Source organism: Pithys albifrons, chromosome 1 (assembly GCF_047495875.1).
Source record: "Pithys albifrons albifrons isolate INPA30051 chromosome 1, PitAlb_v1, whole genome shotgun sequence".
NCBI lineage: Eukaryota > Metazoa > Chordata > Aves > Passeriformes > Thamnophilidae > Pithys > Pithys albifrons.
The window spans coordinates 76623624-76895076 of NC_092458.1; the positions used below are offsets into that span (position 1 = coordinate 76623624).

The 271453-nt window shown below is 42.1% G+C and overlaps 9 protein-coding genes, 1 long non-coding RNA gene and 9 other non-coding genes across 30 annotated transcripts; 12 read left to right on the top strand and 7 right to left on the bottom strand.

The window, feature by feature from the left end:
• Window positions 1-7450: 7450 nt before the first annotated feature.
• PANX1 (pannexin 1) lies at window positions 7451-44784 on the bottom strand. 2 transcript variants are annotated; one of them, XR_011697863.1, is made up of 6 exons: window positions 44504-44784; window positions 23082-23221; window positions 13559-13782; window positions 11427-12094; window positions 9226-9753; window positions 7451-8860 (listed from the first exon to the last, which is right to left on the bottom strand). XR_011697863.1 is itself a non-coding variant. In XM_071555650.1 (5 exons), exons 1-5 carry the CDS (start codon window positions 44682-44684, stop codon window positions 9668-9670), a joined length of 1299 nt encoding a protein of 432 aa, XP_071411751.1. In that variant the 5' UTR covers window positions 44685-44784; the 3' UTR covers window positions 7451-9667. The 2 variants fall into 2 exon arrangements, 1 of the variants encoding a protein (XP_071411751.1); XM_071555650.1 differs by having other exon boundaries at window positions 7451-9753.
• A 2092-nt stretch (window positions 44785-46876) lies between these two features.
• On the bottom strand, window positions 46877-82056 carry HEPHL1 (hephaestin like 1). 3 transcript variants are annotated; one of them, XM_071555621.1, is made up of 20 exons: window positions 81848-82056; window positions 72832-73076; window positions 71947-72159; window positions 69985-70164; window positions 68756-69010; window positions 67648-67816; window positions 66828-66964; window positions 66540-66671; window positions 63724-63935; window positions 63158-63308; window positions 61742-61954; window positions 58909-59122; window positions 57156-57295; window positions 55937-56077; window positions 53244-53350; window positions 52536-52758; window positions 51693-51832; window positions 50924-51083; window positions 49577-49654; window positions 46877-49497 (listed from the first exon to the last, which is right to left on the bottom strand). In XM_071555621.1, the coding sequence occupies exons 1-20, from the start codon at window positions 82015-82017 to the stop codon at window positions 49295-49297; spliced, it is 3483 nt and encodes a 1160-aa protein (XP_071411722.1). In that variant the 5' UTR covers window positions 82018-82056; the 3' UTR covers window positions 46877-49294. The 3 variants fall into 3 exon arrangements, with proteins under 3 accessions (XP_071411722.1, XP_071411731.1, XP_071411739.1); XM_071555630.1 differs by lacking the exons at window positions 72832-73076; window positions 81848-82056 and having other exon boundaries at window positions 72074-72158; XM_071555638.1 differs by lacking the exons at window positions 71947-72159; window positions 72832-73076; window positions 81848-82056 and adding an exon at window positions 71786-71865.
• Window positions 82057-87670: 5614 nt separating this feature from the next.
• Window positions 87671-89643, bottom strand: LOC139679627 (uncharacterized). The gene is made up of 3 exons (XR_011699215.1): window positions 89598-89643; window positions 88099-88136; window positions 87671-87745 (listed from the first exon to the last, which is right to left on the bottom strand). It is a non-coding gene; the product is annotated as an uncharacterized lncRNA (long non-coding RNA).
• Window positions 89644-99970: 10327 nt separating this feature from the next.
• Window positions 99971-116377, top strand: LOC139672113 (transmembrane 4 L6 family member 1-like). The gene is made up of 6 exons (XM_071555666.1): window positions 99971-100083; window positions 103035-103214; window positions 106516-106581; window positions 112772-112917; window positions 113704-113890; window positions 114387-116377. Exons 2-6 carry the CDS (start codon window positions 103044-103046, stop codon window positions 114405-114407), a joined length of 591 nt encoding a protein of 196 aa, XP_071411767.1. The 5' UTR covers window positions 99971-100083; window positions 103035-103043; the 3' UTR covers window positions 114408-116377.
• Window positions 116378-120411: 4034 nt separating this feature from the next.
• On the top strand, window positions 120412-127835 carry LOC139677969 (high affinity choline transporter 1-like). Its single transcript, XM_071568474.1, has 8 exons — window positions 120412-120589; window positions 121616-121729; window positions 123265-123420; window positions 123871-124019; window positions 124523-124666; window positions 125639-125792; window positions 126659-126876; window positions 127314-127835. The coding sequence occupies exons 1-8, from the start codon at window positions 120412-120414 to the stop codon at window positions 127833-127835; spliced, it is 1635 nt and encodes a 544-aa protein (XP_071424575.1).
• Window positions 127836-143170: 15335 nt separating this feature from the next.
• VSTM5 (V-set and transmembrane domain containing 5) lies at window positions 143171-149655 on the top strand. Its single transcript, XM_071555678.1, has 5 exons — window positions 143171-143418; window positions 146434-146763; window positions 146861-147001; window positions 148545-148745; window positions 149446-149655. Exons 1-4 carry the CDS (start codon window positions 143334-143336, stop codon window positions 148586-148588), a joined length of 600 nt encoding a protein of 199 aa, XP_071411779.1. The 5' UTR covers window positions 143171-143333; the 3' UTR covers window positions 148589-148745; window positions 149446-149655.
• A 2340-nt stretch (window positions 149656-151995) lies between these two features.
• Window positions 151996-164951, bottom strand: MED17 (mediator complex subunit 17). The gene is made up of 12 exons (XM_071555689.1): window positions 164680-164951; window positions 164215-164381; window positions 163624-163843; window positions 162197-162333; window positions 162013-162097; window positions 160938-161090; window positions 159611-159741; window positions 158409-158593; window positions 157755-157892; window positions 156688-156805; window positions 155299-155458; window positions 151996-153478 (listed from the first exon to the last, which is right to left on the bottom strand). Exons 1-12 carry the CDS (start codon window positions 164909-164911, stop codon window positions 153273-153275), a joined length of 1932 nt encoding a protein of 643 aa, XP_071411790.1. The 5' UTR covers window positions 164912-164951; the 3' UTR covers window positions 151996-153272.
• A 1402-nt stretch (window positions 164952-166353) lies between these two features.
• C1H11orf54 (chromosome 1 C11orf54 homolog) lies at window positions 166354-179148 on the bottom strand. Of its 2 annotated transcripts, XM_071555720.1 has the most exons (10): window positions 178467-179148; window positions 177601-177685; window positions 175847-175970; window positions 173828-173926; window positions 172803-172876; window positions 171765-171866; window positions 170644-170820; window positions 169758-169907; window positions 169048-169164; window positions 166354-166672 (listed from the first exon to the last, which is right to left on the bottom strand). In XM_071555720.1, exons 3-10 carry the CDS (start codon window positions 175902-175904, stop codon window positions 166499-166501), a joined length of 951 nt encoding a protein of 316 aa, XP_071411821.1. In that variant the 5' UTR covers window positions 175905-175970; window positions 177601-177685; window positions 178467-179148; the 3' UTR covers window positions 166354-166498. The 2 variants fall into 2 exon arrangements, with proteins under 2 accessions (XP_071411821.1, XP_071411830.1); XM_071555729.1 differs by lacking the exons at window positions 177601-177685; window positions 178467-179148 and adding an exon at window positions 177122-177253.
• TAF1D (TATA-box binding protein associated factor, RNA polymerase I subunit D) lies at window positions 178647-193891 on the top strand. 2 transcript variants are annotated; one of them, XM_071555700.1, is made up of 15 exons: window positions 178647-179321; window positions 179775-179844; window positions 182110-182355; window positions 182449-182917; window positions 183185-183360; window positions 184718-184775; window positions 185062-185326; window positions 186788-186837; window positions 188097-188224; window positions 188921-188971; window positions 189651-189817; window positions 190345-190416; window positions 192074-192140; window positions 192900-192960; window positions 193619-193891. In XM_071555700.1, the coding sequence occupies exons 3-7, from the start codon at window positions 182123-182125 to the stop codon at window positions 185206-185208; spliced, it is 1083 nt and encodes a 360-aa protein (XP_071411801.1). In that variant the 5' UTR covers window positions 178647-179321; window positions 179775-179844; window positions 182110-182122; the 3' UTR covers window positions 185209-185326; window positions 186788-186837; window positions 188097-188224; window positions 188921-188971; window positions 189651-189817; window positions 190345-190416; window positions 192074-192140; window positions 192900-192960; window positions 193619-193891. The 2 variants fall into 2 exon arrangements, with proteins under 2 accessions (XP_071411801.1, XP_071411808.1); XM_071555707.1 differs by lacking the exons at window positions 192900-192960; window positions 193619-193891 and adding an exon at window positions 192801-192882.
• LOC139681154 (small nucleolar RNA SNORD5) lies at window positions 186582-186653 on the top strand. Its single transcript, XR_011699482.1, has one exon. It is a non-coding gene; the product is annotated as a small nucleolar RNA SNORD5 (small nucleolar RNA).
• Window positions 187861-187986, top strand: LOC139681136 (small nucleolar RNA SNORA40). The gene has a single exon (XR_011699478.1). It is a non-coding gene; the product is annotated as a small nucleolar RNA SNORA40 (small nucleolar RNA).
• LOC139681099 (small nucleolar RNA SNORA8) lies at window positions 188309-188447 on the top strand. Its single transcript, XR_011699469.1, has one exon. It is a non-coding gene; the product is annotated as a small nucleolar RNA SNORA8 (small nucleolar RNA).
• On the top strand, window positions 189185-189316 carry LOC139681111 (small nucleolar RNA SNORA1). The gene has a single exon (XR_011699472.1). It is a non-coding gene; the product is annotated as a small nucleolar RNA SNORA1 (small nucleolar RNA).
• Window positions 189986-190058, top strand: LOC139681095 (small nucleolar RNA Z40). Its single transcript, XR_011699468.1, has one exon. It is a non-coding gene; the product is annotated as a small nucleolar RNA Z40 (small nucleolar RNA).
• Window positions 190954-191085, top strand: LOC139681122 (small nucleolar RNA SNORA18). Its single transcript, XR_011699474.1, has one exon. It is a non-coding gene; the product is annotated as a small nucleolar RNA SNORA18 (small nucleolar RNA).
• On the top strand, window positions 191823-191958 carry LOC139681103 (small nucleolar RNA SNORA8). Its single transcript, XR_011699470.1, has one exon. It is a non-coding gene; the product is annotated as a small nucleolar RNA SNORA8 (small nucleolar RNA).
• On the top strand, window positions 193013-193142 carry LOC139681106 (small nucleolar RNA SNORA25). The gene has a single exon (XR_011699471.1). It is a non-coding gene; the product is annotated as a small nucleolar RNA SNORA25 (small nucleolar RNA).
• Window positions 193892-194940: 1049 nt separating the features above from the next.
• On the bottom strand, window positions 194941-241245 carry CEP295 (centrosomal protein 295). 7 transcript variants are annotated; one of them, XM_071555750.1, is made up of 28 exons: window positions 241169-241245; window positions 239085-239215; window positions 237236-237436; window positions 235313-235437; window positions 233602-233695; window positions 229383-229505; window positions 227874-228014; window positions 226594-226777; window positions 224626-224817; window positions 223311-223529; window positions 222007-222137; window positions 220355-220564; window positions 219261-219358; window positions 218067-219144; window positions 216958-217129; window positions 216678-216830; window positions 207885-207985; window positions 206846-206960; window positions 205201-205434; window positions 203550-203704; window positions 203143-203302; window positions 200214-200845; window positions 199406-199576; window positions 198225-198342; window positions 197244-197444; window positions 196602-196710; window positions 195996-196095; window positions 194941-195124 (listed from the first exon to the last, which is right to left on the bottom strand). In XM_071555750.1, exons 2-28 carry the CDS (start codon window positions 239190-239192, stop codon window positions 195077-195079), a joined length of 5373 nt encoding a protein of 1790 aa, XP_071411851.1. In that variant the 5' UTR covers window positions 239193-239215; window positions 241169-241245; the 3' UTR covers window positions 194941-195076. The 7 variants fall into 7 exon arrangements, with proteins under 7 accessions (XP_071411851.1, XP_071411841.1, XP_071411861.1 ...); XM_071555740.1 differs by having other exon boundaries at window positions 241165-241235; XM_071555760.1 differs by having other exon boundaries at window positions 239085-239194; window positions 241165-241226.
• On the bottom strand, window positions 207238-207321 carry LOC139681131 (small nucleolar RNA U2-19). The gene has a single exon (XR_011699476.1). It is a non-coding gene; the product is annotated as a small nucleolar RNA U2-19 (small nucleolar RNA).
• Window positions 241246-271453: the final 30208 nt, after the last annotated feature.

Here is a 271453-nt window from a genome sequence, read left to right on the forward strand (position 1 = left end):
GGCCAGCAGCACATCCATTTTGGGGCCACCTGGCATTGGCTCTGCCAGACAGAAGGCAGCCCTTTAGCCGTCCTGCTACCAAAACCTGGCCATGCAATCCCAATACACATATGAATAAAGGAATTCAACTAGAGTCACACAGGTAAAGTAAATACTGCCATCTCCCAGATCTAGAGTGGTTGACTCTGCAAATTCCATGATTTAGAGAGTGTTGTATTTTTTTCTGCTCAAAAGTGAAATGATTTGTATGGCCTGTGAAAATTAACTTGCAAGTTCCAGGAATTATGAATGCTAATTTTAAGTTTCTAACAATATTTCTAGTGTTTTATTCATTTTCTCTGTGTAGAATTATGCAGAGACCTTGAAAGGGAACAAAGATAATGCCAGCTCATGCTATTCTGAATAGCACTCATGGGAAAACAAATCTTTGAAACCTTTCTTGCACTTCTTGATGTCAGATCAGGTTTTCAGCTTCCAGCTTTCATTTACTCCCTCTTTTGCAGAGTGATGGAATGGTTTGGGCTTAATCCAATCTGACCTTTAACAATTTCAGGGATGGGGCATCCACAGCTTCTCTGGGCAACTTGTACCTGTGCCTCAACACCCTCACAGTCAAGAATTTCTTCCTAATATCTAACCTAAACTTGCCCTCTTTCAGTTTAAAGACATTCCCCCTTGTCCTGTCACTACATGCCCTTGTCAAAAGTGTTTCTGACAAGCCCCCTCTTAATACTATAGCCTGGAGCCTTCTCTTCTCTGGGTTGAACAACCCCAACTCTTTCAGACTGTCTTCACAGCAGAGGTGTTCCAGCCCTCTGATCATCTTCATGAGCTCCTCTGGACTTGCTCCAACATGTCCATGTCCTTCTCATGTTGGGGATCTCAGAGCTGGATGCACCACTCAGTGGGTGGGGGGAGGGTGTCTCATGAAAGTGAACTAGAGGGGCAGAATTACCCTCAGTATCAGTCTCACTATCTACCCTTCAGTATCAATGTGAAAGTCTAGCAGCCATGAGACATTGTGGTGCTGAGAAGGAAAAGTCTACTACTTTATTCTGCTACATGGGAGTTTTGTGTGAAAGAAAAGTTTCTGTTGTAGCCAAAAAAACAGCAAGGACTTACCCTGAGCTGAGATAAATGGAGGGTGTTTACTTCACACATGCTTTGCTTTCCCTCCCACAATTAGCTTGGCTCTCTCATTCAAAGGAAAGCAACAAATAGCTCAAGCATTGTACCTACACTCATCAGAGGAAATTTCATAAAGTACAGGCAAAACTAACAGCACATAGCAGAGTCCAAGCCTCTTGCTCTTATACATAAAATGAAGACATGACTCCTGGAAGATGCTGAAATCACCAAAGGAAAAGATGACAAATTTCTTCTGCACAGAAGAAAGGAGCTTCGGCTTTGGTTGGTATCGTTTCTGATTGCATGGTAGCCCACTTCTTTTCCTGTCACCTCTTCTCCTCTAAGCTGACAGATTCAGAAATGAGAAGGCAGCTGCTAAAAATACAACCATGTCCTTTAACTTCAGGAACACTAATGCCTTTTTCCAGCATTTTCAAAGAGTATCAGGCACCATCTCCAAGCTATCTTTGTTTACTTCCATCCCTCTTATAGGAAAAATGCCAGGAGGCTCCAAAGATTTCAAAATCACACTTTTCTGATAAGCATAAACCTCTTTGTAATTTCCTTAATGAATGTATTAACTAGCTAATACTAGCTGATACAAACGCAATTTTTATCTCTGGAGAGGAAAGCCCTTAAAAAACGTTGATCTCATTGTCTACATTTTGGTACCACAAAGAAACAGTAGTTACTCATCCCCATTATTCTGAGGCCCCTTGGTTTCTTCAGTCTAGAGGAAAAGAGACCTCATTGCACCCTACAGCATCCTCATGAGGAGAAGTGGAGGCGGCAGGCACCAATCTGTTCTCTCAGGTCTCACAGGTGACCAGTGACAGAATCTGAGGGAAAGGCATCAAGCTGTGTCAGGGGAGGTTTAGGCTGGATATTAGGAAAAGGTTTTTCACCCAGAAGGTGGTTGGACACTAGAACAGGTTCTCCAGAGAAGTAGTCATAGCACCAAGCCTGACAGAGTTCAGGTGTTTGGACAACAGTCTCAGGCACATGATGTGACTCTTGGGGTTGTCCTGTGCAGGGCCAGACAAGGGATCCTTCTGGGTCCATTCCAATACAGGATATTCTATGACTATTCTATTACTGAGAGTATTAAATATTTGCATATTGAATATGAAACTTCAAGATGTTTTTTGATGCATTTTGGGTAGACCATGATTAAAACAGTCTGACTATGAACTGCACAGAAATCATTAATGGATCGCAGTGTGAGCCCCTGACATCACTGTCAGCTACAGACTTTGCTAATTCCAAGTTGTAGGCTACATTTGTGCAGTGAAGCTACTGAGCAGAGAGCCTATGCAGGGCTCAGGAACAGCTGGATGAAGCTGTACAGCTCTTGGATGTGAATAAATAAATCTGCACAGCACTGAGCCATGACCCACGTGTGGACATAGTTATTTCAAGACCTTCAGGGATGTCCTAGTCCTCTAAACAGACTGACCTAAAAACTGCATGTGGACACACAGAGCAAGCTTTAAAATAGCAGTTTCCCAGGAGAATAAGACTACCTATTATTCAAATCTGCCTTATTCATAAATCTCTTGAGTGCTGGTGAGAGCATAGCCAGCTCTGCTGCTGACGCAGTCTGCCAGCCTTACGTCAAAGCTGTGAACAGTCTGCACCTGTGAAGGTACCTACATGATCTAACAGATCTCAGAGGCTTGGCTGAGAGAGGTCATACCTTCTCACAGACCCTGTGTCCAGTACATCACATCTGGTAGCTTGCTTTCTTATCTTCTGATCTTCCTTGTGCCACCAAAGGCGGATGAGGATGAGATCTTATCCTGCTCTCTCCATCCTGCACGGCCCAGTAGAAGGGCAGCACCTGCTCCTTCCTGGGGATGACACAGTGGGCTGGGGAGCAGGTTTGGAGTGGCATAAGAGACACAGAAACAGGGAAATTCTTTGGCTCATCCTTTCTTATTCAGGGAACTATGTCCCCCCTCTCCCACCCTCTTCATTGCTTTGCAGGCTTGAAGGGACTTCTGTGAGTCATGGTGGGGTGAACCCTTCCACTCTTTGCCTTAGACTCAAAGCCTTTTAATGGTACTTGGAAAGGCAGAGGTCAATTCAGTCATCATTACATCTCTGACCAGGAGAAAAATCGCCTTTATCTATAAATTAATCAGTTCCTCCTGGCCAACTGCCCACACTTCATAAACTGAGCATGGCATTCTATTGTATTAAATATCCCTTTGACTAGTTTGGGTCAGCAGTCTGAGGGATGCTTCCTTCCAGCTTCTTGTGCACCTGCTCACTGGCAGAGAATGTGAAACTGTGAAGCCCTTGGCTTAGGGTAAGCATTGCTCAGCAACAACCAAAACATCAGTATGTTATCAACATTATTCTCATACTGAGTCCAGAACACAGCACTGTGCCAGCTGCTAAGAAAAAAGTAACTGTATCCCAGACAAAACCAGGACACCAATTAAATAACTAAAGGTCTACAAATGATTTCTTGCTCTAAGGTGTCAGCTCATTTATTTCAACAATGTGCAGGGCTAGCTCCATCTAAATCAGACCAGATATATGGTGGTCCACAGTCCTTGACTCTGAGCCCTTAAGGTCACTGGGACATGTGGATTTTAAGACATTATTATTACACTTTTGGTATGCTTTTTCAGTTAAAACCACCATAATATGGCAGGTTTGTCAGAGGTCACCAGTTTTTAATAATATGAAGCTAAGGACATGTATCAGATGCCATAAAAGCATGTCATCAGACTCTCTGAAGGTACAAAACTTAGTAGGTTATTGTCCTAGTTCAGCTGGAGGGACCAGCTAACCCTGTGTGGTGGTGATCAAACCTGTGTATTCCACCCCCTCTATTCATTCCCCAAGGACAATGGGCCATTAGCAGCAGCTGCCCAGGGAGCCATTATCTCCTTCACACCCAGCCTGAGGGGGCGGAGCTGCTAATGGGCCATCAACAGCTCAACACCCCCTGGCTCCCAGAGTTAATCACCCATTGTGTGAGTCCCCGCCCATGGGGAGGGACTGAGTGCTCCCTGAGGGTACATAAGTGGTGGGTAAGAAGACCTCGGGAACCTTCTCATCGGATCCAGAGCAGCAGCAGGACCTCGACAGGAGGAGATCACCGCTCTCGCCCAGACCACAGCCCTCGCTTGCACCAACAGGTTTTTCTTTTCCTTTTGCTCTGGACTTGGGGGAACCACAGGGGTCTCAGCACAAGGGCAAACAAACCCCCTTGGGTTTGTGCCCCAGGACACTGGGTTATATTGCTGGGGTATTGTGAGTTGAAAGCAATTTCCCTTGTGTGTCAGTGTTGTTATTGTAATATTATTATTAAATTTTAGCTCTGACTTATAATCTCTCTCGTGGTGAGTTCATTTCCCCTGCTGGTTCACCTTCAAACCAGCACAGTTATGTTGGAGGGACATGTAGGGTGGTGGGAACCAGATTGTTACAGTCACATTCCCACTGCTTCTTGGGAGCTGCTCTAGAAGTGAACTGTTCCCAGGGGCTTGCCCAGAATTTGTCTTGCAAGTCTGAGACAGAGCTCAGGAATGATCTGACACTTGAACAGTGATGGCAGCAGGGACCAAATGCTTCAGCTGAGTCCTGGTATTCCTGTTTGGCACCGCAAACACATTTCAAGACATCAAACAGACAAGCAGCCTGAGGCTGTTTCTCATCCTGCAGCTCAGACTCCCAACACAGAGGTGTTGTTCTGAACTGTGCAGCAGCACATATTCCTCTCACCCCATTTTAGCACAAGTTAAGAAGGAAAAAGCAAACAAAACCCCAATTCTTTTGTTGCTGGTTGAGACACTTAATTTCTGTTGGTTTAGAGAGATGAAGTTTATAAGTGTGCAAGAACTGAAGCAATTAATGTAGTACAGAGTTAGCTCAGGCCATTTTCATCCTTGGACTGATTACCCATTCAAATGCCTTCAAAGGCACCTACTTACCACTTTCCCTGGACTTTGTGGGGAAGTGAGAATCTGACTTTAGACAACTAATTAGCAGGCCCCTGAGTTGGATGGGAGTTCCTTCATAGGCAAGGAATTTCCTTTGCATGAAGGTGTTTGATTAATCTCAATGGTTAGAGAAAGTCTGAGGTCACTCACATAAAAAAAATCTGAAGAAATAAAAAAGAGGATGTAAATTTTATTACCTAAAAAAATTAAATACTGTTATAGTGGGAGTTTTGTGTCACAGTCCTTCAGGGAAGACTTGGTAACATGAAAATGTTTTAAAGCAAATAAATGTTTGAATATTTAATGATATAAAGCCATAATAATTTATTGTTTTCATTATTGTCACTTCAGAAATATATTTAATAAGAGTAATTACTTTTTATCATTATATTAGTAATTTGGTTGTCAAATATTCCATTATGAGGAAAATACTCTTGCAGAGCTTCCAGCCATGCAGTCTGCAGGACAGAAATCCACAAACTGTCCCTAACATACAGCTAAATTTTGATTTGTGCCATGTGGTGTGTGCAAAGTGGAGCTCAAAGAAAAGATTTCTGAAAAAGGTTACTCTGATCAGACATCTCTGATTCTTCCTCCCTTCTGTTGACATTCATCTCTGTTTACTGAACCAGCCCACTGACTTGGCCACTGGGACACTAACTGTTACTTGTCTTTCAGCAGGATTTTATTCATCTAGTAGCTCTACTTTTTCCTGTGAATTAGGAGTTATTTTGCAAACTTAGGAGTGCAGGAAGCCAGCATGCCAGGCTGTGTGCAGTGCTGCTCCATGAGCTGTTGGATGCAATAGGGATTTGTTGCAAAAGGGTGATGAAGGACAGGGCAGTCAGAGACTGGTGATCCAGCTCAGAATCCCTCTATGTTCACAGGACACAGCATTCCTGTATTTTCACAGACACCTCCATGTTCCTGCAGGAGCTCCCAACTCATGGGCAAGGTAGTGGGGCTGAGCTGCCCCATTCCTGGCTTGACAGATGTCCCTTCTAGTGCAGGTGGCTGTGCATGGCTTCAGTGACATTTTCCCTTCAGGCAATCTAAAAATCCAACCAACATCCAGCATCTTAAAACCAGCTTACATTTCAGTGAATAAGAATGATGAATGACAAGCTTCCTGTGGGCTGGGCACATCATGGAGGAAGTCCAGCTAATTAGTCCATTAGTCCAGTCTACAGTTTCATTTTGGTTTTTCATATCAGCAACATGACAATCATTATTGAAAAATAAAGATTTACACAAGTATCTTCCTCCTTCCAAAGCTTTAACTCAGACAGAAGCCACCACAGACAGCAGACAGTAGTAGTGCTGGAGGTGGCAGCTAAATCCCTCTTATGTCCATCTTCAGAAAACCACTCATTACCTGATTTCTGTCTTCCTGTTCACAAAGAGCAGCCAGGGCATCCTTTGTTTGTAGGCTCATTTAATGAGGCTCTAGGCTTGGGCACTAAACTAGTCATCAAAGCTCCTACTAAAACACCCACTGCTCCTCATAAGGCAAAAAAGGCCCATGGACCTAAAATATACTCTTTATTCTAAAAGTGACTGACAACATCCACAGGAGGAAAAACAGCAGAGGACAGCTGCTTTTAGAGGCACACCATCTACTACTGGAATAAACATTTTTACTGTCTCTCTGCAGTTTAAATCACAAGTTTTAAATCTCGCGTTGTAGCTAAGAGCCATTATAAGGCAAACAGTGTGCAGAGGAGGTAGCTGGAACTTTCGTGCATTTGGGGGGCTATTAATATCCAAGTGATTGAGAAGGGTCAAGAAAGAATGGCATCGACCAAACCTGAATCTTAACATTGCATTTTTACTTTCTGTGGTATTTAAAAAAAGGGCAGAGGGATGTAGCTGTTTCTCGAAAGTGCAGTGATGAATAGGCTGAAGATGGACTCTGTTCCTTAAGATCTAAATTGGAATTAAGCCCAGTTTTCAAAATGGCAAAATACGGCAGGAGCAGTGCCACTAATATATAAGTAGAACTGAGCTGGGCAGTTCAGAAACACATCTTAAAAAAGGAAGATACAGTTGAAAAACTCAAACATGCTGAGACTGTAGCCAATTTCCAGATAGTAACTCACACAATGGATAGGCTACTTATCATGTGCTGACATTTTCTGAACAGGTTTTAAAGGTTAAATAGATTTTGAACCCATTCACATTTGTCTGACAATTTTATGAGAACAAAAATGAAAAGAACAGAATTTTAACTACGGTCCAACATGTTTGTTTAGGGTTTAGCATCAGACCACAAGTTTTGCACTACAGGTTTTCAGATGGTGAAATGTGACTGTTCTTGGAACCCTCAGTCACTTATGCTGTTGATTGATTTTATTTAAATAGCCAAAAAGAATTGACACGTATTTTATTGAGCACTTTAAAAGACAACAAGAGATTCACTGCAGCAAGTCATACTTTTAAATACAAAGGGGAATTAGTAAAAATTTAGGTACATATGCAACATGAAACATGAATATGTGGCTTTCAGGAGCTTTGAATTTTAAACACTGAGAACTCTACTTACATCAAACAGTTCAAACACATACACATCACAAAATCTTATTATTGCACTACAGCTCCTTGTCGGTAACACATAATGCACAATGTGCACTTGCATTGCCCACATAAAAACCATCAGCAACACATCAGCACGGCCACACAGAATCTAGAAAAGGTCAGAGGGGTTATAGGTTTGCTGGCAGAAGTATGGCAGTAAAATTCAGCAATTTGGACCACCACTATCCAACACAAGCCCTGTTTCTTGCTGGTAGTGCAACAGATATTAGGACTGCAGCTGTGCTGCTGTCCTGTGTAGAGGTAGCTTCATACTATAGCTTTAAAGACTTGTTTTAAAATAAGGCTTGTCTTGGCAGAAAGCCATACAATAACTAAAGAGCGGTAGAAATACTAGCCCAAAGTATAGTATGGCAGTACTTTTGGATCCACTTGCTCAGTAACAGCTGCTAAATTCAAGTAGGTGCACTCCTTGAAATCTGATGCAGCACACAGAGAGTTCTGTGCAAAAATGGTAACACTTCTGTTTCCCCCTCATCCACAGCCATATGGAGAATGCTAGCAGACAAGATCACAACAGTGGGTGACACAGAGGAACTGGAAAAGGGAAGTCTTACCTAGCTATAAAAGAAGTTCTGCTTTGTTTAAAAAGAGAGCTTGGAAGAGGTGAGAGGCAAATCATTTCAGTTACACAAACAAATCAGCGTATAACATTTGTGAAACATACACACTGCTACTGTGGTGCTTCACCCATCTCTCACCTTAACTCGTATCTAAAATTTCAAGACAGTGGTCATTTTAATACTCATTGAAGACTCAGGTCCTGGGCTAGGGGGACAACATTAAAGCTCTCTCTAAAGACTCCAATGACAAAGCAGGAGAGTTTTCCAATTCAACAACACTCCTCCTTGTCTGTTCCAATCCACTTCAGTATCTTATCTTTAATCAAAATAGTCACAGGGTGTGTAGGGAGAACAACCTTTCATCATATTTCCATCTACCTCACCTTGGCTATTGGGTGCTTGGCTGAGCTGAGGCATCCAGGTGCTACTGTAACACAAGTAAGACAGTATTTTCAAGTGTGGTTTGGAAAACAGCACAACTAATATTGTGTTTGATACTACAAACATATTGAAAAAACCTCCACATAAAAATATTACGAAACAACTTCAACGAGGCATTGCAAAAATGGAATAAACTTCACTGATCTTCAGTCCAAAACTCCAAGGCAGATTTATTAGACACTAAGACCAAAATAATGGAGAGAAATGAAAATAACGTTTAGCTTATATATTATTTGTTTAAAAAAGTGTTAAGACATTATTAACTTATTAATACATAGAAAATTCAAAATTCCTAATATTTACAGTACCCCCTTATACTAAGCCTGTTTGTAGTTTCATTTCCACCAGTGCCAAATACTTAATGCCCAGACATGAATGTTGGTATGACTAACCAAGATATCTCAGGCTGAACAGAGCAACCTCTATTTTTCCCATGAAGACACAACCAATACCAGTGGCCAGTCACCACCTGGTACAGATTAACCAGACTCATTAAAAAACTGCATCTTCAACCCCCTTTTCCAGGGCAGAGAGCCCAGAGTTACCTTAAACTCCAGAACTGAGATGGCCCCTCCCAGCAGAGCAACACTTCAGGATGCAATGTGGCCATCTCTTTTTGTTACCTGCAGGGTTATGTTTCCCATCCCTGTACAGTATGGCATGAGCTCTTTCCAGCTGCCAGCTTCAACTGCATTCAATGCATGTCACTTGTAAACTCATGACGGAAATTTTTTGTTCTTGTTGTTCCTTGTGTGTGATTTGTTTGGGAGGTTTTTTAATAAATAATGAAAGTCTACAACATGCTATTTCAGGCATATGACTCCTGATTATTATTTATCAAATAGTCTGTAAACCAGTTTGGCCTCTGGGGAACTGTCAGACGATGAAGACTGTTGCTTTCAAAGAGCAGAACCTTGCGCTGAGCGCAGTGAAGGCAGAGGAGCCTTCCCGCAGAATGGAGCTCCTGCCTCCTGCAGCAGGGCAGCATCAGCAGGAAGAATCTATCAGTCTTTGGCGGAGTCTTTTGCCTTCTCTTGGATTCACGTTGCCACTTGCATCACGGTCTGTCAAAACTAAAAAGAAAGTAAATCTTTAGCAGTGAATGAGCCATAAAACCACTCAACATCCTCTAGTGTACAAAGGAACTGCCACCAGGCTCGTGCTGCACTGCTGTCCAGCGCTGCCTCCAGCTGCTGCTGGCTGTCCGGATGTAGTACCCAGTCACAGGATGCTCTGTGCACCTCCTGCCCAGAGACAGCATCTACCCTGGTTTGTTAACACGGTTACTAATTAAAATGTGCTGATGCCACTAGGGACAGAAGAAAAGATGGTGGGCCATGGGTGAAGCCTTGCTGATGGGTGGTGAAGCCTTCAGCTGCCCCCAGGCAAGAGAGGGCTACACCACACAGCTGATCACGAAACAGCAGCTTTATTCTGCAAAGCATTTTAACAGAGCTTCAACCATGAATTTGTTCTGTTCTGAACAAAAGTAAATCTTTTAAGTGTTTTCGTGAGATAAAACAGTATCAAAAGTTCTGCTTTCAGAAAAAAATGAGTCAGATTTTCTATTAACTTTCTCAGCCACTTGAGCAGAGACCTCCACCTTAGGCTTTTATATTCTATCAAAATGCACCCACCTGTTATTTCATAAGGGAACACATTTACAAGGAAAACTATTCTGTCAGAATTACTCCCAACTGCTGTACTAGAGCTGGCTGCCAGAAATGCTTCTTCTGGTTCGAAAATAATTCTCCTTATATAAATTGACTTCTCCTCCAAATGTCAAGCCACCAGAACTGCTTGACCTAAGTACAAAGGAACAGCTAGCCCTGGATACTGCTGCTTCTTTTTTATTAAGTGTAGGGCACAGCTTTCTCAAGAGAAAATAGATTTTTTACTGCCTTTGAAACAGGTCTTTAACATGCCCCAAGCATTGTGCTCACCTACTCAGGTCAGCTGCTAAATGTTTTAAAGCATCATCACTTTGATGAGTGAAGGACTTTTTAAAACCTTTTGTTTTATGCCTCTCCCTGGATATTTGGCTTCTCTAATTCTGCACTTGAGGATGGAACTGAAAGCACAATTAAGATATCCCACAGTTTTTAGGACAGGATCCTAGACTATATCTTATCCAGGAGGGATTGCTCAGAGCCTATCATGTCTGTGAACTGATGGAATATCCAGAGAACCTTAGCACCAATCCAGATTGACTCAGACCATTTTCGCAAAAATCACTTTACATGCAATATTCCCTGCTCTCTGTGTAAGACCAAACAGGAGTGTGTTCACTGGCCCCATTCTCACTTCCCTTCTTCTGTCCTCTTCTCTTCCTCTGCAGCAGCATTTCTGACCATGACTTATTTTTATATTCAACTAAGACTTCTGCCAAAGCCTGAATGAGAAGCAGAAGCAGCAGTTACTACACTTTGGGGGTAATTTCTGAAAAAATGTCCTGAAACCACCAGCTTTCTCACTGGAGCCTCTTCAAGTACAACCTACTGTAGACCAATCTAGTGCTCTTCTACTGTTTTGGTGCTAGAGCAGAGATGTCAGCAAGGACCCACAACTTAACAGACACTTCAGGGTGTAGCCTGTGTCATTGACTTGCAAGACCACAATCTTCTGGCACAGATGTGAGGTTATAGCAGTTACAGTGCAGACAACGTAGCACAGACTAAGTAGGTCCATTGTCTTACAGAATAGATTAAAATGGTTTTGGTAGGAATACATTTCTAGATCAGCTTACCTTGTAGCTCTGTTGCATCTTTTTCCAGCTCTCCTGTAGTTTCTTCAGCCTTCTCCAACTCAGCTGTCCCTGGCTTCCCATCTATTGTATCAGTCTTAATAGTACCAAGGTTTACCAAAAGCTGCATGACATCAAACTTCTCAGAAACTGCAATGTTCTCTAGCACTTTGAGGCATTTAAATGATTTAAGTTCACTCACATTTTCCTCAAGAAAGAGGAGGTAAAGGCTTAAGTCATCAAAACACTTTGACTTCAGCTTCAGAACATCAAAAGTTGGCAGGATTTCATACACTTTGAGGATACCTGAGTTCCATCTCCATGGAACAAACATTGCATACACTACCAGTGGCATCACTAGCAGATAGACTATCAGGTTAATATAACTGAGTACCTTGAAGACACCAACAGCAATAAGCTTGCACTGAACCACTTCTGGAACAGTTGTGTCATTCTTTAAGATTCCAGTTTTGATAGTGCAGAGAAACTCATCACTCAAAGAGGAGAGACTAATGTAGTAGCCCAGGTAGAGGCACGCAATGAAAATAATTACTAGTGTGAGTAAACGGCAGGTAATGTATTTAATTATTAAACATTTGGAATTCTTCTTAGTCTTCAGGTACTGCTCCACAATTGGGTATTTAAAGTAGCTTTCTGATATTTCCCACAAACTGGAAAAGAGACAAAAAAGACCAAATCATACAGAGCAGATGCTGCAGCATTCATGTACCTCAAAATGAATGAAATCTACTTTTCTAAAATAGACACAAGATTGGAATCCCTCTTAAAATCACAGAATTACAGAATGGCTTGGGGTTGCAAGAGTTCTTTAAAGACCATACACTTCCAACCAAGTCCCTCCCCTCTGCTGTGGGCAGGGACACCTTCCATTGGACCAGTTGCTCAAAGCCCCATCTAGGCTGGCCTTGAACACTTCCAGAGATGAGGCATCCACAACTTGTCTGGACAACATGTACCAGATTCACCACACTCACAGAGAAGAATTTTTCCCCAATATCTAATCTGAACCTGCTTTCTTTCAGTTTAAAGCCATTCCATCTTCTCCTGTCACTGCATGCCTCTCTAAAAACTCCTCCAGCTTTTCTGTAGATCCCCTCTAGGTACTGAAAGGCTGCAATGTGGTCTCTCCAGTCCCTTCTCTTCTCCAAGCAGAACAACCCCAGCTTTCTCAGCTTGTCTTCGGAGAAGTGTTCCAGCCCTCTAATCATCTTGGTGGCCATCTCTGGCCCCGTTCCAACAGGTTCACATCTTCTTTTGGGGTAAATCAAGGGTAGTTTTACTGGAGTCATTAAGACCAACAGAATAACACATAAATGAAGACTACTGACACTCTAATACAGAAAAGTCACTTAAGAGTCAAAAGAGCTCAAACATTGGAAAACTGAAAAATAGTACAGCCCTCATGGCAAAAAAAAATATTTTTGTTCTTTTCCAATAGAAAACAGGTCTAGTAAGCAAACACATGAGGAAAAGCAGACTCCCCAAACACTTGTTTAATAGTAGAACACTGGAAAGCTTTTTACTTGCCAAGACCTAACTCCACATTTTAAACAACATACCTAAGTCCCCATTGTACCTCCACAGGCAGAGAGAAACAAGTACCCTGACACAGAAGGAAACAGAAACTGGATCTAATCAGAATAGAGCACCAATTTGATCAGAGAGGGAGGGGTTGCTTTTGGTGTTTGTTTTTCTGTGTTTTTTTTTCTTTAACCAGAAACTTTGCAGATGTAGATGTCAAAGGACAGGAGATGACAAGTAACTGTCTCACAGTGTGCAAGAATACTGAGAACTGAGGACTGCAGCATCTCTCTTTTCTTATGCTGCAGTGGGTAAAACTACTTAACGCCTACTACAGCTAATGAAATTAGAATGTCTCAGATAGTTAGCAATCTGAAGAGCTCATGAAATGTTTTCTTTGAAAAAAGAAAGATGTAAGTTCCAGGTCCAAGTGCCCACAGTAATAATTTCAGGTATCTTCTTTTTTTTAACCAAATTTGAGTGTGTCAGGTCACCATTTAAATCTTTGCAATAAATTTCTAAGACAGTACAGATGTCACATCTGTTAAGAACTTGAGAAAAAGAGCAAAGAAAGCCAAGCCCCAGCATCTTACCTCTGTGTCAAGTTCTCACTAACAGCTGGAACCAAGTCAGTTGGGTCCCTGGGGTCTCCGCTGCGAATGCTATTAGCAGCTTTGATTGCCCTGTTATAGGCTTTGTCAAGTTCTTCCATAATAAATTTCAGGTCTGAGGAAAGGTGAGGTGCTGCGGTGAAGCGCCAGAACAGACATGGTAGATACAGCAGGATAGCAACGAGCAGAAGGATGTACGGGAAGAACTGAAAGCAGAAAAAAAGTCCTCATTAACCTTAATCTGTGTATAAAATAAGTCAGCCAATCATTCCAGGTAAGTATTAGGTTCCCTATACGCCTATTAAATTCCCTAACATTTTATTTAAATGCTTTTAGTAAAACCCATTTTTATGTTTTTTGGGATATGCAGGGAAGGAAAATCTCTTTCCAGACAGCTCCAGTAACCTTACCATTGCTTAGACGTTGTTCCCACAAAAAACAGACAAAAAAACCAGCAAGAAACAAACAAAAGCAGAATACAGTTACTATGATCTTGACAACATTTACATTGCACATTCAGAACTGCACTGCACAAGCTGACACTGAGAAAGCATCAACCTGGGCAACAACAAATAAAAAAGCAAAGCAGCTATCAGAGAGACTGACTGGAAGAATAGGACAGTGTCACACTCCCTTCCAGATGGGTCATTACTGTTCATAGCAATGAGAATGCTCCGAACAGCAGCAAAATCTCTCCTGCTTTCATAAGCTGTCAGGAGGTTAATGGATAGATCCGTTATCGCTCTGCATCTGCCTGCAAACACATGTCTCTTCAGAGTGCCTGACATACAGTAACTTAAAGGATGCAAGTTTGGTTGTCATATTTCAGAGTATTTATTTTCAGGTAACTCCTAAATGGAAACCAATACACAGCACTAGAATGGTCTGGTGTTTATGCAGCACTGAGAAGTCAGCCTTTACACAGTCTCTATTGCTTATGAAAAGGGCTGGAGCAGGTATAAAATAAAACAGTTTGAAGTCTTTCCATCTTCCTTCTTACCCATAAGCAAGCAGGATTTTTTCATGAGATTTTACCTGTAATTCCTTACAGATGCTGGGAAGATGGTATTTTCCATCTCCTGTGACATTATATTCAAGGTGTACAATCATATATGACATTACCCTTACAGAGATACAATGTAAGATCTGGTCAGACAAGAAAAGAGTTAATGAAATGTACTGCCAATTCAGCCAAACTCTAATTCATTACATTTAACTTTTGATAGCAAGCACACAACTCAAATCTAGCATCAGTTCCTAAGGAATTTTAAATTAGTCGTGATGACCAAGTATGAAACAGATGTAAGGTATCTTAAGTGTTACAGCCATGTGCACATGCCCACTCACTGAAGAAGCCAGTGGAGAATTTTAGAGGAAACTTGGACTGAAGTCATTAAAAAGTGCAAGTGGAAAAGCACCACTTACATTTGTAGGTATTTAACAAGATAAGAATCTGGACCTAATATTACTGTGTTAACTTGTGTTTGCATTAATCAAGAGAGATTAAAGTTTTGAATGCACAAAATATGTAATTTTATGTTACTGAACATTTTATTCAGGAAAGTTACTTCTAATATCATCTGCCATTAAAGCAAAATCCTCTGTTATTACTGATAGTAGGAATGCACGTGATGTATTCCATCATAAAAACTGATGCCCTTTAGCCACAGCAAGCCCATGAAAACTGTCTAGAGCTCTGCCTTATCACCCCTCTACCCTCTTTGAACACAGCAGATAACCTCAGGTCATCTTCTTTTTTCCAGATGGTCTTTCCAATTGAGATATGAAGCTCTGGGCATGTCCAACATGTTTTTGTAAACATCTCATCAACTCAAGCCCAACAGTACAAGAATCTGCTCTCTGTATTTATGTCTGCGGACAATGCCACCAGGTCACACAGGTCTGAGTCTTGGATGCCTTTGCCTACCCAAAGTTTTATGGTTTCATGTCCAGGCTCTGTCAGTTCTCTGAATTCTGTATTATTTAGAAATTGCTGCAAAGCCTGTTTGACTTCACCCACTTCTGTGTCATACTTCTGAGCTTTCTTCCACTGGTTCCAGGTGGGGGAAGAAACAACAAAGAAATACCCGATTTAGTAAAGAGAAACCTTACATTGGTTTATACCACCTGGATTTACTACTCACTCATTCAAAAGTTCACAGGCATCAGGAGATTTATGAATTCCCTTTCTGATCCTCCAAATGCCATCAACAGTATCCCATTAATCCTTGAGATTTCTTTACCACAAAGCCTAACAACAAATATGGCGAGAGGCAAGATAGTGGACACACTGAAGTCACAGCCCCAAACCTCAGCTGAACCTCATAGTCTCCTTCTCTTCCTTTATACCTTGAAAGACTGTGAGTACATTCTGCCCTTGTGTAGCAAATTGGCATCAAACCTCTTTTGCTGCCTCCAGAACTCCCATCTGCCCTGCCTCATTAGGCTGTTGCCTGAAGAAAACCAGCCTCTGCCAACTCTTGCATCTCCTCCTTTCCCCAGCTCTTTCACTACTGCCTCTTCACCTGGAAGCATCACACTGCTGGGGCAAAGGCCCACTTGCCATGCGTTTGCTGAGCTTCCCCTTGCCAGGCTCTCATCGCTCCCAAAGCTGTAGCTTATGGCAGCCTGAGAAAACACTATGCAGCTCTTTTCTGAATGGTCTCAAAACCAGAGCAGCAGCGAGACCATTAGTCCAGCTCCTTTTGTTTGGAAACAAAAGCCTGTATTTGTCAGCCCTTCCACAGCACTTGATGCAGGACTATATCCTTGTTGGATTCTGTCTTTTCTGAAAATGAAAGATACACTTGTTCTATTTGCTAACAGTAGGCTTGGATAACTATCAAATTGTTTTGAATCATTAAAATTTAAGGCCTTGAACCGAAAGGCAGAAGTGAAAATGCAAAGTGGCACTAGAAAACAGACTGTTTCTGAGAAACAGACTTGGATTATCTGGCTGATCTCACAACATTTTACAGTCACACATAATGACTTTCCATTTTAAGATGAGGGCTCCATGGTACTCATGCATAGATGACCATGTGCCATCCACTTTTTTTTCGTGGTTTATGGTTTTATGATTTGCTTCCAAGGCACCAAATACACAAGGAGGAAATGCTACTTCAGTCTTGGTTAGTTTGCAGGATTAAAGTTAAATGGGAAGTGTCACTGATCTCAAGTACTGCACAGTTGAAGATAAGCCAGAGAAAATACTGGCCTAGAAGTAAAACTCAGGTTTTTATTTGCTGTGTAGTTATCGAGTTCCTTTTCAACACCAAGTTCACAATTTTGGATGTAAGATAGTGTGTGACTGCAAAACTGAAGAAAGGTCCTCTGAAAGCAGATTACAATAGATACATAAAAATAGATAAAACATCCTATGGCTCGAAATGCTCCTTTCTGAACTTCATTAGTGAAAGTGCATTGAGGGCTACAGCACCTCTTCAACCTGGACACTCAGTCTTCACTGCTCCCCAGCTGCAAAGAGAAAAGGACAGGCAAAAGCTCATCGAGTTTGAGACTCAAAAACAGAGTAGCAGAGCTTCAACTCGGCTAATTTGAGATTCTGGAAGGTACTAGCACAGATACTGTGTGATTAATATTCAGTATGAGACAGACAAAACGAGAAGTGCATGCACAAGGAACTCAAACGGCAGTTATCTGTTTGTTTTCTGTAAGTATTGCTGAGTTCCTGAAAGCTAAAGACAAACGAAGCAGGTTCTCCTGCCTTGCTTGCCCCTTAGTCTGACAGCACACTGGGTGGGCCTGCAGGCTCCCATGGAAGTAGAGCACTAGGAAGCCAAGAGTTCACTGCCCCTTGTTCTGTACTGTAGCAGTTCATTTCACTTGACAAGCTCTGTGTACATTTCAGGCCGTTTAAGTAGATTTGTTTGTAATCAGCTTACTTTTCAGCTAGAAAGTGTGCACAGGTATAGAAGTGTTCCAATAATCCATTTGCATAAGCACATTAGATGCTGGAATCACAAACCTGTCTTTTAAAGATGCATTAGCACCACACTCTCCTGAAGGTGAAAGATAAAATCAGGCTAAGACAAAATACTCTGCCAAGTAACATCGCCAGTTTCAACTGCGCTAAAATGCAGTAAATACCCAGCAAATAAGTTAAAAGGGCATTTACAAAACTTCTTTATAACCTCAAGTAAGCTTTTGGATGATAAAAGAAATATAGATGGTGTTGGTGGAGTGACACAAAAGGCATTTTCAAGGACCAAGTCCACAGAAAGCTTGACAAGGTCTGGATAAAGATGGTTGGCAGAAGGTGGAAACCACTTCAATGGCATTTAGAAAACTACAGTTTTCTAGTTTTACTGCAACTTCAGCCCTTATTTCCTCTAGGCAAACACTATACAAGTGACTGCAAGCATTCTGACTTCTACACACCTGACCATGGTCAAAGAGTAACTTTAAGTACAATAGCACAATGCTGTAAGCTGCACAGAACTGGATAACAGCTTTGAGAAAATTAATTAGCAGACAGGATTCAATAAAGTAGGAACCACTGAAGTCTCTTAATTTACTTGACATTAAAACATATGAACATGGTGAAGTGTCTGCCTCTTCAGTTCCAAATTTCTATTTGATACTGGGAAGAGCTTAAGCAAAGGCACTAATTCTCAAACAGGTTAATGACATGTTTCCAGAAGTTAAGGTGTCATCTGGATTCGATCCTAATTCTGTTGGTGACAATGGGAGATGTCTCATTGGTGTTCAGCAGAAACAGCTATAAAAAACTCATCATTCTGATTGAACTGATTCCAACTGAATCTCAAACCACACCATATCCCACCTGTTACATACTTTCTGTTTTGATATAGCTTAAAAACAGATTTCTCCAGTTTCAATTAGCTGAAGCCATACTTACCAATGGGAGGCTGTGATGGTTCCAACCAGCTTATTCTGGACTTTGGGGGACAGATGGCAACTTGGTTGTCAAAGGCTGGCTGGAATGGTGGCCCAGACCTCTTGCTGGTATACAAATACAACTATAAGTCAATCATTGTACTCTACACACAGTGGGCAGCCCAGGGCCTGTTGAGGTTTCCTGCATGGCAGCTGCATGCCAGGTTCTTCCTTTGAGAGGTTACTGCTCAAGGTTCAGAGATTCCTTGCCGTAACACATAGTCAGAAAGTGATTAATAGCAATGCTAAACCTTGAAATTTTAGCTAAGTGATATAAAGGATTGACTGTGTACACATAACCCTATAAACATACACTGTTGTCCAAGCCTGGGACTAAATCTGAATCTAGTCACTAAGTCTGAACTCCCCTCTGAGAAGGAGTTAAGGGGGGGGGGTGTCTTTCTGGACCTCGTGACTCAACAGAAATGTCTCCCTAACAGTTCTATCTGATTCTCTCCTCCATGCACTAAATAAGTTCATCTTCCCACTGAATCTTGTTAAACCACTGTCCCATTTACCATTGAACTATGTTAACTCACTCTTTTATATCAACAGATGGTTGCTTCTCTCTTAAAAGTGAAGTGCATGACTCCATCTGCAACAGACTGAAGTAGCTCTAACACTGCACTCTCTAAGAATTGTTTATAAATGCATCTGCATTCAGGTGTTCTTGCTCTGACAGCCTTTAATCCCTCTGGGTAGGGCTTACAGGTGAAACATGAGGAGTTCTCAGTCAACTAAGAAGTTTTACAAATACTGAGTAACTAGAACCAGATAACAATCATGATTATAACTACACCATCAATATAACTAGTAAGGGGGTTTTTGGTGTATTCACAGATAAGTAATTCAAAGAACAACTCACAGGTCCATAGCAAACCTTCCTTCTGTTACAAAAACTGAGGGGTTTTGACAACTGAAGTTTCATTTCATGCATACAAAGACTGCAGAGTCACTCTATGCATGCAATGCTTTCACCAGGTCCCATAGAACTTGCCCTGCCCTTTGACAGAGATCTGAGCCAGATGACTGACCTCTCTTGGTTGTGCCACATTTCAGGGCTGTAAAGAGGTCATTGTTCAATGCTCAACTACTCCTCAGCTTACTTGGTTGCTGCCATGTCTGGTGGCTTTCAAGCGCCAGTAAGATGATGCTCAGTGTTCTCCTGCACGAGTTTTTATAAACTTCTCTGGGCACTATGAACTAAAAAGGCTTCACAGTGAAGTCTCCTCCTCCACCAGACTGCAAGGACTGCCCACACACAGTGGCCAAAAGCTTATCTCTGTTCCAGTTAAGGATCAAGAAATGTTTTAGCAAAATAAGTCGCCAGGTGGAGCACTATTTTTTTAGAGACAATAAGCAAACTATTTGCATGAAGAGTAAATGTGTAACTTCTCCATCCCCCATCACCACTGTCCGTCTCTATTTACCATTCATCTTTAGAAATAATAACTCTGTTCCAACAGTTCAGATAGACACCACAAACCTCTTAAGGGAATTAAACCTGAATGGAAAACCCCAGAAGAAAACAGAGACAACAGAAGAGTGAAGCCCAACCACAGTAAGTTTCATCAATGACAACCTTGAAGAGGAGTCTTTTCACAGGACTCAAGCATATAATCATTTTGACAGCTCTTTCACTGACAAAGAGGAAGAAATCTTAGCATTAAACTAAGAATACAAGCAGGACCTACCACAGTCTCTTCTTTACATTTATCTGTCTGCAGGTATTTTGTTTATTGAATCGTGCATTTAAGTACAAAATTCATTTTGCTTTCTGCTAAGGGTTATCCAGTGTGAAGAGTTATTCCAGGATCACCGGAAACTTCAGAACTTCTGTTCTCCACAAAGAGAGGTCCTGGGCACCCTCTAGGAGCACACAGACCACTAGAGAGTCAAGGAACCCAGAAAGTTGCAGAGCACTCTTCCTCTCTGTTTCAAAACAAGTTTCCAAACTGATAAATTCAACCATTGGGAGAGATCTCCCAGAGCAGAAAGGACAACCAGTAAAGGTGCCAAGCTTTGGGGATTGCCCAGAACTGAAACAGACATTTTACTGTTCAAAAAACCAAAAAATCTCAGCACAAACTTGTACTCTGAAATAGGAGGAAAATGGGAAGTTTTCAGCTTTTCTGTAATGCAACTGCATTTGATAATCCTTCAGGGGAATGAGATGCTTAGAACAAAATCAGGGCAGGTTGCTACAATTTGTCTTCTTCACTAAAGAACTACCTGATCCTACTTCCTCTCTATACCAGACTGAGCACTGCTCCAGGAGGCAAACCTTTGACAGCACTTCTGAGAGAGCACGGAGATCACGCCATAAGGAAATCCATCCATTTTAATCAGAAATTGGGGCCTACAACCTCATTCTCTCAAAACTGCAATGTAATGCCTCCTTAAACATTTTTTATGGAGGCTTTCCAGCATGCCAATACAGTGAGATACTGAGTCAGAGTATTGCAAAGATGCTGAGATGCTCTGCAAATTCAAGTTCTGCTGTTCAGAAATCAGAAGAGTTTTAAGTGTTTTCTTAAGAAGAACTGGGCCTAACAATCCCTGCTGTGCCTCTGTGTGCATCCTTGCCCTTGCACTGCAGAGTCAGGTCTCCACTGAACACAGGAAGGCTCCCCTTTCTCATTAGCATCGCTGTGCTCCCAAAAGGCTCTGCTCTGCCCATTTTTAAAATGATTATATAGCCAAAATCTGCAGAGCATGGAGCTTGTATGGACCTTAAAGAGACAACAGGAGCAATGCCAGTCTTCATGCAGAACTGATCCCAAGCCATGGAGTAGTGGTAGGCCCGGGATTCAAAGAATAATCACATACCTTTAGATACCACACTGGAAAGCAAAGTTCACTGTTAACAGCTGTAATCACTCCTTCCCTGTAAACTTGCAAAGCACGGAAGCTGATGAACAACTACTAGAAGGGTACTAATTAATACTACCTTCCAAACTGCATCTGCAGCTCCCAATGCCTGGACCAGAAGAGTGGGTGGCTAATCCTGGATCTAGGAGGTTAAGACAGGTATGCAGCCTCTGCTACAGCCTCTGACTCAGCTGTTCAGACGTACTTCCTGCAGGCAGTCTACAGGGTATCTACAAGGAAACGTCACATACCATTAAGCTGTCATGGAGGAACTGCAGGAATTATTGAGAGGGCACTAGTCAGCAAATTAACATGGGTTACGTCATAAAAGTATGACTGATGAAGCTATTTGTCATGGTTGACAAACTAGCAGACTTAGAGCTGTCAGTAGGTGACTGTCACATAAAATACAACATAAAGAATTTGGGTAACAAGAACTCATTCCCTCAAGAGAAAGTGGCAGCAAATGTCCAGGTCTGCAGGTGGAGTTTCCAACCACACAAGCTACCTGCATTGCAAAATGCCCCAGCAGCTTCAACTGGCCTCTGTGGAAGGTCTGGCTGAAGTGAAGTGGAACCCTAACCGAGCAAGGAAGAGTTCAGGTTAGAAACCAAGTCTGGTTTTAATATTCATGAAACATGCAGCTGTTGGGTTGAGGTTTTCAATGGAGACAACTGGGGAAGGCAGTAGTAAATCTTCTGTAAGCGATTTGAGTCAGCAAACAAATCAGAGACAGTCTTAAATAGTCTCTTAGAGAGGATACCACCAGATGATTGAATAATAAAACTCGAGGTTCAGGATATAGCAGCAATACAGGTGCTGCAGGTCCCATACTTGAGCTCCCTTTAATACCAGGTTGTCCTCAGCTCCCAGATGCCCGGGGTTTATTTGCTGGGGCAAGTAATAGAGGAGTGGAGGAAGGCAGCATACAAATTTGCAGAGCCCCAATAGCATTTTATACTTTGGCATCAGCACTGCCTGAGCATGCCGACGCTGCTCTCAAGCTGAGTCAGGTCCAGGCATTGGTATGACATTGACTCAGTTTGTAACTCCTGCCAAAGCTCAGCTAACTGCTTTGAGCCAGTTCAAGTATCTTAGTACTTACTGCACTTTTCACCCATAAAAGAAGACTCTTTCTGTGCATTCACTATGATACTGTTTTCCCTGAAGCAGTGAAATCCAGGTCACAGTTTGCATGGGAACAGCCTGCAGACATGCAGAAGAGCACTCTGAAGACAGGGGTTAAACCTCTTGGTACCAGTGATTAACTTCATCTCTCCCAAAATGCCTACCTGCTGTAAGTCTCTCTCCATACACAACTGTCCAAGTGCAATACACTAAAAATATAAAATGTTCTTATTACCCTGTTGTCCTAAAATAAGCTTCTGATACAAACATTAAGGCAGTTGTTTTGTCCCATATTTCAGTTTTAAAACAGTTCCTGGCTAAAGTCAGGTAAAACGTTCAGCTCCAGGGCAACACAAGCAACATTAACATTACCCTTGCGTCAGTTAACTGGTGACCCTTTATTTAAAAGCAGAAAATATCTTCTCTAGTACTACCGTCTTTGGAAGTATTTGGGAAAAAGAGTTCTAAAAATAGAGAGCCAAGTGAGAGTCAAGGACTACAGCAGAGCAGAGAAGCAAGAAAAATGAGGCAAAGGTAGATTTCTGTGTGAGAATAACTTTTCTAGGAGATGGAGATCTGTACATACTTTATGCAGCCACAGAGGTATGTTTTCCAAGTTGTTCTGGGATGGTTGCTTTTGCTGCACAGCTGCCCAGCAGTAGGAATCCACGTAAGCAGCTTGTCTCCAGGAGAAGGAACTGGGTGCAAAACAGCTTATCTGAGCACCTGGAAAAACAAAGCAAAGGTTATCACATCCTCAAATGATTAAAAAAAAAGGAAGAAAACAAGTTTAGGAAGAAAAGTGTACACTTAAGATTTTATGGCATCCAAAGGTAAAGCAATTGGACAAAACACAGCAGCTCTGCAGGGAAGAGGGTCACTGAGTTCCCACTGCATCCAAAGGGTGTAACTCCCAGAGGGACTCTGCTGTCTCCTAACAGTTGAGAGAGCATATTAGAAGCACCTATCTTTTAGGCCTATTTCCATAAGTTTTGTGAGGAATGTGGCCTCAAAGACCTGTCTCACTTGCACTGTAACTCAGGTTGGCCAAAGAGGAACAAACAGATACACAGTGTGACCAGAGGAGGCTGGTGACCTGAGGCAACAGCTGCCAGCACATACCATGATGCCCAAAAGCACAACCTACAGCTCACACATCTATTGAAATAAGACCTCAAACACCATTCTTGCAACCCGGCAGTGCTTGCAATGATGGAAGGACAAGTTTGGCCCATGGTGCTGCCATTTCTTCTGTACCCCTGCAAATTATTTTGAGGGTTTCAAGTTTTATCTGTGAAAACAAGCACTTCCTCCTGTAACTTCTGGCAGAGAAATTCCAGCACCAGACACCTCCAAAGGATACCAGACACCACCTCATCAATGCAGTGACATGCTGTGCCCAAGATCACGCAATACTGTCAGCCCCACTTACTTCCAGGACCTCTCCAGCTGCCCCATAAGCATCAGCTTAAGATCAGGGGATTGACAGCAAGAGGACCTATTTAGCCAGCCTCAGGCTTAGGGTCATATTCTGCTCTGACCAGCTACAGGCACCAGGTGACTCTTTCCACAGTGTATCTCTAGCAAGGAAGAGTGGTTACTGGACATGGAGTATCAGTGACTCCTCAGATAAAGCCAGTAAAACAGGATGAGGGGGTTCAAGAAAAGCAATTCCCCACATACATACATTTCCTGCAGATTTTCGTAAATATTGAAACAGAACAACCGTTTCATCAAATGATTACACAATGTGGAGATGGCTCTTTCATGAACAACCCTTCCAAGAGCAACTTTCCACACTTTTGTCACTATCCAAAGACCAACAGGGGGAAAATATTGCTACCTGGGTTTCCTCTTGTGCTGGTTTGAAGGTGAACCAGCAAGGGAGAATGAACTCACCACGAGAGAGATTATAAGTCAGAGCTAAAATTTAATAATAATATTATTATAGCAACACTGACACACAAGGGAAATTGCTTTCAACTCACAATACCCCAGCAGTACAACCCAGTGTCCTGGGGCACAAACCCAAGGGGGTTTGTTTGCCCTTGTGCTGAGACCCCTGTGGCTCCCCCAAGTCCAGAGCAAAAGGAAAAGAAAGACCTGTTGGTGCAGGCGAGGGCTGTGGTCTGGGCGAGAGCGGTGATCTCCTGCTGTCGAGGTCCTGCTGCTGCTCTGGATCCGACGAGAAGTCCCTGAGGTCTTCTTACCCATCCCTTATGTACCCTCAGGGAGCACTCAGTCCCTCCCCCTGGGCGGGGACTCACACAATGGGTGATTGACTCTGGGAGCCAGGGGGTGTTGAGCTGTTGATGGCCCATTAGCAGCTCCGCCCCCCTCAGGCTGGGTGTGAAGGTGATAATGGCTCCCTGGGCAGCTGCTGCTAATGGCCCATTGTCCTTGGGGAATGATTAGTGGGGGTAGAATACACAGCTTTGATCACCCCCACACAGGGTTAGCTGGTCCCTCCTGCTGAACTAGGACATTATCCACCCCTTATTCTACTCCATCTAGTCATTCCCAAATTAATCCCCTTTTTACCTATACATATATATATATACATAAATGCAATGAAACATTACAAACTCTTCTCGCTCAAAATTAGGTCCCCTTGTGGTACGCAACGTGTTTCTCCATCTTTTTGCATTACCCACCAAGTGCAACCAGGTCCTTGAGCAAAGACAATCCCTCGGATGGGTTTGCCTTTGTTTGAGGTGGGACTCACCCAAACAGTCTTTCCTAACATACCTCTCATATGGACCACAGGGACTTTATCTCCATCTACAGTATTCAAGAGTTCTGATTGGGCAGGGCCAGCTCGATTGATGGAGCCCCGAGTGTTGACCAACCAGGTGGCCTTTGCCAAATGCAGCTCCCAGTGTTTGAAAGTTCCCCCACCCAACGCCTTCAAGGTTGTTTTCAGCAGTCCATTACATCGCTCAACTTTCCCGGCAGCTGGAGCATGGTAGGGGATATGATACACCCACTCAATGCCGTGCTCTCTGGCCCAGGTGTCTATGAGGCTGTTCTTGAAGTGGGTGCCGTTGTCAGACTCTATTCTCTCTGGGGTGCCGTGTCTCCACAGGACTTGTTTCTCAAGGCCCAGGATGGTATTCCGGGCAGTGGCGTGAGATACGGGGTATGTCTCCAGCCATCCAGTGGTTGCCTCTACCATGGTCAGCACATAGCGCTTGCCTTGGCGTGTTTGGGGAAGTGTGATGTAATCAACTTGCCAGGCTTCCCCATACCTGTATTTCGACCACCGTCCACCATACCATAGAGGCTTCACCCGCTTGGCCTGCTTGATGGCAGCACATGTGTCACAGTCATGGATAACCTGTGAGACACTGTCCATGGTTAGATCCACCCCTCGGTCACGAGCCCATCTGTATGTCGCATCTCTGCCTTGATGACCAGAGGCATCATGGGCCCATCGGGCTAGAAACAATTCACCTTTATGCTGCCAATCCAGATCTACCTGAGAGACTTCAATCTTGGCAGCTCGATCCACCTGTTCGTTGTTACGATGCTCCTCATTAGCCCGGCTCTTGGGTACATGAGCATCTACGTGACGGACCTTCACACTCAGCTTCTCTACCCGGGCAGCGATGTCCTGCCACATCTCAGCCGCCCAGATGGGTTTCCCTTTGCGCTGCCAGCCGGCCTTTCTCCAGCGCTCCAGCCATCCCCACAGAGCATTGGCCACCATCCACGAGTCAGTGTAAAGGTAGAGTCTTGGCCACTTCTCTCGTTCAGCGATATCCAAAGCCAGCTGAACAGCTTTCAGCTCTGCAACCTGACTTGATCCACCCTGTCCTTCAGTCGCTTCTGCAACTCGACGTGTAGGACTCCATACAGCTGCTTTCCATTTCCGGCTTGTCCCTACAATGCGGCAAGAGCCATCTGTGAAGAGAGCATATCGCTTCTCCTCTTCTGGTAGCTGGTTATATGGTGGGGCCTCCTCAGCTCGTGTCACCTGCTCCTCTTCTTCTTCAGAGGACAATCCGAAACTCTCACCTTCTGGCCAGTTGGTGATGATTTCCAAAATCCCAGGGCGATTAGGATTCCCTATCCGGGTTCGCTGCGTGATCAGAGCGATCCACTTACTCCATGTGGCATCAGTGGCGTGATGGGTAGAAGGAGCTTTTCCTTTGAACATCCAGCCCAACACTGGTAGTCGGGGTGCCAGGATGAGCTGTGCCTCAGTGCCAATCACTTCTGAGGCAGCTCGAACTCCTTCATAAGCTGCCAGGATCTCTTTCTCAGTTGGGGTGTAGATGGCCTCAGATCCTTTGTATCCCCGGCTCCAGAATCCCAGCGGTCGTCCTCGAGTCTCCCCAGGTACTTTCTGCCAGAGGCTCCAGGATGGGCCATTCTCCCCGGCTGCAGTGTAGAGCACATTCTTCACATCCTGTCCTGTCCTGACTGGCCCAAGGGCTACTGCATGGGTAATCTCCTGTTTAATCTGCTCAAAGGCTTGTTGTTGTTCAGGGCCCCACTGGAAATCATTTTTCTTCCGTGTCACAAGGTAGAGAGGGCTTACAATCTGACTGTACTCAGGGATATGCATCCTCCAAAAGCCCACGGCGCCTAGGAAAGCCTGAGTTTCCTTCTTGCTGGTCGGTGGGGACATAGCTGCTATTTTGTTGATCACCTCTGTTGGAATCTGACGACGCCCGTCTTGCCACTTCACTCCTAGGAACTGAATTTCCTGAGCAGGTCCCTTGACCTTACTTCGTTTAATGGCAAAACCAGCTCTTAGGAGAATCTGGATTATCTTCTTTCCTTTCTCAAAAACCTCCCCTGCTGTGTTCCCCCATACAATGATGTCATCGATGTACTGTAGATGTTCTGGAGCCTCACCCTTTTCCAATGCAGTCTGGATCAGTCCATGGCAAATGGTGGGACTGTGTTTCCACCCCTGGGGCAGTCGATTCCAGGTGTACTGCACCCCCTTCCAGGTGAAAGCGAACTGCGGCCTGCACTCTGCTGCCAACGGAATGGAGAAAAAGGCATTGGCAATGTCGATGGTGGCATACCACTTGGCTGCCTTGGACTCCAGCTCATACTGAAGCTCCAGCATGTCCGGCACAGCGGCACTCAGGGGGGGTGTGACCTCATTGAGACCACGGTAATCCACCGTCAGCCTCCACTCTCCACTGGACTTTCGTACTGGCCATATGGGGCTATTAAAGGGTGAGTGAGTCTTGCTGACCACCCCTTGGCTCTCCAGCTCATGAATCATCTTGTGTATGGGGGTCACAGAGTCTCGGTCAGTGCGGTATTGCCGACGGTGCACTGTGGCTGTGGCCAGCGGTACCAATTGTTCTTCAACTTTCAGCAGTCCTATAGCAGAAGGGTCCTCTGAGAGGCCAGGCAAGGTGCTCAGCTGTCTGATTTCCTCTGTCTCCACAGCAGCTATGCCAAAGGCCCAACGCAGTCCCTTTGGGTCTTTGAAATATCCATTCCTCAGGTAGTCTATGCCAAGGATACACGGGGCTTCTGGACCAGTCACAATGGGGTGTCTATGCCATTCCTTCCCAGTCAAGCTGACTTCAGCTTCCAGTACAGTCAGCTGTTGGGATCCCCCTGTCACCCCAGAAATAGAGATGGATTCTGCCCCGACGTATCCTGATGGCATCAACGTGCATTGTGCGCCAGTGTCCACTAAAGCTTTGTATTTCTGTGGGTCTGATGAGCCAGGCCACCGAATCCACACAGTCCAATAAACCCGATTGTCCCTCTCCTCTACCTGGCTAGAGGCAGGGCCCCCCTAGTTCTGGTCATGGTATTCACTGCGCTCTCCCTGTGAATATGACCGGGAGGTTCCTTCAAGAGGATCGGGCATAACATCATCATTCCTATACTGTCTGGAGCCTTGCCCACGAGAGACCGGAGCAGCCTTCAACCTTGAAGAATTCCCTGTGTTAGCTGTGCCTCTTTGCAATTCACGTACCCGAGCTGCTAAGGAAGAGGTGGGTTTCCCATCCCACTTCCTCATATCTTCTCCATGCTCATGGAGGTAAAACCACAGATTGCCGCGTGGAGTGTACCCTTTCTCCTTAGCTGGAAGACGCCTGCTTCTGATGGCGGAGACTCTTGTTTGTTCTGGAGAGATATGGAAGAGTCCTTCCTTAATCTTCTCTTCCAGTTCAGCCAGTTTTGTTTCCACAGCTGAGACATGGGCTCGTAATGGAGCAGTGACAGTGTCTTCATAAATCCTGAGTTTGCTGACCAGTGCACCCACCTTGTCTTCTCCCTCTCTCCACTGCAATGTTGCAAGGTAGCGAGAATACATTTCTGGCCCAAGTCGTGCAAATTTTAACCACATCTGGGATGTGCACTGGACACCATCTGGACTTTTAGGGAATCTCTCATCCTCTGAAAAGATTATCTCCAGTACGGCTAATTCCCTTAAGCACCGGATACCTTGTTCCATCGTGTTCCACTGTCCTTGCTGTACGTGGAGGTCCTCCTTACAAAGATATCTCTCCCTCACGCTTGACAACAGTCGCCGCCAGAGGCTGAGAGTTTCCTGTCTCTTTCCAATGCCCTGATCAATGACAACATCTCGAGACAGGGATCCCAGCTGCCTTGCCTCACTCCCATCTAGAATGGTATCATTGGCTGCAGCATCCCAGATTCGAAGTAGCCAGGTCAAGATGGACTCATTTGCCTGTCGTGTGAACTCTCTCCGGAGCTCACGCAGCTCTCCCAGGGATAGGGACCGGGTGATTATTTCTGGCTCCATTTCTTCTGCTTGAGATGAAGGTCCTGACTCTTCCTCGTCATGCACTATACGAACTGATTTGGTCTTTGATTTTCTTTTCTGGACAGGGGCAACTGCTATCGGTTTCTGTTGTCCTTCTGGCTCCTCCATGGTCTGGGTGGACATGGCGCTGGTTGATGTATCTCTCTTCCTCTCTGGCTCAGTCATTCCCTGGCAGGCTTTGTTTGCTGCTCCTTCAGCTATCAGCAGGTGACTCAGAGGGGAGTTGGAGGCGGGGCTTGCTCGTTAGCAGGAGAGTGAGAAGGCTTTAAAGGGAGGGAAGGGAGCTGCTTGGCTCATTCCCTGGCAGGCTTTGTTTGCTGCTCCTTCAGCTATCAGCAGGTGACTCAGAGGGGAGTTGGAGGCGGTGCTTGCTCGTTAGCAGGAGAGTGAGAAGGCTTTAAAGGGAGGGAAGGGAGCTGCTTGGCTCATTCCCTGGCAGGCTTTGTTTGCTGCTCCTTCAGCTATCAGCAGGTGACTCAGAGGGGAGTTGGAGGCGGTGCTTGCTCGTTAGCAGGAGAGTGAGAAGGCTTTAAAGGGAGGGAAGGGAGCTGCTTGGCTCATTCCCTGGCAGGCTTTGTTTGCTGCTCCTTCAGCTATCAGCAGGTGACTCAGAGGGGAGTTGGAGGCGGGGCTTGCTCGTTAGCAGGAGAGTGAGAAGGCTTTAAGAACATCTCTAGGGAGCGCAAGCGACCCGGAGCGCGGCGAACAGGAGCGGGCAAACAGGGGCGTGGCACGTCTGTGAGGGCGTGGCACGGCAGTTTGCACGGCAGTTCGCACAGGCAGGGCAAACAGGCAGGGCAGAAGCCTAGGTATTTCTGCAGCTTTTTTTTTTTTTTTTTTTTTTTTTTTTTTTTTCTCTCCTCTGTTCATTTGTTTCTTTGTCTCTTTCTACCTTTCCCCCCAGCTTAAGGCAGTCATGCCTCCCAGAAAAATGAAAGCTGTTGCTCCTGTCACCAGTAGAGGGGTGTCAATACAGACAGAACCCTCTAAAAAGGATGCAGCCACTCAGGCCTCCGGCTGCATAGACTGTCTGAGCCTGGACCTACTACCAGAGGACAGTATGAGAAGTGCCTGCATACGATGTGAGCAGGTGAACGATTTGCTGGGTCTGGTGGCAGAGCTAAAGGAAGAGGTTGATAGGCTCAGAAACATAAGGGAGAGTGAAAGGGAAATTGACTGGTGGAGTCACACCCTTTCCACCCCTAAGGAAGCCCAGCAGGAGGTGGTGAAGCCCAGCCCCTCCTGCCATCAGGCAGACGGAACAAACCATAGGGTTGGGGATGAATGGAAACAGGTGCCTGGTCAGAGAGGCAAAAACACCCCCTCTCGACCCCTTTCACCTGCCAGGGTGCCCTTAAAAAACAGGTATATGGCCCTGGACTCGGGCAGTCTGTTGGAGGACAGTCAGGAGGAGGATCTATCTACAAGATCTTCTGGTTACCCCCAGCCTACCGGACGGGTTACGACTACAGGTAAGAGAAAAAAGAGAAGGGTTGTTGTAATAGGTGACTCCCTTCTGAGAGGAACTGAGGGCCCTATATGTCGGCCAGACCCGTCCCACAGGGAAGTTTGCTGCCTTCCTGGGGCCAGGGTGAGGGATGTTACCAAAAAACTTCCTAAACTTATCCAACCCTCAGACTATTACCCACTGTTGGTTGTCCAGGTTGGAAGTGATGACATTAATAAAAGGAGTACCAGAGTAATTAAAAAAGATTTCAAGGCACTGACCCGATCTCTTCAGGGGACAGGAGCACAGGTAGTAATTGCCTCAGTTCCTGTGCTAGCTGGGATGAATGAGGAGAGGTTTAGGAAAGCCCAGCTTACCAACAGGTGGCTTAGGGGATGGTGCTATCGTCAAAATTTTGGGTTTTTTGATCATGGCGCGAACTCCGTGTTGCCCAGTCTCATCAAAGCAGATGGGCTTCATTTATCTAGGGAGGGCAAAAGAACTGTAGCCCATAAGTTGGCAGGGTTAGTTAGGAGGGCTTTAAACTAGGTTTGAAGGGGGAAGGGACGGCAACTGGGCTCTCCAGAGACAGGCCTAAGAGCATAGAGCCTGAGTTGGGAATGAAATCAATGGCCCAGCTGAAGTGCATGTACACCAATGCACGCAGTATGGGAAACAAACAAGAGGAGCTGGAAGCCATAGTGCAGCAGGAAAACTATGACATAGTTGCTGTCACAGAAACGTGGTGGGATGAATCACATGACTGGAGTGCTGCTATGGGGGGCTACAAGCTCTTCAGAAAAGACAGGCAGGGAAGGAGAGGTGGAGGGGTGGCTTTATATGTTAGAGAGTCTCTTGACTCTGTTGAAGTTGAGGTCAGCAGTGACAAGGTTGAGTGCCTGTGGGCCAGAATCAGGGGCAAGGCCAACAAGGCTGACACCCTTGTGGGTGTCTGTTACAGACCACCCAACCAGGATGATGAAGGGGATGAATTATTCTACAAGCAGCTGGCAGATGTCTCAAAGTCTCCAGCCCTTGTTCTTGTGGGTGACTTTAACCTGCCAGATATCTGCTGGGAGCTTCATACTGCAGAGAAGAGGCAGTCAAGGAGGTTCCTGGAGTGTATAGAGGACAATTTCCTTCATCAACTGGTAAATGAGCCTACCAGGGGGAAGGCCCTGCTAGACCTACTATTTACAAACAGAGAGGGGCTGGTAGATGATGTAGTGGTTGGAGGCCGCCTGGGGCATAGTGACCATGAAATAATAGAATTTTCAGTCCTCAGGGATGTAAGGAGAGTCACCATTAAAACCTCTGCCTTGGACTTTCGGAGAGCAGATTTTGGCCTATTCAAAGAACTGATTCAGACCATACCCTGGGAAACAACCCTTAAAGGTAAGGGGGTCCAGGAGGGATGGACATGTTTTAAGAGGGAGATTTTGAATGCACAGCAACAGGCTGTCCCAGTGTGCCGAAAGGCCAGCCGGAGGGGAAGACAGCCAGCTTGGTTAAATAGGGAGATTCTGCAAGAAATCAGGGATAAAAAGAAAGTTTACAGACTATGGAAAAAAGGGCTGGCTACTTATGAAGAATTTACAGATAGAGCTAGGTCATGCAGGAAAAAAATTAGGGAAAGAAAAGTGGAATTTGAAGTAAATTTGGCTATTTCAGTTAGGGATAACAAAAAGTCCTTTTATAAATACATTAATAACAAAAAGAGGGGCAAGGAAAACCTCCATTCTCTGTTGGACTTGGAGGGAAATATAGTTAAGGAAGATGAGGAGAAGGCTGAGGTACTTAACACCTACTTTGCCTCAGTTTTCACCAGTAAGACAGGTGGCCCTCAAGACAACTGGCCTCTGGAGCTGGTAGACAGGGAGAGGGAGCTGAATACCCCTCCTGTATTCCAGGAGGAAATAGTTACTGACTTACTGAGCCAGCTGGATCCTAACAAGTCTATGGGACCAGATGGGATCCATCCCAGGGTGATGAAGGAGCTGGCAGAAGAGCTTGCCAAACCGCTCTCCATGATCTTCCAACAGTCCTGGCTCTCTGGGGAGGTCCCAGATGATTGGAGGTTGGCCAATGTCACCCCAATCCACAAAAAGGGCTGCAAGCAGGACCCTGGCAACTACAGGCCTGTCAGCCTGACCTCTGTGCCTGGCAGGGTTATGGAGCAGTTCATCCTGAGTGCAATCACACAGCACCTTCAGGGTGGACAAGGGATTAGACCCAGCCAGCATGGGTTTAGGAGGGGCAGGTCCTGTCTGACCAACCTGATCTCTTTCTACGATCAGGTGACCCACCTGGTGGATGAGGGGAAGGCTGTGGATGTGGTCTATCTGGACTTCAGCAAGGCCTTTGATACTGTCTCCCATAATATACTCCTGAAAAAGCTGGTAGCCCATGGCCTGGACAAGTGTACCCTCTCCTGGATTAAGAGCTGGCTGGAGGGTCGGGCCCAGAGAGTGCTGGTGAACGGAGCTGCATCCAGCTGGCGGCCAGTCACCAGTGGTGTTCCCCAGGGGTCTGTGTTGGGTCCAGTCCTGTTTAACATCTTTATTGATGATTTAGATGAGGGGATTGAGTCCATCATCAGCAAATTTGCTGATGACACCAAGTTGGGAGGGAGTGTCGACCTGCTGGAAGGCAGGAGGGCTCTGCAGAGGGATCTGGATAGACTTGAGAGATGGGCTGATTCCAATGGGATGAAGTTCAACAAGGCCAAGTGCCGGGTCCTGCACTTTGGCCACAACAACCCCCTGCAGCGCTACAGGCTGGGCACAGAGTGGCTGGAGAGCAGCCAGGCAGAAAAGGACCTTGGAGTACTAATTGACAGGAAGCTCAACATGAGTCAACAGTGTGCCCAGGTGGCCAAGAAGGCCAATGGGATCCTGTCCTGTATCAAAAATAGCGTGGCCAGCAGGACCAGGGAAGTGATCCTTCCCCTGTACTCTGCATTGGTGAGGCCACACCTTGAGTACTGTGTTCAGTTCTGGGCCCCTCAGTTCAGAAAGGATATTGAGATGCTGGAGCGGGTCCAGAGAAGAGCAACAAGGCTGGTGAAGGGACTGGAGCACAAGTCCTATGGGGAGAGGCTGAGGGAGCTGGGGTTGTTTAGCCTGGAGAAGAGGAGGCTCAGAGGTGACCTCATCACTGTCTATAACTACCTGAAGGGAAGTTATAGCCAGGTGGGGGCTGGTCTCTTCTCCCAGGCACTCAGCAATAGAACAAGGGGGCATGGGCTTAAGCTCTGCCAGGGGAAATTTAAGTTGGATATCAGAAAAAAATTTTTTACAGAGAGAGTAATCAGGCATTGGAATGGGCTGCCCGGAGAGGTGGTGGATTCACCATCCCTAGAGATCTTTAAATGCAGATTGGACGTGGCGCTGGGTGCCATGATCTAGTAAATGAGCTAGAGTTGGACCAAGGGTTGGACTCGATGATCTTGGAGGTCTTTTCCAACCCAATCGATTCTATGATTCTATGATTCTATGGTCTGGGTGGACATGGCGCTAGTTGATGTATCTCTCTTCCTCTCTGGCTCAGTCATGGTCTGGGTGGACATGGCGCTAGTTGATGTATCTCTCTTCCTCTCTGGCTCAGTCATGGTCTGGCTGGACATGGTGCTGATTGATGTATCTCTCTTCCTCACTGGCTCAGACGTGGTTTGGGTGGACATGGTGCCTGTGGATTTGCTCCTTTTCTCCTCCTCCTGATGATGCTGTACCACACCAAGCAGTGTGCGGTAGGCAGTGGCCAGGGCCCAGCAGGTTGCTGTGAGCTGCACATCTCTGGGACTACCAGAGCATCTTCCTTTCACATAGCTTAGCATTTTGGCAGGGTCCTGCAGTTGTTCCGGGGTGAATTTCCAGATCATTTGAGGAGAGAAGGTCTCCAAATACTGGCCCATATCTTCCCACTTCCCGTGCCACTCAACATCATCCGCTCCCAGGGCAGGCCTCCAGCAAGTCTCCTTAGAGAGCCCAGTTCTGACCCTAAACATGGTGTATACAGTACAGAGGAGACAAAGCAACACTAACAGCAAGATTATGCTGTCCCTAACATCAAAAGGAAGCTCAATATTTTCAATGATTGTTGTAGCAGAGGTGAAAAGGTGGAAGTAACCATCTCCGCCTGTTTTCCCCACAGTCTGGGTGCTATTTTTAATGAGACCCCAGAGGTAACAACCCAAACCAGGACAGGCAGACCAGACTGAATATACATTCACAATGAAATTCATTGCTTCTGATGTTATGACAACATAAACATAGTATATTAATAAAGCAATTTTGATCCTTCTCCCTGGTATTAAAGAGAGCATCAAAACAGGCACATGGTTCCCCATGTGTCGAAATATGAACAGGCCCAGATACACCATCCACATGAATGCATCAAGCAACATGGTAGTCAGGGAGTTTCTGTACCCAAATACACAAAATGAAATTGTAGTTCTGACTTCTCTCTCGTGCCCCACGTTGGGCGCCAAAAGTTGTGCTGGTTTGAAGGTGAACCAGCAAGGGAGAATGAACTCACCACGAGAGAGATTATAAGTCAGAGCTAAAATTTAATAATAATATTATTATAGCAACACTGACACACAAGGGAAATTGCTTTCAACTCACAATACCCCAGCAGTACAACCCAGTGTCCTGGGGCACAAACCCAAGGGGGTTTGTTTGCCCTTGTGCTGAGACCCCTGTGGCTCCCCCAAGTCCAGAGCAAAAGGAAAAGAAAGACCTGTTGGTGCAGGCGAGGGCTGTGGTCTGGGCGAGAGCGGTGATCTCCTGCTGTCGAGGTCCTGCTGCTGCTCTGGATCCGACGAGAAGTCCCTGAGGTCTTCTTACCCATCCCTTATGTACCCTCAGGGAGCACTCAGTCCCTCCCCCTGGGCGGGGACTCACACAATGGGTGATTGACTCTGGGAGCCAGGGGGTGTTGAGCTGTTGATGGCCCATTAGCAGCTCCGCCCCCCTCAGGCTGGGTGTGAAGGTGATAATGGCTCCCTGGGCAGCTGCTGCTAATGGCCCATTGTCCTTGGGGAATGATTAGAGGGGGTAGAATACACAGCTTTGATCACCCCCACACAGGGTTAGCTGGTCCCTCCTGCTGAACTAGGACACCTCTTAATACATTCATCAAAGTTAGTGCTAATGGCATTGCTCTCTGTGCTTTATGGGATAGGTATTTAATATGATTGCATCATTTGTTATGTCTTTTTGCTTGTTTAGCTTTCAGAGAATAAGAACGTCTTTTGGAGAAGGAACCAACAGCACTCGCCTAGTAACTTGTACAGCCTCTTTACAATGTAGCATAGTCAAAGAGCTTTATGAATAAAAGCCTTCCCATATGAGACACTATTATAATTCTTTCTAAGGCTGTAGTATCATAAGGACATGGTTTGATCATCATGGTCTGCCCTGACACAAGCCTCCCTTATGGAAAACAAGCTACTGTTTATGATAGCAGAGCCCATGTGATTTAGCAAAGTTGGCACCAGACAAACACTTGCTCCCTCACAAAGCTTTGGGAGTTTCTGCTTTCCAGCAGATTTCTATTATCTGTGGAAGCTCAAGAAATAATATACTGCAGATTAGAAAAAAAATAAAAAAGAAAATACATTCAAAGAAAAAAAAAGAAAAAGGCAGTTTGAGTGTCTGCTCTCCACTGGATAGGGACCATTTATGCCCTGCTCTCATCACTTAACCAACCTCCAGCTGCTGGCTATGCCCAGGGCAAAGCAGCAAACAAGCGACCCTTTCAAAGGGAGCGCAGTGGTGTTACTTTGTCTTATTCATGTTTGTGTATCCACAAGAAGAAACACATTCCATGTGTTCATTCTCATTAATGGGTGGGACCACTGAAAGTGATGGAGTGTTTAAAAGGCAGGAGTGAGGAAAATGGCAAACAGCTCCCTTCTTCAAAATCAGTGATCAAAAAGGCAGCCAGCTTCCTTCTCCAAAATGTCACATGCACAGCTTCATACCAGGACAGCTACAGTGAGGCCAGTGCTGCAGCAGAGCAGTGAACATCACTCTTCTAATCTCTGGTGTTTCAGCATGGAGGCTGGAAACCTTTGGAAACTTGACTTGGAAGGCAAGCAGATAGAGCTCAACACCAAGCAGAAAAGCTGGGGACACTCCAGCTGTACTGTTTTGTAAAGACTAGTGCAGTCTTGTTTGTAAACACTTGTTAATGTAAGTTACAACTTTGGAGTAACAGTGGTAATGTTAAGACTTTAAAACAGAGAACACGTTTTTGTACATAATCTACACAGAAACAGATAATTAAAGGTCTCTGAAAACAGTCACAATTTTCCATATTTTTTCTTCCTTCTGCTCTCCAAAGGAATAATAGCAATAGATCTATACAGATACTTTACTTTATGTTGGACGATTCTGGAGGAAGTGAAAAATAAAATCTGTAGTTTCTATTAGAGGAGAGGGTAGGCAAAGGGCCAAATGCCTTCCACAGACATACTGCCCACAGCCATGCACAGGACTAGTTTATGAAAGGCTATTAGTCCTCTGCTATCAAAGGAACAACCTTCTAGTTTGGCGACATGAAGCCATTACCCATCCTTTGCTCCTACAAGTAAGAGACAGGGAAAGAGAAAAGCAGCAGCCAAGTCCATAATAACAACATGGAGATAAAATATACAGCAAGAAGGATGAGGAATAACAATGACTGCATTCATTAAGCAGTTGTCACAACAGTCTTTGGCCAACTTCTCATTATGCTTGGCAATCCACCTCTTTTTAATCATTCTCTGGTACTAAATCAGCTTTGGAGAGAGAGCAACTGGGATTTGACTTACACTTGTGCAAATAAATAAGGATTAAAAAAATGCCACTTATGGTAGTTATCCTAAAGAGAGACCACCCAAAAGAGCTACAGAAACCTAAGGCAGTAATAGGTGTGCAGCCACATATGATAAAGTGTCACTTCTGTAAGTGTGATAAGATTACCAGATGGAGCTGGTCACTGGCAACAGGAATTACTTGCAGGCATGCAACCAAGTGCAGAGTACAAGCCTGAGTCACTGCAGCCAGAGTACAGCAAGGACGAGCTGTCACCCCACCCAGCTGTGGCACGTCTTCATGGGTACTCTGCCAACAACCCTCCAGCTCCTTCCTTCATGTCTGTACCAGGACAATCCTTTTCTTCTGCAACTGGCTCCTCTGCAGCTCCTTCACAGCACTGTATAAGTCCTACAGTTGGATGTCCTCCATCCTGGGATACCACCTTTGCATTTGCTTTACCTAACTCTAGCAAGTTCATTTGGGAAGAATCCACCATCAGGTGACAAGAAGAAAATGTCTCAACCCCAGCTAGGACTTCTCCGAACTGAGTTGCAAGCAGTGGACCTACTCTGGCTCCTTTTGCCCGGTGGAGGTGGAAATTTTGCTATCAATGCTAAATGAGCAGGATGTGAGTGACTTCTGTCATTCCCACCCTACTGCCCCCATAGATGTTTTCAAAAAAAAAAAAGGAAAACTACCTACAAAAATAAATTCTTGGAATCCCAAGGAAAATCTCAAATCTGAAGGACAGTCCCTGTTCAGTATCTGACTGCTTTGCTGTGGTGCAAAGCAGGATGAGCCAAGGGCTGAACATCCTCTGGCTGCATCCTTTACCAAAGAGAATGCAAAATCAGCAAGCCAAACTGGTTTCTTCTCCAGTGTCTCATCACTCCTCTGCTGAATTACATATCCAATTAACAGAGTTAACTCTCTGCAATATAGTACTTCCAAGAATCCATGTTAAACATATGCTGAACTGTTTTTCCTGAACCAGGTTGTAGTTGACAGGACTAAACCTTCAGTAAATAATTATTTTTTTCCTAATACACTGTAATCACTGCAAAAAAGATTTACATATGCTTGGAGGACAACCTAGCCATTAATTATTGCTGTAATTTTCCACAAGACAAAATGAACTAGCCGTGATACCCAAACACCTGATTTTATCTAGCAAGAATTAAGCACTTTAGTAGCCACTAAAGAAAATCCCGAACAAGAAAATCAAGGCACACATATACAATGTACAGACTGTCAGGCACCATCCAAGGCACATTCTCCACTCCAACATTAAAAAATACTTTAAAATATGAAAAAGATATCTCAGTGCATGCCAAAGAAGAATCAAATTTACATGTGTATGTACACACATGCATTAAGAGCGAACCAGAAGGAATGATTTTATTAGGTTTATAGATGCTTCTCACAGACCAAAGTGGCAGGTTGAGTGAAACAGAATAGACACCATGTTAAAGTAGGAAGCATGGAGAGACACAAATGGGTGCACCGAAGAAAAGAACCTGTTCCCTAAGGTTTACTTTGGCAATGAAGTAGTAGCAAAATGTAAAGCTCATGTGATGCAATGTGTAAGGGGAGTGGGCCAGAAGAGCCAGCAAGTATCTTTCCCTCCCCATGGGGCTGCCAGTTATCTCTCAGAGAAGTCTCAGAATCATGCAGGGGTGAAAGAGTTTGGTGTTTATCAAACATCACCTTCAGAGCAATAGGTTTTCTGGTTCATGGGGAAAAAAAATTGTGAATTAAATTCACACCAGTGAGACTTAAGGAAAAAAATTTCCCTTCATCTGAAGGAGAAACATCTCAAGATGGTGATGACGACCATCTAGCTTCACTTCAACATTGGTAGTAACCCAAATCTCAGGCAACACCAGAGGCCCATGGAGCTTTTTAAACTTACTCTGGCTCCAAAACCAGCTTACCATCATTCCCACAGGAAACTTAAAGCTGGATCTGTTCGAATTAAACAGAAAAAAAATCTTACCAACAGTTGAAGATGTTCACACAATGACAGTTTAGACTTGACGTTAAAGTAAATGTTTTTATGAGTTTCTCCTGGCTCCCCAGGCAGGCCTGTGCCTGATGCTGGAACTTCGGCTCTTTCCTGAGCACTCCTTACAATGCCAAAGAGCAGCACAGCATCCACTTCTGGGACCTGCGCAACAGAAGTTCACAGCCTGTCTGGCTGCTCCAGACTGAGACTACTAACACACTTGTTGCCTCAGTTCTGTCATTAATGCCCTGGGTTTCAGAGTATCCTGCTAAACTAAATGCAACGTGTGCAAACATCATGGATGGAGCATGGATGGAGCCTGGTTCAGCAGCACTGGGAGCTCCACCAGGAGCTGCCATAGTAATAGTCTTTGGCCTAAAAAAACCCAACCTTAACCCTCAGTTCTTACAGAAGCCACAAGACAGGATTATTTCCCAAAAAAACTCCTCAGCAACCTGTGAACATGAGGGAAATGGACAACAGCAGGAAGAAACAGTAAGGGGGTAGCAGGAGAGGAAAGAAGCCTAATTCAAGAGTTAAGACTGGGGGTTTTTCTGTGTATTTGTTGTGATTTAGTCTCACACTTAATTTTTTTCCCCCCTTTTTATAAATTTTATTCTTATGACTATTTGAGAAACATGATTAACCTGTGTAGAGAGATACAGACCGGACATGCAATAAGAAATACTGCAGATGGTGACTGCAGCCATTGTGGCACCCACAGAAGCTGTTGGGATGTAGAACCAAGAGTTCCCTATTGACAGCCTTCACCCTGTATTTTCTGCCTGCCAAAGCACCTCAAATCCCACAGGCAGCCAACTGCAGGGATGGGAACTAAAAAAAATAAACTGGGGAGAAAAACTGCCTGGGAACTAGGTGGAAATTAAGCAGAGAAAGCCCAAAGTGGCCAATGGGGACACTAACCTTGGTGGCGTGTAGAGCTTAGGGCAAGGCACTGCCTTCCCACCTTTGAGCATACTCCAACATGGTAAGGTGCACCAGAGAGCATCTGTGGGAAATAAGATGCTTTAAATACAGCAGATGCTGTGGGTTGGTCCGTGGCCAAGCACTTCCTAACCCAGAATTCTGCTACAACTGATAAGCCAGTAGCACTACCTGAGCTTTTATGATGATTATAACTGAGTTTCTTAGTTGTCTTTACTCAACACATGATGGTTTCTGTGTCCTGGAAATGGTTTCTAAGGTGTTTTCTTATACAATAAAACAAATAGAAACGCTAAAACATGAAGATTACTTCATCCCAGCTACATGTGAGCCATGCACAACCAACACCCAAACCAAACATGTAGTAAGGGCTGCTGGTGGGCACCACAAAATTGCCTTTCTCTCCCCTTTCCAGTTCTCTCTCTCCCTCCTGGTATCCCTTCCCAGCCATCCCCTCCCATGCAAAGCTGCAGTGAAGGCAGCCAGCACACACTGCCCACTGCACAGCAGTGCCCAAAAGCTGTTGTATACAAAAGGTCCAACAACATTGTTTGGTGACAAGCACAGATGAGCAATTCACAACTGCCTTCCTGTGGGAAAAGGTGCAAATATTTATGTCAGTGGACAGCTCTCACATCTGCTTTTCTTTCAGCTTCAATCCAAGCCAGCCACTGATACTTTTCCCAGAACTAAGCTAGAAACGTCTGCCAAAATTGAGCAGCTTGTTTCAATTTCTTCTCTGCTCATCTGACTGTACCTGCTTAGGGCTGCAGTATCCTGCTCTAAACATTGCCTTGGGAATAAATATGTCTTCAGACAAGTTGTTTACAGTAAGAAAGCACATCTCTCAGTACACACACATAGAATTCAAAAAGTGGAATCTCAATCCCTACTCAGAGCTATTCTTATTAAAAATATGGTCATGGAACGGATGATTTAGTTATATTTATATGGTTTCTGTCACCATAATACCTGATCATCTGTAGTATATTTACCCAACAGCTGCCAAATAATATAAGGAAATAATACCAAGCCATAAAATAAGGAATATAAGCATCCTCACAATCCTATCATTATTTCCATTTTCATGCTCCCAGTATATAAAAAATTATATAAAATTATATAAAATGGTATAAAACAAGGTCTAGATGCAAAGAGGTAACAGGTGCAAGATTTCAAGCAGCTAAGACTCCCATGCGTAGAACAGAACAGCTCAGTCACAGCTAAACACTACCAGAACCAGCTTAAAATCACAAACCTGCAGTTGACCATGGGTTTCTAAAACTTAGCCAAAACTAAACTCAGGTTCATTGTCTTCCTGCCCTGAAGGGTGCCGAAGTGGGATGTGGGCACTAACCCCAGGAGTTTCTGCAGTGCTTGCTGGCTCTGCACAGCAGCTGGGTTTTACATGCCTCTGGCAGAGAAATCCTCTGTAATTCAGCTGGAATCTCATTTATTTCCTGGAACTTTTATCAAAACTAAAAGCTACTTGATGGGTTCAGAAAACCTTTGTAAACACTTTAATTGCTTCTCACAATTAAGAGCAACTGCGTGTGGGAGGAAAATTGTAGGTATCTGATACCACACTGCAGTGGAATAGGAAAGCAGAGAGAGAAGAGAACGTGACAGGATGAGGTGCCCAGAGAATCTGAGGTGGGAAGAATACAATTATCCCAACAGAAATAGGAGCTGAGCATTCATTTTTGGAAAGGGTGTTCAGTTTTTGCAGCCAAAGGCAGGTATTTGCACCAAACACTCACATCCACCTCTGAGTTGCTCTCTTTCAGACCTAAAAACGGACCCTGACATTTTCTCTCAGTTTAGCACTCCTGAGTTTTTCAAAGCAGGATGACATCAGGAAGTGTTTGAAAGCAATTCTTGCTCTCTATTTAAACACCAGAACCTACAGAACTGGCTATATCCAGCCCCCAAGACTCTCTGTGTTCTACCAAAAGCCTTAATGGAAGCAGCTTTGGGATGTCCTATAAGTAGCCAACCTGCTAAGTTTCAAGGAAGTGTGAGGAGTGTGTGGGAAATAGGTGACAGCCGGAATAGCAGCATGGCTGATACACTATCACTTTCTATATGGAAACCACGTGGTGCAGTTTCACCACTCCGGGGCCCTGACGTGTTTTTCATACTCATTTTCCTATTTATTTTTCAACTAAAAGAGCTCAGTTTTTAACCTCATGTCTTCTAACAGGTTCTCAGGATTATAAGCAAAATAAAGCTTATAATCAAAATTGCAAGCAAGATGCAGCACACATTTTAGTTCCTGCTTTATGAATCTACTGCAGTCACAGATTCAATTTGAAATAGTTTAATATTGAAATAACTGAAAGATGAGAACTTATCTCATCTAAAAGAAAGACACATTTTACCAAACTCAACTGTGTGTTCAAGCTTTATGTAAGGAAGGAAAATGGAAGAAATAAAAGAAACCTTGATAAACAGGCACTGTTTCAAACTGGATCCAGCACTTTTAGAGCAGAAGCAAAAAGAAGGATTAAGGGGCTCATATATAAGCTAGTATATGGAAATGCAAACCCTCTTTTTCATTGCTTTATGAGGAAGAAATATGCATGGATCAGTAGCAGATCTAAAATTAAAATCAGCAGATTAGAGTACAGAATACGGCTGTATACATCCAGTTTCTGAACGACCAGAACTGCCAGAGGGTCCAAATCTGGTCTTAGTATTCCCAACCTAGTTGTCCTTCACTCCCCTGCACAGTCATCATAGGCCACAGTGCTCTGGGTCAAACCCCCATCTACTGCACAGGTGTGTAGCTAGATGTAAATAGAGCAGTCTGGGGCATCTTCTCTCTTAAGTAGTGTGGTATCTGATTAATGCTATTCATCATGGCTTTGCACAGATTCACAGTCCTACTAGGGCTTCCACTCTCCTGACATTTACTTGACGCAGTCCTACAGATAATGTAGATCAGGTATACAACACTGAATGCCAATATACAGGTACATGCAGCAAATCAAACTATTTCTGAAAGGGAAAAAGTACTGCTATTCACCCCTCTCTCAAAATGGACAGTACTGCTTATTCACCTTTAAAATCTTCATTCATATAGTGCTATTTAAATGCAGAGCATTTCGTATAGAATCATAGAAAGGCTTGGGTTGGAAGGGACTTTAAAGATCATCTAGTTCCACTTTCCACACCAAGGGCTGCTGCATAAGCACTTCTGTCACTTGGGGCTGGGATGAAAAAAAAAGATAGCAAAATAATTAGGAATCTTGGCCCTTCTCTTGTACAGCATAGCTTCATTTATCTAGTCACACCAGAAGCTGAACTGGAACAGTTGCAGAAGCGCAGCGGAGCGGGGGAAAGCTTTGGAGAGCTCTCCCACAGCCCGTCCTGCGGGTGACCAGCCCCACGGTACCGCTGAGCAAGCGCAGGGGTCTGACAGCCCTTCTCCGTGGCACCTGTCCCTGACAGCTGCCGAACCACACCGAGATCGGACTGCAAAACCCGCCGAGCGCCGGGAACGCCAGCAGACGGGCAGCTCCCGGGACACATCCCGGCTGGCCGCTCCCGCTCCAGGCGCTCAGAAACAAAGAGCAGCGCGGCCCCACCGCTCCCCATCTCTCCCATGGGAGAAGATGCGGCGGCTGGGCTGACAGGGCTCTCGCCCGGGAGGTGCTGGAGCCAGGGAATGCCCCAGGGAGGAGGAGGGCACGGGGAGGCACGGGGAGGCACGGGGAGGCACGGGGAGGCACGGGGAGGCACGGGGAGGCACGGGGAGGCACGGGGAGGGCTGGGCGGGAAGCCCAGCACACCTGGATGAGCCGCACGGAGGCACCGCCTGCTGCCAGGGATGCTCCCCGGGAAGGCTGTTTTCCGGGAGGGCGGCTCTCCGCGCGGCCCAGAGGCGCCCGATCCCGTGCCCCGGGCCGGGAATGCCCCGGGCGGGAATGCCCCTGGAGCGCTGTCCTCCCGCCCCGAGCCCGCTCCGCTCCGCCGCGCCCGCCCCGCCGAGCCCTTTGTCCGCCGCGGGCCGGGACGGCGCTGCCGGGGTTACCGATGGAGACCTCCTGAGCGAAGGCAAGGGAGATGAGGAGCAGCGGCAGCCCCACGGCGATGCAGGTGACGATCTTGTCCAGCGCCAGCTCCAGCCGCAGCCCTTTGTAGCGCGTCTCCGGCGGCTCCTTCAGCAGGAAGTCGGAGAAGACGTACTCGGTGGCGATGTGTGCGATGGCCATGGCGGGCACGGCGCGGCCGGGCTCGGCTCCGCTCGGCTCGACTCGGCACAGCACAGCCCGGCCCGGCCCGGCACGCCGCGGCTGGACTGGGCTGGGCTGGGCTGGGATCGCTCGGCTCCGCCCGGCACGGCATAGCTCGGTCCCGCCCCCGCAGGGCGGTACCGCCCGGCCGTGGCGGGGAGGGAGCGGCGTGCCCGGGCGGATAGGCATCCCTGCATGGCGGGAGGTGCAGGCGTTCAGCCTACTGGGGAGCTGGGCTGTGCCGGGCGCCCAGGGGTGGCCCCGGAGTCACAGAGTAGCAGAATATTTGGGGTTGGAAGGGGCCTTAAAGACCATCTAGTTCCAACCCCCTGCTGTGGGCAAGGACACCTCCCTCTAGGCCAGGTTGTTCAGAGGTCTCTCCAGCCTGGCCTTGAACATTTCCAGGAATGGGGCATCCACAGCTTCTCTGGGCGACCTGTGCCAGTGCCTCACCACCCTCACAGCAAAGAATTTTTTTCCTAATAGATAATCTAAACCTGCCCTTTTTCACTTTAAAGCCATTACCCCCTTGTCCTATCACTGGATATCCTTGTAAAATCGCTTTCCCTCTTTGTTTATAAGCCACATTGAGGTACTAGGTGGCCATAGTGAGGTCCCCAGAGCCTTCTCTTCTCTGGGCTGAACAATTCCAACTCTCAGTCTGTCTTCTAGAAGAGGTGCTCCAGCCCTTGCTCAGATCATCTTTGTGGCCTCGTCTGGATGTGCTCTAATGTGTCTATGTCCTTCTTATTTTGGGGACCCCAGAGCTGGATGCAGCACTCTAGGTGGGGTCTCATGAGAGCAGAGTAGAGAGGTTGTGTCACCTGTCTTGCCCTGCTGGCCACTCTGCTTCTGATGCTGCTCAGAATGCACTTGACTTTCCTGGGCTGCAAGTACACACTGTGGGGTCAAGCCCAGCTTTTCATGCATGACAACCTCCAGTGAGAGGACTCAGTGAGGGCTGCTCTCAATGAGGTCTCCTCCCAGTCTGTACTCATGTCTGTGACTGTGTCGAATCAGGTGCAGTATTTGAATGGAGACTTCTTGTGTCACAGTTTGTGCCCAATGGCTCAGGTGGTCTCACAAGGCACTGTCAAGAAGAACCCAGCTCCCATGCTAGGAGCTTGCTATGCTCCTATCGACCGTTGCACATGCTGTGAAGATCCACTGAGCCACTTGCTCCAGGCTGATGAGCCCCAGCTGTCTCAGAACACACCTCCCCATCCCAGTCTGACAGAAACTCCAAGCTCCTAACCTACCACCATGTGCTGTGTTTTTTTCCCCACCCCAACTGCTTTATCACCACTTCTCAAGTCACTTTTTGAGGGAGTCGGTGAGGTGCCTTCACCTTTATTAACCCTTAATTAATTTCCCCCTTTATTTTTCCTATAGGTTTCAGGACCTCTGTAAACTTGGAGTATCTTCTGTCCTCTCAGCCCAGGAGTCACAGAGGTGGCTGTCTGCCCCATGCAGAGCTACCTCCAGTGCTGTGCTTTCATGCAATGCTTCCCCAGCTCATTGCTGCTGCCAAAAAGGACAAACTGTTCCCTTCTCCACTCAACTCTCCCTTTATAAAATTGCTATCCTATCTGCTTTCAATTTTCCTTTCTATTTTTTCCAAGTCATAATCCAAGGAAATCATTCCTCATATGGAAACTGTTCTACAACACTGATTCCCTTTCTTACTCTTTCTCTGCTGGTCTTGTGCTGCTGTGTCCTCTGCTGGATGGGGCCAAGGGATTTGACTCATGCTGCATTCAGAATGCAGATACCTCAGACATTTATATAATGGTACTATGTAGTTTTCTGGTCTGCTCTGTTCTTAATTCTTGATTCCTGGTGTTGAATTGCCCTTCAGTCCACTGGACTGAAGCACTGGAAGTAATGTTGCCATTAAACTATTACAAATAAGATCCCATTTCTGATGCGCTTAGACAGTGTGATGCACATAAGGCTAGGATTGCTTTTCTCCACAAGTACTACTCTAAATGTGTCAGTACTAGATTTTGTCCTTTTTTTACTCATTTTTTCATGCTAGATATACTTAAGACTGTCCCCCAAGTTTGCCACTCTTTTTCACAATAAAAACAGAAAATAGTGAAGAGCAAGGGTCCTTGTAGCACTCCATGAGTGACTTTCAACATGAAATCTGACCACTTTGCACTGTTCTTTAACCAGTTAATTAACCTCCATGTACTCTTCATCTCATCCCATATTGATTTCATTTCCTTAGGAAACTGTAAATGAAGACCTTCTCAAACATCTTATGGAAATGTAAGCAGGTTATATTCATCCAAGTTTCCTATCTATGCACTGAGTCCTTCAAAAACTTTCCCAAGGCATGATTTTCTTTGAAAAAAAAAAAAAGTTTAAATTCTTCCATGTGCTGTTTTGTTCCTTTGTCCACTTTTCTGGGTTTTTTTTGGTTAGTGGTTTTTGTTTTGGGGTGTGGTGTTTTTTTCTTTGTTTGTTTCTGAGAATGTTTCTGCCAGTTCACACTGAGTGGCTGTCAGAGCTGCCTATTCCTCTGGGAAGTTTTTGAAGGTTGATATTGCATTTTTCACCTTCCAAGATTTCAGTTGTAGGACAGTTCCCAACTGCTACCCCAGTTCATAATCCAGATTTTTCATACTTGAGGGCCTGCAGCAATCTATGGAGAATGTGCCTGCTCTGATGACTTGATCTTTTGTTCATTTTGTCCCTTAACTCTGTTTTCTGCTGGTGCTTCAGACCAACAGAGATGCTGTCCTTCAACACAGGTGTCAGGGCACAGCTGGCACAGGGCTACCTGCACCAGGCAGGCAATGGTAAACTCAGTGCTTTACACTTTCATTGATGCTTCATGATCTCTGTGCCAGGCTGTGTCACCTGGTCCAGCAGCGGTGACATCCTGGGGCCCTTTGGAAGCTTCATTCTGGTTTCACAGCCACCATCCAGCTGAGAACTGTGCCAGGAGGTTCATACAAATAACTGGATTTTTTATTATCGTTGTAATTACTTTTGGTGCCTAGTTTCTTCAGTAATAAGATATTTATGACTCTGTTTCTAAAACATCAGGCACATTAGCTACCCTAGAAGGGAAGTACCAAATAATTTCCTTTCTTAACAGCACATGTTTAAGTGAAAGGCTTTAATTTTGTATGTAAACAGAGAGCAAATGTTCTGCACAGACAGTCAGTCTTTTTGCACAGAACTGGAGACCCAATTTTACTTCTTACAAAACAGGAAGATGAAAGGGTTTAGAGCATCTCTTTTTGCCAGCTCAATTGAAAGATTTTGAGAAGGAGTTTGTGTTTGTTGCTATGATATAAATTTTACTTTGGCTCAGTCCTGCAGTTCTACCTCACATCTGTGCTCTTAAATGAGTGAGGAAAACAAAGAATTAAGACATAACTTAGAAACATCCAAGAAACTTCAACATGTTGGTTGACTGGACATCAGTGCAGGACACTGCATTACTCTACAGTAAGAGAGAAGTGCAGTTAAGTCTCCTACATTTGACATACTTCAAAATACATAAGTGAAAATAATAAAATAATAAAATTTTAAAAATATCCCAGCAACCCGAATTTACATTCAAAAAAATTTTGGATAAACAGGTTCATGAAGGTGTTTGTTCTGGAGTTCCTCTGCAAGACCTATAGCTGACATGAGCAGGCAAGAATGAGCATTATCTAACTAAAAATGAGCTATAAACATTCAAGTATCACTAAATATGGCCTGATTCTGCCTGTCTTCCTTGCAGAGCACCAAGAACAGCCTCCTGATTGCTTCTTTACACGTAGGGAGCGGGGTGCTGCTTACTGCAAAGAAGAGGTACAGAATCAGGACCAAAACAAGCAGCAATTACAAAGTCAACTAACTTTCTTGGAAGTTGCTCGGGACTAGATTTTCGAAGAGATTAATAAAAGCTGTTAGTTAGAAACTAACAGCAGGGGCACTGCTGAACCCATCAGGTGCTAAAATATATTTGTACATCCCTAAATGCCTTAAAAAATCTCATTTTAAAAAAATTTCCTCACTTAACAGGGGGAAAAAAGAAGGAAGAATTGCCTAAATGTTGGTGAATTCATTGAGCCAGACTTTGGGAAACTGCAGGGACTTTAATATTAACTCCTGCTCCTTCAGAAGCAAACAACTTAAAACAGTCCCTGGTGGTGTTTTTTCCTAGCGTGAACCCCGTGTTTCTGCACAGAGCACATGGATGCCATGCCACTTGCTCCTTAGTCCTGTGGAAATCCTGTAGCCGATGTGGATGCCAAGAGGTGTGCTGCTCTGCTCAGCTGCCAGGCTGGATCTCAAGCAAAGCTCAGATGAACTCCAGAGGAGCGGAAATGGTGGTGAAATGGGTGGTATGTGGCTCTCAGGGCCGAGCCCTACAGCTCATGTTCACTCTTGTGAGCGCTGGCTGAGGGGGTAGGACTATCAGCAAATGCCTTGCTCCAGTTTCATAAGCAACAGGTCACCTGGCAGTATTAGGTTAATGGTTGGACTCAATGATCTTAGAAGTATTTTCCAACCCTAATGATTTTATAATTCTATGTTGTGAAATCCAGTGCAGCCCTGTGAATGATATTAAAAGCGGGGATTTACAAGGAATCTGCCAGAAGTGCACTTTTGTCATGCAGAGCCATGTAATGGATCCTGTTTCCTTGGTGGGTGATGAGGCAGAAGAAGATTAACGCTGTTGACAGCAGGACAAGTCCAATGGAAAAAATTGCTCCAAGTATCAGGCTGGTTTCTCCAGGACTCAAAGTTTTGCCAAAATAATTGTCCCCTTTGCTGTCATAATCTGATAAAAGAGAAAGTGATAAGGAGAAATCCATGCATGAATCTGAAGAGTTTTATATGATGTTTAAAATAATCCTTACCCTCTGCAATAGTTCTATTTGTTGCAGTTGTATTGAATGTTCTAGTTGTGAGTCCTCCTTCTGAAGGAGCTTCCCACTCTGTGCAGAAAGCAAAAAAGCATAGTTAAGTTGAAAGCCTTAATAAATAATCTTTTCTCTTTTGAAAAAAGTAGTGCTGATTTTATTTCATTATTTCTACCTTGTTGATCTGAATAGAAATCATGATTAGATCAGCACAACTGTTGCTCTGAGCAGCTCCATGGGCAACATCCACCTTCTCTGTAGGCATGTCACTTTGTTATTTACTGTAGTGATAGGACAAGGTCTAACTGTTTTAAACTGAAAGAGGGTACATCTAGATTTGACATGAGAAATAATTTTTTTATGATGAGGTGATGAGGGTGGTGAGGTTACAGATTGCCCAGAGAAGTTGTGGATGCCCCATCCCTGGCAGTGTTCAAGGCCTGGTGAAAGGTCTTCCTGCCTATGGCAGAGGCATTTGAACTAGGTGATCTTTAAGGCCCTTTCCAACTCAAACAATTCCATGATTCAGTTCTGTATTTGCTCATTCTTTTGACATTTCACAGCCCATGGAATACGTGTTGTAAAATAAATTCATTTTGTTCACAGAAGGAGAATTTTGGCTGCATTTGGCCATAACAGTTTTAATCCTGTTGCTACATGGTTACAGATGTGAGATGTGCCTGCTGGTGCTGTTGCAAGCCCTGCAGAGGAGTGTGGACAGCACAGTGGGAACCCAGGCAGGACATGCCGGATCCAGATGTTTAGTGAAGTTATATGATGTAGAGAGGCTCACAAAGTACCTTTGGCTTCACTCTCATGTGGTGAAAGGGACCAGCACCACTCAAAAGGTTTGCCAACTTTTCCCTTAGTCAAGGGATCATGTTTCTTCAGCAAGATGAACAATCAATTTCTGGATATCTTTTACCTCATCTGGTCTCTGCCTCTGCAGGGAGGAGCTCAAACAGCTCTGCGAGTCAGCCATGGTCGCAGGGAGGAACCAGCATCACACCACACTCTGTGGCAAAATGGCTGAAACTCAGCTTTGCAGATGTTTTCTGCAGCACCTGCAGATGACTAATGGTTCATAGATTGCCACTGTCTCAGAAGGGGACTTGACAACTGTTTTTAAGGTGAGAGTGCAGCAAAGATTCTTGTCTTTGCCACGTTATGGGGATGTTTGTCCTGTCCCTAGACGGTGCTGACTGGCCATGGCAGTAATGTACAGGTGCTTCCCACCAGTGCAGGGTGCAGTGGTGACGTTATCTCTCTGCTTTTCCTCCCTGCCTTCCATCCAATTGTTCTGCAATACCATCTCTGAGTCCCAGGATGTTTCTGATACTGCACCTGATTTGTTGATGGTGTAGGTTGTCTCCATGCCAGCATGGATGTGATCGGCTACATGGCAGTGCAGAAGCCACGTTCCAGGGTTTTCTGCTACCAGTTCAACTGTCTGGAAAGTCCCAGGAAAAAGGTCATATACATCTCCTCTGTGGTCCTTATCTGTCTGTGGCAAGACAAAACCAGAGAGTTGTCTCAAATACCCCATAGGCACTGAAATATTCCAGTTAAACTTCCAACTCCTCAAGACAGATCAAATGGGTTTGGTACAGTTCTAGTGAGCCTCATCCGGGGAAACTGCAGTCTTTGGATAACTCTCATTTAATCCATTAAGTAACAACAGGAGAATCCTCCTGATGAATACAACTACTGGATGACCACAAGAGTTTCTTTGAAAGACAAATTTTTTAGGTACTTTTGCTGTGACAAAGTGTCACAGTATAAAAGCACACTCTAAGCAGGCATAACTCTCTCTAATTTCATCCCCATATTTTCCCTTATAACCATGGGTAAACATGTATTTTAACCCACCTAAACAATGTCCTCTAACAGTGGCCTGTATTCATTTTCATAAAAGGCTCAGAGTTACAGAAGCTTTACAAGGATCTGATTCATTTTCTATTTCCTTCACATGCAAAACTCCCACCAACCTTAGCGTCAGCCCAGAGCTCTGTGCCCAAGCTACAAAACCAGGCTGGAACTTGTATTGTTTTGTTTTGTTTTCAGAATTTTCCCATCATACTATAAAGATTTTGCTTTGATTTATTTTACCAACCTTGAAGATGAAGGTCTGTGCATGGAAATGAACTGTATGAATATCCACTTCGTTGCCCATTCCTATCAAATACCAGTTTGTCCTATCACCTTCATTCATTGTTAGACCCAAGAGACTGTTATAAATCTTCCCATTGATTGCTGGAAGAATGACAAAATAGGGATGATTAATAACTGGCTGTGGTATGGGTCATGATAACGTCCACTACAGACTTTTGGGGAAGAAGGGATTCCAAGGCAGAGAAGGGACAGACACGTGTGATCAGGGCAAGGCCTCTCCATAGTGACCCACTGCCATTACAGAGAGACAGTCATGCTTTTGCTTCAGTTTCCAAATCATGTAAGTATACATTAGCAAACATTTTTCTGTATTGAAAGGCATCAAAATGTTTTTTTACTGATTGAGATTGAACTCCTGGACAAACAGGATTTATGCTGAGAAGCTACATGGAAAAAGAGGGAGTAGAATTGTTGCCCAAAACAAGACCAGGGCTGTTCATGTCCCCATCTAGCCTGTTCTGCCTGATTCCTAGGCTGGTTGCTACTGCAGCCACAGTTCCAAAATATCATCCTTATGCTCCTACAGAACAAGCCTGCAAGGAATAAGGCTCCCAATTTGCAAGAGAAGTCTGGCATGCCAGCCTCTTCCCAAGTGTATAGGACTAAACTATCTTGTTAGAAAAATATCTTGTTTGGGCCTCATGAAGTCTTTTTGTTTCCAGCATTAAAGTTTATGAAGTTGTCAGGTGGTTAGGTAAGTGCGAGCTAAGTCTAAAGCTTTCCTAAAAGGGCTGTGAAAAATAAACCTTTGTCTTCTTGGGTGCAGCCACCGAGTCCTACATACCGTGCTTGCTGTTGCCTTCTACAAAGTTCTCAGTAGAATTAAAATCATCAGGATTCTTATGAAGATATGTTTCAATATTTTCTTTCAAATACCAGGATTCATTTTCATCAAACACCATAAACAGAAGAGTAAATTCACGATCAATGTCTTTCCTTAGACCTCTTTCATCTAGAGTTCCTTTTCTGCAAACTACAAGAGGCCCAATCAGACCGCTGTGTGTGTCCTGAAATAAAATAAATATATGGATTACAGATTCTCAGTTCATCTAGTTATGAAATAGACAGATGTTAATTAAAAATTAAATTCCTTTTTAAAAAAGGAAAAAAAATCAGTACTCTGATTAAAATTTCTTTCTCTCTATGTCTCTGTGTTAGTTTACCAAAGCAATGCCCTCCAGTGGTCCCTTCCAACCTTACCCAATCTGTGATTCTGTGACCTTGTGTAATGTTTTGCCTTTTCCCAGAATCCCTTCAACTATTTTTTAAGGAGGAAATCACATTACCGTGGTGTATCCCTTGGGATTTCTGTAGATTAAATTACCCAGGCATGTGCAACTGTTATCAAAGACAAAATGTCTCGCTCTGTAAACGGTTCTTCCAGCCTGTGGTCCTCTCCCAGATGAGAGGCAGAATCCTTTCAGAAACATTATGCAAGTCAGGATGCTTCAGCCAAAGCAATGTAAGCTTTAATGGCCCTTTTTTTGGTTACCTTTACAAAATTTGCTGTTGAATAATAAACCCAAGTGATACAGTTTGGATCTGTTTTGCCAGGACCGGATCGTTCTGGGACATTCCACCTGTAGGTATTTATTTCTCCTGAAACAGATAGAACAATTTTACCACGAGCAGCTGGGTAGTAGAGACTTTGAATAGTATGTAACTCAGATCTGTTATCCTCCTCATTAAAAAATTATCTGCATCAAAGCTAGCTGTGGAAGCATGCAGCAATGTGAGAAGAATATGATTCTGCTTTCCTGGAGGTCAGTGAGATTCCAGTGGTGTAAATGAAGGCATATTGCCCTGGAAAAGTTCTGCAAACAATACTGACAACAGTGGCATCTTACAGAGGGACGCTTACAGACAGGACTCCTCATCCTTCTCTTTGGCAAAACTTGTGGCAGTTCAGTGATCTTGCCTACTGACGTTGGGAGCCAAGCTCCAGAAAATGTTTCTTTGACTTTTTCAATTGAAAAGGCCCAAAAGGCGTGTCCCTTGCCGCTGGGATTCTGCAGAGGGTGCTTCAGCAGTGTGTCAGCTGGGAGTGCCAAGGAGTGTTGAGTATGTACCAACCTGCCAACTGGGAGCAGCAGGGGGCTCCTTTCCTTTTCCAGATAAGCCCCTGATCCTCAGCAATTACCGGAACCTCTGTCCCTTCCCCAAAGTCATCACCTCTGCCACATCCTCCCAGAAATTCCCTGACCTCTGATTTAAAAAAAAAAAAAAAAAAAAGGTGTCTCTGAACTGTCATACTATCTGAGGTGGGTCTTGTGTAAGTATTGCAAAATCATTTAATCTTACAGGACAAGCACTTTCTGTTCATTACAGCGTGGGTTAACACACCTCAGCAGAGATCAGAAAGGCTTTCAAGACTCAGCACGACACTAAAAGGACAGAGTATGTCATCTACTTGTATCTAACCTACATGTGATGCCTTTTTTTAGAGGGTATGATGTGAGAAGGGAGGCAGGTCATGGTCTCCCACCACTTCACTCTTTTTACTCCCCACTTCAGGATGTTTGAAGACTGTAGATGGAAAAAATTTCCATTCTGCTTAAAACTCGAGACATTTCACAAGGCATTGAAGACCCATCTTTGAAGCAAAAATAAAGTGTAATCCTTGAAAGGACTGATAAACCTGAGGAAGATGGATGTTTTCTCCCTTTTTGCTGGTGAGTAAATGGCGAAATGGCCAGGGAGAGGACAATGCTGTGGTAGCTGAGAGCTGTTTTGGCTTAGGCTCCTATGAATCTGCTCTCTGCATCTATTTACCATGCCCACCCTCCCAGTCTGTTTGAGAGCTGGAAGTGCTCTCAACAGCACAATTTATCACTATATAAATCTGTCTGATGACTGAATTAGGAGAATTATAGGGCATCTGGCAAGCTTGGGGTGAACAGTCCAGTCTAGCCTAGGAAGAGAAACAGCAACGATTTCTAGATGATGGTGATGGGGGCTGAAGTGCCCGGGAATTATTCTTGTTTTGAGGGATTTGTTTTCTGTGCTGTTTCTTCCAAAATCCTGACGAAGAGCCTGTCCTTAGATCTTGCTGAAGAATCCTTTTGGCTTACTCTCATAGGCTCCTTCCCTCATCTAACTCATCCCAAGCCTGCTCCCATGTGGACACAGGAGACATGACAATAGTGTTCCCAGTGTTACGCCTCAACTGTCAGCACCAACATCATAGAGCAAACAACATAAAAAAGGAATCATATAAACCAAATGTATTTTTTTCTCCCTAGGTATTAACCAATACCCAGCAACACAGATGTTGGCTTATATTTGGCCATTAGTTTCTGTGTGGTTGTACTGTGATTGTACTGTACTGACACCTGCTTAGAGGAAAGAAATTTCAGCTTGCAAAGAAGTTTATTACATCAGAATTTCTTTTCATTCAGTTTCACACTGAAGCTCACAAATACTGTAAAAAAAATTGCATGGGAGTTGGAAAGCAAAGGTAGGTACATTTTTGATTGACTATAGAACTTTGGTTTGAGTTTAATTTCCTACTAGAATGTAAAACCCAACAAAAAAGTTGAAGTTCAAAAAGTTCAGTGGGAATTTTTCTATATAAAAAATTTCAGTGTTGTGAGAACTATTTTTCACTATTTTCCTCTCTAGCAACTGAAGCATATTTGGTACACTTTTTCAATAATTTTTAATTCATATGACAGCTGCTTTTATTAATAAAATACTATTCATATTTTGTATTTTATGCATCAGCTCTGAATGCAGATACCAATTCTCTGTAGCTTAATAGAGAAGCAGAGTAAATATTGCCATCTGCAACTCTACCACTGAGTTTGAAATGTTTTAACACATTTTTAGAGTGTCGGTCTGGAGCCAAACACAGCACTGTCTTATACTTCTCTTGCCTTGATTATGGTCCTGCTTCTGCTTTTTTTTGGATGTTGTCCAGGGATAGTACACTCCTGTTTCTATCCCTGATAGGAACGGAGGTTCAGTCTCTGCCCAAACATGCTCACTTGATCAAGAACTTACATGTATAACAACTCAGAATAATAGCTGAGGAAGCACTGAGTGTGTTATTCCTGGGTCAACATATAGGTATGTGCAAGCTTGAAAAAGGATTATCATTCATGTGTTAAAATGCTTTATATACAGCCTTTGTAGTTCAAAGAGGGGAAATTAAAAAAAACAAACCAAAAACAAAAGGTACCTTACCAGGGAGGGTAATTGGTGTCTCCGGCTGTTCTTCACAACCCACTTCTTCTATACCATGTGCACTTATTGAGTAAGGCCTGCTGGCTTTGTTCTTAAATACGATCAGTACAGACTCACCAACCTCAGCATGGAGTAAGGGCCCTGAATTCAAGAAGGAGATGCTGGTGATTGATGCTGCTTTTCTGATTTCAATAAACTTTCTATAGGTTGGACTAGGAGTGAAGCCAAGGTCTTTCTGAAAAACCTTGGACTTTTCTATTTATTCATCAAAGCCATCAGAATTGGTTTGTTATTTCAGCTGATGGAAAGTTCCATATATACAAATAATCTCTTTTTAATTTGATCAGTGAAGAGTGTTGTTCACTCTTGAGCAGTTTTTTCAACAGCTTGTTTTTAAGGAAAATCTTTGTGGGTGGTTTTTTATTTTATTTTTTTTAATTTTATTTCTTAAGCTGGTAACTGCCTTTTTTTAAACTATGTGTTTTATTTTTGTACTGCAAAAATAAAAAAAACGGAAACATCAAATATGTTCCCAGAGAGTGTTGTCCCCAGGGAATGGCATGAAGCTGTGTCAGGGGAGATTTAGGTTCGATATTAGGAAAAGGTTCTTCACCTAGAGGGTGATTGGACACTGGAACAGGGTCCCCAGGGAAGCGGTCACAGCACCAGGCCTAACAAGAAAGTTGTTTGGACAATGCTCACAGGCACATGGTGTGATTCTTGGGGCTGACCTGTGCCAGAACCAGAACCTGGACTTCAGTGATCTTCTGACTCAGGATATTCTATGATTCTGTGACTGCTTTATGACCAGTTGTTGCCCACTTCTCTCCCCATAAAAAACACAGCTGATGGTTATTTTATGACATGTAATATTATGTCTTGCCCAGTTGCAGACACAAATCCAGCCCCTTTATGTTGTCTTAATCTGCCTACAAGAGTCTATGTTGCAAGCTCTAAAGCTAAGGTGAATCCTGGAACTGCCATTTTATCATCCTACCTGTTAGTACTCCTTAGGAAATTCTTTATTTATGTTCAAGAATGAATTGCTTCATTTGAAAAGCATTTTTACACTCAGCAATTATATAAACTGTTTGTAAAATCACTGATAACCTGGAATAGGCATCAGTGTTCCTTGTTTTCCATCTTAATAAAGCTGGAAAAGCTCTAAGAAATCCTCTCACTGACCAGGCGTGGTCTGTGAGACATGAGAGTTACTTGCCCAGAATTTCCAAGTGTTCCTCCTCTTCTGTCCTCACTTTGCGATGTGTGAAGTTGCCATTTGTATACTCCCTGTAAACCACCTTCTTGTATTTTGAACCAATCAGATCTTCTGCTTGGCTCAGAAAAACATGCCCATAGCTGCAAAATAAAAAGGCAATAAAAGCACTAAACCTCACATATCTAAAAGCTAGTATCTATTGTGTTATTCACAATTGATAAGAACATACAGCTTGATCCAACACAATGATTGATGTGAAGCCCTTGAGTGCTGCAAGACATTTTAAATATCGAATAATAAGAGTGATAATCCTCACTAGATGTACATCCTCTTCAAACTGGTAAAGCTGCGGATAAGTTGCACTCACCACAAACTTTCCTGAGTTCCTTCACCAGAGCTACCAGAGCAGAGGCAAAGTTCAGGATAGGAGTGGGTTCAACCACTCTCTCTAGCGGCTCTCCAATGAAAGATACTGCCTGTCCCTGAAAACCTGAATCCTCTTATCACAAAGGCTGCTTTCACTACCTTGTCAGCCACAGGAAAATGATAATCAAAGCTCGACCTTCAAAAGCAAATGCCATCATCTGAGATAAGAGGGAGCTGCTTTACTATGCCCTCTTGCTGCTGTGTACTGTGCAGGGCTGGCTGCTTTCTCAGCATGACTGTAAAGTCACAACTGTATTTTCCCTTCTGCACCTGGAAGAGGATGCTTTTTATGTGCCCTCCAGGTTTACTTGGTCACCCACATTTTATTGCTGCTTCCATGGGATCCAAGAGGGCTGACTCGCCAGCAGAGGACACTCGCCATCCACTGTGTGGCAGAGCATTCACCCTCTTCTGAGGGTAGCTCTGTCTCCTCACAGCTCATCTTCAAGGTGCCCCTGGCAGGGGAGTTGCAGAGTTGGCTCACAATGTACTAAATAAAAGCAAAAAAATGCCCCAGGGATACTGCCTACTGTAGTAATGGACTGTATTTGCAACAGTAGTCTTTCACAGTACTGGTGTTAATATTTTCTTTAAACTCACTTTATCACCTGTGACTCTGTGTATATTTTTTACAGACTTTTCTTTCTCTTTATGGGGATCAGTTTCACAGATGCTTTTTTAAAGCTTATTTTTGAAATATGTTCCTTGTTCCTTTTCACTTTCACTAAAGTGTCCTCAGGGAACAATCTATGCAATATGATCTGAAATATGAAGTTTCTGCACACGTTTTTGATTTCTTAGCAAAGTGCAGTATAGATAGGATTCACTTGCAGGATTCACTATATTCTGACCTTTTCAGGGGAGACAGGTGGTACCACACTGCAGAGAAGCAGGCTCAGCACCTCCCTCATGCATCTGCACTGCCTACAGGGACTCATGTCTGGGACCAGTAGCTGCGTTTCTCCTATACGAAAACCCGAGCACTGGAATGGGGAGGCTGAGAAGAGTGAGGGAGAGGAGAGTGTTGGGGAGCACCACTGTAAGGTTGAGCCAGGGCTGAAACACACACAATGGATTTAGGGACTTGGAAGCCTTTTTGAGTTCAACAGTATTACTAGACACACTGAGATGAAAACATTTGAAAGTGGTGTCTATGAACTAGTCTAGTCTGAGATGAAGTGACTTTATAAATGTGTTTTCTCTTATTTTGTACAGCAAAGAGTTCCTCCTAAAAAGTACAAGGCTGGCTTCATAAAATGATGCTTCAAAATTTCCCCTTCACTCTGAGTGTGTCTCATGCCTACAAGTGTTTTTTTGCTTTGTGTACCTTTCCTCATAGCTGCTGATGTTGTAGATTTTCGGTGCCGAGCTCTTATTTGAGGCATAGTCCCACTCAACTTCCTCGGCAGCAATGTAGTAGAGCCTCATGGCTCCGTACTGCTGCTGGGCTTGGGTGGCATTGCGGCAGCTGCTGACCTCGTACAAATGTTTCATCCCACCCACAAAGTGATCAAAAGTCCTGCAAACCACTTTGAATGTGCCTGGAAAGAAATGAACAGGAGATTTAAGCAGTTAAAAAAAATTAAAAGCAGCTTGGCAAATTAAGCCCTGTGAACATCTTTATCTGTCCTCAGACAAAATCTGTGATACTGTATAGAAAATCAAACAAAGGGATGTTTATGTAGAATCACAGAATGTTTTATGTTGGAAAAGATCTCCAAGATCATCAGCCAACCATTAAGCCAGCTCTACTAAGTCCACCACTCTATCATGTTCCTAAGCACCACATCTACAGTCCCTTAAGTACCTCCAGAGATGGTAACTCCACCACCTGCCTGGGCAACGAGTTTCAGTGTTTCAGTGTTTCAGTGTTCCACAGTGCTTGACAACCCCTTCTGTGAAGAAAGTTTTCCTAATATCTAATGTAAACCTTCCCTGACAATACTTGAGGCTGTTTCCTCTTGTGGTATTCCTTGTTCCTTGGGAGAAAAGACCAACTCCCACTTGGCTTCCATCTTCCTCAGGTAGTTGTAGAGACCGAGAAGATCCCCCTGAACCTGCTTTTCTGCAGATTAAACACCCCCAGCTCCCTCAGCCACTCCTTGTCAGACTTGTGCTCCAGACCCTTCCCCAGCTCCACTGCCCTTCTCTGGACAAGGTCCAGCATATCAGTGTCTTTCTTAGAGTGAGAGGCCCAAAACTGAACACAGGTTTGAAGTTGTGCCTCACTAGGGCCGAGTACAGAGGGACAATCACTGCCCTGGTCCTGCGGCCACACTATTGCTGATACAAGTCAGGATGCCACTGGCCTTCTTGGCCACCTGGGCACACTGCTGGCTCATGTTCAGCCACTGTCCATCAACACCCCTGGTTCCTTTTCTGCCAAGAAATTTTCCAGGCATTCTTCCCCCAGCCTGTGGCCCTGTGACCCAGAGGCAGGACCTGACAGGACCTGGTCTTGTTTTGCTCCATACAAACCACTAGCCTGCTCCATCTTTGCTCAAAAGACACCATAAATTACTCCTAAAAATTTGAGTTTGATTAGCTTGGCCAAGGAAACTCTGAAAAGCAATTGGTTAGATGTCTGGCAGCAGGAACAAGATTGCCAGTGAGCCTTCAACAATGCTGCCCATGCTGCAGACATACCCCCAAGGAACACAAGACGACGTGGGAGGAAGCATTAATTGCACTACTCAGTAAAGGCATGGAGAGACATGGGTATTTCAGAGATGCTGTGTCCTCATCCTTGAGCACAGAGCTACTGTACCAGCCTTTGGTGCAAGAAACTCCCCACTCAGACCCTGCAGTTGTTCTGTGTAATCAGGCTAATGGAGGTCTCTTTGCAGTACAGATACAGCCCCACTGTACAAGAATGCCTGCTTATAACCATTTCTTGATATGCCCCTTTATGGTGTTAAAACAATTAACTTAAACTGCAGCTTTCTGACCCTTCATATTCCCTTCACAGAAGGCCAAGCCACCATGGGCTTTTTTTTTTTTAAGTTCTGATGGTCAAAGACTGTAGTGATAGTGGGAGCATCTTTTGGCATGTCCATGGGCAGATTTTAATATTTATCCTCTCTTTCTCTCCTTCCCACTTACTCAAGCAGAATCTGACCACTATGTTATCCTACACAACTCCACCTGCTAGCACTCTGTGAAGGAGGAAAGCATTTTCACAGCTGGTCTGCATGTGAGTCAATGATGGAACCAAAATTAGAAGCATAGCTCTGTTCTGACTGGGTCTCAGTCCATTCCTTGTGCTGCTTGGGCAAAAATGATGTAAAAGGTAAAATAACATGCAGTTAACAAAAATTCACATACATTGGTGATTGTAAAGATCTGATAATTCATTCAGTTTCCCTTATTGCCAGTAGAAGGTTAGCTGGAAAAAATTAATAATCTCATAGATTAGTTGTTTTGTGTGAATTCTGCAGTTTCATGACAGATTATGGAAGTGTTTGGGATATGCATATGAAAAGTACCTTTTGTCTCATTTTGACACTTGCACCAGAGGTCTAACCTGGCATATATGCAACACCAACATACATTTCTCTCAGGTGCCCTGGCCAAGGATGGCCCTTGGCATAGTCTTGCACAACTCTGATGACTCTGTTTATTTGAATGGAGTTGCACCAATGTAAAGCAAAGTAACGTTTCAGTCTTTGTTATGAAACTTATTTGCTAAGTCTCCCACAAACAATTCACCCCCTCTTAGTTTGAAGTATGAATCACTGGATTACTCATGCAAATTAAAAGTATGTTTAATGTGTATGCTTCTGAAGAAACTCCTTAAGACTGACTAATATTGATAAGCTACTGTTGAAGTCCTAAAATACATGAAACAATGCTGACTATCCACATAGCAGTGAGTTTGGTCTTCTAAAAATGCCTGTTTTGAGAGCATCCTCTTAGCTATCTCTCTGCCTGCTGCTCTGCCTGTCCCAAAGTCATTAAAACCTCCACTCTTTGGTGCACATCCATATTTGATTTATAGCACCTTCCCAGAAAAATAACCAACCCTGAATTCTCAGCTACACCAGGTCCCTGCAGGCTCCATGCTTTCAGGCTCCTTGTGCAGAGCAGAGCATCTTGCTGACTGTTATTCTGACTGAGTGGTCTCTAAGTCCCACACCACCAATATCAGTTCATGAACATACCCACACGGTCTGGCTGCATCAGTGCTGTCCCCGACAAATGAGGAAACAAGGCCAGCCCGTCCCTTGTTGTCCCTCTCAGGTCAATGGTGTTTCCTTGAAATTGAACCCCATGCATGTCGTAGTGACTGCCCAGCCCAATGAGGTGCCAGGAGACCTTGTCATTCTTGCACATGGTCAGGCCTGGCAGATTACCATACAAGTAGCCATTGACAGCTGGAGGAGAAGGAAAGATCCTGGTTAGCAGCAGATCCACAGAAACGTATCACAAAGCCTCCTGTCACCTTCCCGGCAAGGGACTCGTGAATCAGCAAGTCACATCATTAATTAAAGGAGCATTTTGTGAAGAAAAGGTAACATTGGAGGACACCAAAGCTATATCTAAGTGCCATTCCTATAAACTCTGAACTTCTACCTTTTTGCTTTTAGCCTGTAAAATCTCATAAAGCCTTTTGCAGTAATGCAGCACTCCTCTTCTGTGCTTTTCAATGTACCTCCCAGACAGCACTTAAGTGTATAAATTAGGTACCTCCTTTCAGCCTGGAGAATGTATAACAAGGTCATTAAGGCTATGGAGAGAGTCACAAAGAGTCTTTGTTATGAATTCTGTTCTGATGGAGGCTTTTTATGTGATTTCAACCTTTGACTTCCAGTTTTACTTCTTAAATATATCTGTTTCCTTTAGAAGGGTGTTATGTGGCTAATCCCACTAACCCTCAAATGTTCTCTGTAATCAGTGTGTGAAGGATGCAATAAAGGAACAAAACTTTAGTATGAGATCCATCTCCTAACAGAAGAATAAAATAGATGGGTCCAGAAAGCCCTAGGGTTCTCTGACAATAGTCTCAGTTCTCTTCAGAAAACTAAACCAAAGACAGGTTATGCAATTTGCTCAAGTCTGTCATGTCAGGGTTACCTTGGAGGAGATCTGTGCTGAAGTAAATACTTATCTCCAGAAGTGATATTTTAAAATATTTTTAGCTACTCTCCTAGTCTTTGCCTCTCCGCTCCAAGAGGTGGTCACTGCCCAAGTGGGAGATGGCAGAGCAGAGCAGGTGGACCTTTATTGTCTGAGTCAGTGCCAAGACCAGCAGCAAAATTTAATAGTGCAAATTGGCTTCTTCTGCAGTTGATGCCTGTCTCTGGTATTATGTCTTTCTATAGACTCAAGTATTGTACCTAAAAGCTGCTCTCTATTCCTTTTCTCCAGGTATAGTTGGTAGGTGGATGCATTCATTGCTATTACTGCTGGGGTTTCAACATGTGCTCCAGGGGCATCAGGAGCTGGCTGTAAGTTGACTGACACCTTTCCGCCTCACTCTCCAGTGCACTGCAGTCAACTATGAATGATGATAAAACCTGTGAACGCATCTTAATATGACTGAAAGGTATCATTCACAGATACTAGGTATTTCATACCGTGCATTTTGTTGGACTCCTTGAAATCAGGATCATTTTCATCTACTTTTGAAGGGTCTCCAGTAAATGCTTCAATATTCTTGTTCAAATACCAGCTGTCATTCTCATCAAAGATTGAAAAGAGGAGGTAAAATTCTCTATCTATTCCTTTCTGTAGCCAAGAAAGAAGCCAAGACATTAAAAAAGTCTGTTCAATAAGAATGAATACTTTTCTTTTAACAAAGCTTTCTTTCCCCAAAAATCTGAAGCTGCCTTCTTACTAAATCTGTGTAGAGACAGGGATTGACTCTCTTCCTTCATCCAAAAGGATAAATAGATTGTCAATTACTGGGGATGAAAAAAGGCATTCATTGCACGAAAAAGATAGAAAAACTAGAGACGACTCAGGATATGATGGAATGATAGTTTCACCTTCTTAACATTCCCCTTAGGTCAACTTTTACCTTGAGGACTGACCTTTGCTTCATCTCTGCAAACCAAACTGGGAACTGGGCAAATTGCCCATATGGAAACCCACCGGTGCACCCCCCTGCTGTCAGGGACAAGCAGATGTTCATGTTTGGCACCTGTGTCCTGTCGTGATTCAGTGTGTTCTTCCGACAGACCAGCAAAGGCCCCACGAGACCAGAGTTGGTGTCCTTGACAGCATCAGTGGCTGAGTAGTACAGATAGGTCAGGCATGGGGGGTCACTCTCTGCTGGACCTCCATTTTCAGGGACCCTCCACTTGTATGTGAAGGTTTCACCTGGCTTAACATGGGCTCCTGGCTTCAGATAGCCTGCAGAGAGAAAATTGAGGTGCACCAAGATTACAGGAAGGTTTTGGCTTCCTGACTACAGTCAGACAGAGCTGCTGATTTCTGTGGAGAAGCTCGCCCTTTCAACCACTGCTCCAGCACCATCCTATTGTCTGGGCAGTTATGCCATGGGGACATCTCACCCGAGCCCTGTGCCATGGGGACAACCAAGCCCATGCCATGCAGAACAAGTTTAGCTGCTTCACCCAGACACCTTCTGACACTGCCTTGGATTATCTGAATTCAGTCAGACAAGACATGCAGACCTCATTCAGGTGCTTAAATGGCTTCCTCTAATATTTGCAGCTTACCTGCCCTATCATGAGATTTATCTGTGGCACAAATTCAGACTCTGGCTTTTCATTAAGCATCAGCAAAGCAATTACATTACTGAGTGGAGCGGTAGCTGTCGCTCTTTAGCAATTCTAAACAAATCAGTTCCTGGTAATTGTTTCTTTTTGATTTTGAAACAATGCACAGGAGCCTTTGTCAGCATCTCCAAGGAGCGGCAGATATTACTTTTTTTGGAGGCTACTTTTAAAGGATTTGGGCCATTGTCTGGTGCCATGCAGAGGCTGGATGTAGCATCCCTCGTGTAATTTACTCACTGTAAAAGAGTGTTTACATTCACTGAGAGAATTTAAAAAAAGGACTTGAAAGTCAGAGAAAGGGGTCAGCCCCACACCCTTTGCAGAAAAAAAGTGCTAAGTAACCTTTCTGGTCTTTGCTATGAGGAAGATCAAATCAGAGATTTGGGTTAATGCTTAAGCAACCATTGTCTGGATTTTCTAAGTAGAGTCAGATGAGTCAGGCAGGAGCAGACTGCACTCATCTAATACCCTCTCTAATACTGCAAGAGAATCCTCTTAAAAAATTAAACACAAGTGAAAATAGCAGTATATGTTTGAAGACATACTATTTGCTGCAAATTGCAATACAGAGTACTGCTTAAACAGTATCTTATACTACTGGACTCATTCTACAACTGTGTGTAATAAGGAAAACATTGATTTGGAGTCAAAACCCCTCTGAGACTGGACATGTGTCTAATGGAACATGGAAAGGTATTTCCTGAAACCACAATTGAAAAAAACATGTCTCCAAATATCTGTAGATGTCTGCAGTATGTTTATGTACAGCATTTTCACATGAATAAGTTGCACTCAAACAACACACAGCCTTTGAAAAACCATTTACCTTCAGTGTAAACCTACAGCCCCTGTGGGACTTCTACATGTACATGTACATGTATTGGAAATCAAAGACACAAGGGTTAAAAGGAGATAAAAACGGACAGAAAGATTATTGATGCAATGCTGAAGGGCACTGTTACCAGCAAGCATTAAATGAAAGCACAACAGGACTGCAAGCAAAGGGAAGCTGCACTTCCACTGGGGGACTGCCTTAGACAAGCGTGGCATTGGGATCTCTGTAGATAACTTCAAGGCTGAGTTCAAGCCAGTTGTTTTTTCATGATTTGCCTGCTGGTAAAGTTGTTGAGTTGCAAGGTCAGCAACTAGAGAAACAATTTAATAAAGCCTTTTGCATTGATTTTAATTGTATGATGAGTTTTACATGTTGACCTAGTTCTCTTAGCACAGTTTTCAAAGGAGAGATTATGTCCCATGAGTTTCTTTTTGATGTATTGTAGTGGAAAGAAAGCAATTTATACAATAAGAAAACTACCCCTCTTCAGTGCTGCAAATGCAGCAAAAACTTTTTCAGAGACCACAGCTTTATCTCTATGCTATGGATGGGATTCAGCTCACCTTAACTGAGCCGCCTCAGACTTAGTCCCAAATACAAACTCTAAACTTCTGTAGTTGATGGAGACAGAATCACATCTCCAGAGTGAACTACTGTCTTCTAAAACAAGTGTTCACAGTAAATTCACCCTCTGAAGAATTTGTTTCTTGTCACTGACTGTAAAAAGTGCCTATCAATTAAACATTACATTAAACATTTAATAGTTAAACTTAGGGGTTAAAGACTCTGTCCTTACACAAAAATGAGAAGAAGGCTTTTGCAAAAGCTTCATTTCAGTGTTTATGTATTAATGAGAATTAATAAGGATTATCACTGCTTCACATTCCAGGGCAATCAGATAGAAATTGCCTTTGACACTGGCTATCCTGACAGTAAAGCAAGGGCAATGCCTGTGCTGGATTAGAGAACTGAAAGTGAAGCAGCCCAGATCACATGGATAGCTGTATCTAGGGACTCAGCAGGGCTGTCATGCCAGATCCTAAGATTCATAATGTCCAGAGAATGTCCACAGGAGATCGACAGATTGCAATGGAACAGTATTAGATTAGAACTAGTATGAATTGGATTGTGCTTGTAAATTTTTATTCAACATGGACCTCAGCTAGTTTTAGACATCTTGTCTGGAACACATTCAAGGGGAAGAACACATTCACAGACTACAGAGTCTCAGGGATTGTGACATGTATGGTAGACACAAATTAGTGAAGTCATCCTTCTGTGCCTTAGCAACCACAAAAAGGGCAAACCTGCAGAGCAGCAGCAGATTTTTAGACTCAGGTATTCTGGATGAGACGATACAGTAGCACAGTCAAAACTTACCATCTAAGTAGGGAGCACCTTCCGACAGCTTGCTGAAGCTTACGCCATGGGCCATAATGCTGTAGCTTCTTCTGGCTTTGTTGGCAAAAGTAACTAGCACCGTGTCTCCCACTTCAGCTTTTATGACAGGGCCTTAAAAAAGAGTGAGGGAAGCTGTTAGAAGAACTCCTCTCTAACATATTTCCACCAAAACAAGAGGGGACTGCATGCACCAAATTCCCCTCTGGGTCCAAGTGATTCTGCATTCAAATCTGATGTAATGACAAGAGGGGAAATTATTCACTGTACCAAGTATTCCTAGGTGCTTCATGTCCTTTGACCAAGTCTTCTTACTGAATGTTGCGTCAGTGTATTCCACATAGCGAACTTTCCAGTACTGCCCTCCTATTCTGTCAGTCCCTTGTGTGAAATATGTTGCAGATTCACTGTGGAATTAGCAAATTGGACTAGTTAAATAATTGGAGGTTCAGGTGGAACCCTTCATTTCAGATAAAGTTATTACTCCAGACACAGGAGACACGACCCCCCAAGTTACTAGTTTGCATACACTTTTCTAGCAGACTAAGAGAGAAATTACTGGTTTGAATTAGTTAACAAATGAGCATTCACTGTGCATTGGACTTTTATGTTTAACCCCAGTTTACTTAGGGAGACATCTGTATCAAAATACCTTAGGGCAAGAACTGTGCACAATGTGTCTCTAACCCTTTTTAGCTTTTCTGGGAGATATTGCAATGTAGTTTGTCTTCATCAGTAATAACAACAAGGAAAATTCTACCATTATGGCACCTCTGAAATGCAGTTATTATAAGTGTGAAACCTGCCGGAGGAGTCTTGGCAAAGGGTTATTAACTCTGTTGAACTTGATGTGCCTCACTGGGGCTCACTTTCTGCATGGACAATAAAGCAAGATAAGCGCTTTCAGAAGGCAACTCCAAGCATCACAGTTAAGAATCTGACTTTCTGACAAGGCCATGTAAATCCATTCTTCCCTGCCCCTTTCAATTAAAATTAATAACAGTGCAGGATCTAGCCCTAGTGAATCACTGGGGAAGTCTCACACAGACTGCTGAAATAAAAGCACACAGGAGAGGATGGGGAATCTCACCTGCCAGTGGCATTCAAACCCTGCCCAGTGAATTTATCATAACCATCAGGTCCATAATTCCAGAGCACTTCTTCAGCAGCAATATAGTATCTTCTCATGTGACTGATTGGTGAAGGGTGAGACAGGTTTTTTTGACAGATCTGAACATCATATAGTGCCTCCATGCCACCTGGGAGGAGAAAGAGTCTGGAGATAGTCCTATACCAGCTGCAGAGACAGCAGTCTCATGAATACAAAAGCACATTCAAAACTCTTTGGAAGCTATGTGGGTTGGAAATAATTACTACAGTAAATTTCTGGTTTAAAAGACTTTGCCTACAGTGGGTCAGATGTCAGCATCCTTCTTTTGCAAGGTGGAGATTTATGCCATGACTGAAATCCACTGACATCAATGACACTCTTTTGGCTTATTTACTCAATTTCTTAGTTTGTTTAAGGATGGTAGAATGATTTTGGGCATCAGAGTGCCTCCAGAAGTCTGCAAAATAGCATCATCTCCCCTTGGATTTCATTGAAATAGAGACTGCTTATTTGCACTAAAGGGATTTGTTGTTTGCCAGAATCAAGTCTGTTTTGCCTGATGCAAATCCCACTGAAATCAACATACAAGCTCTCAGAAGTAAAAAATTCTCCCAAGTCATCTCTACTGTGATAATTATACATTGCCCACTGCTATGAGACCTAGTTTATATGTGCTTTTGTGGTCTCGCACCACACAAATATCACAACGTCACCATCAAATTCCTTCAACTGGCATAATTTTTTTATGTGTAAGTACTTATCTACAACAAAAAGTGGTGATGAAGACTCCTCTTGTTGCTCATAAAAATCTCCAGTTTACATAGAAAGCAGGGCTGGGTCTAGCAAGCCTTCCTCGTATGGGTTACACAGCCAACTCATTCATACTAGCTAAATATTTGACCCAACATGTATGACAAGACTAAACTCATATTCATGATGTTTATTTGATGAATTAGTTCAAAAGTGTTTCAAAGTCACAAAAAAGTGTCAAATCCTGTTTTCCATGGAAACATCTCTCAGTTTTCTTTTCCAAACATAACAGAGGCTGGAACTTCTGAAAGGATGAGGGACAAGTATAGCTGCATACCTCGTAAGTGCTCATTGACCTGACACGTTATCAGCCACCTCCCAGGGCTCCCAGGAGTCATCTCCGCTGTGATGAATGTTGCTGGGAACAGACCGATGACATCTGCTCTCTGGTCTCTGCTAGTGAACGTGTGGCCGTAGAAATAAGCAGCATGAATATCTATCTCGCTTCCCATGCCAAACAAGTGCCAGGACATCGAAGTGTCAGCACACATCTCCAAGCCGGGGAGATTGCCATAAATATAACCATTAATAGCTAAAAACAAAAGTATGAGACTTTATGAGATGTGAAAGAAAAGTGCCAAGTGCCTTTGATCCCATTTTTAAGGGTGATCTTTTCCTAGCCCAGGAAAGAAACTGCCTGAATATCCACACTGAATAAGGTCTTTACAGGTTCCTTCATGAAGAGTAAGAGTTCGAACACAGAGCTTACAGCTCTGGATGACCAAATGCCTCAAATTCTCTGTCTGAGTCTGTGAAAAACTTCCTGGGCAAAGGCTAAGTCATCACCAAAAAGGTCTGATAATGAAGTTAACTTGTTCTGCAGCTATTTAGCATGGCTGAAATCTATTTGCTTTTATTCTGAGTCATAAATATACAATTATATGCCATGCTTAAGCAATTCAGATTTGAAAATTATGATATCAGTCCAATCACTCTAGTCAGCTCTCTCTTCCTCAACTTCCATGTCTGAAAATATATCAGGGTGCTAGAAGGGTGAGACTCATATTTTTCAAAATGTTTTACCTCCTGGGCTTCCTGGAACAAAAAAAATACATAGAAATATCTGGAATTAACTTCTTACACAAAATATGCAAATGTCACAATGTACTATTGCCCAGTGGATCTCTGAAGGGCAGGATTGGTTGTACCAGCCAGTCCACCATCTGCAAGCCCTTCGAGAACCTTTTCAATACACATATGTCTAAGTGTTCTGCAACTTTCTTTTCTCTTCTCACAGCTGTACAAACAAATGGTTTAAATCTCTTGCCTAAAATAAAATGCTAAACAAATGGCAGAGCTGGGCACGAAAGCCAAATCTCCTTTCTGCAAGACACTGTGTCATGCTTTATTTAGGGAGAGGTTTTTATCTACACAATACTTAAACATTCTGACTCATCGCTTGCTGACACATATAAAGGAGAGACATTACAGGGGACAGAAAGTCCTATTGAAGTGAAAAGAGCCTGGTCACTACTGTAGGTGACCATTTGCTTGAGTCCTTCTCACCATGCATTCGGTTGCTGGTCTGGAAACCTTCATCCTCTTTATCAACAGTGTCTGGTTCTAAGCAGAAGGTGTTTATATTCTCATCGAGGTACCAGCTGAAATTTTCATCTACAATGCTAAACATCAGGGCAAAAGCATTAGCAGCACCAGTCCCTTCTATTGTGGTCTCATCTGCAGTTCCTAAATTGCAAACGAAAAGGAAAGTGATAAAAAAAGCCTTGGAGAGGATTGAATTTAAAAGTGATGATTTCCTTGGAGCACTCAAGGAAATACAGTGCTCTGTCTATGATCTACAGAGCAGGATGAATCTCACCTAATTTTGTTCTTCTAAGACATCTTGACCTCCCTCCAACAGACTTTGAACAGATGAGTGCCTCCAGAAGGCAGTTTATCTTGTCTAAGTCAAGATGGTATTTCTGTATCACTTTGATTTGGCGTAAGCACAAGTACCTGCCAGAATCTGTTGTCCTATTTTCCCGCTCTTTGGCCCACTGCACAAAACTCTGCCCTTTAGTCAGTGATTGTTAGTATCTGTGTGCCTGTACAGTAAGCCAGGTTGTGGGCCTGATCTAGACAGAAACCTGTGACTTTTTTTGACCAGGAATTAAGGAGTAGTGAGTTTCTGCAACAATTTCTGTAGCCTTGCAACAACTGCTGAACCCCACCCCCAAAACAGCCATCTAAATGTGGCTCACTCTCCATGGACAAACAAGGAATCCTCAACAGTTATCTAGGAATAGATACTTCAACTTTAAAAGGCTGAAGGCAGGATGACCAGAATCTATTCCAGCTAAATTCAGTATCATTATCCAAGTGATCATTTGGGGAACAACCTGAGACTATAGGAGTGGCAATACCAAGGAGTCTATTATTATCATCCATTGGCAGGTGTAGACTTCACGTAATCATTGTCTGTCTCTGAACCCATGAAAACCTTTCCTTCCCCTGCCTTCTATGGCAGAGAGCTCAGAGCCTTGCTGTCTGTCTTGTGTCCATCACCGCTGTATGGAAAACTAAAGCAGTGGCATTATGTAGATATCTACCTTGATGAATTCAAGACCAAACATGCATTTAACCCTGGCCTTTCAGGATAGGATTTTTTGAACATGCTGTCTCCTGGCTTCATGTATTTTTGTGTAGCTATCAGCTCAATTTCACATATTCAGGCAGTTCTGAAGATTTCAAAGCCTCTTCAAGAGAATATAAGCCTGAGACATTTTAATTGTGTGAATTAAGCTGGAGACCAGGCCTGTCCTTTCCACTTTGAAGTATTTCTCTTCTTCATATGTAAAACCTGCTTCACTTAGATGTTCTATATATAAAATGAAGGCTGATTTGGTGCTATGGGAGCTGCTGAAAAGAGGTGGGAGAGTTACACATGCTCAGGGGCAGAGGTGGCAATGGCTCAAAGAGGGGTGGTACGTGATGGCTCCAGCACAACATTAGCAGGCTATAACATACACTGAACAGGCTGTTCAGTGCACATCTCCATATGGTTGTGATGTACAACTTGTGAGCAAAAACAAATACATGATCTGTATGGGGAAATAATGACAAGCACTGGGCTTCCCAGTATGTAAACACCATTGCCAAAGTTGCTTGCCCAGCCCTAATTTCATTTCCTGACTAATAAGTCCTTTGTTCTTCCTGAAATGACCCCAATTTGGGAACATTTATATTTGGTCTCAGCCACAACAGGATGGTCACAGAGCATGCTGCAGCCCCTCCACCAGCTGAGGCAAATCTCTCGTGAAGCCCAAGGGGAGGAGGAATGGGGTTGTCCCAGAGCTACAATACCTACCCTGGGATGCTGCTGGAATGACCCATCTATTCCTTGCCCCTTTTTATGGGCTATGTAGGGATAGATTCTAGACCATCATGTTTATACCTGTAAGCAAAAATGACTGTTAAGATGCCAAGCTTGGCAGAGGGGCTTGCTCTATCAGTGTTTTAGCTTAGTACCTTTTTTACACACCAGCAGAGGCCCAATTAAACCAGATGCAATATCTCTTGGTGTGTCAATGTGAGAATGGTAAATCCAAGTCAAGCAGTTTGAGTCTGCCAAAGTTGGGGAATAATCTTTCCTTACTGGCCATGTGTATGTGTAATTTCCACCGGGAACAACAAAGTCGTCCTCTTTGCTTTTACCGCCGGTTCCATCAGGGTAAAGTGCTCCTAATACATAAAAAGGAAAAAGGAAGCTTTTAGCCCCCCTTAACTGGCAACCTCATCACAAAAATTTTGAGTTAAAATCCATTTTTTTATCACTAGAGAAATCTTTAAGAATGCATTAACAGGCTCTATTTTTTAACTTGTTCCTTTATTTTCATCAGTCATCTACACATTTTGTCAGCTAACATTATGTTTCTTCTCACAGAAAACTGATGAGGGAACTGAATGTAGGCAAATCCACACAATTCTCTAACAGAAGTACACATGCATAGGCCTGGGATTCTGAAAACTACATTATGCTTGTTATAGCCCTAAAGAGAGGAAAACCATTCAATTGCAAGAGCTCCATCCATTCAAATAGACTAGAGGTAGAAGGAAGGAGAGAAGATGTTTTGGTCACTTATAATTAAGAAAAATAATTCAGGAACAAAGACCCATCTAACCTGTTTCAGTACTGCATTTATCCCAGATGTTGAATGTTTGTGGCAAAGAGTTTTAAGAGATGAGGTTGCTCCTGGTTTTAGTCATCTGCTGCAATTACTAATGAGTTTATGAGAGGGTGATCTGAAGTACTCTGATGTCAATGTCCATAACAATAAATACTTAGACACACTTTTATCCATGATATTAGTTACTTCAGGGGAAAAAGAGAGGAAAAGACAAACCAGTTTTTACCTTCAGAGTCCTTGTCATAGAAGACCCCATGTGGATGAACAGAGTATGGGCGGGAAGCGAAGTTTTTCAGATGGATGATAAAGACATCCTCTTCTTCTGCCTTCAGGACTGGCCCAAGAAAACCCAGCCATATTGGTTTGGGGATCTCCTGGGAGTAAGTGCCATCTGTGAATTGCCTAAAAATAGCCTTTTTGTACACACGTCCTATTCGGTTGGCTCCTCTTGTCGCATACACACTTGCAAACCTAGTGTTGGGAAGGGAAAATTATTTACAGACATTAAACCTCCCTTAGGAATTGATCAGATAACTGGTGTTTGCAGTAAAGATAAATAGTTCCCTGGCACAGATCACACAGCTGGTGGACTTAAAGCTAAGAAGTGAATCTGGACAGGACTAGCATGGTCCAAGCCCTTTTCCATACAGTAACAACCATCTACTTGAAGGTTTGGTCTTTTGCACAGTTGCTACAAGCCTTCATTGAGGACCAGCCACTGCGGCCCTTCTGCAGTTTTAGCAGTCTCTCCCTCTTTGAAGGTTTGAAACCTCATCTCTAAAAGTATGACTATTGAGGAGGTAAAGAAAACCAAATTAAGTTTTTTTCAAAAGCCAGCAAGAGTGATTCTAATCAACTAGTTTGACTCCTTGGAAGAGTAACATTAAATGTGCTTTGCATGAAATACATAATTTCTACATTCCACAGTCTATGTTTATAGCAACTTCAAGTGATGGAGAACCCACCATATGGTCAGTGGTTAAAATATTATAGCTTTTAAATACCTGCTCCCTTTGAAGCCTGAATTGCATTTGCAGTCTAATATCATCCAGCTCCACACTCCAACCACTGGTTCCCATCAAGCCCTGTCTCAGATCAAAGTAGCCACATGCCATCAAGAACTTCTTTTCTATGCAGACACTTGCATAAGTTTTAATTAATTGACTAAATTGCCTCCTACCCTTCTTCTGGACAGACCAAGTACACTGACATTCTTGACACCACAAATCTTTCCCAAAGCTCTTTTTTGAAAGCCAGTATTTCTCTATCTCTTTTGAAGTCTGAACACAAGAACTCACACAATAGGCATGTAATATTCCAGCTAGGACCAGAGGTGCTCCCAGTCAATATTTCTTACACAACTGGGAAATAGTTTTTCCCTTTTAATTATAACCTCATACTGGCAACCCATGTTTGTCTCAACTGTGACAATATAAAATGCATTTTTTGCTTCTCTCCAGGTTACAGCTGATAAGTATGATACATGTTCTTAGTCCCTGATTATTCCACACAATGAGGCAGAAGTGAAACGCTTTGCTACACAACCAGATGTGGATTGTATGAACGATTTCACCATAGTTGACTGATCCATGAACTTTCTCATACCCTGAAGATTCTTTGAACTTTCATGCTTCCTAACAAACTCAAAAAAAAATCTGAATTAATTTTTCTTGAAGTATTACTGGCAAAAATACAGCAATATCATATTCATTGTGAGGTTTTGTGACTGATCAGTTCAGCTGCTTAACCAGTTCTGTTTAGATGCTTTTGCGAAGTGCCAGCAACCTAAGTGGTGGATGTTGCATGAGTTGAAAGGTATAATTTTGTTGAAGTTCTTCACCATAAGATACACTACTCCTGCTACCCAAATCATTCTAAGATGCTATGATTTCTAGGACACCATAAGTTACAATATCCCCGATGTGGTCATTACACCTCCATAGTCACTGTCTAAAACAGATCCCTGAAGTGATCCAGAAATAAAAGCCTCCAAAAAGAATACTTTTTCATTTGAAAAATGTGCTTTATAACAAGCCACAAGTTTTGGCACAAATGAAAACATTGCCAATGCTACTGCTGTGGTAGATACAGCTGGCAGGGATGGAGGGGAAGGGACAGAAACTCCTCAGTCTGCTTCTTCACAGAAGAATGTATGTCAGATAAATACACCCCAAAAGCATGGTTAAGGAATGAGTAGCCAAGAAATCTGGATTTTCAGTGAACTAGCAGGTCTGTGGTAACTGTCTGTGTGCGTAGCAAGACCTGACAAGTCACACCACTTTCACCAAGGAGAAGATACCTTCCACAGCCTGGGGAGAAGAGCTGCTACAAGAACCTTTACCACAGAGTGGTAGGTGGTGTCCATAGGAGTTCAGTGTAAATGCACTTGCTTCCTTACCTCATGGCAATGTATTGATGCGGCTATGCCCTAATTGAAGTTATGAATTATTTTTTAAAATGATTTATAAGAAATTTTCTTCAGAAAAATATCAAATATATTTTTTTCAAAGGTCCCTATTTTCAGGGGGTGTTTTTCATCAGATTTTTTTATTCAATTTCATCAGCCACCAAATGTTTTAAATGAGGCACAATACTTTCCCCATGGCAACAGTGTCTTTATGACCTTGGCTTTCTGGCCAGAACCCTTTGTTCACTCTCCTATAACACACCTGGGATACAGTATGTCTCCTGAAGATGGAGAACTTTACCCCAGAAAAACATGCTTCTTAATCAGGCTTTGTTCAATGCTTAGCATGAACCTAGCTCCTTTAAAAGCATAGATCAGGGCTCCCAACATCCAGTTAATTATTGAATCTCAAGAAATCACCCTGTGAAAACCCTCTAGGCTTAGGCACTGAAGACTTTCTCAGCGCCTGAAGCCATGTTGTAATATCTGGACCTGCGCTTGTCTCCTACTTAAAGTCATCTAGGAGTCAGGAAAAGAAGTCTTTCCAGTGGCAGCTTTCTGAAAGGAGGCCTCTTCAAATGATCCCTTGTTCAGAGCTGCAGAGGCCACTGTCAGTGCAATGGATATCAGCTGCAGCAGTCACAGCATAGGTGGTACTCTGTATATACAGACATGTTTTCAGCACATCTTTTTGGTTGCCCTCACAACGTGAGAACAGAGCACAGTGGTTGTTGTGAGTCCCACTCTAGGTGCCCAGGCTACCCCATTTCATCTAGGAGAATTTTGGGTGCTCACTTCAGCCTTGCAAGTGGTTGGTAGCTCTGTGCTTCTTTACTGGTGTTGCTGTGCTGCACATTACAGTGCTCAAAGTCCTACACAGAATCACAGAATATACTGAGTTGGAAGGGACCCGCAAGGATCTTCAGAATAGCCACACTGGAGCTAATGCCAAAATGCTTCTTATCTGTCTTTCCTTTCTTGTCACAAGAAGACAAACCTTCTCCCTGCCTCTTCATACTCCCCTACTTGCTTCAAACTTCATCCTTCTGGTGGCTTTCTGGTATCACTGCCTGAACCTCTTCCATCTTTCTGCAAATGTAAGAACTGGTCCTCTAAATTTTAACTCTCCCTCCAACTCAGTTGTCAGCCTGCACTTCATGTGCATAAAGTCATGATGTTCAGCCAGCCCAACTTCCAACAGGAAAGGGGAATACTCCATCCTCTGGGGCTGTACCCATAGGTTTCCTAAATTCCCCCTTCATCTCCTCCAGTCAGGGCAGTCTTGAGGTTACATACAGAGATAAGAAAGCTTGCAAATTAGGGCACAAAAAGTATTGTTTGGACTAAGAAAGCCATGCAATCTTGCCTTTATTTATGTGCCTGATTTCTTTTTGCTGCTTGGCCACTCTCAACATTTCCTAAGATCCAACAAATGTTGGCAATGCAAATTAATAGAGCAGGCAGTTATTAATGGGGAAATAATTCTAATTCCCTAAAATAAGTGTTGATGTAATTACAGACATCCACCTCCCTGCAATGATGAGCAGTACAACTCTTCCAAATAAGGCAAAGAGTAAAACAAGTGTCATGTAGATTCTACTTCAAATCAAGACTAGAAACGCAGATACTCTGCTGGTTTCCAGGCAGGACCATGATTTAGGATAGGATCATGAGTGAAGTGTAATTTCTACACCTATTTCTTCTATCACACAGAAGTGTTTTGCTGTAATTTTTACCATGTCTATGTTACCTTTGAAGTTAAGACTACAACCTAACAGAGGTTATGTTTTCCAAGAGGTGCTTACATGAGTACTGTGTCACAGTGTACATGGCCAAGCAAACAGCTCTCCAGTAGCCTGGAGACAGACCCTTGCTGATACTATTTCAAAGCTCCCCTGAGTTTGTTTGCTGATGTAGTCACCACTGAGTGTCAAGAAATCCACATTCAGAATAATACCAGAGATGGAGTCCCAAATTTTCTCCTGTGGTTACATTTCCAATAGCTGCTGTACACTCCTGAGTGCAACAGTGGGCAAATGAAAATTTTCTTTTATTGTTATTGTTCTGCTAAAGTCCCCTAGATTTTGCACAGGCAAACATATAAACAAGCATTTTTATGGGTTTGTTCCCTAAAATCTGTTGGTGCTGAAATCTTCCTTACTCTCTACCCTCTTCATATACTCTATGGCTGAGTTATAAGGGTTGGTTTTTTTACCTCAGTTCCAGATATTTTCTGTGGCTGAAGTAAGCTGGGAGAGTGCCCATGGCTGCAGACTGCCCCAATCATTTTAACCCCTGGGTCATATAACCTGTTTAGGGTAACCCTCTGCCAAACCACGACTCCCATGCTAAAGCCAATGCAATGTCTGTGCTTGAGGAATGGTCAATGGAGGGGAATCAGTGGTACCAACTCACCTTTGTAGGTGGTGCCCTGACCACAAAGCACCAAAAAAACCAAAGTAGGTTGTGTGTTCTCAAAAGAGAGAGACATGAAATCCTCAAAGAATGCTTTAGGCTTTTTGTGACCCACACAAGCCATGGAAAAGGTCAAGCAAATTCATAAAATCTTAGATAAAGCCCTGAGGTGTCACTGATGTGATATGAAGGCTTCCCTCCTACAATAAACTTGTGCCTTCCCTGGAGTCAATAACAAAACCCTTCTCAGGCTTCATAAGAGCCAGGATTTCACCTCGAATACCCTTTTGATGTTGACCCTTCCCACAATGATCATCTCTGCTGATGCAATTGGGTTATTTGGCTGCATGATGACTCAGCCATTAGTTTAGCATCTGTGACGACGATTTCACCGTCATTTGTCTGGGTGGCATCTCCTCATAGGCAAATTGCACAAGCCATCTTGATGCTGTGGTAAAAACCCCATGTTTTAGTGCTGGTGAGTGCAAGACTTTGCTCAGATAAATGTAGAATCGGCAGCCTAAAGAAAAGGAATGAGTTGTTACATCAGGCAAACCTTGTTAAGTTTTACCACCAGCAGAGCAAGATTTAAGTGTCCATAATATAAACTAGTATCAAATTAATTTAAAGGGATTAACAACTGAACTTTAATCCTGAGGGCTGAGCTACAGTAGGGAGAGAATGAGTGATGCATGTCAAGCCACAACACCTAGGTGTCTTTTCCTCTAGGAAGGCCATTTCCCATATGACCCTTAAAGGCAACAGGCAACATACAAGCTCATCTTCCCACTGTAACAATACCCATGCCCTAACTCACAAAATCTGCTGCACATCCAGCAGCACTGACAGCACCTTGCACCCTGTGTGTCCAGTCCAGCATGGTTTAATAATGCAACTCTTTGACCACTTATATCAGGTGGGAAGGGATGCTGAACACCTTCTCAGCTCACCTATGCCCGGTGTCCATAATTTGGATCTGCCATTTGCAAAGGCTTGTGTGCTTCAGAAAACGTTAACTTTAATAGGGACAACAGGGAATGAAAATCTTCCATTTCATTCATAACCCTGCAAATTATGAGAATCAGTAGAACAGTTTGAGGCCTCAATTAGACAAGACAAAGGGAAGATATGAACAACCTCATTACTCTCTTTACATAAAAAGTACTGATGCACAACAAGATAGTTGTTCTGTGCAAGTGGCAGGCTGGCCCTTGAGCACTACAGCAAGAGAAGGCATAATAAAAATTATCATCCTAGCTGTGCAGTTACGCTAACACAGGGCTACATTTGGGCTAATCAGCTCTGAGGAGAGGCAGCCTTTTCTGCTCACACCCAGGGAGGTTCTGATGCAGCACTAGGATTGCTGGCTCTGGATGCAGCTCACTCAGCACCAGCACAGCAGGAACTGAGCAGCACAGCCATGGCTGGTGCCAGAATCAGCTCACCTGATTTCCACCCCCATGTCACAGCTACTGAAATCTCCTTTATCCCCTATTTCTAAAACCTCAAGACTAAGGAAGGTATTCTTGACTTTGGCATAGCAACAATGAAAATCACCTCTTAAGTGTCACTATCTGGTCCAGGTAACGTAACACTTTCCACTGCAGACTTGTTAATTCAGGATTTTCATTATATAGTGAAGCATAAGTGGCTTTGATTATATCTCTGTGGGCTACCTGGAATCAAAGGGAGCATTCCTTTTAAAGATAATCAGTGTGTCTGCAACCTCTTTATCTTCACTTCCCTCACAATAAAACTGGGACCATGCCACATCAGATGGGTGCTATGAGGATGCATCACAAGATGAGAAGTGCTAAGCTCAGCGAGCACAAGTGTTGCTGCTTGCAGAACACAGCTGGCTCAAAATGCATTCCTGTCACTACTCAGGAACTGGTCTTTAAACTTTGCTTATGGAGCTCTATTTTTTATAATATCCATAGGAAGGTATTGTATGTATATGTATGTATGTATGGCCAAACTTCGCTAACGAAGATTTTGGGAAGGGCTGTCCCCACGTGGGTGTGCCCTTCCAGCCTGCGCAGTGGATTTTAGGTGAGGCTCAGCGTGCACAGAACTGGCCCCACCGTTTAAGTCCTGAGGTTCATCTGCCACGGCCGAGCGAGCTTGGACAGTGACAGGGAAGTCCTCAGAACTAGAACCTACAGCACCCGGCATTTCCCAGGAGGTCTCCCATCCAAGTACTAATCCGGGGCTGACCCTGCTTAGCTTCCGAGATCTGACAGGATCGGATGTCAGGGAGGCATTTAACTGCCCTAGGAAGGTATTAATTAGCTGAAAAGTAGCCATAAATACACTGCTTTAAATTTACATTAGAGGTTATCCTAAAGAACTGAATAGTAAAAATAGTTATCACTGGTTCACTGTTTAACCCACATGCTTATGCAGGCACACTATCATTCCAGAGTATAGCATTTTATTCTGGCTCAGCTCAATACAATTTGAAAATGGAGTAGAATAGTAACAAGAGTCACTTAATTATTCTGCATATAGGGAGTTCATGAGAAAGAGCTCCTCAGCTTTGGATGTATAGTCTGCATTAAAGTCCTCTGTGGATAAATCCTTCAGAATTAGCATTCTGTTAGTATTACATTACAGTGATGACTGAAGACACAAACTATCTTCCCATTTTGTAAAAGGCATCACGTTTATGTCACAGACTTAAAAGTAATTGTGTCACTTGATGTTCAGGGAATACAAAGTGCAGACAACCTCAAAAGTACGTTTTACAAACCAGGTTCCAGTTTCTCTATGGTATTGGAGTGGATTTACAAGAAGCTGTTCTTCAGTTACAGCAGAACTCTTTTATAGTGAGAGGTCTTCTAGTTTAGTGAATGGAGAAAGTTACCCTTTGCCATAAAGAGTAGAAAAGTGAGAAATTCAAGTATTTAACACAAATGAGAAACAATCTTGCCAGAAAAGCTTGTTTTCATGGTCTGGGAACAAACTACTATCCTGAATTCTACCTATAAATGTTAACACCTATTGACTTGGATGCTAGCTGGGACCTCTATTTGTTAAAAGTATAAGCATAAATTTGTGCCGATAAACTCTTTATTGCCTCCTGCTTGTAGCAAAATAATCTTCTTTAAGAAATGCAGCCAAGAAGATTTCCAAAATTACTGGCCACTAGAGAAAAATCCAGCATTTTTGGGGATTTCCTGAAAAGTCAGAAAGGACATTTCCATTTCTAACTCTTGGGATGCAGCATCCAGCTCCCTGTGTGCCTCCAGATTTCATATGGCCACCAGGACCTTCTCACTCACTCACAGCTCCCACCCCAATCCCAATCCTAGACTCAGAGGAAGGACCCCCAAATTATCTTTAGCTTGTCAAAGATATGAATGAAATATTAAAAATATTCCAACAGATGTTTGAAGCCTATGGTCTGAGAGGTAATGGTTTTAAACTAAAAGTCAATTTAGATTAAGTATAAGGAAATAGTTTTTCACAATGAGGTTGTAAAACACTGGCACATGCTGCCCAGAGAGATGGTGGATGCCCCACCCATGCAAATATCTAAGGTCAGGTTGGGGGTGGCTCAGATCAACCTAATCTAGTTGAAGATGTCCCTGATCATGGCAGGGGACACAAAGTAAAAATGACCTTTATAGGACCCTTCCACTACAAGTTATTATTTAGAGAGGCACCAAGGATCAGTGCCAACTCCATCCAATGTTCAGGCCATCTCTTCCATTGTGGGAGGAACACACAGCCAACCCCAGCAGTGCAGACATGAGAACAGACATGTGTTTTCCACCTGCCAAGGCACAAATCATTGTAGTGTTTACCTACGTGCTCCATTCTCAGCGCAGGTGATCACCAGGAATTCTATCTATTCACTGTTGTATATCTAAGTGTTCATCAAAGAGATTTCCCAAATCAAGGTCCCCACAACTGTACACTTTCCAGGCATATAGAGACTTGTATCTCGTTCATAGGCACTATACACATCTGAATTTCACAATTTCACATCAAGTTCTTAAAACCTTTTGCCAATTAAACAAATTTCTCTGTCTTATTGCAAAATGCTGTGCTTGATCATAGCAAAGTTGTGGCTTGTTTTTGGATACCAAGTCCCAGAAATATCTATATCTTCATTAAACACTCTCAGGGGATTTTGAGCCCACTACCTGATGCTTTCTTCCCAAATAACAGTTCTTTAACATCCCTTTCAAATACACACTAACTACCACCTTGATCAATCAACCATGATGGAAGAGAAGTCAGTCAAAGTCTACTCTTGCCTTGAAGCTGAAAACCCACCTATGACAACAATCATCAGAATAAAACCAAGAAAAAGGCCATATTAAGATATTTGCAGCAATATTAACCACGTTAACCAATTTTGTTTGGAGCTGTTGATACATCTTCAGCTTATCAAAGCCCATTAGTCACTTACTTATCCTCTAAGAGGCTTTGTCCAGTGATCAGATTTTTCCCAGATGGTGCATAGTCCCAGTTCTCTTCCACAATCCCAAGGTAGTATGTTCTGGTCTCTGCTTCCACCACTGCAAACAGCCAGAGGAACCCCAGGGCACAGAGGCAGCCACTACACAGCACAGGAGGCATTTGTGGTGGTGACTGTGAGGCTGGCAGCAGGCAGGCAGTGGCAGGATGCACCACAGGGAGCTTACCCCTCCCTCCCTCCCTCCCAGCTCTCAACTAGTTATAAATAAGGAAGGGACAGAGCAAAGCTCCTCCTTTTCAGCAGGTTAGGACTGGGATAGGCAGAGAGTTCAGCTATGCAGAGCAGGGCTAGGGAGGAGGTTGCTGTCATGGCAGGACCTTTGCCAATGCTTTTGTGAGTGCATAAATTGCTCACTTACCTGTCCGGGCTAGAGCCAGTTGGTGGTTTTTAGAAGTTTGGATGCTTTTTTCTCCTCTTTTTGCCAGGCTAGGTGATATGGCATATTGAGGCAGAGGAGGGATTGGTGGTTTTGATATCCCTGAAAAAATCCTTTTTAAAAAATTGTTATTTTAACTTTTTTGTTATGACTGAGATTTCTAAAGCTACCATCTTGATGCCATTATTGTTTAGAGTTTTTTCAATGACATAACACTAAGTTATAATTCAGCATTATCAGAGAAAGCAAAAGAATTAGCCAGTACCTCTCCAATTTCTAGGATTCTCTGATCCATTTTTTAAGATTGCAAGTGATCTGAATATATTCAGTTTTAGAGTTCCCCATACGAGGTCCCTTTTTACAAACATTCCTGGAAATTAGAACTCTTATAAAGTATTTTCATTTAGATACCTAAGAATTGAGGCACACAAAGATCACCCCTTATTAACCTTGGTAATTAACATGCACACGTAGCTATCTAGAAAATCAGTCCCTCCCTTTATAGTTTAATTTCCTCTAAGAGTATATCTGTGTTACTGTCTTGGCAAAGCCCAGTGTTAGCCTATACTTGATAAGATAGAATATTCTAAACCACTTAGGGAACATCTACAAAAATATCACCTAGGTGGCATGACATTTTGCAAAATCATACTACTCTCTTCCTAATTTTTAACTGACTAAAGGCAGGAAAACCTTGCAGTTCTGGAATACAGTTCTCAAGACTCATTGCAAGTTTTGACAATTGTGAAACTCTTCTTTCAGCTCCAGAACTATCTGACCTCTTTCTGTTAAAGGTAATGGTTACTCATGGCTAGGGGTTCAAGAGACTTCACAAATGGATTTTGTAGTCACAAAATGCTGTCAGCCAAGACATAGCTCAGTGATGTGAATAAGGTTCATGTGGCACTTGTGTGAGGTTCGCCCTCTGGCATGTGACAGCAATGGCTACATGTGCAGTCAGCTGTGCTGAACACCTCTCTCCATCACTGGTGTGCAAGTGTCTCTGAACTCACACAGAGGATAACTCAAAAAAACAAGTGAAGTTCACAGCATCCCAGTCTGGACCATGGTAGGTCTCATCTGCACTAAGAGACAAGACGCACAGACACATGGAGTATTTTGCTAAATAAGCTTTTGGTGCTTTTAGGCTATGCTTTGCATCTCTTTAGCTATGAGGACTGAAAGCCCAGTATATGTAGGTAAGGATACAGTCAGACAATTGGAAATGGTCAGTTTGACATAGATGTAAAACAGGAGTCCCTCAGGTGTAAGCTTCTCTCTGATACATACTGGTGTTCATTTTCTCATGTTGTAGGTACAGAAAAATGAAAGGTGAGCAATTCAGATCTTATATGGACTCTGTGAGAACTGAAGTAGTTACCAGCTAAGAATAAACAAGGCCACAGCTGCTGCTGAGTGGTAGGGAGGAAATCACTCCCCAGAAGTTTCTCATGAGAACTCTCCAAGTTTCCCACTAGACTCCAGAGGTGTACCTGAAAACAGGATGAGTTCACCAAAACCCTGGACTTGTGAGATATGGATTATAACCAATTAGGATTTGTAGTCTGATGGTGTGAGATTCAATTTAGCCAATAAAACGTAGCCTTAACCCTATATAAACTGTGTGCAGTGTGTAATAAATGGATTCCCACTCTAAACCATAAGGCTCGGCATGTGAAGTCCGTTTCCTCTGCATTTAAATATTGTTTACTTTATCATGTCAGTTAATTGATGAACAATGAGAAGGAGGAAAGGTGATAGGACAAACAGAATTCCTGATCCTCAGCACACACAGTTTTCCTGATAACCTTGGAGACCTTGCTCATGTCTTCGCTCTTCTGCAAACCACACACTGCCCAGCTTCTTGGCTTCTCATGCCAGCCTATATCCTCTCTTCCAAAACACTGATACTTAAAAGTAATCTTCCATCTCAAATGATAACAACTAAAAGTACTGTGATTCTAAAAGGCATAATTAGACAGCAAAAGAAAAGACAATGACTGCAGGACAGGCAGAACTTTGCCAGCTGGTGGCATAGCCATCAAACGTCCCACCAGGATTGGACACACAGTTCAGCTGGTGGGCTAAGAAACTGTGAAAAATCAAGGTGATGCTTTGCACAGGGCCTGGGATCCTCCTGCAGAGAATACTTCCACTGCCAGAGTAGGTGTCCTGAGCCCAGGGAAGCTACAAACTTCATCTCCTGTCACTCAAGCACCTGAGTTTACAGAGCTCAGCACAGGGTGCCAGTGTTATGCAAGTACTCATTGTCATAAACTAGTAAGCGTTTTGCATTTGAATGGGAATTATGTTTATTTATAGGGTAAAGTGCACTTTGACCCATATTGTGTGGAGTTCAGTTGCTTAAATCAGCCATTTGCATAGCATTAGATTTATTTACAGGGTAGGTACAAGGCCAGTTTCATCTAGTTTTGCTATCACTTCCCATCTCTTTACTTTTATGCAACTAAAGAATTCTGTAATATGTTTAAGTAAATCTCTGTATATGTGGACTCATACAACTCAAGAGGATCAAGCTATAGGTGAATAGGAAAGGGGAGTGTCCAATTCTGAGCTGGAACTTGACTGCACTATAGTAATTTAAATAATAATAGTGCTATGTCCTAGTTTTTCTACTGTTTCTCATGCACCCAGGATTGGGTCCTGGTAGCTTTCTTCTTAGAATAACCATTTAAAATTCAAATATGAAGTTAATTTATTTGTCTATTACTGTAAGATTTATTTATGTAACTGAAGCAATGTGTGGGCATTACCACCCTATATCAGTAATGTGTTGTAAGTCTGGTAAACGCCTTAGCTTGGCTTTGGCACTTACTAGGTCTGGCAACTTGCTTACCCTTTGCATCCACACATTAACACTTAATTACCTTGTCACATCATTAAACTCAGGCACATTTACATTCTGGAGAGGTGCTGTGGGCGTGACTCAGAAAAAGATGAAAGAACAGCTGTTTTGCCCTTGCATCAGAAAAATTTCTGGGAAGCTCCCCTCCAGCAATGAGGTAATGGGATTAAGTTTGTCACTTAGTTCAGAATCCTTTCAGCAAAGGGCTTGGGTACTGGTTCATCTGAGACTTTCTGTCCCTCTGAAGGCTAAAATTAGAGCATGGCTGGATTTCAAATTTTGTAATGAGAAGCAATGTTCATAGGTCTGAAGGGTGAACATCTTGAGTACCATTTTGTGAATGAGCCCTCAAATCAAACATCGCCAATAGAGCTTTCTTTTAAGTACATTAGGAACGATTGCAATAATTAGCCCAAGTTAGTACACTTAAGCCCAGACTTGTGCCAACTAATGCTAGTGATTTAACTACAATACTTAAGTTAACCTTGTGATTGCTGTATGATCAATAAAGAGAGATGCTGGATGTGCTGGTCTTTATCAGTTCCTTGAAATTAGGCAGCTCACAAACAAGCATTTTATTATTCATCCTGCCTACTCCTGAAGTCCAGCTTGTGTTCTCCATTGGGAAGAGAATGAGTTGATGTTCATGCATACTGTTTACTCTGTTCCCTCTCCTTCTTCTTGATAGCAGTAGAATTCCCAGTCACAGGTACCCCTTCCCAGTCCCTCTGCTGTGTTGATTTATGTCTCCATTGCAATTCAGGTTGGGGAATTTTTCTGTTTCTAGGTAAGATTACCCCAAACTGGTATTGTGACCCTGGAGCTGTGCCTGTAATGACCATCCCAAGGTGACAAAGAGTGCCTGTGGTACATCTGGGAACTGAGCTATACCCTCCTAAGTTTCATAGCACTCTTTTAACTAAGACATCATCAGTTTTCCCATGCTCTCCAGTCACAAACACATATTAAATACAAAAGTCGATAGTACATTGCTGAAAACCAATTTCTCTTGCACTTTTTTAATAATTTTCTGAGTTGCAGCAGCAATGAGCAGAATGTAAACCTCATGGTTTCTTGGGTAGTCACACAATGTGTATCTGAGTTACTTAAATCTTTTGAGTTCACACTGGTAGGTTGGAAATCTCAAAAACCACCTGCCCTCCAAGACATCCATGGCTTCTATTTGCAATTGTGGATGGGAATTTGGTGAGAAAGGCTTCCTTGGCACATACACCACTTCCTGGGACCACTCCAAGTCTGAGCACTGAAACTGTTGGAGAGACAAAAGTGTTGCTGGAACTCCAAGAACAGCAAGGATCTGCCATCAGTGAGGATATTAGAAGGGCAGCTGTAACACATATTACATGTGACACAGTCAACCTGACTCACATCTCCCTAGAAGTCTTTGTGACAGGACAGAGACAGAACTCATCCCTCCAAATTCCCATGTCAGAGCCCACATGGCTCCATGGCACTGCCTCCCAGCCATTTGGGCTCAGTCCATGTACCCAGATCAGGGTCACAGTTGGACATTTACCACAACGGTTGTCTGGAGATCATTGGGGCAGAATAATTTTCCCTGTACATCTCTATGTAGATGGTCTCCTTGCAGAATGCCTACTTTGGTACATTACCAGTTGTGGACAAATCTTGAGTCAAGGTGTGAAATGGAGAATAGGGCTTCTGTTATATCAGAAGCAGCACACAGGTTCTTCCTTTTCCATTAAGGTTTTGAACCAAACCAAATATCTCCCACAATGACAACAAAGGACAGTATCATAGCTGAATTTAGACTTCTGAGAAACCAATTATACATCAGGGAAAAAACCAAATATATTTAAATTTGAGAAATGTAAAGGAATGCAATGAGAAGGAAGGCATTGACCTGCCTACTGAAAGAAGCCGCAAGTCTGAAGAGATTACAATAAATTGCCAAATGGCTGGACAAGTGAAATGTGCTCATCCTCAAAAGCCATTTAAAACAAAGCTAAAAAAAAAGGACGTTTTGATCCTAATTAAGAGAAGCTTCTTGCATGTGGTAACTCCTGTAATATCTGCACTGTTAAAACAAGGCTAATACCTCAACAGAACTTCAAGGTACATTATTTATGGGTTTCTATAGTGCTGCCCATTGTTGCACTGAACAAACATGAAAGAGCTTAATGTTACGTCAGCACTGTGGGACAGAGCGTGTTTATTAACCCTATTACACAAATGAGGGAAGACAAAGGGCAGGTAATGTCCAGACACTCAGGCAGCAAGGCAGCCTGGTCTCTTGACTTCCTTCCAGAGCTGGGAGCAAGGCAATATCCCCCCTACCCCACAACCTTTCCCATGAGCACAAGGGTGGTGAAGACCAGGGGCTCATTGGACTTCCACTGTTTGTGGAAGTGATGCTGTGACCAGCTGCTTGGTGAAACCCTTTCACACCCACCTTTGCTGCCTGCCAGGAGGAAAGCCAGTGCCAAGGTCCACCTGGGCTCTCCCTCAAGTAGCTCCACTGCCTGCCCAGCTTCCTTCAGATGCTTCATGGGCATCATGGGATCCTCTTCCATCACGTCTTGAAGCACTGACCTACTTACTTACCCTAGAGGAAACACAGCCTTTTGTTTTCCACCTATGAGATCATTGCCTCATTTTCTCTATGGGTAAATAGGGGAGTTGTGGTAATAAACCCCAGCACTGGAAACCTAACCAGGGCTATTTAAAGCAGGTAGCAGAAAAGAAGGCATCAAGCATTGCGAGCAGAAAAGAAAGAATTGATGTGATTGCATGTGTACAAGTGGCCTCCTAACTGTTGCAAACTCAACTCTGCCAGGCAAGACACCCCCAGGAGTGCTATTATCCTGCATACTCCCAACAGGCTTGTGAAACTTTGCTTGGGGTCTGTTGATTAAATGGGAGGGTGTTATGTGTGGTGAAGGAGCTAACAGGAGTTACCTTTTTTCCAGACAACTTCTTCTGCCCAGCTTTTCTGCCTGAAAAGGAGAAAATGCGGAAAATGTCACAACCTTGTGGAAACCTGGATGATTGGCCCTAGTGAAATTATGTGATTTATGGGATATTCTGCCAACAATTTCAGCGTCTTTCATCTGTGTCTACAAAGCTTTGCAATAAGGAGCAGCCCTACCACTCTTCAGTGACTCGGGTACTTCGTATTTGAAGAAGCCTATGTTACAGCTAGAGAGCCATTCCTGGAATGGAATCTTTCAGATCTGATATTAAAAAGGAAAATAATTTCTGAAGCATTATAAATTTCATAGTCTATGGAAAAAACCCTCTCTTTTCCATCAGTTGAGTTATCACTTTGAAGAGTGGTCTTTCAAAATGTCATTTACCTTTGTTTTATAATTCCGTGTGAGTATCAAATCTTATATAGTTGCTACTGACAATTTCTTCTCCTCTCTGCCCAGCTCATGCCTAGTCTTTCCTTTCACCTGCTGAATACAGTCCTGGGAGCTGCAGAACACCCTTGGTTTAGTAGAGACATGAAGGAGACAAAATAACTGTGGTTTAAAACTCCAGAGTTAGGTCAGGACTCTCAGCATCTGTCTTTGCTAGTAAGGGCTTGTGAACACCATGGCAAGGATGTAGCCTGGTGAGCCCACACCACATATACAAGACTGATCAAATTTGCCGGCTCAAATTTGCAGATTCCTCTCCAAAAGGATTATGAAGTGAAAGGTGCTGTGATGCAAATACAGCTGCAACGTTCCTGGGTCCAAGCTGAAGTGTTTCTGTGCTGGAGTCTGCTTACATTTCTGAAGTTAGGACTAACCCAGACAGCGTCACACTGGCTTTGCCAACATGGTGTCAACAGAACTTCCTCCTTTTCCAGGCCAGGTTAGTAGCTCAAATGGGAAACTTCAGTAACAATGGTGCCTGAAATGCTTCCTCCATCTTTTACAGGGCTTAGGGCAGATCACAGTCTGTATGTTTTAGAAATAGAAAGTGAACACCAAACCGCATATTTGGGCACCTCAGAAAACAGCATGAGCCTTGTTAGTGCCGAGCAAGCTTCCCCAATGAAGGAAACATGGTTTCAGCTGACTAACTGTAAGCCCTCAGTTAGCCTCAGCTTCTCCTCCTGTGTGCTCATCCACAAAGTGGGGATGATTATATCTGACTCCCTCTCCAGGTATTTGGAAGCTAATTTAGTTAATGCTTGTCAAGCACTTTCAGGTCTTCAGATGAAAGGACCCGCAGATAGGCAAAGCATTGCTATTACTATTAATTATTTCTATTGTGCAAGGAGAACATGAAAGCAGCAAGAGTGATGATTACTCGCTTCCTTTACAAGTGTCAAGACACAGTGCAAATACACAGACAGGGATCCTCCCTGCCCTGCAGTGCTCCTAATCTTACCAGCCAGATCAACCCAACACAGAGAGGGAAAAGGAGCACAAACCCAGAAAAAGGCAGTGCATGTGGTAACTTACCGCACATGGGCTGGTTTTTGCAACAGCTGCTTTTTAAAAGTGTCCTGTTAGCCAAAAAAAGCACAATATCACTGTTCTGAGGTATTTAAAAATCCCAAGTCAGGCTCTCAAAAGAGGAGAAGTTTTGTACAAAAGCTAGTAAATGCTAATTCTTCTTACTTGTCCTCTGATTTTTGGGCAAATCAAGTTTGGAAGTCTTTCTCAGTAGCCACAAGTATTGAAAATATTCCACTCATTAAAAAAGTCAAAATTCTCCAAAACCAATACAAAGTATTTGGGCATGTAAGACAAATTCCTGGTAGTAACAGGTTGCTGTCATCAGCTGCTCAGCAAGGAGATGAGCATGAGATTGGTGGCAGCCCACTCCTCTTCCCTCCCAGGCACCCAGTGAGTCTCTCACAATTAGTTTTCCAAGGTTTCCAAGGTGCCAGAGGCTGAGTGCACACCACAGAGGAGTCTACACGCAGTGATGAGATGCTCCACTGTAATTTGTTCCTTCACCTAATGCCTGACTAGAGAGACAGCCAGACAGAGATGTGAAAAAAAAAAACAGGTGGATCCCAGCCAGATGCCAAAAACTCTCACATGTTGCTGGGAAAGAGCTGGTGCTGGCTCAGCTAAGGGAGTAGAAAGCATGACCAAGGCCAGTAGTGTGGTAGGACTGGGATGCTCTGGGGGTAGATGTGCCAATCTGAGCCATCCTCCCTTTCCTATAGAGTGTGAAGGGTGGCAGAGGTAGATCCTTGATCAGGGAGTACCAGGCTTGCCCAGCAGTCAGGCATCTGTATCCCTCACCTCCTTCAGGGTCCGTTTCAGCCCACCAGTGTAAAGAGGGGGAACTGCAATTCCCGAGTGAATCTGACTGCTATTTGAATCCAAATGATTTTCTTGTTAGCTTTCTACTAACTAAAAGCACTCAGTTCATTTAAAAATAGCTAGTGAGCATGCTTGGGAAAATATTAGCTGTATTTTTTTGTGAACTATTCCTGGGATGAGGTTGCCTGATGGAAACTACCACTAGACATGTGCTGTAATTAAACTATTGTACTGCTCCTAAGAGAATCCCAGCCTCTGTCAGAAAGCAATTCTTTCAAGGAAGAGGCAGCAGTGTTTCTGGAAGGTCATAGGGAAGTGCATCCTTATTGCATTAAGCATCTCAAGGATATTAAAAATAGGTTTAAAATGCTGAACTTTGTGTCCTCCATGCATTGCTTCTGCTTTCCAGGGCTGCATTGCCTCGTTGAGCTCTCACCAAGCTCCCTCTAATGGCCACAGACATTGTGGGTCATTGTCTCTCTGTGCTACCGCGAGGGCAAGACACAGGCACGAATCCCCAGCGTTGCACAGGGTGAGATGTGCCTAATGAGAACGCCCTCCAGGTTTTTCTTTTAATAGTATATGTGGGTTCATCTCTCACCTAACCCTTTTACGATCTTGTCTCCACCCAGTATCTTCCCTCTAAACACTTCCCCAGGTTCTTACCTTTCTCCCCAGCCACTGGAGGTGTTCCATCATTGCAGAGTTAATGCACGCCCTGCCCTTAGCTCAGTTCAGGCCCACACCTAATATAAAGAATAGATTACACCACCAAGAAATGACAAGAGCATACACTGGACAGTTTGTTCACCTTTTTAAGTCTAGCTTTTTGATGTCTTCCTCACACTGGCTCAAGCAGTGCCATCTGAAGCCAGATGTCCAGGCCCATGCCCAGATAGTTTTTGAATACTTCCAAGGATGGAGATGATTTAACTCAAGAATGGACACAGATAGTTCACTCCTTTTCAGAAAGGACCTTTAATTAGGTCTTCCTAATTTTGGACACAAACAAAAATGCCTGCAGTCCCCCTTCTTCAACATACCCTCACCCTCCAAAAATTGCATTCAATCTGTCTTCTAGTGGTCATAGAAGCAGGTAAGAATAAATAATTTGAAGATGGAGACCACTTCATTTCTGAGAAAAAAATCTGTGATGTGATTGTCTGTGCAAGCAGAGAATTTTTTTTCAGAAACCCATGCAGTGCTAAGGAATTCCCAAAGGCACTTCCCACTTTGGGAAATAGTGACTTAATTGCCTCAGACCCTTCTGCTACATATATGGAGATTTAAAATACTCTCCAGTCCCACAGTGGGCCCAAAGTAACAACTTTGGGGTCAGCAAGGGAATGCATTGTCTTTTCTTTGACCAACCAGCACCAGCTGGAAAAAAACTCAGACAAACCTCAGGATCTGAAGGCCATCTGTATATCCTAAAGTTTATCCATTTTTTCCACATATATCTGTTTCTCTGGTACAAGTAATAAGTACTTTTACTAGCAAGCACTAATTCTGGCTACAAACCTGGCCTCACGTGCATGTTCAAAACATCAGAGCTACGCACACAGAGCTAGTATTGATTTCTCTTTTTTTTTCCTTCTGGCACAAAACCAGATGGAGATCGTGAACGAGAGGACAGTCCCCCTTGCAATAACAAAACACCTAATGATCATTTCTGACCTCCTGGCTGTTTCCCTCTCTTTTATTCTAGTGGGAGTCTCTGCTTCAGTGCCTTGGCCTTGCACAGAAATTTTTAATCTCTTTCAAGTTACCTGGACAAGCTACAAATCTCAGTCTGATGAAAACCTCCCACTATGGACTACAAAACCCTTCCCTCCTGACAGCATCAAGTAGCTCTAAAAGATCCAATGAGTATTTTTTTACAAACCCCATGTTCTTCAGTATATTCCCAGTATCACTCTTCACTACTGAAGGCTTCCTGAGAGACCCAGAGCAGCTCAGGGCGAGAGAAAGGTAAGAGGAGCACCAGAAGCAGTAACATTTCTCCCATTTGCTCAGGTAAAAGGACATTTTCCAGTGGGTACTGCTTTTAGCTCTTAATTCACTGCACTCTGAGCACACACTTGGACAAACACCAGTGTCTAAACACAGGAATGAGAAATGCCTTTCAGCCAAAATGAGAAAGAAGTGTTGCATGAAACTGGCAAAACGAACCTCTAATTATTTTAATATTGGATGGTGACAGCATTATTCTGTGTTGGTAGCACAAACAACCCTTGGCCAGAGGTCACGGTTCATTGCTGTTTTAAAAAACATTGGGGTTGGCACAGTGCTGTCCCTGGACAAAGCACTCAGGTAATTAAATGAAATGAGCATTGCGATAAATCAGGTGAACATACATACACACAAGCAAGCAATGGGTAATACTGTGCTGGAGGGTCAGAGCTCACTGGATGTTGTTTCAGGACCATTCCCCCTCACTGCAGAAGGTGCAGAGAGCTGTCTGTGTAACCTTAGGGTGCCCTGGGCTCACAGAGTCACTGGTAACCACGGGGTTTGTTCCCAAAGAGCTATCTCTTGACAGTGACTGTAGTGTCCCCAGGGGCAATGATGTGTGTGCTACCAATGAAGGTGGGAACCTGTGCTTAGCAGGACGTCATCTAGGGGGCAGAGAGAGTGACCTAAGCATGTAAGAATGGCAGTTATGCATAACAGGAGAGGGAAGGAAGGAAGGAAGGAAGGAAGGAAGGAAGGAAGGAAGGAAGGAAGGAAGGAAGGAAGGAAGGAAGGAAGGAAGGAAGGAAGGAAGGAAGGAAGGAAGGAAGGAAGGAAGGAAGGAAGGAAGGAAGGAAGGAAGGAAGGAAGGAAGGAAGGAAGGAAGGAAGGAAGGAAGGAAGGAAGGAAGGAAGGAAGGAAGGAAGGAAGGAAGGAAGGAAGGAAGGAAGGAAGGAAGGAGGGAAGGAAGGAAGGAGGGAAGGAAGGAAGGAAGGAAGGAAGGAAGGAAGGAAGGAAGGAAGGAAGGAAGGAAGGAAGGAAGGAAGGAAGGAAGGAAGGAAGGAAGGAAGGAAGGAAGGAAGGAAGGAAGGAAGGAAGGAAGGAAGGAAGGAAGGAAGGAAGGAAGGAAGGAAGGAAGGAAGGAAGGAAGGAAGGAAGGAAGGAAGGAAGGAAGGAAGGAAGGAAGGAAGGAAGGAAGGAAGGAAGGAAGGAAGGAAGGAAGGAAGGAAGGAAGGAAGGAAGGAAGGAAGGAAGGAAGGAAGGAAGGAAGGAAGGAAGGAAGGAAGGAAGGAAGGAAGGAAGGAAGGAAGGAAGGAAGGAAGGAAGGAAGGAAGGAAGGAAGGAAAAAAAAGAGAAGGAAAGGTCCATCCATGTGACATTTAAGCTCTCATTGCTGTGAAGTGCATGTTCAGCCTCTGCTGTGTGTTAGGAACACCAGCGTGATGGTACCATGCAGTGAATGTACTCATAGAATCATAGAATAGAATCATAGAATCAATTGGGTTGGAAACGACCTCCAAGATCATCAAGTCCAACCCTTGGTCCAACTCTAGTCCATTTAATAGATCATGGCACTCAGCGCCAAGTCCAATCCGTGTTTAAAAATCTCTAGGGATGGTGAATCCACCACCTCTCTGGGCAGGCCATTCCAATGCCTGATTACTCTCTCTAGAAAGAATTTTTTTCTGATATCCAACTTAAATTTCCCCTGGCAGAGCTTAAGCCCGTGCCCCCTTGTCCTATTGCTGAGTGCCTGGGAGAAGAGACCAGCCCCCACCTGGCCAGAACTTCCCTTCAGGTAGTTCTAGACAGTGATGAGGTCACCTCTGAGCCTCCTCTTCTCCAGGCTAAACAACCCCAGCTCTCTCAGCCTCTCCCCATAGAGCTTGTGCTCCAGTCCCTTCACCAGCCTTGTTGCTCTTCTCTGGACTCGCTCCAGCCCCTCAATATCCTTTCTGAACTGAGGGGCCCAGAACTGAACACAGTACTCAAGGTGTGGCCTCACCAACGCAGAGTACAGGGGAAGGATCACTTCCCTGGTCCTGCTGGCTACGCTATTTTTGATACAGGACAGGATCCCAGTGGCCTTCTTGGCCACCTGGGCACACTGTTGGCTCATGTCGAGCTTCCTGTCAATTAGTACCCCAAGGTCCCTTTCTGCCTGGCTGCTCTCCAGACACTCTGTGCCCAGCCTGTAGTGCTGCAGGGGGTTGTTGTGGCCAAAGTGCAGGACCCGGCACTTGGCCTTATTGAACTTCATCCCATTGGAATCAGCCCATCTCTCAAGTCTATCCAGATCCCTCTGCAGAGCCCTCCTGCCTTCCAGCAGGTCGACACTCCCTCCCAGCTTGGTGTCATCAGCAAATTTGCTGATGATGGACTCAATCCCCTCATCTAAATCATCAATAAAGATGTTAAACAGGACTGGACCCAATACAGACCCCTGGGGAACACCACTGGTGACCGGCCACCAGCTGGATTCAGCTCCATTCACCAGCACTCTCTGGGCCCAACCCTCCAGCCAGCTCTTAATCCAGGAGAGGGTACACTTGTCCAGGCCATGGGCTACCAGCTTTTCCAGGAGTATATTATGGGAGACAGTGTCAAAGGCCTTGCTGAAGTCCAGATAGACCACATCCACAGCCTTCCCCTCATCCACCAGGTGGGTCACCTGATCTTAAAAAGAGATCAGGTTGGTCAGACAGGACCTGCCCCTCCTAAACCCATGCTGGCTGGGTCTAATCCCTTGTCCATCCTGAAGGTGCTGTGTGATTGCACTCAGGATGAACTGCTCCATAACCCTGCCAGGCATGGAGGTCAGGCTGACAGGCCTGTAGTTGCCAGGGTCCTGCTTGCAGCCCTTTTTGTGGATTAGGGTGACATTCGCCAACCTCCAATCATCTGGGACCTCCCCAGAGAGCCAGGACTGTTGGAAGATGATGGAGAGCGGTTTGGCAAGCTCTTCTGCCAGCTCCCTCATCACCCTGAGATGGATTCCGTCTGGTCCCATAGACTTGTTAGGATCCAGCTGGCTCAGTAAGTCAGTAACTATTTCCTCCTGGAATACAGGAGGGGTATTCAGCTCCCTCTCCATGTCTACCAGTTCCAGAGGCCAGTTGTCTTGAGGGCCACCTGTCTTACTGGTGAAAACTGAGGCAAAGTAGGTGTTAAGTACCTCAGCCTTCTCCTCATCTTCCTTAACTATATTTCCCTCCAAGTCCAACAGAGAATGGAGGTTTTCCTTGCCCCTCCTTTTGTTATTAATGTATTTATAAAAGGACTTTTTGTTATCCCTAACTGAAATAGCCAAATTTACTTCAAATTCCACTTTTCTTTCCCTAATTTTTTTCCTGCATGACCTAGCTCTATCTGTAAATTCTTCATAAGTAGCCAGCCCTTTTTTCCATAGTCTGTAAACTTTCTTTTTATCCCTGATTTCTTGCAGAATCTCCCTATTTAACCAAGCTGGCCGTCTTCCCCTCCAGCTGGCCTTTCGGCACACTGGGACAGCCTGTTGCTGTGCACTCAAAATTTCCTTCTTAAAACATGTCCATCCCTCCTGGACCCCCTTACCTTTAAGGGTTGTTTCCCAGGGTATGCTCTGAATCAGTTTTTTGAATAGGCCAAAATCTGCTCTCCGGAAGTCCAAAGTAGAGGTTTTAATGGTGGCTCTCCTTACATCCCTGAGGACTGAAAATTCTATTATTTCATGGTCACTATGCCCCAGGCGGCCTCCAACCACTACATCATCTACCAGCCCCTCTCTGTTTGTAAACAGTAGGTCTAGCAGGGCCTTACCCCTGGTAGGCTCATTTACCAGTTGATGAAGGAAATTGTCCTCTATACACTCCAGGAACCTCCTTGACTGCCTCTTCTCTGCAGTATGAAGCTCCCAGTAGATATCTGGCAGGTTAAAGTCACCCACAAGAACAAGGGCTGGAGATTTTGAGACATCTGCCAGCTGCTTGTAGAACAATTCATCTCCTTCATCATCCTGGTTGGGCGGTCTGTAACAGACTCCCAAAGACTGAGGAGAGAGTATTTTGAACTTTGTCTGGAATACCTTCCATTCCACCTCTTCAGACTCATATATATTCTTAATGGAAGCACTATAACTTGCACTACTCAATTATTAAATGTTATTTTTTTCTGGCTCTGTCTGATCTCATTCAAGTCATGAGCCTTTTTGCATTGAGCTGCTCCTCAGCTTCCTCGGTGCTCTTGCCATGCAATCAGCTCTTTGTTGCCTGGGTCATGTGGGTCTGGAATACTACAGATGAAAGAAAACCTGAACAACACTGGTAGTGCCTTTTCCATCTTGCTGTTTCTACCTTAGCAGAGCATCTGCATGCTCCTGGATACAGATAGACATGTCAACCTGAGTACCTGCAGCAAGAACAGAGGGGGCAGCTGGGGGTCTGGGTCAGGTGACCTACAGTGTCCAAACTCATGAACCTTCTGAGAGCCAGCTTATCTCAGAAAAAGGTTTGTAAGAGCAGTTTTTTTCCTGATTCTTCCTCAGGAAAATCAACTTCCCTTTCCCTCAGTTGAAGGGAACATGAACAGCAGCAAGAGATAATTTGTGTCACAGTGTCAAAGTGTAATAAACTAAACTGAGTGGAGTGTCACTGTGTACTTGGAAAAAAACTTTGATTTCAGAGGAGCCATGTAAGATTTGTATGAGAATAGATGTGAGCAGAGCTGCCTGGCTCCTTTCTCCACAGTGTATCAACAGCAGCAAGGGCATTTTTATCTTAGTGCGCAGCAGCTGCACTCCAAATGGGGCAGATCTATTAATAGAGTAAGTGGGCAGTCAGATATGCCCTTCAAAAACCTACACAGGGCTATAATTCTTCAGTTTCTAGCTCTGACATTGTACCACCCAGGGAAATTGTGAGGCTGGAATGGTTTTCACTGCTAGCACAATGAACAGGATTTTTCGCATATTTACAGCTCCTCTCTCAGTACCCATGCTACTACATGTAATTGGAAAATTAATAAAGAGTTTGTGGCTAAAAGGGTAGAAATAAAAGGAGGACCAGAGCTGCTGTACAGTAAGTCAATATAATCAGAAGGCATTGATCAGTGGAACACAAAATGTTTTCATTGCCTTAGAAGTCAATATTGCACAGGGAAAAATAGATGTACACAATCGTATACACTCAGCTTAGCCACTGAAGACTTCACAGACAAAGTTCAGTGTTTCTAAGTGTTTTAGAACTTGCTTTCATTCATTTCTTTTGGGTGAGTGTATCGCTTCAGAAAGGTAGGAGTCAGGCAGTCTGGTGTTAATACAGATTTTTATTATGTTCTCCTTTTTGGTATTCCTTCTGTCCTTCACAATGAGCAGTATTTAGTTCAGATCTTGTCATAGACTGAATACAGATACTACTCAATAATGAGAAAATCTAAATATATTCTTGAAGCAGTAAGAGAATTGTGTTTAATATATCTTATTAGTATTTCATATTTTCTGGTAATGGCTAGAAGCATTAGCCTTTGGTTAAGCCCCTGAGTGTAAAATGTTAAACAAACATAGATGAAAGCACTAGACGTACTGAAAACCATTTAAAATCTATGTCATAGATAGACAGGCTTTGGAAAGTGCAGAGAAGAACATTAAAAGGTAAATAAAAATGTGTAGTGCTGGGGACACAGTATAGGTGAGAAATTGAAGAGGTGCACATGACCCTGCAGGGCTATGAATCAGGCCAAACCACAATCAAAATCAAGGATGCTGAGGCCAACTGAGGGTGTTAGGTATATGAAGATGGGACAGGTGCTGCCTCAGAGATACTGTAGAGAAAGACTATAAAAACTCCAAGCAACCAGGACAGGACATTTAGGGTGAGGATTCATCTTAAGCATCATTATGAAACTACCTTATTTGCTTCTTTACTCTCTACATAAACTGGCAGATCCCTCCAGATGCTTCAGCTGTCAGTGCAAACTGCTGATGGTCTTCAAGTTGTTCTAAATTTAATTCTTTAAATGTCATTAGACCTTGTGCTTTTGTCTTATCTGAAGATTGTCTGAGACTTACTTTGTTCCTTTACCTTAGGGTCAAAATACTGCCACAAAACCATGGTGTAAGGCTGTTGCTGCTGTTGTCAGTTGAAGTTTGGGGTACTGGATTCAGTGAGTTTGGTCAGTTTTTCCTTTCTGTTGCCATCTGAATTGTGATGAAGATTCTTTGCTGAGTTTATTCTGAGATCAATAAAGTTTTTCACTCGCTGTGAGTCAGCAGTGAAGACAATCTTATTTTACATTGGTTTATATTATTATTGATTTTAAATATGTAATCTGGGTACTGAAGTCCCAGTGCTTTTACTGTCACCCTGCCATGCTGGTAGTCCTCATGGATGCAATTTGTCTGACCACACATTCTGACAAGCAGTGAGATTCTTTTATCATTAATGATTTACTGCAATCCTACAGTAACTCCTAAAATAGATCTGGTAATTCTTTTCCTTGGAATTATCTGTTTCTCTCACTAGGAATATATGCAGCCTAGGGTGACATCTATCTCATGGACACCCAAACTTACATGAGATGACTTCCACCCTACAACTATCTTTCATAGTGAGTTTAGAGAATGAATGTGAGAGATGACAGGGTAGAGAGTTGAATATTTTCATCTTTGTTTTCATTCATATGTCCCTTTCATTAATGTTTTTGTGATCAAGCCATCCTTCCATCTGAATGTTGAGGACAAAGCAACAGCAAGTGCCTGTCAGAGAGGGGATGTTTTCAGTGGAAGAGAGGGATCTGAGCATATTCCCATCATGAATGGGCCAAATTTGACCTACCAAGTAACATATATGTTTATATGTTTTAGTGTTTGGATCTATTTTAGTGGTTATTATTATCACATTCTCTACAAAAGAAACAATTTTTTTCCTCATTATGTGTCTTCTCCCAGTTTAATGTTTCTTAATACTCTTCATTATGTTTTACATTTCTTGGCCCAACCCTAGTGTCTCTTTTATCTTTTTTCCTCTATCAAAGCAAAATTTGGTTTCTCTTCCATATTTCCACTCTCTCCTCCTTGGAACAGGGTGCTTTTTTGTTTACTTGGTTTACCTTCCTTGGTCACATTTCTCCCTTCTCTCCAGCCATTCTGTCCTTCCTATTTTTATCTCTTGACTTACTGTGAATTTCCTTCCCTTCCTTTCCCATCCCCACTCTCCTCATCTAGCTCTCCCAGCAGCACCTTTTGGAGCACAGGCGGTGCTGAATTACAACAGCCACAACCTGTTGTGCAGAAGACAATCACACACCAATGGCCAGACTTTGCTGTGCCACTACCTTGTGCTTCAATCACATTTTCTGCCACACACCCATTGTTTCTCTGCCATCTCCTGCCTATCCTCTTGTGCAAAACTGCACATGGTGAAATGGTTGCAGCTGTAAAAAGGTCTCCACTGCTCCAATCTGCGTGTCCTGGGGGCTGAGTCATTGACCACTGGAACACTGCCTTAAAATAATCAATAACCCTGAGTGACATGCCAGCCTCACGCTGGCCAACCAGGGATAACTTGGGGTATTTCCTCATTCTCCAAAGAGAAACAACTATTTGTTTAATAGAGGCCGTCACCCAAAAAACATTGCTGAGCCTCCCTTAGACTGCCACGCTCCAGGAGAGAGGAGCAGGAAAGCCTGAAGACGTCTGTGGGGAACTCTGGAGCCTGGAGGCTATCTTAGCCCTGTCTAGAAGGTAAGCAAAAGTATTTACACACTTTCCTTAGCATTAGAAAGCAAAACTTTCTGAAACCGTCGTTAAAAATTAGAAGCTTGCTCTTAGCTGCCTTGCTTGACAAAGCTGTAGAATATGCTTTTGTTTGGTGAAAGAGTAAAGCATTTTGAGTGCTTCTGGCAATGTAGAGTGTTTTCCTAAGCTGCAATAACACAGTCAGATTCTCTGATGTACACAGGTAGCAGAGCAGCATTGATTTTGGTGGTAGAGGCTCTTGCTAGATCTGGTCATGGGTTTTTAGGTATGTTCTCCCTGCAGTTTGAAGTAGCATTGAGATAGGTCAGAGAGAATGCCCTGTTCTTCCAGCCAAAGCAATGTCACGTTGCTTTGCACTGAATGAGAATCAGGCCCTCCAAAAATGTACAAAAGGTGCAGAAGAGGATTTATAACTCAACTACAAGACTTAGTTTTTGCAGAAGGAGGCCAAGCTGTGCCTGTGCTTGGTTCCTTCTCTCTGGGGTGGGGAAGTAGTTGAGGCTCAGCAAACACATGGAAAAGTTAAAGCTGGAATGAGATACGTCAGTGTAAAAAGTAACCTACACATTGGTTATTTTGAAAGATGGGTGAAATATCCAATATTCTTTTCATTTCCCTTCACTCCCTCTCCACTTCGTCTTTCACTTGCACATTGTTGGTCTGTTTAGATTTTTCTCTCTTTGATATGGCACTTTTTCAAAAGGCTTGCAAAATGCCTTACCGAATTTTGAGCACTATATAAACAATAGGTAATGACCATAAACAAAGAAGTATCTCTGTTAAAAATCTTCCCATCTGGAATAGTTTCATTCCAGTTAACTTGTTTTAAAGCTGGATTAAAAAGCAAAACATGATTGCAAAGTGCTCAGAAGACAAAGTGCATAAACACAGTGTTCTTCTTGAACTCATAGCAGCAGAGAATGACGCAAATTTTTTATTATAGAAATGCAGACTCAGAAGAAGTCTCTGGCAATCACCGCTACCTCACAGCAATATATGGCACCCTGTAAAGTCTTTCTGTTTTCACTCTCAATTACTGAGGTCTGAGGACATGCCTTACCTTCCCTCTTTGCTGTCTTCATTCTGTCAGGAAAGCTTGTTTTCGCCTGTGTCTGGCTTTCTCAAATGTCTTCTTATTATCTTTTACCTGGCCTTCTTTTTTGCTTGGAAACCCAGCCTTGACTGATTTCTCTCTAATTTCCTAGCCTGCTTAATACCTTCTCAACATGAACCTTTGTCATAAAACTTTCAGGATTGGCCAACATATATGACCAAATTGAGGGACATTTCACTGTTTGTTGCCTTGGTTATTATAAGAGCTATTTGCACTTAGCAAGCATAGACATCTGCACATGCTTGGCTATGGGTGTGTGTACTGAAATGGAGTGTGACCAGATCCTTTTCCTTCTCTTGCGTTTGGTAACTTGCTCATAGGAGAGCAAAGCCCTCTTTGTCTTAAACTGTCAGTTCTCTCTGAGGACAGAAACCCACAAATTGACATTTTGTATTTTCATGATATTTTATGTCTTTATGCATTTGAAAGCCATGAGCTGGAGTAAAGCTATGATAAAATATCATGAAGAAGCTGTGGGAAGTTTGTGCCATAAAGCTAATGGTCATGTGAAAGTTCAGTAATCTTTCCCTCAGTGGTCTGAAATTTCCAAGCTGACTTGGAGGAATATCTGTAGATCCACTTTGATAATGACCAGTCTTTGGCTGTAGATCACAGCTTGGGTGCAGTATGAGCTGAGATTGTAGACTTTGTTGAAGAGGGATCTAATAGCATCCTGCAACAAACTTGGGAGTGACAGAGGTAGTGGAGTCGTGCGAGAGGATTTAATGAGGAGTAACAGCCCTGTTTACAGCTTGGGAGATTCAGGTTGGACAGGAGAAAAGACTTTTTCACTAGGAGGTTGGGTCAGCCCTGCAACAGGTCACCCAAAGAGAGGTGGTGGCTCTATCTTTGGGGGTTTTCAAAGCTCAGCTACACGAAGCCATGGCTGACACAGTGACCTAGTGCTCGTGGTAGCCCTACTTTCAGCAGGAAGTTGGACTGGGAACCTACAGAGATCCCTTTCAATCAGTGCTTCATTTGTGTTGATTATTTGATTTTAAAAGAAGAACCTGAATGCTGTGAAATGCTAAGCTGCTGTTTTATATGTTATGGCAGATCTCTGAAAATGAGGTGGGATTGCTTTATGATCCATCCTTAACAAACAGCCACAGGATTAGACAGGTTTTTAGTTTTTCAAGTATTTTAGTGTGGGTGCCAAACAAGCCCATAAGCCACAGTCTTAGCTACACTTATCTGCAGAATAAGCATGTCACAGAAAACAGTAATGAACATTTCTCCAAACTTCTAACAGTGTATTTTTGACTAAAATAGAGGAAATGCAGCTCACAGTGAGTTTTCCCTCTTTGCCACAGAGCCAAGGGAGGGTTGAACATTTCTATGACGTTCTTGGAAGACATTTTCTGCTCTTCTAGACCTTCAGTGCAAGAGATTTCAAATCAGCTTCCCAAGACAGTGGTTGCAGACACCACTATGCATTCGCCTCCCCTTCCACTCAAGGCCTTAGCCCCACCAAGAAGACTGCCAGCCAGGGTGTCTTTTTCTGTGGGCATGGTTTTGTTAGTTATGTTCCCAGTGGGACAGACAATTGTCCAGTAACAATGAAAATGAAACTCTCTGTTATTTCATACCAACACAGGTTTAGTCCTAGAATTTTAAATAAAACCAATCAAACATTCCAGTTTTGAATAATTCAATTTTAAATAAAGTCTCTGGAGAGAACAGGGTCTGTAGAACAGGATTATCAGTGTAAGTTTTACCTAGAATGTTTCCTTCTTCAAAAACGATTCTTTCATTAAAGAAGAAATCTGCTGACATCCCTGCACTGAAGTAACTCAAACCTCTCTCTGTCTTTCCTGAGCAGAGAGCTGCCATGTGCACAGGGAAGTGTTCGAAGTGCATTGGGATCACCCTGTTCCCACTGGCAGTATGTGCCATAGTCTCCAACATTCTCCTGTACTTCCCCAATGGACAAGTTCTGCAGCTCAGCGAGATAACCGATCTGGTCTGGTATTTCCATGGTATTCTGGGAGCTGGGATACTGGTAAGAGAGGTGTCTCTTATGTTTCTTATGGGTTTTGTTCTGTTTTCTTTTAAATTCAGGGCCAAGAAAACCTCCATTAACAAAAAAAAGTCATAGAAATGTGTTTTGCATGAACATGTGAAGAGCTTGACTGGGAAGTTGAGTACATAACTGAGAAAATGCATTTAGAGGGAAAAAATGCCTAATTAAGGTATTCCTGAAATAGATAACAGGACTTCAAGACAGAAGGAACTACAAGGACTGACTGCTCAATGTGGAGGAGGGTTACGTGGATGTTAATTCCCCATGAGTCAAAGCAAAGCTGAGGTCCTAAGCTCAGCTGCAGGTCACTATTGTCTGCAGCCCCTCATTACTCTAACTGATTTTATGCACACATAATTCACAAAAACATTAAGGGCAAAACTGAAACATGTTTCAGTAGGTGTTAGTTCAAAACCTAGCCAACAATCCACAAATGTGGAGCTGTAAATGGTTTAAACCAGGAATGGTTCATATTCTCACACTCCCACCTACATCCATTTGTGTTTGATCTGGTTGGAATGTGCCTTCTATAACTATTTCTCCATTCCATATCTCAGGAAAGATCATTTTTATATAAATATCCATGGCTGCTGGAAGGGAACATGTTGGAGAATACTTATCTTTCTAGTTCATCAGAAAACCTGCTTCCCTTGTGCTCCTTCAATTATCTACCTAAATGCAGGTAAAAAGCTGAGCAAGTAACATGCATATGACCAGTACTGGCTGCTATAAAGCCTAGGCAGATGGTAAACTGGCTCAGAGATACCTGTATGCCAAAAAACCGTGAATGTTCAAGAATAATTCACTTAGAAAAAAAGCAAATCTCATTCACAGTCATGTTGTAATGCAGCTGCAGCTTAAGTCTATGGAAAACCTGTAGTGAATGTGGTTCAGACTCATATATCCCAAAGTAGAAACATGGTATAAGGTCATTCAAGAAACTGTTCTCCACCAGCAGCTTACCTGCATCTTCTTACAGCTACTGCTTGGGCCTGTTACTCATACTGAGCTTGAACGTAAGCATGAGTCTGTAACAGGAGGAAGTGGACATGAGAGACCTGGGGAAAATTCGTATCACTGCAAGCCCAGGAGTCATTGGCACTCAATGAAAGGAAAGGCAGATGTTACACTGGCTCATTGAAAACGAGGCCTCTTTTAAGGCTTCCACACAGAGTTGCCTGTGGCCAGCATCACATACATCAAAAATGAGAACAGCAAGTGAGAGGAGAGGAAAAATTTGCATTGACCTTCGAAACACACCATTAGGAATAATTATTGACCCGCATGCAATGCTGTTGAGTGTATAGGTGTTCCAGAAAACAGCATGAGAAATGCCCACGGGTGAAGAGAAGGGGAAAGAAAACATTATCATCAGCTCTGTTTTCCAGGTGCTGAAAGCATGGAGAAATGAGGATTGGCCTCTGGGCCTCCTAATGAGTTAAGCAAGGGGAATAATGTTCCATAATTGGAGTCTGGTCCATATCTTGGCTCTACAGTGAGGAAAAACGAGGCTGCAATACCCCATGCACTTGGCTTCCTCCCATAGGAAACTCAGGAAAGTCATGGCAGCAGGTTGCCTCCTCTTGGAGAATCTCCCTGCAATCAGGACACAGCCTCCATAGCCAGGACTGTGGGGGAAACTTCAGAACAGGCTAGCCTAGCTCTGTGAGCCAGAAAACCTGCCTCCACCCGGCAACTTCATCTGTAGACTAATACCTAGATAATCAGCACACTCTTCGGCTGAGCAGCCAGCTCCACCCTTTACTCCTCCTCTGCTGATTCTCTAATGGAAGTTATATGACGTGAAAACTCTGTTTCCTTATTTCAACTGTTTAATGTGTAAAGAGAGGCTCTATGTGTCATTGTAATGTCTTTCCTCCTGGAAAGCCTATGTGCAACACTGGGAAATGCCTGACCAAGCCATGGCTCATGCACAGCTCTTGTTTTACTGACAACAGCCAAATCTAGCAAATTCTCATTCCCATGTCAAAAGGCCAGTGTTTATAATCAGGCACTGCAAAAAAAGAAAGCTGCCAAGCAAACCCTTCATCCTGAGCCAGGCTAATAGATGACACAAAGGTGTTTGCAGCTTAGATGTGAAACCTCAAAAGAAAAAAAGAGCCCTGGAGGAAAGGGAGTGTTGGTTTGATGGGCAGAGGTATTAACTCTTCTGAGTGCCAGACAGTAGCATGCTGGGGCTGAGGCTGCCTTGGGGACCACTTGTGATCATTTAAGAGCTGACTTCTTTCCAGGAACAGGAACACCTTTTTAATCTCAATGCTCTGCTTCTTCAGGCTTCCAGCTGTGGTCCAGCCACCACTGCAAGTGCTGTAGGTTACCTCTGGGGTGTGCATAAAAGGCAACAGAGAATAAATCCTTTGAAAAATACTTAGGGGCCTGCAAATCTGAGCAGGTTTCACAACACTGTCCTACGCACTCTAACAGAGATAGTCACAATACACACATAAATTCCCTGGGCTTCATGCATCACAGACGTTCCACTCTTCCTGCCCTACATGAAAAAGTATCTCTCCAACATCTAGTCAGGCTGTTTTTACAGTTTTTACCTTTTTTGTTTGTTTGTTTGTTTGTGGTTCTCCTTCATTCATTAACTTTATGGGGACCATTTCCTACTTTCTCAAATACTTTCTTGTGCTGCTCTTTGACATACCTTAACTAGCACTGGTAGGCAGAGACAAGGCAGTAGGAGTACACTGGTTGCACAGCTAGAACCACAAGAGCTTTCTTGCCCTATAGCTACCAAAGTAAAATCAACTTTTCCTATCTCCAGAGTGGCTCTGTAAGGTGGCATTACATCCTGAGACAGAGATGGTTACTGACTTCATTGTATCGGTCCAACTCCATCTGACCATTACCATGGAGAAAGCTGATGTGAACTGAAAGTTCTGTGTTGAGTGAAGTCCATTAAGGTTTAAACTGACATAAATCTTAGTCCAGTTACGCATATTTTCTGGTCAGAAATTCCATTTTCTCAAAATTGACACTTTTTTTTTTTTACAAAAAAAACCCCAGCAGTGCCTTGATGAAAAGAAAGAGTATAGCTTCAGCAACCTGAATTAATGTGCCAACAACTTGCCAGAAGCTCTGGCTGTAATCCCACACTTATTTCTGAGTAACTCTAACATTTAAGCAGGTATAACTCACAGAGAAGAGACAGAGGTGGTTTGCATTTGAGGAACATGATGCCCCAGCTCTTACAATTTAAAAACCATCCCAGCAGAAGTGCTACACACCAACTCCATTTGTGCTTTTCTCACAGGTTATTTTGCCAGCATTCATGATGCTGGGAGCAGGAGGAGCAGGATGTTGCGCTAACAGATGTGGGGTAAGTGGATATTTATGTATTGAAATGGCACTACAGAGTTTGCATGTTAGCTCCTAAATGGCTGCTCATCAGGTGGAAATGTGCAGTGACAAACCATCACACCACCATCAAGAGCCATGTCAGGGAAATGCAGAAGAGGAGCTTGATCTACAGCCCTTGGGCTGGGGCTGAGGGCTCAGTTAGCCAACAAGAATGTTATGATATTGCAGCTGCTGATATGAAGGACATTAGGCAGGGCCAATGCTGGAGCATTTAGGCACAATGTTTAGGGTAGAGGGGTACTATATCACATAAAGTCACATGTGGCTCCAGCTTCCCCTGCTCATGGCAATCCCAAAGACTGAGACAGCTGCCTGTTCCTTCTGCTTCCACCAGGTCTTGTTTCTTCCATACCCTTCCATGGCAATTTGCTTTTCCTTAAGTTCCTGCTTTCATCTGCAGGGGTAGATATGTCACCTATTTACAGGTCTGTGCTGAATGCCTGAGCTGCTGCATCTGGCACTAAGGAGCCAGCACTGCCTCCTGCAGCTTTGACCAGTAGTGTGCATTTGCCAAATGTTATACACAGGAAACCTGCAAATGCAATTTAAGCTCTGTCATCTAAAGAAAGGTCAGTGTGACTTTTTTCCTTGACAATTAAGAATATTATAAAGCAACATGTTATACAGGCATCTCCATTAATCCTCAAGACCTGGGCACAGACTTCTGTTGGCTATCTATTGGCAAGAATAAACTGACTTAGAATTGGTTTTAGTCTGCATCCTTCCTAGAAGCAGCCTCAAATGAGAGATTCCATGCAATAATGCATGTATCTTCTGTACTCTTCAATGAATATTTAGTTTGATCCATGAGAAGACCTTTACCTCTTCAAGATGCTTTACTTAAGCTAATTCATTTCTCATAATATTAAAATAGCATTCTTCACTGGGATGTAAGCAGGTGTATCCCAAGGGACTTGCCATTACATTGATTTTACCAAATGTCACAAGCACAGACAGGATACTAATGATGTCCAAGCAGGCCAGTTGCAGAGCTAGGATGTGAGCCTGAGCACCCTGAACCCAACAACTGAGCCAGCTGCTTCTCATGATTTTGAGTGATGTAGAAAGCAATGGTGCAAAACAGCCATACTGTGGTAGTTCTCCCACTCTGCTGAATGTAGTGAGTCACTAGGGGAAATCCAGCTGAACTGGGCTGAGTTCATATGTCTCAGGTGTCCCTTCTCCACCCTTCATCCCAGCACTAAATACTACAGAGCAAAGAGTCAAACTTCCCCAAACTGGCTGGGTTCACTCCCCAGTTCAACAATAAAAGGTGGCAGCACAGTGTCATCCAGCAGCCCACATCCATAGATCCCCCACAATCCTCCATTCCCCTCTACCACCCCTTCACAGTCAGCCATTCCAAGCAGCAATACATGAATGCCAGATATAGTCTGCACCTTCCCTGATTGGCTACCTATAAGCTGCCTCTCCTCTTCTTGGTTTGCTCTTATGGAGGAATACAATGGATGTTGAGAAAGTAGTTTGATTATGCACAATGATTATTTCATAGAATTGGGAGACTCACTGAATAATAAGGTTGGAAAAGATTTCCAAGGTCATTCAATCCAACCTTCAAATGAATACCATCATACCCACTGTAACACAAAGTGGTAAATATTTATAAAAAGACAACTAGCTGCTGGCCAGGTGATGAAGCTACCCAAACCAAACTAGGAAATAGGCTTGGTGAGGACAGTATATCAAGTAAAATGCTATTTTCCAGGACTGTGGTAATCACATATCTCTGTAAAGGGGACAATTTGAAGGTCCATACCCTATGTTTTAAACAGAATGTGGGTCAAAGGAAAGATGAGATGGGGACATAAGCAAAAAGTGAGTGGCTATGAATGGTACTAAAAACAACAGTTTCCCCAACACAGCTCCTGGAAAAGAATGATTTCCAAGCCTGCAAAAAGAGGTGAGTATTGCAGGGAGATCTGAAGGCCAATGATGTGCTTCTTCAAGAGAAGGAGCCTCAGGAAAAATTTGCTTTGGGCATAGTGGGAGAAAATGTAGAGACATCCATAGCAGAGTTACTTATCCTGAACCTATGGGCTGTATATCCAAGGCAGGGGATGGTGTGAAGGTCTGGAGAGCAGAGAAGCCCTGGGATTGATTCAAACATGCATAATGGCAGCAACTTCCCACAGTGTCAGAACTCCTTGTGAGGTAGGTCTGGGTGGACCTGATAAGGGGTCCCCAGGTCTTGTCCACCAGTTTCCACCTACTGGCAGGGAAGTAGTCCTTACTGGAGCTACTCAGGAACCTCTGTAATCCAAAGGCTAGATTGGGCACCCTTCTGCTTTGGAGATCTCAGGTATAAAATGACAGTCTGCACTGAATACTCAATATTGCTTTTCAAAGGAAAAAAAAAAGTTAAAGCACTATTACTGATCAGAGTTATTATTCTATCAGAACATAACATTTTTCCTCAGGGAAGGCACTCCATCCTATTGTAATACTCCAGTATTTCTCCGTAAGCCTTCCTTTAGAGTTACCAGTAGAACAAAAGCAGCCATTTCCAGAAAAAGAAACCTAGATAAGCAAAGATAACTGGATAACCAGACAGAATAATAATTGCAGGAAAAAAAAAAAGAAAAAAACCAACAAACCCCAAACAACAACAACAAAAACAAACAAACAAAACAAAACAAGTAAGAAATAAATGTGCATGAAGCAAGAACCAGGGCAATTAAGAGCAGCTCAAGCTGGGACAGGAGGAACTTGGTAACTTCACCAAAGCAGCTGATGCAAATTCTCAGAGAATGAATGCTAAAATCTTCATCAGCTTACCAGGGACAATCCAATTGTGTGAAGAATAAAGCAGGAGGAACATTAAAAAAAAATAAGCAAAATGAACAGCAAAAGCTTTGCAAGAGATAGAGAATAGGCCAACACCATGAAAAACTAATTAAATAGTTTCAACAAACTTCAGCATCCCAGCTTGCATCTTGTCTTGGAGCCAAGGAAACAAACAAGGAAATAAAAATGTCAATGTAAAGTACAACTAGGGAAAATGCTGAAAGTTTGAGATGATGAAATAGTTAATAAAATTCACAGATTTCCCCAGATTATGAGGCAAGCCTCCAGAAAAGTATTCAGAACAACAGATATAATAGGGAAATGCCACTGCATGTCTAGAAATGCCGAGGAGAGTCAATCTAACAGCTGCAGCAACTTCAGACTCTCCTTTCAGTGACAAGTAAAGACTTTGTCTCCATGATCTGGTACACAGTAAGGGAAATAGTTGGGATGAGGCCAGTCATATCTCAACAGATTTCAGATGAGAAAATCATGTGAAAGAGAACAGTCATCAAAGATAGCACTGACGAGTACTACTAGTACTAACTACTATTGTAAAACACAGCATAGGAAAAGACCATTTGACATTTTCTGTAGTAATTATGTTTGGGATGCCCCATACTGCTATATTGTGCTAAAAAAATTTGTTAGCATTATTAAGTTTCTTCAACCAGAAAGCACAGTTGAAGGAAATGAGAAAACAAGTAGAGAGAAGTGATTCAACATAGGTAGGAGTTTCAAACAGAGTATCAGTCACTCACCTTCACCACAAGGCATGGTTGGTGATCTTATTATGAGAGGCAGTGCATCAGCTACAATCCAGACACTCCTTTGGTCTGGGACAATACACTACCTACATTTTGCTGACAATGAAGCTGTGCTAAATGCCAACTCAGCCAACATGCAGATAAAGACAAAAAAATCATACCCAGCTGTTGTAAAAAAAAAAGGCATTAATCAGTTATGATGAAATAAATCCCATGAGAAATCCCAGCAGCTTCTAATTCAAGGGTTGCTTTAGAGGCATGACACACAAAATGAGTCAATTCATACACCAGCATCATGCAAGGTTCTACCAAAAGCAGTAGTGTCATCAGCTGCCAAGTTGGAAACTGCATTCACCAGCATATTTAGACACTGAATAGTTTCTTCAAGACTATGTCACAAATCTCCACCATGGATGGTACTTTCATTTGACTCTGTAATGCAGAGGTCTGTAGAGCAACTGGTCTTAGGAGATGGTTTCTACATGTCTTGTGGACTGTTATGTTACCCTGGTATTTACTGGCAACAGGGAAATGAGACCTGAGGTATTTTTGGCTTTAAACCCAAGTCATGGATGAAAGTATTTCCTATGTGCTTCCTCAGCCATGTCTCTGCCCTGACTCCAAGACATGCCTGCTGCCTTGTCCATACTTCAGGTCTTCTCCTGGCTCTACTAGTTTGCTCCAGAGCTTTTCCTCCTTCTTGGCAGTGTTGTGAACAACCACAAGCACTGGATCTCAGCTAGACTAACTGGAAACCTGTCCCAGATACAACACCAGTAGCATCCTCCTGGTATTCTTGTTTCTTTATACAAGCAGCAACCAGATACGTGCCATGCATTAACAGAAAATTGCCCCCAGATGGAGTAAAGGTAAGGATTCTGTGGGAGTGGCTGATGTAAAACATACAGGTGCATTACATACAATTCAGTCACCACTGGTTCCTTGCCACACACAGCACAATTAGTTTACTTAACACAAACAGTGGTAAGCACGTGTCATAGTGCTGCAAAATGAAGGAAAGCAGCAACAAAAACGGCTTTTTTACATTCCGTCAATTAGCAAAACAAAAGCATCTTCTGTTACTTTCATACCTGGTTTGGTCGATGCTTGCTAGTTTCTGTTGGTGCAAGGACCAAGAGAGGTGAAGACTTGGAAATGCCGAGGCACATGATACAGAAAACATAAAGTCAGGACTGACTTCTTATTGGCTTTTGAAAAAAGACTCATCAGAATTTTCATAATTGATAGTTCGAGTATAAAGCTCTGAATAAGTAAAGCTCTGGACTTGCCCACTTTAAAAAGTAACACAAGTAAAACCTGAAGTCCTTTAACATCTGGGATAGCTGTAACAGTCAGAAAAAGTCAGCTGTTTTTTATTCCCACAAATTTAATAGTAATAGTAGAAGTGGTAGTAGTAGTAGTTTCAACAAATAGTAAGAAACAAATAGAGACTTTTTTCCAATTCAGTGTAAGCTCTCTATCACTTGAAAAGGGGGGATTTACTCAACCCTTAGTATGGCAACATTTTCTCAGCCCTTAGTGATTTCTTTGTCTGGCAGTGCCCTGGGGAAGCTGAAACCCTTATACCTGACTGGTCTGTCAGTGTTCCATAAGTGGATCTTTCACTGAACAAATTCACTGAATCAGAGGGTAATTCAACTGCCCTTTTCAGGGTGGCTAAGCCAATGGTGGGGAGACCTCTTGGTGGGTCTTCCCAATGTGTTATCCACTGCCAGAAACTGCTCACAGCTGTAAAGGGTTCACTCAAACAGTTTACAGAGTAATACTCTTTATTAATACAAATTGTGACAGGTCCATAAGGTTCAAGGGTTGCTGGTGACAGCATCAAAAATGTGTTTAAAGCAATATACTGTACTATCAAGCAAGCTCTAATCCTAATAGCAATATTACTGTAAAACAGGCTCTAATCCTAATAGCAATTTTTAACATGCATCAAGTATGATTCTTACCCAGCAGGCATACCTATGGGGGGGGGGGGGGAAGACAGGGTCAGCCCATCAACTGATTCTAGCAGTTTTGGTGGAGTCTTCCTTATTTTTCCCCCATTCTCAACTTACTTTTATATTATTTCTTTATATTTAGATGGTGTTTGAGTCACTTTAGTCATAAATACTTTTATATCTTATTGGTGTAAAATTCTCTCACTTCACATGCCTAATGGAGGTGGTCACATCTTGGCATCCAAGGAGAGGGATTTCCACATAGTTTTTGGCTCAGCAGCAGAACACCATCTATCTCTCCTGGTTGAGAGTGCTATATGGTCTTATGAACTACAAAGTACCACCATGTTCCCCTCCCTGCAGGGATTTCTACAGAGGGAGACCATAGTGACTCCACTCTGCTCCACACTCCGTTCCATCCCCCATGGCAGGCACTTACTGTCGTATGGGGAGTCTTTGTGGAGCATATCAACTGCATTCCATACAGGGAGTAGCAGCTGCATTTTAACCTGTAATTCTCAGCCTGCTCTAAGTTTTTAACCCAAGCCATCTTCCCACACTCTCCATGCTACTCAAACCCCTGTGCATACAATGTTGAAGGTCTTTTCCCTTTCAGATGCTGCTGTCAGTGATCCTGGCTGTGCTGGGATTCGCAGGAGGAGCATATTGTGTGATCATCTCCTCACTGGGGCTGATTGGGGGCCCTCTGTGTGACACAGGTGATGGAGAATACATCTACCCTTTCAGGAATGACACTCTGGAGTGAGTATGGCTTACAGGCTCCTCCAACTTTGCTTCCCCTGACCCCTTCCCCATCCTTTTATTGCTAACTTGGATTTTTCCAAAATGAACTGATGGTGCACCTTGTGTACACCTCAACTCATATTTCCCTGAAGAGCATGTTCCAGCTGGTCATCTCTTTGACCAAGGAATCATCCTTGGGTAAACTGCCTGAGTTTCTTCTGTTGTGCTTGTCACAGGCCCCTTGTGCAATTTGAACCATGCTTTCAAAATGCTGGTGAGCTGTGACTCCCACCAGAGTCAAAAGGAAATGTTTGATTACTTTGCCACATTAATCTGTTAAACCATCAAGAACTGAGCCTGCTCTACTTACCTCTGAAAAGCAAAGAAATAACCTTCTCTGAATCTTTAAAGTTAACCTTGGCAGTCATGCTCTTCAAGCCAGAGCTAGAGATAGTAAAAGGACTGGGCAGGAATGGAGGATATGAAGACATCTTAAAACCATTACAGTACCTTTCTCTTTAATTATTAACACAAAATGACTAGTTGATAATTACCACAATTTTGCCACAAAACAAAGAGGAGATTCTTGTGCATGCAAGAAAGTACAGATGTGGCTCTCTTCCCTGGATATCAATTGCATCTCCACAAAGGGAATTCTGAAAAGAATCACTAGCTTTTACCAATTAGTAGAATTTGAAACTCACTTTGTGCAATCAAGTTCAAAAATGGTAATGCCAGAAAACACAGAAAGTGTGTGAAGTTTTTATTTTCTAATACCTCACCAATGGTTTTTCTCTAACACAGAGACAATTACTTGTTCAACCAGACAACATGGAGTATTTGCAAAGAACCTGAAAACATCATCCTTTGGAATATTGTCCTTTTCTCTATTCTACTGGCCATCGGTGTGATTGAAGCTATTCTTTGTTTTATTCAAGTCATCAATGGACTTACTGGCTTCATATGTGGCACATGTATGAGGAGAAGAAAGGTTGGTATGCAGTAAAAGATATGAGTGATTTACATTCTTAATAGTTTTGTTTTTCAGGCTGTGTAATAGTACATGAGCTGAGAGATATACACAGCCCCTGAACAAGCTCCTCCAGGGGGCTTAAGCAGTACAGATTTTATTTGTACACATGCTTTCTCCATCACACTGTAGTCAGATATCTGGTTCTCAGATATTTCTAAACAGAGTGGTATGACGTAGTGACATACTCACTTACACGGTTGTGTTCCTATTCAAGAAGAATTTTGATAAAGTGCAATGACCATCCCTGTAAGTGAGAGACAAAAAGCAGAGACGTTTTAAATTGGTCAACAGCAGTAAAATTGTTATTTTACAAAATGGAAGAAAACCTCTTTCAAGTTTCATTTATCACTACTGGTTCCTTTACATTGTTTATTTTCATTGTACAAGATACTTGCAGTAAGCCTGATATCCCCCTGGAACATTAATTAATCATCTTTCATTCATTGCCTTTCAGACAAATATTTCTGGAATGTGAATGACCTTCAAGGAATGCCAGGACAAGCCCAAGCTGCCGATTAACATACAATAATGATAGTGCACTGTACTGTATTTCTGGGAGGACAACAAAGAAAACCCAAAATGTTCAGGAGTTTCATGGGGCAAAATGAATTTTTTATAAAAGAAGTTAGGGTGGAAAAGGGCTAGGTCATTTTGATCTGAGATTCCACATTTTCACCTCTGTAAATATTCCTGCTAAACCTCAGGGACTGGCAAAAACATCCATCTCTCTGGTCCTGACTACTGCACTTGCATATAAAGCACAGCAGCCCTCAGATAAAAGATCATCACTTGCCCTCTCATGTATGTGAGAAATTGAACTGGTTTTAATGTGTAAATTTGTCAACTGCATGAAGCAGGTGCTCTCTGGCTGATGTAAATAACCTCCTGTCTTCCCCAAATCCCGCTCTGAGCTCACCTGTCTGTTCCTATTAACTTGTTATCTGGGCACTCACACATTCGAACTAGGATGAGCAGGGACTATACCAAGCACTGTTTGAGACACTGCAGAGGCAGATGAAGAAAACAGTTTTCAGCCACCCTCGAGCCAAATCTGCTTGTGCTATTTGGTAGCTTGCTGTCAGTTTGACAAAGTCCAGTGCACTTCCAAATCAGTTCTCCAGGAGCATCTGAGAGTTGTGGAAGCCTTTGAGGTGCATTTGGCTCAATACAAATGGTAGAATTTGGAAAAAGAGTTCAGAAACATCTGGTTTAACAAAAGGGTGGAGAACCTCTCAACCAATTTTGCCCTCATGAGACTATGTAGGAATTTCATTAACTTCCACAAAGATCTGTAGGGCTGTTCTAGAACAGATCACATGGCCAAAGCAATGAAGTAGCCAAAGATAACCAAAGATAAAGGTAGTAATTATGTGCAGTTCCATAATAAACAAACGATGAAACTGAAGGCAACAAATTGTATCAGTTTTAATGTTATAGCAACAGTAATCCCAACCAGGAACTGCGTAATTCCCCATAATCCAAAGTCAACCCCTTGATCTTGAGCTAAAATCCATGACTGGGAAATTTTAGAAAATCTGTCATTTCTTTGACATCCTCAAAGGTTAATTCTTGGGCATGGACTGCGTTCCCTCAGTCAGCCCGTAAAATAATTTTTACCCATGCTGAATATATGTATGGAGCTATGAAATCCTGAATGTATTTAAAGTATTTGGAGCCTATTTTTCAAAGAGAGACATTTGTATTTTCTCAGCCATAGTTGTTTATATTTCTGAGTTGTAGCATGGGAGCAAGCTATTTGATCACAGTGATTGCAGACACTGTTTGTGCTGTCTTCTAATGTAGCACACAAAATGCTTTATATAAATGTTTCTTTATACAAAATAGGGAAGAAAATGCCAGTTGCCTGAATGAGAAGTATATGTGCTGTTTTACCCCTAGAAGCAGCAAATCTGACCCATAAAATTTAAAAGCACCTTCTGTAAATAAAAGCTTGAGAGGTGTCGAAGTTTGCAATCATCTGTAGGTGCATCCAAGTCTGCTACGTGGCTTAAAAAGCTTGTGTTCATTGTCAGTAGTGAAGCCTGGACAGTGCTACTACATAAAAGAGACATCAAACCAGGAAAAGAGTCAAAGAGACAGCTAGAAGTATTCACATGTAGTCAGGTGGAGGGAGACTCCTTCTCCAGCTGAGGGGCTCTATGAAGTTGTCCCTGCCCTCACCTCTTTAGCATTGACTCCCTTACTATTACCTCTCTGATAAAGCCAATTTGGGCTGTGCCAGCACCAGGAGAGGGAAAGATACCCATTGGCACACCTCCAGCACAGAAAAGTAAGAGCACTGTACTGCTGCCATCTGCCTGTTCCAAACTGTCTTGCCCTGGGGATGTTTAGTGTCATGTCTGTGTGCTCCTGGATACACCCTCTGTCCTGCCAACTGTGTGATCACTGGCCTCACTGATATGTGTAAATATTAAATATTGTTCTTCTGAAGTTATTTTCTGGCTTGGTTTGTGTGACCTAAAGGTCTTGTGACTTCAAAGTACCTCCAGTAGGAGAGGAAATGGAGTAACACAAAAAGCAGAGTTAAATTGTCTAACTGGAACGATCGAGAAGTCTTTTCTAGAGTAGTCATCAAGATACGTAGTCCATGGAGACGGGAAACCTTCCCCCAGCCCGTTCTGAAAGAGATGCCTAAGGCAGCTGAGAGGCATCATCTCTCTGAGCAAGGTTCGGTTGTCCACCATGCACAGGAGCTTCTGCTGCCATTTGAAGTCCAGCCAAGCATCCTGCTCAACCTCCAGATGTCACTCCAGGTGGCAAGGGTCTCTCACATGTCCTCTATCACACCTGAGAGCCACACACAGATGTCTAGAGACCAAAGTATCTCAGATCACACAAAGGTGAGGGTAACCAAAGCAAACACCTGTCTCTGTGCTAAAAATTCATTTAAGCAAGATACCTAAGGGAGTTAAAATTAGATAAAATAATTTCAGCTCATGGTTTTTTTTGGATTTCCCAAATCACATTTTATGTGAGTCAAAGCCTGACCTCTCAAAAGTGTCATCAGAGCCTTCTCCAGGAGTTGCCCAGCACATTGCAACAGGGGCAGTTCCTCAGGCTGATCATTGCAGGGAGATCTGCAAACCCAAGCTCTTCTGGTGGGCAAAGCTTCAAAAGAAAATATCTACATAATACTAAATATAATAACAACTTTAATTTGAACAGAGCATTGGCTTGACTAAAGATAAGATATCGTGCTTCAGAATTGGGATTGCTATCGATTTTAAGTTGTTGAGGGTTTTTTTCCCAAAATGGAAAGATTTATTTCAGAAAAATCTCCTAACAAAAGGAAAGAGGAATTCTGTCCCTGAAATGTTTTATGTATCATACAGATGAAGAATTCAGTAAAAATAAGGAACTCATAATATTCTTCTATACCTCTTTTTATTAATCTTCTTCCTCTCTATCTATCTATTAATCTGTCTTCTCTGTATCTATGACCCTTAAATAATTAATGGTCAAAAACTTACAGAGGCATAATGGAAAAAATGTTTAACTTTGATATTTGTTTTTCACTGTGGAGTCTCACTACACAGGCTCTTACAGAAGGACTAAAAATATGTTATTTTCTCATCAAATTATCCCTCTGTCTTCTACATTTGAAACTCAAGCAGATCAGCCACTTGCGAATCAGTGTTGATTGGAAAAGCATTCCTAGGACTGACATGGGATTGGAATAAAACTTTAGACCAAGGACATCATCTGAAAATCTCAACACCCTCACAGTAAAGAATTTCTTCATAATGTCTAATCTAAGCCCACCTTCTTTCAGTTGAAAGCCCTTATCCCTTGTCCTATCATTACAGGCCCTTGTAAAAAGACCCCCCTCAGCTTTCTTGCAGACCCTTCAGGTACTGGAAGGAACTTGGATCCCCCAATTAAGTGCTCAGAACCATTGGAGATACACCAGAATATCCTGCTGTTCCAGAAGGGCATGTGTCTCCTACAGGGACTGTCCAGCATCAGTTGGCCCATGTGGACATCTCAGAGGATATAGAGCATCTTCAGTGATACCAGCCATCTCTATGTGAGCATCCAAATCAAGCTCTGAATCATCTAATGCATACAGTTGACACCACTCTTACAAGCAGCCCTGAGTTCAGCAGTCTGAGACCTGCCCTCACCCTGTCCTGCCTCATGAGACCTTAAACAGGTCAGTAAATAACCTCCTAAAATTTCCTATTTCTCCCAGTGGGTCACTCAGGGAGCTTGAAGGGAGCAGCACAGCAGCTGGCACCCAAGGCTGCAGACTGCCACCACGAGCAGTTAGGTGAAACCCACCTCAAAAATCTCTTCATTGATGAGATTCCTTCTTTTTTTCTCATTAAAATAGATGTATTATCTGAGAGTCATTTAGTGACAAAAGAATACAACAGATTCAGCAAGGAACTGGTCTTCTTGGTATAAGCTTGTACTTTTACAATCCTTTCATGCACTATATACCATCAAAACCACTTCAGATTCAGATAAACTACCTTACACATTCTTTTTCTCTAAGTCTTCTTAATCCCATCATGTAATGCTTTCAGTTATGCTTTGTCCTACATCTGCCCTTCACCCCTCTGGGCCTTTAAACTAAGTTTTCTTAGAGAATGTTATGCCTATCGCTTCACCTCTGCCTGACTCCCCAAGAGATGAAAAAGTGCAGAGTCAGTCCAGACATTCTCTGCAGATGTCAAAGAACAAATTCAAATCTTGCTTTGGACATGTTGAATTTAGTTGACCCCACATGAAGGGTGCAATGTCAGGCATGTCCTCCCAGGAGTGTCTGACTGCAGAGCAGGCTAAGCCATGTCTGAGTTCACCTTCAGCCACGTGCACATTCAGCCCTGTCCTGTGACTGCCTAGGAAATATGCTGTAAAACATTTGCTCCTAGAAAAAAATTTCAGCATGTGTCTGTGCGTAAACAGTGTTTTAAAAGTTTTTAAAACATCCATTTTGATAAAGGAAAGCAAACCAGAGAAACTGATGGCTCCATTGCTACCAACAGCTGCAGTTTCTAGGACCTTGTAGCAGGTTAATTTAAGGTGGAAGGGAGTGTTTCTAATTACCACACAGAAAAATGTACTTTTAAAATGCTCAGTGTCCCTTTTTGCACTTAGGTAATTGAGTCAATGTTAAAAACCATTACTCAGTTAAAATAGTATTTGATTATAAATATAAGGCAGGATTTATCCTAAGGCAGGATAAATAATCAGCTGGTGGTCAAGGTTTTTCATCTCTTTTAATTTTTGCTTCTTTCTAAACACTTCTGATAGAGTCTTTCAAACAGACCACTGCCTATCTTATCCAAACCCTTATTTCCCCATGTACAGAAAGGTATCACAGGAATCATGTAGTTTCTGCACTTTTCTCTACTTCTCACAGCCATCACCCATGTGAATGTGTATTCCTACCATATCCTGCCCATGAGACATTCTTAGCCTGTGCCACTGCCATTTCCATGCACAGCTACTCCAGGATGTCTGCAAGAGATGGCACAAAAGCTTTCTAAATGTTTTGCCTTTTACTCAGAGTGCATCTCTGAAGAAGGAATCTGTGATTTCCCCATGGAAAGGAGCTACCCACTGCACAGATGAATGCAGGTATCCAGGAAAGCCTTACATGTGCCCTAAACAGGGCATTTTTTACATAGAATTGGTTATAAAGAACCATAGTTGACAGATAATGGCTTGCACAACAACTAAAAAGATATCGGCATTGCTACTCTATAATAAATGTAACTAACTTAATTCCTTAATGCACATATGAGGGTTTTTTCCATAATTATGTCTGTTTAAAGGGAGCTTCACCAACTAGTTTAAAAGTCCTTCCTATAGTTTCACTGGAGAGTCCAGCAACACCTTGCTTTCCTACTGGTTTCCAGCAATGAAATTATAAAATGCTTGCTTTGTGTATCAGCATGCAGCTCCTTCCACTGGTCAATGGTAAAACTTTCATTTTTTCCTAGGTTTATTTTGATCATTATTTAGAGTGTTGTTCATTCAGCCTTAAACAGACAAAGACTTAGACCTATCTTCTGTGTTAGCCTTGTGCCTAGAACATAGAGAAATATGCATTTTCATACAAGACAAAATATAACATTTCCCCTCCTTTAAGCCAAGCTAGCATTACCACTTATATCAGTGTTCCATTACTTTTATAAACAGTAATTCCTATGCTCCTAATCTGCTCCCCACAAAATAACACTGGATATCTTCTGAAGAAGGGATAAGACTGTAGAATTGCAGTATTCCTCCAAAGACAGAGGCTCTGCATCCAGTTCTCAAGACTTTGGGGTTTAGTGCTCTGTTTCATACTGCATTTCCTTTGCAAAGTACACCAAATACCTGGCAGTCTCTTTATAAGGCGGAACTATTTTTACTGGTTTTTTTCTATTTTTTTCCGATTGTGGACTCAGCCAAAGACTATTATCATCACAACATTAATCTCTATCATATAAATTAAACCACAGAAAATGACTCTAAATATAGCAGGCTTAGTATCTTTGAGTGTGTTTTTCACATTAACTTTAGCTACTGGAATTTGGGCTTCTTGGAAAAGCAAAAGGGATCAGCAGAACAGAAACCCAACAGAAATTGCCATAGTTGGAGGACGAAATATAAAAGTTTTCATTGGATTGTTCACTGCAACAGGTAAGTTTTCTTAAAATACTTTTTAAATTTCTTCTTAAAACTCTTGTATTACATAGATATTTTCTTTCAAAGTAAGTGAACTTCTTTAATGTCAGGGTAGATTTTACTTAAGTGTGACTTTAAAGAACTATGGTTTCATGAATCATTTTGGGATGGATTCTTCCAAACCTCTTCACACTGAGCTGAACCTAATGTTTATGTAGATTCTTTTAAATTAAAGAGATTCATGTAAGAGTTTAGTTAAGAGTTAAAGAGTTTAATTTAAGAGTGACTGAAGAATATGACACTTTTCATTAAGGATGACTGTGGTCTTTTTCTTGAACCAGTTTCTGTTATCCAGCATAATAGAACAATTTTAGTTCTGGAACAGTCTAGCTCTGTGTGGAATAAATTGCCACTCATGGTGAGCATTGGGCTCTCTTCTAAAGAAAAAATGTTTCCCCACTGAATCCTGCCCTCTGCTTCACTTTTCTTTCCTTGCTGCATGGCATCATCTGAAATTTGCTTCCCTGACCTGTTTTGTTGTGAAGGTATCTCCAAATGGTGTTTGACTCAGACACTTCAGCCAGTGTTGTAGGTTTGTTTTCTGACTGCAATGTCTGTTTCCATACTTTTTCCATAATGTCCATTTTCTTGGACCATGTAAGTGATGCTCATGAAGGATGGTCAATCAATCACAGCAGATTAAAAGAGGCAATTCTGTTTGCTGTAGCAAAAGTCTTCCTCCCAGAAAAAAAAAAAAAAGAAGTAAAAATTAGTTCATTCAAATTGCCTTTAAATGTTTAAACACTGAGCTTTTCTGTCCACATATTCATTCCTGAACCTCGGCAATTATTTAGAGTGGGATTCTAATACTGTTACCTGTACTCAGCAGCACATCTCAGTATGGGAGAAAACTTTGCAAAGAAAATAGAAGTATCACTAAATATTTGTAAGAGGAAAATGTTTACAAGCACTAAAGTGTTCTACAAAACTAGCTGAGAACATGTATTGCAATTCTTACCTTTTCATCTTTCACATTTACAGCCACCTGGGTTGGAGGAGCGTATATCAATGGCACAGCTGAAATCATCTACCTGCCTTCAAAAGGATTGTTGTGGGTCCAGGCACCTGTGGGATTTGCCTTGTCCCTTGTTATTGGTAATAATTCAGGCAATAATTAGGACACATAAGCTTCAAAATATATCATATGAGTATATGAAGGTATCTAATAGAGTACAGAGTACATTTTAAATGTGATTTTGATTCTTCAATCTTCCATAGACCCAGAATAAGCATTTATAATACTATTCTCTAAACTGAAACATAACAAGTTAGGTTAGCTTCCAGCTAGCATAGAGTTTTGCCTGCTTGGAACAATTTATAGGGGAAAAATATTATCTGACAACTTATCTGGCCATATTGCTTTTTTAACACAGTCTCTTATTTACAGACTATTGAGAATATTTTATTTTTATTTTTTCTTTGAAATCTCTGTGTAATGAAATTATACTATCTTGATTTTTCCCCTAAAATACATTCTCCTGAATAGCATCATCTCAGGACGAATGTGCAGTGCATCCAGCTTATCCCACTTTACAGCTGGTCACTACTGTGTTGTAACTAAGTTAAGTGTGCAGTGTTCTATACCTGAGTTGCCATTTCTCACTCCAAGAATTACTGAACTCACACTGAGGTCCAGATGTCTTGCCAAGACCAAAGTTTCTTCCAGGCCACACTGTGTTATACCATAACTGTCTAGGGCCACAGTATGATGAAAGCAAGGAGATCTGTGCAGACCTTACACAGGAATTTCTAAAATAATGATGACCTTGATTCTCAAGTCAAAGAAAAGAGTACAACCGACGTGAATATGAATCAGGCTTGGATATACATTGCCAGCATTGTTAATGTGAGTAATTTTTACTAATGAAATTGAGGAGTGCAGGTCTGATCCTGCAATCTTTGCTCAGGTCAGTAGTGCCCAGACAAGCAGTCCTGTTGGCTGCAGGGTTAGCAACTATACCTCGTCTTTGGTTTTAATGAGATGGCTGCACATCTGAAGTCTAATATTTAGATGAAGGTGGGTGGGACTCAGCTCAGTGTGCAGATTAAAACAATATAGTTCTGGGAAGAGACAATAAAGTCACCAAGATGAAAATGCAATCAGAACAGGAACACATATCAACATATTGCCTCACATGGCCAAGGACAAAGTTTTGTCTCTTTTTTTAGCCAAATATGAGTCTCTGCCTACTGACATTTTCCATAGGATGCATTTCAGAAAGCTTAATGTCTCAGCTTGGTAGGTCACTGGGAATGGAGAGATTACATGTGGGTGTGCTCTGAGCTAAGTTCTTGTTGGAGTCACACAGGTATCTTATGCCATTTGGGGTGCCCTAGATTGTCCTCCCTGGCCTCCAGTAGCCACTCCAGAAAGATGTAGCTGTGCCAAAATTGGATGATCGTATCTGTCACCTGTAAGCAGATATTCTTTATAACATGGGGCTTCTCAGATGGACAAAATATCACAATCAGGCAAGTGAATTGAGGCCCCGGTGTCTGGTGGGCAGCACAATTCTCTGGGGTCCATTAGGTATTAAGTCCACACTCACTATATGGGTCTGATACACAAGTACCATATTATTCTTACCTTTCTTTTCCTGGAGTATAAAATATGTCATCACTTCTAACAGGTGGTTTCTTCTTTGTAAATCCAATGAGATCCAAGAATTATGTGACAGTGATGGACCCCATTCAAGAAACTTATGGGAACATGATGGGAAGCTTACTCTTCATTCCACCGCTGCTAGGAGAGGTGTTCTGGTTTGCAGCTATCCTGGCATCCTTGGGTAAATACTTACTTTCCTGTTATATTTGTTAAAGGTCATGCGGCACAACTGTTAGAGTATAATACACAGTTGAGAATGGCGTTGGACTAAGCCGCAGAAGGCTGTGCTTCATGTCTCCTTTTGTGAGAGGAACACAACCATTACTCATTCCTGGAAAATATATTTTTAGGTTTTAAACAAATGACAGTAGTATATGTTCATTATATTACAATAGAGAGGTCTGGTAATAGGAGTTTGTACCTTCCTCTTGTCTGTGGGAGACTAAATGTACAAAGGCAAAGTTCCTTGGCAAAGGCCATGCAGCAGTGTACCAACAAGAGCAGAAAGGGAACTCAGTGCACTCTCTGTAGATTGCCTTTCTCATACAGTGTGGTGTGGTGGCACCAAGGGAATAACATGTCCTTATTTATTCTGTATTCTTCACATATCAAATGCTGTCCTTGTCTGCAGGAGCAACAATGAGGGTCATCTTGGATATTGGAGGTCCTTTGGCTATCATCGTCTCAGCATGCACTGTCATACTTTACACTCTACTGGGAGGCCTCTACTCTGTTGCATACACAGATGTCATCCAGATGGTTTTCATTACCCTCAGTCTGGCAAGTCCTGTGCATTTCTTTGTTATCAGTTTCCTAAATAAACGGAAAAATCCAGCTCTTCTTTTCAGCATGTCTCAGACCAAAGAAAACTCCATCAATACTGATCCTTGCCCTACAGTTCATCTTTAGGAGAACAGATCTCCCAAAACATCTTATAGTGTTTATACTTCCTGCATTTCAGACAGTGCCATTGGCCTTGCTGGGTCAATGTAGTAAGGTCTGAACACAAGCAAAGTCTGCAGAACCTATCCAGGACAATATCAGATGGGGAGAGATCTGTCTACTGAAGGCCCCAGTTGTGCTGAATTACAGACTCATGTTCTTGATGATGTCATAAACCAGAAACATGTAGATTCAGAGTAAGGAAAGGGCAGAAATGAAGACTGTAAGACTGGGTTTAATCTTATGTAACTCTGTGTTCTACATATACCTTAATTTAAATATCTGCCCTACAAGAACAAGGACACTGGGAAAACTGTTAACTATTTCCATTTCTATCCTAGTGGATCTGCATCCCCTTTGTTCTGATGAACTCTGCAACAGAAAGTATTTATTACACTGCAACTCATCAATCTTACCAAGACCCTTGGATCGGGAAGATAGAAAAACAGTATCTTGGAAGGTGGCTGGATGACTTCTTGTACTTGGTATGGAGTATTTCTTGGACAAGTTGTTGGGAGAAGGAATTGTGCTGGGACTTTCTGTCTGGAAAGCTTGTGGGTTCTTCCAGCCAGGAGCCCTACATTGCAAGGCCAGTTGACAGGGCCCAGACAGTGTGTAAAACCTTGTCTCAGCCACCCTGCAACACACTAAATGGACTGGGGGGATCTGAGGCTCATCTGTGGGATGAAAACAAGCAGGAGGGACACTCCATCCTTTACCCACATGGAGGAAGGTACCTCCTGCTTAAGACCATGTAGGCAGCCAGTTCCACTCCTGGCACCTAAATGAGTAGTTTCCTACCTTTTGAGAGGTTGATCTCACAGCCTTAATAGTGTGCTTTTAACATAAATATGTAAAGTTCCCTCTATGTGGAAAAAAAATTGCATGATTGCAGATCATCAGCAACCACAGTGCCACTGACTTCACTGCACAACTCAACTTTTGAGCTACCAATATAGCCAAGACTGTTGTTCTGCTCTCACTAAACTGGTAATAGGGACACATAGAAGCTTGACCTTTTATGGTGAGGACAGTATCTTCAGATTTTATTTGATTAACTTGGTGTGCTAAGGTGAAAATTATGATTTCGGTTTTGATTTTAGAGTATAATCTAGCTAAGTTTGGGTAGATTTATTTGCAAAAGTTGCATTCCTGAAAAAATTCCCCTTCCCTTCCTCTCTGCCTAATTCACTGTTCCAAGTAACCTATTTTTCAGCTTTTTCAGTCTGCCAAACCATTAACTTGTTTCCATTAAAATTTCACATCTCACAATGAAAACAAAGGACATCCTTAACCATCAGAAGTATCACCCACAAGAGTCAGAGCTGGGCAACATTTATGCATTTGAAATGAGAATTTTATAACACTAGAGATTATCATCCATCTGAATGGATGGATGATGCCCTACAGCAGCCAGCAGTCTGGTGAGTACCACTGGTAACATCTGAATGTTTCAGGTGCTTGGGAGCATCCCATGGCAAACTTACTTCCAAAGGGTGCTCTCCACTGCCTCGACAGGACAGGCAAGGCTCATCTCCTACCTCTCAGGACTTGGGTGTTTTGCAATGGCTATCCCTTCTGTGCTCATTGGTGCAGTCGCAGCATCAACAGGTAAAACTAATTGTTTACCTCTGAGTAATTAACATGTTTTTGTCAAAAGCGATTAAAACTGGATCCAAAGAAGTCCTGATTTAGATTTCATATTACCCAATCCTGTGGCCCTGGCCACCAAGTTGGTAACCCCTTCCAGAAACATGGAGCCTTCTGAGGTTCAGTGCACAACTACTTAAAGACATTTAAACAGCTCCATGACTTATTTAAAACTATTTCATTATGATGAAATGACTTTTCATGGACCCTGTGTTGAGGAAAGATGAAATCAGCCTCTGTAAAACCCTGTATAATCCTGTTCTAGAAGAAATCCTTCTGTTAATGCCTTCTGCATGTAAGACCCAGCAATATTACTACAGATTGTTAATAAGATTCTGAAGAAAACTTGCTTGAAGGAAGCAAGAGGTTCAGTCCTGTAAACTCACAGCCTCCTCTCAGGGAATCAGTCCTGTACTGGCTGTGAGCAAGGGTTAAAGAGCAGCCAGAACACTGAACATTTAAGAAAACCAGGTGAAGTCATGAGTTCATCTGTCATTAGGGATATCAGAGCAAAACTCCCTTCTCCTCACAAGCCTGGTCTAGAGGTTGACCTCTAACTGTCCCAATTCTAGAAACACACAAAGCACAGCTGTTCCTAGAGATGCTGTGGAGGAAAAGGAAAATCTTTGATATAGTGAGAACTGCAGCATGATAAGGGAAATCACAAGAGATCACGAAGGAACATAAAAAATTAATCCAAGTCCTAAAATACCAAGTGGGTCTCAGTTCTTAGCCCTGATGTTCCTGGCCGTCTGAAAAGACAACTTCAAAGACACCAGAAATGTCCATGAAGGATTTGTTGTGACTTTTCCTGTTTTGTTTAAAAGACTGGAATCAGACAAGCTATGGTCTTCCGAGTCCATTTGAGAGAGGGGAATCAGCGATGATACTACCACTTGTTTTGCGCTACCTCTGCCCAGCATTTATCTCCATTGCTGGCTTGGGAGCCATTGCTGCTGCCGCAATGTCTTCTGCAGATTCAGCTCTTCTCTCCGCTGGCTCCATGTTTGCTCACAATATCTACAGGAAGATCTTGAGGAAAGAGGTACTTGGTTGCAGCATTCAGCAGTTTTGGTGTCAGGAAAGAGTGTTGTTTCAAGACTATTTCTAATCCAGTCTGTGATGGGAGGAATCAGTCCTTCAGCTGCTGAACTGGTTCCTGGAGATAGAACTCCAAACATAAGTCAAGGGTGTCCATATCCTTGGTAACGGTACCAATCCCCATATTGGTGAGCTTTGCTCGCTCTAATATGACTGGTATAAAATTTGGATTAAGATCTTAAGGGAAACAGCATAAAACCATGACCCTCAAAAGAGCAGAAGGCAGCTCCATCTCTAGGGGTGCCTGCCTTAGGTGGCTACTGGCAATAAATAGTGCCTGAAAGCATCAAGGGCTTGGTGAGAACCAGCCCAGGACAAGGCAGTGCTGGCCATCCCACCAGAAAATGTTGTGTCTTTAATGCTACAATCTCTCTTTTACAGGCTACAGAGACAGAAGTGTTATGGGCCATGAGGACCTCCATGCTGGTGTTTGGGGCTGGGGCTGCCAGTTTGGCTTTTTACTCCAGCTCTGTCTATGACCTCTGGTTCCTCAGCGGGGAGCTGGTGTATGCCCTCCTCTTCCCCCAGCTCTGCTGTGCTCTCTTTGCTCCCAGCACCAACACCTACGGCTCAGCTGCCGGATTCTTGGTCGGGCTCCTGCTGAGGCTACTGGCAGGGGAGCCTGCCCTGAGCATCCCCCCTGTCATCTGCTACTCAGCCTGCCCTCTGATGAATGGGACCTTCAGTCAGCTCTTCCCCTTTAAAACATTCACCATGTTTGTCACCTTGGGCACAATCCTTGCTGTTTCATACTTGGCCAAGGTTTTGTTTCAGAGAAACCTCATTCCCCGCACATGGGATGTTTGCAGTATTATAGGGGGAACCAGGACCCTCATCCCCCTGCAGCAGATGGAGAAACAGGTGGGTTCACCAACCATTGCACTAGAAGGGAACCATGATTAAACATGGGGCTTTGTTTGAAAGGCCATGGTGCATTCAGCAGTTAGTGTACAGCACAAACAGCATTGCTCTTCCCTTTGCTCTCTCCAGTAATGAATTGTTTAAAGTCCTCACAGAGCAATAAAAACACATTCTGTTCATCCAAAGACAATGTGTGAGCTTGAAGTCTGCAGTGATTAAAGTCACATGGTGATGGAGCACAATCTTGTGGTGATGACCACAGGGCACCTTGGCCCCAGCAGCAGTTGCTTCAAGGTGCTCCTGGTACCCCACCTGAAAGCAAAGCTATAAATCATGCTCTGACATTTAGGGCATTCTCAAGACACATACTTTTCTCACCACAAAGGAGACAAACTAATATTTAATAGATTGGGTATTCTTGATTAAAAAAAAAGGGCAAGCAAACCTGTTTCCATTACGCAGCTGGCTTTAGCACAATCATCCCTGGGAAGCACATCAGACCTATAAAAACACACATTACTGAAAGTAGTACAACCACCACAGCAGTCCAGCAGTAATATCAGCTCTGCACCATTCCTCACATGCTTTACAAAGCTTTCTTTGACACAGCAAAAACTTTTGCTTATGCCTCTCCCCACTGTGGTATCAGGCCACACAGCCAGTGTGGATCCCACAGCCTGGGGATGTGTGAGACATCCCCTCTCACATGACCTGATAGGGCAGAAGCAGAAAAGAAAGATGAAGCAACAGCCCTTAATTATTTGATAAGAAAGTTTTACATAGCCACTAATTAAAAAATTCAACCAAATGGAAAAAATAGAGGTGCCAGAGAGACTCCTGAATGAGTTTTCTTGAAAACACGTGGTAAATCACTCATGTGAAAGTGTTACTCTATCACAGCAACAGGACGGTGTGGGACAAATACACAGAGTGCTGTGTGAGAAATCAGACTGTGATGACAGAAAGGAGCAGGAAAACTTATTCTGAACGTTCCTGCTGGGACATGAAAACCTGAGGGCAAGATCCCAAAAGATTCGAGCCACAGGTCAGTACAGAAAAGCCCTGACACCTTGTTTGCATAAATTCTCAATGGCTAGGAAGAGAAGAAACCCAGCTAAGTAGTGAGTTTGGCCTCTAGCCTGAAGTCTGATGGACTAAGAACATCTCACAATGGGATGGGTCATTAAGATGCAAGCTCAATTAAAGATTCAGGAGGATCCTGCAGCAATGGCTCGTGGATGGCTGTTGTTTTATACTTCCCTCAGCAGCTGTGCAGCAGCTCACCAGGGATCATTGTAATCCACCCACGAGAGCCAGCAGGAATCATATTCACAATACCTTTACAAAGTGGTTGTGGGAGATGCTGTGCATGGAAACACCTGTGCAGTTGGAGGGAAGATATTTACTGACATAACCAAAATAGCCCACAGCAGAGCAACCCTCACAGCCAACTGAGCTGCTGAGGGTGTAAACAACAGGCTGCTCTGTGAATTGTTTCCAGCATGTGTATGCACACAGCGAGAAACTCCACTGGTGCGATCATGCATGGCTGCAGCAAGCTCAGCAAGAAGCCACGAGTCACTCTGAGCTGTACCAAGGCAAGGGCTATGACTCAGGAGGAGGACTGGCAGCCCTGTGCTTTAGATATGACTTTGATGACTCTGCTCCCCATGTGGAACATTCATCTCCTTTAAAATATCCATCCTCAGCAAGGTGGAGATTCTGCTCCTCATCAGACAAATGGCAGTGGACACCTGGGCACACTTACTTACCCATGCACAGCAATCCTGTTGATATGCTTTATTAAGCCAAGACCAGAAATTCTTTCCTGGGTCTTTAGAGACTGCCATGAAATATTAATTATAATGTGTATGGAAAAGAGGAAAAAAACCTGTTTTGAAAATTAAAAGCTTTACCATTTACTCTGGCCCTGGGCAGTCACCCACTGATTTGAGTGGGAGCAGGTGAGGTCGTGCTTAGCTAAGGGAGACACCAAAGCTATCATTACCTTAGTGCCAGAAGAACAGGGCTCTTGTTAAATTGCAGTTGCTATACACTGATTCAACCATACTTCCATGCAAGATTTAGGGGTGACCTAGTTTGGGGACCTGTACCTCCCCTTGAGTGGAGCAGACCAAAGCAGACATACTGCACTTGAACAAGTGCACAGACCTGCTGCATGGCCCAGATGACAGTGAAACTCTGATGTCCTCAGGCCCAGGTCAACACCTTGCTCCCTGACCACTGAATCACACAATCACAGTATGGTTAGGATTGGAAGTGACCTTAAAGATCATCTCATTCCAAGCCCCTACCATGAGCAGGAACACCTTCCATTACACCAGGTAGCTCAAAGCCCCACCCAACCCAACTTTGGACACTTACAGGGATGGGGCATTCACAACTGGGCAACATCTTCCACTGCCTCCCCACTCAATGAGTAAAGAATTTCTTATAAATATCTAACTTAAACCAACCCTCTTTCAGTTGAAAACCATTGTCTCTTGTCCTGTCACTATCTGCCCACATAAAAAACTTCCTCTCCCTCCTTTTTACAAGCCCCGTCTAGGTATTGGAAGGCCATAATAACATTTCCCTGAAGCTTCTCTTCTCCAGGCTGAAGAAGCCCAATTCTCTCAGCCTGTCTTCACAGGAGAGACGTTTCAGCCCCCTGATTATTTTTGTGGCCTCCTCTGGACCACTTCAATGGGCCCATGCCTGTCCTGTGCTGAGGACTCCAGAGCTGGATGCAGCACTCCAGGTGGTGTCTCAAAAAAACAGAGTAAAGGAGCAGAATTGCCTCCCTTGACCTGCTGGCCACATCTCTTGATGCAGCCCAGGAGACACCCCACACAGCAGCTCTGAAAAACCAATCCCTAGATCTGAAAATACCTTTTTAGTACACCATTGTACTCAACTTCTCCTGCTGCTTCCCTGCAGAGTCCCAAAGTTTGACACTAAAGTCTTTCTGTGCTAACATGCTTGGCATGGAGAGCAATAGATCCACAGCTTCCTGAGAGAGTGTCAAAGGACATTGCTGAAGAGTGTCACCACCACCTTCATGTTCCTGCCCAGCGTCACCACAGAGACTCACAGAGACTTCAAATAGGAAAATCTCAGCACAGTAAGGGGTATCTGGCATACTCAGCCAGACTTTGCCCTTACAAAGCTTCCCTAAATTTCATACCACTAAAAACGCTCTGCTTTGTGTGAAGAGAGGAAAATGGCAAATACAATTACTGTAACTCTCATGAATGTTTGCTATTTTTCATCCTTTTATGACTCCCTCCTCAGAACATCCCCCATCAAGCTTAAAAAGAAAACATTCATCAAGGTCGGACAAAGTTTTGAAAGGAATTAGCTGCAAGTAAAATAAATATAGAAGTAATTCTAGCCTATACTTAATGACCAAGTGCCTAGTTCCAGTCCAGCACACCCAAAGTCCTTGAGGTGTTGCTAGAATGGGGGATAATGGCCCACCTCCCAGGAAACTATTCCTCTTAGATTACTGCCTCCAGTTCTGTATTCCTTTATTTGCCTTTCCCCTTCTTAATAAAAAAATCATTTGGTTACTGGAGTGCCCCAGTTTACCTCTCCACATAATGAATTTATCTCCTTTGACCCTTAGGTGTGTCCATGACAATGACTCTATACAGTTCCAGTTTTCATTAACTTTCCTCAGCCTAGGCAGCTGGTAACTGGTTTTGGCATTTTTGATGTTAATAATACCCTATCTGACATGTCTAATTAAAAAAATGCAAAACAAAACAAACAAAAAAAAAACACCAAAAAAACAAACCAAAGTAAAACACACAAAAAAACACCCCCAACCTGAAATTTGGTAAGCATTTGGTTTACTGTGAGTTCTTGGCATCTCACCAGATCCTCACCAGGCATCTTCAAATGTCTAGTTTATGTAGACGAGAAAAATAGGAAAATAACACTACTGAAGGGAAATCTGCACCTCTTTCCCTTTTCACTTACTTCATTTTTAGGATTTCCTAAACATGTCCTCAATAGAATAACACTTGGATCCAACAAGAATGCAAAGAAATACATGCAGATTTGCCAGACATTTCTAGCACTGCCAGGGAGATACTTCCAGGTGAACTATGAGCTGCATGGGGCCTGGGTGAATCTCTCCTTGTTTCGATGCAAATTCCATGCTCTCTGGCTTTCCTCACCTTCCATACACCAGTCCCGCCTTGCAGTTCTCAGACTTTGCTACAACCTCTGCTGCAGAGAATACCAGCTTAGTTAGCAGAGCTTTTTAGTCTTCTAGTAACTTTTCCTGCTCTAGACTACCACTGTTGGGCTTCTCCAAGAAAAGAAGAATTGAAAGGCATTTATCTCCCTCAGCAGAACATTTGCAAGTATGTTAAAAAGACAGATTTCTTTGCTGATCCCTAAAACTTCAAGATGATTCATCGTCTCCAGGGATGGGAATGCTGCTGCATGGGTTTCTCTGCCTCCAGGTAAAGACAGGATCACCTTTGTGTCTGGAATTTGGGAAGTCTGGAATAATCAGAATAATAATAATATGAACTAAAGTAAGGTTTCTATTATCAGACACAAAAGCAAGAACATCCCAAAAGATGTATTGATAAAGTTTTCCTGAATTCTGATGAGAAATGTCTTTCTTCAACATTAAACCCCCTCAAGAACAAACAGTCTAATTTTTTTTGGCCAAATGGGCAAATAGTTGCTTTGTGTTTTCTTAAATAATCTTTTGGCAGGTCTCTTGCAGTACCTGTTTTGGCAGAGGTGTCCACTTTCCTCATCCCCTCCTCAGTTTCCCTCCAGCAATCTACCTGACCCTGAGGTGTTGCTGCACAAGTTCACCTTTGCAAATCTCCCTTAAGCAACTCACTTGACTGACTCGTGCTTTGTTTTTCCAGTCTCTTGAAGAGGGACAGCATTTTAATTCACTCTGAGAAGGATTTTGAGATCTTTGGAAGAAGATATATACTATATATGGTGAACAGTCTTTTTGCATCATGTGAGAATTTATGTCCATAGTTGGAGGGCAGTTTTCCTGGTCACTTTAATTCCAACACTGGATCAGTGGAGGTCATTTATCTTTACATTAGCAAGACTTTTAACAGTGTCTCTAACAAAATCTTGACAGGTAAGATGATAAATTACAGGTTAGATAAGTGGATAAGTAGTGAGGTGGTCTGAAAACTGGCTGAACTGCCAGGCTCAGAGGTCTGTGATCCACAGCAGAAAGTTCAGCTGGAAGCCAAAACCTAGCGTGACCCAAAGTTTAATGCTGGGGGCACTACTGTTTAGCTTGCTCATTAGTGGCCTCAGTGTTGGGGCACTGCAGACTCAGTGAGTTTACAGACCATACAACACAAGGAGGAGTGGCTGATACAGTAGATGGATGTGCTGCCATCCACAGGAACCTGGACAGGCTGACAGGAACCTCATGAAGTCCAGCAAAGCAAAGTGCCAAGTCCTGAACCTGGGGAGGAACAATCCCAGGCATAAGACAGGCTGGGAGCCAAGCCAGTAATATGTTCATGTGAGAAAAAACACCAACAGCATCCTGGGCTGCATAAAGGAGAGCATTGGCAGCAGGCCATGTGAGATACCCTTCCCCTCTGCTCAGCCCTTGAGAGAAAGACAGTCTGGTGAAGGACTGTGGAGATCATTAAGAATTTGGACCATATGTCATCAACAAGAGGCTGAGACAACTGGGACTGCTCAGTCTGGAGAAGCAAAGGTTCAGGCAGACCTTACCAATGGATTTAAATAACTGGGGATGAGCAAGGAGATGGAGCTGGGGCCAGACTGTTCTCTGTGGTGCCCAGTGAGAGGACAGAAGGTCATGGGTACAAACCGAAACACAGGATAATCCATATGAAATGTCTTTTCCAGTGTAAGTGGAATCAGGCACTGGAACAGGTCACTCAGAGAGGCTGAGAAGTCTCCACCCTTGAAGATACCCAAAGCCACAGGTCTGAGTAACCTACTTTCACTGACCCTACCCTGAACAGAAGGTTGGGCTAGAGAATCTCCAGAGATGAAAAGAATCTCCAGAAAAGCTTTCTCACATCAGTCTTCATGTGATTTTGTGATCCTGGAAGAATTCAACAATGGTCTCATGGCACCATCTAAATGCCTTCAGCAGCAGCATCCCTTTGGTGAGCTGGGCTGGGCCTTCTTTCAGATATGTTCTCACTTTAGCCTTTGGCAATAACAAACAGTTGAATCTTTGAAAGGTTTCACTTAAAGTTACCATAAAGTTATGCTTTTTTTTTAATTTATACAATGGTCTGGACCCAAAATTGTCCACAATAACACAAGTCCAGCTTAGCTGGCTGTATGAAATTGTTTCCAAAAGCTAATAAAAGCTGTGACAAAAAGGCCAGAAAGGTCTGGATAATTTCTATGGGTATGGGTGTGATAAGAACTCTTCAATGCTCCTAGTGCCATTGTGGTTTATGCGTGACAATGAGGAGAAAGATCCTAAAAATGGGGAAAACAGCTTCCAGACTAAAAGAGTGGCTGGACTGGATTTTAGTCCACTACCTCAAATGAGGTGAAGAGACACTGATTAGGCAAGGTCATTCCATGGGGCAGGGAGAGGACTTTTTGGACTCTAAGGTTATGTCTACATGACTAAACGCTTCTGCATGATTAAATACTCCTGGCCCCTAGGCCAAATTGTAGAGTTAATGCAGTCAGGTGGAGGTGCAAACTCTGCTGGAATAGAAGCGGAAGATTGCAGAAGTTAGAGGAGCCAAATCTTGTCAAATCTCTGTCCTCTGGAATGATCTGAGATGAACTGTCTCCAGAATAGCACTGGAGTTTTCTTTTCAAGTAAACTAATTAGTTCACTCAAAAAAGATGCAGGGAATGCACTAACAGTCCCACAAAATATGTCATAGCCTGGGACTGGACTGAGAGGATTAAATATTTGCAGTAGACAGACTTAATGCAGCAGACACCAGCCTCTGCACAGCAATCTATTGTTGCCTGGGCTGGTAGAATCCCCTGAGTTACCCTGAGGCTTCCATGGCCTTGGTTTTCCTTGACATTTTTATAGTTCCTCTGTGGAGAATCTGAGATAGTATCAGACAGAAATTTGATTATGAAAGAAGAACAATACAAAATCAATGCCATGTACATTAGGTAGATTAACAACTGGCTAACCTACAGGTTTGAAATGTAATTACAAGTAGGAAATTATCAACCAGTATCTGAACATCCAGTAAGGTTGATTCTTGGCATTGTGCTACTGTACTGCACTTACCAGTGACTGGGTAGGCAATGAGGACCAGTCCACACCGTGTGCTCAGCTGATCAAATAAGCTGCGGGTCAATATGGGCTCATGGGCAATCTAATGCAGGTGTCTATAGACAGATCAGGTGTAGCACAGTCTAAACCCAGCTATTGGCTGTGTTGTCCTAAAAGGAAGGACTGAGAGGTATTATGCACTGTAATGTGGAGATTCAGATGGATCAATCTTACCCAGAATATGCTTCTGCTACCTCGTCTAATTTTTATTTTTTTCTCACAGACAGGGCTTATGACAATATCCAGTGTTTGGAAATTAAAACTAGATAAACTCAGACTACAAACAAGGCTCATAATTTGAAATGTCAGATCCATTAAATATTAGAATCATTTGCCAAGGACTGAGCTGGATTCTTCATCACTAAAAGTTCCTGGCACAACTTGCTGGGCAATGCAAAACCCTGGTGCTAATCCTGATTTACAAGGCAAGAAAGGAGAAAGAAGTTTCTTGAGAAACTGGAAAAAATAGAACTAGCAGGAAAGATAGAACAGAGGCTGAGCTTGCTGCTCCCCATTATGCTTTGTAGGCAAGGGAGTGCATAAGCCACAGTTAGTTCTGTGCATTTTTATTTGGACCGTGTCATTCTAAATATCCCTCTGGTGAAAATGTATCCAGAATTACAATGGATAAAAACAGAGTGTCTACTGTCCTTCAAACTGAGTTTAGAGAAAGTACTAAACTGCTAAGAGAATTTAAGATGCTTTTTCCTCAAACACTGCCACCCTGGCATGTACTGTGAGATGTACCTTATTGGGGTGTGTTGATCACCATTTTTCACAAGATGTTTTAGGGACAAATGCTGCCAAACTCCCTACCCAGAGACCCAAATTGCAGAGAGGTTTTAAATATTTACACTCTAGCACTGCCTACGCTCAGCTTCCAGTTACACAAACCACCGCTTCCTTTGCAGAGCTCGCCTTTCCCCACACCCTGAGTGGGGCTCTCCCAGTATTACCAGGAATGTCCCCACCAGGAGACAGACTACCACCAACCACTATTGCCTCTCACTTCCCAGCTGGATAAACATTTCCCCAGGTGGTCAGTGGCCTTTGGGCCCTGGTAAGACACCTGCAGCTCATCACAGCTCACCACCCACAGGGTGAAACTGCTAAAGACGTTGGGACATCTTCTGCTGTCAGTGGTGGTGATGCACAACCTCCTCCAGCAGCCACCTACCCACATCGCACTCCTGCAAATTAGAGGTGAAAAATCAATGAAGTTTCCATCTCTGATATGCTTGGAGAAGTTCTAAATCCTCCACTCACACAGGCTGAGGTGGGGCATAAGGCCAAGGTCATAACTGATGTGATGTCTGCAGTACTGCAGGAGGAAACCACCCAAGGTGTGCTTGCAAGGGTCTGAGCTGTAAATGCCCTGAGTTACCCATACTTGTTTCCACTGGAGACACCATAATTACACCACCATTACTCAATCACAGTCATTATTTGAAAGGCCACATGCCTAACTTGCTTCAGCAGTCATTTTGCAGAGCCAGACGAGCTTGACTTGATTTGCTTCAATGTTCCATACTTGCAGCCGCCTTGAAGGCACTGTGTCCAAACACAGGAACCCACACAGACAATAGGCTGCCTGTAGCAAGGACCATCAAGCCTGGCTCTCTAGAGTGACCCTGTGGCAGTCCCTGCTCAGTGCTTTGGCAAACCTAGAGGGAGCTTAATCAGTGGCACAAAAAGAGAGTTCTGCTTTCAGCAGCTCAGTTACACCACACAAGGACAGGGTTGTGCTGACAGGATGGGTCAAAGTAAATTCTTTTCACAAAATTCATGCCAAATGAATTGGAGAGGTGTTCAGGTGATCCACATAAAAAGTGCGGTTGAGACTAAAGCGTGAATATTTAAATGGTTAATTTCAACTATACTAGCTTAATGATGTTAATTATTGCTTTGCTTAATTATTACTCATCCTTAATTTTATTTCCTTTCTAACTCCATCTGTACATATCACTACTCCTGCGTCTTAGGGGAGTGACCAAATTACAGATAGGAGACAGGCTTGAGCACCCGAGTCATCCCAAGATTTGAGATGACAGAAACTTATGCTATTCTGGTAATGAAGAGGACAGCACTGAAATTCATGGGGGGGAAAAGGGAAGACATAAGAAACTCTTTTGCATTTGCCATTTTTTGAGATTGTTCTCATTCTGGACACAGTGGATAGATGTGCCACTCACTTTGCTGAATTCTATAGCTGAAAATATTCATACTGATAATGATCAACAACAAAAAGTACCATGTGTCAGCGAAGTAGAACTACAATAGGTTGAAAAATGGTCAGATGAATCTTACATGTGATAAAAGCTCCTCTTATATATTCCTTGTGTGGTATAACAATAACCAAGCCCTTTTCTAGGCAATAGACAATAAATTCAGACATTGATATGAGGTGAAGGGTTATATGAATGAATGACTTCCTGGTGTCCTGGCCAAACTAGAACATAATTATTTTTATTTTATTGTAAGTGCATTATTGTTTTGCTTTATTTTTATTGCAACACAAGTTTAGTTCACCAGTGTCATCAAGAACATAGGCAGCCTGGGCTGCAGTGATAATGCACTAGTGGTGTTCACAGTCCTGAGGGATATAGGTCAGGCAAAGAGTAAAATCAGCTGGAACTGTAGTGATAGAAAAAGGGGTAATGGTTTTAATATGGAGGAGAGTCAATTTAGATTAGATGTCAGGAAGAAATTTTTACAGTGAGGGTGGTGAATCAGTGAAAGAGGTTGCTCAGAGAGGTAGGATAAAGACTGCCTCAGAGATTCAAGACAGTGAGGATTTTTTTCTCTGTTTTGACATAAACTTCCTAGGAAAAAAGTAACTTTGTGCTTTGGTTTCTCATTGAAAGAACATGGGGATATTACAATCTCTGTAAATACAGAAGGAGGATGATCTTGGAAGAGTTTTAATGCCACAACAGGGCCTCATAGATGAATGCAATCACCCAGCTCTAAAGTGTGCTTTGAGTACCTCCAATTTGATAAAAGCTGTTTCCGAATGTCTCCCCTATACTAAGCTCCTGTCCATTCTCAGATACACGTTTCTGCATCTTCATTAGATTTTTTTTCCTCTGTTTTTCTAACCTGCAAACCCACAAACCAAACCCACAAAGAGACTCAGGCAGTTCAGCTAGCTTAAAAAGTGGAGGAATGCTGACAGATCAGAATTGCACATGGTCTCTCCTCTTACAGCTATAGATTGATTTAGGGTAAAGAAGGGCTTTCAGTACTGCGCTTCTGCCAAAAAAAATAAAATGCACAAAGAAACCATTGACATGTAAAGTGCAGATTTGGTCAGGTACTACTTCAGATGCTGAAAAAGCCTTTTTTCCATCTTATACAAATGGAATGAATGTTTTTTATACACCAAGACCTCACAATGAATGTTCTTTTCACTTCCAGAAGACCAGAACAAGCTACCCCTGGACCACCAGCTCCATGTGAAAGGGGAGGGGCCAGCAGGACATTACCTATTTTTGGACTGCTCCTGTGCCTGGTGTACATTACTGTTGCTGGTTCAGAAGCCTGCAGCTCTTTCCTGCTCTCTGCCAGCTGTTTGTCAGCTCACTGCACCAACAAAAAGCATCTAAAGGCAGTGGTGAGCAGGCCTCTGACCCTGAGGATGAAATGTCCTGCAGTCCCTGTTAACATTTCTTTGCTCAGTTTTCTCCCATGGTTTCTTGCAGGATGAAATTACCTGTAACGGGCTATTTCCAGTCTGTAATCTCTTTGATTTTTTAACTCTAGTGGATTTTTTATCTTTTCTTCAGCAAAGGACAAAGACAAACATTTTGTCAAGTCCAAGAAAAACATCAATGCAAAAGGGTGAGGAGGAAGAAAAGAAAGCACCTCTATATAAAGCACTTCAGACTACTCATGTAGCATATTAGAGAGCAAAAGGAGCTTTCTGGCTCCTATCTGGCTGTTGCTGCAATTGCTAATGTTGTTCTGTTCCATTATTAATGACACCAGAAAGAGAAATCAGGCCTTCCAGACAAACTTGAGAGACTGTCATCTGACATCTTGCAACAAGAAGGAAAGAAAAAAATGCTTAAAACAATGGAAATAGGGAAGGGGAAAGAAAACTTAAAATACTAATCAAATAGCAATAAAATCTGCAGATATCTATAGCTATGTGGAGATTGTGAGCCAAATCTTCTACGAGCCTTGTAAATCATTGCCAGAGTGTGCTAGTTTAAGGCAACTTGATAATAAACAAAAAACCCTAATTTTTTGCAGTCTGTACTATACCACTTGCTATGTACATGTTTCCTAGAACTGCTATTTGACAAGCAGAGAAAAGTAAAACCAGAAGAGCAACACTAATGGATGGAACAGCATAACCTGGAGTGGTAGGTACATCATTAGCATCATCTGGATGTACAGTATAACCTGGAGTGGTAGGTACATCATTAGCATCATCTGGATATGGTTGGACAGGATTTTAATAAAAACCTTTGTTAGGAAAATGCATCATGAATATGCTTAGGTAAGTAAAATCAGGAATAGCACTCCAATCTGGCCTTCCTGTAAAGTCACCCTGAGTTAGCTACCAAATTAGCAATCCTGCAGAAGAGGCAGACAGGGTGCATCCCTCTGCTCACACCTGGCAGAAACAGCTCCATCGCTGAAGCCTTGCACTGATGCTCAAGCACCCAAGTCTGGGTCCTACACTCCAGATTATCCACAGCATCCTCTTCAAATTCCATCTCAACAGCAGGAGATAATTGCTGAATCTCATCCTCCATTGCATTTGTGGTGTTGGGAGGCAGGGAGAGGCTGGGAGGACTCAGAGGGGTCAAGCACCAAGGTTAGTTTGGCTGCTAATCAATAATACAGCTACCATCAGTACAAGAGAAAATGACCTCAGGTTGTGCCAGGGGAGGTTTAGACTAGATACTGCTAAAAATTGCTTCTCTGAATGGGTTGTCAAGCCCTGGAAGAGGCTGCTCAGGGAAGTGGTGTAGTCACCATCTCTAGAGATATTTAAAATACTATATGGTGCTTAGGGACATGGTTTAGTGGTGGATTTGGCAGTGCTGGGTTAACAGTTGGACTTAATGAACTTAGGGATCTCTCCTAACCTAAATGATACTGATTTCTTGAAGCCAGATGATTCTCTCTGTAGTCACTTGTTGATGGGGCTGCATCTCATGATCTCCCAAACCAGCTCCCACAGCACAGCTCACTATGGCCACACTTCTCCACAGGCTGCTAGCAAGAAGCCTGCCCTGAAAATCCCTCCTGCCTTCTGCTGCTTTGCTTCCCTGACACCGGGCTCCACCCTGCCCAAAGCACTCACCCATTGCTGCCGTTTCACACCCCAATGGGTTTCTGCTTAAGAGAAACCTCCTCTCTTGCAGAGGGCATGTTTGCACCACAGAGGGAGGGTGCATTGCTTCCAATGGGCTGTCAAGGAGAAAGGAACTAGCCAACTCTTAAATAAATATGGCTTATAATAGTTTGATTAAATGTTTTCTTGATTTTGGGCATTTTGTGATGTCACTGAATTTCTTGACATGCAACTTATATTGAAAAAACCCAACCTCAAGATATTTTAAAGTTTTCCCTTTAAAAAGAAAGAATCTAAAAGTTCTTTGCTGTTAATTATTGATGCTAAACACAAACATTCATTTCTTATCCCAGGACTGAACATTTGACCTGTACTGCAAAGCCAAAACTGCCAGGAGTTGAGAAGAGCTTCAGACCTGGATTTCTATTTCATGACTAACATCTGTCTTTCCAATACAGTGGATTAAATCCATGCAACCAGTGTAATACACTTCAAATAGGCAAAATTCAATTCATCTTATAAGAGCATATGGCCCATATGCTGTGCTGCCAAAATAGATCACGGGGCCAAAAGCTCAAAAATAATTTAAATAAAGATTGAAAGAAATAAAAAAGGAAAATGTGAAAAAAAAGAAAGAAAGAAAAAGGAAAAAGTCACATCACCATGAGACCTTCTTTAATGTTTTGACGCACTGCCATGAAGTGATGGCATCAGGAAGAAGCTTTGCCAGTGGGAATCTCTCCCAGGGGAAGGGCTACACAGTTTTTTCTGTACTTTCATTTTCAACAGGGACTCCTGGGCATGATGTTGGCTTGATGTAGCAGAGGAGATTTGACAAAGCACAGGGATAGCTCAGATAGATCACAGATGCTCCTTCAAATGCTTCTTGAACTCTGTCAGGCTTAGTGCTGTGACCACTTCCCCAAGGAGCCTGTTCCAGTGCCCAACCCTCTGGGTGAAGAACCTTTTCCTAATATCCAATCTAAACCTCCCCTGACACAACTTCAGGCCACTCTGTCAGGTCCTGTCACTGGTCACCAAAAAGAAGGGATCAGTGCCTGCCTCTTCTCTTCCCCTCATGATGCTGCTGAAGACTACAATGAGGTCTCCCCTCAGTCTCCTCTTCTCCAGGCTGAACAGACCAAGTGACCTCAGCCACTCCTCATTACAGCTTCCCCTTCAGGCCCTTCACCATCTTTATTGCTCTCCTTTGGACGCTCTCTAAGAACTTAATGTCTTTCTTTCATTGCAGTGCCCAGAACTACACACAATATTAAAGGTGAGGCTTCCCCAGTGCAGAGCAGAGTGGGACAATCCCCTCCCTTGACCAGCTGGTGATGCTTTGACTGATGCAAGAGGGGCTGGAAGGCAAGCGATTCGCAGCCTGCCTCTGCACATTAAGCTCAAATGGACTTTCAGGCTGGAAAACCTATGTAAGATCATATATTTGGGTAGTACATGCTCACTGGCCTCTCTCCCCCTGTCCTTTCATCTGACTCTCATTGCTGAAGCTTCAAGGGATACAACAGATGTTGGAGAAGCTGGCGATTTTATCACACCAGAATAAAAGCTGGGCTTTGGAGGCCATGCAGATTGCACTCTCTCTTCTCAAGGCCTGACCTAAGTCCTAGAAGTCCCCCTTGAGGTGATCAAGACAGAAGCCACAATGCCATAGACAGGCATTCAGCTGGCTGCACATGACCGCATCACACTTGTTGGGAAGTCCCAGTGGGAGCAGGTCCCCTGCAGCTGAGCCCTGTGGGATCCCAGTCCTACTCCTGCTCATCTTCCTGCCCAATACTGTGCTTCAGCCACCCAGACCCCTTTGGGACTCACCTGTTGTCCTCACAGACCAGTACTCGGGAAGCCTTCACTGGTCCATACAGTGCAGTGGGAAACATGACTGTCCAGCACAGAGAGCTCTGGCATATCCCAGCTGTACCTCCTAGCCTGGGTGATTGCCCTTTCCTCCCACCCACCCTGAAGAGTCAGTGCTGGCCAGCACACTGAAATGTCTCTTTTACCCACAGTCGTTTAAAGAAAACTTGAGGAGAGTGAAATGTGAGAAAGAGGAGGATTGAAGACCTGCAAAAGGGCTGTTTTGGTGTGTAACTCTTTCCCTGGCCAGAGGTGTGGTTCTGCTGGGGATGTAGATGGCTTCTGGCAGCCATATATAGCGCTGCCTCTGAGCAAGCATGGATTTTCAGGACGCTCTCATGGTTTCTAATCATGTTTTCCACTAACACTGTTCTGTGCGTTCTGAAAGAAAGACAAGTGCTTCTGGGGCCCTTCTCTGGACAACTTCTTCTGGAAGGGAGAGAAGCGCCTTATGCATGTGCTGGATACGATGGGCTGGGAACTGGTCTCATTTTCCAGCATGGTCACCAAAGATGACCCCTGGGGACACAGAGATGCTGCTGCCCAGTCCCACTGTCTCGCCTGTAGCACCACCAGACTCCTCGGGGCAATAAAGTCAGTTTTAAAACTCTGAAGGGAAATTTCCTTCGCGGATGCTCAATCACACCTAAGGCAGTCTCCTCGGCCGGGCGTCCCCACTGCGGGCTCGGCTCCCGGCTCGGGCCGGGTCCGGCGGCAGCGGCAGAGCCGGGCAGGGCTGCGCGGCCCCGTGGCCGCCCATCGCGCTCATTTCCCGGCTGGGCGATGGCCGGTGGCCGGGCAGCGCCTTCCCTTCCTCAGCCAATTGCATCTCCAGCCCGGATCGGAGGATCGCGGGGTGTGCGGCGGGGGAGCGCCCGGGGGCCGGTGCCTGGGGGAGCTGGGAGCAGCCCCGGCGCCGCGGCAGGAGCGGCAGGAGGAAGAGGGAGAGAAGCGAGGGAGAGGCCTGGGGCAGGCAGCCCCCGGGATCGGGCCGCGCTGGCCGGCCCACACACATCAATGCAACCCCTGGGGCATCGGCTTCTCGCTGATGAGAGCGCTGCAGGGCTGCTGGGGACGGGGCGCCGTCGTGGGGACCGTCACCCTCTGCCTGGCCGCCGGGTGGGCTCTGCAGAGTAAGTGCCGACTCCATCCTTGTGTTTCCCCCTGCTTCTTCCCCCAGCCCTTTCCTCCTCCTCCTCCTCGCCGGGATGCCCCGGCTCAGCCCCAGCGCCCAGCATCTGCTCGGGACGGTGCGGAGCGCCTGACGCCCCCCGCCCGCCGCCAGAGCGCTCTTCCCGGCCCCGCCGCACCCGGGACGCCCGCGAGCTGCTGGGGAGAGGACGGGGACGGGACATACGGGGCTCAAGCAGGCATCACTGCTCTCTGCGGGCTGCACATGGTCTGGGGAGGCTCGTTCCCGCTCCTGCTGCTCGGAGGGAGCCGCGGCCGCAGGGGGACGCGCCCCACGCCCCGGCCGCACGCCCGCTCCGGCGGGGCGGCCCCAGCAGCCGCCCTTCGCCCCCCGCTCTTCCAACAACCGAGGGGAGAAGAGATGGAAGGGCAAACAACACCGCTTAACCAGCTCCAGGGGCGACGGTTCACGCTGGGAAACGCGGCGGTGAAGAGAGCAGGTGGGTTCCAACCTAGCATCCCAAGGTGGGTGAGGGGGGATGAGACAGCGCGCAGAGAGCCGCCCGGTCCTCTCCCTGCGAGGGCTGGAGGAGGCTGCTGCCAACCCCCCCCACTCCGAGGGACTGGGTCGCCAATGCCACCAGCGACTTTTGTTTTACCTTGCCTCGACACTCCATCATCAAAGGTGAGACACAAATAAATAGGACACAGAGTGTGAAGGAACTGTCCCAAGGGTTTCAGAGCTCTGCTTTAGAGCTGTCCCCCAAGTTTAGAGCTCCTGCATGGAGACCCCTCACTGCCAGCCCTTCCCCACCCACTCCCCAGCACGCTGCAGGCCCAGCTGCGTTGCTACGGCCAGTTCTGGCACATAGAGCTGCACTTCCCACTTTGTCACTCGGCCAGGACAGCAAACTCACCACGCTCTGGCCAGCATCACTACCCTCTTCTCCTGGATGCATGTTTTACTGGGCGTGAAGGGTCTGGTTTTGCAAGCAGCAGAGCAGAGCGGCCCTGCAGGTGGGTGTGATGTTTACTCTCCAGCCTGGTGCAGCTCTGCTGGGGTTAGACTGTTTCAGGTGATCGAGGTGCACTGCCTATTAAAGATATTTTTGCATGGGTAGATATTGTACTGCCTCCTTTAGCTTTGCATGCCAGATAGGGACAGAACACTTTGGCAGGTAATTTAATTGAAATATTTTAAATTTTTTTTTACATTTACCTTGCCATCATGTATTCAAAACAAAGCCATGTCTCTATCAAAACATAAAAGGGTCACTGAGGGGAGACACTCAGCTCCTGTCTGGTCAGAAACAGTGGGAAAGGCCTTTAAATAAACACATGGAGCAGAAAACAATGGGAACAATTTGCAGCGATTACCAGAGGTTCCCGGCTGTTCTGTGTCTGTAGTTGGCACAAACCCCATTTTCCCAGCTCTGGTTAGTCTCTCCTGCACACATAGGCTGAACAACAGACACAGCTCAACTAAGGATGCATTGGGCTGCCCAGAAACTGTAGTGTTCCTGCAGTGGGACTGGGCAGCATGATCGTGACAAAGCCCATGAAGGGGGAATCCCAAGAGTATAATCTTGGAAAAAAACTAGATTCTATCTGGTCCCATAGGGAGGGACTGGGAATTGAACTGGCTTCTTGAGTTTCCTTGCCTTACCTTGACTAGCAGAGTTAGTGTATTCTGCTGCAGATCCCAAATACAGTGAAGTCAGCTTGTAGTTCACTTACCCGTCTCTTCCACTGCTTATGGAGGGTTCTTATTTTAAGATATTTTTTAAAATAATTTCTTTCCCTTGGAGATTTTTTTCTTTGCCCTTTTTAATCATTCTTGTCCCTGAAGACTCGGCAGAACCTCCAGGATCATCCCTAGGGGTCCTGCTTTGTGTTCCTGCAGTGTAGCTGAGGATCTCATTCTCGCTCCTCACTGGGTTACAGACATTTGCAGGTCAGCATTACTTTTTCATTCTGCTCTTGCGGTCAGGCTGTTCCCAGAGCAAGAGAGGAGGGCAGCTGAGCTGCTCCAACCAAACCAGGAAAAAGCATTCAGCCTTACTCTGTGCTTTATCTGCCTTTTTTCTGCTTTGATTTTGTGGGGAGATAACAGGATTTCAGTCTCTAGCCAAGTGTCCCAAACATGCCGCTAATAAAAGGAAAAAATATATGCTGGTTAAAACTCAGATGTTGGTGTTCATCCAAATCTGCATGCAGAAACACCCTCATGCAAACAGAAATTATTGCAGTTATACATTAAACTAAGTGGTCCGTTCAGTTTCACAGTTATGAACAACTCCATAATCATATCAAGAGGAACTAGATGAGAATTAAATATTCTTTTACATGCATTTTTGCCCAGATATCACACATGAAGTCCCCATCTTCTTTTGAAACTGCATACTTTTGATTACATGCAATTTATCTGTGCTGGCATATAACTGGCTGCCTTTAAGAAACTCATGTCTCAAATGTTGGTTACACATCCTGAAAACATACCAAGTCCTTGCCAAGTCTTCACATACTTAGGCCTACAGTTCTTGCTTTTGGGGGATGGTAGTTAATTAATGTTATAAGTTACCTTGGACATGACAAACTTTCCATTAAATGCAGGATTTCAAAAGGAAACCAGTTACTGATGAGCACAAGAGCTTTGGTCAGTATTCAGAAAATGTTATGCTCCCTTTCCAAAAAGAACCTTCCAGAGTCCCCTTTGATTTGGGTATTGAAGCATTCAAACACATGCAATTACTTGTCCTCTATGGTAGAAACATTTTTGCTATCACCAATAACAAATGTATATTTAATCTTTAATTTAGGTATGTATGTTACTTTCATGGACCACGGAAAGAGATACTGCAAATCACAATCTGAAGAGATGCTGCAAAGCATAATCTATCCTCTCTTAAAACAAACCACTGAGATGGGTAGAATGAATCACTCCCAGAGGTACCAACCTGCCCTAGACGGTTAGTGCAGCATCACCTTCACACTCATCACCCTCCTTTGTCTTTCAGCTCCCGGAGGAGTATCGTTAGTTGTCCCACAACCCAACATCAATGCATCAGTGGCACAAAACATCCTCCTCTCAGTTGAATACTCTTGCAGAGGCATCGCCACCATTGAGTGGAAGCACGTGTCAAGCTGGGGCACCACCAGCATTGTTGAGTGGAAAAGTGGGAATTACGTCAACATATCCGCAGTCTACAAAGACAGAGTGACTACTTTTGAAAATGGCTCTATACAGCTTCTCAACGTGGGCATGCGAGATGCTGGCTACTATTTTGTCACTGTAACAGAGGAGTACGGAACCAATGCCTACGGCACCATCATAGTCAATGTTTACGGTACAGATGAGATGAGACTTCTTGACTTTATCCTGTGTTTGAACGTCAATCTGCTTGTAATCAACTTCATAGTATTTTTTTTCTGTTCTCCCTACAGAGATTATCTATGAAGATTTACATTTTGTAGCAGTTCTCTTTGCATTTCTTGCTGCAGTATCTGCCATTCTGATCTGCTTCATGTGGCTGTGTAATAAATCCCTGCATCTGTTTCAGAAGAAGACAACACACAAACTCACAGGTATCTAAGAATGCAGTCAAGAATACAGTTTTCAAGTCTGAAGTCTGAGCCTGAAATTTGTGCCATAAGTTGCTAAACAGGGACATGGAGAAACAAGACTGAAGGACTCAGAATCAGTTATCCTGTTCTAACTCTTTACTAGCTGAGTCAACTGCAGAACAAGCCACAGGACATCTACCTCATGTATTTCACATCAGAAATAATAAAACACCAGCATTGCTGATTGCAAAACCTGGGGAGAAAAGGCAAGAGCTGCAATAACCCCCCACTAGAGGGCAGGGGACAAAGTCAAGAGCATCAGCAATTACTTTGAGAGTTCACACCAGAAGAGTAAATCCTGGGGGGAAATAATCAAATGGCCCTTGGGAGTGACCCTCACCTTAGTTCATGAAGGACTGCTCCTCTCCCTCTCCTCTCAAGCCCCCCCTCCACTTCATCTGTCCTCACTTTTGATCCAGTTGCAGACTGCAACAAACACTGACTAATATCACACCAGTGTCCTGATACACAACAAAGACAACAGTCATGAGAAGCAGGTCAAGGGAACATGAGGGCTGCACTGAAGGGAACACTCACATATTAGAGAAGAAATTAGCAAGCCACAGTCAGAGGTATTTGGCCTAGGTAGCAAGACAAGGTGCCACACTATGGGCCTGGGATCAAGCTCTTCGGCACATGCTTGGAATGGAGGTTTTTTTACCACTTCAAAATATTTCAGGAGTTTACCTCCCTACTTTGGAAGTGCAGATCCACTAGTGGTTTTTTGCCCTGTAGGTAAAAGGTCTGTATTTTTTCTATAATAAATGCTGCTTAAGCTGTTACATTACAACAAACAGCTTAGCTATTAGTATTTTACTAGACCAACAGATACTTGAGCATCCTAAGTCTCATGGCCCAGATTGTGCAACAACTCTGCAAAACCCAATAAAAGAAGAAATCAGTTTGGTTTGAGCTGCCTTGTCCTTTCTGTCACTCACATAGAGCTCTTAAGAGCTGCTGGTGTTTTCATGGTACACACATTCACAAGCTTCTGCAGCTACTGAAAAATTTCCTATCATGTCAGAATATACAGGCTTTTGTTTGGATAAAGCCTCTTCCTCCAATTAAAAGCTATCTTTCTACTGATCTGAATTGAATAGTTATCTGGCACAGTTCAGGAAAATGACAGTTCCAGAAACTTGTGTCATCTCCCAGAACATGGTCCACAGAAAGGACCTAACTTCTGCCCCAATACCACCTTAGAAGACCCCTTTTTTCACAAGTCTTGAAGAGAGGTACAAGGACAGGCCACATGGATTTAGGTTTTCATAGTGCCTCTAGCCTTGTGCTGGAAGAAACCAGTGTAACGTTAAAGATTGTGAAGGCCTCTTTATGCAGCTAAATATTTTGCAAAGGTATATTTAAAACCTAATTGTAGGTGAGCAAGCTTTAGCTAATATTGAAAAGTTCAAAATACCTCAGTTATTAACATAGCACAGGTAATTTTGGAATGTTGGCCTTCTAATCCATTTGCCAATCAATAATATTATCCTTTTATTTACAGCAAGTACAACGGAAGAGATTGAATTGGAAACCATTGAGTGTTAGCCAAGGACTGTATCATAACAAAAATAACAATTCTACCTCAGGAGAAAATATTGACCAAGAAAGCAAGAACGAACCTAGAAGGTAAAATATTCGTGACTACTGCAGAAACATCCTGACTTGCACACTAAGCAGTGTCTAATGGAGCTCTTTTGACCTGGTAAGTTTTCAGTTCTGCTAGTCAAGGTCAGAGTTAAAAAGGGAATGCTTTCATGCTGAGCATGAACACATTTTTGTGGCTAACTAATAAAATCTACAGCCTCTACCACTCTTAAAAACAATCAACCAACAAACCAAGCCTCTAAGACCAACCCAAAAAGGAAATTACCATAGTCTTGAAGGACACCTGTATTTTGGATACAGCAAGTCTCCTATTACAGACAGAGCGGTCATTAGCACCCTTCAACATAATAAATTTAATATCTAATTACCGTATTACATTAAAAAATTAATTGCAAGCATTGAATCCTGTTTATTACACCTACATTGCTACTTTTGCTTGTAAGGAACTTCCTGAAGCTCTGAAGACAAAATGTAATTTTTCATGAGGCAAAAATGACTTTGAAAGAACTCCAAGCTGGTCAAAGTTCTCCCATTTATGTTTCCGTTTGATTTCCGTTATATTCCGATGGATATTAACACAGAGTTTATGACATTACTAGAGCAGGTGGTTATACAAGGAAGCATGTGCAGGCACTGAAGAGGAGATGCTGTCTACGAAGATATGAGGGGTCAGATAAAATACTGACACATCACACCAAGAGAGAAGAAAAGTTAAAACAGCTTTACTTTTAAATTTAGTATTTACAAATACAGTTCTGAAATTGCTCTTGTTAAAAAGCCACCTTTGCTTTCCCCAGGTTGTAAGAAAATGTGAAGTGATCCAACTAATGCTTTCTTGAATCTGCATGTTGCACTTGCTGCAATCCTCCACCTGCAATCTGTTGGGTGGAATAACATTTGTGTTTGTCAGCAAGAAAACAGTAAACTGACTGAGCTTCAAATTATTCTGTTTTGCTTTTGTAATGAAAATTTTGCAGTGTGAAATAAACTTTGAAAATGTAAGAGACCATGGACTAGTCTGTGCCTGTAGAGTGCCACGTGGCTGTTTCGAGTCAAACTGCTGCTACTACCTCTCATGCTTTGTCTCAGTTGTTTGCAAGACCCTCTTACAGGACAGACTGACAGAGCTTCCCCTCTGGTCAGGGACTAGGATGATCAGGTGCAGAGGTACTATGGGTTCCATTTGGAAAAACTCCCAGAGAATTCCTCACCAAATGCATAACAATGCAGGTAGGTGTCAAAAAAGCTTTCTTCCAAAGCACCTGTAAACAATACCTTTAAGTCATCCCCAGACTGAACCAGCCACTTACAGTACAAAGGGCCTCTCCCCCAAGAATTCGGGTACCTGATTCAGCTGTTTGCTCCTTCCTCCATTTAGGAGAACAGTTCAAAAGCAAGAAATTAAATTTAAAAAATCTCAGGTATAGCACAGACGAGTGACAGTTTGTTCTAAGCCTGTTTTAAATGTGTATTACCAATCCTGTGCATCTTTCAGTGAACTATGCTTTGACAAAAGAGAAACTCTAAATGCATGTTTCAATCACCAGGCTTGAAGTACTTGGTGTATACTTAAAGCATATGGAAAACATTTTTTTTCCTGTTTATCTATTCCATATTTTTTTAATCCCAAAATCATAGGCTTTGAATGTGAAGTTATTAGGCTGAGCTGACTATATAGCAGGTGCTCTGCCAGACTTATTTAGAAGGTAAAAACATGCAGCTTACACTTAACATCATTACCCAACATGGACCTGAGCACTGCAATTGCCCAAGGAAGATGGGAGATGTATCCAGACATGAATGCCCATTCAGTTGCATTGCTATGATTGCAGAGATCATGTAGCTTTTAAAGACACAATATTTGAAAACTAGGTTAAAAGTAGGAAACGACCACTTAAAATTCTTCCATTTAAGATGCACTACAACAGCAGTAAGGTGTTTCCAGCTAGCACAGTTCTACCTCTCTCAGCTTGGCTGAAGTAACAGGAACTTCAGGCACCTATCCTTGGCTCTTGACCCTGGTGCTTCTACCTCACTTTTAGGTAGTAATATCCCAGATGAAAAAGGGGGAATCAAATAATATTCAGTGAGGATATCCAGTACAGTTAACCTATGTACAGCTTTCCTACAGACAATTCCACAAGTTTTACCCAGAATTTAACAGGCTTACTTTACACAGGTAGGGTCACTTATAAAATACATTTTTCTGAAAATTATCTTTGTCAATATGCATTATTAATGTCTGTAATATGTTATGTATAGAACACAAGGCTAATCTGCCTGTAGCAGTTTCTTGCTACCCTGGAACACCTAAAGCCTTATGGCAAGCTGTTAACACTGAAGTTCAGAAACTAATAGCTATTCTTACTCCACTCGTAAACTCCTTGCAGAAGAGCAGTAAATTTAGTATTTAGAGCATTCTAGATGATGAAAGGAGTTAAGTAATTTTACTTCTAACTTTTTAATTAAAGAGATGTTCAAGTTCACAAGATTGCTTTGGCAATCACAGTTGTAAAGGTCATAATCTTTCACAGTCTTCATCTCCTATTCAAAGATGCACTACGTTTCAAGACTTTTAGAAGCCTAATCAGTCTGTTTTCCATTAAAATTAGGAATCCCTGTGTATTCAACACTAAAAGACAGATTCCAGGTCTCTTAAGAATTCTTTTGTTGCTGTTATTATTCTTATTTTTTCAGCTAGATGTGGAAGTCTTGACAAATGTTTTCACCGTTTAACATGCAGTGCTCGCACTTCTGCAACACATTAGATGCCCTCTTGCATCCATTTCTTGTCAGAAGGAGACAAGTCCTGCAAACATGAGATTCTAATAGTTACAGAGTGGTCTGATTACTTGGTAGTGAAGAACTTACCTGATGAAAAGGCTATCACTACATGCAGACCTGTCAATTTAGGTTAATAACAGTGAACAGTAAGAACATGTTCAAGTTTCATAAACTCCTGATGATTAGTGAGAGATTTGTTGTGTTAGCAGGAGTCAAAACAGATGCACGCAGTTCACCAAGGAACCAAACCCCTTGCTGCCTGTAATGGTACAGTGTCTGCTAGCCCAGCAATAGGGGACCTGACATCATGGGTGTTACTAAGTTTCCCCCATTTTTCAAGATCAGGAGAATATTTTCAACTAGTTCATTTTCATCAGTTGTCTTGGGCAACTCATCAGAACCTGAAAGGACAACCCTTTCTCTCTCATAGTTTAGCTACACAGAAGCATACTTCCAGGATCTGGAAAAAGATGCTCCATGCTAGCAAACACCAATAGAAGTACAAGATCTGCTTTGGATACACAAAGAGCAGCAGCTTGCCACAAGCAGTTGCTTAATACATATTTCCCAAAACTATTCTTTATTACTTGAGAGTACAACAAAATAACAATTGTCATCATAGGAGTATGATGTTCAATTCAAATATGTATATGTGCAAGAACTTCTCATATATACATATGTACAAACACATACCTCATAACACAACATCGACATGAATCTGCACCAGTTCATATAGGCAGGTTTCAAAGACTTTAGCAATTAAGTACCAAACAAAAAAAAAAGCTTTGTTAAACACCTTCAAGAAGGCTACAATTACAAACAAAACCATCAAAAACAATACTTTTTTGTATTTTGAAAGAACTCAAAAAAGCTTGATATTCAGGAGGATATTATTGTTTCCCTGGATGATAACCACTGGGAGTGTGAGAGTGCAGGATAAAAACCCAGTAGCACAAGTGTGGAAATCCAAGGTCTACTGCATGAGTAACCGCCTTCTACCCAGACATTAATTTATAAATGTCACCCATAAACTCAATTTGTCAGAATTTTTCAAGCAGAGTAAGACCCTTTCCTCTACATTCTTGCAAAAATACGACGAGAGAAAACAAAAGCAAACTAACAGATATCACACAGGCCATCAGAAAGACATTTGCCACAAGCTGTGACTTCGTAACAATCTCACCTTAAACAAACTGCCAAGTAAATATATTTCTCAAAAATAAATGGGTCACTCAGAATCCCTATCAATGTACAAGCAAATTCCAACTCTAGAATGCCATGCAGTCAAGACTGTTCCTTGATTCTTTAGTTTTGTTTATCCTCAATTCTTGACAAGAGAGCTCTGCTTCTGCCGTCTCACTTCTCATCACATGAGGCCATTGACTTCCACAGGGATAGCCAGGTCCTGTGGAATAAACCACTAAAGGGCTTACTGAGAGCCCAGTTCAGTTCTAGTTATTTTTCATCTTTCCTAAATACTTGCAAAGATCCATTGAAAAAAGTATGGGGCATGAAAGGGAATGATTCCAACCAGACACTTTTCATCTAGTAAGGGACTACTGAATTTTATAAAAAAAAACCCCATTAATTATTCAGCTAGGTTACTCTGGACAGAGCAATCTGCAAAGATACAGCTGAGAGGAACTTTTTCAAAAAATTGTATTTTATATGCCATTGAAAAAAGTTTTATTACAAACACCACAATGGATATATCTGTACAGAAAATAAATTTAGTTTTCCTTTCTTGTATTGGCCCATAGTTTCTACTTCCCTTTGCTGCAGGGGCAGTGATTGTTGCACAGAGATGATTCAAAGCCCTCACAGAGAGGCCGACACACCATTAGCACGGGGTTAGGGCAGCCATGAGGAGTTCCATTTTATACACAAAGTTACGCCCTTCCATTTTATTCCACTGAACTTCCTTGAATGGCCCTCGAAGATGATTCCACTTGCTGTCCTGCAGTACATCTCCTTTGGGGAGATCCTTGCACTGACTCCGTGGAAACTGAACCATAACTTTGCTGCCACTTTCCGGACCGTTACGTACTGCAATGAACAGAGATTTTTATGAGCATTTTTACACTGTACAAAATTCCGCATATTAAATATTCTTTCTTGTATGCACTATACATTACTCCTACTCAATTCCAATCATGCCCAAAGCAAACAAGGGAAATTCCCCTTCTTTTTTCCTTTAAGTTTTTTTTATTTATTTTATCTCTCATCTCCCAGTTCACTACTATTTTGTTGCTTTAGCACTGCCATGTTCTTGGTTAGATCAAACCAGAGAAATATTTGACAAAACCCTCACACATACACTTTACAAACACATTTATTTTTCCCTAATGATGCCAGGAAGGACAAAGGTTGTTTTGGTCATTCTTTCCTCAGAAGTATTCCCCTCTATTCCTTCAAAAATGTGAGCAAAAATGTATTGTGTCTAATGAATTTATCCCAAATGGACAGGAGCAAAGTCACTACCATAGTTTTTGCTTTTAAACACAAAATTCAGCAAGGCTGGTGGAGCAGTGGTGGTGTTTTGTTGGTTGGATGGGGTTTGTGTGTTTTGATGTTGGGTAGTGGTGTGTGTTGGCTTTTTAAATAAGCAACTGGGGAGGTAACTCTTAGCCTTCTTCTCATCTACCAAGCCAGGCTTCTATAGATGACTATCAGGCTGATGGAACATCATTTCTCCTTCATAAATTGATGTCAACTACTCTCCATCACCACCTTCTCTAGAATGCGTTTGGAAACTTCTACTGGGACTGTTTCTTTCTCCCCCTCATCTGCAATGAGACTGATCAGACTGTAGTTCCGCACGCTCCCCTTCCTTAATATAGGATGCAATATTTGCCTTCTTCCAGTCCTCAGGAACCCTTCAGGGTGATCAACAGTCACCTTACAATGACATCAATCAGGTCCCTCGGCACTCATGGATACATCCTACCTAGTCCCATGAACTTGTCTAAGTTTGTTCAAAGGTTCTCTAAGTTGATCCTCAGCTACTGAGGCTGGCTTTGCTCCAAAATTTCCCACAGGTCTGATGGACCCATTCCTGCAGGCCAATCTTAAGACCAAAATAAAGAAGATACTGAGTACCTTGGCCTTCTCCACCTCCTGTACCACCAGGTCCTCTCCCTGTTTAACAGCAGTCCCACATTTTTCCTGATCTTGCCTTTACTGCTCAAACTGTTCTTGTTGCCCTGTACATCCCTCAGGATGAGCTTTCCTATCCTCATGCTTGGACAGCCTCTCTCTCTCAGGTCAACCGGTCCTGTTTATAATCTCTTGCAGCTTCTTTTCTGTGTCATGAGTTCAGACATGAGCTTCCTGTTCATTTGCACAGATCTTCTGTTACCTTTGCATAACTTCCTGAACATAGGAATGACAATTTTTGAGCTTGAGGGGGGTGATCCTTGAAAAAAGATAATCAACCAGCTCTCTTGGATCCCTCATCTTTTGATCCCACAGGTTCATATCCCATAGGATTCTTTCAAAAAGATCCCTAAGGAGACCAAACTCTCTACTCCTCAAGTCCAGAGTTGTGATTTTGTTGTTTACCTTGTTCCCTTCTCTCATGATCTTGATGGTTTCTGTAATCTCTTTTTTTTGGTGCTCATTAAAAGAAGTACTTTCACATTTTTATAAATTAAATCAAGTTTATATTACGTGGATTCCTGGACAAAGTATTGATTCTACTTAGATGTCAACTCCACACACAAAATAAATAGTCTCTATACTTTTATAGAATAATACTGATTTACAGCAAAATATTCTACAAAACCCCCACTGAAATACTTACAAACACTGTAGATTTCACTTAAGAATTTTACAACTTTGCATGCATTTGCAGTAGAAAACACTACCTGAAATGGCATAGTCTCCATTTGGTGATGCTACAGTTATGGCTGATGCATTGCCAATACTCTCCACTGGCCCCAGCCCAACGTGATTACTGAAACTCAGCACATGCCATCCCATAACTTTGGCAAGCTGCTGAACTGCATGTACTTGGTGCTGTGACATCTGAAAGATAACAAGAGGTTCGTCTTCTGTTCAATATTTGCACACTACAAAAACAATTGCTTACTGCATTTACCAAGCATTTTTTCTTCTTTACAATAGATATTTATAAAAATGACTTTGTACTTTTAAGTTCTGTAGTTTCAGAGGAACTTCTTTATCTTTTACATGTATGCTGGTCCAGCTTTGTGTTATTTGAATTTCAACTAGTTCCTCTGCAGATAGAGGAGACCACTGTATTATTCAATTACATGAATTCATCATAGGTATATATGCTTAGGCATTTTATTTAATTATTGTTTTCAATTTACAAATACCTTTATTTAGGTCTCAAAAACTAATTCCAAGGATAAAACCAGGATTTTTAAACAATCCTGTCTTTGAATAGAAACAAGATTTCTGCTGTAAAAATATATAAAAATCTTTGAAAGTATTAACAGAGAAAATTCAGAATAAAAAGTTGAGGATCTCATGTCTATGAGTATCTCTATTAATGCCAAAGGGTAAGCACTGAGCTTTAACAGCTTAAAGAGTTTAAATGCTACTGGTTTTCTGTATTATGACTTAACACTTGTAACAAGGAAGTATCTAATACTGTTCAGCAGTTCTCTTTGAACAAGTCTGACAACACCTGACAAAAAAGACATGCCCTCAGCAGAATGTGTTTCAACTTGTTTTCTGTGTGGTGGAGTTTTATATAACTGCAACAGGCCAACCACTGTTATTAAAGACCTGTATTTTGACTATTTATAATGCATAGTAGGGAGATTGTTGCTTCTGAATAAAACCAGCAGCTTGTTCTAAGCAATTAAGTAAATACAGTTCATTCAAGTATCAGCTGATTTAGTAATGGCTGATGCAAAGTGAGCACTAACAGATAATGTTGAAATTACAGTAATTGTGGGCTCATTAAGAACTTGGTTACAGTAAGTTTCATACATAGGGTACCTCATTGTCTGTTGCGACTCTCACTGACTTGTTCCTCCCATAATGAGCAGCATAACGAAATGTATTTCCAATGGGAGGGAAAAATCATTACTACTACAGACAATAGTAAAAACTGGCATTATATTTTAATAACAGTTGCTAATCACAATACAAACATAGTGAAAATTCAGTAATCCACCTTCCCATTTTCACTACCTTAATTTTTAAACATTTTCTATATAGATAAAGGTGAGATTCTTCTTCTGTTTCCCAAAGAAAGGAAAGAATAATGTATATGAGTCTACCTGAGATAAAAGGAAATCCTGCAGCTCTTGCTCTTGATGGGACAGTGTAATAACTCTTCCATCTCTGTGCACAACTCTGATTTGTTCAACTCCAATATTCAGCTGTAGTTGAATGGATCTTTGAAGACAAGATGCATATTTATTCAAAATGCACCACAACACTCAGCAAACGGGAAACTAAGAACACAGAATCCCTCCCAGTCATTGACATGAACTCTTGAGATGGATCATGCAAAGCCTATGGAATGTGTCAGCAACTCTAACGATTTCAGTTTCATTTCTCACCATATATATTTATACTTCTGGGGGACATATTCTGTGGCATGTTCCCAGACTTGGCCCACCACTTTTTCAGGTCAAGGAAGCCCCACAGTTCCCTGCCTGCCACTGCACCCAACTTTCCTTCCAGAGGTGCAGGAAAATGGTGTGTTCTATGCTCCAGCCAAGACTTGGGCAGCCCATGTACTCTGGAACCAAGCCTGGCAATTGTACCAATGGCAGCAGTTTGCCCCACACTGTGGACACAGCCAGAGAGCACTGCTCCATGTGGAAAACAACACTGTCAATGCATCAGTTAAGTCACTCCTGGTCACCATCCAGACATTGTTTCTGGAACATGAAATCACTTATTTTGATACCAACATGCACAAGTAATTGCATTAATTACAGGAGTCCCACATTTCAGTACCTATACAACCAAGATAGGACTAAGCACTGGTGAGCTTTCCATGAGGGGCCTGGAAGTTTAGAATCCAGCACATCAAACTCTGTATTCAGTCACCTCTATTCAAGGCAAATCCCCCCCTTAAATGGCCACTCTCATCCTCAATTTCTTCTTTGAAAGAAAACTGTGGTGATTAAAGACATACAAATTTCTTCATTGAAGTGCAAAATGGGTAAAGACTTTACCTAGGGTGGCTGCTCCCCCACAACTCAAACTGACACACATAAATAATGGACTCCTACTTGTCTGTCTGAGGAGAAGCTAAACCTTTAAAACACAACTTGAATATGCTCTGTCTTTGCTACGTGCTTCTACAACTAGAGACACGCATTCTAATACTTACTTGCAGATCTGTTCATATCCTTGGGAAGTTATTAGAACCTTAACACTGGATTCATAAACATCATTTATATTGGACCAGTGAGCCTGAATCTGAGGATCCTCAATACGACTTGCCAGACTGTCAATGGTTCGAGCAGTTCTAGAAGATAAAGCCACATTCCACACACAATAATTTAGACAGTTTGTGCTGTTATCGTGGTTAAAGGAACTAAGCAGGTTATTCGAGTTAATGGAACCATGGGCATCAAAGTTCTATTTCAGCACCATTCTGGTGCTAATGAAGTTCACTTGTTTATTCCGTACATGTCTCATATATTCTGGGGAAGTATTAAAAGGGCTGTTACTCAGTATCAGCTACTGTAGTGTAAAGAATACTGAAAAGATTTATGCAGTTTAAGATAAGGAGGGGCAATTATCAGTAGTTCGTGTCATAACTGTCACAGAGATCACAAAGAAATCTGATTTTTTTTTACTAGCCGAGTATTGTTTCCTCATATTTTATCATATATTATTGGTTGTTAGTACTTGCAAATAAAGACTATTTTAACCATGAAGGAAACTGCAGCAAGTTTTAAGACCACTTATAAGAAATCAATTGTATTCTACTTAATGGTACATTTTATTATAACTTCAACAAGAATAGCTTGTGACCTACCTGCGTCTCAAAAAGATATGTTTTGCCTGTTTTATTATCTTTTCCAGAAGTCCTTCATTTGACTGTAGAGAACTGATTTCATTTTTATCAAAAGCCTGGGGTCCTGCAAGTCTCATTCTCTTATGGCCAAAAGGCGCACTAGCTGGATGTGGCATCACTGTGGAGCTCAGGGTTTGCTTGTGGCACTGCAATAAACAACAGATGTTATAAAAGGAAGTGAACAAACTATGTATCTGCAAGAAATACTGTGCATACTACAATATCCTACTTCCCATCAGGTTTTTTAAGTGCATATATTTTCAAAAAGTGCAACCTTTTAACTTTACAAACTTGACAGCATTTTAAAGCCATCTTTACACTTGTATTTTGCCTCCCTTGCTTGGAAAGTGATTTGGTTTTTTTTTAAAGTGCTAGCTAACCAAAATTTGGTACCATGGCAGTAGCTCCTACTAGTACGTCTGCCTTTTATACATCTCTGGAGATGGAAAAAATAGTCAAATAAAAATAAGGAAAGCATTTAGGAAGAAAAAAATTGAATTACAAAAAGTTTCAGTAACCTGTCCAAAGTAAAGAAAGGAAATTCACAGCAAGTTGGGCACCTAGCCAAAGCTTCATGAAACTTAAATCAGTGTTACAAACACCACTATTCCACATGGCTGTATGACTTGCAGAGCCATGCTCTAAGGAGATGAACACTCGCTGGAACATGGTTTTAACTCTGCTTAGACTTGCAAAATTGTGCTCCTTTCCTGAACAGACACAACCTCAACCTTCTACTCCCGGACATTCTGCTAGAGCATCTAAAATGCTGAAGCAGAGAAGTGGACCTTAAAAGAAGCAAAGCTATTATGGTAATTGATTGTTCTTCCTACATGGGGATAGTCTGACACTCACAGTGCTTGACAAGCACTAATCAGACACACGCAAAAAGGGAGAGTAATGAGCTCTACTGGCAAAGCTTTGCAGGGCTTCTCTGAAGTGAGCAGGCAGGCCTGAGGCTAAGTAAAGAACTAGCATTCTATGAAAGCATTAACTGCAGCTCCTGAACCACCCATACCCACTGAAACCAAGTGGTAGTTGTCTTACACAAATGGATGGGAAGCGACTGGCCTCTAGTGGCACTTGGCAGTGCCACACACCCGGCAGAAGACGGAAAAAAGCCCAAAAACTGTTCAGTGCTTGACCAAAAATGCATTCATTACCTCTCTGATAAGTTGATGCAAATTATGCTCCAGAACATAGAGATGATCCTCTGGATTCTGTTTTTCAGAAGCAGCCTTTTGTGATTTTTTGTCATTGGAAGAGTGGCACAGAGAAATAGACAACTGCAAACCTATACAAAACAGATGGGGATAAAAAAAAAAGAGCATAACAATTTTCAATGTTGCTACTGAGAACTGCTTTTCTTCACATTTTACGTATGTATGGCCAGTCTTCGAGAACAAAGATTTGGGCAGGGCTCTCCCCATGTGGGTGTGCCCTTCCAGCCTGCGCAGTGGATTTTTCAGGTGAGGCACAGCGTGCACAGAACTGGCCCCACCGTTTAAGTCCTGAGGTCCATCTGGCACGGCCGAACGAGCTTGGACAGTGACAGGGAAGTCCTCAGGACTGTCACAGCACCCGGTACTAACCAGGGCTGACCCTGCTGAGCATCCGAGATGTGACAGGATGGGATGGCAGGGAGGCATTGAACTGCCAGGGGATGGTCCCCACTGAGACTCGAACTCAGGACCTTGGGATTCAGAGTCCAGAGTGCTCTCCTTTACACCAAGGGACTGCCACTCACATTTTATACTCACTAGTTTAACAATGAGTATTCACTCTATCAGAGAAAAATCAAAAAGGATGGTGGAGAGCACAGCACCAAAGGCAAGTAAGACTTGTTACTTGCTGAAGCACTGACAGGCCAGCTATGAAGTCACTGGGTGGATTTCACACCAATTTCTATGCCTCTATCCCACTCAAAAAGAGTCCTCACAACCCCATTCCTTCCCCAAATAAGGAAGGATTTATCCTAACGCATATTTTTAGCAACCCAGAAACATTCTTTACAAGATACAAACAGTTGTCTACCCCCTGTAAGAACAGAGGACTCAGTAGCTGACTCAGGGCCACCTTGATGCTGTTTAATAATCCTCACTGAAGAGCATTAGCCTCTGTTCTTCTGAAGACCCATTAACTCAAGCCTTAAATTTCACTTGTGTGCAATCCCTGAGCAATGACCTACGCACAGCTCGGAACGGCCACGTGCACATGGCATTACAGTTGACAGCTTTAAGCGCTGCTGACAAAAAATACAACCACAAAGAAAAACAAAGTAAATTAAAAACTGAAGTGCATTACTCGAATTTTTCTGTAATCAGCAAGCAAAATTCTAACTCTGCGAAATTCTGTTTTTCAAAACCTTTGAAAACCAAGGGGTTCATTTTTCTTTTTTAAAAACAGAGCATTAAAAAAGGTCACATCAACCAGGAATTTCAGGTCATGTATAAGAAAGTAATTGCTAAGAAGTCTTAAAAAGTTTCCTACCTGGAAAAGGCTGGGAGATTATCTGATTTTTCACAACGATGTGAGGAATCTGTGATTTAATTTGAACAGCTTCTCGTGACAGCTGGGCAAAAATCTCTTTACACAAAAGAACATTCTGAGCAGTCTCCAATTTTGTCTGCCAGTGTGAAGAACCTGAAAAATATAAATCAACATTTGCAGAAGGAAAGAGTAAAGAGAACTCAACTTTTTGTTCAGATACTAGACACTGAGCACTAGTTAGGCAAAACTGCTAAGATAAAGCAGTCAGTACCTTTTACTCAAATTGAGTATTATCAGAATTTTATCTCAGTTAAGGAAGCACTTGAAGGTAACATTCAGGGATTTTCCTTCAATTTTACATATATATATGTTGTGAAGTGAAAGGACCTTCTGAAACCACATATTCCACTCCGAGACCCTTTGTGAACTCTGCTTATGAACCTCTGCTTCATAAGTTGCAATTTACTTTAAATGATAATTCTAGCTTTATTAAATTCACTTCACAATGAACTACAAAAACAAAGTTCAGTTCATGTATGAGCTTTCACAGGCCCAAAATTTTTGGGAGATTCTGGTGTAAGTAGACAAGCTCTATAAGGTACCCTGAATACCATATGAAACACCTCCAGAGTACAGCACTCCACGTTCCAGATAACATGAGCATCTCTGCCATAGACCACTGTGAAATAAAATCCTGCCAGTTTATTTTTAAACCTATGGAGCAAAAGATAAAGTTTTAATCCCAAAAGTTCACAACCTCAAATACCAGCACATTCCAAATTAATCAATCTACTCTCTGCCAGGTGAGTTGTTGGTAATTAATGCACAGACTGCCAGCACAGTTTCATATTCAGATAAAACATATGAGCCACAGGCACAAACGATGTATTTTGAGCAAAGTTATGAGTGAACAAACAGTTCAGCTGAACTAATGGGATGTAACTGGGTGAAACACAACACCCTGGTTTGATTTCAATTATGTGCTCAAACTTTTAATGACTAATTTTCAAACAAGCATCATATGCAACAAACCCATTTCTTGAGAACATGCTCATAAAAGAACATCCAGCTATACCTGGTTTTGATTTTGGCAAGGGCCTTTTAAAGAGATTGACTGTCCCAAGGTCACCAATGTCTGGAGCTTGTTTCTGAATAGAAACCTAGGCAAGAGAGAACATTATTTGATGTTTGCTCTGTTGCAAACATTAACATACCAAAACAAAACTTGTGCTTACGCTATTACAGTTTCTCTGACAAACCTTGATATATGCTGATCCCTCTAAATCACTTGGAATTTGAACATCCAAAGGACAGTAATCCTCAGGTATCTTTTTATCCAGGTCAATGTCAGTGTTCTTTATCACCTCAAATGTGCCATGATGAAGAAAAAGGGAGCCTGAGGGAAAGAAGAACATACATACTAAATATGAAGCATCTTCTGCAAACAAAAAAGCTTGTTCCTCTATTTTGGAAGAATATGCATTTCCAAGTCTCCAAACCTCCAGAGATTAACTTGACTCAAATTTCTTAATGACTTCTTAAAAAAACCCAGATAAATTAGAAAGCTCATTTCAGCATATCGGTATCTCAGTCCCCCAGAGTACAACATGTAATATTTTACAGTAAGTTAGCATGCAGTATTTAATCATTTTTGGGGAAAAGCAACTGTTTCAAAATGGTGTCAGGAGATGGAAGGAAAGAGAAAAATGAAAAATGAGGTGTTAAGACCAAACGTAACTGTCTGAAGTTTTGCAAGCAAGTAGTTTAAGGTGCAACACTCTTACTGATTTAAAGGAACTCTGATGATGTTTGGCTATCAGTCTTAAAACTATAGCGTGTTTTTACTGTAAAGACAACTCTACAGCCAGTCATTTGGGGGCTGCTAAAAGCAGGTATCCATCCACCTCTGTCCTAGCTGCATTCCTTTTGCATCCCAGGCCTGGTTCATCTAGTTTAAAACAAATAATCTAAAAGCAGACATAGCATGGTGTACGTCTACAGATTTTTCAAGAACAATCCTAAATTTGTCCTTCCCCTCCTTCACTGGTGACATCAGGAACCAAACATCCAGTTCCTATGTCTGCTTTGTACCTACATCTTAAGTTCCATGAGATTCTGTATTCACTTTGTCATTCCATAATGGCCTCCAGAACCCCAGACTTGTCATCCTCTCTTACAGTAATCCATGAAATAAGGCTTATTCTCAGTATCATTTCCCTGAAGTGTGGCAATAATAGATACAATGAATCTGTCTTTGAGGACACTCTTTAGTCAGATTGTTGAGTTTTATGTCGTCTGAATTCTGAGGAGCAGGGAGTGCAACTTGACAACCCCTTCTGGCTTGAGATATTCTATGATCTTTGCTCAGATGAAAATGTAACACATTCCTCACCTTTTTTGAAATGCTTTACAGAGCAAATGTATATAAAAGCCAAAGACTTGCAAGGCCTACCTGGTCAACTGATCAACTACATTGTCAATGCAGTCTTGTTTCAGTAAAGAAATCCTACACAGTTAGCCTTTAAAATTACTTTCTGTGTTGAGGATGACAATCTGGATAATAAAACAAGCTCTCCCTCTATTATTCTTCTCATGATTATAATAAACTACATTCCACCTGTTTTTCCAGCTACAAAAAGACAATTTGATAAAATATCTGTTCTTGTGAAAAGACCCTACTGTTCACCTGCACTTCTGTAGCTCAGATCGCCAAGAATTTTGTCTCCCACTTTTCTCAGCTTCCAGTGTTGCCTCAGTCTCAGCAGTTCGGAGTTGAAGTCTCTTTGTCGCTTGTTTTCCTGGTTTTCTGCAACCGATTTGGATAACCTTTCTGCACCTTTCAACAGGATTTGAGCTGCTCCAGCTAATGACTTCTTTTTTGAAATCAGCTGTAGAAACTGAGGATTCTGGTAACAACAACAAAAAAATGACAAAGACATTTGCACTTCAATTCTCAAAAAAATATTTATTATTATTAGTGGAAACTGACAGTGAGTAAGAAGGTGGTTTTGTTGAATGTCCAATAACTTGTTTAGAATTACTTTCATATCAGCATTACACAGTCACAAGCAGCATTTTGACTCAACTTCAGCAAAGAGGCCTCTGACATTGGCCTCACCTCCCATTCCCTGCCTTACCCTGACACACAAAGCACTGCACTAGGACATCACAAAGAAAGTTTTACCAAAAGCTTATACATATTACACGTGGAAAAAATCCACTGAAATAAAATCTTTAGCATCAAGCCAAGCAAAGTGCCCAACCAGGTACAACATACCTGCTTTGGGGAAAGGGGATCCTGCACGACTGGATCTAGAGTCATGAATTTTTTATCCTTCACAATGCTAAGGACGTCATACAACACACACATCTCAGTCAGGGCGCTTCTTAAGTTGTTCCTCACTGAATCCCAAGGCCAGAGGGATGGCTGAAATTTTACCAACCCTAAAAATAAAACAAAGGACGGGAACATTCAATGCTCATTCTTAAACCACAGAAAGATCAAAATGGCATGAAATACAACATGACATATGTGGAACCATCCTTTTCCATTATAATTTGCAGGGTCACGACTATCCAAACCTGATTTGCAGCCAACCGCGCGAATTCCGTAAGAAAGGAATGCCTGGCCCAAACAAGCGCCCCTGAGGCTGCAGGCCGGGCACCGCCACAGCTGGGCAGGCCTCCACCAGCTCCATCCCTGCGGGAGAGCTCGGCCTGCGGGCCCGCCGCCCCTTCTCACCTTCCTCATCCTCCGCCTCGCCCGGCTCAGCCCAGGCGCGGCCCGCCGAGCCCGGCTCGTCCTCCTCGGAGCCGGAGCCCTGGCTGAAGTCGATGCGCTGCGCCAGGCGCGCCAGGTTCTGGGACATGGAGAGCGGCTGGAGGTATGTCTCGCTGCCATCCAGCCCCACCTCCTGCACCTGCTTCTCACACGCCGACTCGATGCTGATGCGCACGGCCGGCACACCCGCCATCTTGGTGCGACCCCCGCGCGCCACGGGGGCGGGGCCACAGCCGGGCTCGGTGACTTACGGAAACGCTCGGGAGGGGGCGGGGCCACGTGTGGGAGGGCTCGGCAGTTTTCGGGAGGGGCGGGGCCAGCATCGGGCCGGCTCGGCACTTTCCGGAACCGCTCGGGAGAGTGCGGGGCACAGAGAAGGGTTCGGCACTCTCCGGACGAGTCGGAAGAGGTCAGGGCCAGCACCGGCCGGGTTCGACACTTTCCGGAACCGCTCGGGAGGGTGCGGGGCACGGAGGAGAGTTCGGCAGTTTCCGGAATCGCTCGGGTCGGGGCCAGCATCGGGCCGGCTCGGCGCTTTCCGGAACCGCTCGGGAGGGTCCGTGCGGAGCGGCGCTGCTCGGGGCTGGTGTAGTCTTATTATATGATTCATGGACCCCCTCAAGAAAAAGGATTTTATCCCTTCTCCATAAAATCATAAAGTCTTTACTATTTTTTAATCAGAACTGTACTAACTTTGTTTTATATTAATTTTTGATTTTAGCTTGTACCTTAGTTTTTCAGTACCTTAGTTTTTTAACCATGCCATGTAACCCTGTAAGCTGTAAGCTGAACTTTAAGAAATAAACCAAAACGTTGTTTAGATTAAAGGCTAAACTGTGAGAAATAAATCAGAAAATCTGTCTAGGTTGAGATTTGAAGCTGTAACATTGTTTAGTTAAAGGGAAATACAGGGCTGCAGAGACAAGAGCAACCCATTAGATTTGTTAAAAGTCACCCAAAATATACTGGTTAACTTTGGGAGAAGGGTTATCAGTTGTAACTAAGTATATGAACCTGGAAACACAAAAGTCCCGTTGAACATGTTTTTGGTGGAATTATCCCCCACGTTCCCAGCGCTGAATAAAAGGAAGATTTTTGTCCTCTTCTATTGGATTTGATTTTCATAACTCGTATAGCAGCGCTGTTTCTGACCAGACGTTGGTTTATGACCCATTCTAAACATAATTTCACCTCTAGTAGCTATGACCGCACAGGAAGCTCAACCAAACAGCAGAAAAATACACAATATTATCTGAAAACATGTTGTAGCCAGGTGGGGTTTGGTCTCTTCTTTCAGGCAACCAACAGTAGGACAAGAGGGCATGGGCTTAAGCCCTGCCAGGGGAGGTTTGGGTTGGATATTAGGAAGAAGTTCTTTACAGAGGAAGTGGTCAGGCATTGGAATGGGCTGCCCAGAGAGGTGGTGGATTCTCCAACCCTGGAGGTTTTCAAGGTGAGACTGGACATGGCACTGAGTGCCATGATCTAGTAATCAAAGTGGGGTTGGATTAAGGGTTGGACTTGATGATTTCAGAGGTCTCTTCCAACCCAACTGATTCTATGGTTCTATGATTCTCTGAGTGCAATGAAATTACTGTTTGAATTCCATCATAACAACTCTGATAACACATACACTCCACGTTCTTCCCTTTAATGCAATTAAGAAGTCAGCAGTTCACTGCTCTCAATCTTTATTCTTCAATTGGGTAAGTGCACATAATTAAAAGTGATACAAAACGCAGCACTGGTGCTTTGGGAGGCCCAGGGTGCCTGGCAGGGCTCAGTCCCGCCCAACCAGGTGCGTCTCCTGGGGCCTGTCGATACGGAAGAGCAGCTCTGCGGGCTGGAAGTAGCCCAGGTACTGCACACTGTCCGGGCTAGTGTCCTGGTGGTAGTGCCCGCCCTCGCCGTGGTGGCTGAAGCAGTGAGTGTGCTCCACTCGCAGATCAAAGCCCTGTCCCCAGAGAAAGAAAGGCCTGTCAACAAGGCATTTGTGCGGGCAGCATTCAAAAGTCACGGGATGGTCTCTCCTAGACCCTGCTCCAAACATTAAGCAGTGAAAATTTGCAAAATGCTTGTGAAACCAGTAAGACAAAAGGAGTCAACACAAGGCTTCACCATGGGACATCAGAGAGAAAATAATTTAGAAATCCTGAGAGCCCCCAAGTTTTGCTGTCAGTCTCACTGAGACTTCCTTCCCCCCTCGCCATTTTTTTCCATTGGGATTGAATAAAGCAGTCATGCCAAGGAACCCCTACTGGAATCCAGACTCCTCTGAACTGAATTGCCACAGGCCCATGCGATAAAGGGACCACCTCTACTGCCATTCTGGGAATGAAAATGGGAAGAACAGTGAGTAAAATAACAACCAGCATACTAAAGCATGAGATCACCCTCACCAGTTTTATGTATCACAGAATCCTAGAATGGATTGTGTTGGAAGGGTCTTTTATAGACCACCTATTCTATCCTCCCTTCCATGGGCAGGGATGCCTCTCACTAGATCAAGTTGCTCTGGGCACCATCCTTGAACATGGAGCATTCACAACTTCTCTGAGCAACCCATTCCAGTGTCTCTCTGCCCTTAGCCTAAGAAATTTCTTCCTTATGTCTAATCAAAATCTGTTCTCTTTCAATTTAAAACTTCATCCCTTCTCCTGTAAAAATGCCCTGGTAAAAAGTTTCCCTCCATCTTTGCTAAAAGCCTCCTTTTGATACTGGAAGGCTGCAAAAAGGTCTTTTTGGAGCCTTCTCTGCTCCAGGCTGAACAACACAAGCTCCCTCAGTCTGTCTTCATAGGAAAGGTGCTCCAGCCCTCTGGGCATTTTCATGGCCCTCCTCTGGACCCACTCCAACAGGATCCAACATCTTTCACGGGACCCCAGAGTAGAGTTGGATGCAGCACTCCAAGTGGGGACTCACGAGGGACAGAATCCCCTCCCTCAACCTGGCCATGCTTAGTTTGATGTGCCCAGGATATGATTAAATTTTCTGGTCTGCAAGGAGATACTGACGAATAGTGCTATGGCATTTCAATGCCACCTTCTACTGCTCTCTGTGTAGTGACATAAACATTTCCAAAGCCACAGGTTTAGCTGAGTGCTGCTGAGCTTGCAGTGGATACAGATGGGAGAAACCCAGCTGCATCCACTACACAGGTTGCATTGGTTCTGAACAAAGGAGCTGTTGATGGCTGCTTTCAAAGTACACATCAGTTTATTCTGGAAAGATGTACCATTTAGCCTTACACCAAAGACTGCCACATAATGATACAATAAAGTCACACTGTTGAACATATCTAAGCCTACAGTATGTCTCATTTGACTCTGGAAAAAGTGTTTTTATACTACTTATATCTATGTGTGGCCAGACTTCGCGAACGCAGATTTGGGCAGGGCTCTTCCCACATGGGTGTGCCCTTCCAGCCTGCGCAGTGGAACTTTTAGGTGAGGCACAGCGTGCGCAGAACTGGCCCCACCGTTTAAGTCCTAAGGTCCATCTGCCACAGCCGAGCAAGCTTGGACAGTGACAGTGAAGTCCTCGGGACTGTCACAGCACCCGGTACTAACCGGGGTTGACCCTGTTGAGCATCCAAGATGGGATGGGATGGGATGGCAGGGAGGCATTGAACTGCCAGGGGACGGTCCCCACTGAGACTTGAACTCATGACCTTGGGATTCAGAGTCCAGAGTGCTCTCCTTTACACCACAGGACCACCCTACTTATATCTATATTATTTATAAATAGTAATTTTCATCTATGGTTTTCTGGTTACCTTTAAATAGTTTTCCTAATGATGAGCATTTTAATGGCTTTTGAAACCCAATTAGTTTTAATCATGAGTATCTGCTGTTGAATCTAGTGCTTGTGAAAGATGGTAGATAACTTTCCAGCATAAGGCTTTGCAGAGTTTAATTTGCATCAGCAATAAGACACATGCTTCATGTATTTTGACACAGCATTAGCAGGGAGAGTTCTTATGAAAGTGAACTACATAAACACAGAGCTGAACTGGCTTCCATGCTCTTGACATTTCTCCCAGTGTGGCCAGCACTGAATGCAAACTGTGCTGTTGGGGTTGGGATGCAAACACTTACACACTTGCAATTGGAACTGAACCATTAAGTTCAATCCACTATGAGCAACAACTAGGTTTCAGAACAGATTGACCTAGATTCAATTCAAACAAGTCACAGAAACAAGAACCTTCTATTTCATTACACTACTTCTGGAAGAGTCTAACACAATTCATACACACTCCCATTCACAGCCAAGACAAAATTCATTACAAGTCTCAGTTTACACTTAGAAATGAAAAAAGAGACTCACCGGATCTCTGGAAACTATTACTGGCTGACAAATCAATGGAGCCTTCATTTCAAAGAATTTTAGCCAGTTATTCACATCCTCATCAGTATCCAGGGGGCAGGTAGAAAATTCTGGAGGCTACAGCAGAAATGAAAGCTTTATAAGTAAAAGAAAGAGACTTGTATCAAGTCCTCTTTCTCTAGCAACTTTCTTTCACTTTTCCCCTCCTCGCTATTCCATTCATTTTCCTTCTTGACTAAAAGACGGTCCCCGGTGCCCATCATTGTATTTCTGCCAGAAATAGAAGTGACCAGAATATCACTTCTTTCATTGTACAGGCAGTAGAAGAACTACTGAAGTGAGAATTCTCCTCCTCCTCCTGGTACATTTCAGAAGCTCTATTGTTTTTTTAAAAATGCTAATGCTTCTTATAAGTCTCATCTCAGGTCACATACTACTTTTAAATTCATTTTACAATAGGTCTCCAAATCTTTAGCTGCCCAAGGATTTCAAAACATGATGGTATTAAGGCCAAGTAAAACAGCATCACTAGTTTTGTAACACTGATTTTGTAATGTCATCTCCTTGCTTTAATACAGTGCTTATCCTAGTAGCTTATGCATACATTTAAAAATACAAAACAAAGTCAAGGCACTAAGATGTCATGCCCTAAATGACACTTCTGTTTTCAGAAGGACAAAAGAAAGTTACAGGAATTGAGGATAACATACCATAATGTGAATCTTTGCTTTCCCCTTCTGAATAATAAATGTACCACCCATCCCAACTGGCTTTTCTCCATAGTGTTTCTCTAAAGTTTGTCTCAGACAGGACACAAAATTAAGTTCCCCAGTTCTTCCATTGGCTTTCACTTCAATGACCTGGAAAATAAAGTTAATTTGGCACTGCTGTCTCCTGCTGCAACAGTCTGCAAAGGTCTGTGAAAGCTGTTCTGAAATTCTTACAAGCTGGTAACTCAAGACTGCTTTTTGAAAATGCAATTCCCTGTAAGTTCTGCTCCTTCCAGTACCTGACCAACCCTCTTTTCCTGACTTCTGTCCAACATTAGCTTTGCCTATGCAGGGTGCCAGCCAGCAGGAGTTTTAGTTATACATGAGACAGTGATATGAGCAACCCTCTTCTGTCCACCACTTGGCTTCCACTCTGTTATAAAGAAACTCTTGGTAACAGAGAAGACTTTTCAGTTTCAATGAAGTAGAAAGGTTTTGACTGCTCTGCCAACACCAATTTGTGCTGACTGTGTCAGGAGAGGCACTTCTACAAAAAGCTAGACAAGTGCCCACATCTGATTTATACAAGCACACACTGAACATCCATTACCCTAAATCACTGCTAGTTTGGACTGGATTTGGATGAATGATTTATGATGATGGAAAAGATTTATTAGTTTATGCCTCAAAAATTCAAATGCCTCTCTGTCTTCGCCAATTCTTCCCCTTACTCATTGGCATCAGTTCCTTATCTGGCTGAATGTTTCTCTCATGGAAATACAATCTTACTATTATCACAGAAAATTGATAGAAGAACATTAAATCAAGAACTTCCCTTCGGTCACAAAGCTCTACAAACAAAATCACCTTTGATCCAAGTACACACCTTACCAGGTTTGCCCTCACTGGCATAGAGGTTGGCCAACAGTCCAAACTCACAGTCAGTATATTTGCTGCTGTACTTCTCAAGCAGGCACCCTTTATCTGCAGGATTTATCTGAGCAAAGTAGCTCCCATTTACAGCAGGCTTTTTTTCACTCTTAGTTTGAACAATAGGGATAAGCTGAGGAAAAGAACATGTAAGAATTAAGTAAGTCAATTAGAACATGCAAGAATCAGTCAAATGAACTGAACTCACTTAAATACTATTTAAGCTTTGGACCGTGAACCCAAGAAATAATCCTCTTCATCACATAGCTCTGTCTCTCAGGATAAGATTTGAACTGGTAAGAAAAATGCACTAATATTGTGTAATGTAAATGAAAGTTCCAGAAAAGAGATACACTTTTCCTGGACAATTAAATTGAATGTCACGCTAGTGTTAAAAAAAGAAATAAAAATAAATAAAAGAAAGAAGGAAAAAAGTATCCGAGGTCCAATTCTATGTAATACTTTCTCAGTGTACAGTGACAGCCATTATCATAGTGGCCCAAATTTAATGCTGAGATGGACTATCTCACCTGCCAATAAATCCATCAAAAGGAGATGGCAAGACCAGAGGTTTATGCCTGAAAAAACTCTGATTAACCTCTAACTTCTGGTTAACTGAAGTCTCCACAGGCAGTAGTTTTTATCTCCTCTCTCTCCTGCAGTTCATATGCAATCTGTTCAACAGTAAAACAAAGTCGTACAAGGGGGCAAAAGACAGGGAGTATGTTAAAGGCATTTACCGGACAGCTTGAAAAGCATTTCTGAACCTTGGAGTTAAAACCTCTGGTCAAGTCTTTGTCAATCAGTTTCAAAAAAAATCATGTTTCTTTCATGCTCCAAGGCAACCACATGCTTCCTGAAGAATTACAAGTTAAAATTTAATCTTTATTATCTCAGTAGTATGCACCTCAGTGGATGGCCCTCATCTGAATTCCTTCTAATGTGCTTCATGTGCTTGTGGTATGAAAGGCGTTCATTAAATGTTTTGTCGTAAATGGGAAAAACTCAGTATGACACTGCTCTATTGTTATGATACTCCTATGAATTAATTGAGAACGATTGCACTTATTTACTGACCTCAGCATTTACTCCAAGAATCTTAGATGAAACAGCTCCAGCTCCAAGAATGAAAGCTCCGGGCAGCTCTATGTCTTTTGCAACTGTATTTAGATCATAAACCTGCAAAACAGAAACAATCCTTCCATCCCTGGAAGTCCAAGGCTAGACTGGTTGGGGCCCTCAGAAACTCAAGTTAGTGGGTGACAATCTTGCCCATAGCAGAGGGTGTTGGAACTACATGTTGGAACTACTATAAGGTTCTTTTCCACACAAGCCTTCCTATGATTCTACGATTTTGGTGTGGTGCTCTGAGCTGCAATTGTCATTCTGTTCGCTGTATTCTCTGGATGCATTTAATTCACAACACCCTCATTATTATTTTGGATAATTAGGCTGAACACAATTGTTGAACACAACATAACATTTGGTAGTAACAAATTGGGTAGATGTCCATTTTTTTACTGACAGGTGGATTTTGCCTCTCTGTTTCCCTCTCATTATACTCAAAAACGAGTTATTGTTCTTGTTGAAATTTCTATTTGTGTAAAATAAAAAATAGAAGGGAATATCATATAGAGACAGATTGAGTGAGGTGTCAGCAAGGAGGCATGATATTCATGGAAAAGGAGGGTACTGCAAATCCAGTGTTGACCTGAAAATGCAAACACAGCCAGTTTTTACACAGAAGAGTGGCTGTCACTTGAAATTGCAGGCATGCAGCAGGCCATAAATGAATATGCAGACAAGTCCCTTGTTTAGTCATTCCTTCCATGACTCCTGTCACAGGTGGTATGTTTCTAAAACTATCTTGTATTTGAGAGCAGGAGAAGATGAACCATCAACTACAATATGCTATTTTTGCTACAACGTGTAAGATTTCATGACATAGTCTGTGTTTAACACCTGTCAGAATCAATCTCAAAAAACACTGAAAAGTCCCTTTCACAAGTGGAATCTTATAGTATCTCTTAGTTGCTAGTTGTGTTTATATTTCAATAACATACTGCTTTTCTTTTGACAAATGTATTAAACCCCACAGCTACAGAAGAAACTCACTTTTTCTTTCTTTACAAGAGGTATGAGATAAGGAACACCTCCCACATCTGCTATCCTAGGCTTTCCGCAGATTCCTGGAAGAATACAGCCGGTTAGCTTGGTAAAGTATTTTTTCCTAGTAATCTTCACTGAGCATGCAGTTTAACCCACGAAAGAACTAGTTCCTCAGACTTCTAAACCTCTTTGAGAACACTATTTCCCTAGCATACTTAGATAAAAGTGTTGTAATATTAAGAGGAGCAAGTCTGAAAATGATTCACAGTAGGATTTAATGTTATGCAACCTGTTGTAAAATTAACATTCTCTAAGCACAAAAATATTAGTAGAGTAGGCAACACCTTCCATTTGCCAGTTCTCCAGTAAGATGCCCTCACCACACAGTGGATACTTCTGCTGGGGCTCCCCTTGCAAAATTTTACCAAAGCTGGAAGCTGTCTGAGTCTCAGGACAATTCATCCCACTTATTCGGACATGTATCTTAAGAAGGGATGAATCACCTTCTGGAGGTGTTTATCTCACTACACTGATGCCTGAGGGAACTCAGATAAGTAGCACAGACGACAGGTCTGTCTTCCAGACCACTAATGTCAAAGAAGATGAATCCCATTCAGAGTAAGACAGTTTCACTTCACTGACATATGTGAATGGCAGAAATTCAAAAATTAAGGAAGCACATGTCCTTGTTCAGATAGTTACTGGAATGGATCTAAAATATTTCTCCATCTGGAAGATAACAACTTAATTTCAAACCCTTATCATTACACTAAATAAATCTTATGAAATAAGGAGGTATTGCAAAGATAGGTTAAGAAAAAAAATTATGGCAACTACTTAGTTATGACTTGTCCTTGTTCATACATCAACAAGGAATTAAAACCAGAGACAAAATTTAGTTCTTCTCTCAGGTATATTCTTTATCTGGAAAAGAATTTAAATCCACCAAAATCTTTAAAAGACCAAAACCAAGCAAAATCAGGTAGAAAGAACGGGAGAAGCCTTAGTGAAAGACAGAAATGCTAGATTACCTTTAGCAGGAAATTTGAAGGGCTCCTGAGTCAAATCAGGACAGTCTACAACAGAGACTTGAGCATCAGCAAAGTTCTCTTTAAGCCCTTTCTGCAAAACTGTCATAAAGAATAATGGCAAAGTTATTGACAATGAAAAATGGCCAAGAGTTTTTTTGACAAGTTTCTAACAACAGAGAAGAATAAAAGTTTGTTCAGATAATTGCTGTCTTCAACCTTATTTAAAGTATTTTAAAACATTTTCATTGAAAAACAATAACTGACTGCTCCTAGTAGCACTGAGAGCAACACAATGCAAAGTAACATGAGTAAACTTAAATGACATTCAGCAGTGGGTTTGCTTCAAAGAGCAAACAATTATGATCACAATCAAATATGATGCAAGAGCAAAGGAGGAAGCAAGTTTTAGCTGAAGTGGCAATCAGTTCTTTAAATACATTAACTAGACTTTTTGCAACAGCTTGATTATAATCTCAAACCGTGTCTGCTGTCTGGAAATTTCTGCCACCAGAGGATACTGCCTATCATGTTTATGCTCTTGTGGAGATTTTCTGGCAAGTGTCACTGTCACTACAAGACAGATAATGAATGGTGCTGGTGCTAATGAATGAAATCTAAAATTTTGGTTTTGTTTCTTATAAACACTTTTTAAGCTCAGAACCTGCAAAGTCACTCAAACAACAGGAAGGATTAGATGAGTGCACTGTTCAGAAACAACTTCCAAACATTAATTGAGTGTGGGACTGTCTTCACATACACTGCTTCAAATACTGTATTAAAAGGTCCAGGTTCTTTCATGCGTGGGGATCTGCTTTGACAGATGTCTCAAAGTAAAGAACAGAAGATCCAGTCTTTTCAAATCAGGCAGTTCCTTATTTGCTCAGAAGACTTTCCTGTGCCTTTGTTTCCTCCAATTAGGTGCCATACCTTACTTCTTAAGAGCAGATTTACCAAGCTGTTGACCACAAGGGTCAGTAGAAGGTACTTGGCACATTTTTAAATACATCTCAGTAGCTTCTGGTTAAGTGCACAAGGACAATAAAAGGGCATTCCTCAAATTATACTCAGAAGCTGAACAGCAACAAAGTTCACGGCTTACAGGAGGTCCCCAGGACAGACAGGAGGGAAAAAGGAAAATTCTGCTTTGTGATGAAATTTTTCTGCTACTCTTTCAAGCTGTTCTACTGCAAGTGCATGATATTCTCTGCAGAGCTCACAGGCCTACAGTAGCCCTGGCCTACTGCCCTAGTTTGACTGGGAGAGAAAAGCATTGAGAACCACCCCGGGTACTGGTGGGACCACACTTTCTCAGTGCAAGGAAATGTCAAACCAACACAGATTTGGGAAAGTGGCAAACTGAACTTGAGGATCAATCTGAAAGTCAAAAACCTTTAGTACATCTGCTGCAGGGGAAAGACTAGCTTTCTACTAGGACAAGGAAAGAAGCTCATGAGCAACTGGGTTGGACCCTTCCAACTTGAACCATTCTGTTATTCTGAGCACATTTTTGAAGGCTTTAGAAAGAAACAACTTAAAGAAGATGTTTCCTGCAGCCCTGTTCTAAGGCAATCACCAAAAGAGGACCCAACTAGGTTCAAGCAAGAGGATCTGCCATGCTACACTGCATCTGCTCAGCTGTGCTTTGAGTAGTCCTGAAAAAGAAAGAAATACTGGACTGTAGAGTAGGACAGATGATCCTGTATGTGTAAAGAAATTTGGCTTGTAGTTGTCAAATTTTCACAACCCCTGCAAAAATTTGCAAATGCAGCAGACAGTTTTAAAGGGTTTGAGAGCCTGTCTGTGTGCTTAAATATCATTGGGGCTTGGGGGAGGAATCATTTCACAAAATGATAGCAAAAATCATAGCATACAGAAAAATGGTGCTGTTCTTTACATCTCAGTATGTTAAGAGCAGGAATTCTGCATGTACTAGCTGTAGAAAGGTTTTGGTGTGAGCTTTAAGATAAGTTTGAAGAGTGCACTTTAAGTCTGTAAAAAGTTACATGCTGCATCACTTACCCCCAGCAAGCTCCTCCAGGCTTGGAACGTGAAAAGCAAACCTTTCGACTTTGGCCATTTCTTAATGGGTGGTGATTTCTTCAGGTAGGAAACTACAGTACAGCACACTGTAGGGGCAACTGATCTGTCAACAAAGATAATAGTTTAACGATTAAAACAGTCTCCTTTCATTAGGTGAACTATTTTTCAGTTTCAGCCAAGAATACATAGACAACAGTAGAACTGTAGTTCTGCCATCAAAGGAAAGACTAATGGCTTCAGTAGTAATGTTAAATGTCCTATGGATTTTGGAAGATGTGTCTGTCAGACCTATAGCTGGCTCAGAGCATTGCACATGCTAGTGTTCAAGCTTACAACTGGGTGTAAGTAAAACACATCCTATACTGAGTGCAGTTCAAGGGACAGGTCAGGAAATTTGTGTGTCCTTTGTAAGACTGGAGTTACAATTTGGTTTTGAAAGAAAAGTGGGCTTTTCTGAGCACATTAGCTGCCTCCTCAGGCCTTCCCAGCCTGAATGTTTACTTTTCCAGCAGTGGCTAAAGTGGACTTTCAACCCCAGCTGTGACACGGTCTCCAGTTGATTCTGGGCAAGCGTTTCCCCTTCCAGAGGGGAAAAGGTGAGCAGCAAAATAGAAAACAACAGCAGCAAGTTCTGCAGTATCAGGCTCTGTATGGGTACAGAGCCTGTAAGAAAAGGTTTTGTTTCAACATAGGTTTAAGAATTACTTCACAAATGAACTGCACTTCAGTCAGCCTTCCAATAACAAAGTCAGTTACTAGGGCAAACCACTAGCTCAAGGCAGAAACAGGTGATTGTACACTATCCAAAAATCAGCTATAGCAATTATTAACTCCTTAGGCACATGCTTGTTGCACACAGAAAAAAAAACAAAACAAAATGGGTCCCACTTATCCAAATCTCAGCTGCTGGAGGAAAATGCCAAAATCCTAACTACATTCCCAGACCTGGTAGAGCCTTTGTCAGGAAGGACTACAGTGAGAGAGAGCTGTTTATGTATAGTTCTAGCTTCTATTTTTAAAAAAATCCTAACTCTTATGGTTGTCAAAAATTGTAACTGTCCCTATACCATCAGCCTCTTTAGCCTGCATAAAGGAAAAAAAAAAGTGAAAAAAAAGAAAGAAAGAAGAGTGGGGAGATCTTAGCAGTCACCTAAATGAAGTCTTTGAGCTCAGCATTCAGCTACCCCAAACTACTGCCGTAGGAAGCAGTAGAGAACAGAAGAAAGACTGCAACCTGTAGTTGGTCTTACCCACCTCCACAGGTGATCCCCTCTCTCCTCTGGCTGTGGAGGAGAAAGCAACAGGCTGGATTTGGTACCTCTGGTAGAAGCCTACTGGAGTGAATCCCATCCCAAGACTTTCAGTGTGCACCAAGGAGGGGAGTAATTAGACAGAGAAAGAAAGTGACAAGATGGCTTTGACAGCGTTGCTTTAGATGATCCTCATGCCCTCAAGAACAATTTGCCACATCCAGAGGGAGGCTGTACCAGCACTCAACACACTGGTTGTCCTGAGGCTGAGAAGAAAAGCTAGAACTGTTGTTGTGCAAAAAGTGAAGGCAACACTTGGACCCAGTTCAAATAAATAGGCTCAGATATAACACCCAGAGCACCATCTGCTGTGTAATGGACAGTAGTTGGCTCCTCATAACCAAGAAACGAGGGAAATACTGTGGAAAAACTTGATGTACCATAGTAAAACCTGATCTGATTGCTAGAGAGTCTAGTCCTTACCAGCAGACACAAAAGAATTGATCCGTGAGCCACCACTGCAGAGATTCACAGGGGAATGAAGTGCGTGGTGTGGGACAAGGTGATCCTGAAAGGAGACAACAGCACACAATTAAGATCCATTACAGAGGGGTGCAGTGTCACTGAATGACTACAGAAGACCCTCAAATAAACAATACAAACTCTAAAAGGATGATAAGATTATTAGATCTGCGATGGTGCAGCAAGATGGAGAGAAGAAGCATGTAACGACTGAAAGTCTACCTTTGAAGAGGGAAGAAGATATCAGAGAGAGTAGTCAAGTGCCAGGAGAATGCAGATGAAACATGAACCATCTTATTAATGTGTGTGTGGGTCTGTTATCAAAATCTGAATTAAAACTAGTTTGGAGGGCTGAAGCCAAAAGGGAGAAGTTATAAGCAGGCTAGAGATGAGTCAGAGAGGGGTTGGTGAGGGAAGAAATGTCGGGGGAAAACTGAAGATGGCAGTCAGTGAGAGAGGACAAACTTGGCAATGACGCCAAGAGGAGCAAAACATCTACAGACGCAGGGGCCGCATTTCCCGGCTGGGGCGATCCCACGGGGGGCAGAGGAAGGCTGCGGGACAGGGAGGGAACTGCTTGAGGGCTGGGCTGTGGGGAAGGGACGGGTCCCGGGGGGCGAGAGCAGCCGTGCCAGGCGAGGCTGGTCCTTGTGGCAGTGCATCCCGGCAGACACAGGCGGCGAGGGATGCGGGAGCGAGGGAGTGCTGAGCTGGCAGCACGCTTGGTATGTCTGCGGCGGGAGGGCTCGCTGTTCGGGATGGAGCCGCCAGCCCGGAGCAGCCTGGGCGGGAGCGGGGAGGGACAAACAGGAACGAGAGCCTCTCACCGAGCGGAAAGTCGCGGGGAGTCGGGACGCCCCGTGGGGAGGCAGCCGGGAACTGCCCGATCCCTGCTCCGCACCGACCACACGGACCTGCCCCGCCGTCCGGGCACGGCACGGCACAGAACGGCACGGTACGGCACGGCACGGGACCACCCACCCCGCTGCCACTTCCAGCGCCCGCCCTGGCCCTCCTTCGCTCTCTCTCTTCCCCTCCCCTTCAGTCCAACCCCGCCTCTCCCTTCCTTTCTTTCTTCTTTCCTTTTCCCCTTTCCTTTCCTTTCCTTTTCTCCTTTCCTTTCCTTTTCTCCTTTCCTTTCCTTTTCTCCTTTCCTTTCCTTTCCTTTCCTCCTTTCCTTTTCTCCTTTCCTTTCCTTTCCTTTCCTCCTTTCCTTTCCTTTCCTTTCCTCCTTTCCTTTTCTCCTTTCCTTTCCTTTCCTTTCCTCCTTTCCTTTTCTCCTTTCCTTTCCTTTCCTTTCCTCCTTTCCTTTTCTCCTTTCCTTTCCTTTCCTTTCCTTTCCTTTCCTTTCCTTTCCTTTCCTTTCCTTTCCTTTCCTTTCCTTTCCTTTCCTTTCCTTTCCTTTCCTTTCCTTTCCTTTCCTTTCCTTTCCTTTCCTTTCCTTTCCTTTCCTTTCCTTTCCTTTCCTTTCCTTTTCCTTTCCTTCTCGCTCTCTCTCTTCCCACCTCCTCTCCTCCTCCCCTCCCCGCCTCGCCCCTCCCCTCGTTCCCGCCCCTCCCCTCCTTCCCGCCCCTCCGCCCCGCCTTTCCTCCTCCCGTCGGCCCGCGCGCCTCTCGCGAGCTCGCGGCGGTATTTAAGCCCCGCGGCGGCCATATCACGCCCTTTCCGGCAGAGCGGGCGGAGTGAGTACGGGCGCGGTGTATCTGGTGCCATCCGCGGTGCCGGCCCCTGGAGCCACGGGGTCAGGGTGCGGGGGCGCAGTCCCGGCTGCGTTGGCTACTCCCCCCGGGGCCGCGGGGTGGGGGTGCGGGGGCGCAGTCCCACCCGCCTTGGGTGCTTCCCCCGGGGCCGCGGAGTCAGGGTGCGGGGGCGCAGTCCCGGCTGCGTTGGCTACTCCCCCCGGGGCCGCGGGGTGGGGTGCCGGGCCGCAGTCCCGTCCGCCTTTTCTGGTGCTCCCGGGCACGCGGCAGCCGGCGCAGTGTCCCCGGGCCTTAGTGGCCTGGGCGCTGCCCGCCCTCCAGACGCCTTCCCGGCACGCCGCTAGCCGCCTTTGAGCCTGAGGCTCTTCTGAGAGGAGACGTGTTGATGTGAAATAGTCATCAAGTTCAGATGTTTGTTGCTTTCCCTTCCCCAAGGGATCCGCGTGCTGTGCCAGCTCTCTAGGACGGAGCAGCAGTAGAGGCCGCAAAGGATGCTGAGCGAGCTGTGAGTACTGCCCACGGCCCGTGTGGTCAGAGCGACACTGCTGCCTGTGTCCTGGCTCTGCGTTGGGCTATTCTGTCTCCGGGAGTCGGGTTTCTCAGGCCGTGGGTGAACCAGTGTTAGCAGCATGCCTGCATAAGGCATAGTGTGGCTGGGACATAGATGCAGGTTGCTGTCCAAAATTACCGTTCATAGAATTAAAGCATCGTTTAGGTTGAAAAAGACATTTGAAACTAGCCATTAACCGAGTATTGCCAAGTCCAGCACTAACCCATAGTCCCTAAGCATTGTGTCTATGCATTTAAATACCCCTGGTGATAGTGACTTTTCTGGGCAGCCTGTTCCAGTATCTAAACCTCCCCAGTGCAATATGATGCCAGTTCATCTTGTGCTGTCACTTCTTATACTTGGGAAAAGAGACTGACTCCCACAGTCTCCTTTCTGGTAGTTGAAGAAAGTGATGACGTCTGCCCTGAGCCTCCTTTTCTCCAGGGTAACACCGTCAGCTGCTCCTCATCAGATTTGTGCTCCAGACCCTTCTCAGCTCTGTTACCCTTCGCTGAACATGCCCTAGGACTTCAATTTCTTTCTTGGAGTGAGGGGCCCAAAACTAAACAGGATTCAAGGTGTGGCCTCAGCAGTGCCAGGTACAGAAGGATCATCACTGCTCTGATCCTGCTGGCCACACTATTGCTTTTACAGGCCAGGATGCCATTGGCCTTGGCCTCACTGCTGGCTCATGTTCAGCTGCTGTTGACCAACACTCCCAGGTAGTTTTCTTTGGGGCAGTTTTCTAGCAGCTCCTTACCCAGCCTGTAGTGCTGCCTGTGGTTGTAACCCAAGTGGCGGCCCCAGCTCTTGGTCTTGTTGAACCTCGTACAGTTGGTCTCAGCCCATAGATGGAGCCTGTCCAGGGTCCCTCTGCTGAGCCTTCCTGCCATCTGCAGACTGACAGAGGCTGCACTCAGTCCCAGTTCTGAGCCCTGGGGAACACCACTGGTGACCAGCCACCCACTGAATGGGACTCCATTCAGCACCACTCGCCATCCAGCTGGTTTTTCACCCAGCAAACAGTGTGCCTGTCCAAACCATGAGCTGCCAGTTTCTCGAGGAGAATGCTGTGGGAAATGGTGTCAAATACTTCATTGAAATCCAGGTAGACAACATCCACAGCCTTTCCCTTATCTGCTAAGTGGGTCACCTGGTCATAGAAGGAGATCAGGTTGATCAATTGGGACCTCCCTTTCCTAAACTTGGGCTGGCTGGGCCTGATCCCCTGGATGTTCCCTGTGATGGCCCTCAGGATGATCTGCTCCAGGTTATGTGAGGACATTAGATAAGTTCTGCTGTGTTGTCTTCACATGCTGAACTGCATGTAAACTACTTTTGAAATGCTAATGGGTGTGATGATGTGTTTGTGTAACTGTAAAAAGCACAGTAAATCTGCAAAGTTACAGATCTACAGGGCTAGTAAATGACTGAACATACTTGTAAAATAACTTTAGATTGTTACAGTTAAAACAGGTTCCTTTGATGTATGTTTAAGTCCTTTATTGTATGGACTTGGGCCACTGAAGGGCTGGATCGGGATGTCTTGCAGGTTCAAGTGAAAATTAACATTTTGGCTTTTGGTCTGGTCTCTGAGAGTTAATAGCCAGTGGATAAAGAGGTCACAGATTGCTGGAGCAGGATGCATTTGATATCTTGCAGCTTGCAGGACAAGGAGAAGATACCATTGCTTCTCAGGGTTGACACTTCGATTAATTTAGAGGTTTTAAACGACAGTGAAGTGTGTATGACTTGAAATTGAGCAATAATATCCTTTCAAATATGAGAAGGTGTTGGCTACAAGTATGTGTGATTATTGAAAGGAAAACTTAACCATACTAAGGAATTGAGTTAAAATGTTCAGAACTCTACAGGTATCTGAACAATCCTTGCAACTCTGAAGTTAGCCTTCCTTGGGGCAGGAGTTGGACTGAAAGAGCTGTACAAAGCCTTTCTGACCTAAATTATGCTATGAGTATCTTGAGATATGTGTCTGCAAATTAACTGTTGCCTAAAGTTTAATATTTGAAATATATTAATATATGAAGTTTAGTATATGACATTTAATAATGCTCCTGGTTCATAGGAAAATCTATGCTCAAGCTGGCTTAAGATTGTTCTTTTAGGTTTACCCTGCAAGTAAAAGTGGAGTAGTGGAAAGCTTGTTGCCTGATGAACATAGAATTTTGTTTAATTTCTTGAATTCTCATTGATTTTTAGAGCAAACTGAAACATGACTGATAGAGATGAGCCCCAGACTTCTGGCTCTGATTACCCTGATGCCCAAGAGCTGATAGACCATCGGCAGGAGTCATCCAAGGCGGATGGATGGCACCCAAACACACAAATTTTGCGGTCAAGGCAGAAGAATGCTGCTCCTGAAGAGTCTTTAGGTGATCTTAACAGGATGTGTGAATCATCAGCTGCTTCAGCTGAGGTTTTACTGATCAGCAGTGATTCAGAAACGTGAGTTTTTATCTCTAGAATTTTTCTTGTGAGGAACTTGTGTATCATAGAGGTATACATTCTTCTGAAAGTAAATCCTTTTTTCTTCTTCAGTGATGTCTCTGTTGCTCGTGACAGTGAGTGCCATCCTGAGTGCTCCACTGCACCTTCAAAGCAGAAAAGGGTGTGTCCATCTTCAAGGCAACAAGCTGAATTGGTTGCAGGAGTGACTGACCATGAAAGCTCGTCAGATTCTTCTCTGTCTCCCCCAAGTCCAGTGAAATCGTCGGACGTTTCCAAGCAGCAGAAGTCAAAACTCAATTTGAAAGCCATTTTTGACTATCACTTCAGGGGAAAGAAGTTTAAAGCAGCTGCACACCGAAAATACAAACTTGGCTCAGAGAAGAAGTCGAAGAAGACCAAAGAAACGGAGGGCACATTGAAGCGCACAGGGAGGCCACCCCTGACAGCCTCAGCTGAGGAGCAAAAGAGGAGGCTGCTAGACAGAGGTGTTCATTTCCCTTTTATCGAAAACCATTATGGGAAGAAACACATTCCTTTAAAGATGGTGCTTGACTATGAGGTAAGTTGGTAAATCCTGTTTTGTGGGATAAATGTATAAGCATTTTAGTCTAAAATGAGTGAATTGAAGTTGGTTGTGCTTCTGTCTGATATGCTAAAATAATGAAGCAGGTTTTACTTCTGTTAAACAGGACACTTGTTTAATACATTTTAAGACAAACACAGCAAGAATATATATGGATGTTGATGTAATGTGACAATTCAGTTCATAATATTGATGCTTTTAGTGGTGGTTGTAACATCTTACCTGATGTGTTTTTGTCTTCAGCAAGCAGCTGCAAAGGGATTCTTCAAGTACATTGAAGTGCTTAAATATGAAGAGCATCTTAAAAAAGCTTTAAAAGCCCTCCAGGCTAGTGAAGACTTAGAAAAAGAATGTGTGGTGTTACGGAAACACAAATACTTGGATGATGAAGGCCCCATTTCTCCTATTCAGGAGACAAAGTAAGTTCATTATATTTTTAAATGGTATAAAACTTGATTTTTTTCTCTGTCTACAGGCAGGTGCATGACATGCCACATTACTCCCAGCCTGTTTGCTGATGTGGAAGGGGCATCAATACTTAATCACAAATCCCAAAAAAGGATGGCACAGGATGCTGTGAGGAGAGCTAATTCCATCGCAGCCATACCAGTTCAGTTTTCCTCTCCTTTTAACCTGTGAAAGCATTGCTCATTTTGGAAAAAAAACACACTACCATTTGGGTTTCTGTGCTTGTAAATGTGATTTGAAAGTTCTCATAGAAGGAAATAAATCTAATCTGGTCTGAAGACTGATCGTTATTCTAATTAGTTGTACTGTCTGATTAAAATAATATGGAAGAAATAGGTTTCGTGAAATTATTTCCTCTATAGTTACCTCAAAGTGGAGTGTTTTATAGCAACGACTAAAGGATAATTTTAGTTTCCTTTTTACATTATTAAGTACTAAAATGTTACCTTGGGTCTTTATGGTTAAGCAGTTACCTTAGTGCAATAAAAAGCAGTAAAACAGCAGAAATACTCAGTGTTATAAATACACTCAACACTGTAGAATTGAGAAGCTTAAAAGGCAGTGTAAAGGTACAAAGCTGTCTTTCAGCTACTGTTCACTTCAGGAATCACTTAACACGGCTGATTGATGTGACTCAGTATTAGGATGAGCCTGTAGAATGAGTAACAATCGTTAGTTGGCTTGCTTACAAAAGAGCAGAAGAAACAAACTTCTGTAGAATAAAAATCAGCTCATCCAGACATTCAATTATATGAAATGAGTACTAGAATACATTCCAGGTTTTGGAGCAGTCTTACTGAAACCACAGTACTAAAATGGTTTCATCTTTTTCTAGGGAGTCCTATCTTAACAGATAACGTGTGAATGACAGTGGAATTAAGTTCAGGCTGGTATTTCATGGCACTGCAGAGATACTTGTCAGTTATGGGAGGAAAGCTGGGTACCCTTGTTAGCTGAGGCTTGTGTTCTTGATTTTGATTGTGTTGTCCTTCCTTTTCAACTGGTTGGCTTTCTAGCCTGTTTTGCAATGTAATCCAACATACCTCAGTACTACTGTTGATACCTGCTACTAAATCTTTATTCTGCTCCTCTAAGCACTCCTGTCCTGCCAGTGTTGCCAATTAGGATGTCATTCTGCTGTCAAAAACTATCACTTGAGAACAACCTTATGTAAAAGTTTCTTACACCTATGAGCTGTAGCACTTTTGAAACACACAAAGAGAAAACAGGGCTTGTAGTAGGAAAATAGTTACACATTTTAAGCTGCTATAAAAGTACAAGGCTTGATTAAAATTTTTTATATTTCAGTGATGATGAGGACACCTTGAGTTCTGATAATCAAGGACAACATGATGCCAGAGTAGTGGTAAGTAATACTCCTTAAGAAACTCTGATCTTTTTCTTCTAAAGCTAAGGAATTAATAGATGTTTTCAGTACTTTGTTCTTGACCTTAGATCCAGAGTTAAGCTGTGAGTCCTGATCTCTAATGCAGAAGGTTGGAGAGCCCACACTCCTCTTTGATAAAAAGCTGGAACATACAGGAATTCTGCAGTTCTCTGAAGGGTTCTTGAAGTTGCAAATCTGCTACTAAAATCTTATATTTTAAGTATCTCAGAGTAGACTTGTGAATACTTGTCTTCGATTTTCTTAGGAGAACAGCTCTTTCATTCTAAGCAGCACAATCCCCAGTAAGAAAAAATCAAAGTCAAAAACAAAACGTGCAAAATCAACTGAAGTGATTGAAATACTGGATGAAGAAGACTGTGCTGGGGAGAACTCTGTGCCTGTACAAGGTTGAGCTCTGTGAACAGCAGATGGACAAATGAGGTGGCAGTGGCAGTTCTTCATGGTCTGCTTGATGTTATGAAGTTGTTGTCGAGTTATCCACCAAGCTACCCAGTCACGTTTGGTGTAATGTGAGTATTTTGGGCTTGTGTCTGAGACAATTACAAAGCCAGCATAATCTGTCTTTTTGTTAAGGTTTTAAGTGTGTTCTGGTGCTATTGTCTGTCAAGAGTATAAAGTCCTTGGTTCAGTGGCTGATAATCTTGCTGAAATTCTGACTGCCTCAACTTTACTTCTGTTAACCAACAGGTAAAAGAATTTATGTAATTAAAAAGGAAAACAAGTTCCAAATAATGTAACATAACAGCAGCACAGTATAGAATAGTGCACATTTGCTTGCATCTATATGCTGAAGTTAAAAGGGCAGTTTAAATGCTTTAATTTTCATAGCTGATTTCTTTGTGAGTGGTCCCTGAGAGGTTGTTTTTCTGTGTCTTAAAGATGCAGGTTGGAAATACTTAAAAGAGTTACAGGTTTGATGACAGAATTGAAGTATAATGCAAATCAAGCGCCAACAACAAAAATGCAAAAGTGACTGATCTGTTGCAAATTATGGGTAATGCATTTGAGTGGTCATAAAATCAATTTTGGATGATTGAAACTGTATTCCGTGTGGAATAACTTTCCCGAAAACTATTTCTCTGCTCCTGAATCTAATATAATATTCTGGAGTTCTAAGTTATTTTAAAAATAACTGTAGGAGCATAGTGAATCTTGGGTTAAAAATTCTTTTTCTGCTCTTGCTCTCCTATGTCCAAAATGGATTCTGATGTGAAAATGACTTGGCAAAAGATAAAAGCTCTTTATAATGACAGCAGGCATTGCCCCAACTGCAAATGACCTTTCTCAAAGCTGTTGTAGACAGTAGGAAACATGACTAGTGAGTGTAACAATGATCTGCCTGCCTCAGATGCTCTGAACCAAGTTGCTGTCAGCAACTAGCAGAGAAAAGTAGTCTGTGTTCAATGAAGATGTCCAGAAAAGGTTTCAGTTGCTGGTTTAATGACAGTTGGAGAAGATTTGCAGTAGGTGCTCAGTACTGAGAGCAAGTCAAGCTGCATTATTTACATGTTTGAATTAAGGTCCCAAACTTTTGTAAAGGAAGTTTCCCAATTACAGCTTGGTAGCTCTAGGACTGAAAAATCAATTCTACAGTTACTTGAAGATCACATTTAATGGTCCAAAATTAATGGCTAAATGTAACTCTCTTAAGCGTCTACCTGAGAAATACTCAATAGCTTGAAAGACTCATCCTGGATCTAGGAGTGGGGTTCTTTCTTGGTAAGGTGTAGTGAGGGGCGTATGTGAAGTCCTGCTCATTCTGCAGTTCATGTGATGAATTTTGCTGTTCAACTGCTGAGTGACTCAGAAATGAACTAAATTTCAATTCTGATTGGAACTGGATAAGTACAAATAAAAATGAAACTTACTACAACTGTTACATTGATTGCTGAAACCTAGCTTGGCCTTCAGGAATCTTCAGTGATTTAACCATTATGACAGTTCTTACTACTTTGCTTTTTTTCTTCTAGTTTATGTTGCTTGGAAGATAAAATACCACTTGGTGTTCTTGGTGCACAAGGTAAGCTGTTACTTGGCCTTCAGTTTTATTTCCTTCAGGTAGCTTTTTTGCTTTATTTCACAATAGGTTTTGCAAAAAACAGTGCTCCATAGTTGAAGAGAATGGATTAGTGTTTCACAGCTGTGCAGCTTTTGTGTGTAAAGCATCCAAGGCATTGGGTTCTGTGCAACATCTCCTTGACCAATCTGACCAAAACTAGAGTCTGTAGTCTCTCTGAGTGGAAAAAAAAAAGACGAGAGTTCTCAAATATCTTGAGTGCATTTTTTATCACAAGTTGTGTATAGAAGTACTTTGTTTTTACCTGATGTCTATTGCTGCAGGGCAGCCTTTATCTGGTTTGGTTTGGACAACACTGCCTGGGATTTTTTGTGCTGAAGATGTTGAGGAGCTACTGTACCCTTAAGTCTCTTCATGGTACCTCACCCACACCTCCTGTACCAGGGTGTATCATACAGCTGTAGCTTCTGAGGGCTTGCCCGTGGTAAAATTTCGTCTTAATTCATGTCCCATGCAAGCACAGGAGGGACAGCAGAGAGAAGCTGGTAGTCTTCCATCAATGTAGCTGTAACAACTTCTTACTGTAGGGTGTTAACAAATTTGAGTGGCTTCAGGACAGTATAGGAAATAGCATGGAAGAAAGCACCATATAAGGTAACTGCATAGGAAAACACCTGTAACAGGAGAAGCCCTGAGCTAAAGTGGGCAAGTAGTGAAACCTTGTAAGAATATTCTTACATCCTAAGAGGATAGGAACACGGCGCTTTACTTGGCCAGTGCTGTAGTTAGAGTACTGCACTAGGTAACACACCAGTTGGACACAGCATAAATTGTTCTTAGGACAGCATGTCTGATACTGAACTCCTTGCCACAGTTACCTTGGTTCAAACTTCCTTACTCTGGAACCAGGAAACACAGTAGTAGTGGAAGGTGACAGTAATTAACAGTAAGTATACAGTGAACTGAGAAATAGCTTCAAATGCTGTTTCAAAAATAGTAAAAAGGTCAGTGCATTCCATCTGTTCTAGCACTTGATCAGGTTTTGTCTGTTGCTGTAGGCAAGAACCTGGAACCTAGTGCTTAGAAAAACCCTTCTTTTGCAACCCACAGCTGATGAATATATTAGTTGTGTTACTTCTATGAAGGGACATTTGCACGAACTCAAACAGCATTCATTTGTTCAAGTGCTGATCAATTCAGGGCATGAGTTCAGTGTTCCAGATGTGCAGAAGTGTAGCTCAGTTGTATCTCTTTGTCTGCAGATGAGGACACCAGCAGTGAGAAGCTGAGACTTTTTGGCAGTTCTTGATTTCTTACAGCTATTTGTTGGCCCTCTGATTCACAAATCTATTAGTTCAGTGGACTTCTGTGGAATATGGTAGTGAAAGAGGTAAGCTTTGTGTCTCTTCTGAGTTTCAGCAAATGATTTCTTCAGACAAGTGCTATTTCCTCAGCAAGTCATCAGAATAATATCTGCACTGTATGGTATCTGCACCCAGCAGTGTCTTCCTGATGGGGTGTTCAAAAAGCAGTGCTACACTATTTCAACAGCTGGCATCGTTGGTTTTCCTGCAGATGTGCTGGTTAAACTTGGTATTTCTGTTGAAACAAGTTGGTTTAATGTTTCTTACTGGGAGGCTTGTCAACTACATTGAGAAACTGTTCAGCTGTTACCTGATGAAAGTATAGATAATTAGTTGTAGGAATATGAAATCCAGCTTACAGCAAAAAGAGCTAGAAATCTTAAACAGCAAGCCTTGGTCAACAAGGCTGAGAGAAGTTCCATCACCAAGAACAGAGGAGGCTTGGTAATGCTCAACTTGAAGATAAGCTGTCTCCTACCTTAACATAAGAAAAGAGTCTAGAATGAATGTTATCAGATTGTGTTGTAATCCCCTGCTTTCTTCCCTCCATAAATTCCTGAAATTACCATAACCCTTCCTACCTATTAGCATGTGTCTCCCTGAAACCTTAAAAAGTGGTCAAGTGTTCAATAAAGTTCCAGTTTTCTTCCCCATAGCTGGGATCGTGTTGTTTTTTGACAGTCTCAATTAGTGACATTGTTCCAAAATATTTCTTCTTAAAGGGGCACTCCTGTGATGTCTGGAACACAATGGAAAGCCTCTTCTACTTAGGCGTAAGTATGAAGAAAATAGTTTGCTTTTTCCTAGCTGGAGGTAGTTGGATAAGGATCATAAAAGCTCAAGTCTTAGCTTTTTGGCTTCCTTTTTACAAAAGGTATTCCATTTTGAAATGCAAATCCAGGCACAAGATGACCACTAGACAAGTTTCAGAGTTAACTGGCGAAGCTTAAAAGCAACATATTCTGCAGACATTGTGAGAGTTGTTATGCCTCGTTCTTCAGCAAGTAGACACAACCTACTGTGTGTCTGAATTGAAAAACGTGGCTAGAAGAGTAACAGGTTATGCTTTCCTCACTGTAAAGTTAATTGCAGTGGTGACAATGAGACCTGTAACAATTTCACTTAGTGGGACAGTTCTGCAAACATACTTGAAAATGCAGCTATGGTGAAATCTTAGGAATTAGCTTGTTCTGATGTGCTTGAATTCTGCATCCTACCTACTAAAGGAAGTAGAATTACTAGGCAGAGGAAAAATACTTGCAGTGCTGAATTGTTGTAGATGGTCCAGAGCATATTTTTAAGCTGTCTTAAAATGGTGTCCTACATGTCTTTGTGAGACAACACCCTTAGTTGTACCTTCTGTGCCGTAGTGCTCTAATTTCTTATTGTTACTTGTGTGATAAACTGGCCCATGGCTTTGATTTCAGTTGAAATGTTTTGTTTTGTTGTTAGTGTTTAGGAGTGTCACTGGACTACAGTCTGATTGCTTTGTACTGAGTATAAGAATACCCATGTCCTAATAAATTACTAAAATGCTGAAGAAACTTGAAAGTATTAATCAGATGTAACAATTTACGTTACGAAGTCTATGAAGATACTCCAGTCTAAACTAGCACTTGGTAAGTTTATGTGATTGGTTTTTAGTGCTTGCCTGTTGCAGGTCAGCTGCCTGTCTTTCATTTGGAGAGTTGGTTCTGTTGCTGTTCTTTTCCTGCTGAGAAATTGCAGTGTTGCTTTAGAAAATATAAGAGCTTATCTATACCCCAAGCTTGAGAATACTGTGAGAAAATTGTTGTGATGATTGGCAAAATGTTCAACTGCTCTGAAGAGAGTGAGTGAGAATGGCCTTTCTGAACAAATCTACTACATGAGTGTCCTTTTAACATCACTGTTTTTACATGCAGTGTCTTGTCCCAGTGAACAAAGGGTCATGACTGTAAATTTGTTTTCAAAATAGGGAATTGAGACGAGCTGTCAAATAGGATAATATTCAGGCATTTTATTAATTTTTAAATGTGATCCCAAGTAGAGGCTCTCGGTAGTGCCTGTGGTGGTTTGAAGCACTTAAGTACTAAGTACAGTTGTAGGCTCTGCTGCTTTGTAGGCACAAGTGTGCTCTTTTGTAACATTACCTTGTTTTTTTCAGGTGGTATGTATTTAGAGAACATGAGAAGAAATACAGGATGCCAGTTCACAGAAGTCTGAAGCCCCTTCTGGGGTTAGTATGAGATCTGAAGTTCCACATGTGTCTTAATGACTGAAGGGCTTGGGTGGCTGTGTGTCTTAAGCCAGGTTTACTTATTTGTGAGAGTTTCAGGGACTGATTCCAACACTACATTACTATACAATACTTTATTGTAGCATTCACTCTGTTAAGGGAACAGTTTATTGTAACTGATCTGTCCAGAGAACATTCATACAAATTTCTCAGTCAAAAAGGAGGTGATCAGGTTAACTGTTTAAACTGAGTTTTATTTGGACAAGTGAGTTCCACTTGGCAGGAAATTTGTAGGGAGAATTCGGTACAGGTTTGTAGTTAATTCCCTTTGACATTTGCTTTTCAGATAACTAGTATTAAAATTGTTGCTAATATGAAGGAATTACTTCATCTTCCCCAGCGTTGTTGTATCATTTACCTTCCTCCTTTCCCAAGGTGTCTTGAGACAACTTAAAAAAATACTTAGTTGGATCTGTACCTGATACGTTTCCAGTCTGCTTGATTTTAATTTGTGTATTAATTAATAGTGCCAGGAATGCTGAGGTCTATCCCGATAGGATCTTTTCTGTAGGTTCGTGTCGTTGGAAACGCCTCACAGAATAAACTTGTGGTTTCGCTTTACCCATTGAACTACCTGTTAGCTCGGTGGGATAAAACTGCAAGACATCTTCATGTAGCATCCTAGGAACTGATAATGCACAGTGTTCTCTTTTAAGTGTACTGTGACATGCTTTGATACAAATGAAAAAAATTAGTCAAGTGGAAAAGCTTGGTAAGAGTCAAAAGACCATGTTCTGGAGTTCAGGTGTGACTAATACAGTGAAGTACATGGGCTGAACTTACTGTTCACCTAGGTTTTTGTGTAGATACCTTGACTTCTAACTATTTCTTGCTGCTTGAGTGTTCTGCACAGTCTATTCCCATTTTAATCATGGATGGAGTAATTATTTCTTGGTTTGGTGGCTGTAGGCAAGAGAAGACACAGTCTGTCCTGAAGTAACTTGCTGCATTTTTGTTTAGTGCCAAGAGATGCTCTATAGTTTCATACTGAGCAGCAGTATTTGGGTTGTACCTTTGGTTTAAATAGTTAATTTCTTAGCATCTCAGTTTACTACTATACTGTTGAAGTTCCTGGATTCTGTTTCATACAATGAAGAGTTGAAAGTAAAACAAGCAAAATACTCTGGAAGAAGTATAAATCCTTCAGAGTAGAAATGCATATAAACCCAGAATTCTGAAGCTGCTGTTCAGGTGAAAGCAGTGTTAGGTAAAATTCATTGAGTCTGTCTCTGTCACAAGGCAGCTTTTGTGAATTAAAGAGTACCTCTTATTCTCAGACATTAACTGGTGCAGGAAAGAAGGTTAAATGTCAAAATGAGCTGTTGTGGATGAAGAATTGTAGCTGTTGCTCTGTATGGTACCTGCACCCAGCAGCATTCTCGTGATGGACTGTTCAGAAAGCAGTGCTACAGCAGCAGTGTTGGCATCTCTGCCTTTCATTCTGCTGTGTCTGTTAAACATCTTATTTTTGCTGAAAGAGTCTTCAGCCTCTTCAGTGATTTAAGTGTAGTTGCTTTCTATTTCCACATTCCAGTGTGAGAGCTGGGTGCTGGCCTCTGAAACTCAGCAAGTGTATTCAGTTTCTTCTTTCTAACAGGTGCTTTAGGATACTTCACAAAATTAAAAAGATGAGCTGTGGAAGATGAAAGCAACCTGTTGAAGAGGTAAGCACTGAGTAATTTCATACTACTTCACAGTTTGTGTTAACTTGGTATGATTCTAGGACATTTAAACGTAACTGTTCTAGAGAAGAAGTGTAGAGAGGATTGTATAGTAGAAGAGAACTGGATAGTGATTACTCCAGATTTTGGCAGTGTCTGAGCAGGTCACTTGTCTGTCAGTCATTCTTGAGTCTGTGTGCATAATGGCTGTCAAGGTTGTGCAGTGGTTTGAAGAACCAGTGTCTTAATGACAATGATGTTGGTTATGAGGAATTTCCTCTGTATTGGAAATTTTAACATATTTTAGCTTGTTGGTACTCACTTGGCTTTAGTGTTGGCAGGATTGATTGGTCCTTCAGTGGAAAGGATGGGCAACTTCATTATTGAGTGAAGTCTGAGTAAGAGCAGTGAGAGAAGTATCTGGTCATTACCAAGGCTGCTGGGATGTTTCTGTTTCTGGTGAGCTGTGGACATGACCGTAAAGCAAGTCCATCAGACTTTTGTATTGCCACACGATGTGGCACCAAGTCTGGTGGAATAAAGCTTTGATGTAGGTCAAGCACACGATGCTACCTTGGCTCTTAGGAGCAAGTTGCTGCTGAGGTGTAGGTATTTGGTGGTATCCTTGGGAGCTGCTGTTGAGTGGGTGTTTCTTTTGAACAGGAGCAAGAAAGGGAGACAAAGGCTGTTCCATGCAATTTACATCTACCTTGTGTGTTGCTCGCTCTTCCCTTTTACTAACTAAACCTCTTCAACTCCCAGAGCCTGCCACCAAGTTGCTGCATGTCAGAGGGATGAGACACTCCAGCTGGGTGCTTCCAAAGTGAGTGAAAGTAAACACTTTTCCAAAATGGCTAGTACAATAAAGAGATTCGAGGTCACTTCAAAGAGGGTTTGCATGGCTGAAAAACCAGCAGCTCTTAACGCGGTGACCGCAAATTGAAATCCTCTGCAGGATGCCGTGGACACCTGGTGTGTGCTATGGTCTATTTATGAGGAGATACACCTTACAGGGTTAGGCCTTCTGGGGTGAAAAAGGCTTTTAATCTACTGCCCTCTGGTTCTCGAGATGCTGATGTAGAGGAGAGATGGCTCAGTTGCATTCTGAAACCAGCTGACATTTGCAGCATCAAAAGTGACAGCTGAAAAGCAGGGGTGTGGCAGGAGCAGTCTTGTAGCCCAGTTGCTGCTTGTGTCCAGAGAAGGGCAGCTGAGCTGGTGAAGGGGCTGGAGGATGAATTTGGTGAGAGCAGCTGAGAGAGCTGGGCATATTCAGGCTGAAGAAAGGCACAGGGGTGACCTTGCACTCTACAATTACCTGAAAGAATGTTGTACTGAGGTGGGAGGCCAGTCTGCCAAGTATTAAGCAACAGGGATGAGAAAAAATGGCCTCAAGTTGCACCCGGGGAGATGTAGATTGGGTATTAGAAAATGTTTTTTCTTGGGAGTAAAAGTGCTAATAGATGTTTTTTCTCTCTCAGGTCATGGTGATATTGCTGAAAGTCTGCTGCCATGAACTGCACAGCTCTTCCAAATGGAGTGTTTATTGCAGTTATTTGGAATTAAAACATTAATTCTAACTTGTTACTGCTTTTGTACAACCAAAGTAGTGCATATTGTGACTTGCCTCTAAAAGGGTTTTATCAGGTGTTTCTCTTGCTTTCCTGTCACTGAACTCATTACTGAAGCCCTAAATAGGTATTTATTCTATACAGAATGTCACCACATTTAAATAAAACCATCTCTAAACTGCAGCCTGGGATTATTTTCTGTTGCTACACTGAAAGCCAAGAAAAAAGAGTAAGAAAATCATGGCACAGGATCACCTGTGACTTGATCTCTTCCCTTCTGGTAATATTCTAAGAAAGGAGCAAGAATATTGATGTGCAAGAGCCTGAGCAGCCCTTGCAGAATTACCGCGGTCCACCTGAGACTAAATAGGTGGGGTGCTGGAACCAGTGTCTGCTTTACCTCCATGCCATAACAAACTGGTTCTGGGCTGTGCTTTTTACTTAGGCAGGAGGTAACAAATTGCTTTGGTGCTGCAGTACATGTAACTGCACCAGACTGAAAGAAATCTGTGAAAGCAACTGTAAGTGTAGTTAATTGTCTATCAAAAACTGAGCTTTCTGACTTATGTTGTAACAGGTCCAGAGGGGAGTCCACAAAAATGCTCACAGGGCTGGAGTATCTCCTGTTAAGACAGGTTTAGAGAGCTGGGGTTCAGCCTGGTGAACAGAAGGCTTCAGGGAGACATAGGACCACGATTGCCAGGGATTTGCCTAGATGAAAGGTTCCTTCCACCCCCAGCTATTCTGTAATTAGATTGATCAGATTTAATGAAACACCTCTGCTATTGCACCTGCTGATACCAAGTTCAACTTCCAAAGGCTCAACTCTTGGCTCTCATTTGCCCTTATGTTGTAACTATTTTGCTGTGAATTGGAGCTCAGGAACCATGGACAGAAAATGACATGGAGAAGTAGCAACAGATTTTTATTTTCTTTCTCTGCTCAAGTACTTCAGGATGTACCTTATCACTGCAGGACCCTACACTTCTAATCTTAAATCTCACACAGTGCAAAGACCAGGAAAACCTCCAGATTTACAGAAGAAATGTTTTGCCTCCTCAGGATTCAAGTCATCTTAAAAAATCCAACTTTATTTGAAAATGTTTTATACATTTATATTACATAAGTTAGTATCTCCCTAATGTGCACACCTAAAAAAGGCCTTTCGTGCAAATCTGTTCTGAGACAAACATGTTAAAAGCAGCAGGCCCTTTGCATCTGTAGTGATCGTGCTGAACAGGAGGGCTGTACAGGGGCTGGGGTTACTCCCTGTTTTTCTACAGCTTAAAGCTGAGGATTTCCAAATGCTTTGCAGTTGACCATTGCATCACTACCACAGTGAGGCTGTTGCTCGAAGTCTGGTGCCTGTCATGGTGCTTTCCAAGACCTCTTGGCTCGCAGTTTTTCCAGCATTTTCTGCAAATAAAACAAGCTATGAGACCAGTGTAGGGTGAGTGACTGCAATAAAACCAGCATGGCTTGCGTGGGTGCACAACTGAGTTACTTCTCTGTAACTGTAACAGCAGTAATGGCCAGAGCTAGTCTGGACAGCAATGAGTTCAGTAACTGCCCCTGCTCCAAAGAGGCTGCAGATTGCAGGGCAGGTGCATATTATTGTCTGTTAATTATGGAATATGTAGAGCAATGTAACAAGAGCAGCAATTTATTCCACCAAAAAGCAGTTGAGGTGGTCAGTGCTAAAGGCAGGATTTGGGTCTGGAGCACCCCAGAGTAGTCAGAGCCTGTCAGGATTACCAAGCATTTCCTTCCTTCCCGTTGCCTGAGATCCAGCAAGGGAACAGGGAATTAACAGTTCCAGTCCTCTTGTTCAACCCGTTCTACAGGAACTGCTGGAAAACCCAGACAAGATTCTTGCAACCCGAAATTCATGCATGCTCAGAATCTTGCACCACCCTGGAGTAGCCAGAGCAGCCCAAAACCCACCAAACCCTGAAGTTGCCTTATAATGGAAATTGAGTTTGTACTAATAAACCCCGTGCTGTTCTTTTGCCATGTAGACCTTCTAGCAGCTGGAGCCTTTTTGCTCAAGCTCTAATCAACAGAGAAATTCAGCCTGAGGCAGACACACTTTTTAGACAAAATTTCAGCTCAGTCACAGTGTTGACATGGAAATTCTCACATAGGATCTACCAGTGGCATCACTTAAAATCCAGACTGGTTAGATGGTCTCCATTTCAACTGCATTCAAACTTTGCTTCAATGACTGATGAAGCTCAGTGAAGTTATGAGACTAACCAGGCAGGAGGACATTGTAGCAAACTATTACCTTTTGAAACTCTTTAGCTTTTTCTCTGTTTTTAGCGTAAGTTTCTTGCCTTGTTTTTTCTTCCTTTCTGATTTTTACTTCTTCAAGTTGATTATAAAGTCTGTGAAGACAGTAGGAAAAAATCTAGAGTAAGTTAACAAACCTAAGGGTTTACACTGTCTCAATTGCTGTCAATTAGAAAAACTTGACTCATCTTTAGAATCGCTTCCAGTTCTTTTTCAGCTGCATCAAACAAATTCCCCTCAGCATTCAGGAGCTGCACTTGCTTCATGTTACTGCTCATAAGTGCTCAAGTGCAACAGTGAACTTCATGTCCAATTTAATCCAGCATCGGGCATGAGGTGGCACAGCAGCTGCAGCACAGTGAAAGCAGCAGCCTGACCTTGTGCTCCCACTGCCACCCGTGCAAGGGCCTTTCCTAGCAGGCACCTGCATCAAACATACTTGGCTCCTCTCTCCCCACTGTTCTGTGTTAAGCAGCACTGGGTCTCACTGGAAGATCAGAAACTCTTTTGTCTGACCAGCAGCTTTCACAAGACACAGATTAACTACTTCTATTGTGGGTTTTTTTAATCCAAACTTCTCCCACGTGTGTTCATGCAATACCTGGATGTACGCTGGTGCATTTCAGTTTCTTCAGCCTTCCTGTCCTCTGGAGAAGATAATTTCACTTTTCCTGCTTTTTTCAACTGACTGGCAAGTGCACCATTTTTACCTAAGGGAAAAAAAGAAAACCAAACATCTTAACTCTAGTTCAGCTAACTCAAAAGCATGAGTAATTTTCAAAGATTTTTAAAGGACATGACAACAAAAGAAACAATCTAGAAGGGATACAATGGAGATGACATCTTGTGTTAAAATAGATCCTCAGAGTCTCACTCCTGAGGCTGTTCCTGTGCTTTGAGCCAGCCATGGCTCTCAACAGCCAACCTCCAGTTCTCCAGTGAGACAGAGGGGCACCAGTTCACTTAATGTGGTTGTTCTTTGATAAACAGCCATTGTTTGCAGAGACACCTTATGACAACAAACATGGGCCAATTGTGAAAGTATCAAGAGCTACCTGAAGAGCCTTTACAACACTGAAGAGGCAGCCAGACAGTGGGGGAAAAAGCTCCCTGCATCACTAAGAAAACAAAGAATAGCCCAGCCTGCAATTGCAAACGCATAAATATATGAGCTCTATTCTGTTATATAAAACAGCAATTAAAAGGCTACCTAATGCTGTGTCTTGTCCCCAGATAAACCTACCAGAGAGAAGACAAAACTCCTTTTGTCTGCTTCTTAACTCCTCAGACTTTCTTCTTTGAAGCTTTCTGACTTCTGGCTTTTCTCTCTCTTTATTTTTTATTTCTTCTACTCTTTTCAGAGATTCCTGGATGAAGTTCTGCTTTCTTTTTAAAAAAGATTTTTGCAAACTTCCATGTGTAGCAGCAAACTCCAGCTGCATAACTGTGAAGGAAAAGGAAAGTCTCAACATTTCTCATTGTTAAAATGAGCACTAAGTCATGCTTTTCAATGTACTTCTGAAATGCTGAGCTTGAGCACGTTTGTAAATGGCAGTAGGAGAATGGCATTGTGAGTGATGAGGCATCTTTCAAAACAGGCAGCTGTTCAGGCCTATGAAATCCACTAATGGTCAGCAGGTCTGCTGAGACAAATGCTGTGCCAAATACAGCACAGAAAGCACCTTGATGCCTCAAAACATATCAGAGACCTGACAAGTCCCTAACACAATTAAGTTCTGTTAATTCCTGTCTTTTGTGTTACTGTGGTTCATCTCAGACAAAAAAAATATTTCAACATTTTACTCCTGTTCCACACTATTATCAGAACAGGAAAAAAGCAAAAAAATACATTCTTTGCCTACAGGGCTTGGGGAACTTAACAGGAAGTAAGAAATAAGTCAAGGTTCAACTATGACAAAATCACAAAGCAACACAGAACTACTCAAAATGAAGTTATTACAATACAAAAACAAGTGTAGTGTAAGATATTATGAACTTCCATGGAAGATAACCTGGTACAGGAAGAGACAACCAAGATGACACACAGACACATTAAACCTGGGTCAAATGTATGACAAACCAAGCCTGAACAGCAAGATACCTTTACCTAAGTTAAAAGCAACTCTAAAAAGTTTTCCAGATGAGAGATGTATATTATTTTAATACTAAAAAAAATTTACTATCTCTATCTCAGCTTCAGTGTATTGAAGTTACACATAATTACCTGCGGTCTGATGTGATGGACAGTGACTGTTGTTGGTACTCTGGGCTTTAGGAGACCCGCCAGGCCTTATGAACACCGAATAATCTGCATCTGGAGCCAGTGGTAAAAATTCTCTCTCCTGTTTCAAAAGGAATCAGTGGCTGGAAATGCTTAAAATATACCACAAATTTGAGTGAAGTGGTACTACTGCGCCACTAGCATAGACCCAATGCAAATAAATTCTTTTGCCTTTAGAGCAGATGCAAAGAAAAATTACCAGAAATGGATCTCGGTAGTAAGTATGAAAAAGCTGTTTTCTAAAACTATTTTAAAACTTAATAAAAAATCCATTAAAGAACTTTTATGCCCACCAGATTTCAATTGCTTGTTCTTAATACGGGGCTCCATAATTTCATCTGTTTTCATTTCCTAGTGTTCTCTCTAGTTCTCCTCCATGACTCTCTTCCCACTCATCTGTTCCCCTCATTCTCGGTGACAGGTGACACCCACTGCAGCAGCACAGCCTCCAGCTGCCAACCTCCACCTCACCCCTGTATCATTTATAAAGACCCATCCTTAGACACTTTCAGGATCTTCCCTAGATGCCTTCTGCATGATTTCATCTAATCTGTTTATTTAACTGACACAGATTACTTGGTTCTACGTTATTGCTATTGTCTCACTACAACCCAGCCCCTCTGCTTATGTAAAGCCTTTACTTTACATAAGCAAACAGCAAAAAGCACACCCCAGCTAATTAAGTGTGGCAATATGACAACCTGATGATGTTTTCCCCATAAACCTCGAACTGCCCTGTGAGCCTGCTATGGCTCCATCTGCTATGCAGGGGATTTTTCCTTTTTCTTTTGTCCCATGTTCTCACATCCCTTAAGTTTTCAACTAATGGGATACAATTTAGTCTTGCACACACCAGGAAGATGGTTTGTTTCTTGCAGCAAGTATTCCAAACTCTGTCTGCACCAATATGACAAGGTAATGATTCTAAGGAATAGCCCAAAATTAGGATCTATTAGCTCTGTCCAGAAAACACAATATCAAATTAGGTTGACCTAAGCAATTACTAAGGTTGGATAACCCACCATTCTCTTGTTTTGCAATAGTGGATTAACTGCTACAATGGGACCTCTCTTTATTATGATTAATACTAAGTTAAAATCAGAATTACATTAGATAATGCTCACCTCAGTAAAAACATTACAATCAGACTGTTCCTCACATGCTGGGTTATCAGTTTTATCCACCATTTTCTCTTGGTTAGTATGTTCAATGTCTGATTCTGCGAAACTGATGTCATTTGAGCTGATCAGAGTGATTTCTGGTTCTTCCATAATACCACGCCCTGATTCAGTCTCCTAGAAAATAAATTATACATAAGTGTAAAAACAGGAAAACTAAAAAAAATTTTCCAGCAATAGCAACAGCTGTTGTCAGAAAGAGGAGGTTTATTCAACAGGAGGAAGAAAGAAAATCTGCTCCAAGCAACACATGAAATACAGAAAGAGCACTTGTATTCAAAGTTCAAAAAACTGAAACAAATAACCCAAAGCAACCAAACAACAAAATGTCCACCTCTCCTCATGTTTAAGTTACTTCATTCTAGTGCAAACTCTTTTTAAAGCTACAAAGCTACTTCCTTTAAGTTTGCTCATACTTTGGTTAATTTATTTACCTCCTTCAGGCTTCTAAGTGGGGACAGGGGCTGTTCAGTGAGGTAACCGACACCTAACCCAGCTGCATGTGCTCTACCAACTGATGGTAAGAGAGGGAGGGAGAACCAAGGGCTCCTCCAGCCTTCCTGGCAACTCAGCTCAGTTTAGCTACTGCTACTTATTGCAGTGGTATGATCTCAAAGAAGTAGTGAGGCAGAAGTCCAGAAAACAGGAACCAGCATTGTAAATTCAGTATTTGCCAAGCTTTCAGATAATAAAGGTCTAAAATAACTTGGTGCAACAACAAAACCCGCTGCTTCTGGAAATCTGTTTTACTCACCCAGACTGGAATACAACATGAGCTTTTGTGCACAGAATGTTTTTCATGTCTTTCCAGGAAATAACTGTTTTGTTGGACGACAGAGTGCAAATGGGCGGCTGAGTCTTCCAAGTTGGTTTCCCTGAGAACCCGCAAACATTCTTGTCCTTCTGGAAAGCTTTGATCTGGCTCCTTTGTATTTATATTGCACTGAGAATTCAGCTCCACAGCATTATTTCCTTCATGTACAGGAGCTGATTTTTTAGCAAGTTTCACATACTTATCAGATGCCTCCAAAGGTAATTTTTCAGGAGACAGAGTCTCTTTTATTAAGTGTTGAGAGAAAGTTTCAGCTGTTGTAACTGGTGTGGTATCTACTTGATAAAATGATTTTTGCTCTTCCAGGGGAATCGGACTTTCATTTCGCAAATCTTCCACTGTATGCTGGAGACTCATACACTCCATACTTCTTGACAGTTCTTCATATTCTCTTGCAGGTGAAATACAGTTCTCATGGCCCCTGTTTTCAGTTCCAGGGGCTTGTTCACAAGATCTCTGTAACACAGCATTATGGTCCACTGGCTGATCATCATTCTGAGAGACATCACTTACAGTAGATTCTAATGGAAGCAGGTGAAAAGATTCTTCAGATCCTGTTTCAAAAATTGTCAGAAGTCAAACTTCTTGCTAACAAAATGGAATTTTCACTTTAAAAGTCTCTCCACAATCAGACTTTCCAGTAATGTGTAACAAAAAGTCTAATAAATAGGAAGAAAGATTTTGTTTTAAGAAGTCTGCTAAGTTTTCTCAAACCTAGTACCATTAACATTACAGAAAATGATTCCATCACTGTACACAAAACCTGGAGAAACAACTCTTTTTGTTGCTTCTTACACTATGTTTAGGGATGAACTTTGTGATGGTCCTGACACAATGACACAAAGTCAATACATATTACAACTTCTACTCTGTAAATGAAAGTCCTCTGAGTCCTTTTTGGACCTCAAAGTCTCTAAATTACAAAGAAATTGATCCAGAACACCATTACAGAAACTCTTCAAAGTAGAAGAGCATTCCAACTGGAATAATGACTGCTGTTCTTACAAGTTAACAGCATTGCACCCTAAATTATTTTTGCCTTAGGATCTGTGCAAACAAGTCAAGATAGCTTTTCTCCTCAGAAGAGGCTGGGAAAAGAGAAAGATTTGGTATCAACATTTTAAATCACTGGAGAGGAATTTCAGCAGTACAGCATCTGCCAAACAAAGAACAGGGCTGCTTAAATTAATTTTTTTTTTGTTAAAATATGCCTCTGACCTCAGTTTGATTACACTGTTTACACAGACTCATGCTATCACTAGGCTTTTTATACACAACAAAATGTACCACAGAAACCTTTAATGGTCTCCTTTAAATATTGTGGTTTGCATTCTTTCACATGCACAAAGTATTGTGTTTCACATGTATAAGCAGTATTGTCTCCTGATAAATAGCTGTTAATGTGAGGAAGGAACTGCACTGCAACATCAGCCATCAATAGAAAATTTTCCATATGGTACACTTGGATATCAACCTTCCCTGAACTCACAACCCAACAGTTTTTACCTGCTTAACCTGTTGCTTGTTATTTTTTCCCTTCTTTTAAAGCACAGTAGTAATTGGTTTGGGATTATAAAAAGCACTGAAGAGATGGGGAGATACTTAGTTACACTTAAAGCACAGATTGTTTTTGCAAGCAATTTAGAAATATAACATTTTGAAGTAAGAAGAGAGCTTCCTAAATCCCAGTTGCTGTGACCACAGTCACAAAGTCTTAAAGTGTAAACCTCTTTTAGCATCTTTTACTACTTTCTTTTTCCCTTGCACCAGCAATGGCCAGCTAGAGAAAGAAAAGCCTAATAACCCCTGAGTAGTTGCTTGCAGCTTTAAACATGAATAATGTGAGTGTCCAAAAACTGTGTCTATACATGCATATTACAAATATAATTGACCAGGAATGTTTACATTATAAATACATCTACCTATTACTGAAAATATTGTGCTGCATTTCCTGTTACTGTTTCAGCTTTCTGTTGGAGCACTTAAAACACTGAAAACACCTGATTCTTAGAAAATACGGTTTTCAGAAATATGAAGATTGCTCCTGGTTGCATTTGGAATTTCAAATTGCTCCTTTTCTTTGCAATACATGAAAGACCAAGTTAAATTCAACTGCACAACGTAAAAAAAATATTTTTCCTGCTATAAGCTACAGTTAATGTAATGCTGCTGTAGAATCATAAACTTCTAATCTACTAAATTAATTACAACATTGTAACTAAAAAGTTCCTTTATTCCTCTCGTCCCCCCCTTATTTTGTGGAGACATGAAGCAATTCTGTAATCAGATCAAATACCACAGTGTGCAGTAAGTAGCTATGACTTAACAGTGGGAAAGGAAAATTAAATTCTTGAAGAACACAATGAATATAAAAGAGTAAGTTCAGAGAGATTTTAACACACGCACCTCAAAAATTCTGTATCAATTTTTAGAACTGCCTTAAGTTCCTCCTCAAACTTACAAAGTAATGGGTATGCATGAACAAATATTAGGAAAAGGACTTAAACTGACAGTTTCAGACAGAGTTGGTATTTCTTGACTAATATAATTACTGCAAAAGGAATGAATAACATAATATCCATTACAGTGACTTGAATAAGCAGGTCTGGTTTTGGATCAAAGTCATAACTGTTGAGGAAATAGAACTTCATAGAGTTTAGGAGTTCCACTCATTAAAGGTGGTGGTGGAGACTGAAAGAGCAGAAGCAGAGTTAACAATTTCAGAGCAGGCCTGAGAGAAGCAAAGAGATCCGTCTCCGTTTCAACCCAGCAAACCCATCCTAAGGGTTGGCATTTACACACTGGCAATAGGCTGAATTCAAAGGCACTGATCTGACTACACTGATCATACCTGGATAAACATTGTCTGTGATGGACTCTTCTGATGGAATGTTGTTTTGCCTGTTTGTTTCAAGGCAAGAGGGCACACTGCCACTTTGCACATCCAGACCAGAGCTTCCCACTTCTAGAAATGCAAACATATCTGGACTTTTTGTTGAAAATTCTGAAGTCTAGTGGCATTAAAAAAATAAAATGAAAATTAATTTTCTCAGAAGCAGCAAGGACAAAAAGTTAAAGGTAGTATTTGATTTTTTAATCACATTTCTGCTGCAACCAGCAAAACCACTTCCAGCTCTACATATATCAAAACATACAATTGTGTTTCTTCAGGTAGAACACAGTGTGAGGATTAAATATTTAAATCTTACAAAAATCTTAAGCTAAAGTATTTCTTCCACCAGAGCTTTTCTGTAGTACCTTGCTAAATTCTCTACTGCCTTGTGAAATTCCGCATTGAGAACATGACGATGATGTATCCAAGTCAACACTTGGTTCCAAAGGTAGAAATTGCTGGTGATGAAAGTCTGGAAAAGGTCTCTCTGTTTCTGGAAAATAAAGCTCAGCTGCCAGAGCTGTAAGAAAAGAGGTTAATTTAAAAACAAACAAACATCACCCCCTAAACATTCCCGTATCACACATTGTTTCTATATGCAGTAAATAAAGCAGTTAGAGTTCTGCAGGTAAACAAATACTGGCTTGTAAAACTAAAATTTTTACAGCATCCAATTCTTCCACTCTGGTACAATGCAGGTATAAAGAGCAGTAAGAAAATGCTACACTGATTCTTTTTTTTCTTTTTTAATGAAAAGAACTCCCTGAGTTCTCTGTTCAACACTTGTGAGACTGCATCAGAAGTGCTGTTGGCTTCTCAGTACGAAACTCAGAGACACAGCAGAGCAAGACCAAGGAAGAGCTGCAAGGACGATCAAAGGATGGATGTAACACATGATGTTCAATGAAGAACTAAATAATGTTTTGTTAATCTTAAGAGAAGAATTGAGGGGAAGTGGCACAAAAATTTCTGCTGGCTTCTACCTTCAAAGAGACAGTATAGAGAATCTTAGAATTGTTTTGGTCGGACCATATAGTTCCAACCCTCCTGCCATGGGCATGGACACCTTTCACTATGCAGGTTGCTCAGGGCCCCATCCAACCAGGCCTTGAACACTTCCAGGATGGGGCATCACCAACTTCTCTGGGCAACCTGTGCCAGTGCCTCATCACCCTCAAAGTGATGAATTTCTTCCTAATATCTAAACTAAACCTAGTTTAAGGAAAATGCAGTCAGTCTTCATGAACATGCTCAGTGAAAGAAAAGGAAAGACTAGACACAGGAGATTCTTGTTGAATACAATATAAAAAATTTTTAAAAAGAGGAAAAGAAGAAAGTAATTAAAATGTTGCCCATGGGGAAGTAGAATCTCTGCCCTTAAGATATTCTCAACTTGCCTGGACATAGCCTTAAGCAACCTAAGCTGGCTCTGCTGTGAGCAAAAAAGGAAAATTTGGGCCATATAACCACAAGTCCTTCCTGGTCTAGATTAATCTATAATTATATATGATTCCAGGTTTTCAAACATTCCAGGAGGAAGTGATTTGAATTAAAGCACTAGCATTATCTTCATGATAGCTAATAACGATGTGCTTCATTTTCATTAATAGTTCCATTTTTCTAGAGTGCACCCCCACCAAGATGTTAGTAATTGTTTCATCAACTATGTGACCCCACGTGAATAATGAAGTATTATGTATTATTTCTCTGTCTTCCTGAAGTGAAAGTGGTGCATAAACAAGTGATAAAAATGGCAGAGGTTGCAAACAGCCCAGCCACAGAGACAGACACTTGATCAGAGTATCTTCCTTTTCTGCACTAGATTATGCTTTGTGAGCATATACCTAACACAAAGGATGAAGAACATGAGAGTATTAACTTCTTGCATGTAGAATCCTTACTGACTTTAAAATGTAAGCTGAATATAAATAATATAGACCAACATGGAACACTGAGTAAACTCCTCATTCTGTATGATGGGAGGGCAGCACAAAAATGCTGTAAAATAGCAAATACCTTGGAAATATGTATTGTGCTCTGAGTAGGAGTCCAAGTTCCCAGTATGTTTCCCCAGGACCTGCTGTGTCTGACTTTCTTTATAAAGGTACATCTCTCCTTCAGATAACTGAGCTTTAGAGGCTCCAGACAAATTCTCTTGCCTCTGCTGCAAGGTTACAGGCAGTGAGGAGTTCCAAGGGCATATTGCTGTTTCCCTCAAAATTACATGTCCTGAACTATCAGAAGACAATCCTGAAATAATAAGTTAGATGTTCACAGTTCTGCATATAAATCACTTACATGACATCATCTGAAAGACACTGCTTAATATCCTGAAGTATTCATAAAGAGTTCTGGGGTTTTCTTTTTTTAATTGTCTCCTGTCAATGCTCCTATAAATCTTAACACATATTTTCACAAATGCAAGTTGATGTAATTAGGTAGCAGCACTTCTACAGACTATAGATGTAAGAAATACTGAAACTATGAAATCAGAAAATTTAATTTTTAATTTAATTTAATTTTATTCATGCTTAAACAGAAATTGCTCAATACTAACACAAAAAACCTGAAGGATCAAGGCAACCAAAATTACACTCCTAGTTAGAACACCAACCCGTTTTTTTATATGCTTACAGGAGAATTGCACAAAACTATCAGAAAAGGTCATTACTAAGCACTGAGTGTATGGTGAAGACACAGCTAGACATGAAAAATTTATTCATGCAAATAACCAAAACTTTTTCTAATTTTCTTCCACAACTAAGAAACAGTAGAGAAGAAAATCTACAAGTAAATGATCTTAGAATTTATCTTTCTTACATCAATTAAACACAGACGTGTCACATGAGTTATGAAGTTTATGTTAGATCATTAGGGTTAAAATGAGCCACTGAAACCTCAGGCTGCAAAAACTGTAGTCTTCAAAAACTGATTTATAAACAGAGTAATTCACATACACATACTTTGCTTAGGAAATCAGGTAAGTATCAGATTAACACAGCATTAAGCCTTACAGAAAATAAATCCACAGGTCACTATCTAATCACTTTCAAACTCACTTCCCAAGTAATACTTTCAGGAGCAACTATATATTTATTATAAAGGAGTTGGTTTTGATTTTATGAAAAGCTAACAAGATCAAGAGGCAGACTGAAAAAAAAAAGGGTAGGAACACGTATTTCCTAGAAAAGTATTAAAGGTCAATATGGCATTCAAATGACATTTTCACAAATAAGTGATTAAGAATTACTATGGTGACAAGCAGATACTGGAACAATTCTCTTAAGAGCAAGACAAAAGTCACAGCTCTGTAACAATCTATGATATACATTGATTTTTAGATAGATAGACAGACAGACTTTTCTCAGTGTATCATTTGAAGATCATTTTTAAAACAAAAACAGCCACTAGAAAACTGCTAGCATTAGAGTTGCTTAACGAACTCAAAATATTCTCTGCTAAAGCAGATGTATTGCAATGTTAAATTATTATAAAAATAAAAAATTGCAAGCACATTAACAAACCATTCTGGTTATGCTCACCTCTGCAGGATGTTTAGCCTGCTTCTGAAAAACTTACGTTCGAGAGTTAGACCTATTCAGCCATAAAATACAGAGAAAACACAATTTTCTGTTTACAAGAACAAACCCCAAGCACTTACCAATGCCAACAGGGCTTGCATTCAACGTTTCACTAATTGAAAAGCTCCCAGTGGAAATTGTTGAAGTTAAATCACAGGGTATTCCTTTCACCAAAGCCTCTGAACCCAGTACTTCCTGGGAGGAAATAACAGACTAATTATCATGTAGTCACACATCCAGAATTAAAGCTTTAAACCCAAACATTTCACTCTGAGCTCAGTTCAAGTGTAGAAGCCTTCATGTTTTGCACAGTCAGGCAAACAGAGATTCATCCTTGCTCAGTACAACACATTCACACCCCACATGCTGGACACATCACTCCCCAACAGCCCCCTCCCCTCAAAGCTCTCACACACACACACACACACACACACACACACACACACACACACACACACAGAGCTATAAAGCCTCTCAGAACTGCATATAAATCACGACACCTGGAAGATTGTTTTATCTTCTGGTGGTCAGATTTGGCTATTTCTCATCACAGACCCACTTCGGTACAATTGTAGGTCTCAGAGGAACATATATGCAAACCACCAAAAACTCAATGAGATGGGTATGACACAGAGAAGGCAACACTGTATGTGCCTTTACCAAGTCTGCAGACACATTGAGGTGGGAGGACCATGACACACACTGGACAGTAGGGCTGGTATCTAGAGGGACCTTGTGAGGCTGGACTTCAGGACTGGTGTGAAATTCAGCAAGGGCAAAGTGCAGCACCAGGGAAGGAAGAAGCCTGTGCAGCTCCAGCTGGGTCATGCCTGGAAAGCAGCCCTGTGAAAAGGGCCCAGGAGCCTCACCAGACAGCAAGCTGAGCGTAAACCCATGGTGTGCCCTGACAACTGAGGAGCAACAACAAACAGCATCCTGTGCTGCATGAACAGGAACAGAGCCAGCAGACCAGTCACAGTAGTTACTGCTCTTTACTCGGTGCTTGTCACGCTGCAGCACCTACAACAGTGCACCTGATCTTATACTCCCAATATGAGAAAGAAAGATTACATCACAAAATAGAGAGTTAATGTATATGCTTATTTTGATACGACCAACCTTATTATCAAGTCTGAATGATGGTCCAGAACGTGCTGGAACTCCAACTTCAGCAGCAACCACTGATGAATCCCGAGACACTTGGGAATCCTGGGACTGGGCTGAACACAAGCATAACAGAAGCAATAAGGAACAAAAAGCAGTTTTTGAGTTCATGGTGAGCAATGTTTTATGGCACACCAGAGGGCAGTAACACTCCACTGCTGCTGGCCTCACCCTTTGGGCACCAATTTTGCCCATCCTTAACCACTTCCTTCTCACCTACAACACACTTTTTGCTCCAACATACCACCAATTTAATCAGTAATCTGTGGTTCTCCTTGATCGGCCTTCCCAAAATTTCTAACTATCCTGATTTCTCTGTGCAGAGCAGGCAGGAAGAGCAATAAATTCATGCTTTGGCTTTGCAGAATGAAACATGGCCTTGCTGCTGTTATGGCAATCATTGTAGGGTGGGGGGAATCTTTTACAATCTACCATTACAGTGATTATGAGGAAAAGCAGACACTCAAGTAGATCAGCGAAATCACTCAATTACTTAACTACAGTGTGACTGTGAACACGGAACTGAATCAGCTTTGCCATAATAGTCTTACACATAAAAATAAGTAAGATCACTATCTGTGCAAAAAAAGCACCACATCAGTACCCAAAAACGCATTTTCTGCATTCAGTGCTGACAAGCACCTTCGAAGTTTGCCAATTCTACAACTGTAGATTAATTGCCACAAACAACTCTAAAATATGTATTCTTATTTCCAGAAAGAGGTGCTAAGTATGAAACTGAAATGAAACTGAAGTGAAGTAGGTATGTTTTCTCCCAATTCTAGCGATAAGAGACATTTCAAATCCCTAGCATTTCTAAGACTCTATACTTAGGCAGATCTTGTAACATTTTGTGAATCCTGACAGTAGTTTGTACCTTGTACGAGCTGAAACTCAATTTCATAACATATGACAAAGTCTGACTGTTCCAGTTTTATTACTACAAAAAAATACAAGTTGGACATTTCCTCTGTAAGGCAACATCAGTGATGTATTGATATGATGTAACAATGATTATGTCCTTAATAAATATAAAACATTTTGCAACTCATTTCAGGGAGGAGAAAAAAAGTAGAAATCTAAGGTTTCCTGTAGCTACTATCACTCAGTAGTCTTCTAGAAGCAAGTACAAAACATGAAAGGAAATACATCTAAAATACATTTATTTAGATAAGGTAACCTGTTCTTCATTGATTCACTACGTTACTGCATTAATGCTAAATGACTGATCTCCAAGAGTAAAGAAATTCTTAAATAGCTTCTCCCCCCTTCCTTGCCCCCCCCCACTGCCTACAAATTCTCCAGGACCCCCTAAGAGGCACAATCCTGATTTTTTATGACATTTAGGCTGGTAACCGAACAGAGCCACTGGCAACAGATTTGGCAAATAAAATGAAGAATGGAAGAAGAATGGTAAGGAAATGTGGTCACACTATAATGGTAAAAATCACCTCACCCTCCTGCAATACTGTGTCTGTTAAACAACACTCTTCTAATATTGATAAGATTATAAATCTGTGAGCACAGAATATTAATTTGTTTCTGATCCCTTTTCTATCAATACGTGACAAAGCTCTCCAGGTTCACAGGAAAGGAAACTTTTATTAGAACCAAGAGGCAACAAGCCCCTGGCCGAACGTGGCACTAGTGGGACAGAGTGCTCTGCAGAGGTCTGTAGGTATTTAAATATCTCCACAGGAGAAAATACACACAATACAAAGAATTTCCAAACTTAAAGAAAGTAGTAACAATAAGCATGGGCTAGAAATGGCTGTCAGATATTCAGAAACTGGAAACAGACTATTTATTTTCTCATTTGGTGAAAAAAACCCCAATGCTAGAACAAGCAACCACAGAATTCTCTATTTCCTGATACTTGACATCAAGATAAGATACTTTTTCTCAAAGGAATTATTTTCTATAGAATATCACGCAACAGCTAGTAATTTAGGATACATATGACATTCAAGTTTTTAATAATCTCTCATATTTAAATTTTATGGAGAGCTACACTGCAAATGTTTTATTACTATACTGTAATAACCTGCATTGTTCTTATGATATTAATACAAGCAATGAACAGTAGAAATTTCATGCTACAAACCAAAACATTTAATTAAAAAATACAACATGATCATATCCCATGACTATTAAATTAATAACCTTAAGAATCCTGTATTTGGTAACTCATAAAAGAGGGGTTTTCATTACTCCCTCCTTCCTCCAAAATAATAGTGCCAGGTTTTCTTTGCTCACAGCATCCTGACATCAGCATGGGACTATCATGTTTTAACCTCCTGGCCACCACACTGTGACAAAGAATTTGTATTTAAAAATTGTGTCTGTAATATTCAGAATATTGGGGGTTTGGGGTTTTGGCTTTTTTTTTTTTTTTTTACCAAGACAAATTGCAGCAAAATCACAGCATTATTTTAGGGTGCAATTTGAAAGACAAATGACCAAAAAGCAAATTGCTCAGTAAAGACAATATAAAACCATGGATTAGTCCATGTCCAACCATGTAGACAAATCAAAAATATGTACTCCAGGACAGTTTGCTAAAGTAGGGATGGAAAAGACAATCTATCAAAATTAAGAATTATGGACAAATATGTGAGATTACTAAAAATAAAATCTTAGGTTAGCTTGGGTCACAGAAAAAAAATCATACTTCGAATAATATCTCTGTACAGGGTAGCAATACACGAAGATAATCACATCAGGAACACTGTTCAAGGGAACTGCTGAATAGAGAGAGACCAATATGTTGATATGTAATGAAAGAGAACTGTGAAAAAGATGTATGTATCAAATTTAGTCACTAGTTTCAGGCTGACTTCCAAAGGAAATTAGGCTTATGCCATCAAACTCACTGTTTCATCTGCAGGGTTACTCTTGTAATTCCCTATTACAATTTGACTTCTATCAGCCCACTCTAACCAAACTGGATTGGAAAGACTATCAAGTGTCCAAGGTTCCCAATTCATCTTATGGATCAGGGGCATGGAACAAGAGAGCAATTCAGATTTAGCCTCACTGATGTCACTTACTGCAACATCCCATTGGCATTACCTGTCCTGTCTGGCTGCAACCAGCAGGTCACTTTGTGGAGCACTTGTAACCACTTCGTACTGAGCACAGGAGTCACCCTTCCCTAGCCACACAAACACAGAATGCCAAGGGGCTGGAAGGGGCCTTGAAGGCCATCTATTTCCAAGCCTCCCTGCCATGGGCAGGGACACCTCCCACTGGGCAGCTGTTCAGAGCTCCATCCAACCTGGCCTTGAGCACTTCAAGGGATGGCGCATCCACAACTTCTCTGGGCAACTTGTTCTAGTGTCTCACCACACTCACAGCAAAGCCCTTAAGACATTTAACATTTATACATGTCTGCCTCTGAATTTGAGAGGTCTAAAGTTATCATTCTTCCTGTAATAACTGGAAGAAAGAAATACAGCCAATTATAAAAGTTTTTTAAAAAATGCCTGTTAACTAAGAACAAGCCTCATATCAAAGGAAAGTCACCTTTGCTGATAAAGCATCCAAGCAGATTTACCATTTGACTTTTTATCTTTAATGTTTACTTTGAAAATGGATGTGAAGAATGATTAACAGGATTTGTGCACATCTAGTGGTTCTGTAATCATGAAAGCAGTACAGCTCCTCAGCTGTAGAGCCTTACATTATTTGGTCAAGGTAGAAATCACCAAGAACGTAAGTTCGTAGAGTAAGGTCAAAGACCACACATACAAAGCACTTGTTTGCTCTCACCTTTAGAAATACAATTACAGCTTGAAAACATGGGAAAACTGCAAACATGTCCTGGTTAGAATCAAGTAGCAAAAAAATATAAAAAAAAAGAAATTCCAAGTTACTATTATAAGCAACAACCTAAAATACACCTGGGGTGGTCCTGTAGTGTAAAGGGGAGCACTCTGGACTCTGAATCCCAAGGTTGTGAGTTCGAGTCTCAGTGGGACCGTCTCCTGGCCGTTCAATGCCTCCCTGCCATCCCATCCCGTCACATCTTGGATGCTCAGGAGGGTCAGCCCCGGTTAGTACCAGGTGCTGTGACAGTCCTGAGGACTTCCCAGTCACTGTCCAAGCTCGCTCGGCTGTGGCAGATGGACCTCAGGACTGAAACGGTGGGGCCAGTTCTGCGCACGCTGTGCCTCACCTAAAAAAATCCCCTGCGCAGGCTGGAAGGGCACGTGGGGAGAGCCCTGCCCAAATCTGCGTTCACGAAGTCTGGCCACACACACATAATACACCTTAAATTCTCCCTTCAGAAACTTTATACTTCAAGTACAAGGGACTGTAGATTTTCTTGCTGAAATACCACACCAGTTAATGAAAGTATCCCAGGGAGCCTCACAGCCTACAAGTTATACGGATATTGTTGGTGGTTTGGCTGTTGAACTGTTCAAGAGGACGATCCTCTTACACGCAATCACAGAAGGCTCTGGGGTTTTTTCTTTTAATACAGATGTTCAAAGTTTCCTAATCCTCTTACATAAACCATTGCACTGTTCATATATAATATTATCTAATGTAAAAAGACACTACAGAAAGATATTTTATATTAATTCAGTAACAGCTGCTCTAGCAATGCTTCTACAACTTAGAAAAATACAAGCCTTTCCTTCAGATATTTTTAGAAGACAAAATTCTTCAGTGACAATTTAAGTTTAAATACAGATATACTTTAAAAGGTGTTTTCTGACAAATAAAGCAGCAGAAAGAAAATGAGCTTATACATACTTATCCAAAACAAATTCCAAGCAAACCTGTACTGCATCGGAAATGATGCCTCAACACAAACTAAATGCGCAGTAAAAGATAAGGGGCAGTGGTGAAATTAGCAGTGAAACCAGGAGAGGTGTACTACACTGCTATACCCCTCCTAACATTGTGCATATAAACACTGCCAAGTTTCTGAAAACACTGCAGTTCCAGTAATGTATTCCTTTCAGATGGATACTGAAAACACTCCTGGACCATGTGACACTGTCATAGAATCATAGAATGATAGAATCGATTGGGTTGGAAAAGACGTCTGAGATCGAGTCCAAACCTTGGTTCAACTCCAGTCCATTTACCAGATCACGGCACTCAGTGCCACGTCCGATCTCAGTTTAAAAACCTCCACTGGGCAGCCCATTCCAATGCCTGATTACTCTCTCTGGAAAGAATTTTTTTCTGATCTCCAACTTAAATTTCCCCTGGCAGAGCTTGAGCCTGTGCCCCCTTGTCCTATTGCTGAGTGCCCGGGAGAAGAGACCAACCCCCACCTGGCTAGAACTTCCCTTCAGGTAGTTCTAGACAGTGATGAGGTCACCTCTGAGCCTCCTCTTCTCCAGGCTAAACAGCCCCAGCTCTCTCAGCCTCTCCCCATAGGACCTATGCTCAGTCCCTTCACCAGCCTTGTGCTCTTCTCTGGACCTGCTCCAGCACCTCAATGTCTTTCCTGAAGATATTTCCCGTCACCCTGTAATGAGCTGCAAATTCCTTCACTGAATGTTTTACAAACTTTGTCTAACAGTTCCCACCAAGTCAGGCACAGCATTTTTTAATTACAGTGACAATAAACCACATTTCAATATGCAGCAAACTTGAAGAGAAGCAATTGCATTGCAATTAAAAGCACTGGAGCCTTTGAGTAGGAAGTAAAAACCTTGACATCCACTTGTTAGTCCAATCACTTAAAAATTAGGCAAAGAAAGAAAGCAAGTTACTCAGAGTAGTCATCTTTTTCCTTTTACAAAGCCAGTCAAGTTACCCATGACATGTTTAATAATTTCAATGTCCCTGAAACAAAATTATTTTGAACGTTCCCAAGACACTTCAACAAAAACTTTTTCTTGATACCTGAAACAACTTGTTTGGTTTTACAAAAACAGACATCACCACATCTGGACATGGCCTGTCCTCTCAAAGATGTGATGTCCAATAAAAGCTCTTCACGGACAGATAAGAACACAGTTGAAGTAATCCTTACATTACTGCACTATTTTTCCTTTTGACATACTCAGTGGCACATGTAAAAAGTGAATAACGGCTACTATAAAACATCAAAGTAGAATTGACCAGTCTGGAATTCAGGTACTAATACTGGGTATGCACTGACTTTTTCCCAGTCAGGAGGGAGACCTGTGACAGCTTCTAGAAAATTCCATGTGTCTGGCTTAACTCCAGCACTGTGCTAGTCTCACAAGCTGAGAGTCAAGGCTAATGTGTTGTGAGTCAGTAGTCAGAACTTGCTAATAAAATAAGCAGGGTGATAGGACACAAGGGAATAGAGTGAAGGTGCAAGTTCAGGCTGGACATTAGGAAAAGGTTTTCACTGAGAGGGTGGTCAGTCACTGGAACAGGCTACCCAGGGAAGGGATCACAGCACTAAGCCAATCAGAGTTCAAGGAGCAACAGCACAAGACTCTTAGTCGCATGGTCTAGCTTTAGGTAATCCTGTAAGGAGCAGGGAGTTGGACTCAATGATCCTTACAGGTCCCTCTTGAGATATTCTACAAGTCTCAATTTTCACGTCTCTCACACCTAACACATGATTCGTTCAAAGTTATTTTTTTGAGCTTGATGATGACCTCAGCCTTCAATTTTTTGTTTCAACTGTATTTTTAAGTTATTTCTTACATACACTAATATAAGCATGTTAACACTCCAGAGTTCTTTTTAAGTTCTTTTCCTTTGTGTCAATACAAGGAATCACTGGGTACTGAGCCAGGCACACCACTGGTCTGTGTGGCTTGCTCCCGCCGGGTACAACTGTAAACCTTTACAGACAATTCTACAAGTTAAAGATCAAAAACACATGCCTTGGATAAGAAACTGTTGACTAAATGAGCTGTACTGCTGTGTGGACTTGTTACTGGAGTGGTAAAAGGAAAATAGTAAAAAAAAGATAAAAATTCATTTGTTCTGAGATATGGGCTTGCTCAAACACCCTTTTTTACACTTGAAATTCAACAGCATTTAAAAAGCACTGCAGGTCCTTTAACAAGTCATGTCATATTATACAAATAAATAGCAGTAAAATCAGAAATGCTGAGCAGAATTCATGTAATTCCTTGAAGGAAGAGGATTTCCTCACCTGAATCATAGGAAGTTTCAGTTGCCATCATTAGCAACTCTTGTAATAATCTCCCTGATGGTTTGGTTTGTCTTGGACTTCCATTAGAGGTTTGTTCCTTGTAGTTTGCTGTGCTTGAAGGTAACCTGGCCTCACAAAGAGTGTGATTGCAACATTTCACACCAGCAAACTTCCCAGGGGTTGAAACGGGGGAAGGTTCTTCACCACCACGATTTGTTTTATATGGATTTAAAATATTTGTAATCAGATTAAGTATAGAAAAGAAGTGTTTTGCACTTAATTAGGAACATTAAGATAAGATGCATGTTCTATTTTACAGAAACAACCTGCTGAATTTGTACAGTCTCCATTTTAATGAAATTACCCTATCAGGTCAGTAAACAACTTTGCATCACAGTCTAAGGATTATATGGGCTCAAAGATTATACTGATCAGACTTCTCAAAAAATAATTCCTAGCTCCACCAAAGTATTTCTTCCAAAAATTTCAAACAAATTTTTCCACATAGTAGATCCACCAAGACTTGCAGAAATTTCTCCAAATCCAGAGGTAATGTAACTTCTCTGCTGCGGGTAAAGATTTCTTCTCACCCCCAGCCCACACAACAGCCCTTCCTGGCCACCCAATCCAATAAAAATCTCAACATTTTACTACCTACCATGACCAATAGTTTGATAATATATGGGAATAAATCATCTGTGGATGGTGATAATGGGGATTACACCAAGTGCTTTTAAGAACTAATATTCTTCAACCAAAACCTTTACCCAACAAAACTTGCTGTCTAATTAAGATACCAAATTGGTCCAACAAGAACTACACTGCATAAACTGATGCAAATTAGCATTAATTACTTTTCTTTAATTGAAAGATGTCCCCTATTAGCTGTTTCATTATTTTGCTCAAGATGAATGCCAGCCTGACAGGCCTAAAATTCTCAGACTATTCTGCTTGGCCCCTTTAAGGACACTGGCACAATATTAAAAGTTGTAAAACATGCAATGAATATGAAGAGTCATTACAAAAAAAAAAAGGAACTTAAACGTTTACATTTAGAAAACATCAGTTTGTTGTACCTGTCAATTAATGTTCCCTATACAGAATTACAAAGCATTGCATACAGGCTGTAACAAAAACATTTATAAAATAATTGCTTGTGTAGTTGCTCTCCGAAATTTATTTATAGAGTGTTTTGTAACAAAAAAACAGCCAATCCCAAAAAGGCGGTCTAAAAATTCTCTAGAAATTTGATAATAACTCCTTATTTGAAAAATTTCAGTCATTTTCTTGGTATGCTCAAAAGCTAAACCTCTAAACAACATCCACCAACTTGTCTTTACCATTACAGTACCACTGCCTATTAACACAGACCCTGCCCAGCAGAAGAATGAAGAAGGAACTCAGGTCATGGAATAACCATGGATTTTCTTTTCCTAGTGAAATTTGTTTATGTTTTTCTAGATAGACAATGACAGGATAAACTTTTTTGAACTACAACTCACTATATAAATTATACCTTTGAAAAGGCCCCAGTACCAGCTATTATTTCACAATCAATCGCCTCAAAGATTCTTCAGGAATGATTAAATTTCTCCAATCTACTTCTCATAACAGTAGCATTTATTATATATTTGGTGTATTACCTGCAAAAGAAAGACTGCAACTCCTCGGTGTGTCTACCTCTGGTATAACACTAAGTTCATGTTGTTCCAAACCAAGCCCTAACTTGACCTTTGTCACAGGTGGTTTGGAAGATCTCCATTTCTGTTCTCTACAGGGAACTTTCTCGGACTGTTCTGTAAAACAAAGTTTTGTGTGTTGCAATTATATACGTGTATCAAATGAACTTAGGGAGATGGAAGAGAACTCCATCTCAGCTGTGAAGGGATAAAAATTATAAATAAATATAACACACAGCCTTACCAGTTTGCTCAGCTGGACCAATGTATTGTGAAATCATTTCACTTCCATGAAATTTACTCCTGCCACAATTCTCTAGCTGGCAGTTTTCTGAGACTTGGAAAAAGTCAGTTCTATTAAACCAGTCCGGCTTTTGTGCCTCTGTCATTTCTTCATTTGGGCATACGTGTCTCACCTGAGAAGGGGAGGAAGGAACCCTATGTAAGATTATATTTATATTCATTTATCAAACAAGCACTTCCTTGTGTGTATATTCCATGCAGAATAATACTGAACATGTTGAGAAAACAGCTCAAGTATGCAAAATACCAGACAGATTTGCTTAGCTCACAAAAATATCTGGAGGTATTGGTGTTTTAATTAGCTCTACAAACCTAATATACTAAAACACAATTATTTATATTTTCAAGGCCTTTGTTAGGTTAGATCAGAAAACAGCATTTTTAACAGGAACATTTTCTGAAAAGTTTGCATTTGGTTTTCCAGCTCCTGAATTCAGGAATTTTAGCTGCTTGGAGACTGCAAAATCAAAAGACAAAGTATAGGGAACAGTTATTTTTCTAAGATGGCTTCTGTTATAAAAAGAAAAAAACCACAAGCGCTAGAAAAAGGAGGGTCTTCAGATGCTCAAAAATAAACTTTGCTTTTTCTTCAGTTACTGAGAAAAAAGCAAATTACAAGTCAAGACTGCAGCTGCCAAACCAATTTCCTAGCAAGTATACACAGAAAGACAAGCTTTAAAAATAATCTATTCAAGATGCTTATGATATTCTTTCAGGTATTGCTTTAATTATTTTTAATACAAGAGCTCTCTAGAGTTGCATTTGTAGAGATGAAGACCATACCTGCAGATACTTCAAACAACCTAACAATTTCAACAGGCATAATGTTCAGAGACCAAGCACAGACATTGACAGCATTTGTGTTACACTGAATAAAACTGTTCTCTTGGGGCTTACAGAGAAATTCAATTGATTACAAATTGCAAGTCCCAATTAAAATTGTTATCATGGTAAATCACCCAGAACTATCAATGCTACCCAGTAGCATTCCCTCCTAAGTCTGATCATCTACTGGATGATTCCCCAGGCACAGCATTTCATAAGGCTTACCTGCTTGTTCAGAAATTCTTTCAAAGCCTCTTGCTGTCGCTGGAGCTGTTCCTTCAATTTATCTTGCTTCTGTAAAAGTAGTTGTTCTTGTATTTTCTGCCTAGAAAGAAGAGCTTCTCTTTGTGCATCCAGTTTCTCTTGCAATTCTTTCAAATACCTCTGCTGAGCTTGGATGCTTTCTGAGGAGGCCAACACTCTGTCCCTTAAATTCAGGATACTAGAATAATTTAATAAAGATGAATCTCCCAATTTTGATATCAAGAATTCCTCAACACCCTGGGCTTTAGATTCTTCATGTGCTAAAGTCGTGGATTCAGGAAGATTGAGGGGTTGTTCAGGGCTTGTTTTGCTGGTGCTCTCTACAGATCCCTGCTGAAAGGCCAAAGAATCAACTGAGCCTGTCTCAACTATGCAAGATCCCTTTGCTGCTGCCATGAGGGTTGTCTTAAGTGGAAGCTCCTCTCCAGCTTCTGTCTCTGTTTGATGGCAAGATATCTTCTGAGATGACTCTTTAAAGGGTACTGTTTCTGAAGACTCAGAAGAACTTTCTGCAGGCAACAAAAACCTAACATGGTGCTGGCGTGCTTCCTGCTGTATTCTTACTGCACTGGCATCTTTCACGACTAAGCCTGATGGCAACTGGAACTGAGATGGTTCTCCGATGTGCTTATTGGGGGTTTTGAACGTTCCCACTTGTTCCTGTGAAGGACAATCACAGGGCAAGTCAAACTCTCCATGCTTCAATTTTGATGCTTCTGAAAACTGCACAGGTTTGCCAGGACAAATATTGTGCATTTGCTCTTCCTGTTTCCGTGAAGATGGTTTTTCCAACATATGCAATGCTCCTGAAAACAGAGGCAATGACCACGCATATTCCTGGGCATTAACGTGTTCTGATGCCTGTGCTGGCTGCACTCTTTGCCTCTGCAGGACTGGTTCTGAGACAGGACTTGAATTAATTGACTTTGTTTCCATTGAGCTTGCAGGTGTTGCAGAAGCAGACAAGTATCTGTGCTTCAGTGTATTCTGATACTCCTGTAGATGCTTCCTAGCTTCTTCAATGGTCTGTGTGTGCAGCCTAAACAGAAAGAACACACAAATCTTTCCACAGTGATGCAAAATGAAACATCAATTCCATAAGCAAAGAAATTCAAATCCCTTTGAAACAGGCTTACATTTCATAAAGGCATTTACCTGTTCTGCTGTACAAGGTGTTGCTGAAAATCATGAATGGTCTGTAAATGGCTGTCTTCTCTAAGACTGCTGGTTTCTGATACAGTAGTATTTCCAGTCTAATCATAATAAAGTAATTTTAATTTAAGTTTGCACATACACAACTAACACAGAAGATTATTATGGCAACCACCTTAAGCTGTACGTTCTTTCTCTTAAGTTTACAGAAGTACCACCTTTTGAAATCCATGATTTGGTACCTTTTGCACTACCACTTGAAATCAGTGAGATTTCAGCCTCAGGCAAGGAAGCTAAAGGAGCTCCTGGAACAGATGGCCTACAGCTACAGTCTCTCTTGGCAAGTCAGCCATACATCATCAAAGCCAATGGTGCTTGCAGCAGCCTAGCTTTAAAAGGTAAATGTATCCAGCAAACTCAGGGAGCAATGATCCAACAGAGCTGCACTTCCAAGGCAATCAGGTTCTCAGAGGAGTACAGGTTCCTCTCCTTTAAGTAGCTGTTTGAGATTTAGATAGACAAAAACATAGAGGCAGATTGGGCTTGTCTTTTTTTCCCCACTATGATTTCTTTTTTTCCTTCTTGAAAAAGATGATGACTACATGCATAATCATTATGTGACTTTAATCCGATTTTACTATCGGGGATTTTAAACAGACAAGCTGCCTCTGGCACTGTGCACAGGCAACACAATAGTCAAAGTCACAGAATCACACAATATCCTGATCTGGAAGGGCTGCACAAAGGTCACTGAAATCCAACTCTTAGCCCTGCTCAGGACAGCCTCAAGAGTCACATCATGTGCCTGGGAGCCTTGTCTAAGTGCTTCTTGAACTCTGTCAGACTTGGTGCTGTGACCACTTCCCTGTCCAACCACCCTGACACAGACTCATGCCATTCTCTCAAATTCAGTGATACCATGTGAAATATAAACTATGACATTGGAGAAGGAAGCTTTTAGATGTAAAACTTCTGATTCACAGTTTAAGAAATAAAAACCGTCATAATTGATATAATTTAAAATTGGCAAATGATGGTTTTCATTTTTATTATAACAGTAATTAAAAATCTACAAACAATTCTCTACAACTCTTCACCTCATGTTCCATTTGGTTCTGCTGATCTCTAGAAGGAAGACTGTGGGTTTGTATCAGCTGACCTTGCCCTTCCTTTTCTTTTTTCTTAGCCTCCTCCAAGCAGGATTGCATTTGGATTTTCAGAAAATCAGCCTCCAAGCGTGCTTTCTCTTCTTCAATTTGTTTAAGCAAGGCCAGCTGCTCCTGTTTCTGTTGCTCTATTTTCTCATTCTATTGAAAAGAAAAATGAGGGTGAAATCTCTAGAACTGAATGACAAAGAAATCATACGCACCACCACACACAAAACTTTGTTCCAAATTACTGCAAAAATCTATTGCTTGTAATAGGCATTTCCAAATTCAAGAGGCCTTTAAAAATAGTTCCAAAGTTTACAGGAATAATTTTGATTCACTGGCTCAGTACTTTTAACAGTCCCTGAATACATTTACTATAGTACTATTATCTGTTCTCAAATAAACAGAATGGATAAAATCAGAATCTAACCAGAGATTACCATTTTCCTGAGACTACAAAAGAGGCCCTTTACTTAAACTGACTTCAGAAATCTATTTTGCATTGCACCGAGCTTTTCATCTGGAGCTCAACACATTTAAATGTTAATTCAAGCCTTACAAAACTTCTGAAATAGCTTTGAGAGCACTCCATAAACCTTTCAAGTAGTTTGTTTGTTTGTATTCTCTTCCCATGCACCTCTCAGCTACAATTCACTTAGATCTGTGCAACAGCAACAGACTATGTGCTTTTATTTCAAAGTACTGGCAAAGGTGAGGTGGACAACAGCCTTCCATGAGCAAGTCTCAACAGGGACATCAGGAAGAGCAAGCTGGGAGAAAGCTGGACCTGAGAACAGTTAATGTGGACACAGTAATGCACACACCTGGTCAGGTGCAACGTGTGAGAAAATGAATGCTTAAGAAAGTAGCCACACTTTAACAGAGGATCTGCTGCTGCATTTTTCCCTAAAATATTAACTATTTTGTCAGATTTTCATTTCCTTTACTTCTGAATTTAAACTCCACAATTTGAGGCTGTACTAAGACTCAAATTTCTACTTTTTTTTTAATTGATAAACAATCACATAGCAGCTTGTAGGTCACTGTAGATATGACAAAAATGAAAATGCAGTGAAACACATACACAATAAATATAATTAAATAATACACAAAGTTATTATTTTCTAAATACAATAAACATAGCATTTGCAGGGACACAAAAAGCTTTCTGCATTTGCTTCCTAGTTAATTTTTTAAAAGTTACTTAAGGTTTGTGTGTTTTCCTGCTACTCTAAACACAATACCTTAGACCCTCCTACATTGTTGCACAAGGTGAGTCAAGTTTTCAGTTGTGTATCATTGACTATATCCTCCCTTGGTAAAGTAAAAGTATTATTGGGATTCTCATTTAACCACAAGGATTTATATCCCTTGCCTATAGCACTTGCTGGATTTTAAGAAACTGGGGCTTGCCACTCTATTCTAAATTCCAGATACACCTTTGTCATTTTTAAACAGGATAGAAAACGTTACAATAAAAGTTCAAGTGTTAAAAGCATCTATCACTGCTGTATATATAACCTGAAGCATTTTCAAGTCTTCTGTAATTCATTCTTTTACACCATAACTGAGACAGTAATAGGTACAGACACACTTACCCACTTCTGTCTCTCCTCTTCCATTCTAATTTTAGCTGCCTCTTCCATTCTGATTTTAGCTGCTTGTTCTTGAGGATCGGTTAGAATCGAATTTTCATCTGCATCTATATTTTTCAACATTTTCACAGAGTCTAAAATACACATGTTATTTAACTGTAATTGCAGTCAGAAAGAACCTTGGATCTTCTTTACATCTTGCTTCATGTTTCCCAATACCTCTAAACAAAATGCGTAAGCTGCTCAATCAGTTTTTAATATATTTAAGTTTTTAATGGTCCTTTATTGTGTGTCTTTCTTGACTATACATCCCATCTACACAGGGACTGAAGATGACATCTAACAGATTACTTGGGAGCTCAATAGCAAGACCATCCTGAAGAACCCAAAGCCACACATTAACCTCTTGGAACAAAGAGGGTCTAAAAACTTGGACTCTCTGGGCAAATTATCTAACATTTGTCTACTGCACAAAAAGCAAGCCTTAATCCTGTACTGTTAGCTTCAAATAGCAGCCCACCTTCCCCCAAGGCATGTCTTCACTTGTGCTGCACTCTCCAATTCCCAAGCGTTATGCAGCACATCCATGTACATGATTGAACTAAATCCCTCTACAGCATTTTAAAAATCAAGCATCCTATGAAAGTAAAAAAAACCCAACAACAAAAAAACATCATCACAACTTGATCACTTCAGTAATCCCACTTGGCATGCAAGATCACCACCTTCAGCACCAGCCTGAACAGAACAGCACAAAGGATAGAAATGGGACGTACCCCCAAGATGACTTGGATACCAAACAAATTGGAATGTCTAATTGCTATAGATTCCAATTTTACATGAAGGCTTTTCAGAATAGTGCCTAGAAGAAACCCACTCACAGCAGCTCATGCATATCTTGTGCCTTTCCAGCTGTGCATCTCTCCAAAGAATCTGGCTTTTCCAGTTCAAAAGGTACAGAACCTCAATGCCCAGTTTTGCACTGAGAATCCTATTTCTGAAGGCAAGAACCTATTAAAACATGGCAACGCCAAGTGTGACAACACTGTGGGTGAGATTTAAAAGATAGGCATTTTGGACATTTGTTCTCCACAAGATCTTAATGAACAAGTTGGACATAAGACCAAAAACCTCTCTGATTTGTGGTTTCAACAAATCCACAATACTTTGTGGGCACAGATAGAAAAACTGTACTTTCTGTCAACATGGCAAAACACTAACACATTCATTAAATGGGTTTGCCACAGCCCCTCTTCACAAGTTTTTTTGCACCTACACAAATTTTGATGCAAGTACGTACTACATACCTTGGGCTTCACATACTGTATTTTTCTGTTGCTCATTGTTAAGTTTTAAATCACATAGTGGTGTCTCTTCGCTAGCAATTGTGCCTGATTCAATAGTCTCCAATTCACTTTGACTCTCACACTTTGATGTCCACTCCTCTTTTTGGCTTCTAATCTTGTTCAGCAATTTCTTTAAAGCAAGTTTTGATCGAGGTTGGCAAGTTTTTGCTTCTTCTTGATCTATAAAGAATATTTAGTATTAAGAATTTTGGGTAATTAATTAATTAAAAAAAATTAAAAAACAAACTTTTTTATTACTTATACAGTTGGACAAATAGCTCAGGTATACTTTTAAAAACAATGTTTTCCCTTATCTGCAAGAAAGAAGCAGTAATTTGTCTCTGCAAGCTATGAAAGGAGGGCTGACCCAGCTGCAGCATTCACAGCCTGCTGCAGAAGGAAGCCTTACCATGCCCCCAACCTGCCCTCAGGCTCCTGCCCTCTCCCATGTACTACCACTGGCAATACAACCCACCACAGACCAAAAACCAGACTGTGCCAACAAAAGGATGTGGCAGAAACACCTGGCCAAGCAGCAAAGTTCAGTAACACACCTGATGTTCACATCACGTTATCCTGTGCATGCCACAAGCAAACAGTACACACACATGCATCCACTGCAGCCTACTCACAATACGGAGCAATTTAATCACAAACCTGAACATAAAAGATGTACAGTAAGCAGACTTTCATACCAAGTCAAGCTTAAACTTTTAAATATTTCAAAACACAAAACGGAAAATAGTTAAGTTCACACATCAGGATAATTCTGTAATTTATACTAATTATATAGGAATAATTATAGAATCATAGAATCAATTGGGTTGGAAAATACCTACGAGATCATCAAGTCCAACCCTTGGTCCAACTTCAGTCCATTTACCAGATCATGGCACTCAGTGCCATGTCCAGTCTCAGTTTAAAAATATTCTGGGATGGTGAATCCACCACCTCTCTGGGCAGGCCATTCCAATGCCTGATTACTCTCTCTGTAAAGAATTTTTTTCTGATCTCCAACTTAAATTTCCCCTGGCAGAGTTTGAGTTAGTAGCTATGGCTACTAACAGTGTAGTTCTTACAACAATTAAAAATTATGGCCAGTATACTTACAAACTGAAGCATATTAGAAAAGTCACATTTTCATTTTTAAATTCATAATCATTAGGGTATTATTATTCATATTTTAATTAATATTAATTTATTTGATATATTAAACGAAATCGCTTTTAATATAAAATAAAAAAGGTTAAATTAATGTGAAGTTTAGAAGTTTTACTTTCTGGTTCACTAGGGATCTCCTCTTCTATTACATGTTCTGATTCTTGTTGAATATCACAAGCAGACTCTGGTTGAGTGTCACAAGCAGATTCTTGCTCCAAAGAGATATCAAGATCATTATCGTGAGCTCTGTCAGAAGGTGATGGCAAAGGTTGTGGCTCAAAATGCAAAATCAGGTCTCCTTTCACGTCTAATTAAAAGAACGCAATGACACAGAATGACTAATTGGAATACAAAGCAAACAACACGGCAAGACTACACATAGAAATCCCCAAGAAGTGCAAATATCAATATCTTGTTTTGCAACAGATTTAATCCACCTTTTTCTTTTTTTCCTACAAAACAGAAGATTCGAAACTGTTTAGATCATCAGCCACCTATTAATTCAGAAACTCCATAAGGGCATCCACTAGAATATGCTGTCTTTCAAAATGAAAGTTGATGTGATAAAAGGCTCATCTTTACAGAAAAAAACAACTCACAGGAACAGTTATACAGGATCCCAGTAAGTTTACCAAGGAAAAGACACACCCGGACCCAGCTGCTCACAAGGCTGCCACTGGAGAGAGATCAGATGGTCCAGGTGTGAAACCTCAGAAGGCCACACAACAGAAATTCTCCCACAATCACCTTACCAACTGAGGGTGTTACTGCCTGCAAGGGATGTGGGACACATGGGAAAATCACCTTAGGATTTCATGCTTATTATACATACTTAGGGAAGGAACCAAAGGCAGGGAAAAGAAAGGATCAGGTTAGTCTGAGGAAGACCAAATGTGAGGAAAAACATAAGAAGGTAAGAGACAATCAGAACATTTGTCTGGCCATGCACCGTGCCTGACAGTTTGTCCTGTCTTCTCATCGAATTCCACTTCGAGGTGTTTCTCTGGGTGAGGAACCCTGTATTTTGTATGCATGTTGAGTGCCAGCAACTGGAGTGGGGACCAAAGTCACAGGCACACCTGTGTCCAGAGCACTGCCAACTGCAGACGCCATAATAAGTGCATGTTATGGAGGTGTTAAGTAACAGCATGCAGTGACTAGCCAATCACTAGCCAAACTAGCCAGCAAGAATGGCAAGAGACTCACAAGCTACGTATCAAGTGTCCGTAAGACTGGGCAGGATATTGGAGAGGCCAGGGGATCTGTGAATTGCCTAGTGGAGGGATCAGGAGATCCAAGCATTCAAGCCAGCTATAGGGGCAGCTGGGATCCTAAGAAACCTGCCAGGACATGTGTGTGCACCTCTGAGGCAAGAAGATCCAGGGTCAGCTACTGGGTAGCCTGAGATTTTAAGGTCAGTTCCCACAGGGATTCACAGCATGTGCACGTCTGTGCGTACGTTCACATGCTCAGCTGGGCCTGTGTAGCAACAACTGGGTGGAGACCTTAGAGATTCACATCCCCAGGAGCTGGCAACTTGGGAGACTAAGGATCGAGGGCCAGCTGCGAGGTAGAGTGGGTGTCCAAAGCTGCTCACTGAGTGATCCATAGCACATATTCGAGTATATGTGCACTTGAGTATGTGGATATGAGAGGTAACAGGAAGGTTACAGGGTCCAGAACGGATTACTGGGTAGACTCAATGTCTAAGACCTGTTACTGGAGGATCCATAGTGTGTCAGATAGAGATCTGGGATGCAGGGGCAATTACTGGATAGACTGAGTGTCAAAGACCAAGCGCTGGAGGGATCCATACAGCATGTACAGACATACATCTCACTAACAGGCCTTCATCCTGATCAACCAGAGCAGCAAACAGAAAGAGGTCATTTGTGCTCTTTGTGTTTAATGTGAATGCTGTATCTGCTATGCTGGCCTGCATGGCCAGTTGTGTGTATTTGTACTGAAAGCCTGTTTGTGTGTGTGCCTACTGTGAATACACACAGGCCCAGAGCACAGGCAGCTCCAGCAGCCCCTCCTCTGCTGGGTTACCAGATTCAGCAACCTCCAGCAAATTACTTACTCCTGTCTTCACCGTACATTTCTTCAAATGCAAACTCCAGTTCTCTCTGCCATTCCTCTTTTATTTCCAAGCGTTTGTATGCTGGCACTAAGAGCTGAGGCGGCATCTGTGTGACAGCAAACCTTCTGCGCATCCGATCCATGCTCTGCATTTGCTCAAGTTCCTCCAGGAGCCTTTCCCTGTCCTTTAAGTGTACAGAAGGGATAACATGTACCTTTAGTGTTCATATTCAGACAGCCATATAATAGGACTGACAAAACAGTCCCCTTTGGTTACCATGATGTCTGTTTAATCCTTAATGTTCAAAGTTAATCTTATTCTAGGGAGAAAGTGCTTCCTCAGGAAAAGGCTATATCTGCCCTTTAGACACAGGAGCCATTGATACTGCCTAGAATATACATTAAATAAAAGATCAGACTGCACATACCTGTAGGCCAACCTTCCTCAACAAAATTAAATCATCTGCTTCATAATGTAAACAAGTACTTCTTTTGGCAAGTTACTTTTGTTAGTATACACTTCAGCAATTACTGATTTTTAAGATGTGAACTAAATACTCTTTGGCACTCTACGATGATCTATGAGAGCTATTTATAAAAATGTTGTATTTGAAGTTTGGTGGGGTTTTGTGTTTTTTTCTTCCTGTTAACTTCATGAGCATCAGTAATATTTTCAGAGTTCCCCACTGTAGTTTGGTTACTCATTCAGGGCCAGCCATATTTCAGCTGATAAACAGGAAGCTTTTGCTATTTCAAGGTAACAGACAATCAAAATTTTTGAGTTTCGCTCTTGGTACAAAGACCTTTCTCAACAGTTCAGTTTTTACTTCTTAATGCAAACAATTTCCACATTTCCAGACTTAATACCCTTCAGAACTTTAGTCTTTAAGTAAAAACTTTGAAAAGTTTTAAAAAAATAAACCCCCCTGTTATCTCCTTAATAATAAACCATTTTTCCCCTGAAGTACAGAATAACCAACTCCAACTAAAGCTGATGTAGAAAAGTAGAACCCACCACCTATTAAAAAAGTTTAGTTTCATTATTACCTATTGGTTAAGAATTGGTCAAACACTCAGATAACAAAATTAAGAGTTCTTTCATTCTCACTCCTTCCAGATGCCAAAATAAGCAAACAATGAGTTTTTTCTTAAGACATTCTGGAATCTTCATTTAGTCCATCAACTTTCCTCCTGTAAATGCAATTCCTTTATATATATACCTACAACTTAATCAACAGTGGTCATTTTGACATTAAAAACAGGCATAACTACTTTGCCTACCTTGGCCAAATGGACCTTCTTCAGAGCATGACTTCCTCTGAGATGTGCCTTTTCAAGCTGCTCCCTTCTCTCCCTCTCTGCCTCCCTGTGTAGTTCCTCCAAACGTTTCCCTTCTTCTTCAGCAGCTAAATGAGCATCTGGCTGGCAGTCAATCAATAGTTTAGTCCACAAAGTTCTCTGACAGTTTAAAGCACATGTAGCTATAAATAAATTAATAACTCTGCAGCAAAAGCACTTTAAAAATACCATACAATGCCATATGGACACCCCTGAATGTTTGTAACTCTCAGTTGCAAGTAGGACCAAACTCATTTTTTACCTTTGCTAAAAATATGAATATTTATATATAAGTTTAGGTGTCAAAGTGTTCCAGTTTCAAGCTATACTAGGGGTGATCATTTGTAAGATTTATTTGTTATAGCAGAGTGGTTATTTTTCCTACATGGTAAATATAAATAATACATGGTAAAATGAATAACACAGTTGATATCACAGACTGAGTACTTCTATCTTTATGGGTTTGTTTTAAACAAGGGGAAAAAGAATACAGAAGCACTTTCAAGCTTATTTGGGAAACCAGAAACAATGTGAAATTTTTAAAGAAAAATCTTACTAACATGAAAATAAAAAACACTTAAGAAAAAAAAATCATTCCACATAAGAAACACTAAAAGATTACCATTTTGGAATTTTCCATGGCAAAGCTGAGCAAACTACATCATCCCCTCCTATGATTTAGGCCTAGCCCTTCAAATGTAAAGAAAACCTAAAAGTTTATGAATGCAAAATTTATGAATGCATTGAATATAAAAAAAACCCTGAGAGCTGTTCTAGTCTAAAACAGGCTGATTCAGAACAAAAACTTAGAATATGGTCTCACATCACTAATAAAAACCATCTGTTATTTGGTTTACTTTTCAAAACTCGTTTCTAAAAGCTACACTCTTGTTCCATCTCTCACTCTTAGAAGTCCTCCCCTTTGTCTGGTCAGACTTTGGCCTTTGTCTAAGTGCACTGTAAACCTGAGTAAGCTTTCCTATTTAGCAAAAGTCTATTAATTGCTCCTTTTCCCCAAATTAGACTTCTACCTTCTAGAAGCTGAAACTGCTGACTGCACGAAGAGACGAACCCAAACACAACGTGAAATCTCAGGGTACATCACTAAAAAGAGGGGAGGAGAGAAAAGCAGGGCAATTGCAGTAATCAATTCACTGTAAGCCACAAATCTTCCAATTTGGATGTTCAAACATTATGCCAACCTCGTGAACTCATCTTATAGAGGTCTGTTCACAAGGGACTGTCAGGTGTGATTCCCCAAGGGACTCAACACATGGGATTTACAAGTTTGCCCACCAAGACTCTGTTTAGTAAATTGTGCAATGGCTGCTTTATCTAAGTCCCTGTCTTTTAACAAGTTCTATAAAACCAAACAGCTGGTATCCAGACACTGTATGCAGCGTACAGAAACATCTACGAGGGATTGTAGTACAAACACCTGGAGTTAATCACCTGCTCTCCATTCACTTCTCTGTCCACGTAAGGTCCAGAAGGTCCAGAAATATGGTAACGTGTAAGAGAAAAGTTGCCAGCACTGTAGGGTTTCATGACAGGAATCTTTTTTGCTTCAAAACTCTAGGAAGAAAAGTACAACTACAGCTGTACCACAGAACAGTATCTCTAGCAAAGCAACTAAACAGAAAATAAGTAATCTGTAAAGTTGGAGTATTATTAAAAGAAATCCATTCCCCAAACAGAGAACCACTACATCCAATTTATTAACTGACCAGAGAAAAACATTTTTTGTACCCTCACTGGAAAGGGTGAATTGATACCACGCTAAGTGGCTCGGGATTTTTTAAAGTTTTGGGTACATTGACACATTTCAACTCTTTTCTGAAAGTCTGAACAACAGGTCAAACCCTTCCTCTTCTTTAGGTCAGCCTGATGTTCTCAGCACTTCGGTAGCTAGGTTATAACTCAGTATTCTGTAGGACCTCCCCTTGTACCTCCTGACATCCACTCTATTAAGTTTCTCTCAGCTTCTTCTTCCTGAGACTTTCTACTAAAAGAGATTCTTACCCACAGTAACTAAAAAAGCAAGTTTTGTACCCGGAGTGGTTTAAAACTAACATGACCATAAACAAATGCATGTACACAAAGAGCAGCCTTAAGTCTCAGAAATGTCTTACACTTACCTCTGCATAACACAAGGCATACAAAATTCCACTATTGATTATCACTTACCATTTTTAAAGGACTGTACAAAATAGTATTTACATTAAAATCAAAGAATCACAGACTCGTTTAGATTGGAAAAACTGCTAAGGTCATAAAGTCCAGCCAACCCTGCCAAGTCCAGGGCTCAACCATGTCCCTGAGCACCATATCTCACATCTGAAACACCTCCAGGAATGTGGACTCCATCACTTCCCTGTGCAGCCTGTTCCAGTGTTTGACAACTTTTTCTGTACAGAAAGTTTTCCTAATACCCATTCTAAACTTCCCCTGGTACAACTTGAGGCCATTTCCTCTTGTCCTATCACTTGTGAGCTGGGAAAAGAAACCAACTCCCACCTGGCTCCAATCTCCTTTCAGCAGTTGTAGAGAGCACGAAGGTTATCCCTGAGCTTCCATTTATCCAAGCTAAACGCTCCCAGTTCCCTCATCTGCTCCTCATCAGACCTGTGCTCCAGATCTCTCCTCAGCTCTGCTGCCCTTCCCTGGACATGCTCTGGCACCTCAATGTCTTTCTTGCAGTGAGGGGTCCTCAACCAGTGAAACTGCCTTTAGCCTTAACAGCAGAACTTCAGTCACTTGTTTTATGATCCTTAAGCAAATCCATGTTGTTCTAGTATGAAAAAAAAAATGTTAACTTTCTTAACCATTAAAAAACATAGTCATTGTAAGAGATCTACATTAACCAAAACACTTGTAGATACTTATTACAGCTCTGAAAACAGACAAGTCCCATGCCTAAACCTAATCAGCCAGATCACCACCCGCTCACTTTGTACTGTGTTACTTTTAGGATGTACAATTAAACCTGTCTTCTGAATTATTTAAAAATGTAAAATTAACAAACCAATAATTAGTAATTACATGTAATCAATCAATCAATCTCCAGAATTTTATTCAAAAGCTAGGAAGACACGAGAATTATGTTGGAGGCTGTAATTTTCCAATTACTGTCAAAAGCAATTGAGACTGAATAAAATACCATAATTCCATCAAGGTTTTGTAACTCCTCTCTCCCTTTTTATTTTCCTCATCCCCCGACACAAAAGCAAGTAATTCCATACTCAAATCTGGCAAAACTAAGGCAGCAATGTATCAAGAAATGGGTAAAAAAACCCCAAAAAAGCCACAACCCGAACTCTACAAATGCTGTGAATACTCTAATAAGAGTATAGCAACAATTCTTAGATTTTATTGCCATTACATAAAAGTCTAACAAATCATATTAAAAAAGTAAGTTCACAAGAGACTTGTCAATAAAGTGGCATTTACAGATTAACTTCAATTAAGTAATTTCTCATTTGGTCTGAATAAATATGGCTTCAGTTCCTGAAATCCATCTTTCTGAGAACTAAAACTGGTTATGACAATAGAGTAAAAACAGTTGTTTTGTAACTGGGTAATGACAATGGGAGTATCTTCAAAAAGTGTTTCTTGTATTCTAAGTAATCATCCAATGAACAGCACTGCCCTAGCTCCATTTTACAAAATTTTAGTCAATTGTTACTGCAACAGAGCATCAGATTATGATTATATTTAATAAGCTCCTTATGCAAATTGATTCAAGAAAACAGTGTGCTTATGCAGATGACCCTGTAATTTGCTATAATTCACAGGATTTAGAGTAAAGTTAAGCAATGCAAATTCACTGCCTTTTCAGTAATGCAGCTACATGACAAAGCCCCAGATTTACCTCCCCCCAAACTGACAGTCAATATCTTTAGTTTTCTTTTTCTCTCTCTCAAAACAGAAACAAGAATAAAATCTCTTATTTTTCAATTCCTTAGCATTTTACCCTATGAAGTCCATGGCACCCTATAACTCTCTGAAGAAAATGACTTTATTCTTCACTCTGTCCCCTCCCAGCAATAAAGGCCTACAACAAAAGGATTGAAATCTAGATACAAAAACCAGGAGAAAGTCTCAGTCAGCCAGTCTTTAAATGGAACAAATTGACATGCTGTGATACATTGAAACAGAGGAATGTCTTTCCTCAACAAAACCTCAACATGTCTGCAGAATTACTGATTCAATTTGCCATTATCAGAGCATGAACTTCATAAAAGAAACAAACCCCACATATTGTAGAAAACCCAGATGTTTGCAAACTCTGCTAAAGCCAGTTAAAGGCACATTTGTTGAAAAGGTGAGTAAAGGACATTCGCTCATGGAAATGCATTAATTTTTTCACACTCATTTTAGGAAAGGCAGTTGAGATTCTGCAATACTGAATCAGACCACTGACCCAGACCTGTCATTCAACACAACTGCTACTACAGTTGTACCAGAACCTGGGGAAACCTGAAAACAAAGTCTTCTTGCTTCCTCTGTGAAAAAACACTAGACAGCAATGCTCCAGCATCTCAGGCTTTTCCAACAATGCCAAACTGAGCAGCAGAAACATCTGAATCACTGCAAATAAAGAGTCAAAGTTGGGACTGACAGACTTCACCTGCCCTACAGCAGATACAGCAGGAACACAATGCAGAGGAGAACAGCAACATGAAAGAGCATGTGAATTTAACTGAACTGTATTATACATGTCCTTATTCAACATGTTTTAAATTCAGTATTACACATACTTATTTCACCAGAAATAACCCCAAACTTTACCATTCTAACACTTGCTTTAATCTTCACTCATATCCAACTTCCACGATATGAAAACCCTTGGGCAGACAGTGAGGAGATCTACAGAAAAGAGCAACAAGGCTGGTGAAGGGACTGGAGCACAAGTCCTACGGGGAGAGGCTGAGGGAGCTGGGATTGTTTAGCCTGGAGCAGAGGAGGCTCAGAGGTGACCTCATCACTGTCTAGAACTACCTGAAGGGAAGTTCTGGCCAGGTGGGGGTTGGTCTCTTCTCCCAGGCACTCAGCAAAAGGGGGCACGGGCTCAAGCTCTGCCAGGGGAAATTTAAGTTGGAGATCAGAAAAAAATTCTTTCCAGAGAGTGCTCAGGCATTGGAATGGGCTGCCCAGAGAGGTGGTGGATTCACCATCCCTGGAGATTTTTAAACTGAGATTGGACATGGCGCTGAGTGTCATGATCTGGTAAATGGACTGGAGTTGGACCAAGGGTTGGACTTGATGATCTCAGAGGTCTTTTCCAACCCAATCAATTCTATGAATCTAAGTCTGAGGAGGTGTGTACATGCTGAGAAAGATCATTGTAGAGTTTAATACCACTGTGGCTATTAAGTGAAAATGAGATAATGATAGAAGTTTAAAAAGATACATTAACCACAAAGATCTCAGATGAGAAGAAATAAAATTCACACGTAACAAGAGATGAGAAATAAAATACCACAGCCTAGAAATACAAAGTCTGCTAATACATAGCTCATTAATTCTCTCGGTTTTTGCTGAACCACTCTCCTATAGTATGCAAATACCAATTTTGGATATCCTGTTGTGAGGAGTCAGACCAGTAAATAAATCATTACATTATAGGGTACCCTGAAATTGTGATCACTGTAGTGTCATGGATACAGACCTCAAAAGGACGTGGTGGAGGAGGTGGCAGGCTGGCAACCTTGGCTGCTCTTTGTCTTTCCACTTCCAGAGCGTGTTTCCGTGCATCTGTTCGTCTTGGGGGAAAAAACCCCGAACACCCCACCCAAAACAAAACAAATGTACCAAAAAAGAGAAGAGAGAAGGAAAGTTATTCAAGCAACAATGCAAAATAAAAGGCAAACAAACTTCAATGTACCTGCATCCAATGTTCAAGACAAGGGAAGAGCACACTGAAAAGTCAACAGAACTTGGGTTGGAAGGCATCACTAAAAATTAATTTCTTCAACTAATGTAAAAATGTTAATACACATGTCCTAGTTACAGTGCTTGGGGCCAGTTTATCGCTGTGTGGGTATAACCAAAACTGTGTGTTCTACACCCTCCATGTAATTTCTGATAGACTGTTGACAATAGATCATCTGTAGCAGCTGCCCAGGGCACAGCTCACACCTCAGGCTACAAGCTGAGTGTTACAGAACCCTTGTGAGGCAGGAGAATGTTTCTATCTTCACACCACTGACTCAGCTGTGATATCCCCACTCTGGGGAGGCATCAGCACCTTCACACCCAGCCTGAGTGGTCACGTCTGCTAAGGGGCTATTAGGGACTGAGGAAACAGGCAGTTGCAATGGCCTAGACCGTCAAAAATTCCCCAAATATCCCATGACTCATAGAGTTAAATCACCCCCTGTGAAACTCCCTGTCTTGGGGGAGGTACTGGGCATTTCCACATGAACCTGAGGGTATATAGTCTTGGGATTTTGGGACTTTTGGTACCACCCATGGGATCCCGAGGAGGACCAGAATTTCAACAGGACTGTGACTGCCACTCCCGACCAGACTGTGACCATCATCCTCACAGGTTTTCCTTTCCTTTTGCTTTGCACTCTCGGGGAACCATGTGGTCCTCAGCACAGGGGCCAACAAACACTATTCTGTTTGTGCCCCAGGGTGTTGGGTTATGCATCTGAATTTTTTGTGGGTTAAAACTAACTTTTCCCTGTATCAGTGTATTTACTGTAATCTTTTTAGCAAATTTTAACTCTGACTTGTAACCTCTCTCGAGTGGGGTTCATTTCTCCCCCCAGCACAACACAAAAACTTCTAACGAATAGTGCAAAATTCTTGCTTTTCACTTTTGCAGGAAGCACAATGTGACTTCACCGTATTTTAATTGCTTGAGTGTAGACAAAACTATTTAATCAAGAGGTCTCAGCTCCACTCAAGCACAACTATCCGCAAGAGGACACAGATCATCATTCCTGCCAGCTAAATTCTGGTTCAGCTGCTTAATGAAAAAAAACCCTACCAAGGAAGACCATGACAAATACACTACGGTCCTTTTTTCCAAGTGGGTTACTCTCCATCAGGAACTGGCTTGAGAAATTTCATTTCAGTTGTCACTGAACAGCTGTCAGCCAACAAGCTGAACTGAAAATAGTGATAATATAGGGATAAAAGCCTCCCCACTCATGAAGAGTCTGTAAGGCCAGGTTGGATACTTGACGTTTCTGTTGCAGTTTTTAAGCTGCCATTCTTATCAAAATCCACATTGTCCATGAGCATTAATTTTCTAACCCATAAAACTTCAAATATGAAAAAGCTTCAAGCAAGAAGCATCAAAATTTTTGCCTTTCACCCTGTGACAGTGTAAAATGCTTTATTAGTAAAACTAAATAACTATTGCATACCGGGCTTGCTCACGAAGTAATTTTTCTTTTTGGTACTTCTGCTCTTTCAGAGCTTTTCTATGTCTTGTCTCTGCTTTTTGTCTCCTTTCTTCTGCTTGCTTTGCCAGAGCTTCTAAGTCAGGTTCCTTAACAATAAAATATTGTAGGCACTTAATATAGGATTTTACTCCCTTCTCATACTATCAGAGTGATATTTCAAATTATGTAATGCTGGTAGGATGCCCAAGCTAGAAACTTCTTTTTAACTTATTAGGGTAAAACCAGTAACTTTTCCTTCTCTGACACCTTTATTTTTTTCTCCACCACCAACAGCAGCAAACCTGCCACATTCCTCAGCCAATTCAATCAAATATTGATGTAGAAACTTTAACTTCTCTCTGCATCAGTTTGATGAAGAGGATAATATAAATATGGTTATACACACACAGCTCAGCAAATGCAGACTAAACTGTGTAGGAAAAGCATGTTATTACCTTTCAGTCATTAACTGCAACAATCATGTATCAGCAGAAACACTTCTTTATGATTAATTCTCTGTTCTTACGACATTGGTTCCACAGTCTTTCACAAATTCAACCATCCCAGCACTTGAAAGGATGTTACAAAGGAGTTGATTTAAAGGTACTGAAATAAGGGAAAGCATAACGCTACTTTACTTGGGTTAAAGACCCTGACTAATCCAGGAAGTAAGCTATTCTGCAAAACTCAAGGAAGAAATCTATGGGACTACTGGCTGATTTCTATAAACCTGGTTCAGAGTCAAATCTACACAGTATTTCTACCCAACAACCTCAATGATCTCTCTTACAGAGCCTACACAAGTTACAGGACTCTAAAGTAAGTGAAATCAGTTTATAGGTGAAGAATTAAAAAGTGCTATCAGTTTGCAGTCTAAGCAAAGACCTCTGAAGCTCTTACCAAGACTTTCCATGTCATTTGAGCACCAAAGTGAAAAAAATTTAAGCATATTATCTTAGCCATAGACAAGACAGATGTTAGAGAAAAATTTAGTATGTTACTGGCATAACTGAGAAAAGAACTCAGCATGTGCAATTTAGTCAAATAGAAACACTATCATACGTGTATACAACCTAATGCAAAACCAGTAACTTTTAAGGTCTGCATGGCAAAAGCCTTGGCAGACAGGCCTGTAGAGAAGCCCTGTGGAAAGATATCTGCAAAAAAGTACCTAACTGTTCATAAGAAGTTTGCATTCTTAGTCTGCTTAGGCATTAGGATTCGAAAACTAAGACCATAAACAGATCCAAACCAAACAGCAATCCTGGTATATCAAGAACATCAAAAATTCCTTTGACACTATGTGCAGGTTTTGGCAGGGGTAGAGTTACTATTCTTCAGTGTCTGGTATGGGGGTGTGTTTTGGATTTGCTATAAACACAGGGTTGATAACAGAATCATCTTTTTGTTATTGTTGAGCAGTGCTTGCACAGAGACGAGGCCTCTTCTGCTTTTTGTACCACCACACTGGCAAGGAAGTTGAGCAGAAACACAGCTGGGACAGGTGACAAAAACAGACCAGAGGGATATTCCATACTATATGACACAATGCTCAGTATATGAAATGGGGGGAAGAAGAAGGAAGATGGAATGTTTGGAGTGATGCCATTTGCCTTCCCAAGTCACCACTATGCACGATGGGGCCCTGCTCTCCTGGAGGTGGCTGAACACCTGCCTGCCCATGGCAAGCGCTGAATTCATTCCTTGGGGTTTTTTTGCTTTGCTTCTGTGTGCAGCTTTTGCTTTCCCTATTAAACTGTCTTCACGTAAACCCACAAGTTTTCCACCTTTTTCACTTCCCATTCTTTCTCCCGTCCTGCTGGTGGGGAGCGAGGGAGCGGCCCTGCAATGCTCAGCTGCTGGCTGGGGTCAAACCACAGCACAGGAACCTTTGAGCTCACTTACGTTCTCCTTGGCCTGTCGGTGCCCCTCACCAATCGCTCTTAAGTTCGATAAATACAGTTCTTCCAGGGCTTTCATCTTCTCATCTTGTGCTTTCTGCCACTCAGCTTTCAGTGCCTCCTCTAACTGGTGCAGCTGTTCTTCTCTCCTCTGCTTTACCTTCTGCCTTATCTGCAAGGCGATGTACTTCTGCTGCTCTCTAACCTGCAGAAATGGCATTTATGTTTTGTCAGTAAATTAAAAAAGCAAAATACTTTTTGCAGTAAGACTTACCACAAGATAGTCTACCCTGCTTCTACCTTTCCATGTCATCTTTCTAGTCTATTCACAATCTGTCCAGAAAATACTTTAAAGTTTCTGTTCTCTTTTTAAAAAATGAATATATCATATAAAAAAGGTAATCTTAGTTAAAGTTTCAGTTGACATACGACTGACAAATAAATTGCAAAATCTCCTTGGAGTATTCTTTCCTCAAAAAATACAACACAATAATTTATTAAAGACCCCTATTACAATGTAACATGGTATGAAGAAAATCAACAACTACACTGACAAATGAAAGCCTGTTTTCTGAGTTTTTTATCTTCCACTTTGACAGTAAAATTCTCTTTCCTAAAGAGAAGAACATATAACAAAATAGCCCAAGAGGGGTGAAGGCACATAGTAAACTCTGCTCAGACATTCAAAAAGCAGCAGGACTTAAGGCATTTAGAGCTATGACATATTGTACAAACTCAGTTTGTCTAGTAAAAAGCTGTGAGAGTTCTATATTAATTCTAATTGTCTTGTGTCTTCTGCATGGTCACTGAGAAAACACCTGGAAACTCTTAAGAGGGAGGAATCCTTAAGACATATGACACGTCACCAGAAGAGACAACTGTGTGTTCACAGCCAAATAAAAATGGTAGCAAAAAAGTTTCTGAAAGTAGTGCCTGAGCAAATATAACAGAGAAAGTATGACCAACAAAACATGCACTCAGTGGTAAATAAACATGAGAAAATGAAAATAATTCACAAACTCAATTATTAGGTTTTGGAGGCCTTGGGGAAGTGTCTGGAAAGCTGCCCAGTGGGAGAGGACCTGGGGGTGCTGATCAGCAGTGTCTGAATGTGAGCCAGCAGCGTGCCCAGGTGGCCAAGAAAGCCAGTGGCATCCTGGCCTGGACCAGTGACAGTGTGGCCAGCAGGACCAGGGCAGTGATCGTCCCCCTGCACTTGGTACTGGTGAGGCCACATCTCAAAACCTGTGCTCAGTTTTGGGCCCCTCACTCCAAGAAAGACATTGAGGTGCTGGAGCATGTCCAGAAATGGGCAATGGAGCTGGGGAAGAGTCTGGAGCACAGGTCTGATGAGGAGTGGCTGAAGGAGCTGGGAGTGTTTAATCTGCAGAAAAGAAGGTTTGGGGGAACCTTCTTGCTCTCAACAATCACCTGAAAGGAGGTGGTAGCCAGGTGGGGCTCAGACTCTATTCCCAAATAACAAGAAATATGACAAAAGGAAACGGCTTCAAGCTGTGCCAGTGAAAGTTTAGCTGGAAATTTTTTTTCACAGAATGGGTTGTCAAGCAGAGGAACAGGCTGCAGAGGGAAGTGGTGGAGGCACCACCCCTGGAGTATTTAAAAGATGTGTAGATGTGGCACTTAGGAACATGGTTTAGTGCTGGACTTGGCAGTGCTGGTTAATGGTTGGCTTGATGATCTGGAAGGTCTTTTCCAACCTCAACAATTTCATGATTTTACAATACTATTGTGTTGAAATTTAGTTTACATTAAATATTTTTTCCAGTTAATTTTTATAAATTATTTGTTACAACATCAGATGAAATACAAAACATGGAAAGATACAGGCATACTTGTTGTAGCCTCAGTTTTCTTCTTCTTTCATATTCTTCTTTCAGAAGCATGGCTTCTTCATTAGGACTATGCCTCAATGTCCCAGCTGTTGCACCTTTCCTCTTCATCTCTGGATAAGCAGAACAACCAACTGAAAACAATGCAAAGCAAAACAGAAATCATGCATAAATAACACGGGTAAAGCAGCTACAAGAAACAGGTATTGCCATAACATTGCCAAATCTATCATGGTATCCAAGTGTGAGCTGGAACTGTTCGCGTCTGTTCCAGCTGCTGGTTGGACTTGATGACCTTGGGGGTCTTTTCCAACTTTAATGATTCTGTGATTCTAATTATAATCATCAACATTGGCACTGTTGTTGTCACAGTCACTAAAGGTACAGCTTCTGAGCTGCTTCAAGCTCTGTACCAAACTCTTCAGCAGTACCACATTGTGCTCTGTGGCCCAGCCACGCACATTTGCACAGTGAACACTGAACACCATTCTCTTCCTGGGAAGATTCAAAAAACAAACTCACAAACTACTGAAGAGCACACACCTCGCAGTAAATTTAGCAGGCTGGTCACTTAGGAGATTTGTACTTAAATGTCCTCACAGCCACTGCACAGAAGTGAGAGATGATAAAGTGACTTTGTGAACGTTTTTGGCTGCAGTCCAAGGTTTTCTGCCTCGAAGACTGTGAAACTCTTAACAACAGTTCGCTTGCCAAGCATTTCCCTGGAAAACTGAAATTGCTTACTGACAACTTTTTTATTCAGGTTTTCTTAAGCCATTTCAAATTCTGGTTCCCTGCAGATTTTACTGACACCAGAATCTCCTGGCTCTACAGATTGCTTCCCATTTTCCTTGCTATTATAGTTTTCATCTGCACAACAAAAAAAAGACTTCTTCATCTGATATGCAGCCTGGCCCAAAATTTCACACCCTCTCCCCAGTACCTTTTTTGTACATTCAAATATTTATAACCCTGAAAGGACTCTCACAAAACAAACCGACAAAGACTTGCAAAAGCCACTGTTCAATGCTAAAAACCCAGAGTTTTTACTGGTGAACTATTCACATTGCACTAACAACTTAATCAATATGTGACACCTGAAAAAACTTGGTTTCAGTATCATATATACTGATCTCAGTATATTTAGACACAAATTGTAGATAAAATAGCAAAACTCTAAAGAAATCAGGTGAGGTGAAAAGCCGAAGTAATTATCCACAAAACATTTTTGGTAGAGCCTTATTAAAGCAGTGAATCCCAAGCCCATTACAGCATATGTACGTACGTATGGCCAGATTTAGCGAACGCAGATTTAGGAAGGGCTCTCCCCACGTGGGTGTGCCCTTCCAGCCTGCGCAGTGGATTTTTTAGGTGAGGCACAGTGTGTGCAGAACTGGCCCCATCGTTTAAGTCCTAAAGGTCCATTTGCTATGGCCGAGTGAGCTTGGACAGTGACAGTGAAGTCCTCGGGACTAGAACCTACAGCCCCCGGTATTCCCAAGAGGTCTCCTATCCAAGTACTAACCAGGCCTGACCCTGCTGAGCTTCCGAGATCTGATGGGATGAGATGGCAGGGAGGCATTGAACTGCCATATTACAGCATAAACAGGGACAGAAGTACCACGGCTCCCGCCAGCCCCCCTGTGCTCGGCCCATGAGGAACAAACCAGTTTATCAAGGCCCGTAACCAAGGAGCAAATTACCTCATTCTCTCTCTCACTCGCGCACACACAGACCCACACGCACACTCCCAAAGAGAGGAGAAACGTAGAGATGACCAACACAAAGCCCAGATCTAACACTGAAAGGAGGAGAGCGGCTGCGGAGCGCGAACGCCGCTCTCACCCGGGCTCAGCCGCAGCGCAGCGCGGGGGAGGAGGCACTCAGAAAGCCGCGGGCCTGCTCGGTCACCGGGAGGCCCCAGCGGGGCGGCAGCAGGACCCGCCTGAGCTCAGGAGGGGCAGCGAGAGGGAGGAGAAAGGAGAGGAACGAGGAAGGAAAGGCAAGGGAGAGGAAGGGAGGGGAGGGAGCGGGCAGGGGGACGGCAAGGCGGACAGAAGGGAGCGCGGCCGCGCACACGTACCCACCGCCGCCTGGACCCTCCCAGCCGCCGTGGCGCCAACGACCGCCGCGTGACCCCCCCGAGCCCGCCACGAGCGGCCAAATGCGCATGCGCCCCTCGCCGTCCGTTGCCCGAGCCCCGCCCCTTTTCCCCGATGGCCAATGGGGGCCCGGAGCCGTGGCGGGGGCCGCACGCGCGCAGTATAAAAAGCGCTCTGGGGGAGAAGGAGGTGTTTGGTCCGCGTCTGTCCCCGGTTGTACCTGCGGGACGTGGGGGGAAGGAGCGACCTCAGGGACGGCAGCGCCTCCCGCTGCCAGGCTCAGTGTGCTCAGGAAGGGTGGTTGGGGGGACTTATGCTTATTAATTGATAATGTTATTAAACAGTATACCTATCATGGAATTTGCTTTGTAGTTATTATAAAAATCCCTTTATAGCATATGGCAAAAATCACAAGGTACTAGACTTGTCCTTGAAGATGCCATACCACGAGGCCCCAGAGCCTCTTGGGCTAATTAAAACAGCCCGGATGCCCTGTGAAATGAAGATAAATCAGAAGATATGTCAAAAGAAAAAGATAAGTAGAGAAACTTGCCAATTAGACCAGCTACAGTTGCCAACAGATCCAGTTTGAAGCAGTTTTGAGCAAAATGTAAAAAGTTCATGGGAGGAAGACTACTCACTTCATCCCCTGAATTGCCAGGAAGCAGCAGGCATGAGGAGGAGAAAATGGAAATTAGTTCTTGAAACTCATTATAATAACCCTGCCTTCTCTAAGAAAATAATTTTTATGCATGAAGAAATAATAAATATGTATAACTTACTTGCATATAAACCAGTTGTTAACTTGACCAGGTGTGCATGTTTTTGGAGGAGCTATCCCCCATGCACCCCCGCTTGGAATAAACATACCTCTCCATAACCTCACTGGATACAGAGTCTTCCTTCCACAAATCAAGGGGTTTGTTGCCCCGGCAGTCTCACAGCACTGCACCAGCAGCCCCCAGGCGCAGTGTCCGAGTGTTCGTGTGGGAGGGGCACTGGCTCAGCTTGAGGTGCTCAGGGAGCATCATAATAGTGAATCCTGCAAGTTTGGCCCCGCTCACGTTACCTCTATGCAGCTTGCCTGTTCAGTGCTCCTTTTTGGTACACTGCACTAGTAAAATCATAGCATCATAGAATCGATTGGGTTGGAAAAGACCTCTGAGATCATCAAGTCCAACCCTTGGTCCAACTCCAGTCCATTTACCAGATCATGACACTCAGCGCCATGTCCAATCTCAGTTTAAAAATCTCCAGGGATGGTGAATCCACCACCTCTCTGGGCAGCCCATTCCAATGCCTGAGCACTCTCTCTGGAAAGAATTTTTTTCTGATCTCCAACTTAAATTTCCCCTGGCAGAGCTTGAGCCCGTGCCCCCTTGTCCTATTGCTGAGTGCCTGGGAGAAGAGACCAACCCCCACCTGGCTAGAACTTCCCTTCAGGTAGTTCTAGACAGTGATGAGGTCACCTCTGAGCCTCTTCCGGGCTAAACAACCCCAGCTCCCTCAGCCTCTCCCTATACGACTTGTGCTCCAGTCCCTTCACCAGCCTTGTTGCTCTTCTCTGGACCTGCTCCAGCACCTCAATATCTTTCCTGAACTGAGGGGCCCAGAACTGAACATAATACTCAAAGTGTGGCCTCACATGGAATCAGAATGGTTTGGGTTGGAAGCGGACCTTGGAGATCATCAGGTTCCAACCCCACTGAGGCCATGACAATGCCCCTGGGTTTGCAGTGCTGCTCTTCTGGCCTTGCATACAGCTCCTGCAAGGAGGAGATTGTGCTGCTGCTTCAGCCTCGTAACTAATGCTGATATTTCCACCATAAACCTCATTTTTAACTAACTCCTCCTTGATAGTCTGATGCAATATGTTTGCTTCTGTGCTTGCTTCTTTGCTTTGGAGAGGGACTTTTTAGAAGAGCATGTATTGACAGGACCAGCGGGATTGGGTTCAAACTGAAAGAGGGTAGGTTTAGATCAGATACTAACGGGAAATTCTTTCCTCTGAAGGTGGTGAGGCGCTGGCACAGGTTGCCCAGAGAAGTTGTGGATGCCCCATCCCTGGAAGAATTCAATGCCAGGTTGGATGGGGCCATGAGCAACCTGGGCTAGTGGAAGGTGTCCCTGTCCATGGCAGGGGAGGTTGGAATGAGACGGTCCTTAAGGTCTCTTCCACCCCAAACCATTCTATGAGTCTATGAGTCTTCCTCACATTTTACTTTTCTTTCTAAAAGAGACCATTTATCATATATGTGAGACTTGCAGCAGTTGGGATTTGAAAATGTAGTTGTCTGATATCCTTGATTTATGAGGAAAGTAAATGTTATTCATGTTGAGAAAAATAATTCTGCCACACATATAGGTGAAGCAAGAAAGGATGTGCTAGACAGTTTCTTTGCATGGAGCACCTTCCCAGGGTCTGAGCTCTGAGCTGCTGCGGCTGCAAAAATAGGAGAAATATTTTTTAAACATAACCAACCAGGCACAAAGGAGATAATTGGTTGTCTCACACTGAAACTTGAGTGCAAAATGTAGCTACTTTCTATGGCAGTTTCTTCTGGAAAAAGGAAAAAGCAGTTTTGTACTAGGAACCTACTCTCACAGTAACCCACTATATTGTGCCCTATAGGACTGAAACCAGGATGGCTGAGATTACTCAGTAAAACTTCGTGGTTTGGTGCACACAGATGCATGGCCACACAGAAAATAGACTAACAAAATACAGAATTATGAAAGAAAATACATGAGCATAGGGAGAAGAGGTAACATAGCAGCTTTTTGTGCTTTCTTCCCTGCCTTTTGCATTTCACTCCTAAACTGCCTTCTTGTTCACAGACTTTTGTTTTCTGACAAGTGCTTGCAACTTGCTGCAAACTACTGGCTGTAATAGCTCGTACCAAGTTAATACCTGATTGTACATTAGACATCCAGATGTTTCACAGTATGCATATTGAATAAATTAAACTTGAGAAGTGCACTTTAAAATGTGTTTTCCAGTCTCCTTATTGGATTTTTTTGTCCTTCAGCATTTTCATTATGGCAGTGCTCTGTGCAATAACATCTCTTCCAAATAGCTTTATCCTGCAGGTCAACATGTAAAAAAAAAATTGAAGATAGTCTTATTAAGAGAGTAATTGAGATTATGGATTTTAGAATTCTCTACTTACAAAATGTGAAAGAGGTCAAATATATGCTCCTCAATTATACTATTGGATAAAAGGAATATTATGAAACCTACATGTGCTGGATAAGAATTTTGTTTCAAGGGTGTCTTCTGTCATTGTCTTGCAGAATTATTTCTGCTACCACTTAATTTACATACTTATGTTGAAAAACAGGGATATTAATACTGTAATTTTTCTACTTTTTACTACACCTGTTTGAATTACAGTATTATGGACCTGCATTAATTCCTTCCCCTTGTGAAGTAGATGATGCAGCAGTATTGGTGCATCTAGTCAGGGGTATATAAAAACTGGAGGTACTGGCTCCCCTGAGGTTCAATTACAGGTCACATTTCTCCTGGGGAAAAAGAATTATACTTGCAGGAGTTATCTACAAATTCCCAAGATAGCCGACGGAAAATTTGCATTTCTTTTCAGGAACAGAATGCTTTCCATACATAAAAACTGTCTCCCAGAGTGAATCCTGGTGAAAACACAGATTTGAAAGAAATCCTTTTAGTTTCATGTGTTTGAAGTTGAAGACGGTTTGTAGGACTGAAGCCTGCTGCTGAGTTGGCCTGCAGAGCTCAAATCGCAGTACAGGCCTTGTGCTATTCCAGAAAGTGGCTTTTGAGAGCAGAACTACCTGTACTTGCCTATCACAGCATGTTTATTCCATCAGCAGGTGAACCACTGCAAGAGATTTTGGCACGGGCACGTTGCCCTAGTGTGCTTTGTGGGACCGTTTAGTCTGAATATGAGATTAGTGAGGCTGGAGCTGCTTTTGTGTGGCCTGAGAGAAAAGATTCCCTGTCTCATGGGCAGGTCAAGCAGACCAGAATATGCAACCTGTACCTCTTACTGCCACACAGGACCACATGCTCTATTCTTCATTAGGAATTCTTCCCTGTCCACTCATGTCTCTCACTCACACAAGGGAAGAATGACCTTGCAGGCTTTTCTGCACCTTCAGCAGCGAAGCATTGGTTTTATGGGTTTTCTGAGATCTAGTAATAGAACAGTACAAACACCTGACAGCTCACCCTTGTGCAGGACTTGGCACCCTGCATGAATTAGATATTCTCCTTGAAAACCTCTGAAGGAAGAGCTTTAAAGAAAGTGTCATATTCAAACACTAAACCCACCTGCCCTGAGTCCTCTAACACCTCATTAGACAGTTCTGCAGTTTTCTGCTTCTTGTCTCCTTCTTGCTCATAACTGAAGTATCAGAAAGAAATGAGAACTTATCTCAGTTGGAATTGGCCCTTCTCTGCATTCAGTATTCCTCAATGTCATAGCACACTGTCATATAGTCTTAAATGTTTCCCTGAGGTTCATTTTGTTTTGATCTGTAATTACTTGTTCCATGCTGTTCTATCTCTTTTAGCACCTGACACCTGATGTCTAATTATCATTTCTGCCAGGAACTAACAGGATGTGTGTCCTAGTTGAGCAGGAGGGACCAGTTGACACTGTGTGGGGGTGATCAAAGCTGTGTATTCTACCCCCTCTATTCATTCCCCAAGGACAATAGGCCATTAGCAGCAGCTGCCCAGGGAGTCATTATCACCTTCACACTCAGCCTGAGGGGGCGGAGCTGCTATGGGCCATCAACAGTTCAATACCCCCTGGCTCCCAGAGTTAATCACCCATTGTGTGAGTCCCCGCCCAGGGGGAGGGACTGGGTGCTCCCTGAGGGTACATAAGTGGTGGGTAAGAAGACTTTGGTAACTTCTTGTCGGATCCAGAGGAGCAGCAGGACCTCGACAGGAGGAGATCACTGCTCTCGCCCAGACCACAGCCCTTGCCTGCACCAACAGGTTTTTCATTTCCTTTTGCTCTGGACTTGAGGGAGCCACAGGGGTCTCAGCACAAGGGCAAACAAACCCCCTTGGGTTTGTGCCCCAGGACACTGGGTTATACTGCTGGGTTTTTGTGAGTTGAAAGCAATTTCCCTTTTGTGTCAGTGTTTTTATTGTAATATTATTATTAAATTTTAGGTCTGATTTATAATCTCTCTTGTGGTGAGTTCATTTCCCCTGCTGGTTCACCTTTAAACCAGCACAATGTGGTTTTACAAATGTTTGTAATCCTCCAGTTCATACATTTTCACAACTGCAGTGCTTTTGTTAAACAGTTTGCATTAAGTGCATTTATGTGTAAGCTTTGCAAAAAGAGATGGAGTTTCCTAAGAAAGAAAAAGGGTTAATCTTTATCTTTGAGACTGATTATTATGGTCAGCCTGGGCAAGCACAGCCTATAATAGTTTCTGCCTGAGACTGATTTGGGGATAAATTTTCTTGACAGATGTGGAAGGGTAGCTCTTGTTATTATACTCTGTGTCATGTAGGAGAAAGCTGCTAAGCTATGCTTTTCAGTACCAAAGCAACTGTGTCCAGCACTGTGCTTGTGTAAAGTCTCAGTGTGCAGATTCTACCCATAAAAAAGATGTTGCAGTAAAAAAAAAAAGAAAAAAGTGAAATATGAGGCATAAAAAGCTATGTAGCTGGCAAAAGGATAATTATGTGTAATTAAATTGAATACAATGTACATCCTAGAATTATTGTCCTGGAAAGACAAAGAAATGACTGTAAATTCAGATGTGGTTTTAGGTATAAATTGTGTTGTAGTACATGAAAAAAGAAAGCTTGCTGTCCTATAAGACTGATCCAGCAGCTCTTATTAGGGAACCAACAGCAACCTTAAGCCATGCCCATTCACTGTCATGAATGCTCCTGGGACTTCATCCAACATCCTTAGCCCAGCTTAATGGTTTGAGTCTCTGGAAAACAACCAGCCTTAAGGTAGTAAGATCAGCAACAAGTGATTAAGAACTTATTATTCATGCATGAACCACGGTGCTGCTTAAGGTCATTTAAAATGGGGTCTCAAAACTCAAACAAATGAACTCTTCCAAAGCTTGAAGCCAACAGAACTGCTCTGGATTCAGGTTTTTACAGGCAAAAAGAAGCCTTGTGTAGCTGCTGCATGTCCTCAGAACTGATCTGCCTAATTACTCAGTGATGTCAGCCTATGTAGAATTCTACAACACAAACTCGGTGTGTGCATTTTTATTTGCTAAAATTCTTGTAACCTGCATTTAGCGTTCTAAAATATATGGGAACCACACAGAATTTTCTCCAGTTGTTAAAATATGCATAGTAACTATGTGCACTAATAGGCCAATTATGCTCAGTCCAGTGAGTTTACAGCTGTCTTTGCCAGCTTTTCTCAACGACTGTGCCATATCTTGTTTGGCTAACCTTCCTGTGTTTTTTCTTGTAATATCCACTGTTATTCCATTTCAGAAACTGTACTGAACATTCCTTTCTTTATTGCAGGTAGTTTCAAGCAGAAAATAGAGCAGTGCCGGATTTTCTGACAATTCCTTTAAATAACAGATTCTACTCCAGCAAGATTCTTAATGGCTTAAAATGGCTTAAAATTTTACCTTGAAGAAAATACCCTCCTTATGGGATTAAAAATGCTTTTTTAGCTAAGTCCTATATTAGTAGTAAGCACTGTATTTTCAGCTTGTAATACAGATGAAAGGAAAAAACTAATTTTTTTCTAATTTTAGAATGATTACTTTTCCTCCAATATAATTTGGTTTGTCTTGTATTGTTTGCTTCTTCCATTTGATGTCTTATGTTTATTACATTTTATACAGGAGGCACTGGGTTTTCCACAAGCTTCAGTTTCTCTCAGATGTGCATCTAAATGTCATGCCATAAGCAATGAAATGAATGCAAAAACATCTTGGAAGAATAGCTTAAGGCTACAAGTCTCCAAAGATGAGGCTTAAGGTTCTGAATGAAATCATAAAGAAGTAAATGTGTAGGTCCTGCCAACTTAATAAGCAATTCAATCATAGAATCTCAGAATCCTTTTTGGTGTCTTAGTATGAATATATATATAAAAGTATATATAAAGCAACTAAAAATATGTGTTACATTCTCCCCTTTATGCTGGCTTCTGTTATCTCTCTGACAATTTACCTCTATAGTGGTGGCATACAGGATAAGATACAGGATGCAGGTCTACTCATGGGAAAGTACGTGTCATTATTCTTGGATATCTGTTACAATATCTTGTTTATGGAATACCAGCAAAAATGTTCACAGTGTAAAAGAATGGATCCTTGTTTGATCAAAACCTTCACAGTCTAAATCAAAGAGACTATATGATCAGACAGACCTATGATACACCTAATTAGACTTATACTGCAAATTAACTTTGATGTTTTCTTTAGTAGAAAGAAACTGATTATATAGATGAAGTCATTAAAAGGCTTTATGGATGAAATAAGTTTCAAAAAGAACCTTACAAAAAGAATGGAGGGTGAAGAAAGATTTACAAGGATTGATAATGAATTTGCATCAAGAGAGGAAACTTGGAAAGCTTCAGAGTGAACAAATGAGTTTAGAATAAATCAGTGAACAGGGAACAGTGATATACTGGTTCTTATTGCTCCCATTTTACTCTTTTAGCAGAAACCAATCTCTCTAAAAAAAACCCCAAAACATGGAGACATTTTCTGTCATAATTTTGCTGACTATTTTAGAAACCAAGAAGGGATGAAAGAACAAAGGGTCTTTAGTGATTGTAAAGAGGTAAACTTAAAGTCAAGTCTGAGAAAATCAAATGTGGAAGGGAAACTATTGATGACTTAGAGGCTAGCTTGGTAAATTGGAGTCTTGGCTTCAGTTTTCTCCAAGATCATAGATTTTAGTCCCTTTGATATTGGCTTAGTCTCTTTGGGATTGATCTGATAAATTGAACTAAGTCCCAGAATCCTGATCCTGAACAGCCCTGCTAAGCTACTGAAGCCTAGAAGTTGTTAAAATATTTTAATTCCAAAGATCCCTAAGCTTCTAGATTTGCTGATCTTTACATGCTCAGGCTGTTTTAATGTTGTCAGGACTGAATGGCTCACAATCTAAACCTGAATGAGATTGAGGAATTACTATTTTTTTTAATATATGGCAGCATCTAGTGTACTCAAAGTATATGCAACACAACAACTGCTCAGGGTTCTGCAAAAAAAAAGTTACTGTTTTCTGTGGTTGGAGAAAAGAGGCAGTTGGAGATCAAGTGTCCTGTTTTCCATGTTTCTGTCTGAACTGCCTGGGTAAAGTCATCTGCTCACTGTCTCTATGGCCAGATTAGCAGTGCATTACATTTTGAACAGCAGCATGGCTTCACAGGCAGAGGCACATGATCCCATCTTCCTAGAAAGAGTTGTGCCTGGTGGTTAGAACATCTCTGTGCAAGTTGGCTCTGACTTATATGAGAAAACATTGAATCTTTCCCACTTCCTCCACAAGTGCTATGACCACCAAACTATTATTAATTCCATACAGTTCATACTGCCTGTTCCTGCTGGGGAAAAAAGTAAAGAGGTTGACCCAGAGTTTTTAGTGTGGGTTCCTCTATTTAGTAGAGGTTTGAGGCTAAAGATGTCTGTTCTGAAAATCATATCCCTACAGATCTGAGAGGTGTAATTCAAAATATATTCCTTTTCTCACTATTTCCTATAAGCTGGTGCTAGGTAGCTGGACCTTTGACTTCACATGGTTCTCTAATGGTGTGCTCACATCTTTAGATCATACCACGAGGTTCCAATGAAGCCTGAGTGATGTACCACTGGTACAAGAGTACCTGAGCCCTAAAATTGAAGATACCTATTGAATCTAACCCTTTGTTTCAGATATTAAAGTAATACTGAAGTCAATAAAAGGGACAGCAGCAGTAGTGGAGAAAGACATAGACAGCTGTATCATTTGCCCCAGTAATGTCCTTGGTAGAGCAAAACCACTTTTCCCACTGGTCCAATAAAATTGCCTCAATCTGCTTCCTTGGGTGATCAATGCTCATCTGGAATTTTATCACTGTCCTTTTTAGAGGGTAATTTAATTGTTTTACATTTATAGAGGTGAATTAATAACCTTAGATTTACATAGAGCTAATTTCTTTCTTTGTGAGTGGGTTCTGCAGGATGTGAGCAATTAAGTTTCTGTGGGAGGGTACAGGAAACATGATTAATGGATCAAAGAGACACCATCTAAGGGACATGGCTATAATACCAGGGGAGATTATGCTCCATTTCATAATAGTTATGCAAATATGCCAAATGTTTGAGAAGTCAATTAATATTTGACAAATGGATTCTCTGTGATGCAGAGTAAACACATACTGGGGAAACAATAAAGCTGCATTGCACATTATCTGTTAGCTTCCTCCTGAACAGGCTGGGTTGGCTGGTCAGGCATCTTATTCCACTGCAGGTAGCAAAGAACAGCTAGGCACAAATTAGTGTCAGACAGAGATACTCTATGGATGAAAAAAGATTGACCAAGGTTAAATTCTATGCAAACAAGGTCAATCAACACTTGTCAGTATTCTTAGGTATACTGCTCAGCCCTCTGCTAAAAGTTACGTTTTACTCCATGTAAATGAACACTGGTTTAAGAATAAAGGAGACAGAATTAGACATTTATATTCTTGATTTTCTTATGCGTAAAAACAACACTAGTAGCAAAAACAATAATCAGGTAAAAAGAGAATGCCAGAACTACTGGAAGACACTGGACTGGGACTCAAAAAATCTGAGCCTCTGTTACCCAAGTATAAAATGAGGTTAATACTAATGATATGTAAAGACAGTGAATCCTTCAGGTACTCTAGTGATGGGAGATGCATAAGTATCTCAACTTCCTGAAAAGGCAAGTTTCCTGCTTGTTTGCTAATTTCCATACAGCATATGGTACTTTATTCTAAAATACTCAGTTCCCTTACTAAAGATTTAATAGGAGGCTTTGTTTTGAGAAACCCTGATCCAGAAAAGAAGGCATTTGGGAAGTATATTGGAGCATACTGTCCATGTCTGATCATACAGGCTGGGCACTGATCTGATGAAATATGACAAGACTTGTGGAGCTGAAGTTGAAAGTATCAAGTTTGTCCTTTAGTTGCAACTATGCTCTAGCTGGGTGTCAGGGCTGTACCTGTACCACACCCAGAGCCCTTAAGTCATGAGTTCCCTGGTTTTCTAGGAGCTCCCCAGCTAGTCACCTGCATTGAGGATATAGATTGATTTGAAACAATGGTCCAACTTGAGACAAAGTGATTGACTGGGATTCCAGCCACCTTCACAGTTAAAATTTTTACTTTCACAGCAGCTCTCCAGATAGGCATTTTGGACAGTTTTAGTGATTTTCTCAGACAGCTCCTGCTGTCCCTGTATCAATTTATATGCATGTGTTTAACATTCAGAGTGGAGAATCTGGCCAGAGACACCCTTACATGGTGCTTGCTGCAGAATTGCCCAAACTTTACACAGACATTTGTAAATAGGTAGTCAAAATTCTTCCTACACATATAAAACCAGTCACATAGGACCTTTGTACCTACTTAGAACAGTTAGGAGACCTTTTGTATGGAGTTTAACATAATGTGTAGAAATGGATCATACACATTGTGGAGTGGTCACACAGCATCACAGGACAGTCAGATCACCTGAGAACTGAGCAAAATGATGGTTTCATAGGCTGGATTGCATGATTCAGTTAAGAAGCTGTGCAAAGACTCCTTGCAATGGCCACTCACGTCCTGTCAACAACAATGAACTGTCCTGTTTGAGGGATCTACTTCACCCTGCAAGTGTTACCATGTGCCAAGACCTCAAGTAGCCATTTCTTTCTAGCCAACACTCTGAATGTCTCTGCAAAACAAATCCTGGACTGTTAAGACATCTCATGCCTTGCAGCTGTGAGGAATTCTAGGGACATCCCTTCAGTGCCTAGAGACAAGAAGTTGGGAAGAACATAAATTAATCTTCAAAATCCTGTGTTCCTCAGAAAACCTACTCTTTGAGATGGCACACCCCTACTTGACTTGGAGGCTCACTCAATACTTCAAAAGAGACTTCTGTGTATTTCTCTTCTCTGTGAAAAGAGAAGTCCACCATGATGTAAAAAGAAATGACTAGATGAACTATAAACTTAAATATCAATCACACAAGAACTGTATTTTTTTCAGTAAAGCATTACAGCCAAGTTACCCTATTTAAAAGTGATGCTTCTTCAGTGCTGTTGTTTAGTGGTCGAAGCAGTTACACCAGGCAGTGGAGATTTGGGGTTGATTCTTAGCCTGCAAATGCCCAGTCTCAGGCTAGGAAGGTCTCATAGGGGCATGCCCTGTGCTAACTGGGCTGCTGTGATTCTAGGAACGGGACTGGAAAGAAAGCAGTTATAGTGTTCCCAGAGAGAGAGTTGAGGAGATCTGGAAGTTAGGCAAAGATTGAATTCTCTTCTGTGCCCTGAACTGCAATCATGAGACGAACATTCAAAGCTAAAGAATGAGCAGAGACTCCAGGTTAGGTTTGTCCTTCAGCCATTACATTCACCTAGAAAGAATGAGTCATGTGTGGTTAAGCCACTGCAATGGGGGGAAGGCTCTGTGCTGTGTATTCTGAGCAGGAAGAAGCTCCAAGGTCCAGGCAAAGAGAACTGCTCAAACACCTGTTATCCTCAGTATTTCATACCAGCCAGCCTGTAAGCCCTTGTATGCCATTCTGGGCTACTCTGGAAAGTGTCTAATTGTTTTCTTTGAGAATATGGACCTTACATGTGTAATTTCAGTGCTTTGAGTCAGCCTGCTGAGCCCAGACTTTGTGATGCATAAATAGGAACTCTGGATCTCAACCTCACATCATTTAACTGTGCATTTTCCCTTTGCTTTTGACTGTAGGGGAGGATATGAGCCCTATTTTCTACTTGAAAGGCATGTGTTCATTCATTTTGATTCACTACAGTCAAGTTACAAGATCTTAAGAATAACCTAATCTCTTCTACTAAGCCATCTATTTAAATCAGAGATAAGACATCTTAATAATCATTGATATTTTCCCAAGTTTATTATTTCTTTTAACAAGCAATTTTGCTGTGATCTTTGAGTTACTGCTGCTACTGATGATTTCGCTGTTGTCAGGGCTGATTCTATCTTTAAATATATTAATTTTAGTTAAATGTATTTTGGCAGACATCCACCACTGGAATCAGTGCTGAACACCGCAGAGTATTTTCTTAATTGGACATAAAACTCATAGGTTTCTTTTTCATATGATTCTTTGCTATACAGTGTATGCAATTAGATTTAATGAGCTCATTTTCAAGACAAGTTGGCCAAAGCAATGCTATTGCTAATTTATAGAGGCTACAGTAGAAGTTACTGGATTATTCTCTTTCCTAAATTAAAACTTTACAGGAAATATTGTTGCTTCTTGCCCTTTTAGCATGACAATATACAAAAGCCTAATTGTGGAAACAAGATGTTTTCTCAGTGTGAGATTTCCAGTGACTGTGGCAATATCTTTGTGTTCCTCTTGCAAATGTTTTGGCAACAAAGATAAGTCTAGCATATTCTTATGTCATGTATTAAAACCAACTGTGTGGCATGATGACTGAGGAACCCGTAGCACTGTAGCTATCACAGCATGAATTGAACAAGCCAGCTTGAAATCTTGTGTAAATACTTGGCAGCTGGTGCCCAAGCTACTCTAGCTACACTGCCAGCTCAAGAATCAGTGTATATGCATTCTTGGCTTATATTGAAATGGTTTAACAATGTTTTTCTCCTGGAAAATTATCTGGCTGGACACAGTCATGCTGGCTAGAACAGAAGGAAGCTTTAACCTTCACTGCCTGATTTCACCAGTTCTTGCAAGCTGAACAGAAACCTGAGCTGGTCCACACTGGAAAGTTGTGTACTATAAATCTAATGCAAGAGACGACAGTTTGAAGCCCTGGAAAGATTAGGACAGAAAGGACTTCAATGAGCCTCCCCATCATTGTAGCATTAGTAGAAGGATAACAAAGCAGATGGGTAAGTTATAGTTGAAGATTCAATGGAAAATGTCAGTGTTAACACACTGCCGAGAAGAGTGGTATCTGGAGAAAAACAGGAGATCCAAACACTTGAGACAGTCATTCACAAGGAAGAGTTCTTTAACAAGCTGATACAATTTTATGTGGTATCTTTCTGTCTGTTATCTTCAATCTAATGACAGTGGATAGATGATGGGAGTTGGTAGGCCAAGTTCCTCTTTCCAAGTGTAAGAGCAGGCATGGCAGTGGCTCCATGGGATGCCTGCTAGAAAGGGGACCCCACTCCTGCCCTTTTTGTCTCTGCACTCAGCTGCACAGCTTCCTCCCACCTCGTTCACTGGCTGTTTAGTTTAGGCACAACACTTGTCCTGCTGTGATCACTCTGCACATCTACAAAATGGGAATAATGCATCCATTTTTGAAAAATGCATTGAGAATTACCAGCACGAACCTCAGAACAGGAGTGGAAATTATTGTTACTACAGTTTTACATGCTTCTCCTTGCTTCATGACAGTGTCCCATGATCACTTCATGAATTGTTAATTCTGAGTTACTAAGAATTATAGTTATATTCCTGTTTGCACTGGATAGACACATACCAAGGCTTTCATGCCTGGTGTCCTTGTGACTTCTTACAAAGACATTTATCAATTACATACAGAAATAATGAGATAGAAAAATGTTAAAAGGATTGCCTGAAAGCTGCAGATCACTTCAGGCAATTATTATTTATCTGTCCACCATTTTTTCTTAATGTATTTTATTCTCTCTCAGTCTCTATATAACAACAATTTACTTAGCAGAATCAAAACTTATTTTAAATTTATAATGCTCTCATTTGATCTGTACACAAGCAAGCTGCATAGTATATGACATATGCACATTCTACACTTGGTAATGTTTTGGTGTCAATTTATTTACATGCATCTGGTTGCTTTCCTAATAGAATAGAGCAGTCTTCCCTCACTAATGAAAGTGATAATGGGAAAATTGTTTGAGATGTTATAATGAAAGCCAATATATCATGATGTGTCTTTAGCAGAGTGGGTTAAGCATGAGTACCTTGTGTGCTGTTTCTCTCACCTGTACAGTACAAATTTTGCACTAACAATTAATTAGCATTTTACAGAGTCAACATTAACTAAATATCCTTGACATATTCCCCAAGAGAGGATAATGTCATTAACCTCTGTTACAGATGAGGAAACAACATTTAATTAGCATTGTAACTCAATTGATTTCTGTGGATTTATTACTGATTTACACCAGTAGAAATAAGACTTACATTAGACTAACTCAAAAGAATAAGTCATTTGCTCATGGTTATCTCTTTACAAAACTGCACCCTCAGCATGAGAAACTGAAGACACCCACATTTCCTTTGCTATTATAATAAGACTTTCTACTGAAACAGCATCTATGAACCTTTATCTAGGATATTTAAAAAAACCCACACCACCACAGAATCTTAAATTTTCCTCTTACTTGTGTCTAGAAATAATTGTTGTGTCTAGAAAGGTCTGCAACCTATGGAAATAAATGAACAACAATAAATTTCTTTTATTACCTTCTCCTTGCCCAGAAATGTGGTTTTTTCTTGGTAAATTTAACAGCAGAAAAGAATAATGGACTTCCAAAGGCTGCCAATGAGCAAAGAATATAAGTTGAAGGTCTTTTTGTATGCAAATATTTAATTATATTTTGGGGGATTTCTTACTTTTTCTCTCTCTTTTTTTTTTAATTGAAAGAACAATGGGACATTAGTTACTTCAATTTACTTATGAATACCCACCATGCACCTTCTGCTTACAGTTATTCCAGAGCCCTAGTGGTGCCTGTCAGCATTTGAGGTCTGGAGTAATGTGGGAGTTGGCTGACTTCTCTAGACAGAATACTCTGCAGAATTTAGGGGTTTACACTATTTCTGATAAAATAGAAAATAATTTTGCAACACAATGTGTTCACTCCCAAGTAAGTGGTGGAAACAGCTTTATTTCTGAAGCTGTATAATTTGAAAACACTTACAAATACAACTTTCATGTCTCCCAGTTAAATTAGTTCCAATATATGCAATATAAAAAATGGTTAGGCTGTCATTTATAATAGACTTGCTGAAAGTCTGGCAACTGCAGTTGAAATTCAGCCTTACACAGAGGATCCCTGCCAAGCTTTATGCATATGCCCCATTCAGAGCAATGTTAAAGTCTCACTCAATCTCCGTGCTTGGGCTGGCCCTTATGCACTGGCCAGTGTACCCTTACTATGTCTGAGTGGTACCCTAAGAATTCAAATTCCTCTTGAAATCAGGTTAGAAGGTAACTGCAATTAAATTTTGAGTATTCCAGATGAAATAGTATCAGATCTGCAAACTGAAAACTGTTTTCTGGGTCAGAAACCAATATGGAGGCTAAATTTCATGGTCCAGTTCGGTGATATCACTGACACTACACAAATGCACATTGTTATAGAATCTGGTCTGCTGAAATTAAAACTGATATTCCAGTATTCATCTGAAAATTTAAAATCTGAAAATCTAAACATGAAATAAAATATTTATTTCGTCCAAAACCATTTTTTCACATGGAACTCCTACCAAACATAAGAGTATAAGAATATCAATTATATAAAAGTCTTTGCAAGACCAACTTTGAGGCAAAAAATTAAATCCATTCAGATTTTAGCAGAACTCTGGAGACTGTAGTCCATTTCAAAAAATTGGCAGAGATAAGACTCAGAGGTTGAGAAAACTCTACTAATCTCCAAAATCAAAGGCAGCATTTAAAAAAGTATGGAGATGCAGTAGAGATGCCTCTTTCATAGTAAAGTTTATCATCAGGTATGATTTTTATCTGTCTCACATGGTAGCACTTGAAAGCATGAGAGATGCTGGCAACTCTAACAAATTTCATGGGGAAAACTTTCCCTTTTTAAATAGTAATAACAATCTTCTTGTACAATATATCAGAAAGCCTATGAATTTCCTGGTTCATGAACTGTATTTTCTAATAACCATGGAAGTGAATTCTGTTTCATTGGCTGATGTTTGCTTATTTAGGGTAAGGCATATTCCCTTTTATTTTTATTAATTGCACTAGTAAAACAAAACAGGGGCTAGATGCTCAAAACAGAGATACAAATAATGAAATATATTCTATCTAGGGAAAATCTACGATTTACATTTGGATTTTTAGTCTTGTGGGGGTTGGGAAGGGATGTGTTTCCATCCCACTTTGTCCCTTCTCTGCCTTCTCCCTCAGACTGGTCACAGAGACACAGGGTGAGAGACTATTCTTTTCAGTGTGAGTGTGTCACCAGCTCTGCAGCATGAATAACCTGCCCTGGGCTTACATTCACCCACACCTGAAGTACTCAGCCTCCTCTAAGCTCGCTTCCTAGCATAGGCTTGTCATAATACAAAGTGGCAAATAAATCAGGCATATGGCAGAGTCAAGCCCATGGTTAACCAATGCAATTGGCTTTAGATTCCTTCAGAATTGCACACTCTTAGTTGTCCTTGTACCTTTCAAAAGCATGTACCAGGAACAAAGGAAAATACTTGCTGCCAAGTTGGGCTTACTCACAGGATTTACCTTACCAGTTCCTTACAAAACAAGATGTAAAGTGGTGTAAGACAGCAGTTTGCACAAGTACTGCAGAAGTGGCCAAATGAATGTGCACAACTGCAAACATGGTCTCAATCTCCTATACCTCACCATTTATGCAGAAACTATTTTGACAACAAAAGATGGCTGGAAGCTTGAAACAGCTGAAGGATAAAGTAAATCCCCCAGTTGAGAAACAAGAATTTTCACATATCCCCTCTCTTCGGAGAGTCTTGTGGCTGCTGTGCTCTTCCCTAGACTTTCTTTTTGGACTTAGACAGACCAAACAAGGACTGCTCCAACTCCTGTAGTCAGTGGGAACAATTCAGGTTGCCTTCAGGCAGATTCGTTCAGGCCTTTAATCTCCCTGAACGTACTTCCATTTGAACAAGCAACAAACACTGATATTACTGGGGGAAAGAAGGATGACAAGAATCTATTTCCGAACAAAAGAGATTTACATGCCAGTTGGAATTACAGCACATTTATTTTCTTTAAAGTAAATGAGTGGCATGATCCAATAATAATTGTATCTTATTCTTTTCATAAAGCTCTCAAGGCATTTTATAATCAATTAACAGCTCAAGCACGTCATCATTATGGAGCATTTTGCAATAAACCATTAGGAATTAATGTAGAGTGAGCTTTCCATCATCACTAAACAAACTGCTACACAGCTACGATCCATGCCAAGCAGGCTTTGAATTTTTCAATGAAGATTATACATTCCCTGCAAGCATAGGATAAGTCTCTGCACCAGGAACTTTCTATTTGCCTCCTACCCACCAACTGCAAATTTTTAATGTTTAGCCTTTTCTCTGTATTTTGGTGAGACTAATCAAATCCTATGCTTCTATGCTGCATTACCTTCAATTCAGATATTTGGGACAAGATGGATCCCAGTAAATGCAATATGAAGTAGTCATACTCCTGGATTGAAAATCAGTCCCTAGAATGACTTTATGCATTTCCAAAGTATTTCTTAACAGAACTGTGAGCAAGACTCCCAAATAAACTTTTGCTGTCTCTTAAGTATTTTTTTTCCAGTTAATAATTCTGGACCTATCCCTATGTCCTCAGATTAAACGCAGTGAAGAGGGAGACAGCATTTATGTTTTTCCAAGCTGTCGTCAGACATAGCAATTAAGTGCCTGGCTCTCACAGGTATTTTAGGGCAGCAGTAATGCCATCAGACTCCTCATTTTCCAGAGATAATGTCTGGGTCTAAAATTCAAGCTTGCACCTAACCAGCTCCCTCGCCTGGCAATAGCAGGGTATTCCTCCTTCACCTGCGGGGCTTGTGGCTTTCCCCACTAATCTGCCCAGCAACAGTTTGTCCCTTCCCTTCCTGTCTGCAACAGCAGTCTCGTGTAAACATCGTGCTCTGAGATCAGCTGCAGGAACTTACGGAATGATTTACAAGGACAAAAAAAAAAAAGCTGCTTCTTCAAAGATTCGACTCCTTCAGATATCTGACTTTTGGCCCCTACACTGACAGCATGACACAGGATGTAACTTTTAGCTGTTTGAGCCAGACATGTTTTTGTTTTACAAAGACAGCACACAGTCTATGATTAATCTTTTGCATGAGAGACATGGCAGTTTCCCCACTGTTATGCAAGACAATATGGTTTGATTGCTTCTGCCTCCTGTCAAGTCTCCAACTGGAAATGTGTAATATGAAATGAAGTGCAGCAAAACAGATAAAAATGTGCTGAGGTAGTTAATACTGCTGTAATTAAGAATCTGTATCTGTACTAGAAACAAAATTAATTCTCTGTTTGGATGGTTTGATTAATACTGCAAGGATTGCAAGGCTACTGATGGCATATACTCTGCACAACAAAGTAGAAGATGTGAGAGTCCAAGAGCTGTCCCAATGGGAAGTTGTGAGAGTTGAAGAGCTGTACCAGCTGGAAGATGAGAGATACCAAGAGCTGCCTCAATGTGTAGGTAAGAGATACCAAGAGCTCCTGTAATGGGGAGATGTGAGAGTCCAAGAGCTATCCCAATGGAAGTCAAGAATGGTCCAGAGTTGTTCTGAGGGTAATATTAGACAAAGAGCTGTTCCAATGGGAATATGATGTCAGCTACAACATCTGGGAAAACACCCTGAGCCTGGTAAGTGGTAAGGACTCCCACAGTGGTTCCTGGGAGGAGCCCACCTGTCCCAGCAGGATGGGCACAGAGGCAGCAGGAAAGGCAGCCCATGACCAGCACAGCACATCTCCTGCTCCTGTGGGTCTGCGGATGCCAATCTGGCAGCTGCTGCCCTGACTGAAGCTCCCCAGGAAGAGGAGCACTGCATGCCTCTCAGTCCCATGGCACAAGAAGTGGTAAAGGCTGCAGCCTCTCCTGCCTTAAGCAAGCAGGTGACAGCATCAGGGGCAGAGAGCTAGGTCCCTGGATTGTGACAGTGCTTTGCACACACTCCCCGCTTGCACAAGTACACAGCTCACATCATGCCCTGCATGCACATCCCACTCACATAAGTGTGTGCTTGTACTCATGCCCTGCACACACACATCCCATTTACACATGCAACATGCTCACAACAGGACCCTGCATGGGCATCCTGCTTGCACAAGCAACATGCTCACCCTGACATCCTGCACACATCCTGCTTGCACGAGTGATGACTTCCCATTGTGTCCCACAAACAATACCTACTTGTACAAGCAACACACTGAAAATGTGCTTCCCACCCCCATGCCCGGCTCTGTGGATGGATGTGGTACTTGAGGATGTGGTTTTGGTGTGATTATGACAGTACTGGTTGACAGTGGGACTAGGGGATCTTGAAGGTCTCTTCCAACCTCGATGATTCTGTGACTCTGTGATTGCCCCAACCCAGGTGCAGCACCTTGCACTTGGCCTTGCTGAACTTCATGAGGTTCTCATGGTCCCACTTTGCAAGTTTGTCCAGGTCTCTCTGTGTTATGGGTTTAGCCAGGTGGGCCTAAACTTAGGTTTTAAAGTTCAGCTAGGCCTAGGATTGTCAGCTGATTTAAGCTGGGCTGAGCTAGCTAACAGCTGACTTCTTCCAGCCAATAATATTGTATTCCATACCATACTACATCATCTCAAAGGGTGTAAAATCCAGTGTGTGGGAGTGGCTTAGTTAATTCCATCATGGCTGCACTAAGAGGAGGACATCTAGCAGCTCCTCTACTATGCTAGGCCCTGCTCCTGTTGCCTGTGCTTGCATTTTGTTTGCATTCAGGGAAGTAGAAATATTTTGTTGTTATACTTTCTCTTTCTTGCTGAGTGTCTGTTGGAGTGCTTATGAATTTAGAGTAATGGGCTTTGTATTAATTGGGGAGTGGGAAGCTATTCCTTGTTATATATATGTAACTTGTGTAAGTGTGTGTTATATTGTAGTATCCTCTTAATTTTCTCTTTTCTGTATAAATACATGTAGTTAGTTTCAGCATAAACCTGCTTTGAGGGTTTTTCTTCCTCTCCCTCTTCTTTTTCCCTTGGCTGGTTGGGGGGAGGAGGAACCCTTTCATTCTGTCCTGGACAGTTGGCATTTTGCCAGCTTAACCCAGGACACTCTGGATGTCCCCATCCTTCTGTTGTGTCACCTGCCCTGCCCAGCTTCCTGTCAGCTGCAAATGTTGTGATTGTGCACTCAATCCCGCTGTTTGTGTTGTTGATAGGACACTAAAGAGCCCCAAAGCAGAGCCCTGAGGGACACAACTTGTCACCAACGTCCACCTAGACATGGAGACAAAGACCACAACACTCTGCCTGCATCCATCTGACCAATTCCTCATCAGCTGAATAGCCCAGTCTTCAAACCCACAGCTCTCCAGTTTGGAGATCAGGATGTCATGTAGGACCATGCTGAAAACTTCACAGGAGTCTGAGCAGACTAATATTCTAATATGTATTGCATTGTTATTATGCTTTTAGACCTGTGGCAAATGTAGCAACAATGACAAAGAAAACTGAATGCCAGTGGCTGAAAAATACTAGCAGCAACTGATGAAGAATTTGTCACATCAAAAAAAAAGCGCCAAGAGCTCATTGTTTCCCTGCACCAAAAAAGATTAGCAGTACTGAGCCATGAACTGTTCTTATTTATACTCTATCATGCACCCTCAAACAAAGCCCAAACAACCTGCTGTGCTCCAGAAGGCTCAGAATCCAAGCAATGAAGGGAAGCTTACTACTAGGCATCTGATTCATCACTCCCATTCTTTTGCCCTTGGTATCCTGTAACCTTGTAGGTATTGATGCCCTCCTGCATCCAGTGGCATTTCTTTTATACTTAAAAAGAGTCATTAATTCCTGAGTCTTCAATTCTGTATTTGAAAAGTTATGGCCCCTCTTCTTTAGGGAAGAAACACAGTCTGTGTGCAATACTAAGTTACACCCGTAGCTGTGCAATCTATGCAGTGTATGTGGAAAACTGGAAGCATAGACTCCCATTGGCTTCAAATGGGCTACGTGACTATAAATGAAAAAAAAAATCTCCTTCAAAAAGATCAAGATAAAATGAATGAAACAATTCCCTCCAAAAGATATTTCTTCTCTTTCTCTTCCCTCCTGCTAATCATGCCTGGTCTTGTATGCAGCCATCATCTCTTTTTTCAGTGAGGGTGATACTCAGGTGGCGTAGCCTTGCTCAGACTGAGAATATTCTTGCTGTATCTCCCAAAGTGAATGTATCAATTGATCCCACTCATCATCTGGAAATTGCTGTGTCTGAGCCAACCCCAGCTTTCTGTGTTGTCAACTGAATGATGCACATTGCTGACAGGCTTGACAAACCCAGACATTTCACAGTGGTGAGCTGCAGAGGGATTGAGCTGATGCAGAACTCCAGCAGTATGCTTTCCTAAAGAGCCACTGCTTCACATTCCCCTCGTGACACAGCAAGTGTTGGGGCTGATCTGCCCTCGTTCCTTCTGCTGAATAAAAACCAAACCACTGCAGCGATTATTGCTAAATAATGATTAGCACCAGAGGAAGGCACACTAATATCAGCTGTAGTCTTGTGATGACTATACTGCTTCGAAACTGCTTTAGATTAGGTTCAAGGCTAAGCTCTGCTGTGCCTGCTGGATGCTCCTGATAAGTGTTTTACCTAACAGCTCACTGATAAGGATTCAAGTTTGAATGCAGCCCAGAAGAGAAGTACCCCAGTTGCTTCTTTTGCCTTAGAGGTTTGAGCTCGTTTTCCTTTGGAAGTGCCATAATGTCAAAGTTATAGAGCCCTCTGACTGTCTGTCTCACCACCTTTGCTGAAACGGTTGACTCTGTGTAAAATAATTTGTATTCACAGGGACCTGAGAGAGTATGACTTGTAACCTGGTGACTAAGGTGGGCACTAGAGAGGAGATGGGGTTTCTTGTCTGTTCTCCAGGGAGTATATGAGCTTTTATTTACTAAGTATGTTATTGAAAATTTAAGGTGAATGCTAGGCAGGCAATGCACAATGACACACTCTTAAATTTGTTCATAACATTACTCAAAGATGAACCGCTGTGGTAAAGGAGCATCTTCACCACTCACTTCTCCGATGTGGATCACAGTTGGATTCTGGTGCCGTCTGAAGTGACTTCAAACTATGATCATTGCAACACTCTGGGGAAATCCACATTTTTGAGGATTCAAATGCAACCATTCAGGTGTAGTGCCATGGAGTAATTTCCCCTGACTACAACTAAAGGGGAAGAACCAGGCAGCTCCATGGTCCTTGGATGCACAGAGGTTGTGCAATCATTTAAATCAGCTCCTGTTCCATTGTTGGGCAACAGTGACAGGATATGGCAAGCTTCAGTAGGTCTTTAAGATGAAGTGAAACCTATTTCCAGTTGTTGGGGTATTTTTTTAGCAATCTTGACACATAACACTTAGGAAAAATTATTAATACAATCATTAGACATTAGAATAATATTCCCATTAATTTCGGAGGGTCACAGAAATTACTCCAACAGTCTTCACCTTTAAGAATCATTGATAAACTATACTAGTCACACTTTTTAATATTAACAATTTCCAAATTTTGTTTGGAAAGCACCCTTTCTATGGAAGTGGAGGGTTTATATGAAATTATCAATTTCAAAACAATTTCTATTAGTAAACAGTGAAATCCTTGCTCTTTCGATATTCTTCAAATTAGAAATTTTAACTTCAATACTGTATGCCATTCAGTGATGAAGCTCATATAAAAAATAAATTGAAACAAAATATTTGGAATAGAGTAAGGCAAAACATGGGAAGTCATCTAGAGTTATTATTTTATATTAAAAAATTAACAGAGACAATTCTTATCCCACTGATTCCCCTGCCTGTCAAAAAAAAAAAAAGAAGAAATTTTGTCCCACTTGGAATAAGTAAAACTTCTGTCCCATTTGGAATAAGAACAACTTATTTCAAGTTTTTCACAGACTGAAAAAATATTTTCCAGCCAACACTATTAAATAGACTACTGTGTCTCAGAGCTGTAAATACAGCTTGCAAATCTTGCTTCTGTTTTTTATTTACAGTGATGGTAAGGTATCTGTCTAGGTAAGCCAGGTTTTCCATGACAACAGTGTGTACTTCTACATTTCTAGCTACTGGTGGTTCTTGAAACACAAGAATAAGAGGATACAGAAAGAGAACCTTACAGGAAAAAAAACCCAGAAAGAATCTCAAAAGGCAGAATTAGGTAATGCATTGAGTAGCTGAGCATGTTCAAATAGATAATTGTATTAGTATTGACTCAGTGTAACCATCTCTCTTTCATAAACGAATGCTTTGCATGACTGGTTTTCTGTGAGTATAAATACATTGAATTTTTTCTTGTTATTGAATTTTGCAGGGAAAAATCCAAGCTACATAGATGGAGGTGAGGTGAACTAATCCCTAACATTTTATAGGAGAGGAAGTACGAAACATACATAGCCGTGAATCCAAATGTAACTAGAGATTATTTGAACTGCTATGGTGCATAATTGTGTTTATCTCCACTGGAAAAAGATCCAAAGCCAGAATTTCAAATCTGAAGCCAGCAGGAATGTACTATTTCATATATCCCCACCCCTAAGTGTGGGCTGCCATGTGGGTCCAGTTTCAAAACAGAATTTTATGTCTACCTCAGCTTGGTGACGTTGCTCCTGTTGTCCCTCAATGCTAAGTAGCACCTACTCATGGAAGTTATTAGACTAAAGGAGAAAAGGGTAAGAGTATCTCCCCCCTTCACTTCTCACAACACTGAAAAAATCCCCAGAACTGCAATATGTATCTTTGCATTGTAAGTATAGAACCTTGAGGGGAAAAAAAGGAAAGTTATGAACTTGGCCTCTGGGATCCACAGGACTGAATTATTAAGAATGTCCACAGATACAATATTAGATATTACATCCATGGATAGAATGTGGAGAAAGACTTTGGAACTGAGCCCAGAAAGAACTGCTTATACAAGACAGTTCCCTATGCTTCTCCTAAAACCTCCAAGTCTGATATTAATAAATAAAAAGGGTTTGGGGCTGGAATTAAACTTGCATGGTTTTACAAGGGACAGGTCTTCACTGCCTAGTTCATTTTGCGTGGTAATATAACCCTCACACTCTGCACAAGCTTTCAAGAAATGTGGTAGTTGGGAAGGTCTTTACAGTCAAGTTAAAAACTTCTTTTCAGTGGCATGTAAACAGGAACCAAGCATTCTATTTTTACCATATTATGTATGAAAATATTTTATAGTGACATCATTAGTGATATTACTGTAACTGGCTGATCTACAGCCAGAATCTACCCCGCTCTGCCATTCAACTGTAAGCATAAACACCCAGCCCTTCCCTTCTGACATAAACACATATATCCACCTCATGGTCCAAGCCTGACCGATCTCTTTTCCGAGGCCCAAAGCTGGCTCATAAACAAGACATTCCACCAGCCAGTCCAAAATCTTCACCCTTTCTAGTCACCAGTCCATGCTATCCAGTGTCTAACTTTTGATGGGTTTGGTGGAGGAAAAGATAAATAAAGTAACATCAATCCAGTTTTGCCCATGCAAATGAGGGTCAAGGAAGTCAAAACTTCCTAATCACTTCAGAAAGTCATCTGAAGCACTGAGATATGACAATCAATGACAGGCATTGTTCTGTTACAGAACTGCAAGTGTTATGACCAAAGCAAGGACTTAAGAGACACAATTCTGCTCACTATGCTATGGTCCACAAAGAAAGGAAATGCTTCACAGATTCACGGTTCCTGAGACCAAAAGGAACTGCAGTGTCTCCAGCCCATAACCTCAGAACAGGGGCTGTAAATTTCTTCCAGATGAGTTGAGCATATTTTGTAAAAAAGATATGAGTTCCTATTTTGAAAAAAGCTAAGCTAAAATGATCCACTGCTTCCTTGTTAAAGCACCCTACTGTTTAATTATTCTCACATCTTGCTTTTTGTTTCAAGGTTGAATCTATTCCACTCTGTTTTTGCAATGTCATCTAATGTAAAGGCCAATTCACAAAGAATTAGTGACATCTATGTCAAAAAAGCAGAGGACCCACCTTTCTGCTAAACATGCTAAGCACAAAGCCATATAATACTAACATCTGACTTTCTAATGATACCTGGAGATACCCACACTCCCTTTAATTATATTATTTTACTTCCCCAGTCACTGCAAGGTGATCATCAGGGAAGAAAGAGGAAGCAGAAGACTCTGTTATGTGCCAGAAAGAATAAAGGACATGCTGTAACCAATACCTATGTGCCAAATGCTACTGACTTTTTCAAAAGATCATTGAGCTGTCGACAGCTCTGGTCTGGAAATAGGCTAATGGTTTAAAGAAAAGTCCACAGCTGAACTGGTCTTTTGGATATCTGGCTGCTATGATTTTGGAAAAATTTTAAATGATCACAGCATTAGTACATTTATAAGCTTTTTACACATAAGTTCCTCCAAAACATTTTGTCCTCTAACATCAACAGGAACAGAAGCAGTTGATGGCTGGTGTGAGAATTTTAAAGGAAGTGACAGCAAGTGTTTGCCAGTTAAGTATATTTTTATGTCAAGAAGAAAAAATAGAAAATGTCAAACTATACCTAAAAGTAACTACAAGCATATAAGCTAATAGAATTAATTTGCACTTCATTCTTTAAAGGTCTCGGCTCTTCCTGTAAATAGTCAACTTCTTTCAATTCCTAAAAGATCAATAAGAATTGAAAGCATTTAGAACTTCCAGGAAGTTGCTCCAAACCACACCACAGTGTTTATAGTGCAGAGTTTGAAAGTCTGACTGGTATGTCAGGTTCTTCAGAGAGAAAGACATCTTGATACAAAGAAAATCTTTTCTTGAGTATATGCCTTAAGGGATTCACCATAAATCACATAACTGTTAACATATTTAGGTTTCTTGAATGTGAGAATGTTATATGTAGACATCAACTTTCCAAATGGCTCTAATTTAGAGAGCTGCAGGTGTTGCTTTTGTAAATTTCATATGGTTCAGTGCCAAAAGAAGACATAGCGTGAAAAATTGCAAGCAGATCTACTAAAGCATTTTTTTAATAGTCTCTACTGAAGAAAGCTTTGTCAACGTCTGTGACTTATCTTTCCACTTCCGTAAAACATGGTTCTAGATGAAACTGTCTGATCTGATTTTTAGTCACAATATTTAGCTACCTGAAAGATAAAGTATAATGAGACACTATACATTTCTCCTTTTTCAGTCTTTCTCAGTTTTGGAACTGTGAGCCTTTGAAAGCAGATGACATACTCAATTATTATCAAGCAAATTTTTTATCTATTATTTGATCACTTGTGACAGTGGATGAAATGTAAAAAGACTAAACTTGCACTACAGAATTAGTCTGCAAAGTATGCTAGTTACTGTAGTGTATCAAACATACAAAATGTAAATTATCCGTCAGGAGTTTCTGAATATTGTTGTATTTTTCAGGTAATATCAGGTAAGGTTTGCATTTCTATGAAGTCTTTCAGAATGTTATACATCATGTCCTGCTGAAAAAGGAATTCTGAAGTCCAAGAGTTCTGCTATGATCTGGAGCACTAAGGAAAAAGGAGATTGTCTTAGTGTGTTTTAGTCTTAGTTTCAAATGCCAAGTTAACAGCAGCAGATGAATCTAGTCTTTTGTTTTCTTTCAAAACTCACATCTTCTTCTAACAGTTATTTTAGCCTCTACACTGAGAAAACCTTTGTGACTATGAAACTGTTATCCAGAGTTCAGAAGAAAAAGAATTCTGCAGGATGGTGACAGTACAAATGAACTTTTTTTTTTACCCTGACAGTATGGCAGGGCTTTCTGTTTGAAGAGATTTCCCCATAGTTTGTAAAGTCAGAAGAAAGTACTGTGATCATTTACTCTGGCTTTCTCTATACACAGAGGTTGCCATAATTTCTGGGCCCAAAAGTCATATCAGTTGTATATTACTCTCCTTGTTTATTTGCTTGCATGTTTTTAATCTCATTCTTAGTGTGAAAATGTTGAGCTTTACCTTTAGTTAAACAGTCTGTTCCTAAGAATCTTGTTGCCTACGGAGTTACTTCCAGTTCACAGCTGATGTGCTCCTTAAAGCATCTCTGTGATATACTTTTTCTACCACAGTTAGATGGAGCTCCAAAGATCTCCCCTCCAGAAGAAAAATAAGTCTCTGGGACTGTTCAGTGAGTGACATCTATCATGAAGCCATCTCTGAGAACACAGATTAAGAGATAAGTGGATTTCTCATTTTTCCAAGACTACCAAACTACTTTCAGACAGTAATAATTGTCACTTGTGTTCTGAAGTAGCTGCTGATCTAGAAAAAAGGCATTCATTATCCATCATCTCAGGTACCCTTGTTACCAGGGCATAAAAATTTCTGGGCCTTGAGTACTGAAATTACTCCAAATTTGTCTTTGACTTCACTGGCAACAGAGAACTCTCATAAGATGGAATTCATCTCACCTTGCTTTAAATATCTAAATCTGATCTACTTTTTATGTACTTTTTTATAGTCAGTAAATGATAAATAGGCACTTCTATGGCACATCAGCCCCACCTAAAGCTTTACATCTAGCCTGTATATGAGATTTCCATGTTAAATCTCTATTTAACATAACAAAAAAATAGGCTGTGATGATGAGATTTATGGGAGGTCCCACAGAAGAATGGGATGAACAGAAAATAAGGAAAACAAGACTCCAGAGTAAAGAAGAAAGTGTAAAACAAAAAAGAAATCAAAGACATGTAAAGGAGCTACTGAGGGGTAAAGACGCCAAGCAAAGCTCAGAGGTGCAACTGCACAGAGGTGGAAAGTATCTGTTCTAAGAGTGCTGTGGCTCCAGCACACATTTGAGAAAAAGAAATCCAGATCTGCTGAAGTCTGAGAAAATCACAAATCCAAAGAGTCTTGGCAAGGAACGTTTCTTATTATCAGGAAATATTTAGCCAATCGAGAAGGATATAACCTGGAAGGTTTTGCCTTCCAAGTTCTCAGAGAATAAAAAAATTCTCAAGGGAAAGGGCATTGTAATGTATACAAATATGCACCCATTCAATTATATTTTATATTTGAATTTATAACGACCACCACAGTTACTGCACTTCAATTACACTTTACGTGTGGGTTTTTTCTTGTTCTCTCCATACATACACATATGTAAAAACATACATATTTATTAAAAGATTAAGCTGCTACTGTCACAGAAGTAGAATTCAACAAAACAAAAAGATACTGAATTTGGTAATAGCATTTCCCATGTTTTTACAGTACTGCATATAAAAAGAAAGTCTACAAATTCTGAGCAGGTTTAGGGGGAGATTACTGCTGATAGCAGTAAAGAACTGATAGCTCAACCTCAAGACTTTTTTTTAGATTAAAAATAAATAATAAAGATTATAATATAATCCTGACAGCAGATTTTTACACCCAAATCCAAAGGACATGTAAGTTTGATAAAGAACAGTCCAATGTCTTAAAATGTGAACCAAACCTTCTACTGAGGTGTACTGCAGACTCCACTGCTGCAATCAATACTCCAAAGAGCCCTATTTTTCTTAGACAAGAAACATACATAATCTGACATTTGAGGAAGCCAGGTGAATAAATCAATAGCTCAGCAAAAATGCACTTAATCATATCTATTCTGGAAAGATGCAGATTGGAAAATCCTGTATGGCCCACTCGTTGCTTTCTGCTTAAGGCTTAGGAATGAATTTGTGTTTCCTAAATGGCAGCATCCTGTTGCTGAGCATCGCTGGAGTGATCAGCAGCAACCATGTGCCTGCCAGCGTTAGAGAGATCTGCTGCTCAACCTTAAGTTCAGGTGTGATTTGTTGGAGTATTTTAGCATACATACATAACCTAATAGCCAACAAATTACGTACTTTATAAATTTAGCAGCTTTACTGGAATATGTGGCAGAGATTCACACGTTCACTTTAATCTTAAATCTACTTGGCTGCATTTTCTTACATAGAGTCAGCCCAAGAAGGAATTTCATATATACACATAATTTATCTTTCCTTAATGGTTTTAAGCGGTGATCATTATTGGACATTTCTCATGGTGCTGCAAGTGATCATTAAACATACATAATAGCTCTACTAAATGAGGAGATAGCTCCAGTGCCAACACTTTCTGTGTTCAAAGGTGCATTTGTGCACGGAATGGCTGCTACACTTAAAGGTGTTCCTTTACTTGACATTACTTCATAGAGCCCTTTGAGATAACCACAGTGTGAGAGATGTTTTAGAAAAACACAATTTTATTTCTTCTCTGCTTTAGCCCTAAGCAGTTTGGCATCAGCAACAGCAGTTCTTTATGACTTCAAAGTCAGATTCTAACCTCAAATTGGCAGTGCACCTTGAGATTAAAAGTCTGCCCAGCTGTAAGAAATGGATGTTTTCAGCAGAAAGAAGAATAGGAGGTAACAACACGACAGACTAATATCACTCAATTAGAAGCTATATTAAGGTTACACTAAGATGCTGGTCATGAACACTGTCACAGGAAACACTTTAAGAAAGGATGAAACCACTAAGCTTGGAAAGAGTTTTGTTGCTGTTATTAACCTGGAAGAAGGGTGAGATTCCTCCCATATGACCTTTTCAGTGAAAACCTATGTGTCAGGCACTCTACAACCATGAAGCCCAAGTAATGTCTTTTATTTTCAAAAAGAAGAAAATGCAAATACATGTCTGAGATCTTCTATTTTCAACCAGTTTTCTACCAGTTACAGCTACTGTCGTTTGAGGAACACAGTGAGACGTTTCTCCTAAGAAAGCAGAGCTTCTCTGTGGTGGAGTCAGCCTAAACCATGGGAACTGGGAAGCAGCTCCAGGTGTTTGGGGGTCTTGCTGGTGCAGAGGTAACAGCAATTCAGATAGCATTCGACTGTGCTCCTCAGCACTGGCAGTTCTCTCCTCAGCCAGTCCCTGCTCCTGGAGGACACAGAGCCTGCGTTCCATTTTATTTTAGGCCCATTATTGTAGAGTTTGATCAACTCAACAGGCACTCCATCTCGCTGGTATGCTGCAAGAAGACAAGCTTTCTTCGTGATTTCACCCTATTTTGGCATTCTCCTTTTTAGCCTCTCCAGCGCCTCCTGCGCGCTGCCCCACACACCCTGCGGGACGAGAGCCCTGAGGGGTCCGGGTGCGACTCC

Bases quoted from the DNA above. Each gene is read 5' to 3' on its own strand.
- PANX1 (XM_071555650.1), bottom strand. From the start codon at position 44,684: ATGGCCATCGCACACATCGCCACCGAGTACGTCTTCTCCGACTTCCTG. The intron at 23,222-44,503 runs GTAACCCCGGCA...TTGTTTTTCCAG, and splicing joins CGCTCAGGAGGTCTCCATCG to GTGCTCAGATAAGCTGTTTT. The intron at 13,783-23,081 runs GTATGTACAGAT...TTCTGCTTTCAG, and splicing joins TACCTCTGTGGCTGCATAAA to TTCTTCCCGTACATCCTTCT.
- HEPHL1 (XM_071555621.1), bottom strand. From the start codon at position 82,017: ATGCCTCCTGTGCTGTGTAGTGGCTGCCTCTGTGCCCTGGGGTTCCTC. The intron at 72,160-72,831 runs GTAAAAACTGGT...TTTATGTATTAG, and splicing joins CTATGACAAGGACTCTGAAG to GAGCACTTTACCCTGATGGA. The intron at 53,351-55,936 runs GTAAGGTACCTT...TATCTGTTTCAG, and splicing joins GACACCAATTACCCTCCCTG to GAGAAATAAATACCTACAGG.
- LOC139672113 (XM_071555666.1), top strand. From the start codon at position 103,044: ATGTGCACAGGGAAGTGTTCGAAGTGCATTGGGATCACCCTGTTCCCA. The intron at 112,918-113,703 runs GTGAGTATGGCT...TCTCTAACACAG, and splicing joins TTCAGGAATGACACTCTGGA to AGACAATTACTTGTTCAACC. The intron at 113,891-114,386 runs GTTGGTATGCAG...ATTGCCTTTCAG, and splicing joins CATGTATGAGGAGAAGAAAG to ACAAATATTTCTGGAATGTG.
- LOC139677969 (XM_071568474.1), top strand. From the start codon at position 120,412: ATGACTCTAAATATAGCAGGCTTAGTATCTTTGAGTGTGTTTTTCACA. The intron at 123,421-123,870 runs GTAAATACTTAC...CCTTGTCTGCAG, and splicing joins AGCTATCCTGGCATCCTTGG to GAGCAACAATGAGGGTCATC. The intron at 125,793-126,658 runs GTAAAACTAATT...TTTGTTTAAAAG, and splicing joins TGCAGTCGCAGCATCAACAG to ACTGGAATCAGACAAGCTAT.
- VSTM5 (XM_071555678.1), top strand. From the start codon at position 143,334: ATGAGAGCGCTGCAGGGCTGCTGGGGACGGGGCGCCGTCGTGGGGACC. The intron at 143,419-146,433 runs GTAAGTGCCGAC...TTTGTCTTTCAG, and splicing joins CGCCGGGTGGGCTCTGCAGA to CTCCCGGAGGAGTATCGTTA. The intron at 146,764-146,860 runs GTACAGATGAGA...TTCTCCCTACAG, and splicing joins CATCATAGTCAATGTTTACG to AGATTATCTATGAAGATTTA.
- MED17 (XM_071555689.1), bottom strand. From the start codon at position 164,911: ATGGCGGGTGTGCCGGCCGTGCGCATCAGCATCGAGTCGGCGTGTGAG. The intron at 163,844-164,214 runs GTATGTTGTACC...TGTTGTTACCAG, and splicing joins ATCCCCTTTCCCCAAAGCAG to AATCCTCAGTTTCTACAGCT. The intron at 153,479-155,298 runs GTAGTGTTTTCT...TGTTCATTGCAG, and splicing joins TGGAGACTATGCCATTTCAG to TACGTAACGGTCCGGAAAGT.
- C1H11orf54 (XM_071555720.1), bottom strand. From the start codon at position 175,904: ATGGCCAAAGTCGAAAGGTTTGCTTTTCACGTTCCAAGCCTGGAGGAG. The intron at 169,165-169,757 runs GTATGTTATCCT...TTTCTGCTGTAG, and splicing joins AAGCAAAGATTCACATTATG to CCTCCAGAATTTTCTACCTG. The intron at 166,673-169,047 runs GTGAGTCTCTTT...CTCTGGGGACAG, and splicing joins TAATAGTTTCCAGAGATCCG to GGCTTTGATCTGCGAGTGGA.
- TAF1D (XM_071555700.1), top strand. From the start codon at position 182,123: ATGACTGATAGAGATGAGCCCCAGACTTCTGGCTCTGATTACCCTGAT. The intron at 182,918-183,184 runs GTAAGTTGGTAA...TTTTGTCTTCAG, and splicing joins AGATGGTGCTTGACTATGAG to CAAGCAGCTGCAAAGGGATT. The intron at 184,776-185,061 runs GTAAGTAATACT...CGATTTTCTTAG, and splicing joins AACATGATGCCAGAGTAGTG to GAGAACAGCTCTTTCATTCT.
- CEP295 (XM_071555750.1), bottom strand. From the start codon at position 239,192: ATGAAGAGGAAAGGTGCAACAGCTGGGACATTGAGGCATAGTCCTAAT. The intron at 226,778-227,873 runs GTAGGCAAAGTA...GTACACTTAAAG, and splicing joins AGAAGGTCCATTTGGCCAAG to GACAGGGAAAGGCTCCTGGA. The intron at 222,138-223,310 runs GTATGTAGTACG...TGTGTATTTTAG, and splicing joins TACAGTATGTGAAGCCCAAG to ACTCTGTGAAAATGTTGAAA.